This window comes from Alosa sapidissima, chromosome 18 (genome assembly GCF_018492685.1).
Source record: "Alosa sapidissima isolate fAloSap1 chromosome 18, fAloSap1.pri, whole genome shotgun sequence".
In the NCBI taxonomy this organism is placed as follows: Eukaryota; Metazoa; Chordata; class Actinopteri; order Clupeiformes; family Clupeidae; genus Alosa; species Alosa sapidissima.
Window position 1 is genome coordinate 14,225,026 of NC_055974.1, and position 285,455 is coordinate 14,510,480.

The window sequence follows — 285,455 nt, forward strand, 5'->3', positions numbered from 1 at the left end:
GAACTGATTAGAAGAGTGCCTTCATTATCAGTAAACAACATGCACATGAAGCTCGCAACGGACAGTCCTGGGCCAATGAATATGTCACATCTTAATTAAATATAAACACATCTGCCTGTGCTAAGGACCCACACTGACTTGTTTGGGTGCTAGGCTTCAGAGTGACCCAGAAGATCTCTTGAGATGCACCAAGATACATCAGTGATTTCCCCAAAGCTAGGATAATAATGAAACAAGGCACTATGTGTATTTGTGTGTGCTTGTGTTGCATTGAATGACTATACACATGATTGCCTCTTGCAAAACTAGTTGGCAGTAAAGGATGAAAAATGACTCTGTCAAAATTGTACCAATGCTACTTATCGCGTTACAAAAACATCCTCTTACTCCAACTGGCATAGGGGGTAGTTAAAGCCACAGAAATAATAAAAAATGATTTCTGTGATTGTCATAATATTCATGCCAAAAGTGACATATTTGAGGATATAAAAGCATACAACAGAAACATCCAAGGTTACAAAAGCTTATTTTACTTTACAAATTTGACTCTGGATCATATTTATTAAGTGGTTACACTGCAAAAAATGAAATCTAACCAAGTGTTATTAATCTTATATTAAGATTAAAAAATCTATTTGGTATTGTTTTTAGTATGAAAAGTCTTACCTAGCACCCTCTCAAAAGAACATTTTGACTTAATTTAAGAAGACTTTGACTTATTTTAAGAAGTCTTATCAAGACAAATTTGCTCAATGCACTGGCAGACAAATTTGCTTGTTTTTAGGACACATTTGCTTAACGCACTGGCAGACAAATTTGCTTGTTTTCAGGATGAGATGTCTTAAAATAAGTAAAACTTTTCACAAGAAAGTGCTAGGTAAGTCTCTTTATACTGAAAACAATACCAACTAGTTTTTTTTATCTTATAAGATTAATAACACTTGGTGAGATTTTGTTAGATAAGCAGTTTTTGCAGTGTATAACTGGTGCCCTCATGTAACATCTATAGCAAAACATAAGGACGTATGTTTCCTGTTTTATAACTGAGTGAGTTGTACAACTTGTCTCTGGAGGGAGGCTTTTTTTGGTGGGCCAGCTATTTCTCACTCAATCAAATGACCATATCAACTTACTTGATCTTTACAGGGTTTGACTGCTGCCTGATGACCACTTGACCACGTGACCACTTTCAAGCCTAATGTAGAAGGCAACTGGTTCTGTGCTGTGAGACTTCTGACACCAGCTCTTACTAGTTGTGTTTTTTCTTTCTGTTTTTCTAGAAGCGAAGAAGTCTGTTTTTTTCCAGAATGTCTGCTGTACTTGTGAACATGTGTTGCTACAGGATAATCAAACCTCCACAAGCATAACTACTATTGTGTTATAGTTGATATAAAGGCCACAGTAAATTAAAAAAGGTTCACATTTGACTTAAAAAAGGTTGTCTTTGTCTCTAACACAAAGAGCGTTGTCATTTAAAATGCCCTCAGTGCAGTGTAGCAGTGATGTGTAATGTAGCAGTGTCATGTGGCACCTCTTGTTAAAGGAGAATTCCGGTGTGATATTGACCTAAAGTGTGTGGAAACATGATACTGAGTGTGAACGTATAATTCCGTGGAAATGCATGGATTCCAGTTGCTGCTACTGGAAGAAACTGAAATCCATGCATCTCCACAGAATTATTTTTGGAATCTGATCCCTTATCATACCTGTTCATTCTTACTCGTCGCTCGACTTATCGTGACTAAATTCAAAATGGCTGCAAACGCTAAACTTCGTGAAGATACTGTCTGTATAAATCATCTTGTAAGTAAACTACCAATGCTTTTTCAAAGTTCTCAATGTCTCGTTTTAAATGTCAGGGCCCTCGGAAGTCTACCAATGAAGTGTGGAGATACATTGAGCCTCGTAAATGGTGTAAAACAGTGATTTATTTGCATGGCTAGCCCGATGCCGAAGCACCACCATTGAAAAAGCTGTTGGTAGCATCGGCTAACTAGCGCCAGATTTTGGAGTGCAGGGGACAAGCCGAGATGGGCTATGAGACATACGTTCACACTCGGTATCATGTTTCAACACACTTTAGGTCAATATCACACCGGAAATTCTCCTTTAAGGCTGGACCAAGTTCGGTGCTGGCCCCTACCAACTGAAAGCACACACACACGCACACATACAGTGTCTCACGTGTGGCCTTAACCAATTTGTTTGATACCTCCGTCCCTAAAGAAAGCACAAGCTACCCCTATCACTGGTGGTCCAGTCAGCTGATCTGCAATCAGTCTCTGTCCCACCAACCCGCAGTAGGTGCATGATCTCTGAGCCCTCCGGCTATTGGTCCTCGCTGGTCTCAGCACAGTGGTCAGGAGCCAGTATGGGTTTTTCAGAGAGCGGGATGAGTGTGAGGCTCTGCTTATCTGGACAGGACTCCTGGCTAAGCTCTTTTGATGGGAGAGCCCCCTCGGCGTCGTCGGGGGACTTGGGGGAAGTACAGGAGCAGAAGCCGGGGAGGGTGGCCGTCACAGCTGAGCCGAGCAGGAGGAAGCACCCGGCCACAGCGAAGGAGGCCGAGTAGGAGCCGGTGGTGTCCTTCAACCAGCCTACAAGGGAGAGGAAGACATGAAGAGTCAGCTACAAGAACAAAGGTCAAACAAGATTTGATGCACCACATTTTATTGTACACAAAGGTTACAGTCTTCTGTAGGTCAGTTGTCCTGTGTCCAATTTACCCATTTACATCAATCTATCCTGGCTTCATTCCATTGTATTTAACATAGAAAGTTGTCAGGTTTCCTGCTACAGTCCTCATTCAGTATCTAGATAGCTTGGGGATAAAAATTTCCGCACTCTCTCTGTGTTGGCCCTCAGGCAGCGAGCGTAGGGCAGAGAAGAGGCAGTTGTTGGGGTGACTGACCGGGATCTCTGCTGATTTTCTTTACTCTGGACTTTACTCTCCTGATTTACGTATATTTCCTCTAGATTGGGTAGTGCACTCCTGGCGGTACGTTCAGCTGATCTCCGTGTCCGTGTAAATGTTTTGTGACCGATGAGGCGTGGAGTGGCATCTATTTAGGCTACCTGCAAAAAACGCACCCAAGCACGAAAACCCTTGTTTTTTTGGTTAGGGAAACGGTTCATAAGATGTCTTGTCAAGGTAGAATTTGTGCAACCAACACAATGATTAACCATTTTGACTTTCCAAAAAAAACTAAGAACTCTGTCTCTCACCACTGCTCCGACTAGTATCTACACTCACAATGACAGCAGAGTTCAGGTGCAAATTTCAAAGGTTTACTTTGGCCTAGGTAATATGGCACATTTGTAGGCGGGAGAGGCATATTTAGGAGCCTGCTTAAAATTTACACTTTCTTCTGAATTACTATCCTATTGAATTAAGGCACAGTGCTTTTAACAGTTAGCCTTGATATCTAATGTGCTTTGATGTAAGCTTTAAGGCTGTTGTGCAGAAAGAGCTTAGGCTATTGTGCCACCATAAAATCAATTTGTGTCATTTTTAAAGCAACACCAACAACACTTTCCCTCTGTCGCACGCATGCTATTTGTTTATCCAGCACCGGCTTTGCAAATAACGATGTCCACAGACAAGGTAGAATATTTTGCATGACTTTGCATGATAAAAGTGCGATGTATTGCGACATCAGATGCAAGTCAAATTTGTATTTTCGGTAACACTTTATTTTAATGTGTCGCTGTTACAGTGTACCTACCTAATTAGGTACAGTGGTACAACCTGTGTAACAACTTTTACAAAACTTTAAAGCACAGCTGTTACATGTACACTGAAGACAATGAGGCCTTGACTGGAGCTAAGCATGCTTTGTATATCAAATCTATCATGACCCGATTTACCCCATCCAGCAGGTCTCAGGTCAGCTCTTTGCCTCTGATGAAAATTTAGGCAAATTGGCAAAGTTTTGTAAAAGCACTCAGTATTACAATGTAACAACTATATGTAGGTACTCACAAATACATTATGCAAGTACAATGATAGTACCTGATAGTACATGTTGTTACACAGGTTGTACCACTGTACCTAATTAGGTACTGTAACAGCGACACATTAAAATAAAGTGTTACCGTATTTTCTTATGTCTCATTCCATCGAACTACAGATCTGCTACCCGATCTAGCAAACTTACATAGTGCGGTTATAGCCGATAGAGGGCTGCGAAGCGAATGCAGAATTGCCGTTCACCCTGTTACGAGTCGATGAACCACTGAAACGATTTTGGAAACATTATTTTAAGGTATAAAAAATTCATTGGTGTTGCTTTAAAGCAACATTATTAACCGTTAATCTATAATGCTCTAACCGTTTACCATTCGTTTATAATGCTCTAACATTATTAACCGTTATTCTATAATGCTCTAACCGCTTACCATTCAACATTATTAACCATTATTCTATAATGCTCTAACGTTTACCATTCAGCAGAGAGCACTGTACCAAAAGCAACTGTTACAGTGGTGCATGAACCATAAACGAGTCTCTTGGTGCTATTGCTTAAATGGCTAGTGCACCATTTGTAGGTCCAGTACAGGATAAACACTACATTAACTGATATTTTAATCTACTAGTAAAGCAGTGTGGATATAAACTAGGGCTGTCAAACAATTAAAACAAATGCACTAATTAATTAATCTCATATTTTAATCACGATCAATCGTAGAAAGTAAAGAGCCATTTGTGCATGCGCCAAGATTAACAACAAAAAGATGGACAGAGATGGAGAGAAAATGAGGGGGGGGGGGGTGAGTGTGACACTTCTTCAATTAGAAAGTAATGTTCAGTGCAAATTTCAGCTCTGTCATTCGCAAATTGTCTTTTACATGAAAGTTCTATTGACATCGTAAAAAAAACTGATTGCATATTCACTTGTACATTTATTAAACCAGGATATTCAGTGAATATGGCTAGTTTTCCCAAAATATTTTTGAAAATATCCTTAAAAGTTTGGGTATATGACGAGAGAGAGATGCTGGCGGCTGCAGGTTCAGCGGCTTCCCTTGCGTGATGTCAGACCCCCACAAAGGAAGTAAATTTGTTAACTGCTTTAATATTTTTATATTTTATATGTTATATTTTTTAAGCGTTATGTATTTCATAATTAATCACATTCATTTTGACAGCTCTAATATAAACACCTTAAACAAAAAGAAGATGGATCATTTTGACACTTTCCTTCAGCACACACATACACCCTCACACACATAGGCCTACACACTGAGACATACAGAGAGAGAGAGAAAGATTTTGGGAGTTTGCAGATGTTCCTAATTTAAGGTAACCTTGTTTCATAAGATAACACTCAATATAAAGGCCTCACAAGCAAACATTGTTTTTCCTGTCTCTCCAGCACTCCTCTGCCTGAAAACACTCTTTTTTGGAGCTGGAGCTTGAACTGGAGCATGGACCTCACTACAAACCAACACACACACACACAGACACTCATGGATACATACATACACAGAGACCCCATTCACACCAAGTACACCATGACCAAGAGGTCCATGAAACACACAATCAGATAAAAGGTTAACCCCAGGCAAAGCTGATATCAAGAGAAAAAAATAACAGGATCAAGGGACACATAAAATAGAGAGAGATTGTGGAATAACATACACTCCTCTATGCCACCACCACAAGGCACCATTGGCTGCGAGGAGATCTGTTCATACAACCAACAACAAGTTGATTATTTGACAGTTAATCTCCTGGGTGGTATATAATGTCTATAGGACCCAACCGCCTAAAGCATTCAGTCTGCTTCAAGCATGTGTCTTTGAGGTGTAACATGAAAGACCTTTGGTGTCTATAAAATGGAAAGTTAAAGATCGCCAAAGAAAGAGAGTAAAAGGGAAGGGAGATGTAGCCAGAGAGATGTAGCCAGAGAGGAGGAAACCCTGCAGGCCTATAGGAGGGTAGGAACAAAAGGCCAAGAGATACAGAGGGAGAGAGAACAGGACAGACAGAAAAGACAGACAGCAAAGTGATTTCCTGGATTTCTAGTCGGTTTGAGCTAATGGCAGACCATTTTCAAAACTAAAAGATCATTTACTTCAACTACTGTTCGAAGCTGCCCTTGTATTGGCATGAACAAGCAAAAACATCTGTGATAGAACACCGTAACAACAACGCTGACGAGTTTTATTCTAACACAGCTGTGAGAACATCTGCCGATATACCTCTGGCTTTAGAAAAGACTCTGAGATGCCGAGTCGGCTGAAAAGGAGGAAATGAAGGGGTGAACAATGGCATACAGTAGATGGAAACCGTTATGGCACACGATGAGACAGCATCAGCTTAGCCAGCACGCAACAGAGGAGAACGAAATGAAAACTTGAGGCAGACCGCATGGCAAAAGATCTATCAAGCAACAGCCTCACATAAGGCCGACAGACTGACACCAAGGCTCTGCATAACACTGACCAGGCTTTCATTCAACAGGGTTTTGCCTTTCAAGTTAACATAAACGTAAATATCTGAGCCTAGACCCTATGGCGACTGAGGAGCCCTGGAAGGAATTTAGCTGAATCCTCTGTAGAGATAACCTCCCCCTCACATACACACACACACACACAAACACACACATACACACACACGACCTCTGACACTCACCTGACAATGGGGCGCCCAGCAGCCCGCCGACGCTCTCAATGAGCTGCAGCAGCCCAAGCGCGCCCAGCATGCGCTCCATGCCCACGATCTCGGGCACCACGGCGAACACCAGCGGCGTCATGGCGCCGGCGCACAGCCCCTGTGCCAGGCTGGCGGCCAGCAGGCCCAGGTATCCGCCCAGTGTGCCCAGTGGCAGCGCCAGCAGGAACAGGCCCAGCAGCAACGTCCACAGGCTCAGCATGTGGATCAGGCGCAGGCGGCCCAGGTCCGAGAGCCAGCCGGAGAGCACGCGGCCCACGATGTCCGTCACGCCGGTGGCCGAGATGACGAATGCCGCCTGGTACTCGGAGAAGCCTGCGTGGCGGCTGTGGGCCACCAGGTGCACGTAGGGCACAAAGTAGCCGGCGTTGAAAAAGGTGATGGCCAGGCTGTAGGTGAGGAAGGGACGCTGCAGGAGCAGCGGGAGCTCGAAGTAGACCGAGATGCGGGTGAGCAGCATCGAGCAGGACGAGCCCTTCAACGTCTAGAGTAAGGACGTGTGGAGAGAAGACATGGTGAGGGGCAGACGTATGGTCTTGAGAAGATCAATACTTTGTGTATTCTGGGTCTGTAGTTCATTATGATACTCCTACTATGACTACTACAACTTATAATAGTATATTTTATTCAGAGCAAGCACTGAAACAAAAAACATCCATTAAAAAAACGGAAAGTTTGTTTGAAGTAAACTGACCAAGAAAATGACAATATGATGATAAGATGAAACGTGATAAAACTGAGAACAGAATAAAAGTTGGGAAGCAGTTGTTAGCATAGTATAGTTTAGTACAGGGATTCCCAAACTGTGGTATGCGTACGCAAGATGAAAAGGACAATGTCGGAAAGGTGTTAATTTTTATCTTAAGCCTATCTTCTCTTTGTTCTTTGTGTTACATAATGTTGTACATTTTGATTTTGTTATTTGTTATGTAGGGCGACTAATTAAACATGATGCCTGGAATGCGTCAATAGAATGCGCTACATTTTCATGTGTTGGATGGTGGGGGTACGCGAGCCGAGTCAAGATATAGGTGGTGATACGTGGGAAAAAAGTTTGGGAACCGCTGGTTTAGTATATGTTAGTATAGAGATACTCTTATGATCCCATGAGGGAAATTTGGTCTCTGCCCATTTATCCCATCCGTGAATTAGTGAAATACACAGAGCACACAGTGAACACACAGTGAGTTGAAGCACACAAAAATCACTAAAAGGTGCAAAACGTATTTGTATTGCCTTTTACACGTATTGTTATCGTAAGACTTATTACACCAACCATAATAGGTTGTATTGGTGAAAGAGCTGAGTAAAGGCAACATCAAGCAATTTTTCTATGCCACCTGTGCTTCTTAATTCTGTATGTTCAGGTGTTTTTCTCCATAAAATTGTTTAGATTTTTTTAAAGAAAAATGGCTTTCCGATGAGCAGAATTGTACAACACTGTATTCTTTGTGATGCCTTCAGTTTTAAATCTCAAAGCAAATAACTTTTTGCCACCAGCTTAGTCAGCGAGAATATCAAATGGTCAGACCTGCCTTCACAATGTTTGAAGACCAAATCCTGTATGTTCGCTAGCAGGCTGTGGAGAAAATAAAAGCTTTGCTAACAGCTCCAGCTAAAGAAGAGCATAAAGAATAGCAATCACATCAAGCTAAGAGGCTTGTGTGTATAAGTCCATCAGTTCCTGTACAGTAGAATAACCACCACCTGAACAAGTTTCAATTCAAATAAGGTTATTTAAGATCGGTATTATTGCCTGAGGCATGTCCTGTAACCTACAGACCTACAGTTAATAAGCTTCACACATGAAGAAACACTGACTTTAGCCTGCATGCAAATATTTGATTCTGGAAACACTCCCATATCAATCAGCACAGAGGTGCATGTATGAACTAGCTGCCCTCCAGACACAGACACACTGAATCAGAATCATGAACACAAGCAAGATAGTAATTAGTATCGAGGACCGGAATTATATTATTCTCTTGTAAAATTCTCTTGTCTCACTTTAATGGACCTATATGTTTACAGTTTTTCTCAGTCGCTTTGGTACTTTTCTCGATTCATCCTCGACATTTGCAAAACAATTTGTACAAATAGCAAAAACACCATGGATTACCTGCAGAAGCCACTTTCTTGCTCAAAATTCTTAGTTCATCTCTCAAAATTCCATGTAAAGTCCCTGTGTCATTGTGTACGGACAGTTACTGTAAATTGCTTAGTCATGTTGTAACAGTGTACTCTGGAGGGATGTTCTGATGTAAACCTTTTTAGTTTTGATGACAATTATTGTAAATTGTAGGTTACACCTTAGTATATATGGGAGTTTAATTTGCTTTTACTGTTTGTACTGTCATTTGTTGTACCATGTCATTGCAATACAGAAACGAAAAGACAGCACTGCATAGCACAAAGAAAAAAAGAAAACAAAAGTAGAAATGTACAAAGCCCCTAAGGGGACATGTGCAAAAAAATCTAAAGTTTAGTTTCATATGCTCACATGAAACTTTCTCCTTGGGGAAAACTGTGCATGCAGTGCTGTAGGAATTACAGTGCAGCCTTCCTACACCTCTTGACGTTTCTGTCTGTTGGGCCACAAATTCTCATCAACATCTCAATGAATATCATCTTGCTTGACATATTAGGACAACTTGTTCAACCATTTTGCATGTAAAGACTTATGCAATGAACTAATGCCTAACTGTTGTGGGGTTGAGACTATTCAACAGAGACCTATTATAATACATTTTGATCAACATGACATAAGCAATTGATAATGTAGGAAACAGCAGAGAATTGTACATAATCATTTGCATGGATGTACCAAAGCATTTGCATATTGTTCAAATGAGAAACTGATTTTCTGATGTGAACAAGTGGCACGATTATGTGAAGATTGAACAGGTAGTTTTGAGAATTAAGAAATGTACCAAAGCGACTGAGAAAAACTGTGAAGCATTGCCAGTCTAAAATTGCTGTAATGATTCCCACTGAATTATATATGTGTATATATTAACAATAATGATAACTGTAACTCTAACAATATAAGCGCCCACACTGATCAACAATCATCATCAGCACTCCTCATGTTCAATCATCATCATCACTCCTCATGTTGATGAATGTGTAAAATTTGATGGATTCTGATTGGCTGTCAGTTTTTCCATTGTTCTCAAAATTAGGTAACACTTTACTTGACAGTATCGACATAAGAGTGACATGACACTGTCATGACACATGAACCCTAAACCTAACCCTAATCCTAACCCTAATTTGTTACCGAATGTCACTTAATAACAGAAGTCATTAACGTTTATGACTTGTTTATGACACGTTCATGACAGTGTCATGTTGATACTGTCAAGTAAAGTGTAACCCAAAAGGGTTCTGAAAGTGATCCCCGATGAAGTCACTCTTTGTGTTGTGACTGTTAGGCGGGGATCACATTAGCCAGTGGCAAGCGGCAGCGGCAAACGTAACGCAACGCTCAGACCATAATAAGTTTTGTCTCGTTCCTAAGCAACACGGTTTGTCAATTGAATACGCTCGCGTTGCGCTTTGAAAGTTGAACCAAGTTCAACGCTCAGCTTGTTCAACGCTAGCGTTACGCCAGCGTTGCCACTGTTCCGCTGCCGAACCATAGAGAACAATAGGAAACCTGCCACTTGCCGCTGGCTAATGTGATCCCCACGTTATAGTTTATGTGTGTATGATGTCATTCATATTAGCATTCGTGCACTTGCTCGGCTGTACCTTGTCCACTGCTTTGGTGGCAGTGATGGGCCGTATGAGGGCTCCGCAGGCCACCATGTTGAGGCTGAGTCCGCCGAGGATGAGCAGGGCCCCCCGCCAGGCGTACACCTCCACCAGGAGCTGGAAGAGTGGAGAGAAGGCGAAAGACGAGAGGCCCACGCCTGTAAAGCCCAGCGCCATCGCCAGCGAACGCCGGCGCGTGAAATACTGCATCACCGCTGCCACGGTGGGTGTGAAGACGAAGGCCCAGCCTGCACCTGGATAGAAGGGGGGGGGGGGGGGGTGATGGTAGCGTAGTGGTTAAGGAAAGGGGCTATCATGCAGTGGCCTGAAGCATTGTGGGTTCACTTCGTGGGTTGTGCCCCTGAGCACTTATCCCTGAGTTGCTCTGGGGAGAATGGCCCTTGTAATATAATTCATGTATGCGCGTCGCTTTGGATAAAAGCGTCTGCTAAATGAATAATGTAAAAGTAGGACAGAGAGAGAGAGAGAGAGAGAGAGAGGGGGGGGGGATAGTAGGAGAGACAATGATAGAAAGAAAAGTAAGAAAGAGAGAGGGAGATATAAACTTTTGAGTGTACAAGAGAAAATACAAATACAAATACAAAATATTTGACGAAATAGAAATGTCTATATGCCTTTTGCATTGCTTTTTGTGTGTGTATGTGTGTGTGTACTGTATGTGTGTGTGCGTGTGTGTGTGTGTGTGTGTGTGTGTGTGTGCCTGTGTGTTTGTGTGTTTACCTGAGATGAGGCCCATGGTAAGGTACAGGTGTGTGAGTGAGGTAGCTTGCGAGGCCAGTATGAAACCTAATCCTGACAAAAACCCTCCAATCATCACTACAGGACGCGTCCCATACATGTTACACAGTGCTGTGGCAAGAGGACCTACACACACGCACACACACACACACACACACACACACACACACACACACACATACACGCACACACACACACACACATACACACACACACACACAAAGAGAGAGTGAGACAGAGAGATTGATTGAGACAAAGAAAGAGAGAAAACACACACAGTGATTCACACCATCACTGCACTCTATAATCAACTGCACACTGGTCTCAATAATAACTGAACCTTGCACACTGCACTAAAAACTGCACTTTTTCACTAACTTCCACTCATGTGATTTGGGATTCAAACTCATTTAGTGTGTATATATGTGAATTAGTAAATAAGAACATACACACACATTATAAAGGTAACAATTACACAAACATCATACATGAGCACACAAACACTAGTAACGAACACACAAACACTGGGATGAGCTGACACTATACAGGGTAATAAGTACACACACACTCACACACACACACACACACAAACACATGCATGATCAGCACACACACCACTTACTAAATAGCTGCTGCATGGCCACTCCAATGGAGGTGATCCAGGAGACGGCCTGGGCACTCTCGTCAAAGTGCTGCACGAACTCCACGAAGAACACGCCCAGGCTGCGGATGATGCCAAACACCAGCGCCGACTCCACGAACAGCGCCCCCACCACCACCCAACCCCAGCCCCCCTCAGGGGCAGAGCCCACCACCTGCTTCTGGGATTGAGGCTTCACCATGGCTGTGGGAGAGAGGTTGAGAGGTTGGGGGGGGGGGGGCAGTGACCACACCCTTTCAGTGAAAACTTGAACGTTGACAGGAAAGGTTGGAGCAGAGGAGCACTTTCTTCTTTACTATGAAAAGTATTAAGAATTAAGAAAACCCTTTTTCCATAAATTTAAAACCGCCTAGCCTAGCCTAGAAATCTAGATGCGCCCCTAGCGGCAGCAACTTACATTTGCTGCCAGGGCTAGTCTAGCAACTCTCCGTTGGTTTGTGAGCTCCAGAAATCGAAACTCAATCAGGCCAATGAAATCGTGTATAGAGTCGTTAGGTGGGCTTAACATAATGATTGATGGCAGAGTTGTAACAGTTTGAATTCCCTGCTACTTGAAAACAAATAAGATGGATGTTGCTGTTGGCGAACAGTGTGACACGAGTTAAGCTTTTATTTAGTTGGCAAACGTTTGAACTAGCCAACTCCGCTGGTGGGAAACGCATGGGACTCATAGCGCTGCAGCTGTCCTATTGCGTGCAGAGGAAATTTGAAAGACAACTGATTATCCCGCCCCTCGGACTGAGCACTGCGAACGGTGACTGCCCAGACCCTACATTTTAATGTGGGTCTGGCTCGTCAGGCTACACCTAGCCACATTTGAAGAGCAAAACAAACATGCAAAAAAAGGCTACCCTCTCAGGAGAGGGTCTTCAGCTGCTTGCTTGCAACCTTGACAGGGACAACAAGGAGGCGGCCATCCCCTCCATGAAGTTGAATCTAATCTAATCTAATCTAATCTAATCTAATCTAATCTCATCTAAATGTCTGTGAACTGTTATGTATGATTGCTTTGGCAACGGAAATGCCCTTTTTCTCATGTCAATAAAGCACTTTTGAATTGAATTGAATTGTATTGAAAGAAACGGAGAGGTTGGGGAAGCCAAAGAAAGAGACAGGGGGAGGGAGACATATTGAGAGAGAGAGAGAGAAAGAGAAGGAGGGAGAGAGAGAGAGAGAGAGAGAGAGAGAGAGATGAAGATGTTGGGTAAGCCAGAGAGAGAGTTTCCACTTGAATTTCCCCTTGGGGATCAATAAAGTATCTATCTATCTATCTATCTATCTATCACAAATGGGGATAACAGTTTGATGGAATAGAGCAAGTGGGACAAATGGAGCAAGAGGAAGTGATAGAGCAAGTGGGACAAAGAATGTGGGACAAAGTGAGAGAGAGAAAGAAAGAGTGTGGGGGAGAGAGAGAGTGGGGGAGGAGTGGGAGAAAGAGAGAGTGGGGGAAAGAGTGGGAGAGAGGGAGAGAGAGTGGGGGGAATGAGTGGGAGAGAGAGAGAGTGTGGGGGGGGGTGAGTGTGCATGAGGCAGATAAAGGAAGACAAGATGAGTGTGCATGCAGATTAACAAAAACAACAAGAAAAAGAACAAGACAAGGAGGTAGGGGGGTTATCTTGTCTGTCCATTTTTTTCTCTTATGGCATTTGTTGTTCACAAGTGATATCCATCACAATTACATGAATTACGGAATGTGGATCCATTCAAGGTGGCACTAAACTATGATTGCAAATCACAGGAATACTATTGTGTCACTGTTGGCATGTAGCCCTTAATAAAAGCCTTAACTCCTTTCAACTACAATTTATCAATTTCAAATGTTATCCCAGACAGTCAATGTAATCTTTCAAGTTCACACAAGCCTGCATTCATGTTGTAACACAAACAAATCTTGTGCAAAGAAACAGTTATGAATGGGGGAGGGGGGTTATCGTTAGATAATAACAACTAATTGAGGACAAGAGGTGATGTGAAGACATTCATGAGATCGTCACTGGACAATCAAGGACACCAGGAGTTTTAGCAAATCTATTAACTAATATTGTATTAATATATGTTAATAGTTAACTACATATATTTTTTGGCACTAATTAACAGTTATTTCTTACATCATTTAAATGTTAAATGTTTGTTTACAAACTATATGCTAATATAAAAGTTAATGACATATTATTATTTATCTAGCTTTTCTGATTAGCTTTGTGGGGAATTTATGGAATTTATGGTTTATGGCTGTATGGTCTTGTGGGGTGTATAAGGCACCCTACTGCCAGTGGTTGGTTGTGTGAGAGTTTGCGCTCCTCTTCTTCCACTTCATCCTTATTGGATACCCTTGTGGTTTGCTGTCCTGTAACTGGTGACTCTCTGTCTAGTCTTTGAAAATAGTGTACTCTTTGCCTTTGGAAGTACTATTTGGTTGCTGCTTGAATTTGGTGAAATTAAGGGGAGGGGGGTGTAACAGAGTTAGAAATGTAGTTTAGTGTTTGTATGTGATTTTCGCCGTAATTAAGCAGCTTTATTGAGATTGGTGTTTTGGAGCCCCCTTTGGAGAAACGCTATACTGCAGCTCTGCTGCGTTTTGTCCTTGTATTGTTGCCATAGCCGATCAGAAGCGGTATGCTTTGCATTGCGTAGGTTGACTGTATAAAGCACTCCCACTTTGTTTTAATTTTGTAACTGTAAAATGCTGTTTAAGTTGAAAACTTTGATATACCACCTGTATTATGTTACTTTACATGTATTGTTAAGATTTGGGTGCAATGCTAGCAACTTAGAGAACGTTTATTAATGTTTTCATTATGACCACGAGTTCATACACACTGAGTCTAACGTGACTAGCTGTAAACTCCGCTAGCAACTTCCCATGCATTCAGTGTAGTTTAGCTTAGTGTGCATGGAAAGTGCAAATTTAGTCTAGCAGGAAATGAATGTACATTTAGTTTAGCATTATGTTTATGCATTACCTCCGTATGGTCTACATCTGTGAGTGTTTAGTGAGTCTCAGAATATTAATAAACTCGTTCTGTGCACCTGAACATTCCATGTCGCATGTCTCCCTTGCTAGTTGGGCTGACAGTGATGGTGTAGGAATGATGCATGTAATATAGCCCATTCAACTACTTGTTTCGTTACCTTTTCCTAAAGGAATAAATGTGATAAGCCAGTTTTGGTCTCAGTCCCTTCACCGTCTGACTAGTTATATATTACTAATATATTAATAAAGCTTAACCAACTTTATTATAAGGGTCCCCCATACTGATAGTTATATATTACTAATATATTAATTAAGCTCAACCAACTTTATTATAAGGGGCCCCACGCTTATAGCTGTATACTACTAATTAATTCATTTTAAGATTAACCAACTTTATTGCAAGCGGTTCCGGCGCCGACAAGAGTGGCAGTATGTCAAGGTAGCTTCGTGTTTTTTTCTTGAATTTCCCCTTGGGGATCAATAAAGTATCTATCGATCTATCTATCTATTGTAATGGTCCTATGGAGAGCGGTTCATATTGGGATGGGCAGAAGCACAGTTTAATAACAATTAGTTAAATAAGTCATTAACTTTTCTATTAACATATAATTTGCAAATAAACATTTAACATTTAAATGATGTAAGAAATAACTGTTAATTAGTGCCAAAAAGACATTTAGTTAACTATTAACACATATTAATACAATATTAGAACATTAACATACAGATTTTATGCAAACAACTAATATTTAATTAATGATGAAAAAACTATTAACTTGTGCCAAATAGATATGTTAGTAACAATGAACAAATATTAACAAAGGGTTAGGTAATTACTAGTTTGCTATTTATTATGGCACCTTATTATGGAGTGTTACCCAACAATATTGTTGAAACTAGATGAAATACCACAATAAGTCATAATGCAGGTACTATTTCCTTATGCATTAACAACAGTGACGTGAACCACACTCGAAACCACTGAAATAAACAAAATAATTGGCACACCTCTGCTATAATTAGCACAATAACTGAAAAATTAATACATTCTCTAAGGATGTCACAGTATAGGCCATAGTCTATACAAAAGAGTGTGTCATGTATTTGTAGCCAATAAATTTAGAAGAATATCAGACTTTGAGTCAGTTAGGCTAGGCCTTAAGAGTCACACCAAACAGCTTGAGTGCAGCTATTGCCAGTGAACACCACTGTTACGTTACCATTATACTCTTTGGCTAATTGTCGATAAAGGAGGAGCAGGAGGTGGGGGTGAGGAGGTGATTAAACAAAAACAGCATGTGATACCGAGGTCGAAACATCTTAAGGGAGAGCTAAGAATGTGGCCTGGCAACCCTTCACTGGATTCTGTTCGGTTTGACATCCTAACATCCTTAATGACCACTGATCGAAATTACAGGTAACGAGAGCCGATCTGCACAGTGAACTGAAGCCTTTGGGATTTAATTTGGAAATGCCAGCCAACTGGCGGGTATTTCCACCAGGACAGAGTAACAGGAGTTCACAACGTCATGTTACCCAGATTCAGAGATAGATTCATATCCTGATAAATGCAGCACAGGCTTTTATGTTTGTATCTAATATAGCTCACTCGACTGGAGACACTTTTCTCTGCCTTCTCTGTCATTTTTTCAGCGTATTATAGCCTACAGTAATCAGACACAACTGTCAACTCCAATAACAGCCTTCAATGAACAGACAAAAAAAACAGCAGAAAACAACTGAGAACAAAGAATTATCATTGGACCATGATAACGTCTAACCCCAAACTCCCTGGGAAATAAATCACTAGAATATTAATGAAATGGGATTATGGAATAACACTTTATCACTCCTTGCTGTCTTTCAGTTTGGGGGCAGCCGTGGCTACTGGTTAAGGCTTCAGGCTTGTAACCAAAGGGTTGCCGGTTCGATCCCCGACCAGTAGGAAAAATGTGGGTGGGTTGAGCACTGCTCTCCTATGCCCACATCCATGGTTGAAGTGCCCTTGAGCAAGGCACCTACCCCCTCACTGCTCCCCGAGTGCCACTGTAGCAGGCAGCTCACTGCTCCGGGTTAGTGTGTGCTTCACCTCACTGTGTGTTCACTGTGTGCTGTGTGTGTTTCACTAATTCATGGATTGGGATTAATGCAGAGACCAAATTTCCCTCAAGGGATCAAAAGAGTATATATACTTATACTTACTTCATGCAGGCTAACCCTAACGGTAGGTGATTTATCACTGTGATCTTTTGATCCCTCGCCTTCATGTAGGTCTTAATTTGTTGTCACTTTTCTCGCTTATTACAAGTGTCCATGTACATCACCGGTAGTGTTGTCAAAAGATGTCGAAAGGTTTTGAAAAAAGTTGTCAGAGAAAATGTATCTTTTAGCGGTTGCAATGACTATACATGCGCTGCCAGAAAATACTGTGGCTTAATAATGACAAAATCCTAGAGGAGTTGGAAAATGGCATTGGAGTGAAACTTTGGCTAAAATACAAAATTATCAATTCATCTTGACCAGTAGGCCTACAAACAAAAGCAGGCTATAGGGTAGGTTTGGCTTTTGTTTGGGTCCACTTTCAAGACTTCATAAATGTCAACCATGTTGTAATGAATGACATAATATATTGACATTGGTAATGTATGGTACTGTACTTTCAGTAGGATCTATACTTTCACCTTTCACCACATATCACGTCCAAATTAAACTGCTGCCTCAACTTTATCTGATTTGGCAGAGGCTAGCTTGCTGATGAAACTCTGCTCTTGACTTTCAGTTTCATCATATTTTGGTTTATATTTAACCTAATTTAACCTACCGGTAACCCTATCTGAAATGCATCATTCTGGGCTAAAATACATTAAAGGCAAAATGTTAACAACAATGCTGTTAAATGTTTAAGCAACATTGAATCTCGCAACTGCAGTTCACAGCTTGTATAAATTGCATCCCAAGCCAAGTGCTTGTTTGACCAGTTAGACCATAGGAGGGGAGGAACAAGTGTAGATTAACTCTCATTGATTGCTTTAAGATGTCAAATATACAGAACTTCAACATATTCAACATTTCAACATTTCACTTCAACATATTCAACATTTCATCAAGATCTATCCAGAGCATAAAAGTGCTCCCTGGGTTACTGCTGTTTTAGTCTACTGTATCAAAATATACTGAAATATATTTTATCCTGGAATTTATACAGTATATAAACACTGTGTGTTTTACTCTTTCGCTCAAAACCCAAATCCATTTACGGATGATCCAGACTCTCAATCCTGCTGCAGGGGTCCACTAGGGGTGGGAATTGGCAAAATTGTGACGATTTGATATTATTGCGATATTTGGGCCACAATATGATATTATTGCGATTTTTAACATTTTGCGATACGAGTATTGCAATTCGATACTGCCTCAGATAGCAAGAGGCTGGCGGACCACTGTCGGTCCATTGGGGGAATAGCAGGCGGTCCGCTGGCATTTTGCTCATCGGTTCTCTGGCGGTCCGCTGGCGGGTTGCAGACAAATTGCCCAATATTTTGCCACTATTGGTCTAAAATCTTTCATTTGTTCAGTTATACTCCATATGTCATTTTATGCCACCAGCGGCATACCACCACCCAGATAGCAAAATCAGATTTGCAGATAGCGAACAGCTGGTGATATGCCGCCGGTGGCATGACACTAGTGGTCTGCCGTTGGACCAGCATCTCTTTAAATTTAACTTGTTATGAATATTAAGAAAAGTTGATAAAATTATATATGGAGTAAAAAGATTTTAGACCAATAGTGGCAAAATATTGGGCAATTTGTCTGCAACCCGCCAGCGGACCGCCAGAGAACCGATGAGTAAAATCCTGATTTTTCATCGTCCTGACTAAGTCTCCAGAGAAATATGGTAGTAAAAAAATGCTATCAGCATGGAGATACATTGCAACTCCTTTGGATTCACTGTTGCTCTCCAGGCCGGCCCCTGTTAGTTATTCATGTTAGAGGCAGGCTAATGATTCAGGTATTGTTAAAAGTGTTAAATAGGTCAGAGAGAAGAAAGAGTAGGCCTATCTGTTAAACATCCAGGAGATGTACCCTATTGTAAAGTTTGCGATGTGCACCGCACATCGCAAACATGTATGGAGTTATGTGAACCACCTTCTCTTTGGGTTACCAATGAATGACTACATGTTGGAGATTGTGTGTGTGTGTGTGTCTGAAATTACAGATTATTATTGAGTCGCCATGCGAAATCCAGATTACAGCAGCCGATTGTTAGGTTATGAACACTGACTGTGTGTTTTCCTCCGCGTGCTCCGTTTTCTCACTCTACTGCCAACCACCTACATTCTTTGAGTGAATAAGGGAATCCCAATTGGCAATTTGGCAGCATACAGGGTCGGACTGGGAGCAAAATTCGGCCCTGGCAATTTTGTCCTGGACCGGCCCACCACTGGACCGACATCTGCATCGACTCGCGATTGATTGTGCATCTAATGTAACACTCGGTGGAGAGACCACTTTCCAAGTTTCACTTTCGTTGTGAGCTAAAAGGATAGGCCTACTATATGGGAAATACTTTGAAGTTCCTTTTGAGTAGTATCAGCTCCAAAAATGAATGGGTTTTCTTTAACCTGCGCTACACTTTTCCACCAAGTTGTGCGAAAATTGTAGGCTACCCGTAGTTTTTTTTTTATGTTGACAGAACAGTAGGTGCAGTAGCCTAAATGAGCACTTGGTAGCGCGTGCAACTACGTCTATAAAAACAATATATTTATGGAATAAAACTACACCTCTGATTGTTTACGGTTAAACTGTAATAACACCAGCCAGCGGAGGACACTTATACAGCCTAGGCTACCATGCACTCGAACTAGCGGCTGCTTGGACAAATCCACTTGAGGGGTGGGGCAGGGGTGCGCGATCGTAACACACACTGAACCTGTCATTAAGAGGCCAAAATTATTGACCTGTCACCCCCCAAGCCAAATGGATGCAACTGCATTACATAACGGGCGCAAATAGGCTAAATAACATCCCGGAGGTCACTGGCCCATATTGTATACCGGCCCACCGGGCATTTTGTACCCAGATAGCAATTTCCTTTGGGCCGGATCCGCATAAAAGCCTTTAGATCCGCCTGTAGCGGACATACAGTATCTGACTGTGGGCCAGGTCTACTCCTGATACAGGTTTCAGCTCTGCTAGCAATGCTGTTTTATCACCGGTTTACAGATTTGTCACAGGTCCAATTTCCGCAACTCAACTGGAAGTCAGGAGATGCGTTTAAAATACAAAACACTGATTTGGCCCAAACCTGTGATACGGATTTTTTCACAGCAGACCCAGGTGGTAATGATATTAATTAAGGTGCTGATTCTGCTAAATTGACTGTCCTTTCCCTACTTCATTGTCAACTGGCTGCTAAAGAAAAAAAAAGGTAGGCTATTTTGGAATGGCACAAATTTAGAAACCATGGGGGTGCACTATGTTCCCATGGCCACTTCATTTCTACAGTAAGGCTGGAAAAGAAGATATAGTTGGCTCAATATTGATCATATGTTCGTTTCATTATTTTTATTATTACCTAGCAGTGGTAAAAGTAGTCAATTGTTGTTTGTGTCAGATCTAACAGTGCTATGAAACAACCCCATATTCTTGCCACGCATGCAGAAGTCCAAGCAGTAATGTTAATCAAGGATCTTTTGACATGATTTGCCAGCCTGGGGTTGGACTAGGACAGCCCAACTTTTCAAGGTAGTAGGCTATCTGCTTTTTATCTCTGTTGGTTTATTCAGAGACAACAACAAACCGAACGATTGATAACTTTACTATTATTTTCCAGCAACAACAACTAGCTTAACTTAAGCAAAACAGCCATCACAATAACTATTTTGGAAAAAACAGTGATAACGCTAACAGGATCACTGATGATAAAAAACGAGTGTAATTGTGACTTAGCCTATTTGCAAAAAGGAATAAATGGCTAATGTTTATTTTGTGTTGTTTCAGATTGACCATGGAGATGACTGAGGAGGACAGCCTGAATATCGATGGGAACAGTGGAATTAACACGACTTAAACTTTGTCTGGGATTGCACTTCTACAGCCAGGTTGTTGAATAAAAAAAATAATAAGACACTTATGTGTAAAGTTTTTTTACCCCCCTTGTGTTTGTAGCCTAGCTTATGTTTATCAGTTGAGCTGTTGGGAAAAACGTTACGAACTTTAGCCTGGGTGAACCTATAACGAACCTGTTAGCAAATGTGTAGCAAACAGATTTTTCAGGATAATTAGCCCTAATTACCAATCACATTTCACATGTCAAATAAAGCCGGCTGATGTCTGATAAACGGGTCCGTACCACACACAATAAGCGGACCCCTATTGCATATGATAAACAGATCTGGAACACATCAGTAACACAGACTACCATACGGAACTGGGCCAGTCTTAGCCCTTATTGGTACCAGATCCGTCAAACGGATCCAGACCAATTTTGGACCGATGTGCGTTTGGACGCCGGATCAGGTCTATTATGCAGATCCGTGCCGGACGTTGTGGTAAGTGTGGCCCAGTTCCGTCCCAGTGTATGTTTGCTATCTGGGAGATTACCAGTCCGACCCTGGCAGCATGTCAGCAATTGACAGGTAGTTCTCCCAGTTGCAGTGATGGATATACAGTATATTCATACAGCAGCCCCTTTGGCCAGGGTAATTATGCGATAATTTTTTGCTTACAAGAACATGGACATTTAAATAGGCCACGTAGATTTGTATTCGATCGTTCATCAGGAATTGGCGAATCTGCGAACGGCCACATCTGTACAGATACAACTGCATATCAGCAGTTGCAGTCAGTGAACAGAGAAGACAGAAGATCCATAACACACCGGTATGCGTTTGTCGCTTACCGCTCTTCTATGGTTAATATTGCAAGAGGCCATGACAGGCTAGTAATTTCTTTACTTGAGAAATCATACAGCACCAAACAAATAATTTGGTATAACATATGATTGGGGTGAATTAGGGGTGGCTACGCTATAATTCTCAACGAATAACGTTACACAAAAATGCGCTGAGTGTGCTTCTTAATTAAAATGAAGAAAATTGTCATTAGACATTAACATGAACTTACCCACTTATTGTGCGCTCCGCCTAATCGCGTATGCCCCAGTCAGTGAAGACATTGCCCGGTGAGTGGGAAGTGGGTCACATCACCCGGCACATGTAGAAAATGTGCGCTCGTAAAAGGTCGCCTCCCATTGAAGTGTCCACCAACTAGAAGGCAAGCAGACTGAGAGGGGTCCCACTGCACTCTCGAATATTACAACACGCCCAGTTAGGGCAAACCCCTCGAGAAAGTCTCTTACACCAATGAAACGATAATCAGGCAAACTTGCTCAATACACGCAGGTTTTTGCTGAGCCTTCACTTGACTGACCCCTAGCGTGCAACAGTCAATAAAACAGTGCCATGTACGCGTGGTCACGTAGTCGATTAGTGTCGTGCATTCTGTACTTTGAACTGTGCATCTACTGCCTATTTAGTCTAGTCGTGATCGAGTAGTTCTTGTGGGTGTGTGTGTGCATGCTGTTATAAAGTTATTACCTCCGCCAAGGAGGTTATGTTTTCATCGGGGTTTGTTTGTCTGTTTGTTTGTTTGTTTGTCTGTGTGTCTGTTCATCTGTTTGTTCGCAAGATAACTCAAAAAGTTTGGGAGTGATCCGGATCACCGTCTGGATCCAGGAGGCGGTTATGTTTTCGCTTGGCGGAGGTCTGCACTCTCGGAGTGCTTTTCTAGTTTTGCATGGCGCACTTAATTTCTTAATCTGTTTGTCCATAGGTCAACACTGCCTCCTTACCAAGTTTCTTAAAGGTTTTCACCAACTCACCCCCCCAAGTATACGTGTTTACCTTGGAAAAACAATTTTGAGCCTGGCTTTATCACACTATCTGCTTTTGTGTGTATGCAAATTAGAGCATTTTTAATGAGATAGGGCCTCATTTGCACATGTAAACGTTAAAATATAAAAAACATGCAATACATTTTTTTCAGAAAGTTTCATGGTGATATCTATTATTTAATTTTTTTACCCTATTCACCTGTACTGCCTCGCCTTAATTGTCTATTTATGCTAATTATGCAAATTGCCCAAAGTGCAACTTTAGGCAACCAAGTTGAATTCCACCCACTAGACCTATAGATGACATTTCTGCAATAAAACTTTAGGGTACTCAACATTTCTGGGTTCATGAAATCATGACTAGACTAATTCCCATTAAAAAGGGAGAAAAGTGTGGTACTTGCTCCCCCTGATTTCTTAATACTTGATAATTAGTCCATGAGCCAGAGGCCCATTTTGGGTCGATCGGTGCAAACTGAGGGCACCAAATTTTAATGTTATTTTCTGATAGCAATATGTGTCTAGAACACAAAAATGCATGATCATGTTCATCTGGGACTCACAGCTGAAGCTTAGTTATTTTCTGATAGCAATATGTGTCTAGAACACAAAAATGCATGATCATGTTCATCTGGGACTCACAGCTGAAGCTTAGTAGAGTACTCAATGAGGTAGTTTATGACAAAAACGCCTAAAATGTATACCCCAATGAATTATGCATGGGCAGAAAAGTCATGAGTAGGGTGAGAAATGGTTATGCAGCAGTTGATGTTATCCAGAACAAAGTATATTCCATGGCTATTATGTCTATTCTGATCACTGTTAGTAAGGGATGTGAGCTATTTTGGTGAATTTGATATCAATTTGTGATGGGTCAATCTGCCCAAGTCTGACAAACCATTCACACTGTGCTATTCCTCTTCAGTCCTTTGAGATCTCGGGAAAAGACACATCAGCTTTAGCACTACCCCCAGAGGTGTAATTATAAGCTCACGGAGGTGCCGCTGAAACGAAATATCTCATGCCTCTCAGCTGCTGACCACAGATAAGGAAAGATACTTAACATTTTAAATATATTCAAATGTAAAACTTTAAAACCTGACTTATTTTCTTTTCTCAGTCAAAACATCAGTACTCGCACTAGGCAGGAATTGAATATAGCACATCCAAAATCCAACATCAGAAAACAGCATCAGAAGTCCTGTGTGGGTCGATCTGCCCAAGTCTGACAAACCATTCGCACTGTGCTATTCCTCTTCAATCCGCTCGATGGTGTTTTATGCCTCCAACGTCGTCTTCCAGGCAGCGCTGCCACCGCTGACTTAAAGGATAATTCTGGTATTTTGCACTTTGAGTCCCTTTTCTGGTTTGTTTTGGCTGAACTAGAGTGTTGGACACCAAAATTTTGACGATGGGTCCTGTCTCGACTTTTCTGACTCGTTTTGAATCGCATTGTCTCGACTTTTCTGACTCGTTTTGAATCGCCTTTGACTACTTCAGAGTGTCTTAAAACAACCCTTAACGTTCGTTTTCAAAACCGTGCAACTCACCGAGTGGTTAGTGGTGTTCATTGATCCAAAACAAGTAGCATAGCGAAATACAGTTTCTGTCGTGTTTTATTTGGCATTTTGTAAAATCCCATTGATTTCTGTTGAAAGACTCATTGCACGTCGACATATTACTGCGCCTACGTCTATGCTTTAGGCTGAAATATTGAGCGGAAGTTTATACGTGGATGTGAGCTGTCTGAAAAAATAGTTCCACAATAGCAAATAACAGGGCTGAAAATCATATATTGCGCCGATATACTCGGTGAGTTGCACAGTTTTGAAAACGAACGTTAAGGGTTGTTTTAAGGACATGTTTGTGCATGTCTGTAGGCAGCCAATCTGAAGCAGTAAAGGCGATTCAAAACGAGTCAGAAAAGTCGAGACAGGACCAATCGTCAAAATTTTGTGTCCACCACTCTAGTTCATCCAAAACAAACCAGAAAAGGGACTCAAAGTGCTAAATACCAGAATTATCCTTTAATTGCATCTAATCCTAAACCTAAACCTAACCCCAACCCTAACCCTAACCCATGCCTAACCCTAGTGCCTTCCAGGCAACGCTGCCTTAAAGACAACGTTGGGGGCATAAAACACCAAGAAACTCTAGTCCTTTGAGATCTCAGGAAAAGACACATCAGCTTTAGCACTGTGTAAGGCAACAATAGGAGCGAACTGTGAGGTTAGAGGGTCAAGGTGTGTGATTGGCATGCAGGCCTGATGACCTCAGCAGATGGGCCCCATCTTCAGTAGTACAGGAAATAGAAACAAACAACCTCCTGCTATGTCACAGGAAGCAGTGTTTTTCAGACACACACACACACACTCACACACACACACACACACACACACACACACACACACACACACACACATTTGTACTGTATATGCCTCATGACAGTGGTGTTTGCACATTGGCTCCACAAGGGTCCGGAAACAGGTGCCCAAGTGGCGAGAGTCCATTGTTCCTCCGTAACGCTGCAGTCTGCCTGAGGGGCCCCATCTGCCCAGAGAGCAGAGAACAGAGGCAGGATTTGCAGGAGTGGGGCACAGAGACGAGGAGCAGAGCGGAGGAGCACGAAGTCCATGTGCTGAGCGGTGGTGAGCTAACAAGAAGGAAGGAAGGGCCGAGTCGGCACAGGAAAGCATCTGCTCCTGACGCTGACACCCTTTAGACTCTCTCTCTCAACACACACACATTTTCTCATTTGGCAAAAGATATTATCTCATGTAATTATGCATTCATCATTGTATGGTATGTGCCTTTTGGCAATGGTATTCACAATGACTTTTACCTTGACCTTGACATCACTTGACCTCTACTTGAGAAAAAGTTTATGAGTTTATAAGATCTAAAGTGCCAAGAAATTAATTCTAATGTAACGTAATCTAACGTAAAAGTTTTATTGTGTGGTTGTGTGTGATCCTTCTGCCTTTGGTTGCTTAATTACTGTATACTCTAGACAATAAATGGCCTACCTCAAGTCCTGTTCAATAACTGATCAATATGGAGTATGCCTTTGCTCAGCATTGTCACATGTCAAAGGTCTTACACTGGACGTAACCTGAACTGGTTAGTGAAAAGCTCAAACATTAAGGGAGCCTTAGAGCTAGCATAACATATGTGGACTGTAGTCAACATTGGTACAATCATAACCCCAGAAGAGGACTCAGACATACATACAAACAGACAAAACATTCCAAACTGCATACCAATTCATTTCCCTTTAATTTTTATATAAAAAAATCAGGTCTTGTCTTTGTCCAGCAAAAGAGCTCCATATAATTTGAAATCACAAAACCAACCTTTACAATTACTTTGCTTTGGTTAACATACTGTCCTCGGCCAGCTCGGACGTCTCACTTTAAAAATGTCATTATACACCAGAGTCCTATAATAATAATAATAATAATAATGAGGATAATAACACAGTGGAGGCATATAGCATCCAAGCTAATCTGCCCCACAGGAGAACTTCTTGCATGTAAAATTATACAGTCTCCACGGCACCAGGCCAGTGGTGGTAACAGACTCATAAATTAGCAAGTTAGGTAATAACTACCCCACACGTGACACGTGACACACTCTGCTGCCCCCAAATGACATGTTCAAAGTGAGAACATGATTAACTTTGACCTCTTCTCATACGTTTGTATAAGAGAGCCAGAAAGAGCCAGATCACTCACTTTGGAATATAGTCGGATAGAATGGTAACATGGAAACATAAATAACATGAACAAATAAAATTATTTTTTCAAAAAAAAAACACATAAATAGCTTTCGCATCACTTTCTTGCCATTCTTGTCAACATACTCTCTCCCTTCCAGCAAAACATTCATTTGAAATTCATTTCCTTTTCATGATGTTATCCATAATACTAGATAAGTATACCTTTCCTCAGCCATTAAAATATTCACTTCCAAATTCCCTCATTCGCCTTCAACTCTCCCCACAGACCATCATCAAAATCTACACATGATTGATAACCATTCTAATGGACTTCTACTTCCTTAACTTATTCTTCATGTTATATTAATCTCCCGATTGAAAGCCTGACTTCTGCTCTCATATATAATAAATTAAAAACAGAGGTGAATAGAATTAATAAATAATGCCCTTAATAATGAAACACAAGACTACCTCCTCAAATCCCTGGCTTTGGACATTATGTTATAGGTGAAGGTTGGCATGGCGGTGTTTTACTCGTTGTCACGGTGACTCTGATTTCCTGCATGATTCCCTCCAGGTGGAGCTCAGCAGGCCTGGAGCAGGCCAGACTGGTAGGGGTCGTTGAGCACCTTGTAGCGGATCTTGGTGTTGGTGATGGCGCCATGCTTCTGCCGCAGGTGGAGGCGGAGCTGACTCTTGTGGCGGAAGTGCAGGTCGCACTTCTCACACTGAAAGAGAAAGAGAGAGAGAGAGAGAGAGAGAGAGATGGGGGTAGATGAATGAAACAGGTACAATCTCAAATACCCAAGTACACAGGGTTTTGGATAAGGAAATAAACAAATTGCAATTGAATTCATGTTCATATTATTCCCCCTTGCAGTTTATATTTACAGAAGTACATGTATAAATCATGCTTGTGTGAAAAATTACATTTCTAAAACAGTTCAGATTCTTATGATTGGCTGAATCACGTTCAATGCTGTTGTAAAACCCAGCACAACCCTTCACATTGACCGCATTTCATTCTATATTACTGCGCTACCACAAATTGATACAAAAGTTAGAGTTGCTGCATTCATTTATGAATGTATGTGGCCATGTATAGGGCTTATTGCTTACAAGCTACATACACGACCAAGCTAAACAAGCTCTAATGAGCAAATACTTTTGTTGGTGAGCACACAGGTATGGGTTTGTGTGTGTGTGTATCTGTGAGTGTATGTATGTATGTGTGTGTGTGTGTGTGTGTGAGTGTGTGTCTGTGTGTGTGTGAGAGAGAGAGAGAGAGAGAGAGAGTGCACTTACACTGTAAGGTTTCTCCCCTGTGTGTATGCGCAGGTGACTCTTGAGTGTCTGCAGGTGGCGGAAACGAGTGCCACAGGTGTGGCAGGGGTACGGCTTCTCTCCAGTGTGGATCAGGACGTGGGCACGCAGGTGAGCTACCTGTACCACACACACACACACACACACACACACACACACACACACACACACACAAACAAACTCAGTTGCCCATAAGTGACCAGTGTATCCCAAGCCTAATCTTACCCTTAACCTTTGTCTCTGACAATGACAATAATAATTTATCATTATTCTTAACAATAGATAGATCTGAAGTGCAAAGTGTTTTTTATGGTCAGGTTAAAGGTGTCCTACCTGGACGAATCGGGCACCACATGTGTCGCAGTGGTAGGGCTTTTCTCCAGAGTGGATGCGAGAGTGGGTCTTCAGGTTGGCAGGCCGGTTGAACTTGGCTCCGCACACATTGCAGCGATATGGCTTGTCACCTACAGGTTGAATAATAGACTTGTAATCTTCATGTTATGGTTATGGTTATGGTTATGTATAACCGTTTCGTGATCAAATGTATCATGAAAGTAGATCATGTAATCTTCATGTTACAGTATAACGAAAAAAGAGTGCTATCACAAACTAGGAAGTTGTCTTGCCTGTGGATGACGGTTTGGCAACACTCAGGTTTCCTGAGTAACAGATCAGAGAGTAGTGGCTCTCACGTTTGATTGAATGTATACAGGGTGACGGGCCATTCTGATTGGCTGTCTCAGGCTCAGGTGGACATGGTGGTAGATAAGGTGAACAGGTGGCTGGAAAGATACAAAATAGCAGACTACCTCAGAATTTACAGCAGAATACACATTCTATTCAGGCATGGATGAGATAATCTTCCAAATTAGGTATACACTACCAAAAAAGAAAGGAATTGTTTTTTTTTTGATAATATAAAAAAAACATGTTTTTTTTGTTTGTTTGTTTTTAACAATATTTCATATTATGGTAAACTTCAAAAGCAAGTAAAGAATAAAAAACAAAATACCAAGAGTCCAGTTTTCGTAACCCTACTGAAAGGAGTTACACATTTATTGGAAGAGGCCATGGTGGGGGAGCTATCACCTAACAAGCCTTGTGACACTCACACAGGGTCATGTGAGAGACTTAGCCACATGCACAACAACATAACTTCCATATGACTGATCAGTGGAAAGATCTGATGCAAGTCCTGAAACAAATTCGGATGGCTTTCACTTCCTGTTAGACAGGGAGGCCCATGTGTTACATCCTTAACCTAGACAGGCACCCTGTACAAGAAAACTATTATATATAGGCCCTTTCAATCTGTTCCTGGGGGGGTTCCTGGTTGGAATGTTCAAAACCAACAGATACTTTGAAATGAAAATGAAACTGCCTTTAGTGTAATGCTCTACAAAGTTTTGACTTTTAAACTTGTTTTTTGTTTTTGTTGTTGTTCCCAAGGTACCACTCACTCAATGTTGCTGTGCTTTAGGAACGCACTTGTTTGTTAATGTAGTGGAACGTGTCTATATCATAAAAGCCTTGTCAGTATTCAGCTGTTATGCACTCAAAGGGTGCAAAACATTTTCATTCCATTTCATTCTAGACAGTTTCCATGGAAACAGCTCCAGAGCGCCTGTCTTACCTGCATTGCCCTGGGGCAGGAGGGCCTGGTGCTCCAGGACGGGGTCCAGGGTACAGGGCAGAAACCCAGGGACGGGCAGGGTAGAGGGGGTCAGCTGAGGCACACAGCACAACGCCACCATCCCTTGTCTAGAGAGAGTGAGATATACAGTAAGGTGGATATAAGTAGTTATTTACATATGAAATGACCATGGAATATGGTCCAAGTCCATGTACTGTATATAAACACATTTATATAAACTCACATGTATATAAACGTTCCCTAAGACTATGTGTGGAGTGGCACTGGCACTGGTGGAGACAGACAGAGAGAGAGAGAGAGAGAGAGAGAGAGAGAGTGAGAGAGAGAGAGAGAGAGAGTGAGAGAGCTTTTGTGTTCCTCTATGGGCTAAGTATGTTTGACATAAAAAAAACCACTTATGTGGGTATCTAGTACTTGTCTGGCTCATCTAACATCGTTTTTTATAAATACATATTTGTGGGTGGCTTTTATGCCTTTAATTCGATAGGACAGTGAAGAGAGTGACCGAAAGCAAGTGGGAGAGATGTGGTGGGACCGGCAAAATGACCCAGGTCTGACGTGGACCCGAACATGGTATGAGTGTTGTTGCCAGTTGCGTCAAAGTGGCCCCATGACATTAATGTGGTGTTGATTTTTCAAGTCCAGTCCCATCTTAGCAGTACAAACTGTTTTTTCAGTCACTATTCCCATGCATTTTGCCCATCCGGAGTTTGTTTACTAAGCCAGAATCTACTGAGCTCAGCCCATTATACTAACTGGTTCAACTGGAAAACATATTGGTTGCTTGCTCACTCACTGACTACTCACCTGTCAATCACTTCCTGCTCTGACTTTGGCCACTTGTCATTGGTTGCTTTGGGCGTGGTGTCCATCCTATCCTCTGAATTAGGAGATGGGCTACCCCCACATGGCCCCACCCCAGTCTCCTCCTCCTTGATGTTGGTGGCACAGAGGGGGTTGAGGACGATGTACTTGTACTTCTTCCAGTTGCAGGCCTTAGGGTCGGGAATAGGCTTGGTCTCACTTGCTCTCTAAACGATAAACAGAAAAACAAGAACAGTTGAGCTTCTCATCTTTTCCCTTGGCCACATTTTACAGTCAGCTTACTGATTCAGTCGGGCTGAATATAGTTTCACTTAAATCATTCAGACATCATTTAGATCATCGAGACCTTTTTGGACATACACCAATTTAACAACAAAAAAAAAACAATTTAAGATTTTAGATAAAATGTAAAAAATTTGACCTAATCATCGCCCTCTGTTAAATTGTTAAGCAGCCCTTTGGCAGGAACACGCACCCTGGATTTGGGGCTAAGGTTGCAGCTGCTGGACTCGGCTGGTGAGTTGGGCTGTCCGTTGGAGCAGGAGGGACTGTCTGGAGAGGGGGCCACCGGCTCAGACTCCTCCAGCTTCAGGCTCTGAGACCTGGGCTCCTGACTCAGGCGAGTCCCTTGCTCCACCGAGGCCCGCTGCTCCCCTGGAACCCTGGAATGCATTTTTCATTGGTTATGGTTACTTCGAAAACACTTTTATTTAGAGCAAAGACACTTTCATCCAAAGCATTTGTTTGGGCAGTTGCCTGTTTATGTGTAATGTATCTGTTTTTCTACCTCTGTTGCTCTGGATGTGCATGAAAAAAAGAACATCTCACGCACATCTTTCTGTCTGTCTCTATCTGTCTGTAGTTATGGAATAGATGTGTGTAAGTACCGTTGATACATATTGCCTCTAGTAACCTTACTTTTAACAACTGGTATGACATTTTTTTTTAAATGATTTTCAGTGCCAGTTTTGGCATAAAGGTCTTTCTCACCTGGCCATGCTGTGGCTCTCCTCAGCCTCCTTGGCTGCAGGCTGGGAGGTGTGAGGGAACATCAGAAGGGAGCTGCTACTGTTGCTGCTGCTGCTACTGGGGCTGTACTTCGAGAACGCTCCTCCAGGGGGCGCCCTGTACACAGCAGGAGGCATGGAGGACAGCTCCAACAAGGGAGGAGCAGCAGGACGTCTCTCACTGCAAAGGAGAAGAAGTGCTAGTTATAGGTGCTATACATAACAATTTATGCTGAAAACGTTGGGAAATTAACTTGAAATGCAACAGAATAAACTTGAAATCTCAAAATCTCAAAAGATTTTCAGCAACTTTAGATTTTTATTCCTGTGGACTAAATTAAGTAGGTTAAAGGATCTTAACATGACTGAATGACTATACAAGGATGTAGGTTCACTCAGTAAACCCACCTACGGAAGCAACCAGACAGACACACACACACACACAAACACACACACACACACACCTATTCAGCATAAAGGTTCTGCACGTGTCAGCCACGTGCTCCATCTGCAGGTAAGTGGCGGCCGCCAGGACCCCAGGTACAGTGCGGGGGCTTAGGGGCAGCCGGGAGGTGTACATGAAATCCAGCAGCAGGGACACACTGGACGCATCCAAGCCATCAGGCAGAGAGAAGGACACCCCGTGCTCCCCAGGACCCGGGCTTTGGCCCCGCTGCACAACCAGTGTGTAGAAGTAGCCACTGTGGAGATCGAGAGATAGAGAGATTTCCACACCCAGTTATCGGACACATCAGGGAAAAAAATAAGTCATAGTCTGACACACCGTAGATGAAAGTAATGAACAAGGGAAGGAGTGTGAGTGGAGAATGAAAGAGACAGCATTAGTGTTCGCAACACATCCTGCCCCACCAGATGTGTCCCGTCCATACAGGCCGGGCTGAGGAAAATGAAAAGTCCGCTGCTGACCATACAGCCACCGAGACAAAGAGAATAGGAGGAAAACATTAATGCGTCGCAGGCAAGGAATGGAATGAATCACGGACAAGTGGAAGAAAGACGTGGGCATAAAAACAACAGGAAAAGAAAGCTTCGGAAGAGGGAAATGGAGATTTGAAAGGGCATGCTTCAGTAGACGTTTGAAGGTGGCACTCCTACTGTAGCTGGCATAAATGAATATATGAATGCATGAAGCAGGGGAAAGTTGGCACGCCCGGTAATCCAAGGCAAAAATAAACTTCCTGACTAGATGACCGGTGCTCCTACATAGCCAACTGGGGCTCGACAAAAGTGCATGAACATGTCAGATACAAAGGTGAAAGGTGCTGTTAGAGTTCGGCCTATGAGAGGTAAGTTGAAACATTGAAATTGTCACTATATGGCTATATGCCTACATGGTTATATGGAGACAGGAGACAGGATGTGCCAAGTAGATTTGCATGGGAGTGAGCAGAACTACATTAATTTACGGTGCTTAGAAATTATATTCCATAGGTAAATGGCCACTTAAAATAATACATTTATAGTAGGCCTACTAAATAATATAGAAAATATGATATATAAACATAATCAATACTGACTGATAGTGATTCATACCTGCAGGCAACCAGCACAGCACAGTGTGCCCGCAGCCTGGTACTGCCCACCATCAAGGTGGCATCAGTAAGGATATCCCGGTGACGGAGCTCGTTCAGGTTCAGCAGCACGTCGTTGGAGTGGCGCGTGTACTCCTTCACGTACCCCTCCGCCGCCTCTCCACCGTCGGCCGATTCGCGCCTCCTGCTCGCTCGGTGTCCCTCCACCGCCTGCATTCTGCTCATCCTCTGAGAGGAAGGGAGGAAGTGGACGGAGAGAAAGGATGATAAACAAAAGACGAGACCGGTTTAGAAAAGCTAACATATGACCTTTGTAGAAGGTCATTTATAGTCTTTAATGGGTTCAGAGCTATACTACTTCAGCAGTTAATGTAAATGTTATTTTACCAGTGGGGTCATTATGTCAAGTGCAAGATTTTACATACCTTACTATATGGTCGAAGACAGAATTTATTTGTCCAGTCTAGCAGTAGTCTGTGCTATAGGGGAGACCAGCTCCCTACTCGTACCTGGAATATGAATAAAAGTCAAATGTCTTAGAAGTGCAAATTAGCAACAATGAACATAGTGTAAAACATTCATTAAAAACTTATGCATGTTGCCATCCTTTATGCTTAGCAAGAATTCACATATACAAGGAGAATAAATACTAAATTAAGTGAATTAAAGTAAAAAAGGTTAGTTAAATAAAAACAGAATCTAGTTTAATCTCTCAAAACTCTTTAAACCACCAATCAGTAAAACACTATATACATACTGTAATGCTATACAAAATCAAGGTACTAAAAGTGTTTGCAGCTGCACCACACTACTCCAGCAACAAAGGTTCTCTCGAATTATCAAAAGGCAGCAAAACGCCATCCTTTAATTTTTAGCACCATATTAAACCGCAGAACCGCAACCACCTCAGATGACAAAACCAAAGACCAGAACATGCAACAAAGTCAACAAAAGACCAATCTTCTGACACCTTAACCACCACAGCCCCACTCACCCCGACCAGCAGGGACGAGATAACCCGTGCTCGTTCTGCCCTGGTCAGTCCTGCTTGAGCTCTCCGGTCAGTTCCAGTCAGACACAAGCAACCCTCTGTCCCCCTGTCCAATTCTGACTGCTGGCTGGTTAACAATGACCCGGGAGCAGACTGGGAGGGGATGCTTTATAACGTCGCGCAGGAAGTCCCTAGGCGACCAGGGCCGCTCGCTTCCCCCTTCCTCCTCCTGCGCGGCCCACGCGCCCTGGAAGCTTTGCAGGAAAGGTAGAGGCACAGAGCTCCAGGTATTTTTAGTGGGAGTTTGCTTGTTTTTTGTTTTGTTTTGTTTTTTGTGTTGTTTTTTTAAAGGTTGTTGTTTATTGTTCTTCACCTCACAGCGTGTCATCAACGCACAGTAATCACAGGAGCGGAAACCTTGTTCAGGAAAGAAGCGTGTGTATGTGTGTGTGGGAGTAGGAGTGGGAGAGGCCATGATCGTGTGGGTGGTGGTGGTGGTGTGTGTGTGTGTGTGTGTGTGTGTGTGTGTGTGTGTGTGTGTGTGTGTGTGTGTGTGTGGGGGTGGGTGGGTGGGGGCTCAGGGGTCAACTGGCACTGTCCAGGAGTCCGCCGTGCCCAACCAAACCCGCCAGCCAGCCACCCTCGCTGAACCCCCCCCCCCCCCCGCCAGGCAAGAGAAAACTGTGTAAGTGGAAGCGAACAGGAACTCCTCATCAACAGCCTGTTGCCACGGACACATTCAACCCCTCACCTGCCTTTCCACTATAGAGCTGACCTTTCACCTCTCCGCCATCCTCATCTCAAAACAAGTCTCTAGTCTGGACTTTTAGTGTAGAATTGATTACAATGCATTCACTGGGCCCCTAATGCACTAATAATCCTGTGTGTCCTGTATGACTGGCTAAAAAGCTGATCGAGAAATGGGGGGTTTCCCAGCTGCCATCCATGGAAGGCACCGGAAGGTTCTGCCCAGCTTCCTTTGAGAGGAGGGGTCAGCCGTTTTTTTGTTATGGGCACTCGGGGGAAGGAAATGGAGAGAGCGAGGTGAAAAAAAAATGAACGATTTGGGGAGATACCCTTTCTGCAGCTGAAAAACAACGACTCGCTCACCCCACCACCCCTTCCTACCCCCTCTAGCCCAACCAGAGGAATGGACTCGACAGATGTGCAGGAACACCACTGCCCCCCCCCCCCCCCCCCCGCCCCGCCCCACCTCCCCAACTCCCCTCCCTGCTTGCCCTGGCGAGCTCCTTAAGGCATCCTGTGAGACACACACATACACACACGCGCGCGCACACACACACACACACACACATTGAGATGAGGATAAAACGCCCGCGCAGGACATCCGTCATAATAAGGGAATCAGGGAGGAGCTAGAGAAACAGGGATTCAGGGGGGGAGGGGGGGGGGGGGCTTCGTTAATTGAAAACAAGCGGAAAGTTACCTCATACACACACACACACACACACATGGATGCGTGCACACACACACATGCAAATACACACACATTCCTGTGCTGAAGACACCACCCATTTTGCATTAAAAACCTGTATGACCTGAACAGGAACAAACAGACGAAATTCACACAGGATTCATCCTGAAATATATGACAAATCATCCTTTTTTTGCAGTGATGGCACCCTTAGACAAAATCCTTCAACTAAAACCATAGAACGTGTATGTGCAATAAAAATGTGCTTCTGTATAACTGAATTACTCAACATGAATGCCTCTGCTAGTACCTATCCACTCAGGTTGTTAGACAGATTGTCCAATACCAATCTTGTCAAGCACCCTGAAACAGAGCCAAAGCCAAAGAACCCTATACTGTTCTAAACATAGTTCATAGAAATGAGGACCAACCCTTAGAAGTTCCCAGAAGGTCTTCAGTAGAGACTCATCACTACACTCAAGGACAGAACCCAAACACGTTTATCTGCATACATCACAACTGGGTACTCTAATGAGAGTCGGAAGCCCTATGTGTTTTGCCTCTGAGTGTTGGGCACGTGTCTAAGCCCTTGCGTTCTTATTTGTTTGGATGAAGAATAGATTAATGGCACATCCTCTCCTCCACCCTATGCAACCCTCCCCAAAAAAAGAAAAACAAAGAAAACAACAGAGAGAGAGAGAGAGAGAGAGAGAAAGAAAAAAAAACTCATAGATGGAGATGTAGAGATGTAGGTCTAGGCGACTTCCAGGCATTGTGAGAGGCGCGGAAGCGAGGGGGCGTCGGAGGAAAAGTGAGAACATTACTAAACAGGTTCGGGCCAAATGAGCGGAAGACGGACAGTCTGGCCTGCAGTGGCCTGCCCCCGTCCCCCTGACCCGGGCCATGGCCCTGGGCTTCACGCTGGGCCACTAGCCCCCTACCCCCATCTGAGGTTTAACCCATCCGCCCATGAGTATATACTGTATTCCCTTCATCATAAAGCGCTTTCAGATATAATCTCCGGAGTATATGCGGAGGTTTGTCAAACGGAGGTCCTACCCTTCGGATGATTCAGATATAAGTTTACAGTCCTGATGCCATACATATACAATGTGCAATGCAATTAAATGCTCATCGATGGTTGTAGTAGTAAGTAGTAGTCAGGTCAGGTTGGATAAGTGTAAACCCTTTAGTTAAAATCTGCAAAAGCAAGGAATGACATTCTTATAGACATGCTCACCATTCTAAAATGGATTAATTCATTCTAAAATTACATGCATGGCAATTGCCAAATATGCAATACACCATAATTGCTTCTGCTCAAACCACTGAAACAAAACGGTACACTGTTAAGTATTTTGATCAGACATATAGGCCTATAGTAGGTTGCATTATGTTCAATGTAATCTCAGCAGTAAACTAGGATGGAGTGTGTATACTGAGGCATGCTGGCCTCAACTGGATATACATGAGATGATGGCATCCTGCCTCTTCTTTAAATGGGCCTTGACCTCGTGAAAAGATTATGCCACTGGTAAGTCTTTAATAGCATTGCAGTGACTGTAAAACTACTGCTTACAAGATTTACAAGCATGACCTAAAATTACTTTAAAATTACATGCAAGGACAGAAATTCAATTTAATATTTTGTAGGCTTTCTCCACAGTGTATCATAAGCTATTCTATTGCATTTCTATTGCAACTGTGAACATGGGAAATTGTTATTTGTCTGTTATTTGAAATCTTAAAAGCATTCTAAACTGGTGTGTGATTGGCTGGGTGGATATAATGAGCACATTCACCACAATTAAATCAAAACTGGCATGTGAGTTCTTAAACTGCATTCTTTTTACTTTTCAAAACAAGGTGTCACTTCATTTTTACAACACATGCTCTTGATATCACAAACAATCTCACAAGCAGCAGCTGCCTGGAACAATAACGCGGATCCAGATGAACTGTCCTTTCCTGCCTGCACTGGAGGTTTTGTACATATAAGGACACAGCAAACCCCATCCGGACTAAGGGGGTGGGGGGTAGGGGGCCTGTTTGTCCCCTTAGGAAGGTGGCAGGAGGCAGAAACGTGAAAAACATCAAATAAAAAAAAGGGTAAAGAAAAACAATAAAGACAAATACTGGGACTGGGGTTTCCTTTGAAGCAGATTTGAGACAGCCAGAGAGACGGGGATGGGTGGGAGGGATTACCGAGAGGGGAGGAGGGAGGGAGGGAGGGAAGATGGTGTGTGTGTGTGTGTGTGTGTGTGTGTGTGTGTGTGTTTGAGGTGGGAGGCACTGCCCCCCTGAGCTTTTCAGTCATCATGTCAGAAAGAGAGAGAGGAAAAGTCCTGGCAGGGGAGCTGTCGAGACGAAAAGGAAACCTCCCTTGAATCGCCCAAATATGGTCAAACTTTAAACTTTTTTAATATGTTTTTCCCAGCGCCATTAAAACTGAGGGGGAGGGCTTCAGTAGTAGGCTACTTTGGCACTCTAACAAACAGCAGAGAGCTCCACTCCACTCCACTCCACTCAGGGTCTTCAGATGGTTTAGCATCTCGGTAATCAGTCTAAGAGGGTTTGGAAAAGCGTCTGGAACTAAAAATGGGGACGGCATATTTAGAGATGTATAGGGTACGGAGAGGAGAGCAGAGGTCAGAAGATCCACTTTCATAATGGTAACAAGTTAAAAATAGAGATTGGCCTTAGAGAGAAAAGCCAACCCTATATGACTATTATTGACAGATAATGTTCAAACCTTTCAGACTGTCAGATCCTGGCTATACTACATTATTATGTCGGATATTTGCATCTACTAAATAAATAGATTTAGTAAGCCGTAATTCTGTTCTAGCACTGGTAATCCCTTTTGCACTTTGTTTACTTGTTGCCCTATGTCTATGGACACTCCATAACATCTCACTACATTACTTCCACTTGTGCATACTGCATCACAGTGCCTGGAATATGAAATCTAGAGGATAATCTATAACATCACAATTGTATTTTCATAATTAAAGTCCTTTGCCTATTGTGTAAGTGTCATATAAGCCAGAGGTTCTCAACCTTTTTGGGGCTGAGGCATACCACAGGTCAAACCAAAATGGCAAGGCACACTGACGATCACTGCATGAAGTTATCAAAGATATTATTATAGGCTGTGTAACAGATTTGTAGCCTATTAGGCAACTTTATACCAACGACTTTATGACTTACCTAAGAGCAGTTTGATTAAGAAGCTGTGTCATTGATGCATTTGAAAAATCATCGTTTCATGAGCCTGTATAAAAGTGCATTGGGTTCCTCAAAATTCCACAATATTCCAGAAACACCACACATTTTTCCTCACGACACCAGTTGAAAACCACTAATATAAGCTTATTGGATTCCTACAGTTCCCTCAGGATCTCTCTCTCTCTCTCTCTCTCTCTATATATATATATATATATATATATATACATATACATACACATACATATACATATATATATATTCATTTCAAAGATAGACTATGTACATAGGTCATAGGCCCATTTGTGAGAGATAAATTTACAACTTGGCCTACATGCATAAATCAATCCAATTACAGACTAATGGTTTAGATTTTCCAGTACTATTTGTAGTTTTAACACAAGTGCAATGTAGACGACAATTAACATATCATACAAAGTGAAAATATTAAACATATTAGTTCAATGCCTATATGGATATATGCACTGATCCCTCTGCATGCACAAACACTTTAACTTAAGTTTGTTTCTTGTTCTGCTATAACTCCATTAACAAGCATTCTTGACTAATGTCTAATATGTCATTAAAATCATTTTACCTTTTCACTAATGGATGGTAGCTGCTCTAGTTTTGTTGGAATTGACAAGTAGTAGTAGTAGTGACGTTTCTTCTACCAGGTACCTCTGTTCCTTGAATTCTTCGAAGGAACTGTTCTAAGAAGGATCTCAGATGATGCCAACCTACTCTGACTCTAGGGGGTACACCTAATACCGTTACATAGGTGAAATAATCTGTTGGAGAGAATTTAAGTGGTGTATATAGAGAGGAATATATAATAGTCATCCAGTTAAGCAAAATTTGTTGTAGAAATTAAAAACTAAACTAAAAGTGTGAAGCCACCAACTAGAAACTAGGACCTACCTGTAATCTCACAGCCATGGTAAGTTCCACTTAAGTAAGCAAAACCTATCATGTTGACTAGGGTCACTGCTCGTGAGATTTCAGTATGCAAGCTAATGTCAGAATGCCATGAGTCAAGAAATGCCAAGAACTAAAATGAAGTGCATTAATTTCTTCTAACCTCAAGTGTGCATGAGAAAAATATATGATTATGTTTACTTGCAAGATGACTACAAATAAAGCTTATTATTCTGAATGAAAGACAACCCAAATAAACCCCCCTATCTTTATGATATCTTTTGCCATTTGAGAGTGTTGTGGTTAAAATCCTAGAAAAGATGAATGAGAGTATACAGTAGACCGCTGGATTAGATCACCCCAGGCAATGGACTTTTTTTTCCAGGATGGAAAGGCACCATCTGTCAACCCAATGTGGGACAGACAGTGTCGGGACTGACTAAAATGTGCTTACCGCAACCACCTCGCAAGGCGACCACTCTACGTCACGCGTTTGGAATGCTGTGACGAGTTCATGGGGCCTGTGACAAAACGGATCCTCAGCAAAAGTAGGTTACAGAAATCAATCTTTTTTGAGACCAATCAGCACATTTCAAAGTTTACGTTTGCGTTATCTGAATTAAACAGTTGATAAAAATGACCGAGTGAGCGATTTAGCTGGTTGTTTGTGCGCAACAAGTGTAACCTACGCAGTAGCCTAAGGTGATCATTTGCATTCATTTAACGAATGGAGTTCCATTGCTAACATTAACTAATAAACAAGTGGCTTAACAAGCACACTATAGCCTACGAAGTTCTGTTACAAGCTAGTAGCTAGACGCGGCAGATATATAGGCCTAGGAGATTGTGCCTTATTCCGATAGCAGGTCTAATGCTGACTGTTGCTGAAAGAAATACAATGTAACAGTAGCCTAACTGAGTGGTTATTTGTAACGTCGCCTATGCTGTGGCTACTGTTGCAATCACAGCGTGTGGTCGTTTCTACTCAAGCTAGCTCACTCCACGTTCTGTTATTTGGCAAGGTTGGATAAGTGATGTTTCGTTAGAGAACTCCGTCACATTCTGGTTCAATTTGTTATCTTCGCACTGCATCATGTTTATTCCCTTTCATTCCCAGATGAGGGTGAAGACGAGGCGACCGTAGACTTGGAAAAGTCTCCCGGATTTTAAGAGGTAGGCTACGGAAACTCGTTATTGCTTCATTGTTCTTCTAAATGCTCCACAACGGTCTATTATAGCCTACTAGGCTACCGGTTTTCGTCTCGCGATGAAGTTTTCAGCGGGATTATTATTATGGCAATGTCACGAACTGGCTATATAAAATGTAACGGTTATTGATAACGTAGCTCGTCAGTCATCAACATTCTGTCGTAAAATAGACATCGTTGAGTAGAAAACACTCCCTGCAGGAGGAGGGCTTGTAGCGTATTACAACTTTGAGGCAATAAAACTTTTCATAAGCTTGGCAACTTCATCGTTGAATGATAGCCTAGGTTCGTAGGTTTATATGTTTTCCTGGCCCTCAGACCTCGGGTTTGAGTTTGCTGTCAACCGGAAATAGGCTGAAATTAAACCCGCCGGTATGGAGAGAGCAACTTCATTAATGGCTTGCACATTTAGCCCAATAGGCCTACCGTTAAGTGTAGGATGATTTATGCCTAGACCCACTTTATTTAAGTCTAGTTGGAATCTTGAATAACGTGCAGTCCTTTCTAAACCTAATTTAAATAAAAATGAATTTATTTTCTGAAGTGCATGATGAATAGCCTATAATACAGCCCCATCATCCTACTTGTAGCCTACTCGGTTTCCTGTGAGAGTGTTGGGAATTATAGTCCTAGTCAAACCTTAAATTGCCTTTATTTCTGAAAGCCAATGCATTGTGTGATAGTCCAGGTGCCCTAGAAAAAAGATCCATCATTACACAATATTTCCTATACTTTTTCTGTGCTTGTTTGTTGTGAAGTTGAAACTCCTGGAACAATGGCCATTGTACCAATTGTAGCCCACCGGTGACCGAGGAACCCAGCTAGTGTCCTGCACCTGTGGGAATTGTGTGTGTGTGTGTGTAACATAGAGAGAGTATAGTCAGATATCCCACTTAGTGGCTTTTTGTCCAAGTGCCACTGGAATTCCCCTCTTGTGTGGGACTGATTCCCGTTTTCCTGCTTTGAAACTGGGAGGTTATTGTTAAAGTGGTCTCAAACGTTACCATAGGAAACGCAGAGTAGGAGCATCTCCGGCGTTGCCTTGGTTACCTATTACATAAACACACACATACCTTACGACTGCTTCCTTGAGACTGAGACTGTAACTGACGTGCAGAATCTCATATCACTATATGTCTTATCTATCAAGAAGGTACAGGTTAGCAAAGGCGCAATGGGCGTGGACAACAGCAGATATACTTACCTCACCTCCGCTTCTCTGGAAACAGTTAAAAGGGGTCTCTCAGGTGGCTTTGGTTTGTTCCCACATCTTTCAGCCAAGGGCCCCATCTTCTTGACATACGAATGAGATCATTTGTTATTTTCATAGAGGCTTTACAAGTGATTCTTGGACCTAATGTTGATGTCATCTTTTCCTCAGTCTTTGTTCTGTGGGTTACCTGTCGTCTTCACATGAGAATGACACTCCCTCCCTTGTCTTATCGTCTGCAGAGCTCCGTTATGTCCGGCCCAACCTGGCTGCCTCCGAGAACCCTAGGTAGCCCAGAGAGAGCCACGCCCCCCATGTCACACGCTGGACAATCGTTTTACCGGGCCCAGATGAAGGTCTTGGCTGACCAGAGGCCCAAGTACGGTGCCTATGAGCAGAATGGTGTCACAGGGGGAGGTGGAGGGGGACCCACCAGGTACATCGCCACTGGCCCGACAGGTGAGATGCTAAGCGTGTTACCATACTGTTTCACGGATGTGATTCTTCCAGATTAATCCGGAATTCAGGATGTTCTGACCTGAAAATGAGACTGTTAACAGGTCTAACAGTATAATTTTTTAGGGTTAGTGTGACTGAGCATTTATTACCTGTTATTTTATATCCTGTGACTAATACCTCAATGTTAATTGTCAGTATTATACAGTTTCCACTGGCAGTAGTTGCTATACACTGATGGTTTGTGGTAGCCATTATATACACTCAGAGTGTGAAGACACTGGTGGAGGACTTCACTCCCAGTCCCAGTTTTCTAAAAAGCCATGTTTCCTTCACCCACTTCCTCTTATCCTGCCAGTAAGCTTAACCTGTTGAGGAGTGAATTATTTTCCTGCTTCCTGGTTATTTTCACATCATAATGCGGAACTCTCGGTTCGCGAACATTCTAATTACATATTTGTGACCGTACTCTTCAACAGGTTAAAGCGCCGGTTTCCCTTACTCAAATTAAGCCTAGTCCTACACTCAAAAGGAAACTTGAAGATCCTCATTGAAATGCTTTTGAAATGAGCTGAGTAGCACTACTCAGCTTATTCCATGTACGGATAATTGGCAGAAGGAGTCTGGTTACATTACAGTAACAGTAACACATCTGCATTCCAACAGTGTGACTGTAGCCGCTCCCCAAGGTCTTGTGTTATCTTTCCATTTCAGGTCGGCCTGGACACCGGGGAAAACAGCTGATGTCATGTCTGACTGTTTGCCAGAGTACTTGAAATGTCTTTCATTAGATAAACATTGTTTGTGTGTGTGTGTGTGTGTGTGTTTGTGTGTGTGTGTGTGTGTGTTTATCAGGTGGCATCATGCAGCACCCTGAAGACCCCGGCTCTGTAGCTTTCCGCCCGTTGTCTCCTAAATCTGGGGACCACTACTACCCCCCTTCCCACGGACCCAATGACGAGCGCAACACATGGAATCCTCATATGGCAGGCTATGACCATCAGGTGGGTCAAACCGATATCCTCTTACAGTTTTTCTCAGTCGCTTTGGTGCTTTTCTCACATCACTATTAACATTTGCACTGCAGTGCATTTCTCAAAACAATTAGTGCAAACTGCAAAACCTAGTGGATAACCTGTAAAAGCACGTCACTTGCTCAAAATGGATAGTCCATTCCTCAAAAGCAAGTATTTATGTCAATGAAACTGCCAGTGTCATCAAAATGAGAAGTCTTTACACCATCGTTTATGAACAAGATAGTCAAATGGCTTTGTCATGTTTTCTTTACGACAGTTTATGCTCTCAGTGTTTTCCCATGCAAAAAAAGGTCAGAACTTGGTGACACTACCTGAAAATACTCAAGACAGCACTATACAGCCATTTGAAAACTACAGTAAAGTTACAAATTGATGTAGTTAGGGGAGTAAGTGAGTACAAGACACTGAATATGTATGTTTCACAGTTTTACTGTATATGCTCTTTGCAATTCTACAGCATTGTGACAGAATTTGATAACTAGTTCACCAATTTTGTATGTAATGACTCAAGCAATGAAATGAAGACTATTAGTTTTATTGGGAATGACTATTCAGCATCCATAAGTATAGTTCATTTTGACTGACATGACAAAGCAACTAGGGATGCACGATATATCGGCGGCCGATATATTATTAGCCGATAAGTGAAAAAATGAAAATATTATTATTGGTCTGATAACAGAATTCTGGCCGATAATTTGCGCCGATATTTTTTAAAGTCCTAATTTAGGCCTACGTAAGGTCCGTCTGGCTACACTGAGCTACTTGAGCTTGGTTGGCTATACTTTTTCCTCAATATAATGTCAGCGGTGTGAATGTATTTCACCACTCTAACAAAATCTGTGGATAAGCGTTCATTTGGGAATCTGTGCATCTCAAAATCCTCTCGTGAATGATCCGCCATTTAACCTTAACAGAGCGGAGCTCAGCCCTATCTAAAGCTGTCTTGTGCTGGTGTGTTTGCACTTTGCACCGCGCTGGTCGGGGAAACAAATAAACAAACTCGTTAGTGGGACGAGTACATAAGTAGGCCTAGTTCTAAGTTGTGTTTTAGTATTATATTTGCATTACTTTAGCTTGGGTTTTGTATTATTACCTAGAAATATGCTAACCATTCGTGCTTCAGTTCCAGACAGGTCATCATAATAAGTTATTAAAACCTTCGGGGCTAACTCCTTTCATTTCTGCTGCAGCAGGTTGTGCGCAACAGAGTAGACGGACATAAGATACAGTCTGTGGAGTTGCAGCTTTATTCAGTTACCCGCAGTTGAAAGTTTCCCTCACAAACTCTGATTTGGTCGCTATACTGTAGCTTATTCCAGGCTGAGCCGTTTATGAGCGTTTAGTCCTAAATGAAAACGATTCAAACTCTCTAGCCACTCACTCACAATTCACTGACGTCAGGTTCACTTAAAGGAGCCACACATACTGTAGGGATAGGCTACTGTTATGTTGTTGACTGCCGTACTATTGAGGACTATTATGAGTTCTGTCCATCATTTGGTGGTAGGTAAAATTACTGCAATAAAATTATGCTTATTAAATGCTTTCCCCAAATCACTTTTCACAATTTTTTTTCAAGAGTAATATTATCGGTTATCGTATCGGTATCGGCCACAACAAACGAATAAATATCGGTTATCGTTATCGGCCCTAAAATTCCATATCGGTGCATCTCTAAAAGCAACTGATACATGTTCAAAAGCATTTGCAATTTGTTCAGAGGAAGGAGAAATTGCTACTATGATGTGCACAAATGACTAAATGTTTTGGAAGTTGAACTAATAGTTATGAGAATTTTCATTCTGACCTGAGAAAAGCACCAAAGCGACTGAGAAAAACTGTAAAAAAACATTCAAATGTTTTTTTTTTTTTTTTTTTGTTTTTTTTTAGATATTTGTTGCAGTCATGCAGGTAGCAAAATTGGAATTGATCGTGTGTCATTTCATCATTTAATTGAGGTTATGAAAGTAAAAAAAAAATACAGGGGATATTAGTCATTTCAAAGCCAGCTCTGTCTTTTTTGGATGTGGAGTGAAGATGAAGACATAGAAAGTGTCCATCACAGCTACAAATGAAGACATTTATTGTGTTCGGCAAACAACCTCTATTTTTTGGTTGTTGTTGTTGTGAGACCTTGGGTTGGGCAGCCTCTGTTAACCCACTTTTGTTTCCAGCTCAGCCCGGTCCTTACAATTATCCTTTAAGCATTAATATGGACTGGTCATTGGGTGCATTCTCTTCCAGGGGCGAGGGCCGGAGAAGCACCACTCCAACATAGACGCTGAGATCGACTCACTGACCTGCATGCTCGCAGACCTGGACAGCCACCCACACAGCACAAGCACTCAGGTCTTTATCATCACCACCACAGAGTGGGCATGACTAATAACACTGTTTCAGTAGTTGAAAAAATAGAGATCATCACTGCCCACTGATCTAATATAAGGAATTGTTTATTAGGAGTGAATGCTGTGTTTCGCCGTTGGCTTCTTCAGGTTCACTCTCTGTTTCAGTAGTGTTTAAATCATTTGGACTTGCATTTGGAATTTATGACTTTCAGAAGTGTTCGTTTTTGAAGTGTTAAGTAATATCGACTTGTGTTTGGAATTTATGGTTACAGGTTTAGATGTTTTGCTTAAAAGATTGTAGAGGTTCACTGACTCTTTTGGGGAAACGCCGCATAAAGACAGCTGGGAAAGAGGCAATATCTTATTTCACAACAGACCACAAAGAGCGGAGGAGTACAGTGATAAGATTGATAGTAAGGGTATTGTGTTGCTAATGGACTAGATGCTACTGAGGTGAATAGGACGAACTATGAGTTGAGTCTGTCAGTCAGCTGACTGATCTCTGTCCTCTCCCCCTACAGCTTTATGATAATGTGCCTTACAATAAGCACCTCTCAGGGGATCGCTACAAGCCCTCGGGCCCACCAGGGGGTCACCCCCAGGGCCGTCCGTCCATGGGCTACCCCCCTCACCCTCACCCTCACCCCCAGAGCCAGTACCACCCCGCTCCCCCATACGCCAGCGACCACCAGGCCTCTTCGTACAACTCCCAGCTGGACTACTCCTACCCTTCCCCTTCCTCCACGTCCTCCTCCTCGTCCTCCTCGGCCGCCGCTCACCACAAGCCCTACCCGCAGCCGGTGCCCGCGTCCTACACCACGGCGTCCACGCCGACCGGCCCGCGCTTCAGCGTCCAGGTCAAGACGGCCCAGCCGGTCACCACCTACTCACAGACGGGCCGGCAGGCCGAGCAGGCGTACACGCCGCCACCGCCGCCGCGCCAGCACGCCTCCCGCCCCCCGGCGCAGGACCACCGGCCGCCTTACCAGGACCACCTGCCCATCCAGGCCCAGTCTCAGCCGCACCAACACCACCAGCACCACCAGCAGCAGCAGCACCCACAGCACCCGCAGGGCTGGTACTCCATGCCCCCGCCGCAGGCCCAGGAGATGCACGGGTCAGGAGGAGTGCCGCCAGGAGTCCGAGCCAGCCAGGGACCCCAGCCGCCCAAGAAGGGTCCTGATGCCTCAGGGACGGTACCGAGTCCAGCCTATCAACCTAGTAAGGTGAGGGGGGGTCCACAGAGAGCTTTGCTGTCTCATGCCTCTGCATATACATTTACATTCATTTATTTGGCAGACGTTTTTATCCAAAGCAACTTACTGCAATAGAATAACATTTAAGCTACTGTGCAGAGGAGACCTTAGCTAGGAAGTACCACTGCATCTGTCAATACTACTATAAGAGGATAGGAGTGCCTACATTATATGTTTTGAGAAATGGCTAGCACTGCAGATCATGGCAGCAAAGGCTGGATTCATGTGCCTTGGAGGAATTGTGTTGTATTTTGTATGTTGTTCTGTTGCTTCCTGATTGGTTGATGGTTTTGGAATGCTCCTGATGTGAGTTTTGTTGTTGTGGCAGGGGGCTGTGCCAAGGCCTGAAGAAGAGTTGGATCGTCTCACAAAGAAACTGGTTTATGACATGAACCACCCCCCTACCGAGGAATACTTTGGTACGTTCTGATTGTAAAATGCCTCCCTCTGGGGTCAAGCCTTGGCTGGCGCATCCTAGAAGCCATCTAGGCAAGAGGCTGCTTTGTTCAGTCATTTGTATACTGTGAACATGGGCCTTAAACTAGGCTATTAGAGTCATTCTGTGTCAAATCAGACAGGATCCAGGAAAATGGGTGCTGTATCGTCTCAGAGTTTGTCAACATAATGTGTTGGTCCCAAAACGAAGACCTGTACAATAACTGTTAAATTCCATACTTTCTTTGCCCTTGGATATGCCCTGGACACTAATTAAGCATAATCAGCCTAAAGCAAAAGAACCGTAACTGGGAGTTTACGGCATTCTGCCTTAGTTTCTCTTAGGCTCTCTTAAGAACAAGCTCTTAGGTTCTCTTAAGAACAATCTCTTAGGCTCTTAGGTTCTCTTAAGAACGATCTTTGGACATCAGTAACTTATTATTCCTAGCCTGCTCAAACTTTGTAGGATGGAGCCAAACACGTTATCAGTATGAGTGCAAGATTGATAGTGAGGCTATTATAGTCATTTGTTATACCACATGACACCAATAAGTCATTTGTCTGCAGATACATTACAGTAAAATACAATAAAGTATAAACATTAATATTTTGTTCACTAAATACCCATTTTGAGTTGTGCCCACAAAATGCCATCTTCCCTTGTTTTATCCTTCATGATCATTATTATATGTGGAGAACTCAAATATTGGCACAACCTTAATAATATAATGTATTTTTATACTTAATACTAAATATTAAAGGTGCTCTAAGTGATGTTGGGTAATGTCATTTCTGTTGATGTTCAAACAAAACAGAGAGCTAGCTCGCTACTCCCTCCTCCCTCCGTGCAATTGAAACTCTTCTAAACGCGCATCTCGTCGGTGATTGGCTGGAACAGTTTGTAATGTTTTTATGGTCCAGGCTGGACCAAGTTGTTTTTGTTGCCATTTTTGGAGCCTGGGCTGTCCATAGAGACCACATTTTTTACAGTGTATTCAGGACACAGGCAACTAGCAGATGGTGAGGTGATTTATAGGCCTTGGTTTTGAGACCCATTCATGATATATGCAAGGTTTGAACAGAATCTGAGACGGTACAGCAACTACCTTATCTGATCTGACCTGGAATGACCCACAAGTTAACTTTAACCTCCATAGTATCACAAGCACTGTTGCAAAACTTATTGATTGGATTAGTGGATCTGGAATGTGCCACAGGTTAGTGTTGAGATCCTGACCTTATCCTAAGGCTTCTAATCCTTACACGGTTTTGGAGCCTGGGCTGTCCATAGAGACCACATTTTTTTTTTTACAGTGTATTCAGGGCACAGGGAGCTAGCGGATGGTGAGGTGATGTTTGCTGTATGTGACAAAAATGTTGTAGCTTAGAAACCGCGTAACATGGATTAGAGCACCTTTAATGGCCAAACATTGCTTCCCAGATAATGGGTTTTTCAGGCTGTCAAACTGAAGTAATATCAAGGACTGAAAAGAAAAATATGAAGACGTAGGATTTGAACATTTATAGCCCTTGGTTTTGGGACCCATTCATGATACAAGGTTTGAACAAAATCTGAGACGGTACAGCAACAACCTTATCTGATCTGACCTGGAATGACCCACAAGTTAAGTTTAACCTCCATGGTATCATAAGCACTGTTGGAAAACTATTGATTGAATTAGTGGATCTGGACTGTGCCAGAGGTAGGACAGGACCCAACCTTATCTTAAGGCTCCTTACACTGTTTCATTTGGCCACAGCGGTTCAGTTATCTGAACAGGGATCTAAATGCACACACTTCATCAGTGAAGTGTTTTAACAAGGCCTACTACCCTGTGCTGTAATGCACTGGGCATTATTTTAACTAGTACAGCCTGAGGTCAATGTTGAAGTACTCTTGAACTCTATGAAACAAGAACCAATATTGTAGCCGCTGAGCACATTGATTTATTTTTGGAAGATGAAGCCATGCACAATCTATAATTGTTTTTCACGCATGTCCAAAGTAAAAGTGAGTTCAAAAGTAAGTCCAAATCAATCTAAATTCAGTCACGTGAGTGTGTGTGCGTGCATGTTATTTAGTTATTTAGTGAACTAATGAAATGTTGTAGGGCTAGCACATGGGCTAGAAACTGAAGAGAGAAAGCTTACAGATGGTGCCACCTGATAAAGGCTTAGGATCTGACAGTTGTTTGCTCATTTGTCTGGCAGGCCGGTGTGCGCGGTGTGGTGACAACGTTCTTGGAGACGGAAGCGGGTGCATTGCTATGGAGCAGGTGTTCCATGTGGAGTGCTTCACCTGCATCACCTGTCACGCCCGCCTGCGGGGCCAGCCCTTCTACGCACTGGACAAGAAGAGCTACTGCGAGGGCTGCTACATAGTCAGTGGTCCTTTAGTGTGTGTGTGTGTGTGTGTGAGTGTGAGCGTGAGCGTGTGTCTGTGTGTGTGTCTGTGCGTGTGTGAGAGTGTCTGTGCGTGTGTGAGAGTGTGTGTCTATGTGTGTATAAACAACAACTTGCATTTATGGAAGGCTTTATATAGCTTTCCCCCTTTTCCCTGCCTACCTACTTCCAAAAGGAACAGACAATCCAACACCTGTGCTTCACTGTATTTCTCTTCTCTTCCCCCTGTTCTGTCCATCTTTCTTCTTTTTGTCAGTTTTTTTTGCTTTATTTCTCTTTCTGCCTCTCTTATCCATCCATCATTTTCTCACTCTTTCTTTCCCCCTCTCTAACTGTTTATGCTCCCCCCCCCCTTCTCTGCTCCAGAGCACCCTCGAGCGCTGCTCCAAGTGTTCCAACCCCATTCTGGACCGCATCCTACGGGCCATGGGGAAGGCCTACCACCCGCGCTGTTTCACCTGCGTGGTCTGCAACTGCTGCCTGGACGGGGTGCCCTTCACCGTGGACGCCACCTCCCAGATCCACTGCATCGACGACTTCCACAGGTTGGTAAGCCAACGACGTTAGCGGCAGCTGCTGCTGAAGTGCAGGGCCTCTGTGCTAATGCTAACATTGATGCTAACGACGGTGTGCGAAAGCCCCGCCACTATTTCAGGGGCTTCTCTCCAGCTCATCGGGGTTGGGGTGGGGGTGAGATAAACCTAAGCTGTTTGTATTCCTGTCTGTGAGGGTGGGGGCTTTAGAGGATTATGAGCTTTGCTTCTCAGCTTACAAATAAATTCACCGTTATTTGGTCAAAAGCAGTTTCCGTTATTATCATGGTAGAGATGATCTGGAAGGTGTCCTCTCATGGAACTGAACCTGTATGGGCTTATCTGTGGGACTCTCCGCCCGTCTGGCTAGCGCTTGGGCTCCCACTCTGGCTGGATGAGTGGATGTGTTTGCATTAGTGCGCATGCAGTTCCTCATACTGATGATTTAACTAAAGGTACTGTCTGGTACTTCCTGTGTCACAGGAAGTTCGCCCCACGCTGCTCAGTGTGCGGGCAGCCAATCATGCCTGAGCCAGGTCAGGAGGAGACGGTGAGGATAGTTGCCCTGGACCGAAGTTTTCATGTCAACTGTTACAAGTGTGAGGTGAGATTTGCTACTTCGACTTGACTAAAAAAAAGGTTAGGTTCTTGGAGGTGACGGAAAGTGTGAGTGCTTTTGGCAGGATCCTGTTTTTCTGTAATATAATTCTGCATGTCATCACACAAAAGTAGATATTCTTCATTAGTACCCGCTTCCTGGTCAATATCAATTTATTTACCGGTATATAGCACTTTTAAAAACAGGCAGTTGACCAAAGTGCTGTACATTGTCGGGTACCAGTTAAAAGACGAGCTGCAGCATTTTGGACCAACTGCATGCTAGAGAGAGATGCCTTGTTAAGTTCCTTCTTAATCTATGTCAGATGGCACATGACAAGATAACACCATGGAGAGAAAGAGAGAGAGGCCTGGCTTTCACCAATAACTTTTAGAACTTTGCTACTTTTCCTTGTAAAGTTTCTTGTCCACACCTCTATCTTTGTCAGATGGCACATGGCATGAATGTTGTTTTGATTTGTTTGCTCATCTCTGCCCTCCGTCTGTAGGAATGTGGTCTGCTCCTGTCCTCAGAGGGCGAGGGCCGAGGCTGCTACCCCCTGGACGGACACATTCTGTGTAAGGGCTGCAGTGCCCGCCGCATCCAGGACCTCTCCGCCAAAATCTCCACCGACTGCTGAGCCGCCAGGCCCACTGCCCACTGCCCTGCCTACTGCCCCTCCCCCCTGCCTCACTGTGCCCAACCTCTCTGTTGTTGCCCATCTGCCCTCTGCCAATACAGTCCGACTGAACAAACGTCCAAAGCTGAAGAATGTGTGTGTGTCTGTGTGTGCGCACGCGCGCGTGGTATGACATAATCAGATATGTGTGATGCTTGAAAGTGATTTGAAACGTACTGTTCAGAATTCCACCTCAAAATTGAACACTATAACATTGACTCCTTTTGGTGATGCTGTGTGTGTTGTTTTGTTTTTGTGTTAATGTAACTCCTGTTCTTGGGTTTAGTTAAATGCAGGTAAACATAGAGAACTTGGAACTGAAACTTGGGTTGGCACCCAGTACCCAGTGCGACCCAGTTCTGCCCTAGTACCCGACCACACTCAAGTGACTGCTATACTATGCTCCTGAGCTGCTGGCAGCAGGGGTACCCCCCCCCCCCCCCCCCCCCCCCCATATACAACCACTCACCTTTGCTGTAAATCAATAGCTCTGCTTTGGGACAGCCATACCATAGTAAACAAAACAAGGTTGTATGATGAAACTACATGCATTGGTGTTTTTTGCTCCACCTCAGTACAGTTGTCAGTTTATCTGTCCAGTATGTTATAATGGGAGGGTGGTAGTGTGACTAGGGTGGTGCAAGGAGACTGTCTGAAAGGCTGTGGCGGACATTTTGTATTCCTTAGCGCAGTGTACAGTAGAGAAGAGGTGTTGTTTTTATCTCCTCTTACCACAGGGATAATATTGGTTACCATGGCGATTGAGACAAAAACAGGTCTCAAGTAGATAAATGAAGTCAGAATTGCTGTTAAGTGAAGGACTTGATAGGTGAAATGTTTTGACAGAAACATGGTAGTGAAGATAGTGATGACATCAAAAATTAGAAGGTAACACTTTGTGTTACATACGTGTAACACGGCAATTATCAGTAACTGTATGTTGATACTCTACACTCTTTCATGTGCCCCAACCTATCCCCAGTCTTAACCTTGAGCCTATACAAGCTAGCAACGTGTTTTGACTTCGTATGTTACACATTGTTTTACAGGGTACATATAGGGTGGCTACAAGGTAACAGGTTACAGTAGCTAAATATTAAAGTGTAACTGAAAATGGCACTAAGAAGGTTGGTGTTATCGTTTTGGTCATGGGAAGCTACTTAAGTCATGGTTTGATTCTGAGTGAGAGAGCTGCTATTAACTGAGATGACTGTAATGCAATAATTTTGAATTGCCTTTCGCATGCATCTGTAAAGTTACATGTGGACGAAGGGCTCTTGTGATTGCCGTTTGGTTGGTGAGTTTTAGTTGTTGGCCGAGGATGAGGTGTTACGTGTGAAAAATGCCGGTGTTATGAAGTGGAGACCTCACGTGTCTAATTTATCAGTAACAAAATGGCACAAGCCCTTTTTGACCCACGATATCTTTTGACCGGCTGGGATTCTGCTTAGGCTTTTTGTTAGTTTGGCTCATCGCAACGTGTGTGAGACTGTGTGTCATCTTTATGTGCATTTCTTAACCACTATTTGCAACTTCTAAAATGAAACCATGGAACTGTTGATGCAAAACATAGGAACTTTTTTTTGTCTGTGCCATTTTGTGTTCTTTTTGTTTGTTTGTTTGTTTGTTTGTTTGTTTGTTTGTTTTGTTTTCATCAAATGCTCCCCAACCTCTTCAAAAGGAAAAAAAAACTGATATCTATTTTCACAACAAAAGTATCTTAAAGACCTTTAACATCAATTTGGATTAAAGTTGCACATTCATTTTGTTAATTTATTGCATTTCAGTTAAGTGTCAGTCTTGTTTTCAATCACTGTTAAGTCAGTGCATTAGTCATAGTTTAAGTCAATAGTTTTCCCTCAGAATATGTGTAGGACAATTTTGGTGTTGTTCATTTTGTATTTGTAATTTTTTTTGTCCTTGCGTGGTCTTTTTGGACTAACATCTCCTGTCAATTTGCATTGTTGCCAAGTAGTTAAACCATTTTGCAAAGGTCCACCTTTGTAGATGGCAGTCGATGAACTCCTGAATGGCCTGTAGCCGTGTGCTTTGGTGCATGAGTTGAGTGATTGAGTGGTTTATTTTGAATATTGTGTGCGCAACATCTGCTTTACTCTGTCATTGAATTGTAGTATATACTTCATACATAAACCCATCCATTTTCAAAGCAGACAAATGTTACCTTTGGTGTTATTCTTTGACATTAATGTTCCATTTAAGTTAATTTGCAAAAACATGTATCCTTTTTTAACAGATCAAGTTATTTATTGTGCATTATTGTGCATTTCAAGTAATATCAATCAAACTGAATCTGGGCTATTTTGATTAACTAAAAATAAATCTAATTAAAAGAGCCCAACTTCAGTTTGTTTGATATTACCTGAAATCCACCATGAAAATGGTTTATGAAAATTCATTAAACTGGCGCTTAGAGTATTTGTTTCTGCAAATTAACTCTTCTTTTATATATGTTCTACACATTTGGCAGAAGCAAAGTGTGTGTGCTAAGTTTCCCTTTCAGAGACATACAGTATTTTGAAGTGAGAAAAGAAAAAGAAAATGTGCGAACACAGACACACAACACTCACACACGCCACTGCTACCACCACCAAGGAAAGGGCCCGAGGCATATACAAACACTCTTGACTTTTAATGAAAATATTGGTGAGAAGTGTCTGTCAGTGGCCTCTCACAATCCAAGACTCAAACACACCTACACAAACTAACACACACACATTCAGCTGCACAAACCCAATACTTCATTGTGCTTAGGTCGAAAGCTAAGCAATACATTCAAACTCCGTCGTCTTTTCCATGATTTAAGCTCTTTTTGCCGCCACATCAACTACTGAGGGATCCAGTAGGGTCAAACATACCAGTAAATATCTGGCATCTTTCAAGGGACTAGAGATCTTCATGTACACTGACATTCATACCTCTCATTTGTGCATTTTATCACCATTGCAATTGTTCAAACTCACTTTTAGTGATACTAATGTTATCAGGTACATGTACAGCATAGTCATAAAAAGTGACCTTGTGAGTAAATAGTGACAGACAGTGACATTCAGTGTATGAGTATGAATGGAGCAGTGAGATTTAATCACCTTAAATCTACCAACAAATTATTCTGTCCCCTGCCCACCACCCCACCCCTCTTGAACTGGGAGCTGCGTAGCTCTCCATGCTGTCCCTTGGCTAGCAGGACGTGAAAGTCTTCCAGTAGAAGTTCCGGCAGCCCGCCTTGCGCTCCCGCTGGGAGTTGGGGAGCTGCCGCAGCACCTGGTCGCGGCCGCCCTGTGGACCTCGGTCCGGGAGGAGGTTTTCGTCTTCCCCCTCGGACATTAGGTCAGCCAGGATCCTCAGCCGTAGCATCTCGGCTGCATCCTGGGGCCAGACGGGAGGGCAGGTACATGTTAAACGGGGTGACCCAAAAGCAAGGTACAACTGCAACTTACCATTCTACTGCAATAGCAACAGTAATGGTGACATTATTAGAAATAGATTAGTGACAATTATAACAAATGCTAATAATAAAATAATAATAAATATAAATAATAATATACAATTTTAAATATAATTAATATAAGTAATATAAATATTAAATATTATGATTTAAAATGTTTCTTTTATTATAATATATATTTTATAATATATATTTTAAAAATATATGTTTTTGCTATTGTATAATTTCTGAATAAGATGTAATCAACAAATGGCGATGGTAGAGTATTATTATTATTAGGTTTGTTGCCAATTTTAATTACATTGAACTGATCATCATGTTGTTGCTCCATGGTGCTGCTGCTTGGCATACCAATTACAGTCGCACTTGAAAATAGTGTTTTTTCCAGCTATATCTGTTTCAACATCATGTTCATGTCAATGCTGATATATGCTCATATTCTCAAGGCTCAAGACAATGCTCATATTCTCAAGGCTCAAGACTGCTCGGAACCTATCACATCTCTGTCATCACAGCCCTTAATTCCAGCACAGATACCAATAGAATCTCTCTCCCACTTATTCTTTATGCACCCAGTGTGTACACTGTTTATGTGCATTCTTAATGCTTGTATGAGATGGTGATGATATGATGAAGAGCAATGTACTACAATGACCTACGCCAACATAATATGTGTTTAAGACACCACTACAACTTTTTTATAACCTTCCTTCTCTCCTTCCTCCTCCATCCTTATAACCGTCTTTCTCTCCTTCCTCCACCATCCCAGACACCCATCCTTTAACTTAACCATCCTCATCATCATCATCATCATCATACTCTTCATCCTCCTCACCTCACTGAGGTCGGGGTCCTTGCCATGGCCGTTGTTTCTGAGCAGCTGCTCCAGGACGTCCCTCTGTGGCGCGGCGCTGGTCCCACCCAGGAGTGCGGAGGTGCACAGGGACACGAGCAGGAGCTGGAGCTGGGAGCAGAGCATGGCTCGGGGCGGGCGGCTGGTCAAGCTTGGTCAAGTCCGGAGAGTGACAGCAGGTGTCGTCGCCTTTTGAGAGTGGTCTGTGTGGAGAACCAATAGGCATGGAATATATATACACCCCCTATGTGTGAGGTTCGGGGCTTTGATTGGTTCACTGGAGAATACGTAGGACATGATGATGGGGGCTGTGTGTTTGAGTTCAGTGAGTGTGTGTGTGTGTGTGTGTGTGTGTGTGTGTGTGTGCGTGCATGTGTGTGCGAGTGTGTGTGTGTTTGTGTGTTAGGTTGAGTGAGGTGCTTCTGAGGAGTTGTCACAGCTGGTGCAACAGGCTTCATAACTGCTTCTGTTGCAATTTAAGAGATGTTAAGATGTTAAGAATAACACATTTGGTTTCAACTGAGTTACTTCAGTTCAAGCTGTTACATGGAATAGGGGTGTTGTGCATTCATTAAAGCTCCTGAATCTACTGAAGACCCATTTCCCATATCTGTGTGAGTTAACTAGAAATAGGTCTATGCTTCAATCGGCTTAATCAAAACAAATGTTAGAAAAGAGGTCCCACCAGTTTTTGGTTGTCATCAGTTTCGCAACACAGCCTTATTTCCTGTTGACCAAGAGAAGGGGAAAGCACCTGATATCAGCTGAATCACTTTTTGTAGTTCTACCCAAATCATTTCACAAGAAAATTCTAAGACACATTTTTGAATCCCAATCTGACTGTCAATTTGTGGCATATACAGTACTATATCTCTTCACTTTCAATTGTCAATTGACTAGTCTTCTTTTCTTATTCTATCTGGCATCACAAAATCAGGTGCTTACTGTACACTGACTACATAGTTCTACTATGACTACATGAAATGAGTAACCTGGGGCTCGTCAATGAACTCTGTCTGTACATCTTCCCATGGTGGTGTGACAGTGCTGACGTCTGACTAAATTAACACTAAAGGCACCTCACTTGTGATTAAAGCACTGGCAGCCATTTAGCACATTCCTCTCTCTCACACACTCTCTCTCATACTCTCTCTCTCTCTCTCTCTCTCCACGTTCTGTGCACAGTGGCAAGCTGTGGATGACAAGAAGTGACTCAAATGTTAATTGGCTCATCTGCCCCGGAGTGTCCCTACCACCAGCACCTTTTCACATGCCCAAACACATCACAATCAAACTGAGACCTAGATGGTGACTCTCTATACAGCCACTAGTTACTACTCAGTACTCCGTTGGAGTTATTGAACACAGCGTCCCGTCCAGCACTACCGAGGAGTTTGAAACAAAAGGGGTGACTGTTATTACCCATGTCCCAAGACAACTGGAAACTATAACCGTGTGTAGGATGGGTTAGTCACCGGTGGAATGGTGGTGGGGAAATGGGGGGGTGGGCAGGTGACAAGGTGACCTTTCTCTCCTGCTAACCATCTCCGGCCACCTGCAGGGCGATGGCGAACATCTCGCTGCGCTTCCTCAGACCCGCACGCTGCCCCGTGCACTCATTAACATTTCCAGATAAGGGGCAGGCAGGTCGACCCTGCGGGCATCATGCTGGGCACCTAAATACTGGGTGCCGAAATACACTGGGTCTTTCAATCGCTCCCGTCAGCTCCATTCACCATATCCCAGGCCATAATGAAGAATGACTCATTAAAAAGGTCACTCCTTTCATAGAGCCTTATCATAGCTTCTGACAGGGCTTCTGATGAATCGAGCATGAAGGGAGTGTGTGATGGCTTGTTTGCGGAAGTCTAGGAGATGTCCGGGATGATGTGTGTGTGTTTGTTTTGCGTTGTGGTTCTGCTGGTCTTGGTGATTTCAGGAGTCAAAACAATGACTGCTTTGAAAACAGCAGTAATAATTGTTTTTGTAAAAGTCTTGTGTTATGTGAATTATGTGTGTGAGAGGGAGAAGACTATTTCAGTTCACTGGCTGCTTGACATGACATGACATGAGAGCCAGTGTTGGAACAAAGGTGCACTAATCCCTTTGGTCAAATGCATATCTCTCACAAGACCAGAATGCATAAGACTATAGACCAAAACTCATCTAACAATAACCCTTGAGCCTACATACACACACAGCAGTGTGCACACCAAATGTAGTCTTCTGAGTAGCAAACAAGATTACATTTGATGTGTTCTAATGTGTTATATGTTGTATTTGATGTGTTATATACCTGGATAATATAGCCAGACCGAGGGACCTGGTAATACCAAGTTGCATTATAACTTATAGTGTTTAATGCAGTGGTTCCCAACCTTTTTTGGCAAGTGACCCTATTTTGATGTCACAAAACGTTGGCGACCACAATCATTCACATATTGCGAGAGATAGCTCAACTCATCTCTGCTGCAACATCCAGACGAGAGCGGTACTTTGACTTTCCCCAAATGTCCTTGCGTGCCTGGTTGTTTTGCTACTTTGTTTCAAACATTGATCAAGCATAATTCCGTCAATCAAACATATCATGCGAGCTGTCTAAGTTTATTTTTTTTTAACTAGATTGTAATGAAGGATCTGTTACTTAACTTGGATATCATGGGGTTTTTAATCATTTTATTTTGAGTTTAATTTATGTATATTTTTATGCAAAGTACTGTTCAATTGTGAGAGACCCAGTATCTCAGCCGACCCCATTTAAATTTCAGGCGGCCCCACATGGGGTGCAGACAGAAGCACTCTGTCTTACTCTGGGCAGACAGAAACACTCAACAAAACCGACTGACCCCCATGCCAAGGCGGCATAGGGTTTTTATACCCTGGCACAAAACAGCGGGAAAGGGTGGCACTGAATGAACACACATCTTAAGGCACAAGTCACCCTCAGCTTACGGCTGATATTACTAACATGCTGTACTTGACATCCAAGTAAACAGTGAATTAACACCTTATAAACAAAAAGCATCATGTGCGTGCTCGCACAGCATTATGGTCCTTTTACGTCAGTAACCGAACAGTCAAACTCGCTTGGCACGTTACATTATCATCTCTTAGTGTGAGAGCGTAGTCATCAGTGTCAACGTCTTGTCTTGCACTCAGGGAAACATCCAAAGCATAAAAACGTGTGTTTGCAGAGTGTCAACAACTGTGAAACTGTGAAAAAGGTGGAGTGGAAGGAAAAACATCTAAATTTGAATACAGGCATAGGCTATATGCCTTCTATTTCCTTCCTCTTCAACTGCTAGGGGTTTATTAATCTCTACAGGGACGGAAATTCATTGTAATACCAAAATGATTCAGGAAAAAGAGGTACTGTGAAGTAATTACACGGTTCACGCATCTTACTCATAGCTTTGATCCATTTCCCCAAAATGTTCATTATATGACTGTTATTTTGTGACCCCAAATTCAAGCATCATAGACATTGCAAATATACAGTTCGCCACAAGGGGGCGCCAATTTGACAGAGCGCTCATTTTGACATGCGTAAACTGATCCGCGTTGTCAGCCATGTATTAAACTATAGGATAACGATTGTAGTAATTTGTAGATTGTAGATTGGGCTATAAAGAGTGTAATTGTGTAGATTTTACATTGTGCTTTATATATTGTAGGCCTAGTAATTTAGATTGTAGATTGTGCTATAATATCAAGATTGTAGTGATTTAATCTGTGTTAAATCCAGAAAACATGGCTGTTGATTAATCAAAGACAGGTTAAGTAATGCATTGTATAGTTTTTTCCCCAACGACATTTCATAAAACATGTTTTATACATTTCACATGGCCTTCACTTGAAAATATCGCGAACAGTGATTTGCCACTACTTGCAACCGGAAAACGGAAGTAGTCACGGACTGTCTTTGTAAACAAACCATGGAGGACACGTTCATACAGCCCCTAAACTAATTTTCTCAATTTTCTGTTTGGTCCACGAGAACACGGACGACAACGCAACAGAGTGTAGATTGAAAATGATTTTAGTACCGACATTGTTTTGAGAGGTGTTAGTAAGAAGCAGGAGCTGGCTTATTGATTATGATGCGCTGCTAATTAACTGTTACCCAGTCCAGTCCAGTCATAGTACTACTACTGCTAGGCTAATGAAATGAAAGTATTGTTACAGATACGACGATAACTATAACGTTATTGTTACCATTTTGTTTATTGTGTAAAAAGCAGGAATCAGTAGGAATTCTATACGTTTCCTCTTTCGAGAGCTTGTCATACGAGTTCATTGAGGATGAAACCGCGCTTTAAAACCACAATCGGGAGCAAAAGAGACCGTGAAACCATGGCTGCTGCCCAGAGTTCGTCTGGGTTGGTTTTGAGCAGCGATATTTCCATGTCTTTTCAGGACGAACTTGCTGCCACGATCCACGGCGCTTTTGAGGTGGCTGTGGAGATAGCTGTGCGAGAGGTCAGCAAACTAGTGGGACAAGCCTTTGGCGATGTGCGCGACCAAATGCACGAAACGCTGCGTGAGAATAAGTCTCTGAAATTGCGCCTGGAGTCAGCTGAGAAAGAATTGGATTCAGCACGTTTGTGCGCAGCAGGAGATGGTCAAGTCCCGTTATCAGTCAGTCATTCGAGCCAACCAGATAGCCCGCACAATAACGACAGACTTAAAGCTGAAAACCACGTCAGAAACAGCGAGGATCTAGCAAAGACCTCTGTGAGTGTCTCTGTAAAGAAAAAGTGTGATTATCTAATTGTCGAGGCCGAGGCGAGCTGTGAACGCCTCGACGGTACTTTCAGTGAGATCTGTGAGGACGGCAGAGTGTGCTCACAAACCCTGAACCCGACACCGAGTGAGGAATTAGTCCCTGTTGCAATCATGGAAAAAGGTAGGAATCAAATACATATAAATAGTCAGAAAGTGTGTAGCTATTGTTTGTGTTGTTAACCGTTTTTTCCTGTCCTTTCTAACTTTAGCAGATATGAAACAGCATTCACTGGCTCCATGCTTACCAAATGAGAAAATGGTAGATCACTATGACCAATCAGATCCACATGAGGAGGATGTGTCATATGAATCCTCAGCAGAAGTTCAAGTGAAAGAGGAGAAACCAGATTTGGGCCGTGCCTCTGGTTCTGTCTCGGGCTCTGACTCCCAGCTTGGTTTTGATGATGTGGGTGAGGGTCCCGATGACGGCTTCTCACTGGCCCAGTCTAAGATGCTGGAGGACTGGAGACCGGATCCCCTGGGCCTGCCCGGGTGTGAGGCCAACACACTCAGCCAAGACGGCAGCCATGCCCTGGGTAAGAGACAGAAATAGTCACAGTGAGGGTGCCAGATAGCATTTAATTTCCTTTTCTGGTCTCTATCCTTAATATAAGTAGTGGTGTACATTTTTGATTTGATTAGCTAGGAGTTGCCATACTAACTAATACCATTTGTGTCCTCAGCCCACCCAATGGCAGTCACCATGCAGGCTACTGAGATGAGCTCCTCGTCAGTGGGCACTCTGCCTGTGTTCCCCGGTATGTACCAGCCCAGCGACCCTGTTCCACTGCCCCTTGCGGTCCCTCAGAACTACAGCGTTCCCGTCAGGCCCAACCTCCCCGCGCTGCCTCCTTCCTACAAGCAGCACGTCTGCAAGATCTGCAGCCGGCCTTTTCAGCGGCCCAGCGACCTGCGGCGGCACCAAAGCCAGCACCACCGCTCCAAGCCGGCCAACAGCGCGGGGCCGCGTCCTGGCGGCCGGCCGCCCAAGCAGCAGAAGTTCCCGCCGGGGCGCAGCCCGTACCACTGCGGCGAGTGCGGCCGCGACTTCAACCGCATGGAGAACCTGAAGACGCACCTGCGCATCCACACGGGCGAGCGGCCTTACACGTGCTCGGCGTGCGGCGTGCGCTTCCGCCACTCGGGGGCGCTCACGCGCCATTTCCGCATCCACACGGGCGAGAAGCCCTACGTGTGTAGCCAGTGCGGCATGTCCTTCAGGAACAGCGGCGGGCTGCGCTTCCACCAGCGGCTACACAACCGACAGACTCAGGCAGTGATGGGACAATAAACAAGCGTGAGACAGTAACGTCCTGAACGTTGATCTTGGTCTTCAGTAGCTTGGTTACAGGTGGTCAGTGCATTGTGCTGGAGTAGATAGTGAGTGAACAGATGTGAGAGTTTGGGCTGAAAGTTTAGACAGATGCTGTCAGGGTCAAACTCATGCAAAGTGGAAACAGTAAGGTGGATGGTGCCATCTGCAGGTCAGTGTTCAAAGTGGTTGAACCGGCCTTTTTAACTGAGCCTCTTCCAGTTTGGGGCAATTTGGTAAAAACAAACACATGCTTGACAACTGAAGTGAATGAAAAAATCAGTCGGTTCCCTTTTTTATGAGCCAGCTGGTGGTGTGTAGGGGCACTCACTCAACTGTTGTCAACGTCAGACTTTAATGCTTTTGCTGTTCTAACTAGCTCATCAGAATAGTTCAATACATTTTCAGTGAACAAATACAACTTTTCACAGAGTGCGGTCCATAGACTGCGCTTTATGTTAAGTGGAAATGACAATACCACAATGTTGAGAATACAGACTTTCCCAAAACATTCATTTAAGTGTGTGTGTGTGTGTGTGTGTGTGTGTGTTTTCAGTCAAGCCTTTGGTGAGAAAACCTGTACCTTTGGAAGAGTTCACAAATAGAGAAAATTGCTTGTTCTCAGATGAACAATTTGCGGGTTCAGTGGTGGCCTTGAGAGGTTCCTCTCGGGCGCTTCCCATTAGAATGATGGATAACAAAGGCTAGTGTCACACTACCAGGCCAAATCTGATTGTCTCACGTGAAACAGTGTGAACAGCACAAATCACATGAAATCGACCTTTTTCAGTCGTGATTGGGGCCATTTCCATATGTGGCTTAAAATCCGACACAGGTCTAATATTTTGTAGTGCGACGTGTAGTCTGAACATCGGAATTCATCTGACTTTTACGTTTTTGATCGACATTCATTAGAATTCGAGCGACACTCCCATAATAGAGAGATGGCAGCGCTTTTCCATGGCAGTTTCCGGGTTATGGAAGTTTCGGAACTGAAAACAGGCCAATCACTTGGTCAGTTGTCTATGAATAACTAGATTACACCCTCCAGCATCCAGAAATGCATCCCACCCTCCTGCATTACAGCCATTCGGCACACGTTTTTTGGGACTTTTGATCGCGTGGCGGCGACATCAAAGAATGTCGCAACTCTTTCTTTCTATGGCTCTGGTGTGGGTTATACACTCAGTGGATACAAAGGTAGTCAATAGGCCTATGGTGTGCTGTATGTGTGTTCGTTCGTTGTTCTGTGCATGCAGTCCACACTCAGGTAGGAATCTGATATTGGCCACATTTAATGAAAACAATGTGAACAGCCACACAACAAAGTCGAATATGAGCAAAAACCTGAAAAGACCTGTGGTGTGACCCTAGCCAAAGTGCACTGAGGGAGAGAGGTGGTTGAAGACATCGTTTCAAGCTAGGCAGAGAAGGTCAGGTCATGTCTAGCATCACGCACACCAATAACCAAGAGTATATGAGCAATGCACTCCCATCCATGCAATATGGAAATGATGGATTGTAATGTCTTGTCTTCGTCACACAGGATAAACTCCACATTTCTAACAATATATTTAAAGAAGTGCAGGATTAGAAAGACTTCAACTAACAATGTCCTTTTTTTGCTCACACTGAAATAGAAACAAACAGACCTCAGCATTTTGAATGGTGCTTAAAATCCTTACATGGGCTTATCACAGATGTGCCTGTCAACCATCCTTAAGTTCGCCAAGTTGTTTAAGTAGAGGCCTGTGTGTAAGCAAGCAGTCCTCTCTGCAATAAACTGAGCAAGTGCAGTAAGACAATAACTTGTGTAATGCAGACCCTATATGACCATTTATTTAAACAATCCCCAGTGTATTTTACCCTTGAACTTATGACTTGATGGTTACTAATTAAATTTTGTTATTTAGAAATACTCAATATATGACTTTTTACCAACGGTAAATTCCTAAATGGCTTGAGGCTAGATATTAAGCAGATGGCAGTTAGTGGAATCACTGAAGGGGTGAAAGATTGGCTTTTTTTTGTGTCACAATACATCTCATGGGGGCACCAGCACCAGCAGGGCCCATTCTCTGAATATGCTGATTAGGACACCTGGGGAGTATATCACAAAGCCCTGGAAGCCATATGACTTCACACACCAACTTTCACTCCTAAAACACAGATTTGTGGTTTAGAGTTTTTATGTGCAAATACTGCATCTGTGAAATTAATTGAATAACACGGTATTCCCTGTGCACATAATGTCACTTAGGTCGTAACCGATTGAACACTATAGGTGGCTTTGACCTCCATAATACACTCAAGTTTGCATTGATATTGCCTTGCATCATGCGGCATAAACCCAGGGACTTGGGTCGGGAGTCGGGAGGGTTTTATTTGTTGTTTGTACATTTTCTAAACTTGGTTTAACTTCATGACAAACTAAATGTGCTACTATTGTTTTGTATTCCCTTGAAACACAATCATAACTGTCATTGTTTGGACATTGGTAATAGAATAAAGTCTTAACCTCTGTCAGACTATGTCTTTATTTACTTCCTTATTAACTGATCCATACCAAACCCTTGCAAGTCATATCCTTATCCAGATAGATGGCATTAATGTTCTAGTTGGATCTCCTGGTTCTGAGCGCCTCAGTAGCAGGACAGTCCTGTGGATTAGTGTAGCCGCCCCCTATGAACACTCAGATAGATGCTCAATACCAGCTCTAAACCCTCCCCCTCCCTCTCTTTCTCTCTCTCCTCTCTCTCTCTCTCCCTCTCTTTCTCTCTCTCTGCACACACACTCCTGAAACACTGAGATTAAGAAGGGCACTGTGATGTAAGTAACATGTTAAGCCAGCACAGTGTGTGTGTGAGTGAGTGTGTTTTGGGATGGATTTGCCACAAGATGAGGGAACCCTTTATAATTATATCCAGTAAAGTGTTGACTGACATCACACAAATCAACAAAACACCCTTGCATGTTAAGAGAACATCGACTTTGGTAGATCAGTTCTAAAGAGAAGTGCCCATTGTGTCCGTGAGCCCCCAGCGATCCTGGAAGGAAATCCTGATCCAGGGACAGTTTCCCCCTTTTCTAAAGATGTAGAGCTTTAAACTTTTAAACTCATCCTATGTCGGTCAACAAAATGTTTCCTCAATTCTAATACATGATAATTTTAACTTGAGCATTTCTGGTTTTACATGCATCATGTCATTCTTGAAATGTTTTACAGGCTTGGTTTGCTATACATTTCACACTCCATTCTTCGAAATGATTGGTTGAGGTCCCTTCTTCCCCCGCCCTATGGCCTGATGATTGATAGGTATCCATCTCAACCTCCCTCCTTCTCTCCCAGGGCTATATTAAAACTCCTATCCTCCCCACCCCTTTTCGACACATTAATGTGTATCTACCTTCTATTTACTCGCTTGCTTTAATGCTCAGGATGGATTGGAACTCGTATGGTAAGATGTCATATTACTTCACAACTAGTGGTTGTTACCTATTTCTTAGTCTCTCTGAGATATTCAACATGTGATTTAGCGTTTGTGTTTGATTTCAGCAATGCAGGACTGTCTATGTGTATACCTAAGCAAATGTGAGTGGACTTGACAAAAGATTGGATACAAACCAAATGTAACCACAGAAGGAGGATACATTATACAAGTTCAGGAATATATCCCTGAAACGCTTAGAAAGAGTAGGACACTGCATACCACCACAAATGAATAATGTTTTTCATAATTTGATAGTTAAATAACATGTAGTATCATCTATTATTTTGTATCTAATCAGCAAGGTTCTGACTTTATTTCTTTAATTCTGTATTTCTTTATTCCTGTCTGTCATTCTGTCGTTTATTTGTTCGTTCGTTCGTTGTCAGAGATGGATCCTCTGGAGGTGCCTCCTCTCACCCCCACCAGTAAAGAGGTTCTGACCCAGGCAGTGAGGGCCAGTTTCGCCGGCTTCACTCAGGAGAGGAGCCGTCTGCGGTTCCCCAGGGGTACGGTTCCGCAGCGTCTTTGTATCTCTGAGATAGAACCACCTGCCCAGGGGACTGATACGCCTTTATAATTATTTGGGGATGGAGTAGTGTATAGTTCTGCTTGCAGCACATTTATTTGGGGATGGAGTTGTTTATAGTTCTGCTTGCAGCACATTTATTTGGGGATGGAGTAGTGTATAGTTCTGCTTGCAGCACATTTATTTGGGTATGGAGTAGTGTATAGTTCTGCTTGCAGCATATTTGTCAATATGTCAGTGTTTTTGTAAGGTATTTAAGTGTAATAAGGAATGGTAATAAGGTGATAAGGCTAGGTAATAAGCGCTATATTTGTTAAAGATAGTTATGTCCATGGATGACCATTGACTTCTACACTTAGCCTCAACTTGTGCACAGGTGAAGTGTGGTAGAGCTTATCAGTTGTTGAACACTAAAGGAATAAGTAAATTAGCAGTAACAAAACAGCAACAAAAATCTACTATTCTTCATGCCATTAGAATACATTCCTTTCATTTTGCCACTATGACTACCAAAACTTTGTAAACTTTCTGGGGTGACAAAGGAGAGGTCCTCCACAATGAGTCATTTGGGAGTCAAGAAAAGTGCTAAATGAATGTCATTCACGATCCTTCATTTGAGAGGTCTAAGTCAATGATGTTGAAGAGAGACCTTTTCTAATTTTTGTGCAAACTGTTCCTTCGGAATATAAGTTAGTTTGTAACGTAATAAATTCAACAACTTTTCTTTTTTCTATGGAAGACCCCAGCTTGTGGTCAGAGTGGCATGTTGACCACTGGTTAGACTGGTGCCAGGCTGAGTTCGGCCTGCAAAGCCTGGGGATGGATTTGCGGGGCATTCGAGGATGTGAGCTTTGCAGCCTGGACAGAGAGGGCTTCTTGGCTCTGATCTCTGACTGCACCGCAGGAGAAATCTTGTGGGAGCACCTGGAAACCATGCACAAAGGTAAACACATGGAGATAAGTTTCGACACCTGCTTTGTCTTTGCCAGAGTCAAAATGGACAGAGAGAAATGTTAGACGTTTTTTTTTTGCACTTATTAAATCCTGCAAGCTCCAGTCTGCTTTCATTACTTTTATACTTTCAGTACTTTAATAGTCTATTATCCTACCGCTGTGAAGCACCTGATTGTGCAGGCCCAACTGGATGACTTTAACATGGAGATACTGTATGTGTTGTGAGCAAACAAAGAAATAATCAGATTCAGCTGTCATTTACTATAATTTAATGATTTACCTTCCACTGATCATCTGTGACTGTATGTAGTTATATGACTGCTTCTGTTAACTCTAGTTCTATGTGTGTAATACAGAATGTGAACCTGACCAAAGCCAATATATTTGCCTATCATCCCCCTTCAGCCAATCACAATGCAGCATAGGTGAGTAAAATTGTTTTTATATTGCACCACAAATTACAATCACAAGCTTAACTCAAGGATTTACACAGTGACCACAGATCTTAAACCTTATGCCATTTTTTTCATGTTTAGGTGGATATTTATATTTATATAGGTGGACGTTATTATTTCAACATCATACAAAAAACGTGGTACATTTGCAGCATCACTACAAAGATAAGGATAATATACCAAAAAGCCACTATACAGATATTTTACGAAGATGAATAGATAAACCATTGGGATAGATCAGATAATGTGTTCTACTTGATATTCTAGATATTAGTCAAACATATAATACTGCATTTTTTTCCCAGACAGTAGCTCAGCCCTGTCTACAGACAATCCACACTACCAACTGCTTTCCAATCATGCAGCATCGGAGACTGTGCATCTGCTCTCTCTGGACACCGTGAGCTCTAGACACCATGACTTCACTCATCCTAGGGAAGAGACACACTTAAGAAAAGCTCAAGAGGTGCCATCGTCTGTACTGGACTACCATAGCATCAATGAACCAGGTAATGCAAATTCTCTTCTGACTGTAGATTCACTTCTTGATACCCAGTCACCATCCCATGTTGAATGTTATTCAACAGTGGGCCAGTACTACATAATGTTTTAATCACTGTAAAAATGGATTGCAAGAATTTCATATCATTCAAGGTTTGCAGAATTTTTTCAATGGAGAATTTTCTGAAAGAAAGATTTTTTTCCTCAAATTTTTATCACACAACAATGTAACGTTTTTCCTATTTGAATATATTTCATATGCTCTGTCTCATGAGTGTTGTCTGTCTCAGGAACAGGTCCGTGTGCTGTGGAGGTAGAGGCGCCGCTGTGCTACACCGAGGCTGACACAGACACACCCATGCTATGGGCAGGGGTCCACGAGGAGCTGGACTATGGCAGGAAGGAGGGTCACCTGCCGGACACAGCCTTCACCTTGCCACACTCCCACATGAGCTTCAGGGAGTTTGTGGGGGACAAGGCAGACCTGGGCAAAGCTGTGGTCCCAGCCGCCGTCTTGGCAGGTTATACTGGTAACACATAGAGGCGTCTTGTTGTGTAACTGCTATAGGTTGTCATGTCACACCATGTGATGCAATGAGGTTATTACGCCGAGTATTCTGAAGGATTGTCTGAGAAAAATGACTAAGAAGACTCAAAACAGGACATATCTGTCCTGGGTTTTGCATGGAGCTTTTTATTATTGCAAGTAGAATTTGGTTTTGGAATATGCCCACAATTACTAACTTGCCACTGCATGAAAAAATAATTAAGGATTTTATCAGCTGTTTACAACAGAAAGGTGATGTGGTCACACGCTGTGCTTTTTGAAATATTGATAGGGACCTTTTTTTTTATATCAGTGACTGTTTTGTAAACTCCACCTCTTCTCTCACCCTTTTCTGTGGCCTCTAATAGGCAGTGGCCCTATTCAGCTGTGGCAGTTCCTATTGGAGCTTCTGACTGATCGGAGCTGTCAATCATTCATCAGCTGGACAGGAGATGGATGGGAATTCAAACTGACTGACCCTGATGAGGTAACCACTGCCTGTTCATCTTAGGATCATATGTAAGCCTTCCAGATAGCATTCAGTGGTAGCAAGGCATCGAGGCATGTCCGAATCAAACTTTGTATAAAATTCTGCTTTTATTTTGCCTAATTTTGAAGGCTGTGTATATGTATCCTTCATGCTGCCTTCAATGTCCAAAATCCTATTGAATTATCAAATCAGCTGTCAGTATCTTGACAGTGGTGTCTTCACCATGAATGAAAGGACAAGTCTGAAACAAAGTTCATAGCTGGTACCTTGATGCCTGGCTAGCAACTTGCCTCCCCATTTTGGTCAGACTCATTGTGTTTTTTACCCTTTCTTATTATTGGGGGCCAAGCAGAAAACTGTGAACACCAACATTTGGTACATGGACTGAAGGTTCCAACTGTATGGATGCACAAACAAATTTGTGTTATTTGACCTCTAGGAGGTTCAGCTTGGCCCCCACATTGCCAATGTCAATAATTTACACTATTTTACAATCCATTACAATTACAAATTGACTACAAAAATGCTATTCCAGGTGGCTCAGATGTGGGGACGCCGTAAGAACAACTCGAAGATGAATTACGAGAAGCTGAGCCGAGGCCTGCGATACTACTATGACAAAAACATCATCCACAAGACGGCCGGCAAGCGCTACGTCTACCGCTTTGTTTGCAACCTGCAAGGCCTGCTGGGATATTCACCAGAGGAGCTCCATGCCATGCTAGACATCCGACAAAGCGAAGTGTCTGAAGGGTTCTCAGATGGATCAAACGGGTCCCTGTGAAGCTGGAGAATGCTGAAATGACATTGTTCAAACGTCGGATCCCTGTTAAAATAGAATGGATTCAACAACAACCAGCTCTACAGAATAAAGGGGCACCTGGAAATTAATATTATATCTCAATTATTTATTATGTCCAAGTTTGCTCTTACAATGCACAATTACACTTGACAATGGGACAGTGTCAAGAAACCACCTCAAGTATTGTATTTTGTTTTTTTTTGTTCATGTAGCCATCTGATGCAGAGGCAAACTGGACACTGAGAATCTGTGCAAAAACAAGTTTTAATCCGTAAGCAAAGACTATATTTTCATTTGCAGTTCTTTTTAAATGTGCAATATATAGTTTTTCAAGATCATCAATAACAATGTCACTCTAAAGGAACAATTAACTGTGAATTGTCATGCTTGTATGTACATATTGACAATAAATCATCACATGCAGGGTGACTCTACTAAAGGTCATAATCTACTCCACAGGGTTTTGTGTAGGCCTTACAGTACATCTGTATAGTGACTTACTATTATTATATACTGTACTGAGAGATAATCCAATATTAATATTATATTATTTGCATTCAGTCACAATAATGAGAGTTCAGCCTACAAAATGTAGTCGTTTGTTCAGTCAGCTATTGACCAGTGATTGTCTGGTCATAGAAGCATAGAAACACTGTAACATTGAGATATGGAGATGAGGACATGGGTTAAATGCTTACACTTGCAGCAAGTGTGCTGTTAAAGGCACCATTTTAAGTGTATGCACCCACACTTTTGATAATGTCACTAAATCACAAAATACCTCTCAACATCTGCCAAACCTCATTCATATTAGGCTCTATGTTTGTGCGTCAATATATTTGTTCTGTGTATGTCTAAATGTATTTCTTTGTTGTATGAGGACTGAAAAGATGTGTTAACAAAAGCCCCGTTGGAAGCTGAATTAATGGAACGTAATTGACAGACACTCCATTGCTCAGCGCCGGATTCCTCACGCCTCGGTGCACCTGAGCCGCGCTGAAACAGCGGCTTACATCTGATGCACATCACGGAGGGCCTGCATGAAACACAGCAGGCATAGCACCAGAACAAACACTACACTTAACACTGCCAGTGTTGACACTTGACAGGCATACAGACTGCTGTGTTACATGACTGACACCGGTGTGGTTTAAACAAAGAGCACAACCTTTGCCATATACAAGCTAAAAGGTCAACAATTGATTTCATTGTAGAAGCAGGCTTTACATAAAACAATATATCTGGTTTATGTCATCTTTAACACTTTACACGTTTACATGGTATAAATATTGTGTTTACAAGACTATTAAACATTTGTTTTGTTTCAGCTTGAGCTTTTGCTTATCCTCGTCACACTTCCATCTTGACATTAGCATGACCTCATTAGCCAGACCTCAGTTATTTCAGTCCTTCCATTCTCTGTATGGCAATGCTATCACTACATCTGATCTAATACATGTAGAGACGTTCACACAGCCTTTCTTTATGTGATGTCTAACCTGTAATTCTCTCGACAGACACCTTTTAATTCTCCTCACAGACAACATGCTTGGAAAAAAAATCTTTTCAGTCTTGTCATCGGCACATAAATGCTCAAATCTTTCACTCTTCTCCATCCTTCATATTCTCTCTCTTTTTTTTCCCCTCCACATGAGCGGATGAGCATGAGGGGGAAAGTGGTGGAAGTAATACCCAGACTCGGAGGTGCTGTAGGTGGGTGTCCACGTTGCTGTCTCTCCCCCTCTCTCTCTTTGTCTTCACATGTTCTCTCTACCCCTTTATTCTCTCTCTCTCTCTCCCCCTCTCTCTCTCTTTGTCTTCACATGTTCTCTCTACCCCTTTATTCTCTCTCTCTCTCTCCCCCTCTCTCTCTCTTTGTCTTCACATGTTCTCTCTACCCCTTTATTCTCTCTCTCTCTCTCCCCCTCTCTCTCTCTTTGTCTCCACATGTTCTCTCTACCCCTTTATTCTCTCTCTCTCTCTCCCCCTCTCTCTCTTTGTCTTCACATGTTCTCTCTACCCCTTTATTCTCTCTCTCTCTCTCCCCCTCTCTCTCTCTTTGTCTTCACATGTTCTCTCTACCCCTTTATTCTCTCTCTCTCTCTCCCCCTCTCTCTCTCTTTGTCTTCACATGTTCTCTCTACCCCTTTATTCTCTCTCTCTCTCTCCCCCTCTCTCTCTCTTTGTCTTCACATGTTCTCTCTACCCCTTTATTCTCTCTCTCTCTCCCCCTCTCTCTCTTTGTCTTCACATGTTCTCTCTACCCCTTTATTCTCTCTCTCTCTCTCCCCCTCTCTCTCTCTTTGTCTTCACATGTTCTCTCTACCCCTTTATTCTCTCTCTCTCTCTCCCCCTCTCTCTCTCTTTGTCTTCACATGTTCTCTCTACCCCTTTATTCTCTCTCTCTCTCTCCCCCTCTCTCTCTCTTTGTCTCCACATGTTCTCTCTACCCCTTTATTCTCTCTCTCTCTCCCCCTCTCTCTCTTTGTCTTCACATGTTCTCTCTACCCCTTTATTCTCTCTCTCTCTCTCCCCCTCTCTCTCTCTTTGTCTTCACATGTTCTCTCTACCCCTCTATTCTCTCTCTCTCTCTTTCTTTTTCCATCTCAGTTAGTCATCAGTGAGGGAACATTGGAGCACCGTTCAGTGGTTTTATATTCGTTTTATAAACAGATCTTCTATGTTCACATACCATACCAGTGTGAGTGAACAAGTTAATTTGCTCAGCACCTGTGAACTACAATAACTTTATGTACACTATGTGCATTTTAAAATCAATAGAAAAAAATATACAAGGCAAATAGAAGTGTGTAGTGAACTTGAATTATTTTTCAAATTAAAATCTTATCTCTAACTCCATTAAGTGTCAGTCATTGTTCTATTATAATCGATTTACTGTATTTAAAAAGGATCTCAACACATTAGGGCAATTTTAATGTAAAAATAATCAAATGATACCTGAATCCCCTTAATGTCACACACACCATTAGAGGGCACAGTAGCACAAGCACAGTCAGAAACTGACCCACCAAACAGGATGTAGGTTTGATATATATATTGTCCGTCAAGTGGACAGCAGGTCACACTGCGTGCCGTGCTGTGTAACAAACCACTGTCTCTTGGCCTTCTGGCCCCTGCAGAACGGGAGGTAGTGCTCATTCTCCTGTTGCGGGCACGCGGCAGTGTCCAGGAGGCACACGTAGCAGAACACGTGCCCACACTCCGGGCATGCCGTGTGCTTGCAGCCGTCCCTTGTGTGCGAGAGGAGGGCGAGGCACTTGGGGCAGGCGCGGAAGCGCGGGCACCCCAGCACCGAGCTGCCAGGCTCCGTCACCACGTCGCACGAGAGCAGGGTGCCCACCAGGTAGCAAGAGCCGTTGCTGCACTGGCCCGCCCCCGCCTCGTCGGGGAAGAGCCACGGGGCCAGGCACGCCCAGCAGAAGTGGTGGGTGTGGGGGCAGCGGGCGCAGCTGGAGAAGGGGCACGGCTGACCCGTGCTGTCCAGCGGACGACTGAGGATGCAGGAGCAGACTGGACACTGGGGACGCAGAAGAGAAGTGGAAAGGTGAGGGCAGGCAGAAACAGGTATAGATATGTATGCTTGAGTGTGTGTGTGTTGCTATTATGCTCAAGTTTTTCAGTATGTCTCTGTGTGTGTGTGTGTGTGTGTGTATGTGTGTGTGTGTGTATGTACCGGTATGTGTGTGTATGTGTGTGTGTGTGTGTGTATGTGTGAGTGTGTGTGTGTGTGTGTGTGTGTGTGTATGTATTTGTTTGTGTAAGTTTTCACCAGCTAGGATACCAGCAAAAAATTTTTGCAGTTCAATTGGAGAGTTAAACCCCATATACGTACAGTAAATGATCATATTCACCACTTTAACATAAGACAAAAAGAAGTGCATAAAGCCTTCCTCTCCATAAGAGTTAACAAAAGTCATGGTCCAGACAACAATCTGTGGGCGCATACTCAAAACCTGTGCAAAGCAATTAAAGGAGAATTCCGGTGTGATATTGACCTAAAGTGTATTGAAACATGATACCGAGTGTGAACGTATGTCTCATAGCCCATCTCGGCTTGTCCCCTGCACTCCAAAATCTGGCGCTAGTTAGCCGATGCTACCAACAGCTTTTTCAATAGTGGTGCTTCGGCATCGGGCTAGCCATGCAAATAAATCACTGTTTTACACCCATTTATGAGGCTCAAAGTATCTCCACACTTCATTGGTAGACTTCCGAGGGCCCTGACATTTAAAACGAGACATTGAGAACTTTGAAAAAGCACTGGTAGTTTACTTACAAGACGATTTATACAGACAGTATCTTCACGAAGTTTAGCGTTTGCAGCCATTCCAAAAATAATTCAGTGGAAATGCATGGATTCCAGTTGCTGCTACTGGAAGAATTCCATGCATTTCCATTTAATTATTTTTGGAATCTGATCCCTTATCATACCAGTTCATTCTTACTCGTTGCTTGACTTATCGTGACTAAATTCAAGATGGCTGCAAACGCTAAACTTCGTGAAGATACTGTCTGTATAAATCGTCTTGTAAGTAAACTACCAGTGCTTTTTCAAAGTTCTCAATGTCTCGTTTTAAATGTCAGGGCCCTCGGAAGTCTACCAATGAAGTGTGGAGATACATTGAGCCTTGTAAATGGGTGTAAAACAGTGATTTATTTGCATGGCTAGCCCGATGCCGAAGCACCACTATTGAAAAAGCTGTTGGTAGCATCGGCTAACTAGCGCCAGATTTTGGAGTGCAGGGGACAAGCCGAGATGGGCTATGAGACATACGTTCACACTCGGTATCATGTTTCAATACACTTTAGGTCAATATCACACCGGAATTCTCCTTTAAGTCCTCCTTTCCATTACATTTTTAACAAATCTTTAGAGGCACAACTAGTACTGAGGTTTGGAAGGATGCTGTGGTTGTCCCTGTTCCCAAATCCAACAGCCCCAAAACCCTCAATGATTTTAGACCAGTGGCACTCACATCAACTGTAATGAAAGCATTTGAAAAATTGGTGAGGTCTGAAATATTAAGGAAAACAGAGCATTCACTTGACCCTCTGCAGTTTGCTTATAGACCCCGTAGGGGGGTGGAAGATGCCACAGTCACTTTACTTAATTTACTTTTTAAGCATTTGGATAACAGTGGCTCCCATGCCAGACTTTTATTTGTTGACTTTTCCTCTGCTTTTAATACAATCCAACCCCATATTTTAACCACAAGGCTGCTAGAAGAGTTTGAGCTGAGCAATAATCTGGTGGGCTGGATCCTTAACTTTTAAACAAACAGGACACAAAGAGTGAGAGTGAATGGCACTCTCTCTGACAAAGTCTGCTCATCAACCGGCTCCCCACAAGGATGCGTACTCTCACCGCTTCTACATCCTGTACACAAACATGTGCCAGAGCAGGTGGGACAACAGCACCATAATTAAATATGCAGATGACTCAGTAATTGTTAGCCTGCTTCAAGACAGTGAAACAGGTCATGGTCCAGTCATTAATGACTTTGTTGAATGGTGTGAGGAATCCCACCTTCAATTAAATGTAGCCAAAACAATGGACATGCTCATTGATTTTAGGAACTAAATTAAGACACAAGAAATCGCATCAATCAAAGGTCAGACTGTTCAATGTGTGCAATCTTGAATTTCCCCTTGGGGACCAATAAAGTATCTATCTATCTATCTATCTATCTATCTATCTTATAAATACCTGGGGACGATAATAGACTCAAAACTCACATTTGAAACTAACTGTGAAGCGGTGTGTAAAAAAGGCCATCAGCGCCTGTTCTGTTTAAGAAAATTGGAAAAAGTATTCATATTCTAGTTCACATCAATATCTAAGTATAGTCTGAACCTGTAAGAACTTTTAATTATTTTTTAATTTAATTTAATTATTTTTTTTATTTAACTTGCCATTTCTTAACTCCCACTGTCTTAAATTGAATGATGTGTGATATGTGCCTCTTTTGTTCCCCATATGTGTGTGTGTGTATGAGGACTCTATACTGCAAACAAAATCTACCTCTGGGTACAAATAAAGTAACTTGAACTTGAACTTGTAAATCCAAACCATTACACAAAGCATAAAACCAAAAGTCTAGAAAGCTGGTTTAAACTAGATGGGATTGTCTGATGTAAGATGAAAGGTGGGTGTGACGTACAACAGCAGGATGTGAAGGCAGTGGGTGGTGAAAGATTGTCGAGGAGGCACAAGGCATTGCCTCAAATAACCTTTTTCGACTGAGAAACCTGAATGGGGTTGCTGTCGTCAACACATCCGGAGTTTCAGGTGGGGTGGCGAATCAGCTGTGCTATACAGGAGATCCCTCCGGACACTGCTCCACCACATGAGATATGCCACTATGTTTCTCTTTCACAACACAGAGGAAGTCCTGCGTTTCCACAGGCAGTGGCCAGGGAATACACACTAGAACTGCCACTGCGGTCATTCTGACCGTTTAAAAAGTTGCATGTACAATGCAAAAATACTGTCCTGACGGTTGAATACAGAGTTTAAAATCTAACGATCAAAATGACCGCTTACAGCATTTCTAGTAGATATGAAATTATGGCGCTTCTAGTGTTAAGAATACCACTTTATGACACAACAACCTTAACATGTCTGTCAGCAGAGGCAACTGATGTACATGCTGAAAGTATGTGTTTCCATGAATGAATTTCCAAATCTGTCAGCTAGTTTCATATTCAGTGTTAGCTGGAAATTCTTAGGTCAAGGTTTCCAGTTCATTTTCCAGTTTTGTGATTCACATGTGTGATTTGTGACGACACAGGATGCATTGCGTAAAATATAACCGATTTGTGAAACCTTCATGATCAATTTAATTGAACCATCATATCCAGTTATTTTAGACTGGACCAAGAATCAAATGTAAGACAGATCATCACATGTCAACGAGTATATGGTGGTGTTTTACAAATTAAATGCCTCTCTTCCTACAGTATATAAGATTTAAGAGCTTTCTTATATAAGATATGTCTGAGATATAAGATAGGGATGAAAGATGTGTAGTGGACCATAAATAACTGATTAAATAAAAGGTATGACTCAGAAGGGTCCACTGGTATCATGTAACATCAGTGTTACATTGATGTTCTCAGATCAAATTTGTCATCAATTTCATTTGAATGTCTGCTCTGCAATTAAGCTTGAATGCTATTCCTCAATTGTTTTAAGGCGCTTAGGATAAAAGGGTCTGCTAAATGAATACATTTTAATGTATTTGAAGTCCAATGCCAGGAATAAGCAATAACAGTAGGCTCCAAACATGAAAAGGCCATATGTCATGTTGTTTCACGAGAGATATGGCTCTCCCCTCTTCCACAAGCCTCAACTAAAGGAAAATGGATGGGCTGAAGCTAATGATACGTATACCAACCTCAAGGTGACTTAATAAACTCTGACAAATACAAGTTCTAGTGGCATCTGCGTCAGGTGTTTTTATCTCCTGTGTCTCCATTAGTCTCCTGGTCTGTGTATTTCAGGCCACAGTAGCTCAGCAGGAGGTTAATGTATTGAGCAAAATCCGTCAATTTAAGAATCAATTTTATATGCATGTAGAATTTATTCATGCAGCTTATTACAGCAGTGCAGCAGTCGTGTAATACAGGCCCCCACTGTGATTGGTTGATTAAATATGCACTTCTTACAAAAGCCACCTACCTGGCTTTTCCCATGACACTGAGGGAAGCAAGGGTGTGTGTGTGTGTGTGTGTGTGTGTGTGTGTGTGTGTGTGTGTGTGTGTGTGTGTGTGTGTGTGTTGTCTAGGATTAGAGACCGCTCCAGTGGGCATCTCTGGAGACCGCTCCGGCCGTGAATAAACAAATTACCTCCACACTGTTGCCTTTGGACTCATCGTATTTGGTCCAAGGGGCAAAAGCATTCTGGGAGTGCATTTTTGTTTTAATGGGAGATGTTCTGCTCTTTGTTAAATTAACATTGACCTGTTTCAATATGTCTGAATGTTGCCCGCCAAGTCTGTGATACAGAGCACAGTGACCTCCAAGACCAAGATTTCCTTTGCCCTCGCTACTTACAGTAACGACACAGTTGACACAGGGTATGTCATTCCACTGTGCTTTCGGTAACTCATGAACTGTGTGCACACTCAGCCTGAGAAGGGCTGAGCACAAGTGCTTCAAGCACTTTCTTATTTTCTCTTCTTCCATTTCACATCACTCTGATCTCAACATTATGCACCTTACATCCCACAGTGGAAACTATACTGAAGAAAAAGCTGAAGCAATCACTTAGTCTCATTTCCTGAATAAAAGATCAGTTAATGTTTCAAAGTGACCAACTTTCACAGCTGCAAACATTATACCATCACTGAATCAATAAGAACAACTAAAAATGACTGACGTGAATTATTGGTGAGGACTGAGAACATTCTACGACACTAACCCCGAACAACTTTCTATAAGCCAAATACAAGCTGTTGACTTATGTAACCCTGGTGATCTCTGTGATGACAAAAGCTACCCACCTTCTTGTATCTGTCTGGGAGCTCCTGGACGATGCGGTTGACCTGGGCCTCTAGGATGGTGGTCTGAGCTTGAGAGAGCTGGATCTGGTCCTTCGCCATCGCCCAGTCCCATGTCTCCCCACACACGGGACAGCTGAAGTCAAGGCTCTTCTGCAACAGCAGGCAGACACACATGGGCATGAGTGAGGAGCCAAGCTAACAGGGATTGTTACTTTGTTATGAAAGATTAAAAGAAAGAATACTACCCACAACAAAATAAAGAAAGCACTATAAACTATTAAAGAGAGAGACACACACAAAAAGTAAGCTTTATTTAGACGTTGTGAAATAAGTTTATGTTTCATGTCCACCTCAGGCTCATTGACATTGCATAGCTCTCTCACCTGTTTCAGGCAGATGTTCACCATGCAGATAACTTCTGAGGATTTCACCCTGTGACCACAGGAACCCTGTGGCTGAATGGTACTTCCTGAATAGACACAAGTTTGGCATGGCTGAGAGCATTCACAGCATGAATACAACATGCATACACTATAAACACATCCTCACAAACAGAAAAAAAGCTTTATCCTGGACTCCTATGAACTCATCAGTTTTGGTTGATGCATTGTTATTTTGTATGCCTGCTGAAATCTTTGCTTGTTCATTTACAACCAGCCATTTTAAATGTGGAAAATATGTGGCTACACCACAGATCTGCTCATGTGATGTCCCCTCTAGTGGTCAGGATCGGGAACCACTTCTGGAATGCACCGTTGTCCTCCTTCACAGGTATGAACAGATACTTTCTAATGTGGAGACACAGCACTCAAAAAATACTCCATAGAAATGCATGGGGCTAGTTTGTCACGCCAATATGGCCGTTGTCTACACATATCCCACCCCTTCCTCGGCAAAACGTCGACATGTGAATACATTGAGTCAATCATATGGTGTGTTTTGAAGGCATCGTGCCAATCATGTGTTGTGATCTCGCCGCTGGAGCAAGATTGGTGTCGTGAAGCCTTGCGCACGCGCAGTTCGACCCAAAGACTGTGCCCGATGAGTGCCCATAAAACGTTGGTATATGGCCGCCGAGTGGAGGGACTTGCCTAAAAGGACTTTGGTATGAATCAGAGCGCATGATGGCTTCATGACACAATGGTAATTACCTTTGGGAAAAACATCCCACGTAGGACAAAATCTACCTCAGATGAGAGCAGTTCTTTATAATCTGGTCGACAACATGAACCAAAATCTGTGAAGAATTGGTTTATTTTGTCCACACCCACAAGTTACACTCAGCCTATAGGTTTTACTACAGTCAGATATGAGTGCTATTCAGGTGGTCTACTCACCCAGCTGTGTCTTAGAGTGTCCTCTGGCTCTGCCTCTCAATTCTCCCTCACTGAGGGCTTTTTGCTGTTGTCCCATTTTAATACTCCTGGCCTTCTCTCTCAGCAGTGCCTTTGTGAGCCCCAGTAAGCTTGATAGTTTCTCCATTTTCTGTCTACCTCTCTGTCTAAATGTCAAAGCAGCTCGAGTGAGCTGGCTTCAAGCAAGTTCACCCTCATAGCAAGCTACTGAAAACGAGACGTCACATATACACACACACACACAACCCAAACAGGAAATCATACAAGTTTTTTTTTTCCCCTTTACCACAGACACTTTTAATATGTTCCGGTGTACATGTCAAAGATAGCTGAAACTGGTAGACCTTGTTTAAACTAGTATATGAAGATAAGCAATGCTGTCATGTGAACTGGCAGTACAAGATAATAGCACTCTTTTGTGAAAGAGTTTGTTGCATGAGGGATATGCCCATGGTATGAAGATAGCAACTTTTCTTGTCTTTCCAGTCCTTGTTTTATTGTATGGTCATTGAATGAATGTGTGTGTGTGTGTCACTGTGTTTCTGTTTCTCCCACTGTTCCGGTGTTAGGGTCTTCTGTTCAAAGGCATGGATCTCCTTTAGTTCTTCAGCCAAGCAGGTGTTCACCATTCTGGAAATGTACAGTGTGATCAGAAAGTATGGTCAAAACTAAATGAAGGCTGTGTTGATTTTGTCCAACTATGTGTCGTTCAACCCATCGTGAGAATGTGAGAATCTTGTTACCTGTGCCTCTGTAACAGTGGCTTTCCTTCAAACTGGGGAGACACCACAAGAACTTTGAAACTAGCAGCACATCTATTTGGTGAGGTATCTTCAACATCCTGTTGGTTGAAAGTAATGAAAACGAAAGTGAAATGATCTCTCATTACTAGATGTTTTCTGATGTCTTGTGACTAAAACTACAGATCCTCATTGATGTGCATTACACAAAACACCTGTATTAAAGTATATGTTCATGCTTGAATATTCACAAAAGAAACAAAATATGATGCATTTTGATTAAAACAAGTTATATTATTAATTAACATTATTTCTAAATTATCATATTACACAGCATGTAGACTTTGTGTTTAACATACTAATCTATAGATATATCTGTCTCTGTCTATATCTCTATAGACAGGGAGAGACATACATACAGACAATGTGTTAGCTTTATGTCAACGCAATGCATTAATAGAAATAGTTGAAGGTGGCATAGTGGTATGGTGGCTATGTTATAGGTGATGATGAGTTGACTGATGAAGGTGACAGTAGTGAAGGTGACAATAGTATTTATTGTATAACACTCTCAGTTAGAGTAACACTTACAATGTTAAACAAAACCATGTTGCTATGAAGTTTACACCTGGCAAATTATTACACTTTTCTGAGAAATCCAAACGCAAAGATGTGTCAAATATGTTGACAATGGCGTAACATGGTTGTGACACAGCATATTAACATGGAGATTTAGAAGATTTTAACACTGTAAAACTGTATGATCGTGCATATGCTTGCAATTATATGTGTGCTCATTATTATGCTATCAACATAGCGTTTGCAATCGGTGGACATATTTTGTTACATGTATCAAGACTGACACTAAAGCATACAGGGTCTGGGATCACATAGCCTACCACATGGACTGCTCCAATCTCCGCTATCAGTTTCTCGCGGATGAGGTCAGTTGTTATTGCCATAATCAGAAAGCAAATCTCTAAACGACTCGACACGTTACGGTGATATATTTTAGTCACGCTATTTACAATTTTACATGGATTTTTCTACCGGTTGGGCATGGTCGGAAGTCGCACAAATATAATACATAACAGCTATCCAATTGAATCTGGGGTTTGCACTAAATGACAAATAGCTTTCGTTTTTGCTCATAGGAAGGCGGGATCTAAACGGGGTCCTAATTTTGTGACCCAATTTAAAGTTTGCCTTGTTAATATTGCTTTTATTAAATATATCTCAGACTTAAAAAGCTTTGCACTATATAATTATTTACATGTAGATTAGTATAATCTAAAAAGAAAATGGCACTGGAGGAATTTACTTAGGAAGTAAAGCTATTGTTTTCTATTTATAGTCAGGCATAGCATGCGAACAGCTAAGAAGGAAATTCAAAACATTTTGCATCACTGTCACAGATCTGTTTTGTTCACATTGGTTTTAACTATTTTTTCTTTATTCTCAGATTGCTGTGTTTAATAACCAGTTTCAAAACTACAATACAGAACAGTTCTAGAGCAAGGTCTGCAAATAGTTTATTAGCACTACCTGTCAAATGAACAAGGGCATGTTTCGTGGTTGCTTGCTTGCTTACTGGAAATGTTAGCTAATATAAGATATGTTAGCTAGCTGGCTGGCTGGCTGGGGGATTAGGCAACTATGATAACGTTGGAGAGGTATTAATGATAAAATAGAATGTGACCCGATTCAAATAATTATATTTTGTATATCTAACCAAATGGTTCTTGAGGTCGAAAGTTTTTTTGGGGTGTACATGCTGTACTGTACAAACCCCAAATTTAAGGGTCGTATCTATATCGGCTTCACGGTAAACCCAGAACGAAGAATAGGACAACACAACGCCGGTCGGCACAAAGGTGGAGCGAAAAGAACTAGTGGCAGGGGACCATGGTAAGCATGTTTAGTCTGTGAGTTATTAGACTTATCCGCCGATGAATTTTGTCACTCCATTTTCTCTTTTCCTTCCTCTTCTTTGTCTTCCTCTTCCATTTTCTTCTTCACAGGGAAATGGTTCTCATCATCCACGGATTTCCATCAGACATAGCAGCTTTGAGGGTAGGCCTAAGCATGTCTTCTGGGAAATTAAGTTGCACCCAGTTTTAAAACCAAAACACAACCACAGGGCTGCCAACTTTTCAAAAAACCTTGGAGTGAGATTTGGTGGGGCCAACCCAAATTTTGCTGCGGAAATTTTTGTTTGGCTCATTCAGCATTATACCGTACAGTAAAAAAAACATACATCAGTGGTTCTCAGGTGTAGGGACCAGGCATGGACGGATTATGAACTTTCGGGCCCCTGGGCCCACATGTATTAAGGGCTCCCCACTAATTGTCGCATATGTGGAAGGGGGGGTTGGGGGTCCTCCCCCAGAATTTTTTTCATTTGTTTGATGTGATTTCCTGTATTCTGGTGCATTTTGGGGATGGCCAATACTAAATTCAATCAAATTCATAGCCTACATCCTGATGTGTTGATATTGAGGCAATGATTCCATGCAAAGGCTTGGGCTTCAGGGCCCCCTGACACCTTGGGCCCCTGGGTCTGGGCCCGGAAGGCCCGTACAGTAATCCATCCCTGGGACCAGGGTCCCAGAGTTAAATTAACATTGGTATCTAAGGGATCTAGCCTACTAGTAGGACCATGGGCGTCGGATGCATTCTGAAAGTGGGTGGGACATTTTAGCAGGGAGTATGGGGGTCCTCCCCCAGAAATTTTTTTTTGGACTAGATGCAATTTCCTGAATTCTGGTACATTTAACAGGTTATTTAGATACTTCTATATAACAAAATGAAGCCAGCCTACGAAATTAATAAAGAGGAAATCATGCATAATTTAAAAATAACTCAATATATAGGCTACTTGGCTACGCAATAAGGTTTCCATTATAGCACCGCGGACCTTCAATGAACGCATGAAAGGTTTGTTTGAAATCCCAACACTCTTTCAACTACATACGTAATAGTGATCATCAAATACCTCCCCAGATTTCAGTGCCCATCAGTCCCAACATTTAACAATATAATCAAACAGTCCAAAAGTAAATTAAATATCAAACTAAACCGAAAATGTCATGCTTTTGAAGGCCTACCAGTATGCCGCTCCAAGAAACGCATGTCTCAAAATAAAACTCGCATAAGAAATAAAGGGCTGTCTCGAATACAATCCTGCCCCTAAAGGCCTGTACTTTGTCTTAAGACCCCGGCCATAATTTGAGGATTTACACTATCTAAGTAGACAAACTGGCTTCAGATATCCAACAGAGTGAATACAAGATTGTGCAGTCGCTGTGGTTAGTGACGTGATGCTGTTAATGGGGAGTTTTACATAGCCTAGCGTAAACCTATCGGTTATTATTTATTTGGCATACCTGTAAGGCTTTTTACCTTATCAAAAGTGAGGGGGATGACTGATCTCTTCAACACTGCGGGGGATTTGGCGCTTGTCACTGTGTGTGTGACAGAAGAGGAATGGGAGAATGCGTGTAACAAAAAAAAAAAAAGTTTATGAGCGATTTACGTGCAAATGGGAGAATCCAATGAAAATGACAATGAAGCACTAAACAGATGCTGAAAACAGCACTGGTATTTCACACGGCAAAAGTGGGGGTGTCCAAACTAACAATTTTAAAAAGTGGGTGGGTGTTTTGTAAGAATTTAAGAGTTTGTATATTTTAACTTTTAAATGCATCAATCAGGTGCACTTTCAAAATAAATTCAGAGGTCAGACTTGCTTATTTTTATGGAAATATTTGTGCTATAGCCTAAGCTATTTTGCACTTCAGACCATGCACACACAGGTGGAATAGTTATGGTGATATTGCAATAAGTTCACAACCACAAAAACATATGCTACATTTCACAGTTCAGAAATGTTCAAAAATGTCTGTACATTTCAGCACTCCATGAAATTATGCAGAAGTGGTCACCTGTGTTATTCAGCTAGTTTATTTAAGATAATATATTGGTCATTGTAATAGCCATAACCTGACAATATAAGAACCATGATAGTGGGATAATCTATGGCTGAGCAATTTACAAAAATTTATGTAGGCCTACTGACAAATAGTTTACATTAGAATACATTATAATTTCGCCCCAATGAGGCTATGTAGAAATGTGTTGCAATTTCAAAACCGGATTACTCAGGAACCACTTATTGCACAGAGGCATGCTTTATATCCTCGTATTCGGTACGTTTGATGTTTATTGTGATATTGGGTTTGCCACGTGTTGTGTGAAGGGTTAGTGAAATATTAAACCGAGAGTAATGGGTGTGCACTGTGTGCAAAATGCAAATATGATTAGCCTAAATTGCACGTCGGTTCAATGTTAATTTTCTCATGAACCATTTATCACAGCAACTTGGCGCTAATATCATTGGAAAGCTTAGATTCCGCATGTGTGACCTGATGTGTGATATCATATGTATAGGTTTAGTTTAGTTGAACCTCATCTGCTAGGTATTTGACCTACCAGGTGTATACTTCAGCGTGAAAAATACTCAATAATACTCAAAACATACCTAAAGCCGGGGAAATGCGGGGGGAATGCGCCTGGGACGGCTTCTGAAGTAGCATTGCAAATGAGAGAAAATTTAGAAAAGTCCACAGACAGGGGGTGCTCTTGAACCCTCTCACCGTCTCTGAAAGCATAATCGTGGCTCAACAGGTAGATCTATAGATAGGCTAAACTCATTTTTCAGGCATCTGCGTGAGAAATCGGGGGTGTGGCGTGTGAGTGTGTGAAACTAATCAAATGCGTGTGTCTCACGGCCAGTGCGTGAGAGTTGGCAGCTATGCAACCATAAGTTTAATGGTTGAATGTTTCCAAGTACTTAGAAAATGCATGTTGTTTCTCTAAACTATGATATGATGCTTAGTTGTGTTAAAACGGTCTACATTGACTCACTTTTGCAGTTGTATTATTTTGTATTTAAGTGCAAATATGTCAGTTTTTCATCAAATAAGCTGACGTGTCCATCTCTGCATCCTCCACCACCTCCTTTGTGCCAGTTTGAGTGGGCATGGCAGCACCCTCACTTCTCGCGCCGGCTGTCGCATGTGGCCAAGCGGGTGCGCCGTGAGTCCAGCCTGCAGTTTCACTGGCGTGTGGTCTCCCATATGCTGCGTGTGGCACCGTGGAGCCGGCTTCCACTCACTGTGCGCTGGCTTCGGCCGGAGTACCACCTCAACTTCGATGCAGCGCTCTGGCCGCCCCCGCACATGCCCATCACCTTCGGGGGCGTTCGAGCGAAGAAGAAGCGTCCGGCCTCAGAGGCATGCCAGGAGCAAGGAGAGGAGGAAGAGGGCAAAGTCAAGGAATGCTGCAAGCTCTGTCTGGAAACTGTGAAGGTGAGGGTGAACTGTTTGGCATTCAAAAGGGTGCCAGCTGGTCTGTGCAATTCCTCTTCTAACACAATTCTTCTTCATAGAGCATACAGCTGAAAGGAACTCAGGAGAACACAGCATGCAAAACCCATAATCTCACAGAATAGTTCATACTGGCTCTGAAATATGCAGACCCTGAAAATTGCAGTGCGCTGCTGGGTGTATTGTTCCCCTTTGATATCCACTCTGGCAGTAATGTCTCAGTGCTTTTGTGTTGTAGACGTGGTGCTCTTGTCTTGTGAAGACTTTCGGTGGATGGCTGTTTGAGACTCCATTGCCCTCTGCAGGCCGTAAAAGATGGCTACTGGTTAGATAGAAACCTGCCATGGAACTCAGTCTTTGTGAGCTTTTTCAGTGTTTGAAAACTCCTCCCCTCACTCACTGTCTCACATATATACACACACACATACACACACACACACACACACACACACACACACACACACATATATGTGCAGTTACCATATAGACTTTCTCAATGTGATGTACTTTTACATGTACTGCACTCTGGGATTTTAGCGCAAATTGTGTGTACGACAGTCCTTCAGCACTCTTCAGCAGTCTTCACTGTTGAACTATCAGTGAACTGTCATGTGTTCACTGTGCATTGTGGGGGGCTGTGATCACGTGTTATGGGGAGTTGGAAAAATCTGTTGTGAGTGACCGTATAACAGTGGCCTTCATAACCGTCTGTTTCCTGTCAGTCTTCAGATAAAGTGTCCTGCTTCCTGCCATCATGTGACATGGTTTGTCATCTGATCTGCCTGGCCCAGCACTTCCTCAAATCGGAGCCCGGCCACCTGCTGCCAGTAGAGGGCAGATGTCCCGTCTGCAACCGCTCGGTGCTCTGGGGGAACCTCATTTGTCACAAGAACGGTTGTTACGGTGACCTGGAAGAAATGGCCACAGTCCCATCCTCCCAGGTATTTACATGAATCTCTTAAAGTAATCAGACAGGGGGCAGCTTTTCAGTGAGTGACATGATAATTTCCATGTCATCTGATTGGATCATTTTTGCCTATTCATGATTTAAGCTAGAAAAAAATGGTTCTCTCCCAATATCGGTGGGAATGTGCCTGAATAACAATATGGAGGAACCTTTCCCAGAAGCTCTGCTTAAAAAGTTCGCTTTTGGCTTAAAGTAGAGGATTTAGTCTGTCTGGCTTACAGTTGTGAACATGTGAAGCTGTACAATAAGTACATTATGTCTTTACTTTTGTTTGTAAGTTCCATAATTTAAGGTCTCTTTTTTTCCAGGGCCCTTGCATTGATGAACTGCAAACATGACCAGTGTCTTCTGCTCTCAGTAACATTTATGGAAGTAGTCGCTAAATGATCACTCATCAACAGTTGGCCTACAGATATCCATTGATCAGATAAAAGGGTTGGGTTTGGAAACTGTTGCGGTTGTGCTTTTGGCATGAGGTTAGGTAATGAAGGCAGAAGTCAGAGGTCTTGTGATTTTTGGTCAAAGTTCCTGTCATCACAAATGTTACTACATTTGCGGGTATGTAGACCACAGTAGCAAATTCCGGCTAAGGTGTGAGAACCCAATAAGACCAGTGTGGGGAAAAAACAGGCAGGGTCACAAGACTTTTAAAAACTTAACCATGAACACATCAGTACAATTTGTATTATACTTAAGAATATTTATATATGTTTAATAAAGCTGTGTGTAATGAATTTGATGTTATGTGTGAAGAATTTAATCTTTTCAGGGTAGACTAGATAGTGTCATGTGACTCTTATGTCGATACTGTCTGTCATGACACATGAACTCTAACCCTAACCCTAACCTCTATCCCTAATCCTAACTCTAACCCTAACTCTAACCTGATGGTAATTTTGATACCATAGATTTAATAGAGACCCAGTCAGAACAATAGTATGAAAAATCAGGAACAGAGTTTATTTACAATGATGCGCATCAAGGAAGAGACAGCATGACTTAACCTAAAGATCCATCAGCTGCTCTAACTAGACAAGGAAATAGTTAGGGTTTAAGTATCCTTCCAGGCTGACAGGAGATGGCGTTGGTCATCCCATCTCACGTGGACTACACTGAATCAGACTCTGATTAGTGGCAACCTGGCAATCCGGAGCAGATAGCTACTGACGCAGCCATGCAGAACAGTAAAACACTGCAAAGTCATAATATTCCCGCTTATCTCTAAATACAGTCACACATAGATATACACAGGGACAGTACAGATATCATACAGTCATTATAGAATCATACTTTTAGTATCAAAGTGACCCACTAATGATAAATGCAGAACATTAAACCATATATTGGAATATTGGACATAAAGCAGAACATTAAACCATATATTGGAATATTGGATATAATGCTCTATTCCACTTTCTCTCAAACCCTAAACCTAACCCTAATCTTAACTTGTTATGTCAAAAACCGAATGACAGAAGCCTTATGTCATAAATGTTTAGTTGTTTATGACAGGTTCATGACAGTGTGACATGTCACTCATATGTCAATACTGTCAAGTAAAGTGTAACCGAAGACTCTACTGCTTTTGTTTGATGTTTCATATCTGTAATGTAATATTTTTTCCTGTTGTACCTAACTCATACTTAATGTCCAAACTGTGTTATGAACCAGACCATGACTTCTCTGTACCGTTACATCTCGAGAAGTGGTCTTTCAAGGCCATGGTGACCATCCAAGCCCATTGTTCAGCCATCTTTAGGATAGAGTTGGGTATGAGGGTAACAGCCTAACATATAGTATGTCTTCTTTAATGTTACAGTTCATTAACAAGACATTAGACATTAACATTAGACACAACAACCTTGAGTTAGGTTCTGTCATAGTTAAAATTCAAATGTTCACAAGGTTCCCACAGGTGCTTGAAATTCATTGTTAATGTGCAGTGTTTCTGAAACTTTTACAGACCAGGACCCACTTTACAAATAAAACGGACCACCTCTCCCTAGGTTCCATTTTGAAGGAAAGAAAAACCACAATAGACCTACTTTAACAGTATAGTTATAGTATGTATGGATGAATGCTTTATTCCAAAGTGATGAATATTACCAAAGTTAAAAGTCTCCTGTTAGGATAAGTTAGGGTCACATGGTAGGGATAGCACTGATTAACAGGCTGGGCTTCAGTGATGTCACTGCGACTAATTGGGTAAAAGTATACTACTACAATTAGGAGACAATGAGATACTTGGTTTGAGGACTGAGGAGCAGGGCCTAGTTTCTCCCTCCTTTGTAGCAACATTTGTGTGATCAAGGCGCCACGTCACTATTTGATCAAATTAGCGCTGCGCAGATCTGGCTAAACGGAGTATGTATATTGAAAGATTGAGCCAGATCTGCGCAGCTCTTCAAGGTGGAATATGCCTGCTTATTTGACAATACCAGACCAGGAAGCCATGGAATTTTCTTCCTTTAAGATACGTCTTGTTATAACCTCTCTGTACACTTTCAAAGTTTACAATACTTTGGTTAGTAAAAACCTTCACCATACTACCACAGAAGTGTAATTATATTTTGAGCATGGTATAAAATAGTGACGTGGCACCTTGCCCTGTTAGCATCACTGTAAGGCCATTCAGTGATAATGCAAATAAACGTTCTTGCTCAAAATGCCACCAAAAAGTAATTTTGCTCTCAATCAAAAGTTTGAAGTTGTTAACTATTGTAAATAGACCCTAGGTTGTTTTTACTCCGGAGTTACACTTTAAGGCATGTAGAAATACAATCTGAAACGGTATCATCAGGTGGGAAAAAGATACAGATGATTATCATCCGCATAGCAGTGACAAATCCATGAGAGTAAATGATCCCAAGGAAATTATGTAGGCTACAGAAAAGAAGGGACCCTAATTCTGATCCATGAGGCACACCTGTGGTGAGGTTATGAGATTTTGATACCTGTCCTTGCCAAGACGCTGAATGAATGTCCTTTAAGGTAGGATTCAAACTCAGTTGTTACATGGCTCTTCATAATGCTGTAGAATGCTCCATTCACTTGAATGCTTTTGTGTTGGGGTCCTGTTCGACCTGTCGGGACTTGTTTTCCTATAATGACCGGCGGACAATACATTATCCCTATGTAAAAGCTTTCCCAGCTCAGATAATGTAGTTGAGAATGTCATGGTTTACAGTATCAAAGGCTACAGCTGATGACTGAGCAGAGAGGCCTTAGCTACTTTTAATGCTTCAGTCACAGACAAAAGTGCAGTTTCAGTAGAATGAATGCTCTTGAAACCAGACTGCGTATAGAGTTTAATAGGTTGCTCTGAGAGGAAGTCAGAAACTTGCTTGAACATCAATTTTTTCAAAAACCTTTGACAAGACAGTAAGAAGGGAGACAGGTCTATAGCTCTTCGCACAATATTTTAGGGGTTTAACGGTACACAAAAATCACGGTGTGTACCTCGGTTTTGAAGTCACAGTTCAGTGTGTACCTCGGTTTTTGAAGTCACAGTTCAGTTAATTTTCGGTACAGTAGGTAGGCCTACTGGTAACCTAAAATTCACTGACAATATTGTTGATGTGCAACAGGAATAACATTTTGAAAAGGTGTCAAATGTTTTTTTGACATTAATTGACTGACATATGGTCCGACACTAAATATATTTGCGTGTAAATTTGAGTTTGAAACATGGTCCGCAAGCAAAAAATTACCCTGTTGATCACTGTTAATAGGCTGCATTTGGGACATTCGGTACACATCTGTATTGAACCTAACGTCCTGTACCTAAACAATCCAGTATTTCATCACACAATACTCATTTAACTATTTTCATCAAAAACATCACATTTATTAGTGTTTCTGAAACTGCCTATGCAGAAGTTGTGAGTATGTATGTGAGTTGTAAAACCAAACAGTATTATTTGAATTGTAATAGTCCTGACTATCCAGACTTCAACAAGCTGACAGTTTTGCAACACTGCCTAGCTACACCAGTTAATGCTTGATTTATGTTAAAAAAAAATCAGTGTGACTGATAGCCTGGCTAGCGCCACCACTTCTCAATGAGACGTGGTCTGGGAACCAAACGTTCATTTTCTCGTATTTGAAAAAAATGCCCAGATCCGTTTATTGGGTACCACGGATGTCTATCAAATGCGTCTGTGCATAGCTCATCATCGTCTTGCTTTCCCACCTGTTCTGTGATTGGTTCCCTATCTCAGGCGAAAATTTGCTCCATGGTCTCCAGGCTGCCTGAATCAAATCGCGCGCAAGGCAGCATGGGAACACCCAGGCTATGTGACTGATGAAATAAGGTGGAATACGATAAGTAACATAACTAGGCTCAAACGTTCAAGACAAAGTTAGTTAAAAAACAATCAAAGGAAACCTCTAATTACACAACAAGCAAGGTGCTAGCAAAGACTACACTACTTCTGCTAGCTTGCGGACCACCAGTACTACACTTTTAAGAAACCCTGTTAAACTGGGAACCCTGATAGTTGACATGAAAAAGCCATTAATGTGAATGTGACACAGAAGTGATACTAAAGGTTGCAGTCAGCGTGTTTTTCTTTTCTTTTTGAAAGTCAGAAAATGCAGTGTCATCACAGCATTAGGATCCAGGTTTCAGAATTCTCCTAAACACAGGGTCACTACAACATTTAGTAGGCCTAATCCACGTCAAAGCAGAGAAGTTAAAAGTTGTTTTTATTTATTTGTTCAAAAAGTACAAAACATATATTTTGATATGATTACACACAGTGTGGTTACATGTGCAGAAGAATCGGATTAAAGCACCAATCGGAGTATTTTGTTGTTATTTTTGTATTGGTATCCAGAGCATTACAGAAAAATATTCATCATTAAAGACACCTTGCATCCTGCCCAACAACTGTACACTCAAAGTCCAATCGGAGTATTATCAGAATTTTATAATAGGCCGGCCTACTCCAATTGAAAATGGATGAAAATGAAAAAACAATGAAAATCTTGTGTTTCACAACAATGTAAAGTTCCATAGAACATTATAAACTCCAACTGTAATCAGAGTATTTGGTTACATAATCAAATTGATATCAAATACTCTAGGTTATCTTCTCTGATTTCATAAAATTGGAGTTCAATCGGAGAACTCTGTTTACATGACATGATTTTTAATCTGAGTAAAATCTGATTGTTTGTTTGCATGTAACCGCACTGACAGATTGACCATAAAAGGCCAGAATCACTACTACGTAATATAGCCTACTGAATGTTAAGTTTAGTAGTAGTCCTACAACAATCTTACAAGTATGTTGTTTTTGTAGTTTATATTTCATCAGCTTAAGTGAAGTCAGTGAGAGAAAGTCACTGTCTCAAGAATATGGTTAATTATTTTTCCTTTTAGGGAAACAATGTAAGAATAAAGTATAAAAATAAGTATCAAAATATAAAATGAAGTGTAGGCTAGTGTATAGAAATCGATGTATCCTTGGCAACAGTCTTATCCATCGTTTGGGCTCTCTCCCTCTCTGTCTTCTCTTCTCACTTCGGGGGCTGGAGGTGCGTTCACAGTGATCACAGGCTGGAAGAGAGCAAACACAGAAGCCACTGAAGCTGATAAAAAAAATTAAGATATATCACTTGTGAAAACTGTTGTAAAATGGGGGGTGGGGGTGACTGTCAAATCCAAAAGTTCTTCAGCTATACTTGCAGGGCCCAGTTGATGGTGGTTATGTTTAGATAACTTCCCTTTGGGAACACCTGTTTACAGCAGTTGTTATCAAGTGAGTTATGTGAGGTAGCCATAGGTCAGCGTGTTTGTGTGAATCGCAGGTACAGTATAAGGACTCACCATAAAACCGGCTGGCGAACAGCACTGGATGACTTTGCAGCAGTAGGTCGCCAGTGTGATAGAGATGCCGAGAATTGTGGCCATGACCACTTTGATCTCAGCGGAATAATGGTCCTCAACCTGCTGTCAGGGTGGAACAAAAATAAAGAGAATGAATGAATGGTTTGACTAATTAAAGGTTTTACTTTCTGCAAATGTTATGCAGCATAATATCTTTTCCCCCATCACTATAGTTTTGCGTTTCCTTGGAATATCTTTGAGCATTTTACATTTTTTTTTTTAAAGGCAACATATAATTTACATATATATAACATATAACATATATATATTTCCAGATGTGAGTCCATTAATCTTTGTAGGAGAAGTTCTCTTCTCTAAACACAAGCATTTATTTTGCTCACCAACAACATTGTACATGCTTCGTGTACAGTTCTGTTAACCTCATCATGTGTCAAATAATGGCAATCTTCATAATAGTGCACGTGTACTGATGAGCCAAGCATACACAGGAAGGTGACTCCACAGGTTATGCTGGTGAAAACCTGGAGTCCCAAACAGGCCCTAAGCTGGATAGAAATAAGAGCGAAAATAACCATTATGTGCACTCTCTTTCTTATTGCAATGAGCTGCATGCACTATGAAACATGATGTACCCAAATTTACCTTAAATTACCCCTGAAAACATACCAAAACCATTTCATTTATATTAAGTGGCCTCTAATTTTACATTGAAATGGCTTAAGATATGAGTGTGAAACCCCTTAAGGAGGTAATTAAGGACAATTTTATTTTATTTTAAGGTGTTGGTTCAGGGATTCAACCTTCAACCTGCACATTTAAAAACTAGGCTTAATTATAGAAGGGTTTTAAGGTCAAAAGTAAGGCATTTATAAGGGGTGAGATTAATGGGTTTTGTTTTCTAGTGATGCTCTGCGAATAATTTGCCAAAACTTACTGTGTGTAGGGAAAGATTCTGTGCTGCAATGGCCACACTTCCAGCAATAATAACCTACAAGGAGAAATTGTGTTACTGTTCAGTCTAATTTTATAAATACTATTCTAATGCTACAGGCAGGCTTATGTCATCCCACATAAACTTACAAAGATTCCATTTATGATTTCCATAGTACTCCACCCGGGTGACCAATTGAGGAGACCGGCGTTCACCAGGAAGAATGCGAGTACAATCTGAGTGCACTGGACAGAGACACGCGCGCTTTTATTAAGCTTCAATGGGAATTATATGACAGTAATTTTACAACCTAAGGCATCTGTGCTTAGTAGCTATTCTACACACATTAACTGAAACTACACACCCCAAGTGCTTTGGGTTCTGACTCCAGATATTTCTTTTTTCGGTTCGGGTCCTTTTGAAATGTCACTTGAACTAGCGGTCCTGCGTTGCTTGAAGCTGAAGATGAATTTGGGTTCGACTCTGCAACGCGCGCCGTGCCGGTTCCATGTAGTAAGAAACAAATGGAATCATTGTCAAATAAAACATGGAAATCCTAGATCTGTGCTAATCTGATTGAAACTGATAACCTACATTTATTTTAGTGATTTCGTAACAGAGAAAATAACTTGCAACCAGGCTACCACAACACATAGCCTAGTCCACGCATGATATTACAACACTAAATCGCGTTTTTCCTATTTAGCCTAACTCATGCACATTAAAATGTAGGTCTAATCCTAATGTTACTAATGTTAGCTTTCTAAGAATAAACATGATTTTACCCTCCATCTCGCGTTTGTTGATGTAGTTGCCTTCCTATTCCCGAAAACAACGCCCTTTTTGGGGGACTGTTAATGTCCCCCAAGTAGAACAGAGCTCCTCCCAGCACCGATCTGCACACTAGGGGTAGTCAACTCAAGAATGAAAGTTTTCAGCATCCACGCAGTCTCCACGTGTTCATTCAGGACAAAGTTATAACAGTTATAAAACAGACACTTAAAACAAGTGTTTTTTTTAACGTTAACGTTAGGGTCCCTTGCAATTTATTTTAACAAAAATGCAAATGCCTTTTTAAAACAGACAATGAAAATATTTCCCAGTGTGTAGCCTAGCTGTGGACAATTAATATATTCCCTTCATTTGAGGACTGGCTTTAAATAACCTTACAAAGACTAAAACTTTCAATGTTTGCTAAAAGAAAAATATGCTATTTATTAACTCAAACTAATTGGCCTTGGCTCATTTCCTGTGAAGAACATAAAAAATAACCTATTTTCAATGACTGCACATGGTACACAAAGTGTAATAATTGTAGGTGCTATGTACCTTAACTGTGTCCTCCTTCTAACTGGGCCTGCTGTGTGTGTGTGTGTGTGTGTGTGTGTGTGTGTGTGTGTGTGCGTTTCTGCACCATACCCCAAAAAAGTTACAAAATTGTTACTTTTCAAGCACTTTCACCTGTTCTGATTAAGTTCTAAGAAATAAGCATCAATAATGATCAAAACATTAATATTCCCGCTTATCTCTAAATACAGTCACACATAGATATACACAGGGACAGTACAGATATCATACAGTCATTATAGAATCATACTTTTAGTATCAAAGTGACCCACTAATGATAAATGCAGAACATTAAACCATATATTGGAATATTGGACATAAAGCAGAACATTAAACCATATATTGGAATATTGGATATAATGCTCTATTCCACTTTCTCTCAAACCCTAAACCTAACCCTAATCTTAACTTGTTATGTCAAAAACCGAATGACAGAAGCCTTATGTCATAAATGTTTAGTTGTTTATGACAGGTTCATGACAGTGTGACATGTCACTCATATGTCAATACTGTCAAGTAAAGTGTAACCGAAGACTCTACTGCTTTTGTTTGATGTTTCATATCTGTAATGTAATATTTTTTCCTGTTGTACCTAACTCATACTTAATGTCCAAACTGTGTTATGAACCAGACCATGACTTCTCTGTACCGTTACATCTCGAGAAGTGGTCTTTCAAGGCCATGGTGACCATCCAAGCCCATTGTTCAGCCATCTTTAGGATAGAGTTGGGTATGAGGGTAACAGCCTAACATATAGTATGTCTTCTTTAATGTTACAGTTCATTAACAAGACATTAGACATTAACATTAGACACAACAACCTTGAGTTAGGTTCTGTCATAGTTAAAATTCAAATGTTCACAAGGTTCCCACAGGTGCTTGAAATTCATTGTTAATGTGCAGTGTTTCTGAAACTTTTACAGACCAGGACCCACTTTACAAATAAAACGGACCACCTCTCCCTAGGTTCCATTTTGAAGGAAAGAAAAACCACAATAGACCTACTTTAACAGTATAGTTATAGTATGTATGGATGAATGCTTTATTCCAAAGTGATGAATATTACCAAAGTTAAAAGTCTCCTGTTAGGATAAGTTAGGGTCACATGGTAGGGATAGCACTGATTAACAGGCTGGGCTTCAGTGATGTCACTGCGACTAATTGGGTAAAAGTATACTACTACAATTAGGAGACAATGAGATACTTGGTTTGAGGACTGAGGAGCAGGGCCTAGTTTCTCCCTCCTTTGTAGCAACATTTGTGTGATCAAGGCGCCACGTCACTATTTGATCAAATTAGCGCTGCGCAGATCTGGCTAAACGGAGTATGTATATTGAAAGATTGAGCCAGATCTGCGCAGCTCTTCAAGGTGGAATATGCCTGCTTATTTGACAATACCAGACCAGGAAGCCATGGAATTTTCTTCCTTTAAGATACGTCTTGTTATAACCTCTCTGTACACTTTCAAAGTTTACAATACTTTGGTTAGTAAAAACCTTCACCATACTACCACAGAAGTGTAATTATATTTTGAGCATGGTATAAAATAGTGACGTGGCACCTTGCCCTGTTAGCATCACTGTAAGGCCATTCAGTGATAATGCAAATAAACGTTCTTGCTCAAAATGCCACCAAAAAGTAATTTTGCTCTCAATCAAAAGTTTGAAGTTGTTAACTATTGTAAATAGACCCTAGGTTGTTTTTACTCCGGAGTTACACTTTAAGGCATGTAGAAATACAATCTGAAACGGTATCATCAGGTGGGAAAAAGATACAGATGATTATCATCCGCATAGCAGTGACAAATCCATGAGAGTAAATGATCCCAAGGAAATTATGTAGGCTACAGAAAAGAAGGGACCCTAATTCTGATCCATGAGGCACACCTGTGGTGAGGTTATGAGATTTTGATACCTGTCCTTGCCAAGACGCTGAATGAATGTCCTTTAAGGTAGGATTCAAACTCAGTTGTTACATGGCTCTTCATAATGCTGTAGAATGCTCCATTCACTTGAATGCTTTTGTGTTGGGGTCCTGTTCGACCTGTCGGGACTTGTTTTCCTATAATGACCGGCGGACAATACATTATCCCTATGTAAAAGCTTTCCCAGCTCAGATAATGTAGTTGAGAATGTCATGGTTTACAGTATCAAAGGCTACAGCTGATGACTGAGCAGAGAGGCCTTAGCTACTTTTAATGCTTCAGTCACAGACAAAAGTGCAGTTTCAGTAGAATGAATGCTCTTGAAACCAGACTGCGTATAGAGTTTAATAGGTTGCTCTGAGAGGAAGTCAGAAACTTGCTTGAACATCAATTTTTTCAAAAACCTTTGACAAGACAGTAAGAAGGGAGACAGGTCTATAGCTCTTCGCACAATATTTTAGGGGTTTAACGGTACACAAAAATCACGGTGTGTACCTCGGTTTTGAAGTCACAGTTCAGTGTGTACCTCGGTTTTTGAAGTCACAGTTCAGTTAATTTTCGGTACAGTAGGTAGGCCTACTGGTAACCTAAAATTCACTGACAATATTGTTGATGTGCAACAGGAATAACATTTTGAAAAGGTGTCAAATGTTTTTTTGACATTAATTGACTGACATATGGTCCGACACTAAATATATTTGCGTGTAAATTTGAGTTTGAAACATGGTCCGCAAGCAAAAAATTACCCTGTTGATCACTGTTAATAGGCTGCATTTGGGACATTCGGTACACATCTGTATTGAACCTAACGTCCTGTACCTAAACAATCCAGTATTTCATCACACAATACTCATTTAACTATTTTCATCAAAAACATCACATTTATTAGTGTTTCTGAAACTGCCTATGCAGAAGTTGTGAGTATGTATGTGAGTTGTAAAACCAAACAGTATTATTTGAATTGTAATAGTCCTGACTATCCAGACTTCAACAAGCTGACAGTTTTGCAACACTGCCTAGCTACACCAGTTAATGCTTGATTTATGTTAAAAAAAAATCAGTGTGACTGATAGCCTGGCTAGCGCCACCACTTCTCAATGAGACGTGGTCTGGGAACCAAACGTTCATTTTCTCGTATTTGAAAAAAATGCCCAGATCCGTTTATTGGGTACCACGGATGTCTATCAAATGCGTCTGTGCATAGCTCATCATCGTCTTGCTTTCCCACCTGTTCTGTGATTGGTTCCCTATCTCAGGCGAAAATTTGCTCCATGGTCTCCAGGCTGCCTGAATCAAATCGCGCGCAAGGCAGCATGGGAACACCCAGGCTATGTGACTGATGAAATAAGGTGGAATACGATAAGTAACATAACTAGGCTCAAACGTTCAAGACAAAGTTAGTTAAAAAACAATCAAAGGAAACCTCTAATTACACAACAAGCAAGGTGCTAGCAAAGACTACACTACTTCTGCTAGCTTGCGGACCACCAGTACTACACTTTTAAGAAACCCTGTTAAACTGGGAACCCTGATAGTTGACATGAAAAAGCCATTAATGTGAATGTGACACAGAAGTGATACTAAAGGTTGCAGTCAGCGTGTTTTTCTTTTCTTTTTGAAAGTCAGAAAATGCAGTGTCATCACAGCATTAGGATCCAGGTTTCAGAATTCTCCTAAACACAGGGTCACTACAACATTTAGTAGGCCTAATCCACGTCAAAGCAGAGAAGTTAAAAGTTGTTTTTATTTATTTGTTCAAAAAGTACAAAACATATATTTTGATATGATTACACACAGTGTGGTTACATGTGCAGAAGAATCGGATTAAAGCACCAATCGGAGTATTTTGTTGTTATTTTTGTATTGGTATCCAGAGCATTACAGAAAAATATTCATCATTAAAGACACCTTGCATCCTGCCCAACAACTGTACACTCAAAGTCCAATCGGAGTATTATCAGAATTTTATAATAGGCCGGCCTACTCCAATTGAAAATGGATGAAAATGAAAAAACAATGAAAATCTTGTGTTTCACAACAATGTAAAGTTCCATAGAACATTATAAACTCCAACTGTAATCAGAGTATTTGGTTACATAATCAAATTGATATCAAATACTCTAGGTTATCTTCTCTGATTTCATAAAATTGGAGTTCAATCGGAGAACTCTGTTTACATGACATGATTTTTAATCTGAGTAAAATCTGATTGTTTGTTTGCATGTAACCGCACTGACAGATTGACCATAAAAGGCCAGAATCACTACTACGTAATATAGCCTACTGAATGTTAAGTTTAGTAGTAGTCCTACAACAATCTTACAAGTATGTTGTTTTTGTAGTTTATATTTCATCAGCTTAAGTGAAGTCAGTGAGAGAAAGTCACTGTCTCAAGAATATGGTTAATTATTTTTCCTTTTAGGGAAACAATGTAAGAATAAAGTATAAAAATAAGTATCAAAATATAAAATGAAGTGTAGGCTAGTGTATAGAAATCGATGTATCCTTGGCAACAGTCTTATCCATCGTTTGGGCTCTCTCCCTCTCTGTCTTCTCTTCTCACTTCGGGGGCTGGAGGTGCGTTCACAGTGATCACAGGCTGGAAGAGAGCAAACACAGAAGCCACTGAAGCTGATAAAAAAAATTAAGATATATCACTTGTGAAAACTGTTGTAAAATGGGGGGTGGGGGTGACTGTCAAATCCAAAAGTTCTTCAGCTATACTTGCAGGGCCCAGTTGATGGTGGTTATGTTTAGATAACTTCCCTTTGGGAACACCTGTTTACAGCAGTTGTTATCAAGTGAGTTATGTGAGGTAGCCATAGGTCAGCGTGTTTGTGTGAATCGCAGGTACAGTATAAGGACTCACCATAAAACCGGCTGGCGAACAGCACTGGATGACTTTGCAGCAGTAGGTCGCCAGTGTGATAGAGATGCCGAGAATTGTGGCCATGACCACTTTGATCTCAGCGGAATAATGGTCCTCAACCTGCTGTCAGGGTGGAACAAAAATAAAGAGAATGAATGAATGGTTTGACTAATTAAAGGTTTTACTTTCTGCAAATGTTATGCAGCATAATATCTTTTCCCCCATCACTATAGTTTTGCGTTTCCTTGGAATATCTTTGAGCATTTTACATTTTTTTTTTTAAAGGCAACATATAATTTACATATATATAACATATAACATATATATATTTCCAGATGTGAGTCCATTAATCTTTGTAGGAGAAGTTCTCTTCTCTAAACACAAGCATTTATTTTGCTCACCAACAACATTGTACATGCTTCGTGTACAGTTCTGTTAACCTCATCATGTGTCAAATAATGGCAATCTTCATAATAGTGCACGTGTACTGATGAGCCAAGCATACACAGGAAGGTGACTCCACAGGTTATGCTGGTGAAAACCTGGAGTCCCAAACAGGCCCTAAGCTGGATAGAAATAAGAGCGAAAATAACCATTATGTGCACTCTCTTTCTTATTGCAATGAGCTGCATGCACTATGAAACATGATGTACCCAAATTTACCTTAAATTACCCCTGAAAACATACCAAAACCATTTCATTTATATTAAGTGGCCTCTAATTTTACATTGAAATGGCTTAAGATATGAGTGTGAAACCCCTTAAGGAGGTAATTAAGGACAATTTTATTTTATTTTAAGGTGTTGGTTCAGGGATTCAACCTTCAACCTGCACATTTAAAAACTAGGCTTAATTATAGAAGGGTTTTAAGGTCAAAAGTAAGGCATTTATAAGGGGTGAGATTAATGGGTTTTGTTTTCTAGTGATGCTCTGCGAATAATTTGCCAAAACTTACTGTGTGTAGGGAAAGATTCTGTGCTGCAATGGCCACACTTCCAGCAATAATAACCTACAAGGAGAAATTGTGTTACTGTTCAGTCTAATTTTATAAATACTATTCTAATGCTACAGGCAGGCTTATGTCATCCCACATAAACTTACAAAGATTCCATTTATGATTTCCATAGTACTCCACCCGGGTGACCAATTGAGGAGACCGGCGTTCACCAGGAAGAATGCGAGTACAATCTGAGTGCACTGGACAGAGACACGCGCGCTTTTATTAAGCTTCAATGGGAATTATATGACAGTAATTTTACAACCTAAGGCATCTGTGCTTAGTAGCTATTCTACACACATTAACTGAAACTACACACCCCAAGTGCTTTGGGTTCTGACTCCAGATATTTCTTTTTTCGGTTCGGGTCCTTTTGAAATGTCACTTGAACTAGCGGTCCTGCGTTGCTTGAAGCTGAAGATGAATTTGGGTTCGACTCTGCAACGCGCGCCGTGCCGGTTCCATGTAGTAAGAAACAAATGGAATCATTGTCAAATAAAACATGGAAATCCTAGATCTGTGCTAATCTGATTGAAACTGATAACCTACATTTATTTTAGTGATTTCGTAACAGAGAAAATAACTTGCAACCAGGCTACCACAACACATAGCCTAGTCCACGCATGATATTACAACACTAAATCGCGTTTTTCCTATTTAGCCTAACTCATGCACATTAAAATGTAGGTCTAATCCTAATGTTACTAATGTTAGCTTTCTAAGAATAAACATGATTTTACCCTCCATCTCGCGTTTGTTGATGTAGTTGCCTTCCTATTCCCGAAAACAACGCCCTTTTTGGGGGACTGTTAATGTCCCCCAAGTAGAACAGAGCTCCTCCCAGCACCGATCTGCACACTAGGGGTAGTCAACTCAAGAATGAAAGTTTTCAGCATCCACGCAGTCTCCACGTGTTCATTCAGGACAAAGTTATAACAGTTATAAAACAGACACTTAAAACAAGTGTTTTTTTTAACGTTAACGTTAGGGTCCCTTGCAATTTATTTTAACAAAAATGCAAATGCCTTTTTAAAACAGACAATGAAAATATTTCCCAGTGTGTAGCCTAGCTGTGGACAATTAATATATTCCCTTCATTTGAGGACTGGCTTTAAATAACCTTACAAAGACTAAAACTTTCAATGTTTGCTAAAAGAAAAATATGCTATTTATTAACTCAAACTAATTGGCCTTGGCTCATTTCCTGTGAAGAACATAAAAAATAACCTATTTTCAATGACTGCACATGGTACACAAAGTGTAATAATTGTAGGTGCTATGTACCTTAACTGTGTCCTCCTTCTAACTGGGCCTGCTGTGTGTGTGTGTGTGTGTGTGTGTGTGTGTGTGTGTGTGCGTTTCTGCACCATACCCCAAAAAAGTTACAAAATTGTTACTTTTCAAGCACTTTCACCTGTTCTGATTAAGTTCTAAGAAATAAGCATCAATAATGATCAAAAATCTTGCTTTTATTTTTTTACCTTTTTTATAATTATATTTCCTTGTTTTCTCACACAAAAAAAACTAAAATCATATACGTATGATCATAAATGTGATCTCACAGGGGTAAATGGCAAATATGAACCATAAATGATGTCTATATCATTGGTAATAATCGAGCTAAAATAAACATCTGTTAAGTATTTTGACATAAATTGTTATAGCTGTATTGATTTAAAATCCTAATAATGTCGTGGATCCACCAGACCCAGATGAGATGAGAGGATGACTGATGCTCCACGGACAGAGGTGGTTGGAATCCTGTGCCCGTATGCGTTCCTCACAGGGACTCGTAGCCATCGGACCTGCGCCTGCAGATGTACGCGAGGATCACGATAACGATGAGGATGAGAAGCACAATGCCCACAGCAATGGCAACAGCGTAGTGAGGCTGGTCGGCCTTGCACAGGTCAGCTATAACAGAAAGACAAGTTGAATACAATGAATGACATAGCCATAGTACAACAGAAGCTCTGTTCTCTTAACCTTCTAAAAAAACATGTATTTCCAGACAACACAGTAAATGCTGCAGTGTCCCTTGTGAATTTACAGAATTATTGTCTTATCTGTCAAAACCTGTTTTGATAATATGAGTTGAATGTGCTTGAAAAAAACATCTGTTCATTTCACCTTTTAGAGGTTACATACAACTGATTTGGTTAACATGGTAGACATATCAAATGCATTTCAGTTCAAATAATTGTGTTTGCTTCTCATTTTGTTAAAGGCCTGTAGGCATCTTGCATTTGTTGGATTGCCTTTGCTAAATGTAGAAGTTTTTTTTTGCTGTTGGATTAAGACCAAAGTCTCATAATACTCACGCAGGCCAAACTGGTTAGTTACAGTGAAGTTGAAGGCCTGGACTCGATCCTGGGTCACTTCCAAGTATATCTCATTACCAAGGGAGATGGACTCGTTCTTACAGGAATAGGAGTGGCCAATGGCTGCCTTAATGAGATCCAGTGATTCATTCTTGGCGATGTAAGGCTTCTTACTTGCAAAATCATGATGCCATAGCTCATCCATTTGTCTGTAGCAACAGTCAGTTACTTACTGCTCATAGTTAGAGAGGTTTTAGAGAAGTGGGGTGGAGTTTAGAATGATGAAAGCCAACCAGACAGATGAAATAGGGAAAGCCTAAAACATTTAATTCAAGTGATAATTACTTCTTATTAAAGAAAGTTATTAGTGGTTTAATATTTAGGTAAGGCTATTTGCACCCCTGGTACAATTAGCAGTGTATGCTATTCGTACCCTGGTAGCCTGGGTGCCATTCCGAACTTAGTCCCGCCCACAACGTTTGAGGTCGGGAAGTTCGGTCTGAAAGATAGGTCCCATGGAGGCAAACGGAAGGGGCGGGACTTCACCACTCTATAGATCAATAGTGGCGCGAGTATGCTCCATAGACATAATATACATAGACGCCGCATTGGCTGCTGGAAACAAGAAATGCGGCCGCCATCTTGGACCGGTCATACTCCTCGTTGCGTTGCAGCAGAAGACACAAGATGACAGCACTGTGCAGCATGTTCCTTCTCAAATCGGCGGACCATACTCGGGGGATTTACTTTTCACAAGTAAGATTTAACATAACCGTACTATTGGTTATATTTTGTGAATAGAATATTACCAGAGAGCTGAGAAGGAGCAATCTTTGATATTACTGTATGAAAATCGTAGCCATCTATCGATAGCTAGGCTATGTTTACTCTGTGTTCACCCGGCTATGAACTGAGACTTGCTAAGTCATATTCCATAACACTGACTTAGATTACAACTGACACAAGAAGGCTATTGTAGAAATAAATCATACTAGATTTGGCCGGCGAATTTTACACAAGTGGCACAGACTAGCCTATTGGGCAATCGCTAGCTGCTACTTGTAGCCTAAGTGTGTTGGTGGTAGCCTCACTATTTCCTGACTAAAGTAACTTTTCAATAGCTCAACTTCTTTATTTATCAAGTAGCTTAGCCAGACAAGCTACACTTTTCTTGTCATGTGAAATTAGCACAATTTAAAGTAGCTTCCTATGTAGTGAACTAGCCTACTGCTGTGTCTGTGTTAGGCTACTAATACATTTGACTGGGTGGTAGTTTTGTGTAGTGTTTTATTCATGGCAGAGTAACTGATAGTTTAGCTCACTAAAATTTCGAAGTAGCTTGCCCAACACTGTATTATTCACATGTCATTTACCCTAACAAGAATAAGATGCCTCTCAAATTCCTTTTCATTCATTGATTTATTATAACTGCCTTGTTCAAGAAGACTGTGAATGAACTGAACGGTCTCCTCACACCCCTGGAACTGAGGAAGGTGCAGCTCTTCATTGCAGTACTGCAGGGTATCTGCTACACTGTGACTGAATGTTTGATTTATGAGCTCCACCTTCATCACCTGCATTCGCCACTCTGTGTCCCATTTTCCCATCGTCTGGTTGACTCAGTCCTCTTTTATGGAGTTTACCCAGTTTACTATGCCATCTTATTTGCCCACCTGCTGTCTGAAGCACTTTTGTTCTCAGCCAAAGTGTACCCAAGCAATTTTAGCAAGGTGGGAACATACAAAATGGCATGCACCAGTTGTCGAAATCATAGAACCAACTGCATGACGGTAACTCTGTCTCACTGAGCCTGTGAAGACACTCCCTGATTCTTTACTGATTGCAATGAACGGGTTGATCTTAGCAGTTTCTAAAATGTTTCTTAATTCCTTTTCATTTAATCTCTTCATTGGGGCTGGAACCTTTCTGTGAACTGTAAATAACAGATGCTGTTGATGAACCCATTGACACTGTACAAGTGACAAGTCACCTTTTTGTCTTGAATTGATGAACTGTTACACTTACTATGCCAAACCAATGTCTGTTTTTTAAGGATCAGAAACAAACCTACAAACTTGCACTTTACAATATTTATGGAACTTGTCTAACAAATGCTGTTGATATTGAACCCAGTTACTCCATTTCCTTTATGCCACACCAATGTCTGTTCATCACTTTATTTTTGATGGCACTGAACTGAAAATGTTAATGGATTTTTTTTCTGTAAATTTAACTCATTAAAACTTGTATCAAACCAGTTTTTGTCTATGCTGTCAAACGTGGATTAGTTATGTTCCCAGTTTTTATATGATGTCATCACTTTATAATATATCATATATATCAGAATATTCTATTACTGTTAAGCCCACTATGAATATTATAACACACAACCATGTTTCCTGTATCATACAGCTTTTCTACTGGGAGGTTTACAACTTATTCTCATAAGTCAATTTACCCAAGTTTGTCACTAAACCACATAGGCCTACTTGGAATACCCCTCAGATGTCTGAATGGCACTGATCTCACTTAAATGTTTATGGAACCTTTCTGTGGACTGTGAATAATGCTGTTGATGGAACTTTTCTGTCAACTGTGAACTATATTTAACTCATTAAACTTGTATCAAACTAGTTTTGTCTATGCTGTCAAACATGGATTATGTTCCCAGTTTTGATATCGGACGTCAGGTCACTTTATATCATATATCAGAATATTCTATTACTGTTAAACCCACTATGAATATTAAAATACGCTAAATCATGTGTCCTATATCATAGCTACATGTATGACCTTTGCAGCAAAAAAAAACGCGTGAGAATCTGTTCAGTATTCAGTGAGATATGATTAATTAAGTGCGCTGACAGCTCATCTCACCGGCCAAACAGATTACACTGAGTGGAGTGGATGACCGGTCCAAGATGGCGGCTCCAAATCTCGTCAGCGCTAAGGAGTAGCGGTCGATGCGGCGTCTATGTATATTATGTCTATGGTATGCTCGCCCAAAAGCTGGCGGGCCAATCAAATTGTCAGGGCGGGCTTTATACGATGATGGACAGATGCTCAACAGTAACGTAATCAACCACGTCACCAAAGAGCACTTGGGTTGAATTCGTCAGCAATGTTCTCCGTCATGAATACAAACACAACTAAAATGTCTTCTTAAAACTTACTGTTTGTTTCTCATTTTAAAGTTACCCACAGCATTTAAACTGGTTACTCATAAATCATCTGTAAGATTCAAACACTGGTTATCAGAACTCGTATGTAACTCATCTGCTTTAGTAGGGGAGACCGGGTATGGTTGTAACATGGGGAGAGTTGTAACATCACCAATTCCACCAATCAGGGATAAGATATGAGCCATGTGACAGTTTCTGACTGCTCAGACTTCCTTAACGATCACACATGGACATTTTCAAGTTGTTAGTGCCATTTATCCCGGAGTAAGGAGAAAAATTCAACATCTGAGGTAAGAAAGTAACTTTTTATTTTTTTATTATTATTTTTTCTAGTGCTTTTACCATTGTAGATACAGTTGTATGAGTTACATCAGGTCAAACTATAGTTTCTCTAGTAAAGAATGGTGTAACTCTCTCTTGCTAATGTCAAAGCACCATGCTAATACAGCTAGCTAAACAATGGATGACAGTGGTGGGGTAGGTTGTAACACAATTTTTGAATATGTTACAACCTGTGGAATGGGGCTAGTAGACCCATTTAATGTCTGTTTAATTTCATCTTTGTGTGTGTGACTGTTCAGCCCTCTCTCTCTTTCCATGAGAGACACAAATACATACACACACAAAAGTGTAAACGCTGTGGTTTTTATATTTAGTTTAAAACGTTAATATGATCTTCATTCTCTATGTGAAGAACGGATTGTATGGTATACAATATGTTGGTGAATCTATTTTCACACCCTGTGTACCCTGTTTATGCAATAAATCAGTATATCAAATGGAATTCCATTGTTTTTCTGCATTTTTTTGTACCTGTTACAATCTACCCCAATAGGTGTTACAATCTACCCCAGTAGTGGGGTAGGTTGTAACAAAGGTACACACTGTATTTGTCATAATCTCACAAATTCTGTAATATAGTTGAAGAGATTTAAATGGTTGCCACTTGTAGTAGACAAATGTGGTTACTTTGCCAAAAAGTTCCAGAACTGTAGCTTTAAAAGAAATGGTAGTTTTAGGTGCTGAAGAAAAATGTGTTACAACCATACCCGGTCTCCCAGCAAACATTTACATTGACAAAGAACAGTCAATTCTTTCTTTTTTCCAATCAAAACATGTGACTTAAGTCATGACAAAGTCTTTTAGTCTCTCAGGTGGTTTTCTGTGGCGCTGAGGCCTAAGAGGTGCAGGAGGGCTGCTCTGTTCAGCTGCCACAACAGGATTACTGGAAGTGTCCATAGCTGGTTGTTGCTCTGGGTTTGACCCAGTCTCCCCGTTTCCCACTTCTTCTGTTGCTTGTAGGTCTGTAATGTATTTCTTCACACTGGTTGTGTTTCGGCTGTACTGAGTTCCGGCAGGTGATTCCACGGTTACTTTGTTCCCGTACTTGCTTACTACTGTATGTGGTGTTTTGTTGAATGTTGTAGTGAACTTATCCACTTTCTCTCGTCTCATCAGCACTTGATCTCCAACATCCACATCAGAGTATTCTGCTTTTCTCTGCTCGTCAGCGTACAGTTTATATTTCCCTTTTTGTTCTGCATCTTTATCGCTTACTTCCAGATCCATTTGAGCAGATGTGATTTCCGGCAGCTTGCCTCCCATCTTCCTATTGAACAAGAGTTCCGCTGGACTTTTCCCTGTTGTGTTGTGTGTGATTCCTCTGTAAACAGTGGCATATCGCCTAAGCTCTTTCTGCCAGTCAAGTCCATCTGACTGTGCAATTCGGATGCGTTTCATGATTGAAGCATTCTGGCGCTCCACTTCACCATTCGCTTGAGCCCACTTTGGCGTTGTTCTCACATGTGTAATTCCGTTCTCAGCACAATAATTTCTGAATTCATCAGACTTGAATTGTGGTCCATTATCGGATTTCAGTGTTACAGGTAGTCCATGTCAACTGAATATCGACTCAAGACTGTCAATCACTTTTTCAGTCGTTGTGGAAGTGAGTATATCATACTCATAGTATCTGCTATAGTAATCTACCACAACTAGGATTGAGTGTTTTGATGGTAGTGGTCCAAGTAAGTCCACGGCTAAATCTTTCCACGGCCCATCTGGCAGTGGCGTTGGCCTTAGAGGTTCGGGTGCATCAGGTCTTGATGTTATCTGACACCCATGGCATGCTCTACAATGTCTTTCTGCAGCTTTGTCTATACCTGGCCACCACACTTTGCTTCTCAGATGTTGTTTGGTTCCAACAATCCCCAAATGTCCCTCATGCGCGAGCATGAGTGCTCTCGCCCGTAAGGCTTTTGGTAACACAATACAGGTACCGCGTAGCACAATGTAGCCAATAACACAGAGTTCATTGACTGTTGGTGCGTATGCCATGCATTTTTCAAAACATCCAGTCTCTATTGCTTTTCTCACCTCTATCAGCTCCAGATCATTCCTTGAGGCTTCCTCCACCTCTCTTGTTGTCAGAGCTATAGGGGTGGCATTAACAGCAATGAACCGCACATATTCTTCAGATCCATGTGAATGTTGCTCTTTTATGGTGGTCTTCCCCAACATGCGTGACAATGGGTCAGCGATGTTCGCTTTTCCTGGCACATGGACAACTTTGAAGTCGTATGGCTGTAAACGTAAGACCCATCTTTCCACACGGGCACAGGGTTTCGATCGTGGGCTGTATATTGCCTCCAATGGTTTGTGATCAGTGACAAGCTCAAACTGTCTGCCATATACATAGGGATGAAGTCTTTCACAGGCCCACACCAAACCTAAGGCTTCCTTCTCTGTTTGAGAGTATCTTCTCTCGCAGTCACTCAAGCTTCTGCTCACATAGCAGATAGGAACCATCTCGCCCTGCTGGCGTTGCACAAGCACAGGGCCGAGTCCCACTGGGCTGGCGTCCGCTATCACTCGTGTTGGTGCATCCTTATTATAGTACGCCAAGGTTCCAGCTTTCGCCAGTCCATCTTTGAGTGCATTAAATGCTTTTCTTTGCTCTGGACCAAACACAAATTGAGTGTCTTTTCTGATTAGACGTCTCAATGGCTCCGCCAGAGTCGCAAATTCTGGAATGAACCGGCTGCTGTAACAGGCAAGACCTAGAAAGCTTCTCACCTCTGAGGCATTTTCTGGCTCTCTGGCTTCCACTATTGCCCTAACTCTCTCTTCAGTAGGTCCAATTCCTTTGTTTGTCAGCAGGATTCCCATGAAAACTACACTCTAAAAAATGCTGGGTTATTTTCTCAACCCAAACGCTGAGTTGAAACTGTTGGGTCATTGTGTGGGGTTGTTTTTACTCATGTTGGGTTATTTTCTGTAACCCAGCTTGTTGGGTTGATAGTTTAGGACAGCGCCCCTCCTCTCCCCCACCTGACGTGAGCACACTACTCAGCACCAGGGTAACTTTAACACAGCTGCATAGTTATTTGAGAGTTCGGGGGAAATCGTTATTCTTTCAACCGTCCATGCAGTCCAGCAGCTTTCAACATGCAGTGGAAATCAGGCGATTTTGGAAGGTATGTATCTGCTTTTAACTTTTTTATTATTATTATTCAGACGGATTTTAAAAGTAGCCTACACCCAGAGATACCTTCGTGATATAAATGGATATTCTGCCTGCCAATTTCGTTCAGCCTAAGCAGGTTAAGAATTGTGACATTCAAGCCAGCTAACGTTAGCTAACATTAATTTACAGTCTTACAATTACTGCTCATGTTAATGTTAAATCTACACAAAGACAGACTCTTAAAAACATAGTTCTGTGTTGACTGGGTATGAACTGCTGAACAGAAACAAAACAAACTTTTACAAAGAACTAAAATTAGCATACCAACAGCTGGCTAGGTTAACGTTAGCAGACGGTTGGTATGCTAGCTTCTAGCTCTAACAAATGCTTCATGTTAGTGCAGCATGTGTGTCAGCTAATGTATACAGTCGAAGTAGTCTCTTTACGTACGGTAATCATCATGCCAAACAACATATTAATTCATTCAGGGTAGCTTCATATTATAGCCATGTAACTTACTGGGTGGTTTTTGGTGGTAACATTAACGTTACAGACAACTTGAATTTAACTAACTGAATGTGTTAACATGAGCTAGCTAACGGTAGAACTATCACTGCCACTAACGTTAATATTACAAACGTATGTTTGTCAGTCTGCTGTTAAACAACTCCATGAGGTGGTCATGGTTTCCGAGTGTGTTGCGCTAATATTTTGTCTCCGAATTTTTAATGTTTGTCAACATCATTCACTGATCATGGTTCGTGAAAGTCTTGATCTAAAGTTCTGTCAATAGCAGTGATTAATTTACTCTTTTTCTTTCTTTGATTGACAGGGCTGACCCCCAAATGGACCGTGGAATCTAGCTGTCTTCATGGAAGTAACTTATCACATGCTGATGCTGCTTTTAGAGTAGGCTATCCGTTCAAAAATAAACTGTCAAATAAATAATTATGTCGAACTGTTTTATTTCATTGCATGGCTATTTGTTGCCCATTTTCTCTCAATGCAACCCAAATACTGGGTTTAGAAAACCCGACAACTGGTTATTTTAACTAGCAGTTCTGTTGATATAACCCATTGGTTTGGGTTGAATCTATACCCAATATACTGTGTGAATTTTACTCAACATTTATATAGTTATAACCCAGCACATTGGTTACCTTTACCCAGTCTATTGTGCCAATTTAACTAACGTTGTGTTGATATAACCCAGTGTTTTGGGTTAGAATCGTACCCAATCTGCTGGGTTTAATAATGTACCCAGACCATTGGGTTAGGATAACTCAATGTGGTGTTGGTCCAATAGTTAACCAGCGGCTGGGTTATATTTGGGTTATTTTTAACCCAACATTTTTTAGAGTGTAAGCGATCCATATTAAACTCACATTTTGCAGGATTTAATGTAAGTCCACACTCCCGCAGGCGCTTCAGGACAGCATATAGACGCTGGTCATGGGTTTTCTGGTCTGCTGCATGAACTACAATGTCGTCTGAGATGTTTTCGACTCCCTCTATTCCAGCTAATGCAGATGCAATTTCATGCTGGTACTGCTCACTGGCTGAAGACACTCCGAAGATCAGTCGTTTGTATCTGTAGACTCCATTGTGGACAGCAAATGTTGTGATCTGGCGTGATGCAGGTGTCAACTCCAGTTGGTGATAACCCCGCTTGAGATCCAGTTTGCTGAACACCATGGACCCATTCATGCCTTGCAGGATTTCATCCACCGTAGGTATAGGGTATCGTTCTCTGACGATGGCACGGTTTGCTTGACGCATATCCAGGCATAATCTGATTTCAGAGTTGGCTTTTGGCACAACTACTACTGGGCTGACCCATGGAGTAGGACCATTCACTTCTTCGATTATGTCCGTGTCTAACAGTTCTTTTATTTTTCTCTCTACAGGTCCTCTCAAGTTGAACGGTATTCGCCTTAAAGGCTGTGCCACTGGCTGGACATCAGGATTGATGTATAGACTGACTTGTTTGTCTTTTAGCTTTACCACACCCCGAAACACATCAGGATACTGTGCCAGTACAGACTGTTTTAGATCTGCTATTACTGCTATATCCGTTCCAATTCTCAGTACTCCAAGCTTTGCTGCTGTGTCCTTTCCTAATAATGGTTCGCCATGTCCTTTGATGACAATAAACTCAGCATATTCACTGGAATTTCCAATCTTAGTTTCACACTTGAAAGCTCCATTTACTGTCAATGGCTGGTTGGGCGAATAAGCATATAGCTTCCTGTCTGCTGAGAGATAGGAATGGCATTTTATGTGTTCATTTTTCAGTTTCCCCCATGTGTTCTCATCAACTATATTGCAGGTAGCACCAGAGTCTATGAGCATCTTCAAGTTTACTCCTCCCAGGCACACTTTCAGCCTATTTTGCATGGAGTTGTCTGTCACCAAAAATGCATAATCTGTCTGTTCTTCCACGTTATTTACAGTTTGTTTCCTATTCTTTTTGGTCCTGCATACTTTGGAAAAGTGGTCATTTCCATTACATTTGTGGCACTTCTGACTTCTAGCTGGGCATTTTGGATCTTTGCCGAAGTGATCTGTATTTCCACATCTATAGCATTGGTGCAGTTCTGACTTACTTTTCTGTGTATTTTGAAGTCTCTTAAATTTAGCTTGATTGTGCTTTGGTCCTACCCTGTTCACACATTCTGTATTTGCACTTGCAGCTCCTCCTCCCGTTGTTAGAGACAACTGCTCCTCAATCCTCTCGCAGAGTGATGGGACGTCCAACGCACGTGCCAGAGTGAGGTCGTGTCCCTCTTCCAAAAGTTTTCGGCGAACGTAGCTGGAGGAACATCGTGCCACGACTGCGTCACGAATCTGATTGTTCATATCGGCACCAAATGCACAATCCCTGGCCTCTTGCCTGAGCCTTGTTGTAAACTGTTGCACTGTCTCTCCTTGTTTTTGCGAAAGTGCCGCGCAAAAGCAGTATTCACACGAGGTACAAAGTAATCATTCAGGGCTTGCGTTGCAGCTCCGTAATCAGCCACACCACCCGTGTTAGGCAAGGTAGTAAAAATGTCCTGTACATCAGGCCCTGCATGGTGTAGAAGTAAGGCTCTCCTGCGTTGTAAAGTTGCAGCAGGTGTATCTCCATTGACTAAAAGTCCTTTGCCGTCGGCAAAAAGTTCAAATGAATTTAGCCATCGAGTCCACCGTCGACCGAATGTAGCCGGGTCTTTGAAGCACTCAAACATCGGGATACTCACTTTATCCATATTAAAATTCACGTTTTCTCCCGTACTTGTGCTCGCCCACTTCTCGTCGCCAATGTTATATTTTATGTTGTACTATTAAACTGTTAATAGTTGCACGTCCACAGAATTAAATCTCGGACACCGGTTTCAACTGCTTGTCGTTTTACTCCCAATTCCAAAAGCAAGTGTAACATTAAACAGGTTCCCCAATTACACTTTATAACATAAAGTTCCTCTTAAAGAGATAGCTCTCTATTCAGTACATGACAGTACGTTCGCTAACTCAGACAATCATAACGTTAGTGTGATTGTAGCGAACTAGCTGTTAAAACATTCTAATGTAGGTTACTGTTTTATTTCTATCAGTGGTCAGGCTGCAAAAGGGCAGAAGGGCATTTGGGTGTTGCTCTATGTACTCAAGCACCACACCCATATTGGTAGTCACTGTACCCCTTATAAGTGATGTATTCTTTTTAGATGTCATTAAAAAGTACTAAATGATACTACTCATAATTTCTTATTTTTACTGTTACTTATTGGTTGCTTTTTGTACTGCTATATATTCCAGGTACACCTGTGCTGACATTGACCGCTTCTGCTGATCGGGAATCCAGAGCCAGGGTTATGAAACAGCTTCAGATGGACAATCCAATCATTTTGGCCCTGAGCCCAAACAGAACAAACATCAGACTGAGTCTGATTAAAGTACCTGGCCATACACTGGAGTGCCTACACTGGATTGTGAGGGATGTTGGTACAAAGCTTGACCCAGCAGTTAAGACGGTACTTTATAATGGAGTCACTAGTTGTCTGCGGAAAGCTTTGTACTGCCATTTTGAGGAACACACCGCATCTGTTGATCTAGGACATCTGTGCTGCACTCACTGCCATTCTGTTTGTTCTTGTGAACCTGAAGGTTGTGGGGAGCTAATCCCCAAATATGAACACTTTCAAGGGGAGGTTTCATCACACCACAAACACAGAATAGTCATACCTGAGGGCACACTTTTGATCAGGGAACTGTTACAAACTTACAGGAGTAGTTTACTTCAGGCTCATACAAACATACCACTTTACACAGTCGATACAGCCTGCACTGGTTTTGGAGATGAACTCATTGATCGGTTTTAGAACAGTGCACACAGATATTTGACCTGGACTTCATTATCCCATAATCTCCCTACATACAAGCTGGAGCATGCAAAAGAGATACTATGAATTATGCATGAGGTTTTTGATGACATCGAACAGAGTCAAACTAATTTGTTTGATGACTGTGTTGTTCAGGTTGAGATGGATTACACTGGTTACTTTGATGACGAGGATGATAAGATACAATCATCACCAAGTAACTTAGAATCAGGCTTGTCAATGTTGAAGATCTCAGACTAGCTTCAAATTCAGGCTCAAATTTGTAGCTTCACGGTCCTGTTGTTGTGCAAATACCTTTTTTTTTACCTCTGTTACATTAATATTTTTGAATAAAATTAAAATGGTTTATACTTCTCTAATGGTTGGTGATGTTTCTGCATTTAAAAGACAAACAATAAGACATGTCAATAAAGATTTTTAATATCTACACATAATAGGTAATGTTTGAAGATATACGCTGAACTTTGAACATACAATCAATAAGAAAACACAAAAATGGTTTCAAGAATGTGGATACTACTAAACTATTATATGAAAACACAATTATTTACATTGTCATTTATGAAAACAATATTTACAAATTACCATCACCATTTACATTTCACATTTACTTAATTATTTAAATAGGCACATTTTGCCAGTCCATTATTTTGGACTTCATCCACATCTCCTGGTAATTCAGCTTTGAAATTGTTTTTCTCTAGAAATTCGGGAATGCATGATACTGCCTGCCTGGGTGATTTTTGTTGGGAAAGTTGTGTCTCCCTGAAAACGTTTACCAGTGTTAAAACGTCCTCCTGTTCTCGGGCCACATGATGAATGCCAGTCGGCCTTGTCAGCTCCAGCTCTGTGTCCGTTTTGTCCATTAGCTCTTTGACGATGCCAATGGACCTACTGGCTCCGCCTTAACAATCTTTGGTTGAGTTCTGTTGACATATGCGTCGCTTAACATACGTCACACACTCCGTTGCTCTGATTGGTTGTAGGTCTATCCAATTGAGTGCAGAGGCATTTTTTTTCCTGGTTCGTTTGAAACACGCCCCATAATCACAGCTCAATGGAGCAGTATCAGACTCAAATTCTTACTAGAATTGAGTATGACTACGTCAGGCTAGTACCCTGGTGCAATAAGAAGTGAATTCTATTCGTACCCTGGTGCACACAGCAATGTGTTCTATTAATACCCTGTCAGGTACAAATATCAGTGTATGCTATTAGCACCCCTGTGCATTTACTCTGGCATATTGATCACACAATGTAATAAAAAAAAAACGGGCAACATGTTTTTGTTGTTATGTCACAGGGTGTGAATAGCTCAGCTGTGTAATAGAATAAGGTACAGTATGCTGTTTGCATCAATGAATAGTTAGAAGTGGATGCTATTCTACCCTGGTGTACTGGTACCCTGGTGTATATAGTAATGTATGCTATTTACACCCTGGTGCATGAACTAGCTAATTGTTGCAATCAAAACTTCCGTTTGAGAATCAATTTCTTGTTCAAATTGTGCGCCTTCTCTCCAGAGACGTTGGTACACGTGCGCACTCACTCTGCCAAAACACATCATGCAGAAATTGAACCCCAGTCTCCCATGTACTAAACCATGTCTGTGACCACTGCACTATCTACTTCCACATCTAGAAGGGTATTTGCAGGTAAACTTATAGTTTATAGGCCTGAGCATCATTTTCATGAAATTTCTGTTAACTAGCAAACTGACAGTTGTATGTGTTCACTGAACAAGGATTATGAAAATAAAAGACAACTTTTCAATCTAAAACTTAATTTGAACAGATATTAGTGCCGAAGCCTTTCAGAATTCTTCACTTTCTGCTGATGAAAAAACGAATGTCCGCCATGTTTTTTGTGCACACTCCGTTCATATTTTCATCCATAAGATTTTATGACCTTATGGCAATAATAATGTATTTCAATTTATACCAGTATTACTAAATTACTACTACTAATAATAATTTGATTAATTAATTAATTTACATTATTGTTAAATGCCTGTTTTTTTGGTGTGTTCATAGCCTTCCATGATCTTGGGGTAAGCACTTAGTTTTCTACCAGGTGATCTGCAGGAGCACAGTTTGGATAGTCACGTGCTCATGCACCCTTTTATACATTACTGGTCTATTGAAAGTGATTGCGTATGGCTTGTAGGAAAAGCTTGCCGATTTCCAAAAGAAAGATTTTGAACTTTAACCTTTGACCTTTCATATTGTTTGTGTATTGTCAATTGTTTTGTGTAATACTATGATCCAAACGAGTAGGGTACTTTTTTTACAATCTATGCTACATTTTTCCATTATAATGTTTCTTGTCCATGTTTCAACTCACTAACCACACAATCAGCCATCTTCTTGCCTTGGTTTCAGTAATGCATATGAAAAATGTAACATATAAATGTAATTAAATGTAATTATATTGTTCTAATCCTTTGTTAGACAGTAACAACAATGTATATTTCAAAATGACAAAAAAAAGCATTGGTTGAATATTGTCTTATGTCACTGGACAAAATTGTGGTTAATTTCACCAAATGTGATGACTCAGAGAAAAGACAAAAGCGAAAATAAAAAACAAAAGCAAAACAACAACTTCCATACCTACACCAATAAAAAGACGCTGGTTCAGCTTACTCTATAAGTCGCCACACGACTCAACTCAGCACTACTTCACAGCATTTGGTGCCATGAGCTGATCTGTTACTGGTATGCTGTGTCATGTTCTGCCAGTGGTCTTACAGGGGAGTAACACTTACATTGTGACTATAATTATTTACTCAATCTTCAAAACATGTCTACCACTGTGTGATCTCAGCAATAATAAATAACTCAAAGCCAGTGACCAGATAAGTCCAAAGTCCAACAATGACCATTGGTAAACACTGAAAATGCAAATGAACTCAGTAAGCTTACCTCCGGCTGTGAAAGCGTAGGTCATGTTCAGATGCAAAGAGTTGACATAGACAGTCTTTGAGGTTGTGTTCTGTTCGAACACATGAAGAAAACTTTCAGGGCTTTTAACTTAAACTGTGCTGCCAAAGTGGATGATCACTGAGGATGGATGGTAGCCTACAATTTATTTTATATGACTACTGTAACTACCTACGTAGGACATACTGTCACTATGCCTAGACAAACACAAGCAATATACAAGCAATGAAATATACAAGCTGTGTTTACTCTCACTCAGCTGCAAGACACTGGGCAACATGTAAACCCTTACTGAGCATTTAGTTCATTAAAGCTCTTACAAGAAATACTGTGAAACCCAATTGACTGTAAAACTGAAATGATACAATTTCATACAAATTTCTTAGCCCTATTAACTTCAAACTTAATGTGACAGTATGCTATTCTTTGTCAACACTTCGCAGTAGGCCTACAGGGCCAGCTGTAACATTTGGGGAGGGTGGGAGAGGTGACATAATATTCTTCCTCACAGTTAAACTAAATGCCCGTAATGACCGGCCTAGATTCATTTGATAAGAAACGTAAGTACCGGTATTTAATGTTTTTAGAGGGTTTTTATTCTTTATTCTATTTATCTTTGTTTGATTGCAGCATAGGCAAACACTTAAGACGTTTCTTTTCTCCCGGGACATGTCAATAAAATGAATCAAAAGTCTGTCAAAGGCATGCTTAAGAAACCCAAACATTATATTACACGCAGTTTTACATGGTGCAACAGAGCAAGTTAAGGGTTATTGGTTCCGGCAATTTTGCAAAAAGAACAAACACATTGTCCTATAAATCATCACTGTAGGATAGACATAATACAACTCTCAGAACCAAGCAAAACCATATTACCTTGCTGTCATTCACTTTGACCTGAAGTCTCATCTGGGCCATGACGTAGTGTGTCTCCTTCTAAATAGGTGAAGTTGCCCATAGTGATGTTAAGGAGTTGGGCCTGGCACAGGGGTTGTAGTAGTGGGTTTGGTGGTTGTGGTGGTGGATTTTGTAGTTGTGGGTTTAGTGGTTGCAATGGGTTTGGTGGTGGTTGTGGTAGGTTTGGTGGTTGTGATGGGTTTGGTGGTGGTTGTGGATTTGATGGTTGTGGTGGTGGATTTGGTAGTTGTGGGGATGGTGGTGGGTTTGGTGGTGGTTGTGGGTTTGGTGGTTGTTGTGGTCTTGCTTGTTGTTGTTGTCTTGGAGGTTGTTGTTGTGGGAGGTGGGGGCTGAACAGTATACCCGACTGGGGGCTGAAGGTTTGCCAATGGCTTGTCTTTGTTGTTCTCTAGGGTTGATATGATTGCGGCATTAGGAAATTATAGACAAATGAATAGGAAGGAAAACAATAAAGGGCTGTTTGCATAATTCTTTGTTATAAACTGGCAGTGTTGGGTAGTAATGGATTACATGTAATCTGGATTACGAAATCAGATTGCAAAAAATCACGTAACTACTGTATAATCAGACCAGATTACAATAAAAAATGTGTAATCAGATTATACATTGTTGGGGAAAACTTGATTACATTTTATCATGCAAAAAATGCCTATGGTAGCCTAACTAATGTTTTAATTATAGCCTAACTAATGTTTTAATTTGACAAGCAGTCCATTCGTTTGTCTACTGTCACTATCATCCAAAAGCCTGTGTGGTTTCTTGACAAGAAAAAGATTCAAATCAAAGCCCAAGATGGACGAGTCGTCAACATCGACTGATAGACCCATTCCAGTCGGGAGAAATGCATTCAGTTCTTGGCAATATCGCCAACACTTTTAATTAAATACAGTGGAAAATAAGAATGCGGAACTTGTTTGCAAATTGTGTGAAAAGTAATCCTAAAAAGTCTTTGCAGCGGAATGGCCATCTTTCCATTTCAACACATTTGCATTTTCCATCTCAATCACCTCCATCTTTTTTTAATTAGAGCTTGCCACCACACTGACAAAGTCTTCAAAGTCAAAGATATTGCCTCCAGGACGTTTCCTCATTTCTTGCTCAACACCATGATGCACACTATCGGCACTCATAAAAGTGTGCCCCTTCTCAAAAAATGTCAAGGTGATGTCCTCCCTTGAGTTGGTAGACCCGTTCACAAGGCTGACCAGGACAGAAGGCACCAATTTTTATTTTGGGCAGAGCAGTTGTCCACCCAAAACACACTGTGTAGAAGGTCTCTCTCCTTCTCAACTGCCACAACATAGGCTGAAGCAATCTCTCCAGCACTGCGACCCGCCACGCCCTCATGCCAGACCACAGAGATGTTGTTTTTTTTTTATTCTTTTTTTTGCCCACAGAGGCAAGGGTCTCGTGAAACGCCACAATTCGTCTGGTGAAGACTGCCGTTTTGATACCAGGCATGCGGGGCAACATTATAACCTTTTGGAGGTCCACACTTCTCACAGATGTGTCCTCTGGCCAGGTCCTCTCAGCATCAGCCTGATATGCTGCTCTGCTTTGCACAGCAGACTCCCTGTGTTGTAGCCATTTCTGGCACTGCAAGCAGTCCATCTGCGCACTTTCTTCGTGAGTGTTTTTATGCTGATCATAAAGGAGGCACTCCTCACACTCCTCTTCACCAAGCTTGGTAAAGCTGATGTTATGCTGTTTTACCGCTTTTCTGTATGTTTCATAAAAGCATCTATTGCCCTTTTCAATGAAGTCAGCATACATGAACCTAATAGAAATGTCACTAGGTAGGTAGCGACGATGAGAAAAAATAATTCTTATTAGACATGTACATTAAAAATAGAAGAAATATGAACCTGAGATATGAATAATATTGTATATGTTTGAAGGCCTACCATTGTCCAGAATGATCCTTTTGGTTGTGCTTAGTTGTACAGGACCACAAGGAAGATCCACCTGTGGGACTGAAATTAACACAGAAAATCATTAACTAACTGTAACAAGCATTTAAGTCTCCCCAACATTCACGCAATAGATCTAACATTAATACTTCTTACTTCAAGCAGAGAGAACCACCAAACTGTTGCATTTGCATACCAATATTGTAGCAATTATTCTCAGTATATTTTTCTTTATTAGGCTACACCCCTGTAGTTTAGTGGAAGTGTTAAATCATATCAGGAAAGGCTAACCACTGCAATGAGAACCAGTTAGAGTCAACTCCCAATATTACTATGTTTATTATGTTCATTTGTAAGTGACCTTTGGAGCCTACAGTACATTACTACATCACCCTGTATGTGTTTGGCCATCAAAAATCTTGCCATTTTAGAAATCCCAGTCATTTTAGTGAAAGTGCATGTAACTCAAAAGTAATGCATAAGTAATGTAATGCATTACAATTCAAAGGCAGTAACATTGTAATGTAAATAATTAATTGCTAAAGACAGTAACTAGTAATGCATGCATTGCATTTTGGAAGTAACTTGCCCAATACTGAAGATAATAAAGGTATTTGATGAAGTGCACGGACGGACTAGATATCTTGTTGAAACAGCTCTGATGGAACATTATGTCCATCCAACTATCCAACTGGCTATTAGTGCTCAACTTGCTATTAGTGCTCAGTTTAAAAGTCTGCATCCATGCTGATATATGGATGATAGTGAAAATGAAAACAGGATGTAAGACGACACTGGGCAGCCTCATCCAGTATTGTGCAAGAATGGATGTTCTTTTTTGCATAAAATAATCTTGGCAGTTAACTATATAAATATTATCATAAAAGCCTCCATAAAACGTTCAATCTGTCCTGTTGTATCCGAGGTAGCACTGCCTCCCTCTGGTTAATCAAGGGTTAAAGTGCTCGAGATGCACTGATCGGATTATCTGCGGCATGACAAGAACTCGTCTAGTTGGACTATTTGTTTTTTTGCCAAAACACCAAGGGAATCGACCAAAAAAAAGTTGTATGTGTACGTGGATAATATTTTGCAACAAATACACTTTATGCTGTTTCACTAACGCTAAATGACAGAAGACGCTTAAGCTAGCCTAGATAACTTGTGGATAGCTTGGTCTGAATACAAGCAAGGGATACGGACTATGTTCAAAACCTTTGAGGATTGTGTAACATCGTAGATGACGTGTATTGCAATGGATTTTATGGAGTTACAAGAAAAGGTAGGATATGATTGTTTACTGCCGCTGTGCAGTATGTGTTTAGCAGGCTACTGCCGCTGTGCAGTAATGTGTAGCATGATAGCTAGGCTGGGGCTAACATGTCAGCATTGAATAGGCTACATTCCTGCAACGTCTGCACCTCTGGATTGTCGGCACAGAATGGATTGCTGAGTGATTTTTAATTATTTAAGTATTAGATGTCATGCTGTCTAGGTATCTGTTGACCATGTTTTGGTTGGTGTTGGTGTGCTGGCTATTAAGTAGACTAGTTAGCTTCTTCGTCAGTTGCTTGTCCTAGCAATTCTAAATTAACGTTAAGTATATGACACTTTCATACTTCATCTAATGCATTATTTTATAAGATAATTTCTTACCTTGGTCTTCATGTCTTCGTTTCAACGCCAACTCCACCATCATTCTCCCTTGAGAGCAATTTGCCATTCTTACAGTAGTTCAACACTTGATAAAACAACCACTCAACACATTTGACAGCTCGTTTTTTATTTGGATATTTGTGTGTTATAGAAGTAAGTGATTTAGTGAATATACATGGACAGTAACTGAAGCGCGGCATATTTTTATTGTAAACAGTAAAACAAAGGCAGATCATCATAACTGCAAGGTGGCACCGTAACATCTCTTTTATGAATGGCTTAACAAAGGCTGAGTACATAACTGGACTTTTGCGTCGAAGATCAAAGACAAAGAATGGTAACTGCAGTTACCGCTTTCTGCCATGGTTGCTTGTATGGTTTTGGGAGTTACTGTGAACACAACCCTCTAATTTTTCGAAAAAACAGTCAAATTGAGGATAGATAATTATCCACATGATAAAGGGGGTCTTTAATATCCCAAAAATGACAATAACTAATTTTCGACCAAAAAATGCAGTTACTGCCTTTTGCCTTTGTAGGGCAGTACTGTCAGTAGCTAACATTATTTTACCGTTGGATAATGATGGAAAGACAATACTGGAAATTTAAATGAAGGATCAGTATTTGCCTTTTTTATTTTACTCAATTTTAAAATAATTAGCGAACTACCAGATTTAAATGTTGTCCTTTCTAGAGGTCATTTGTAAACTTGATTATTTCTCAGACCATGCATGAGCTAAATCCTAAACAGAGGACATTCAGGACATTTAATGGATAACAAATGTATGGGGGTGGGGTTTGGGAACTTACTCTTTCTTTCTTAAAATGTCCTTGTGGTGATGGACGCCATTTTCCAGGAAGAGAAAGAGGAAGTTCCCAAAATGCCACCCCATCCATTTGATACCATTCAAAAGTCCTAAATGTCCTCTTTAGAGAACACACAGAGTTAGCTCAGTAGTATGTGTGGTGTAGGAGATATTCCAGTTTATAAATTGAACTGCTGGTAGTCTTATGATAGTCTGGGAGCCAAAGGCCAGAATCTTGGTGAAGTTTTTTTCTTTGCTGTTTCTTGTTGCCGGGTTACAATACGAATAGGGAGGGTGTCTGGTGATATTTCTTGGGCAATTCCCTATATTCAGCTCTAAAGTTGACCTAAGTAGCGATTTGTCCATAGAAATGCCAATTTCATTACCATTTTGGAAGGACAACATAAAATGTATTAACCTGACCCTAGCTAGATGAATTTCGCTCCGCCTAGCTCCACTCATCCATCTGGAACCGATCCATTGAAGTGTTGCTTCAGAAGGCTGGGCCTAATCAAAATATGCTTGCATATGATTGAATAAGCCACTTGTCCGTCATCTATTGACGTGCTACTTCAACCACTCACATCGAAGCCAACCCGTGACGCTAATAACAGTGTCACAGTCGCTTCTACGCTATGTCACATCTATGAAACTCCCGCCCTGCGTCCTGATTGGCTGAACCATAAAGTCGGTTGCAGAAATCACTCTCAATGGAAGAGGTCCCAGATGGATGTGAGTAAAGCTATGCGGAGCTATAGCGGAACGAAATTCATCTGGCTAGGGTCAGGTTAAAAATGTATACCCATTTTTCCCTTTTCTTGCAGTAGTATGCCACATAACCAACTTAAAAGTGTTAGATCCAACTTTTCTCTTTTACGATCTCCTCTGGATAAGTCTGAAGTTGGAAATAATTAAAAGAAAAGTCAACTGAGAGAGCCAAAATGGTTAACTTTATCAGGGCAATGCAAGAACAACATGGGGTGTAAACACATTTTTTTTGTTTGTGCCAATTTTATGTCACCCTGTAAACAACTTAAAAGCATTAGATCTGTCTTTTCTGTTTTATCATCCCCTTAGAACATGTCTGAAAGTTGAAAAAAAGGAAATAACTTCAGGAGCTTGAATTGTTAGGTGTGTGAAGTGCTACAAGACAAAAATTTGAAAACGATAGGCTTACAGATAAGATGCTGAGGGAGAACATTAGGACATGGACCCCATGGCTTGAGTACCCCATGACTTGCGTACCTAATAGCTGATGTTCATTCTCACTAGAGGACAGTATTAAAACCACTTAATGGATTTGACATGAGGATTTATGTAAGGGATAACATCCGCAGAGGTGTCCTGATATGCAGAAATAATGGAGGAGACAAAGGCAAAGACCTCTCTGATGCAAAACAGAGGGAAGTTTTCTCCACCCACCAAGTTAATTAATTACCTTACAGGATGTTATTCTGTTTTATTAAGTTGCGTGCCAGTATGTAGGCAATAGGCATGCATTTATAACACAAAAAGGGAAATGCAGTTTAGTGCATGATGGTGGGTAGTTTGCTTTGTTACAATTGATTCCACTGTTGCGAAGCCTGCTTATTGTCAGTTCAATCATCGTTTACATTGATATGGGATGGTGATTACATTTTTTTTTATCAGATCTACTTCATAGGAGCCCTAATATACATAAGGAAAAGCCCCCAATAGCCATAGAATAGCCAGCCAAACAGAAAATAGTAGGCTATTTCTTGTCTCTTATGGATACGTTTTCAATAAAATGCCTTTCTTCTAAAAGTTGGTTATTGTGTGGGTATTTTTTGTATTTTAAAATTACTAATTACTTAGTACTTTTTAATGAAATACATTTTTCACAGCAGTATTTTATATTTTATTCATTTCATCAGCCAGTATTTGTAGTTTGTAACAAAATAGTTTTTGATGTATTTGTGCCCATCTCTGCATGGCAGTGTTGTTCCATCCTCTTTTTCCTTGGTCATGGCTATGTGCTTATAGCTTAATTTATAGCTGGTTTTTATGTTATTTGGATCGAATGAGTGAGACCCAGTAAGTGTTTAAAATAAAACTTAAGCTATGGTATTCTCCTGATAGGGACTATTAAATCCATTCCACCCTTTTGCAGCATGGAACTAAGGATTAAAAAGTTACTCTGACCACAGTTCCTATAACTATTTAAGCTTCTTCTTTGGGGTAGGGTCTTGGGTCTTTCCCTGTGCGTATATAGGAACCATAGCTGATTTGCATGCCAAGGCAGCAGAGTGCCATTTTTAAAAATGCTGCTGCTGTTTAAATTTGCTTAACATAAATACTGCATGGGAAGGCTGCAGACTGCCTACTGTCATGCAGCAAATGCATCGCATTTTTCATTAAATTAACATCTACAATAACATGTAATCCTGTTACTAATGTTAGCTTTCTAAGAATATCTTTTTGATACCTGACGAAGACCTCTGGTCGAAACATTAATAAATCACTCTGGGAGCTTATAGAACAGTGTGCGGGTATCTTTTTATTTTTCAATTGTCGCCTAAGCCTTATACCCAGCACCTGTTTAAATTGTGTAGATGTGCCTGCACTCCACTCTTTGACAGCTTTCTAAGAAAAAACATGATTTTACCCTCCATTTCGTGTTCCTATTTCCAAAAACGACACCCCTTTTGGGGGACTTTTAATGTCCCCCAAGTTGAACTGAGCTCCTCCCAGCACCGATCTGCACACTGCAGCCAGGGATACTTGCTCAAGAATGAACTTTTTCAGCATCCACAGTGTCCATGTGTTCATTCAGACATAAAGTTATAACAGTTATAAAGCAGACAGTTAAAACAAGTTTTTTTTTTTTTAAAACGTTCCCGTTTGGTAAAGTCAGTCGCTCTTTATTTTAACAAAAATGCAAATGCTTCTTAAAAACAGACAATGAAAATATTTCCCAGTGTGTAGCTGTTTACAATATACAATGCATATATTCCCTTCATTTTCATAATAGTTGAGGACTGCCTTTAAATAACCTTACAAAGACTAAAACTTTAAATCTGTGCAACAACCTTTTTTTGTTACTCCCAATTATGCATTCCCTTTGATTAGGCTAACTGAATCAGTAAAACATATTGATTTGTTCTGAAATACTATTTTGTTTAAGTTTTACAATAAATTGTGGCATATACCTATTTTGATTCCCTTAGTATAATGTGAGCGACAGACATCTCTTTTCCATTAATACTTTACCTAGCTGAAGAAGCCAAATCAACAACAAAAAAATCAGTGCTTTATGAGGATAGTAACCTTCACTCAACACCACTTCACACAATAGCATCCTACAGACATAGGTTAATAACACAGTGCACAAAGAATTGAAGCTGTAAACTGTCGATTACAAAATATGGCTTCCACATCGAGACGCAGAGGGAACATTACAGGTGAGATGAAAGGATGACTGATCCTCCACGGACGGAGGTGGTTGGCATCCTGTGCCCTTATGCGTTCCTCACAGGGACTGGTAGCCATCGGACCTGCGCCGGCGGCTGCAGATGTACGCGAGGATCACGATAACGATGAGGATGAGAAGCACAATGCCCACAGCAATGGCAACAGTGTAGTCAGGCTGGTCGGCCTTGCAGAGGTCCACTGTCACAGAAGGACAAGTACCGTGAACACAATTACCTCTGTTCGCTTAACCTTGTCTGTATTTCCATAAGCAATGGGTCAACACAGTGAATGCTGCAGTGTCCATTGTGAATGTACATAATTATTGTCTTATCTGCCAACACCTGTTGTAATTATATGAGTTGAATGTGCTTGAAAAAAACATCTGGGGCCTCATTTATAAAGGCTGCTACGCACAAAAAAGTTGCATGAACTGGTCTGAACTGTGCGGAATGAATTTAATAAGAGGCCATACAATCTTTTTCTTAAGTCTTATAGATGAGTTATTCTATTAAAACGCACCGTTCAAGCATCGATAGACTCACCTTATTTTAATACAGAAATGTCAGTCGGTACTTATTTCACATAGGTACACTTGTAAAATGTCATACTTGTCGCTGTTAGACAACTTTGACTTCCTTCTCCAGATTGATGTGACGTCTCCATCATTTCAATGATAGCCAATAAAATGATCGGTATAAATGTTAGAATATTCATGAATCGTTTTGCATTGACCTTTTATGGGATATTGTGGGACGACAATGGGAGGAGTATGACGCTTGTGCAAGCACACACAATTCAACGCAGGTTGGTATTTATAAGCAGCCGCCTGCGCTGCACGATTTTATAAATCAGAATATTTTCGTGTGTACGCAGATTGCAAGGTTTGGGCATTCGCAATACAATGTTTTAGGATAGAATCTACGCTCAGTTTAAATGAGGCCCCTGGTCTCTTACTGTTCATTTCACCTTTTAGAGGCTACATACAACTGATTTGGTTAACACAGTAGACATATCACAGGCATTTCAGTTCAAACAATTGTGTTTGCTTCTCATTTTGTTAAAGGCCAAATAGGCATCTTGCATTTGTTGGATTGCCTTTGCTAAGTGTAGAAGTGACAACATGTTTTGCTGTTGCAGTCTCATAATACTCACTCTGGCCAAACTGGTTAGTCGCAGTGAAGTTGAAGGCCTGGACTCGATCTTGGGTCACTTCCAAGTATATCTCATTACCAAGGGAGATGGACTCGTTCTTACAGGAGTAGGAGTGGCCAATGGCTGCCTTGAAGAGATCCAGTGATTCATTCTTGGCAATGTAAGTCTTCTTACCTGCAAAAGCATGATGCAATAGCTCATTTGTGTGTAGCAACAGTCAGTCAGTTACTTACTGCTCATAGTTAGAGAGGTTTTAGAGAAGTGGGGTGGAGTTTAGAATGACGAAAGCCAACCAGACAGATTAAATAGGGAAAGCCTAAAACATTTAATTCAAGTAATAATTACTTCTTATTAAAGAAAGTCATTGGTGGCTTAAATCACAGACTTTTTAACATGTAAATATTTTCATCCATAAGATATGCAATTTTATGACCTCATTAAATATACGTTGTGGGAATATGATGGCAATGATAATGTAATTGAATTTATACCAGTATCACTACTAATAATTTGACCAAACAGCCTGCATTATTGTTATGTGTTGACCTGGGTATTGAGTCCATGACCTTGGGGTAACCACGTGATCTACAAGAGCACAGTTTGGATAGTCACAGTGTTTGGATAGACAATACACATGGTACCCCTAATAAAATTTAAGTGCATGCACAGCCAGCTGTGCAGGCACAGAGCTAATAGATAAGCTAACTAGCAGGATAACTTTATGGTTATGGTTATGGTTATGGGATTTTGCAGACGCCTTTGTCCAAAGCGACACACAAATACAGTGAATATCAATATATATACAGAGAATATCAATAATAAAATATAGCTGCAAGCAGCAATGTGGGGGCCAAGCAGTGCGCTATAGCAGGAATGGCGTTGCCATTGCATGAGCAAACACTAACAGCAAGTTTGATTGCAATTGGATAAAGAACGGCTGAGAAATAAGCTCATTTACTTTGTTATAGTGCCCCTAGAGGCGAAAATTACACCAATGTCCTTGTGCGTTCTCACAATCAGCTACCATGTCCCTGGACTTCATACACCAAAGAGTTGCTGAGATGTGAGCTCAATTTGTGTATTACAGCACCCCTAGAGGCCAAATGAGACCACTTTCCTTGCATGTCCTCACAATCAGCTACTTTGTCTCTGTATTAAATTTGGACTTTAGTGCCCCCTAAAGAGGCCAAATGATGCCAATTTCCTATTGAGTCATCACAATCAGATACCAAGTCCCTGTACCAAGTCTGGACTTCATACATCAAAGTGTTGCTGAGATATAGAGGCCAAATGATGCCAATTTCCTAGTGCGTCATCACAATATGGTAACAGGTCCTTATACCAAGTTTGGACTTTGTACATCAAAGCGTTGCTGAGATACAGGCTCACTTCCTGTATTGCAGTGCCCCCTATAGAGGCCAAATGATGCCAATTTCCTAGTGCGTCCTCACAATCAGATACCAAGTCCCTGTACCAAGTTTGGACTTCATACATTAAAGCGTAGCTGAGATGTTAGCTCACTTCCTGTTAGGTGGCATCATAGCCATGTGTGATTGGCTATCACGGGCAAATAAACTTGAAATTAAAAAAATTGACAAGTATCGTTTGTGTGGCTTGGTCAGAAGATCATCTCCACCAAGTTCCTAGAAAATCGGATGAAATTTGTAACTGCTGAAACTTTTCATAGAGTTTGTATTAAATCCAATATGGCGGAGATCCAATATGGCGGAAAGTGATAGGATTGGGGTCGATGAACTCGGGATGGTCCAAAGACTCAGAAGCTACCTCAATTGTGAAAATCAGACAAAAGAGTTAAGGATCACGCGCATGAACGCATGTCCAGCATTGAACTGGTGGTGGCGCCAGAGCGTTCAATATATATGCATAAAAATTGCTGTGAGTGATTGGGACAGTGTCCTAACTAATGGTATCGAGTTTTGTTATGTTAACTCAAAGCGTCACAGAGATGTTAGTCCACTTCCTGTTTGGCGGCTTCGTCACCGTATTTGATTGGCTGTCACGGGCAAACAAAATTGAAATTGAAAAATCTGGCAAGTATCGTTTGTGCGGCTCGGGCAGAAGATCATCTCCGCCAAGTTCCGTGAAAATCGGATGAAATTTGTAACCGCTGAAACTTTTCGTAGAGTTTGGACTAAATCCAATATGGCGGAGGTCCAATATGGCGGAAAGTGACTGGATAGGAGTTGATGAACTCGGGATGGTCCAAGGATTCAGATGCTACCTCAATTGTGAAAATCAGACAAAAGAGTCAAGGATCACGCGCATTAACGCATGTCCAGCATTGAACTGGTGGTGGCGCTAGACTGTTCAATGTATATGCATAAAAATTGCTGTGAGTAATTGGGACAGTGTCCTGACTAATGGTATCGAGTTTTGTTATGTTAACTCAAGGTACCACGGAGATGTTAGTCCACTTCCTGTTTGGCGGCTTCATCGCCATATTTGATTGGCTGTCACGGGCAAACAAAAATGAAATTGAAAAATCTGACAAGTATCTTTTGTGCGGCTCGGGCAGAAGATCATCTACGCCAAGTTCCGTGAAAATCGGATGAAATTTCTGACCGCTGAAACTTTTCGTAGAGTTTGGACTAAATCCAATATGGTGGAGGTCCAATATGGCGGAAAGTGACGTAATAGGGATCATTGAACTTAGGTCGGCCCAGGGATTCCAACGGTGCCTGATATGTGAAAATCGGACGCACCGTTCAATGGTCACATGCGTGAATGCAATCCAGGTTCGACCCAGTGGTGGCGCTAGAGTGTTGGGCATAGAGTTCTGGAAATTGGTGAGAGTGATGATGGGACAGTGTTGAATCAAAGTGCCAAATTTCATAACTTTAGACCCAGCGGTTCAATTTTCGGCCCGAAACTTTCTGCCAAAAAATCTGCACTTTTTAGCCAGGCGTTCTATGGGCTGCCATAGACTCCAATGGCAGAAGTGTAATAATAGGAAAAGCTAGTAACTCAATGGGTGCCTTCGCAGCTTCGCTGCTTGGCCCCCAATAATAATGTCAAATTAATCAACAGCCTAATGGAAATGAAACAATATTATACAAACCATAACGCATAAGAAGTGCTTAAAGAACTAAGTGCATATTGAACAGGAATGTCTTTAGACCCCTCTTAAACGACCCAAAACTACCACAGGAACAGAGAGCACTGGGCAACTCATTCCACCAACATGACCACTGAGGAAAAGAGTCTTGAATTAGACCTAGTGTTTACTTTAACCATTTAAACTTTAATCTTTGATATTGTTTGTTTGTGCATTATCAATTGTTTTGTGTATTACATTAATACACATGATTAGATGTTAAAATCCCTTGTGCCAAAATCCAAGGTAAAAACACATTCAGAAGCCCCTGCTGAAGTTTAACTTTAAAAAGTACACTACCCACAAATCCGCCAACAAATGGTCACAAACACAATACAAATGGCCCATCCAACAGCAGTATATAGTATGCGGCATGTCATTGAGGTTATCAAGTGGGCACCCTCATTCACCGATGTTTCGTTAAGTTAGGCCCACGACACCTCATGAAGGCTTAACAGTGAAACCAGCGTCCTGGAGACACTCCCCTCCATGCTGCCACCATATTACCACATTGAAATATCCAATACCCAAAATACTCTTAACCAGCCCAGGCATTGTCAAGGTTGGCTAGGTTGGTCCGTCCCGTTGATGTGGACTGAACGATAGCCATAAAAACCCTGGCCAACCAACCATCAACCTAGGCACAGCCCATCACAAACACAAAACAAATTAGCCAGTTAGCTTAGCCAGTTAGCTTAGGCCCCATCACAAACACAAAACAAATTAGCCAGTTAGCTTACGCCCCATGCTGCCACCATATTACCACAACAAACATCCAAATACCCTTAACCAACCTAGGCATGGTCTAAGTTGGCTAGGTTGGTCTGTCCCGTTGATGCGGACTGAACCATAAACCATAAAAAAAAACCTTAGCCAAGTACCATCAACCTAGGCATAGTCCATCACAAACACAAAACAAATGAGCCAGTTAGCTTACCTTAGCTTGCGCCCCAGGAAGGGTCACTTCTCCTTACCCACAACCATTCGCTTGCACGTTCTGCTGCTAAAAACATGTTACTAACCACCTGCCTTAGACTTCGACCACAAATGCCCAATTCAGACAGCAAGCCAATAGCAGATCTGGCCACAAACCCACGTGCACCGATTTCAATAGGCCTTAATCGTGCACTCTAACCTCGCTTAGCTGCCTCCTCTGCTATTTCAGTGTATTTAGCTCTCTTCAGCTCATTGGCCACATCCACTCTATCTTCCCAAGGAACAGTGAGTTCAATGAAGTAAACTATCTTCTCTGAATCCGACCATAGAATTATGTCGGGTCGTAGCTTAGTACTCACTATATGTGGAGGTACCGCCATCTGCTGGCCAAGATCAACCTTCATTTCCCAGCCCGCCCCATTTTTCAACTGGCCGGTTTTACACCTAGCCTTCGCGGAACAAGGTTTATCCCCCTGACGTACAAAGTTAATTTGCCTTACCCCTTTACTAGCTGCTAATGAATTGACTTCTCTCCTTTTATCCTCTATTGCCGCTGCCACACATTTCAATACCTGGTTATGACGCCACGTATACCGCCCCTGGGTGAGACTTACCTTGTACCCTGATAGGATATGGTGGAGACTGCCCACACACGAGCAAAGTATGCATTTATCATCCTCACCAAACCATTGACTTAAATTCTTGGGAGATGGGAGCACATCATATGTAGCACCTAACATAAATCTGATCTTACCAGCTTCCATGCCCCATAGATCTTTCCATTTAATCCGTCTTTTTTCCACCCCTTCCCAGTTCACCCACTGCCCTTGTTTTGCCTGCGACACTGCCTTAGTACATCTTACAGCCTCCTCCTGTCTATGCATTTCCTCCACTACCATTTTCCTCTTTTCTCCTGCAGAAGCCTTACTCCACAAGGGTTTACTTACACCCACCCCTAGACCCCCCCGCCCGTGCTGCACATGGCCCATTATATCCCTATGCTTCAATGCTGATTGAGCTTGCTTAACTGCCTGCTCTGGGTTCCACTTCCTCCCTGCATTAACTGTGGGTGCAACTTTCCTCACCACTGGGTCCTTGGACTGAGTAAGAGTCATTTCCAATCTTGCCTTAGCACACTTAAATTCCTCTGTCAGACTAGATATTTTCAACTCTACAATACCCTTCCCATACAAGGCTACACTGCTTAAGCAGCGTGGGACTCCGAGCCATTTTCTGACAAAGGAGTTGATAATTTTTTTCCAACCTCTCTACCTTTGACAGAGGAACTTCATAAACTGTCAATGGCCACATTAGCCGAGGCAACAAACCAAACTGCAAACACCACAGCTTGAGCTTACCTGGCAGCCCTGACTTGTCAATTTTTGCAATACCTTGCCTAGTGACCTGCCTCAAGTCTTCAACCTGTGATTTATCACTAAGGCTTGCATCATACCACCTTCCCAGACTCTTCACTGGTTTCTCCAGAACTGTGGGAATCACCTCCTTATTTATAGCAAACTTCTTATCTATTACCTTCCCCTTAACAATTGAGAGACTCCTAGACTTATTTGGCTTCACCTTCATTCTGGCCCATTGCAGATTACTATTTAACTTTTCCAGCAACCTGTTGGTGCATGGAACGGTTGACGTCAAGGTTGTCATGTCGTCCATGAAAGCCCTAATCGGGGGGAGGCGTGGCCCTCCCTGCAACTTCTCCCCACCCACTACCCATTTTGAGGCCCTAATGATGACCTCCATTGCCATTGTAAAAGCAAGTGGGGAGATGGTACATCCGGCCATGATTCCTATCTCAAGTTGTTGCCACCCTGTGGTGTAATCAGCTGTAGTAAAACATAATTGAATATCCAGAAAGTATGCTTTTACTAGGCTTTTAATGCTACCTGGGATTCTGAAATAATCAAAGGCCTCCCACAACAGACTATGCGGCACAGACCCAAAAGCATTAGCCAAATCCAAGAACACAACGTGCAGGTCTCTCTTCTCACGCTTTGCTAATTGAATTTGGTGCCAAATCATGCTGGTATGCTCTAAGCACCCGGAGAAGCCAGGAATTCCAGCTTTTTGCACCGTGGTATCAATTAATTTATTCCTTTCAAGGTAATTTGTCAGTCTCCGTGCCACCACACTGAAGAAAACCTTCCCTTCAACATTCAGTAGACTAATTGGCCTGAATTGATTAATCTCCACTGCGTCCTTTTCTTTGGGAATAAATATTCCCCCAGCCCTCCGCCAAGCCTTGGGAATACTCTGCTTTTTCCAAACTATCTTCATTAATTGCCATAGAAATCTTAAAACATCTGGTGCACTCTTATACAACCGGTAGGGCACTCCATTAGGTCCCGGGGCTGAAGAGGCCCTTGCACGTTTTATTACTTCTTGCACCTCTTTCCACCTTGGTGGACTATCGTTGCATTGGCTACTTAATTCACCAATAGGTGGGATATCCGCAGGAAGTACCATCTCTCTGAACCTCTCCCTATCTTTGTGCACTCCCTCTAAATACTCCTCAAGCTTCTGCTTAGGTTCCAAAAGACTACCACTCTTCTGCATTACGAATAAAGACTTAACAAACTTAAATGGGTCTTTATAGAATGCTAGTCGAGCTCGTGATTTCTTCTTCCTATTTTTCCTAATATTTTCAGCTCTTCTTAGCACTGCCAACCGCTCCCTCACATCTGCCTGTAGACAGTCAATACCTTCCTTCTCATCATCTGCAGCTTTTCTCCACTGCTTCTTAAGCTGCCTCCTCTCCTTGATAAGTTTATCTATCTCCTGCTGGTTGTTGCCGTTTTGTCCTTATCTCAATAGTCCCAAATCTTTCCTTACCATAGCCATTTTCTCTAATTTGCTTTCAGCCGTCCCCTTGAGCTGACCCAGGATACTGACCAAATCACTATTAACATCTTCCCACATTCTACATTCTGCTGCACCTGGCCATCTAACCCCAGACCTATGACCATTAATCTTCTCCCTCCTTGGCCGATTGGCCTCTCTTTCTGCCTCAGTGCTAGAACTTTCCTCAACAACAGGGGTACTGATGTCCTGCGAACTGTGGGTTTCTTCCTGTCGCTGAACTTCAACCGACTGACTTGATGCACTTCTTAAGAAATAGCTATCAATGCGGGGACCCTTTGTTCCCTCTACCAAGCACTTCTTTTTCCCTTGATGAATTTTCAGGCCCTTTAGACTTGTAACCTTCTGCCACCCACACACACACACATCTGCAGCTTTTTCTCAGTTTTCTCTGAACTAGTGGCTTCCACAAATATGTTTTCCTTACTCGTAATCAAATTCGTTCCAGGGTCAGTAATCATGTCTATCACAAGTGAGTCATCTTCCGCCCCTGCTCTCGCTGACTCTAGGGGTATTTTTTCATTATGTTGTACTGTAGCTTAGTAGGGTGCAGCCCATAGCTTAGTGAAGCCTGGGCTACTGCCACAATGAGCTGCTAACCCATTGTAGCCCCGGCGGGGTCTATTTCCTCCTGTCAGCCGTCTTTCCGTGCTGTCACAAGGTCTTTCACAAGTTGCCAAACGATGATGATCTAAACTAGAGTAGGATACTTTTTTACAATCTATGCTAAATTCTTCCATTATAATGTTTTTTCCATTCAAAATTCAAAGATTTGGATTGCCGTTTCAACATCACATTTTCACCTATGTTCAAATTCAAATTAATTTGTCATTGTATAACTGATATCAAAATGCATTTACTCCGTTGTTGCTATTATTCAAAGGAACTGTGAGTGCTGTCCTTTTTTCTATATATTCATTATGCTACAGAAAGGATCCAGCACCCAGTTGACTTTTTTCAGAGGGTGTTGGGCATGTTGAGCATGCTTTTCCATTGCTCTATTGCCAGCAGCGCTTAAGGTGCTTGCACACTGCCCCAACAAATGCCAACAAACTACAGTACAACAAACACCAACAGCTGGCTCAGTGTGTACTGCCGTGCTGTTTGTTTGTCTTCTTTGTTGAATGGAGTTGTTTGAGTTTGTCCAAAAGTAATTATTTTCAGTTACTGGACAAGTTGGTTTTCTGAACATTCTAAAGATTGCAGCCAACCAACTTTAGAATGTTGGGGTGTGTTCAGCCTCTACACACTTCCTTATCAACAGAGATATCAAAGATCCTTGATCCGCCCGCTTCAACCCTCTCTGATGATACTGAACGACAGAAAGGTTCCAGATCCAGGATAACATTCAGCTAGCCCTGTTGTACTGTTTTTTCCTCTCTCTCTCATTCTTTTGTTTGTCTTGGGCCTGGTTTTAGTTGATCAACATATTTTGTTTTTCCTATGAGCATTATTTAAAAAAAAAAAGTTCTTCTTCAAGAAGCAGGTTTGTTTGTGTATGCAGAGGAATTTTTCAAATGTATTGCAAGGTCCCAATGGAAACAGTATCTCAAGGAAGATACTCCACCAAAAAGTGTTTTTACGAATACTCATTAACTCACTAACCACACATCAGCCATCTTTTTGCCTTGGTTTCAGTAATGCATATGAAATGTATCATATACATATAATTATATATTATTCTACTCCTTTGTTAGACAGTAACAACCATGCATATTTGAAAATGACAACAAAAAAAAAAACATTGGTTGTATGTTGTCGTTTGTCACTGGCTAAGTTTGTGGTAATGTCAAATTCAATTGATTTCACCAAATGTGATGACTCAGAGAAAATAATAATAATAAAAAAACAACAACAAAAAAACTTCCAGACCTGGGGCCTATTGCACAAAACTAGGATAAGGGATTAAGCCGGGATATCTTGGTTATCCTGGCTTAATTTATCCGTGATCCAGTTGCACAAAAGCGGGATAGGGGGCAGCAGGATATGTTATGGTATAAGTTACCATGGCGATTTATTCTGTGGAGCTAGCCTGCTCCAGACCAGGCTAAGTTCCAGGATCTATTTAATCTCATCCCTTATCTCAGTCAGCAGTCACCACAAATGGAAACCAATAGTTATTCCACTGCCCACTACACATTGTTATCACATATACCTAGACCCACTGTCATTATTTAAACGTTTGTGATCATTAAATAACTTTTACATACTCGCCATTCCCGACCTGTCATGCGACAATGTGACGTCACGGGAGTGCCTAACCATTTTGCGCGTGGTGGTCGCGGCACTAGTTGCAATACAGAGGTGTTGCTGTTTGTTGCTGTGGTGAAACGGCTATCGCTACCTACTTCACACCGTAGAAGAAGCAATGAAGCCCCTCTAGTTGCCATGGTGAATCAGTGAATCTGTGATCGGTGGCGGGGTCTATTTGAGGGAGCCGTGAGCGTGCACTTATCCAGGATAGGTTTCACCTGGCTTGGTGAATCCGTGTCTGCTCATCCTGGCTTGCTCGTTGTGCAACCAATTAAGCCTGTACGCTCTTGTTTTGGATTCATTGAGCGCAGCTCAGTAACTTATCCCGGATGTCTTAATTCTGCTTTTGTGCAACGGACCCCTGGGGCCTATTATTACAGGATATTACAGGATATCCCAGCTTAATCCCTTATCCTAGTTTTGTGCAATAGGCCCCTACACCAATTAAAAGATGCTGGTTCAGCTTACTTTACAGGTCGCCACACGACTCAACTCAGCTCAGTACTTCACAGCATTTGGTGCCATGAGCTGATCTGTTACTGGTATGCTGTGTCATGTTCTGACAGTGGTCTTACAGGGGAGTAACACTATTGTGACTATCATTATTTACTCAATCTGCAAAACATGTCTACCACTGTGTGATATCTGCAATAATAAATACACCTAACTCCAAGCCAGTGACCAGATAAGTCCAAAGTCCAACAATGACCATTGGTAAACACTGAAAATGCAAATGGATTCAGTAAGCTTACCTCCTGCTGTGAAAGCGTAGGTCATGTTCAGATGCAAAGAGTTGACATAGACAGTCTTTGAGGTTGTGTTCTGTTCAAAAACATGAAGAAAACTTTCAGGGCTTTTAACTTAAACTGTGCTGCCAAAGTGGATGGTCACTGAGTGGTTATAGGTACAATTTATTTCAATGACTACTGTAACTACCTGCGTAGAACATACTGGCACTATGCCTAGACAAACACAAGCAATATACAAGCAATAAAAAAATATAACCTCAGGGCTGTGCTGAAGTAAACCACCCTTACTGAGCCTTTGGTTTATTAAAGTACTTACAAGAAATACTGTGAAACCCAATTGACTGTAAAACTGAAATGATACAATTTCATACAAATTTCTTAATTAACTTAAAAACTTAATGTGACAGTATGCTATTCTTTGTCAACACTTCGCAGTAGGCCTACCTCTAGGGCCAGCTGTAACATTTGGAGAGGGGGGGGGGCAGAGGTGACATAATATTCTTCCTTACAGTTAAACTACAGAAATTTCCTGTGTATTAGCTATATTGTGTATAATTTGTTTGATAGGCATACACTTGAGATGTTTCTTTTTTCCTTTTTCTGAGTCCTTACTCTTGAAAGTGTCTAGCACTCTGCACTAAAATATATAATTAAAACATCCTTGTGTTTTTATCAAGCAACTTCTTCATTTGTCTGTAATGTGAGAAAGCTTTCTTCCATTGTTTCTCCAATCAGTTTAAAGGGAACACACCTTGTTTCATTATGGACGTACAGTTAGGAATTGAATACTCTAAACAACCATTATTGTGGTATACATTTCTTAAGATAACAAATCTGTATTTATGTAATCTCCTGTAATCAATAAAATTCTGTAAATACATTTTAAATACAAAATACTGTAATTATGTTATTCAATTCACAGTGGAAATTAGCTGTAACATTTGTCTTAAAATGTTAAATCTTAAAATATTTACAAGTCTTTAAATTAACTAATAACTCACATGTACTTACAGTATACATTGATTTTGGAATATACAACTGCTTACCCTTTGGAAGTTAAACGTAATAGTGCCCTCCTTAAAGGTGAGGGTGAAGCTCACAGAGTCCTTTTTAATCACACCACTTGTTTTTGTCATATTTGGTTGGACAATGAACGTTCCTCGAGTCTGACAGGAACATGTCAATAAAATAAATCAAAAGTCTGTCAAAGGCATGCTTAAGAAACCCATACATTATATTACACATCAGTTTTACATGGTGCAACAGAGCAAGTTAAGGGTTATTACATCGGCTTAAAATTACTGTTTGACCTCAACCTCACATATGTGGGTTCCGCCAATTTTGCAAAAACACATTGTCCTATACAATCATCACTGTAGGATAGACATAATACAACTCTCAGAACCAAGCAAAACCATATTACCTTGCTGTCATTCACTTTGACCTGAAGTATCATCTGGGCCATGACGTAAAGTGTGTTTCCTTCTAAATAGGTGAAGTTGCCCATAGTGATGTTAGTGGAAGGAGTTGGGCCTGGCACAGCGGTGGGTTTGATGGTTGTGGTGTGTTTGGTGGTAGTTGTGGTAGTTGTGGGTTTGGTGGTAGTTGTGGTAGTTGTGGGTTTGGTGGTAGTTGTGGGTTTGGTGGTAGTTGTGGTAGTTGTGGGTTTGGTGGTAGTTGTGGGTTTGGTGGTAGTTGTGGGTTTGGTGGTAGTTGTGGGTTTGGTGGTTGTGGTGGGTTTAGTGGTGGTTGTGGGTTTGGTGGTGGTTGTGGGTTTGGTGGTCGCGGTAGGTTTGGTGGTTGTGGGAGCAGGGAGATCAGTAAACATGGCTGGGGGCTGAAGGCTTGCCGATGGCTTGTCTTTGTCGCTCTCTTGGGCTGATGTGATTGCTGCATTAAGAAATTATAGACAAATTAATAGGAAGGAAAACAATAAAGGGCTGTTTGCACTTGGAACGATAATGGTACATTCCAGTTGTAGGCCTACTAAGTCGATATGTTGCTACAACGTTTGCATAAAATACTAAGTAGGCCTAATGTTTTGTTACAAACTGGTATTACTATATATGTTAACAATCACTAACAACAGACAATTGCTAACAAACAGTAACATTTTGTTCTTATGACTTGTTAACAACCGGAAGGCATTCAACTCTGTTTTTACTCAGATGTGAGGTCATTCAGAGTAACCACTCTACGAGACAATTGGAAAACAGCATTAGTATAACGATAACGGTAAAAAGTTTTAAATATTATACTAACTAAAATGAAAGACAACGTTCACATCGCATACTGTAACGGTAACAACATGAAGATGAACAACATGCAATATTGTTGGGGATCACTTTCAGAGCGACATTAAGCAAAGTGAATGGCATTTATCATCTTGTTACAATGTCACCTAACAATTTGTCCTCTACAGCACTCGCACATAAAGGCGCCACTGTCACTTGCCATGCACATTTTGAATTTTTTGTCTGGTAAGCATTCAATAAACAATGGATTTTATTGAGAGGCACCGACAGAAGTAGAAATGTATCGGCACAGCGGCAGCGGCAAAGTTTGACGTTGGTGTGTGGGGTTGTACTTAAAACAGTGGAATCTATCTAATCCAGTGATGAAAGTGGAGTGTGCCGCAGTCATGTCGGCACTTTCGTGCGGAGGCCTTATACTGCCTATATGCCAGGCTCTTCCTGGAAAGCTTTTCAGCCAACACATATATCTCCAGTGGAACGTCAGCTGTATTTTGGTGTACCTGTTTACATTGATCCGGTTGGGTGTTGCACCGTGTGAATGAGCATATTAAGATGCTAAAGGATTTATGCATGTGTAAAAGTGAAAGGAAAACTGTGTCGTTACAACATAGCAGATGCTCCATCGGAAATATATGAGCTACCTAAAAATCCATCTGTGGCATATAGTCCATTGATGTCTTGGAAGCAGGAAAAATGAGCAAGGATAAGGATGTGAGCGACTTTGAAAAGGGCCAAATTGTGATGACTAGATGTCTGAGCATCTCCTACACTCCAAAACCTGTGGGACTCATGGTCTGTGGTCAGAATCTACCAAAAATGGTCTATGGAAGGAAAAAAGGTGAACTGCCGGCAGGGTCATGGGTGACCAAGGCGTGTGGGGAGTGAAGGCTTGACCGGAGAGCTACTGTAGCTCACACTGCTGAAAAAGTTAATGCAGGTTCTGGTAGAATGGTGTCAGAACACACAGTACTTCACCGTTTGTTGTGTATGGCCGCAGACCAACCAGCGTGCCCAATGCTGTCCACTGGTCTACAGTGGGCATGTGGACATCAGACCTGGACCACTTAGCAAATGAAGAAGATGGCTTCATCTGATGGATGACGTTTTATTTTACATCATGTGGATGGCTGGGTGCGTGTGTGTCACTTATTTGATGAGGACACGGCATCAGGATGCACTATGGAAGAAAGGAAAGCTGGCGGAGGCAGTGTGATGCTTTTATTTATTTATTTATTTATTTATTTTGTCTCGTACTAACATTACTCGGTGACCTTGAGAAAAAGATGAACATAAAAAAAGTTTTTTCCTTCAAGATGGATTATGGCTGATCGTATAGCCTATTTCTTCTTTTTATCATAAGGATCTAATCCCGTAAAGGTGAGATATTTCTAAATGTATAATGCAATGGAGACAAGCATCAAAGACTGACAACAACAATAATAACAATAGGTATAACACATTCTGGTCCAAGTGCCCACAGCAACCCAGGTTTGAGTGCGAACTGGGTAATTTCCTGAGGCCTGAGAACACTCCCTACCCCTTCTCTCTCCCACTCGCTTCCTTTCAGTCTCTTTATTGTCCTGTATTGTTTCATGTTGTTAAGGGTTTAGGCCTATATTATAATTAAATATAACAGTTGTAATAATAAGGTAATAACAATAGCACTACGGTACTAACAGACTGGATGCACAACCACACTGGACTCCCCAGGATGACGCCATAATGAGGAAGCAGGCATGTGATCTGCTTTTTCACCTGACTGTATAGGCTCACAGTTTTTTTTCTGCAGTGAGGAGATGACAAAGAGGGAGGTGGCTAAATGTGACAAATGCTGTAAGCAAAAGTGCTTGAAAAATGAAGATGCTAGGGTGCTTTGAGCTTGCTTTGTATTTGTATAAGTTTGCCCTGGTTTGTGTAAGGCTTTTGATGAGTCTCATATGTATACAGAAAAGGTTTTCTTTGTCCAATGCCTAATGTGAAGTTCTTCTTTCGATTTTCGTTGAGTAGGCCTATCACAAGTTATATTCGTATCATATGGATTGTTAACAGGTACATGGCATCCATCCAACAAGACAGGAAACAGTGGCATTTTATTATGCTTTCCCTCTTTGAATGAGACAAGGTTAATGTTTAAATTATCACTAAACTCGTGAAAAAGCCTACATCTTGATTATCAGATCATTATCAAGAAGCTGTGAATATAGGCTATAGGCCAACTGACTGAACGTCAACCTGGCACTTAATGACCTATAGCCTATGGCTAATACTTAACTTAACCTAAAACAACGGTCACATAGCTGATAAATCAACATGTTAGTAATGTTATTGTCAATCAGCTTTTGCTGAGAATGTTTCTTAGTCAATACGATCAAGCGATTCACGGAATAAATCAGGTTATTACAAATAGGCTACTGGTCATGCTGACCTGCAAGACCAGCTTTATGTTCAGGCCTCAGTTGTAGACAAGCCACATAATACACATAAAAAATAATCACTTAAATTGATTAAACATTACATGTACAGCATTACCTGTGGATAAAACACACGTGGCAATCAGGAAAAAGATTCCCATCTTCATTTTGCTGATTTCTTCTTACAGAGACAACCCGTTCGGACAGTAGGCTATGCCAACTTTTTTCCACTGAGATGAGTAGGCTACTGACTGCGAAAATAAGCAGCTGCGCTCAGTGATCAGAGAGAGAGAGAGAAACGAAACTAAACATGATCTAGGAAGTGGAACTGGTAGGACAACTGCAGGCTAAACTTCACAGAGGGGTAGCTGTTAAACAAAAAAAGTCCTCCACTTTAAATAAAGTTTCGATTTCTTTAGCCTCTTAAAGGTGGGCTCTTTTGAAAATGGCTGAGTTGTGCGAGAATTGCAAACCACTATAAAGGCAGACTTAGTTTTTTTTTTTTTTTTTACCTCGAAACACTCGAAAAACGTGATTAGTCAAACGTTCATGTGATTGTACAAGGAAGTTCAGATTCAGAGCGTGCTTATTCTTCTGGTTTGTGTACTCTGGTGCGTGCGTATTGGGGAAGGAGAGATTGTAACCTGACGAATGAAAGGTTTAAAATAAAACGTTGGCTACTTCCTCTTATCCTTTTCATTTGCTCGCATAAAGCTGATGAAGACTGTTACAGCCTAATGCATGTCAGCTGAAAGCGATGGGCTATTTAGTTAGGCTATTGGTTTTGGCTGAGTTGTTGGCCTATAGTTTTTCCATCCATCAAAAAGGTAGGCCTAGTAGCCTAGGCTAGAGGATTTATCTACAAATTAATTTGAGTAGGCCTAAGCCTACCCCTATCATTTATTAACCTACTATGATCATGCAATGAACCAGTCCTAGGCCTATTTAATTTCTGTCGTTGTAGGCCTCGTTATTTTCCAGATTCAGATTTGTCATCCAGTGACATCGTAGGCCTAAACAATCTCTTAAACTTCGGTTGCCATCAAAATCAATTTATTACGCGGGCCACTTCTGCCGTTACATTCCATTTGGAGAGGTGCGGGTCATCTCCGGTCATCCACTTCTGATGGTGTGCTCTGAGTGCGAGCGCGTCGGTCCTGATAGTAACCTACCTGGCGCCATCTAAAGGCGTGGGACATTCAGTGTTTTGGTGGATTTGGGTTGGCTGGTTCCAGCGTTTACTGAACATATCGTGATATGTTGTGTTTATGGATCCATAGGCTATAAAAAAAATCAAGACTGATATTTGTTTAGCAGGAAACCAAGGAGATTATTTGGAGCACTCTTGTTAGTTCTCGTTAGGCTTTGTCAGAGCCATAGAAAGAGTTGCGACACTCTTTGAAGTCGCCGTGGTTCACGTACGCTTCAACAGTTCCAAACAGCTCTTCGCGTGTAGTGTTATTTCAATGGGATAGACAGCAGCAAGTGCGTTATTGAACGGGAAACATTACAACAAAACAAAAACGAGTGTTATTACGTGTTAGTATGCTTACATTACAAGGATACAAGGAAGTGTATTGTCACATGCATATAGTTACTGCCTATTTGTGCATTTAGGGGGGGGGGTAAAAAGTACAGTAGAAGGGGGTTAGAAGATTAAGTGGCAAGGGCTGCATAAGAAAGACAATGTGCTGTGTATTGGGGGGGGGGGGGGGGTGGGGGGGTCAGTGTGCTGTAAGTATGTTGGGGATGTGTGAGTTGGAGAAGCTTCCTGATGAAATAATGTGCTGTGTATGTTGGGGAGAGGGAGTGTACTGCAAGTATGGTGAAGGGACTTACTATTGCAAGCAGAGTACTGTATGTATGATGTATGTGAGTGATGACAGTGAAGATGTGTGTGTGGGCGGGAGGGGAGTGGAGCAGTGACTGTGTGTGTGTGTGTGTGTGTGTAGTGTGTGTGTGGGTAGGTGAGGGCAGTGTAGAGGATGTGTGTTGGAGAAGATCCTGAAGACAATGTGCTGTGTATGTAGGGAGGGGGGGGGGGGGGGGGGGGCAGTGTGCAGCAAGTATGTAGAGGAGGCTTACTGTAGCAAGCAGTGTGCTGTATGTATGTGAGGTGATGACAGTGATGATGTAAGTGTGTGTGTGTTTTTTTTGTGTGTGTGTTGGGGATGGGGTGGGGTGGGTGTAGAAAGGCTAGGCAATCAAGGACATTGGTAGATAGATGGAGGAGAAATCAAAAATAATAAATAAAAAGTTCTATGGAGATGTGCAAAAGTTGGAGAAAGTCAGATATGTGTGTGTGTGTGTTTTGACGTGTGATGAAATAAGAAAATAAATAAAAGGTCTGTAGCATAGGGAGAGGGATGTAAAAGTGCTAAAAGTCATGTAGGTGTGTGTGTGTGTGGGGGGGGGGTCATGAGTGCTGAGGAGTGAATGAGTGCAAAGTCAGTATAGTGTGAGTTCAGAGTTGGGAAATGTTTAAGAGTGATGAGGAGTGAATGTGTGCAAAGTCAGTATAGTGTGAGTTCAGAGTTCGGATGGTCTGGGGATAAAAACTTCTCCGGAGTCTCTCAGTTCTGGCTTTGTGACTACATAGGCGTCTTCTTGATTTCAGCGGTAGGAATAATCCATTGTTAGGATGAGAAGAGTCCTTCAGAATCTTTTGGGCTCTGAGGAGTACTCTTCTGGAATAGATATCTTGTAGAGCAGGGAGTTGAGTTCTTATAGTTCGTTCAGCTGAGCGCACTACTCTCTGCAGAGTACTACAATCTCGAACTGTGGAGTTCCCATACCAGGTGATGATGCTACCAGTTAGAACACTCTCAACCGCTGAAGTGTAGAAGGCCTATAGTGTCAATTACATATTGCGAGTATAATTGGTCTGCAACATCGATCTAAAATATGTTGGTAGTTCTAACATTGAACGTTTGTTTCCTTGCTGGACATGTTATTGGATTCCTACATTTGCCTGTATCACGCTACATATACTTTACTTACATTGTCAAAACATAGGCTATGCATTTTGTATGCATAGCCCCCCCCATGCATTAAATCTGTTCTCCTTTAGAAAAATAGTATAAAGGTGGCTGGTAGTAACATTTTAAGACTAGCCATAAACATGTCAAAAACACATAGGCTAAATAAGAATCAATAACAACTTAAATGTGAAAGTTTGATCAATACTGCAAGACACCCACTGTTTCAATAACACACTTGTAACTCAATAAGCAATCAACTGTTTAAATAAAATACAGACTACAGCATGAAAAGGATGACTGATACATGTTAGGTTTTCAATAGAATTTTTATTAAGTTTTCAATGTGTGTTTAAAACAAGAACAGGAACAAATGCAAAAAAGACTGGGAGAAAGGTATGGTGACACTGCAACATAAAAAGGTGGTCTGGCACTCATTTAGGTTTTCAAAAAATAAAAAGATTTCAGTTTCCAAAGTTTGAACAACAATTGTGTGTGAACTACACAAAAGACACAATGTGGAAGGGATGGCTAGCCCTCTGTGTACTCTGTACACCTATAAGATGGACATGGTAAGGAGGATGCAACACATTTGGCTGGAGTCGGGAGTGTTATGGAAGGTGTGGAAGATGCTGGATCAACACAACTCCATTTGTGTAAGGGCCCCATCGTGTGGACCTCAAACATAAAAAATGATCGTATCTGACCATTCCAGTCATATATCGCACACCCTTCTGGTCCTCTGCATCCTTGGTCCTGGATAAGCAGAACAGGCACAGTGGAGAATAGAGGGAGAGAACAGAGCAGGTAACACTCAGGTAACACAGAAACCTAAGCAAGAGTCCATCTCCAGCAAGTTTTACATACCCATACACAGCCGAACATTTGCAAGGCTGGTTGGGGGTGCCACAAGTCCACACAAAAACTATAACAATAACAACATGAAGAATTTTGTTGGGGATTACTTTCAGAGTGATCTATGCCCTATTAACCTGACTACACTTTTCAGTTATCCAAAAAAAGACATTTGTCCTACTTACAAAGATCACTGACCTAATGAAAGCATATGCCCTCTTGTCACGTCAGTCTCTTCCATGCAAACTTCGCTATGTATTTGACAAATTACTTGGCAGACAAAGCAATCAAAATTATTACACCAAGAACACCAACACGAAATGTAAAATTACAGAAAACTAAATTAACTGAAACCGATCATCATTTGGAGCAAAAACTCCTACTGTAGGCTACTATGCAGACGCTACGGTCCCACGACCACGCTCGTGCCACACTCGCCTACTGCTTGTGCCACTGTCCTGTTTGGAACAGTGATAGTGGCACAGGACTGGGCTGGCAAGGGACACAAGAGCCACGCACCAGTAACAACAACAACACCTTATAATAGTCTAGGTTTTGCTCCTACTGCCTTCCCTGAAATACATAACTGAAATCCCCTCTTTCACAAGTCGTGGACACTAGCCTACTTCATGTCATGTTCAGCCCACGGTTCAGTTCATAACGCCATAAAACTCGCCATCTAGCAAGCTAATCTATATCAGGTTTAAAGACAATAATCACATTAATTTCCTCGATTTTTCACCTGAAGAGCATTAATCACAAACCCATTGATAACCAGCACATCTGAATATAGAGTTACCATGCTGTATGAAATGTATTTTATCAAGATAAAGTTCGTGTTCCCCCTCATAGCATGTCTAACGTTAACACTATGTATGTGAATGAGCTGACTAGCTAACGTAAGCTAGTAAGCTAACGCAATCAGGTTTGAAAAATATAGCATTATAAACATAATAAAAACCTGTTGACAACCACCCTATCATCTAAAGTTCCCCTACTACAATAGGCTAACCAAATGTGTTTTGTCTGAAATTCATTATTGACGTAGGAACATTATCTTTAATCTAGCCTCTCTCCACATCAAGGTTTGCAGGCTAACTTTTGGCTTTAAAATGTCGGTCAACATTTAAGCAATAAATATCAGTTAAACAAGCAGCACAAAAACCTCAAAGAACAATACCAGTATCTACTAGTGCAGTTGGTATAGGAAATGCATATGTCAATTGAAAAAACGTCGTACCTTCGTCTACTTACCACTGACAATATCAGGCAGAAAGCAAGTGGATGGGGCTAAAGCCGTGAATGTCAAAGTTAGGAACTTTTGAGCTCTGCATAACGCCGGAGTAGCCTGGAAAAAGCGCCGCCATTGTTTCCTATGGAAGTCTATGGGAGTGTAGCAAGGGGGCAGGCGAATTCCCGGAAGTAGAAGAATCGACGTAGGCTGGAGGGACCACCTCTCTGCTAACTCCCATAGAAGTCCATTCATTCTAGGATTTTTTTGAAATACCATAACTTCATATAACATATATCCTGTGCCGATATTGTAGCTTCTGTGTAATCCACATAAACACTACAAAGGCAAAACAGACTCCACTACCTCGTCCGTAACGTTGGTTACCTGTAAGAAGAATGGTTAGCTTGTTCGGTTGGAGGGAAGCTAGCTTTGACGTAATCTCTCTTTCGCGCCGTAGGGAGATAACCGTATTGTTTGGATAAGAAGCTCAGTCCACCTTACTGTCTATGACGGTAACTCATAAGCAAAACCTAGCATACACGACCGTATGTTAAGGTAAAGCATTACACAGAGGCAACCTAATAATAATAAAAAAGTAAACCTAATTTTTTTAAAAACGGCACTAATCATTACAGAGGTTTTCGATGGATTGACCGTAGGTCGGAAAAGTGGAAAGAAGATTAGCTTCAAGGCTATAACTTTTTTGTTTTGTTGACTGTTTTTGAAGATCATGTATGGTAGCTTCAACATTAACACGACTTGGTGAGGATGATATTAATAATAGTACATAAATAAATGTTTAACTTTGATGACTTTGAAGGCGAAGGAAGTGTGAGAAGAATTTCTGTGTATCTATCATATGAGTTACAAGATTCAGTTCGATGGCTCACGTCACGAAGTTAAGTGTGAGTCTGCGCAGTACTGGGGGGACCAACTGAAAAATCGTTCTATTTGACTCAGTGCCCTCCCATTGAAAACGACGGAGTCTGTTCGTCCATTTCTTTTACTGTCTATGGAGTGTAGCCACTCTGTTCTTCTTCGTTCGATTAATGGCGGGTCATATCTTTCGTTATATACCGCCACCTACTCAGGTACTACACAGGAGTGTGTAAAAGGAGCGTTGGCAATTGAGATCTCAAATCATAAAAAAAAAAAAATTACACTCTATTAATTATACCTGAATCAATTAGATACCTAATGAGATATCTAATTCTTTATCCTTGCATTCCTTGTTCCTGTAATATATTGTGAATGTCGTTTTCCTCATCAAGCTCTTTCCATACTTGTCTAAATTGCTCATATTTCTTACAGTAAAATAAGACACGAGTGACATCCTCCAAGACCTTACATTCAGAACATATACCATTACTTATGCCCATTAAATATATAGCATTAAGGCCATTATGACCCAGTCTCAATCTGGTTAAGACTACTGTCTGTTAAGACCTAGTGATGTAATTCTTTTACCTCCAATGCTACTCTGATTATTGTGATAGTATCTGCCTTTGCTCTCTGAATCCCATTCATCTTGCCATCTACGTGCAATTCCTGTTTTAATACTCAACTCAAGGGCTTTTTTGGCTCGTTTATCTGCAATTTCATTACCAATAATTCCATAATGCCCTGGTACCCAGCAAAACTGAATAACTAACCCTAGACTAACAATATTTAATAAGAGGTACTTTACTTCTAAAATCAGATCTTCACGCATAATTATCTGTAATAAAACTTTGAAGTACTGCCATAGAGTCAGTGTAGATAACTGATCTAAGAGGTTTAACCTCTTCAACCCACCTAAGAGCAGTTATTATTGCTGTCATTTTAACAGAAAATACTGATAAATAATTACTTGTTCTATATTTATATTTCTTATCAAATTCTGGAATATATATACCACATCTGCCACTAGGATCTTTAGAACCATCAGTGAATATTCTTAGATACCCATAATAGTTGTTCATATAATTTAGACAGGCATCAGTGAAGCTTTGTTTGGTAGGATGTTCATGCTTTTCTGCTATTAATATCAACATTAACTTTTGGATCAGGAAGTAGCCATGGGGGAAATGCAGATTAATGCTAATGCTGGGCCATACTTGAGGTCTCTTAAACTATAGTCATTGACTAAACTGTTAATGCTCCAACCAAATCCACAGGACTTCTTTGAGTATTCCCAGCAATCATCTAGTACAGACATAGAAGGGTTGTTGAAACTTCCCTTTAACCTGACCCAGTAAGTCAAACATAATTGATCAAATCTTAAATTAATAGGGGCTTCCTTAACTTCTATAAAGCACTAGTAGGGGTTGATTTAAATGCGCCTAAGGCAAGTCTTAAGGCCTTATATTGTATTCTCTCAATTTTCATGAGAGAACTCTTACATGCGGAACTGTATACTATGCTGCCATAATCAATAGATGATCTTATCAGTGCTTTATACATGTTAATCAAGGACTGTCTGTCAGCTCCCCAATTATGCCCAGTAACCATCCTCATAAGATTAATTACCTTTTTACATTTAGTTTCAATATACTCAATGTGATTTTTCCATGTAAGTTTGGAATCCAACCATACTCCCAAGTATTTAAATGTTTCACTTATCTCCAGTTGCTGATTATATAGTAGATATTTATGGTATTCATGAATTTTCTTCCTAGTAAAATACATCACCTGTGATTTTTGAACAGAAAATGTAAAGCCCCAGTCAACTCCCCATTGTTCAAGACTGTTAATATCCTTTTGTATCTTACTATTAACATATGAGATGTTGCGTCCCCTTCTCCAAATGACAGCATCATCTGCATATAGTAGACCATCATAGTTATCCCCCAGATTCTCATAAATATCATTAATCATTATGTTGAACAGAATGGGACTGATAGCACTTCCCTGAGGAATACCATTTTCGACAATGCATTCTGCAGATACTGCATCACCAACTTTGACTCTAATGGAGCGTTGAGAAAGAAAATCAAGTATGTAATTATACATTTTCCCATTAATACCTAGCTTTTTTAACTTAATCAATAGACCTTCTCTCCACATTGTGTCATAGGCTTTTTCAATATCCAAAAAGACTGCAATCATTACTTCTTTCATAATTAGTGCTTTTTCAATTTCATTACATAGCTTAACCAAAGCATCCATGGTAGACTTGCACCTCCTAAATCCTGTTTGATATCCCTTTAGAGGGTTGATATATTCTAAGAAATAATTTAATCTCACTACTATGAGTTTTTCCCATCAATTTACCCAAATGTGAAGTGAGTGCAATAGGCCTATAATTTCCTGGGCTAGTTGCATCTTTACCTGGTTTAGGGAATGGTAGAATTGTTGCCCCTTTCCAAATGGTTGGTAAATTACCTTCATTCCATACCTTATTAAATAGACTAAGGATGTTCTCTAATACATTGTCAGGAAGTTTCCTGAACATTACATAGCATAAATTATCACTCCCTGGAGCAGAGTATGCAGTATTATTCAGTGCCCTTTTAAGTTCTGACATACTAAAGTCTGCATCCATAATAGACATATTTTGTTCTTTTTGATTTAAAACATTCTTGTTTGCTTTCAATACTTCTTCTTTCCGTTTCTTAAAACGCTCCTCTAGATGGCTACCCTTGTGAATATCTGCAAATGCTTTATTAAGCATATTGGCTTTATCAATATCTGAAATAGCATTAATCCCATCTTTCATTAGGACAGGGATATGAGGAGGCTTATATTTACCCACCATCTTCCTAATCATCATCCATACTTGATTTAAAGAGGTTTCTTTTCCTATTGAAGAGCAAAATTGTCTCCATGACTCTCTCTTAGCCTCCTTAATAACTTTCCTGGCTATAGCCTTCTTTCTTTGATAACTGATAAGATTGTCCATAGTTAGTGTCCTACCCAGTAACTTAAAAGCTCTATTTCGGTCCTTAATGGCTTCTGAGCATTTATCATTCCACCATGGAACATTAATTTGTTTCTTAAAACTTTGGCTAATAGGAATACTTTGGGAAGCAGCAAGCAATATAGAAGAGCTCACTATTCCATTAATTTCATCAATTGATTGCTCATTGTCTATGGATAGGCTTCCAATCTCTTTACATAATTCCACATATTTCTCCCAATCAGCTTTTTTAAACACCCATCTATGAGGTATATAACCTTGTTCAATCTTAAAGCCAATATCTATTTGACATGTAATTGGGAAATGATCACTACCTATACTAGTACTTTCATCTACTGTCCACTCACATCTGCTAGCAATGTTCTTATCTACTAGAGTAAGATCAATACATGACATTTCATTTTTATAAATATTGAGTCTAGTGCCATAACCATTATTTAAACATACAAGCATTTGATCATTTATCATTTCTTCAACAGCTTCGCCGTTCAAGTCTGTCTGTTTACTCATAAACTATTGTGAGCATTGAAGTCACCACACCAGATCTCTCTGTGGCTTTCTGTAAGAACACTTTTTAATAATTCATTAGTAAGTGCTTTACATGGATTATAATAATTAATAATAGTAAAATGTACCACTATCTTTATTAAAATTTTCAGTTATTACACATTCATGGTCTTTAGATTCAATGCGTTTGTACGTCATACATCCACCACCTCTACCTTTTTCTCTGTCACATCTGATGCTATTGTATCCTTTTAGAATAAAGTCAAGGTGTGGCTTTAGCCATGATTCTTGGATACATATAATTTCAGGCTTCTCTTGTAAATTATGTATATATCTCTTAAACTCTTGACCATTAGCAATTAAACTTCTAGCATTCCATTGGAGAATAAGAAGTACCATTAAGATTTTACCCAATATTTTGACCAACATGTTTATTCATCATCTCTTGTATCATACTTGTTTGTGAGCTAAATCCTAAAAGGTCATTGGCAATATCCACAATTAATTTGATCTTATCTTTTCCCGTTGTGAGATCAGTTACTTTAGTAAACACTGTACAAATAAAAGCAAGAAAGTCATTTTTCTTTATCAACAAAATGTCTTCTGACATCTTTTTAAATTCACAACATTCTGTCTGGAGGCGTTCAGATGTATTTACATGTTGAATTTTTTCCTTATGACTCCTTTGATTCTCTCTACTGAATGATCTTATTTGATGATTATCAGTTGATCTCCAGGTCGTTTGCTCTATCAGACAAGGGGGAACAACAGCGTTAGCTGGCATAACATAGCCTCTTTTCTCTATTTCAATTTTCTTAACAGCCTCTGCATAAGAAACTTTGTGTGAAACTTTATATTTCTGAACTTCTCTAGCCTCCTTGTGCTTTTCACATCCACCATAGGCTGCACTATGGTTCCCTCCACAGTTACAACATTTAAACACAGCTTCTTGATCACATTTGCCATACTCATGTTCTCCCCCACATTTAGCATATCTTGGTCTTCCTCTGCACTGATTAGCAACATGACCAAACCGTTGGCAATTGAAGCACCTTAAAGGTGGAGGAATGTATTCACGCACTGCATAAGACATATATCCCATTTGGACTCTAGATGGTAGTTTAATCTCTTTCTTAAAGCATAAGAGAATAGACAAGCTTTCAGTTTTCTCTTTACCTTTTATCAGTCGTTTAGCTTCTGTAACACCATGTTCTTTTAAACTTTCAATGACTTCTTCTATTGTCACTGATATTGGGATTCCAGATATTACCCCTCTATTCTTAGATGCCGCCCCTGGGATGTGAGAAGTTATCTTGAGATTATTAAGTGAAGTTTATAATTACATACAAGAATGTTGCTTTGTTGTTCTTCAGAATTAGCAAAGATCAGTAATCTCCCGTTCCCCATAAATCGTGCATGGTTAATCTTTCCAATTTCCTTCTCTATTGCTTTGGTTATATGAATTGGATGTAGATCTGGTCCACCTTTTTGTTCAAACACTATAACCACTTTCCATACATCATCCTGATTTCTCAAAGGCTTGCTAGCTTTGCTTCTTTTCGTTATTACTGAACCTACTGAATCCCCTTCGCTGTCTGATCTTTGCCTGGCATTCTTTCTGGTGACTGTCTCCCAAAACATATCCCCATCATTAAGCATTGCTTCTAGACTTAAAGATGCAAAAGAACCGTCAGATGTCTCAGCCATTGCTCAATTTACATTCACTGTGTAGTTTACCGTAAGCGTTCAAACTTTCCGCCGTTAGTGCTTTCCACGCTCCGCTACAGGACCTGGTTCAAAGATGGCAGCCGATGCCACCCAGCCACTCTGTTTTTCTACCGCTCTGGGCTTTGTAGGCTACCACCTGCTTCCGTGCAGTCATTTAAGGACGACCCAGCCAGTCGAAGCTGTCAGTTATTTCGCTTAGCAACGTAGGGTTGGTTCCTTAGCTCTTGGCCCAAGTAACGTTAGCAACTAACCTCGAACCGTTTGTCTTTATTTTTCAACTTAACCCGATATTAATAATAATGCTACTGAGACAGATGAGACAGAAGTCCGCTTTATGCGGTACCGCTTTGAGACTGCCAAACTGTCTTCCTGGGTAAGTTTTCATGCTGTCATGTTGTGTTGCTATCCTAGCTAACTTGATTTTTGTTACGGGGGTGCTGTTGCAAGGCAGCGTTAAGTTACAGTAAGTTAACAGCATTGTTTCTGTTGTTTGGACCTCGACCTAATGGAGCAAGACACGTTTAATTTAAATATTAACTGGGTCAGTTGCGTTGTCGAAGTCAATGATACTGGTTAAGTAGAGGATGATAACTGCTATATGTTGTGCTGTTTGTCACTCTTTACATTGAAGGGCGAACCATCAGAAGGGAAACCTTGTCTCCGTTCATAATGCCCGTCTTTATGCCAGCCAAGCAGCAGAGGTAGGCTGTGACTCAAACGAAATGTCAGCAGCAACTGTACTTTGACCTTGATTTGCAGTATTTACTCTTCACGGTTCATGGTTTGGTTCTGTAAGTTAATGAAGAGCCCAAACTCTACAAAGCCTAGGCTTTCCTGCAGATTCGCAGCTGTAGTCTGGTCCTCGAAGTTCAGTTCATGTCCTCTGCCGACCACCGTGTCGGTAGGAAGTGGGGTAAAGTTCATTCGAGGTCACATGACTCGTGGGAATTCTGGATGAAAGGTAGACGTCAGGACCAGCACATAATACCCACACAAGACATGTCTGAGTATTCCTGCCATGATTGTTTTTTGTTTTTGTTTTGTTAATTTGTTAAATTTTCCCATTCCCAGCCCCCACTTCAAGTGATTGACTTAATTCTTAATCATATTTTTTAGGTGGCTGTCAATGCTGCCACCATGTTAGAATAGGATCTTGTGTCCTTGGCTGCACTCTATGTTCTAGTTGGCATCTGTTGTATCACAATGACATAGCTAAAAGGGCATCATGATCACACTCCTCACTATTGGACTGACATTTAGCTAAAGTGGGAGATTTAAGAGTTTAGACCTTCAGAGTATTGTTAATTCTCTTTTTCCTGGTTATCTTCATACTCAATTACCTCCATTGTCTTTCACACTCCCAGAACTGTAAATTATCCAACACAATCTTAGTACCGTATTCTAGTAATATACCAGTAATTGTATAATAGCACATAGCTACTATGAAGCACTTTTGTGCCTAGTGATTGACACAATTACTTGTAATATTATATATTTTCTGATATATTTTCATTATAAGTTGGGTACCTGTGATGTATGTTATGCCGTATATGGGTTTATTTAAAGATATATTTAAATTACTGTAGTAACTGGTAAACGGGTTATTGATTAATTCCAATGTCTCCGTTCTACTCTGTTACCCTCCTTCAGGCGGTGTTGGATAAGCAAGTGGTCGGAACAGACTCTAGCTCTAAGGCAGATAAGGTGGACAAGGACGCCATGGTGGTATGAACCACTACTCTACCCTCTTTCCTTCCAAAAATCCAGACACATCCATGAGAATCGTCTGTTGAATTTGTATTACTTTTTCTAATAGGGGCATCACATTGTGTTCTTGTACACTGTAAAAACATCTATGATAAATACGAGACTAAACTTTTTGTTTTGTTTATTTAACTAAGAAGTGACAGACTGTACTGATTTATTATCTGCCAGGAGTCCAAGTCTTTTGCAGTGAACATGTTCAAGGGCCAGATCAGCACGGCTCAGGTGTTTCCGTATCCTTCAGGTGAGCATTGTAATAGTGGTGTGTTAGTGTCAAGGTTATGTCATGTGGTGGAAATGTCTCCGATGTGGAGAATGGAACAGCTCTGAATGGGACTCTTGTCCGCCTGTGCTTTCAGTGCTGAATGAGGAGCAGACCCAGTTTCTCCAGGAGCTTGTGGGACCCTGTTCTAAGTTTTTTGAGGTAAGCCAGCGGTGCTGTTTGTCCTCTTCTTCAAGCAGTGGAATATGAGAGGTCTTTGAATCTCCTACATGCATTTACTTAGCCACAAGTAAAAGCTGAGATCTTTTCACACTGACTTTGGTCCCTAGATGCAAATTGACGAACCATGAAACCACCATGTTCCAATAAGCTGAATCAAGTCACATAATGTTCATTAATAGAAACCCTTCTTTAGTATGTCAATGGATGTGTGTGTGTGTGTGTGTGTTTGTGTGTGTGTAGGAGGTTAATGACCCAGCCAAGAATGATGCTCTGGAGAAGGTGGAGGACCACACAATGCAGGGCCTGAAAGAAATGGGGGCCTTTGGCCTACAGGTGCCCGCTGACCTGGGTGGCGTTGGCCTCACCAACACACAGGTGGGTACAGAGGCCGCTCTGTGAAGCAACTCGGGCTGGGTTTCTGATAACGTTCACTCTTAGCGAGCTACAAAGACTCCAAAGGTAAACCTTACCATAGTTGTTTACCTTTATAGTCGTGGTTCCCAACCTGTCCCTTAGGAGTCTTCTTACGAAAAGCTCCTTACGTTCGACATACAAGGCACTGTTCACCCTGAAGGTGCTGAATTGGTTGACATCGATTGCTCAGAAATCGATTTTTCATTTCACGCGGAGGCATGACCGCGTTATGAAAGACAGTGTGTTCTTTGCACAAAAAAAAGAAAGAAAAAAAAATTGCTCCAATATCGCCTCCAGTAGGCTAACATTCACGCTACTTCAACACGGATGAACTTATTTATAGCATACGATGATAAAAAGTAGAAATGAAATAATCTATGGAGCTAAATTTGTCTCAATAATATTTGTATATGCGCTAGGGGTGTAACGGTACACAGAAGTCACGGTTCGGTTCATACCTCGGTTCGGACATCACGGTTCGGTACGGGTTCGGTACAATGGAGGGAAAAGCAAAACAAAAATGCAGAAAGCATTTTTTTTTTGTACATCAGGGCTCTACACTAACATTTTTTTTCAGGAGCACTTGTGCGCCCAAGTTAAAAAATGTAGGAGCACATACAAAAATTTGGGCGCACAGTCAGTTCTGTACTTAACTTACACATAATTTAACATTATACTGCAGCTAACAGTTAAACATGCCAGTGCACCAATTGCGAATATTAAGAATGACTGACAACATTTAGGCTACAGGTAACAGGATTTTAAAGATCAGTGCCTACTTTATTTTCAGTCTGTTCTATTTTCCTACATTTTGTTAATGTAAAATAATATAATACATTTCCATATTTGCATTTAGCCTGTATATCAAGTATCCTGCCAAATGTAGGCTAATTTATTTATTTGTGAATCCATCTATAGCTAATCCAAATATGCCCATGGTGACCTGTCACTGCATACTGCCTAATACTACTACTAAAACAGTCCATTTCCTCTTCCACAAAACCCAACATAGGCTAATCAAGGATATATGTTTTATACTTATAGTTTTTATTTGAAATATCTGCATTGATGGGGGCAGTAGGCAAACGTTAGGCCTACTTTTGTTTTGCACTTCAGCTTGTATTCGGTGTAAACAAACAAGCATGCGTGGAAGCCTGGAGTTGTCAGTAGCGTTCTACCTTTGAATAAAACGGGAGTATTACGGGAGGCTACTTTTGTGCCGGTTCGCTACAGCTATATTTTGCATATTGCAGCCAATACGTCAACTGGGCTAAAAGGTTACCTTTCCTTCTCTCACTGCATTCTCAGAATCTCATCCTGTTCCTCCTATATCCAATGAATTCGGTGGATAGAAGAACTAATTTCTTCAATCTTTGCATCTTGGCTGGCTAGTCTAACTTTCCGCTTTTTCCTGCGCGTCCTTGGATTTGATAGAAGCGACTACTAGCGAGTCACAACGCGAAACTGCTATGGGAGGTGTAGTTTTTATGCTGCATTCGCGACGTGATTCTATGGTTAGCACCAGTAATATTTCTCGATGTTGCGGTGTATTTTGTAGACAAACATTGACATGATTAGAAGTCATTCGCACCAGTGCGCCTAAATATTTTTTTGCACTCGCATGGCATCATTTTTACTCGCATGTGCGAGTGAAATGGGCGCACTGTAGAGCCCTGTACATGTCTCAGGCTGTACCCCCTAGTGTCGTACAGTCTCTTCCCTGAGCTATCTGCAACAGCCTGAAGTGTGTAAGATGTAGGCTAAACAGTACAATAAGTACCCAGACTCCATCTGTAACTTGTAAACAAAATAAGACAATCAGCTATAAAACTGAAAATAGGCCTACAGCATCTCTTATTTCTGAAAGTGCAAATTACATAGAAAAATTATTTTTAAAAATCCACTTAAGCAAGACCTTCAACATCTGTGTTTAGTTGTATATGGAAGGGTCTACAATATTTTTTTTATTTTGTGTAAAGTAAAGTTATTTTGTGTAAAGTAATAATCTAGCCTACTAACTGTGAAAATATCACACTATTTTGCCTTTTTAAAAAAAACGAAATTGCTCCTTTCATTTCATAAACAGACTACAACTAGAAGTCACGTGACTTTGCCCTTTGACGTTAACTCACCGTAGCATGGTTTGTTTATTAGCCTGGTTAGCGTTGTCACTTTATTTTACTGTCTATGCACTTAACACTACCAGCTCCTCATGTGAGAAGTTACAAGTTACCCCAACATAAAGGTAATTACCACGCGATTTACATAGCTTTCTGTCAATACGAAATCATTTAATTTAAGCCATAGGTTTTGGCCCTATTTGTATGTGTATCCAAAGGCTGCTGAAGCGCAGGGGAAGTTTTTTCCCCTCGTTTCAGTGATTGGTAGCCTACATCATCTGGGTGATGGCTTCGAATATGTGTAGCATTTTTTCCACTCACATACCCAACAACTGCTGAACAACGCCGACACAGTTTCATCTCATCCACCACTCTTTCGCCTGTACTAACGTTACTGTAACTGAAGTTCTCAAACTTGCGATCTTAAAGAGACCAGCAGATCCTCTAACTCTTGTGTGTCTGACTGACGGACTCGACCGACGACCTGACAAAAAAGAACATAGGCGCCAATCAGAGCTTCAGAGCTAAGGCGAGGCTACAGATTAGCGTTAGGTGTCGCTAAAGAACTCCCGTAACTCTCGCTACTTAACAGTAATTGATTAATCCGCACAAGAGTTTTATGTATTTTTATACCGTGTATTCTCCGTGTAAATTCATGCACCGAACCGTGACGCCCGTACCGTTTCGGTTCAATACGAATACATGAACCGTTACACCCCTAATATGCGCAGAGGGGGATCCACAAATATTTCTTGATTTGCATGTGTGTTTTGATATCTACAAATAAAAAAAATCATATTTGTAACTCGTATATTGATTTTTACAAATATAGATGTGCATTTGTAAATAAAATGCCATTTGTAAAACCGAAAATTTCATTTGTGAAATGTGATTCTGCATTTGTGGATCACCAGCACACGCATTCTTCGCTTTCCAAAGTTATGTGTTTTTGAGACGTTCTTCACATGAAAGTCACACAAATCCACACGTAAATAGGCCTACTTTAATTCACCGACACACAGAAATCGCAATCCAGTAGATGGCGACATCCACAAATATTTCTTGACTTGCATTCGTGTTTTGACATCCATAAATAAAAAAATCATATTTGTAACTTGTAAATTGGTTTTCACAATTGTAGATGTGTATTTGTAAATGAAATGGCATTTGTATTATGGATCACCAGCACACACAGTTTTGTCTTATTATATCAGGGGATCTAAACTTGCATGTGGATAATCCTGAAAACAATTATGCCAAGGAATTCATTGCACTAATCAATACTTTCTCCCTAACACCGCATGTACAGGGGCCAACACACTCTCTCGGCCATACCCTCGATCTTGTTATCACAAAGGGTCTCGATGTCTCTACAGCTGTTAAAGACCTAGCCTTATCTGATCATTTCTGCGTGTTCTTTGATGTGTCTATGTCCCCACACACTCAAAACACAGCTATGATGGTAAAAAGGGGAATCATAAATGATCAGACAAGTGTTCTCTTTGAGCAAGCACTTTCACTAAAGTCAAGTCAACTGTCAGACTCTGAAGACTTATTTGATCACTTTAATGCAAAAATGGCAAACATTATGGATGACATTGCTCCATTACAATTCAAGAAAGTTAAGGACAAACAGAAAGCACCATGGAGGCAAAATCCAGCAGTTAAACTTCTAAAAAGAGAGTGTAGGAAGACTGAAAGAAAATGGCGTAAATACAAACTTCAGATCCACTATGAAATCCATAAAGAGATGCTCCGCACATATAACTCTGAAATATGCAAAGCAAGACAGTCTTTCTTTTCTAACATTATCAATAGAAGTTCAAATAACACTCGTATTTTATTTTCAACTGTTGATAAGTTAACAAATCCCCCCTCACAATTAGCGCCTGAACTTCTCTCAACTAATAAATGCAATGAGTTTTCATCTTTTTTTAAAGGTAAAATTGACAAAATCAGACTCAACATATCTGCTCAATTACAAATTCAACAACCTGAACTTCCAGCAACAAACAGAGGGAAACTAAACTTGATGTCAGAGTTCAGCTTGATAGACTACGAAACACTTGAAAAAACGGTACAGAATCTCAGCTCTTCCACATGTGTCTTAGACACTCTGCCTACCAATTTCTTCAAAACTGTTTTTCACCTCATAGCGGCGGATGTCCTTCAAATTGTAAATGTATCACTGCTGTCTGGCACTTTTCCTAAGTCACTGAAAACAGCTGTTGTAAAGCCACTTCTCAAGAAGAATAACCTGGATGCCTCCATGCTAAACAATTACAGGCCCATATCCAATCTACCTTTTATTGGCAAAATTTTTGAAAAAGTAGTCTTTAATCAATTAACCACCTTCCTAACATCAAATGGGTATTTTGATTACTTTCAGTCTGGTTTTCGGACAAATCACAGCACTGAAACAGCTCTTATTAAAGTTTCCAATGACATACGCCTCAACACAGATTCAGGTAAAACATCAGTCCTAGTGCTACTGGATCTTAGTGCAGCATTTGACACTATTGATCACAATATTTTACTACACAGACTAGAACACTGGGTTGGATTTACAGGCATAGTTATCAGCTGGCTAAAATCATATCTACAAGAAAGGAGCTTCTTTGTTGCCATCGGAAACTGTACCTCAACACCAACGTCCTTGACCTGTGGTGTTCCCCAGGGGTCGATCTTGGGGCCACTATTATTCAACCTCTATATGCTCCCACTTGGACAAATCATTCAAAATAATTTTATTTCATATCATAGCTATGTAGATGACACACAAATTTACTTCGCTCTATCACCAAACGACTATGGTCCTCTTGAATCTATGTGTCAGTGTATAGAACAAATCAACACCTGGATGTCTCAAAATTTTCTTCAGCTGAACAAAGAAAAAACTGAAGTAATTATATTTGGTAAAAATGAGGAAAGACTTAGGGTTGCCACTCTCCTTGACACAAAAGGGTTGAAGGCAAAGGATACTGTTAAAAATCTTGGTGTATTAATTGACAGTGATCTAAATTTCAACAGCCACATGAAAGCGATAACTAAATCAGCTTTTTACCACCTCAAAAATATTGCCAAACTCAGAGGGCTGATGTCAAAACATGACTCATTCATGCATTTATCTCCAGCAGGGTTGATTACTGCAATGGACTGTTCACAGGCCTTCCTAAAAAGACTATTAAACAGCTTCAGGTGATACAAAATGCAGCAGCTAGGACTCTAACAAAAACTAAAAGAACTGACCACATTACTCCAATTCTTAAGTCCTTGCACTGGCTTCCAGTAAGTCACAGAATTGACTTTAAAGCACTATTGCTTGTTTATAAATCAGTAAATGGAGCAGGACCTAAATACTTGTCAGACATGCTTCAGCAGTACACACCTTCTCGTCCTCTCAGGTCCCAGGTGAAAAACCTGCTAGTAAAACCTACAGTTAGAACTAAACATGGTGAAGCAGCTTTTAGCTGCTATGCGGCTCAGCTGTGGAACCAACTTTCGGATGACATTAAAAAGGCCCCAACTGTAGCCAGTTTTAAATCTAGACTTAAGACCAAACTGTTCTCAGATGCTTTCTGCTAACTGTGCCGAGTTACAAATTCTGAATCTGCCTTGATAATTATTCTACTTTGTCTTTTATTACTTTTTTTACTACTTTTGCCTTTGATCTTTACCTTTTAACTATTCTTTGACTATATTGCCCTTCTATGCTTTTATTTGTTATTATTGTTTGGTTTTGTTTATGTAAAGCACATTGAATGACCTCTGTGTATGAAATGTGCTATATAAATAAACTTGACTTGACTTGACTTGACTTGACTTTCGCATTTGTGGATCACGTATTTTTGAGACAAACTTTGCGCAGAGAAGCCACCCAGATCCACAAGTAGCCTGCTGACACGTTCTAATCCAGTAGATGGCAGTGTTGTTCTATGGGACTCATAGCCAAAGATTCTTTGCTCATAACACACAGAGCTAGCGAACCTAGTTCTTAAATCTAACAAGTTATGCCTTTTACAACAAGCTTTTTGATGGAAAAGTGGTGTTTAATTTCCATAATCTTTGTTTAGTAAACGCATAAAACCGTCAGTTTGCAAGCGAAATCAAGAATTGACCTGTCGCTAAGCCCCGCCCCCCATTGTTACCGTGTGAAAACTCGGACAAACAAACCAGACTTGATTAGAAATACATTGTGGACAATGGCAGCTGACAGTATATGAAAGCAGGCTTTGAGGATGTTTTGATCGATAAAAGGATTTGCTTTCCTCCAGAAGCTATTAAACCCTTTCGGATCCCAGGTCCATTGGAATGGACATGATATATTTTTGGGTCTAAACCAATGAAAATATGTGGTTTCTCCATTTTAATTATGCTTTGCTACTGATTGGATCCTGATGACCCAATCAGAATGCAGTTATGACCTGTAACTTGATCTGAGAGCACTTCAGACATCAAACAACACAAGCATGGCTCTGAAGCTAGATAGGAACAGGAGTAAGCATCTTTTTTCCCTCATCAATATGAATTGATGTTTATGATCGCCTAACCAATTTGCACTCTGTATAATTCTAACCATTGCAGGTGATAATATCTGAAGTTAGTTTGAATATATTTCATAACCGTGTAGTACAGGATTTTTTCAAAGTTTAATGTCCATCCCAATGGACACCAGGTGTTGGGAGATGTTAGCCAACACTCATTTAATTATTGTCACCAGGCAAGGTTCTGACATCCTCAAGACCCAAGCTATAATTCTAAATATATATTTTATTTATTTCAGCTATTTTGGATGAATGTGCACTCATTTCACTAAAATGTGTGGTCGTTTGTATTAAATTGCCCTCTCATTTTACTAGATTCTGTGCACGAATTTAGTAAATTGTGTGCCCGGTTTACTAAATAGTATCCTCATTTTACTAAATCATGGACATACAGCTACATTTTCTGAGCATTTAGCAAAATTGTGCTATTTTTTGTGCAAAAAAGTGTGGAAGATTTAGTAAAACAAGCACACTATGTAGTAAAACGAGTGCAAAATTTAGGGTGCGTTTGTAAATTCAATCTGACACTGAGAATAGCGCTCTAAAGTTCGAAAAAGACAAGCAGTCTAAATCTCTGTGAATTTTTTTGGGTTACAAATAGTTTGGTTTAGGCCTACAATATGGACACCACTACAGCACTTGTGAAACAGTGTTTAGGTCCACTTCAACCAGGCTGCTTCAACCTAGCCTGACAAGCCAGATCCACATTATTTGCTGCCGCTAGGGTGTGTCTTGATTTCTAGGCTAGCTTCAACCCTCTCTGGTATAACACTCTCAGCCTACTGTGTGATGTCATGCCTTTAGCTGGAGTGCCCAGAGTACGCACTGAAAGCTCCGAGATTGTGACACTGAATAAACGAATAATCCGACCCACACTCCGAATTTACGAACGGTTAAAAGTTTCAGAGTGTGCATTTGGAGTGGCAATTTAAGAATGCACTCTAAGTAAAATGAGTGCATAATTCAGTAAAAACAGTGTATATTATCTTGATATATAAAAACAATCTTGCAATGACATCTCCTGGGGTGTGTCATTGCAAGATTTTCTATGTATTGAGAAAACATACATTCGTTTTACTAAATCATTGCTAAAAATCATTTTACTAAAGCTTGCTTTACTAAATTGTGCACTTGTCATACTACATTGTGCACACAATGTGTGTATTATGCTCTTGTTCTCATTTTGCTAAATTGTGCTCTCATTTTACTAAAAAGTGCACTTATTTTAGTAAATAGTACGCTTATTTTACTAAATTGTGCACTCATTTTACAATGTGATCTAGTGAAATGAGAGTGGAATTTAGCAAATTAGCCCACAATGTAGTAAAATAAATGCACTGTTTAGTAAAACAAGCACAGGGTTTACTAAATTGAGCAAAAATTTAGTAAAATGAGATCACAATTTAGTAAAACGAGCGCACAATTTAGTAAAGTGAGCAAACAAATATGTTGCAAGCATACCTCCAGTGTTCCGTATTGGAACATGTAATTAAACAGTTCAGTTCACAAGACTGTGTGAAAACAACAAATTGCAAAAAACAATGCAAACAGTGTGTGTATCGAAAACTGCTAAACATGTAGCACTAGCACCACAGGTCTATTGTGTGGACACAATCCGGCATATTACTTTTTTGACCTGCAAAAAAAAATCTATGATATTATATTTTAAAACTCCTTACAAAAAAACATAATTTCAACTGTTCAAGTTCATGTTCCATGTGATGTCAACGTGAATTATAAGACAAAAAATAGGTATGATGTTGTCATATGATGTTGCTATTTTAACAACTGTTTGGACCCGATGTCCATTGAAATGGACAAAAAAAATAACAATTAAAAGGTTTTTATAAAAACAATTTTTTTATTGATTCTCATTTATGGTTGCATTAAGGATGGGAAAAAATCATTATTATATTTTTCACCACCTTGGAACATAATTGGGGTCTGAAGGGTTTTTTAAAAGGGACTTAATTATGCTATGGAGGGGGTGTATTCAAAACGTTAAAATACATAAAAGGTGACGAGCAGTTGTGGCGAGTAGCCGTGCAAACCACCGTGCAAAACCCACTGAAGTTAATGCTAGCTAGCTAGTGGAAGACTGAAGATATGTTGGGTTACGTTAATATTTGATGTAGTAAGAATATAGTAGTTGGTTAATGAACATTTTCATCTTGGGATTTAACAGGGAGCCTGTGCCCACGTTGTTGGCTTAGTAGCCTACATTACGTTGACCTGTTGCAAACGCGAGAGGTGTCCTGTAGGCTACTGTTGGTGAAAATATACCCCGTTTTCTAGCCTCTCGGGGTACCGGCTATCAGTATTACACGTCCCCCATGCAAAAAGTTTGACCATGGTTATACGTTGGGTTTTTTTGAGTTAAATTAATGGTTATTTATGGAATTTATTGTCATTTTATGCCTGCTCCCTGTTGTTTCCTATGGAGTTGTCCGAGCTGATGTCCGAGTCCCGTTGAGGCTGGACTGTCATTGGCTCATCAGTGTTCTAAGGGTGGCGCTTAGCGACAGGTCAATTACGATCTTTGAGTTTGTTTATAGTTACCTAGCAACCGAGGCTTTAAGTGTTACAACCAAAGATTCTAGAACAGAGTTATGAACATCAGACGCTTGAGTGAAATCTCGACCTTATTAGTGATAGGGAGGGAAAGTGAAAACCAGCGCCCCAAATTGGTTGCGTTCCTATCAAAGAGCAGCTCCATAGACCAGCTCCATAGAGCAGTCCCATAGACCTATTTTAAAAAAAATATTGTGAAGCCAAATCAGCGAATTATTTATTTTTTCAAATATTATTAAGAATTATAAATATTTTTCAGTGTCTATACAGTAATAATATTCTAACTGTGAAAATGTCAGACCCTATTTTGCCTTATTTAAGAAAATCGAAATTGCTTCTTTTGTTTCATAAACGAACTACAAAAGAAGTCACGTGACTTTACCCTTCAACGTTACTCACGGTAGCATGGTTTATTTATTAGCCTGGTTAGCATTGACACTTAACACTTACAGCTAGCTCTTCATGTGAGTAGAAGCACAACACCAGTTATCCTGACATAAAGGTTATCACCACGCGGTTTACATCACGTTCCGTTATTACAAAAATATGTTAAGCCAGTTAAGCAAATTGCGTATTGATCAGTTAGAGATTAAGTGGCCAAACATGTGACGTCACATGCAGCTGTAGTTCCTTATTACCGTGTTAAGACAAAAACTCAAAACAATTCAACTGATCCTAAAAATAAGGTATGACCACTTGAAGCAATAGAGGTGACCCCAGTGCCTAACATATGGAAGGCATTAAATTAAGATCCCAATGTGCACCGAGATATATTTTTTCTAAAAAAAAAAAAAATCCCATCCACTCCGCTAAACTCTAGGAACGCAACCACTAGATGGCGATGAGATTACTTTCCCTCCCTATTGACAGCCTATCTTATGCGCTGTGTTTAAGCAGGCCGTGAACAAAGGGTTAACTTATAGCCTACAGGTAGAAAAAATGGTGATAATATAACGTTAGCTAAGTTAGTTTGCCTGCTAGCTAGCTTATCAGTAGGCTATACAGTCTCTCAATGGGAATTTATGTGATCTATTTACCAGTGCAATAGCTACTTCCGTCTAAATAATAGGCCTATTTACCTCTCCTTATTCAGTGTAAACTTGGAAAAAGATAAATTGGGCCTTTCACACGGTCAGTTCTTGCAGTTCATTACCGAGTAAAAAACCCCCGTCAGTTTGTAATGTAGGCCTACAAGAAATGTGTAGTGAGTGAGCTCTGACCCCAAGGATTGTTGGTTCAAATCCAGGCTCAGCGCAACATTTCATATACAGTTCCAATTCTATGAGCCCACCTGAACAGCTGTTTTAACGTTGCCAGCTGTTGTTTTTTTTTTTACTCCGTAATGAACTGCAAGAACTGACAGTGTGAAAGGTTGCTAGGTAACTATAAACAAACTCAAAGATCGTAATTCTTGATTTCGCTTGCAAACTGACGGTTTTATGCGTTTACTAAACAAAGATTATGGAAATTAAACACCACTTTTCCATCAAAAAGCTTGTTGTAAAAGGCATAACTTGTTAGATTTAAGAACTAGGTTCGCTAGCTCTGTGTGTTATGAGCAAAGATCCTTGTTTATGAGTCCCATAGAACAACACTGCCATCTACTGGATTAGAACGTGTCAGCAGGCTACTTGTGGATCTGGGTGGCTTCTCTGCGCAAAGTTTGTCTCAAAAATACGTGATCCACAAATGCTGATCCACAAATGCGAAAACGAAAACTGTGTGTGCTGGTGATCCACAAATGCAAAATTAGATTTCACAAAGGCAATTTTCAGTTTTACAAATGCCATTTCATTTACAAATACACATCTACAATTGCGAAAACCAATTTACAAGTTACAAATATGATTTTTTTTTATTTGTGGATGTCAAAACACGAATGCAAGTCAAGAAATATTTGTGGATGTCGCCATCTACTGGATTGCGATTTCTGTGTGCCGGTGAATTAAAGTAGGCCTATTTACGTGTGGATTTGTGTGACTTTCATAGGAAGAACGTCTCAAAAACACGTAACTTTGGAAAGCGAAGAATGCGTGTGCTGGTGATCCACAAATGCAGAATCACATTTCACAAATTAAATTTTCGGTTTTACAAATGGCATTTTATTTACAAATGCACATCTATATTTGTAAAAATCAATATACGAGTTACAAATATGATTTTTTTTTTTTTATTTGTAGATATCAAAACACACATGCAAATCAAGAAATATTTGTGGATCCCCCTCTGCGCATATACAAATATTATTGAGACAAATTTAGCTCCATAATAATCTACCCTTAATTAACAAAGTTTTCACAACTTTGTGAAGGGGGAAGTGATCCGCAATCTGTCGGCATGACCAGCTGTAATCCCCTAACACTTTTAACCATTACGCCATCCTTCATCACTCAATATCAAGAACTTATTTGATTAATTGTTTATAGTATTAATTGTTTTTAATCACAGCTGATTGACCAGCAGCCTCATTTAATTCAGTATTTTGTGCTATTGGTTAACATTAAACATAAAAGCAACCCCTCACATTAAACATTGTAGATGGTGGGGGGGGGGGGGGGGGGGAGCAAGAAATAAGAGAATAAATCTTTTAATTATTTTCAAATGCGCTGCCCAGGTGAGGCACTTACCTTAACAAATCACCAGCACTAGCTATACACTAGGTGAGTATATATTATAATATAGCAATAGTAGCTATAAAAACATAATAACAGGCCATTTAAATATAGATAAATCAAAATGTCTATATTTAATCTAATAGGCTAATAGAATACCCTTAAATAATAAAACACCAAAACAGTGACCTAATGCCCAATCACTCTCTCATTCACACGTCCTTAGGCTACAACTTAAAACAGACTTAACATTTATAACGAAACACTTTAAACAGTACAGTAGAATCGTCCCATATAGGCTACACTCTCTTCCGGAGTGTGTAATAGTTCGTATCGTTATCCAACCTGTTTGGGTGTGTGAGTTCAGTTCGAGTCCGCTGTAGCGCTTGGAGCCAGTAGCGTTAACGTCAGTATAAGTGAACGTAAACAAGCTGTCCTGTCTTCCGTGAGTGTGGAGTGTGATAAAATTGAAACCCAGTACCGTGAACCGAAGAGAAGGGAGATGAGTCACTCGTGGACGTCAGGGATGGATGGCAGGGGGGAGAGAGACTACTCCTGTGGTTGCCAGGGATACGGTGGGACTCTTCTGTTTCCTTAGATGAGCTAATAGCTAGCCTGTGAACGATAAACTGTTGCTTACTTTCTAGGAAACTAAATCGATATGTAACTGTTAGTCCGTGTCCAGTAGCTCTTTTTACATAGGCCTAAAAAGACTGCAGCTTACAGTAGCCTAATACGAATCCCTCGTCGATGTTCACTTTAGACTAGAAGCTACGGGAGCCAGCTGACCAACGTAGCTACAACGGCAACTTTGTTACTGACACTGAACACACTAACGACGATCGGAAAGTAAACAAACGTAGTCTATAGCCTATTATTCCGCTATACCAACTGGAACTAGGCTTACTACTAATATATTGTTTAACAATGTTTCCCTTGTCGTTAGTTCTGCTTCGTCTTGTCCGTTTTCTACCGTTATCTTCTTCTCGCGAACCAAACTCAGTTACCCCTAGTTGTTACCCCTAAGATTCTGTCATGAGCGAGCGCTTATAAAAGAGCAGTTAAGTTGAGCTACAGTTTTACCAGAGACGGTTGATAAAGCTAGAATCTTTGGTTTTACAGTGCACACAAAAAGTATTTACAGCGCTTCACTTTTTCCACATTTTGTTATGTTTCAGACTCATCTTGAAATTGATTCAATTATTTTACTTTATTTTTTCTCATCAATCTACGCACAATACTCCAAACACCCCACAAAAAAAGTTAGTGTCTGGAGTGTTTTTTAAATGCAGACCCGGCGGCAGACACAAATTCACCGACGGGCATTACACCTTTCCAGGGGCGGCACGGGAACTTAAATTGATCACGGTAGTTTAAGCTTACACTTGACAACATTCTAATATGAAAATATAGATGCAATTGTTGTAAAATGGTGCAGCTCATTTAAGAGAGCCCCGTGCGCAGGGATGGAGAGAGAGAAAGCAAGAGGGGATATAGTCCGGTGGACAGCCCATTTAGCCCCATTGTGGACCCGGAAATGTTGAGTACACCAAAGTTGTATGATGGAAATATATAGTATGGGTTCCCAGCATGTAGAAACTGCCGGATGCTAATTTGCATATGTTGGGCAATTTGTGTAATTGAGTTAATTAGCATAAATTAGCATAATAGCCTATATTGATCATATTATAAGAGCTGCTTGGCCAAAATGGACAATGTTAGTATGTTTTTAGGGGTTACTGGAGATGCTGAGTCCATATCTGACATTTTCAAGATTCAAAATCACGTTTTAAACGGGCTAGACATTTCAATAGCCTATACCTTAGAACACCAGAGGATTACAATGTAATATATCTGTATTATTTTATATCCTGATATAAAAAGAGAGAATACTGAATGTCTGATATTTATGACAGCACACTTTATGCAGATTAGCCTATAGCTTAGGCCTACTATTTCTATTACAACTCTACCACATTCAGCTGTCTGGTTGAAGCCTGGAAATATTGTAAACAAAGTAGCATAGTTGGCTAGCTTATCCTAGTCTACTGATTGGGCTGTTCAGTTTCCTCATGTGTGTTTAAGGTAATACTGTTCTCCTTGGGACAAGCCTTTTGGGAAACATTGGTATTGAGATGATCATTCAGTTCTCCCAGAATCCCCAGCGCGAAACATCCTGGGAATCTCAAGCACAGTCCAGCACGCTGGCGTTGCACAGCTCCCCCAACAAGCCATTGCCATCCTCGGCGTGGGCGTTCCCACATTCAGTCCAGCAATTAGTCTCTGGCACTGCCACACAGCAGGTGGGGTGCACACCGCAAGAGCCCTACTCACCCTGGGGAACCACAACCACCAGCGGCTCAATGCGGCGCTGAATACCGTAACTGGCACCGCACCTCCGACGCTCCGCTCCATCGTCTCACCAGTCGGGGCAGCAGACTCCAGTTCCATCGCAGCCGGACCACTCTGCGCAATCAGGCTACAGCTACCGATGTTGGCGTCCCTCCTCTGCTGCCTTGTCGCAGAGCTGTCCTCCGCTGTTCCGGCCACTCCACTCCGCCACAGTCGCGCCAAAGGCCTAGACTTTCTCTCTGGCTCGTGCCATCGGATTTCACACAACAAACTTTTTTCCCCCCTTATTTTTCTAAAGAGCACCGGCGAACAGGCCGACTTGAACAGGCTCCGCCAACTGTCCGTCCTCAAGGCACCACCTCCTTGCCGCTCCACCTCTGCTCTGCTCCGTAGCCAGGGCCACCGCCAACTCCAGCCTAAAGCCGCCCGGCGGGGGCAGGGGCTCAAAGTCTTCTCTCAGTGAAGTCAGCGCCCAGGCCAGCGTCACTACCTTATTTTCCAAGGCCGCTTCCTCTGTGCAGCTGCAGACCTGGCCTGTACTAATTATTGTTTCTGCAAAGGCAGTGATGTTACATGTGGCAATATATTTACACAGCAAAAACAGCAGAAGGACCGGGATGAAGAGTCTGGAGAAGATGGCGACAGGACAACGGATGAGGACAGTGAGGAGTAGTAGAGGCTAGTTCTTCCCTTTGTTACTCAATTGTGAGTCACAGAAGAGGGCCAGTGAATAGCTATTTCCAAAATTATTGTGGAATTCAGAAATAACTTGAGGATCCAAATTATTCCTAAACACTGAACATTTTTATCCTCCCAAAAATTGTCTAAATCGCCCCCAAAAACTCAGCAAAATCAGCTTAATGAGAGTAAAAACGTGACCAAACCAAGTTTAAATAGTGATTTTAAATCTTGAAAATGTCAGATATGGACTCAGCATCTCTAGTAACCCCTAAACACATACTAACATTGTCCATTTTGGCCAAGCAGCTCTTAAAATATGATCAATATAGGTGATTATGCTAATTTATGCTAATTAGCTCAATTACACAAATTGCCCAACATATGCAAATTAGCATCCGGCAGTTTCTACATGCTGGGAACCCATACTATATATTTCCATCATAAAACTTTGGTGTACTCAACATTTCCGGGTTCACCTTTCTGTCCACTGGACTAATAGGCCTATGTGTGTTAGAACTGAGATGCGTGTGGAAAAAGTAGACGTGCTGTTGAGACTGGAGCCAGTCATATTCAAAATAATGCAAAAATAAATCCGCAGATAAAACCAAAATCCTTGTTCATTTGCTAACCACTTTCAGATAGAGTGTTAGAGAATTAGCCCCGAAGTTACGGATAACTTCGGCCCTGGAGTGGTAACAAGCTCCCTGTTCTCCGACTAGGTCAGAAGAAAAAACAGTAAAGGTTAACGCTATCAAACAAACCCAGAAACTACTAGGCCTACTTCTACTAACTACGATATGAGATATAGCCTACCTGCGAGCCGATAATTGCTTAAGCCATATTTGTCATCGGATGACCGGGGTTAGAGCAGAAGTGAAGTAGACTGCGCCACGTAACCTCATCTCCATTTAGGTGATGGGCTTACCTAATGTTCCTGATTGATTAGCTACAGAATAATACAGATTTTACAAGTTTTATTTGCTACTTGCTAGATAGACGTATAATATAGGCCTACATTTAATAAGTGTTAAAAATCAATCTATGGGATTGGGGTTGGTTGGTGCAGCCAAGCTCGTCCAGGGCGGGCACAGACGGCTTCCAGGACGGGCCTGGCCCCCCAAAGCCCCCCTATGACGCCGGGACTGTGTAAATGTATAAAAAAATATAAAAGACTGAAATATTCTACTTCTATCAATGGTCCTTGAGATGCTTCTACAACTTGATTGGAGTCCACCTGTGCCTAAATGAATTCACTGGACATTATTAGGAGAGGCACACATCTTTTTATATAAGGTCTCACAGTTGATGGTGTATGTCAGAGTGAAAACCAAGCCACGAGGTCGAGAGAATTGTCCGTAGACCTGCGAGACAGGGTTGTGTGAATTGGAAGTGCCCAAGAGCACGGTAGCCTCCATTATTCTCAAATGGAAAAGTTTGGAACAACCAACAGTCTTCCTAGAGGTGGCCGCTCAGCCAGACAGGGTAATCCGGGACGAATGGCCTTGGTCACCAAGAACCCAATGATCACTATGAGTGAGATCCAGAGTTCCTTTGAGAAGATGAGAGAAGCGTAAAGAAGGTGCAGCTCAGTGCCTGGTTTCTTCCATTGGGAATTGTGGCCAAATAGTTCAGTCTTTGTTTTGTCCTTCTTTATGTTTATGATTTCATTCATAGTGGCCATTGGGTCCTTGGTTATCTGTCTGACCAAGGCCCTTCGTCCCGGATTACTAGACATAGACATAGTTCTCCAGATCTGTGTCTTCACACAATCCTGTCTCGCAGGTCTAGTGGATTCTGGATGACCTTGTTGGCCTACTGATTTCATGTGGTGTGCCCATAGTACTGATCAAGGTGGCATGTGTTATGAAATGCCTACTGCGATTCCTTACTGTTTGTGGCAGAGTCTGCTAAATGTTTGTGGATAGCTCTTCAAAGTAAGCTCTCTTTGATTTAGGAATTATTGCTAATCCCCATGTTTATTTTTGTTGTTACCTATCCAGTATGCCAGGCTGGTGGAGATTGTGGGTATGCACGATCTGGGCGTTGGCATTACCCTTGGTGCCCACCAGTCCATCGGCTTTAAGGGCATCCTCCTGTTCGGCACCCCTGCTCAGAAGGAGAAATACCTTCCCAAGCTGGCCACAGGTACCTCAGTCCATGGTCTCTTTCTGTGTAACTTCACCATATTATATTATATTAGTATATTATATTATGGGATATTATATTACATTATATATATGATATGATATTACATTACATTGTATTATATGATTATTATATGATTATATGGGGCAGCTGTGGCCTACTGGTTAGGGCTTCGGGCTTGTAACCGGAGGGTTGCCGGTTCGAACCCCGACCAGTAGGAATGGCTGAAGTGCCCTTGAGCAAGGCACCTAACCCCTCACTGCTCCCCGAGCGCCGCTGTTGTAGCAGGCAGCTCACTGCGTCAGGATTAGTGTGTGCTTCACCTCACTGTGTGTTCACTGTGTGCTGAGTGGGTTTCACTAATTCACGGATTGGTATAAATGCAGAGACCAGATTTCCCTTACGGGATCAAAAGAGTATATATACTATATATTATATTATATTATATTATATTATATTATATTATATTGCTACAGGAGACTCTCAGAGGCAGTCGTCATTATATTTGTTCAGGACTGTAGTTAGATCAGTCCAATTGGCATGTAAACATCCAATTCACCTTCTCTGATGCTCTCACTGTGTCTCCTTTCACTCTACTTATTCTCCCATACTCTCTCTCACACTCTCTCTCTCTCTCTCTGTCATTCCCCCACAGGTGAGGATATAGCTGCGTTTTGCCTGACTGAGCCTGCCAGTGGCTCAGATGCGGCATCCATTAAGACCACAGCGGTCCGCTCCGCTTGTGGGAAGTACTTTACCCTGAACGGAGGGAAGATCTGGATCAGGTGTGTACATCTGTTACAGTGCGAGCACGTACGCACAAAACTGGCTTAACCCATACAGTGTTTCCCACAGAATTGTATAAGTATATATACTCTTTTGAGAGAGTGAGGGAAATGTAGTCTCTGCATTTATCCCAATCTGTGAATTAGTGAAACACACTCAGCACACAGTGAACACACAGTGAGGTGAAGCACACACTAATCCCGGCGCAGTGAGCTGCCTGCAACAACAGCGGCGCTCGGGGAGCAGTGAGGGGTTAGGTGCCTGGCTCAAGGGCACTTCAGCCGTGCCTACTGGTCGGGGTTCGAACCGGCAACCCTCCGGTTACAGGTCCGAAGTGCTAACCAGTAGGCCACGGCTGCCCCAGTTGAATTCCATTTGTGGTGGTTGTTTTGCAGAATTAACTTGAATGCAACAGTTAAACGAATTAGCACAGCTGGTTATGATGCTAACCAGATTTAAGCACAATTTAGTACAACCTGGAAAATCACTGTTTGGTGGTCAATGTTGATATTGTGGTGGGCCGCCATAAATAAGTCAATGTATGGGAAACACTGCCGAAACACTGCCATAACACTGAGGTATCCATTCAGGAGCTGACCCTACACATACATGCATGCACAGACATTGGCCAGAAGGTGGCAGTGTAATCACGTTCCTTACAGAGCCGTATATAGAGAGAGTTTGGCAAACTCCGCCATGTTGGATACCAATATCAGATGACTCTACAGTGTAACCCTATGGGGCGAATATGCTATGTTGAAATAAATTGCGTATTTTCACCATTATAACAGGCATATAAATGTTATCATCAACGTTTGTCAATATGTAAAAGGCCCTTATAGATATATTGGTGTTGGTCCAACATGGCACCCATTCGATTCCCTAGTTGGCCTCTTTCTATATACGGCTCTGGTTCATTATTGAGACACTTTTACACGAGCATTGTAACGATCTCTCTTCTTGTGAAACAAACCCTCCAATACACATATATTGTCTCACTCCATACACAATATGATTTATTCTATTGTTACTTTTCTTTTTGCTTCAGCAACGGAGGCCTGGCAGAAATATTCACGGTTTTCGCCAAGACTCCAGTCAAAGACGAGAAAACAGGAGAGATGAAGGACAAGATCACAGCCTTCGTTGTGGAGCGGAGCTTTGGAGGCATAACACAGTGGGTGTCCACCAGGCCTTTGCTCTTCTGCTCTGTGTGGCCTACTGGTTGTGGTCTGTGGTAGTCAACAAAAAAAAGCAAATGACTAATAATAATAACTTTGAACTATTGTGACTGGGTTGTTTTGGCCTAAGAAGACATGATACGAGAATGTGCCCTTAATTGTTTTTGTGTATAATTTCATGCGGTGTGGTCATCATTTGCACATAACGGACCCTTCTCTGTTCTTCACTGGTGTATGATAGAAGCATCCTTCAAATGGTGTTAAAATCATAGGCATGAAGATATTGATATTGTCTTATGTGTTATAGAACTATGGAACAACGTTTGAACAGACCAGATTAGTGTGGTTTAGATTTAGATAGCCCACCTCTGATTTACAGTAATATGAGATGATGAAAAGAGGTAGGCTTATACATTGCATGTTTAACAGACAGAGGTGGTGGACTGTAAAGGCCTTTGTAATGTATAGTATCTATAGTATAGTATAGTATCTATAGTATAGTATAGTAACTGTCACTCAACAAGACAGATGGTACAGATACACGAGGCAGCCACATAACCACCGGCTACATGTGTTCTGATTGGATGATCATGATAATGATGATTAAAGTTCTCCTGAAATACTTGACCCACAACAAAAGAATGACTAAGTATTCTTTAGAGATCAGTGGTGTGGACATGCCCGAGCAGTACATTGCAAAACATTGTCCAGCAGCATTGTTCAAAAAAAGCTTTGTGTATCATCAGCTTTAGGCTACAGACCCAGTGAGTAGAAACTCGCAATCATATAGGGCCGGTCCTGCTGTGGATTTAGATGTGAAGTGTTGTAGGCTTTGCTTCTCTATTCTGTGTCCAATTATTATTATTAACTATTGCAAACCCCTTCCACTCTGCCAACATTCCTCCATCACAGTGGCCCACCTGAGAAGAAGATGGGCATCAAAGCGTCCAACACGGCCGAGGTCTACTTCGAGAATGTACGCGTGCCAGCCGAGTGTGTCCTGGGCGAAGTGGGCGGCGGATTCAAGGTGGCCATGAACATCCTGAACAACGGGCGCTTCGGAATGGCGGCGGCCCTCTCGGGCACCATGAAGGGCGTCATGGCCAAAGCTGTGAGTTTCTCTATCTTGGACAATTGGTCTGTCTGTCTGTTGTGTTTGACTGGGCTGTTTGTGTGGTTTCCTGTACCATTGTGGCACGGGTCTCACAGATATCTGTGTAACAAGAGCAGGTGTGTGTGTGTCTGTCTGTCTGTCTGTCTGTCACACGTGTTTTCCTTTTCAAGTCGAACATCCTGTCTGTCTTCCAGTGCACATGCATGTTCAGCATGCAGACAATCTACATCACGTGATGTGTAGTTGTGGGTGTTTGTGTGTGTCAGTGCATGTATGCAGGTGTGGTTAGAGAGCTGAGTCTAAATCAGAAATACCCTGATGACTCAAATAGAATTATTCAGATAGCTTCATGAGTAAGTTTTGGAATGTGTCTCTTGTGAAGACAGTTGAATTTGTAAGTTACATGTTGCATTTGCATCAGATAAGAAAAAAACAACGATTGATCAACGACGAAGAACAATTGATCTTAATGAGTCAATAGTGCATAATCTCTGTTTAACCACTGGACTCAACTGTCTGAGAGTTTGACTGACTAAACCCTGCAGAAACCCTGCCTGTGGTTTGGATAGTTAAGTTATTCGGCGGGAGAGGGGAAATCCTTACTGGTATGTGCCCAGGGATACCTAATCTCTGTTTAACTACTGGACTCAACTGTCTGAGAATGGTTGGTGGAAGTCACGGAAGGCAGGATCTTCCTCCAGTCCTTTGATATGTGAAGGAGCAGGGATATGCAATGAAGAATCAAACACATCAGTGATTATAGGTAAAACAAGCAGAACCTTAGTCTTCAAGAAAAATAATGAAATGGTCTTTTAAGATATAAGTTTAGCTGTAATTTAAAGCCTGAATTACAGCTAAGCCCTGACCTGAGTGATTGTGGAATACACCCTGCCTTAAAAAAATATTGTTGTCTGTCTCTTTGATGGAGGGAAAAACTTGCACTCCAGCCCCTCCTCCCCCCGCTATTCTGTGGAACTGGCCTCTTTGCTGTCTCGTTTCCTCTTGTGTTTGGTAAGAAGTGTGGTGTTTTGCGCCTTGTGCCTTGCGTTCACAGACAGCCCTCTCAAAGGCCCCAACACTTCCTGTTGCATAGGCAGTGGTAACAAACAGGGAAATCACCGCTCTCACACACACACACACACACACACACTTTAACGCACCGTATTAGTGGCAGGTGGCATCTTCCTTTGCGCCCTGTGAACACACTGCCACTCCCCCCCCCCCCCCCCCCCCCCCCCAAAAAAAGCATGCACAAAAAAACTACAAATATAAACCGGTTTTTTTTTTCAGCTACTGCTGACTTTGCGCAGTGGTTTACAGTAATGGACTGATTTCCCTTCAAGCATGGGCCGTATCAGTAGCAAATGTTGCACAATGGATACCATATTTTGTCTCAGCCGGATGGTACAGTTCTGTAGCGTGCACGGTAAATTTCCACTTGTGAGATTAGTAAAAAAAAATAAGAGGTTGGCACTATCTGGTATTGTGTGTATGGAGGTGTTCATATGTTTATGTATTTGTCAGGTGGATGTGGGTGTGTGTTTGTGTATGTTTTAGTGTCTGTGTGCACATGTGTGTTATGTGTCCGGAGGCAAGTGCAATGCTCCACCTGCCCCACCACTCAGAATGTTTTTGTGTGTGTGTGTGTGTGTGTGTGTGTGTGATGTCCACACCAGTGTACAAGTTAAAGGCATCCTATGCAAGTTTTTTACCTTAATATACAAGGCACAGTCTTGAAGTAATTTTGATGGTAAACTAACTTGTAAAAAGGATAATGTTTTGCCTTCCCAGATGTACCCTGCCCGTCTACGGAGAACCAGCCTTGCAACGCTCTCTCCCAACCTGGAGAATCACAAATTGCTGAACGGCAATTGTGCAATAGCCTACTATTTGTATGAAATCGTGTAATATTACCTTGTCAGTTGACATGACTTTTTGTAGATTGTCCTTGCTGGTTTGTAAACAAGTCCACATGGGCCGTATCCATGTGGAAGGGTGCAAGCCATGAGTGGTATTCAGGGGCATAGCACAAGATCCTGGGCCCTATGCATAAGCAGTCCTGATGGGCCCCCATGTCCCCCCCCCCCCCCCTCATGCATATATTTCAGACTTTTTAAGGGCCCTCTCCCCCCTTGGGGTCCTGGTAATCAGTCCCACTTTTCCCCCCAGTTCGACGCCCCTGGTGGTATTCACAGTTGTGCAAAATACAATTACTCTGCAACTGTAGGGGGGAGCACAGTAGCAAGAAAACAAGCTGCCATCCTTCTTGGCATGCTACAAAAAAGGCCCCTTCCTCCGCTCCGTCTATTCTGACTGCATAGTGGTCCACTGTAAACAGGGATCCTTCTCAGAAGCATAGGGACATGGAATCATAAGAGGCTTTCAAATGCAAGTGATTTGCACTGCTGGTGCTGTGATGTGTGTGGTTGATTTTATGCCCATCATTTATGAATTTTAAATGAATGCAAAGTGCAAAGACATTCTTTTGTCTGAACACTGCGCTCTCCCGTTTGTTTTCAGTGGGTGTGTGAACCAACGAACAGTCAGACAAAGTGCAAAGTCAGCCAAAGACCAGAGTGTTTCATGCATGAAATATAGTGTGGCGTGTGAGTGTTTAGCTGACCTGCCAATTTTTGTGCTTAGGATCTTGCTTCGTGGTATTAAATTAAGAAATACATTTAGTTAGACTTTAGGCTTTGCACTTTCCCCAGCATTAAAATTAGGGTTGTGTGTGTGTGTGTGTGTGTGTGTGTGTGTGTGTGTGTTTGTGTGTGTGTTTTGGGTCTGGTGGCTGGTCTTGCCTGCATGCTGCAAGCTGGAGTGGTGTGTATGCCTTTAGGCCAGGTAATAATTGACCTGTCGCTAAGCCCCGCCCCCCATTGTTACCGTGTGAAAACTCGGACAAACAAACCAGACTTGATTAGAAATACATTGTGGACAATGGCAGCTGACAGTATATGAAAGCAGGCTTTGAGGACGTTTTGGTCGATAAAGGATTTACTTTCCTCCAGAAGCTATCAAAAGGGACTTAATTATGCTATGGAGGGGTCTATTCAAAACTTTAGAATACATACAAGGTGACAAGTAGTTGTGGCGAGTAGCCGTGCAAATCACCGTGCAAAAACCACTGAAGTTAATGCTAGCTAGCTAGTGGAAGATTGATACTAAGATATGTTGGGTTACGTTAATATTTGATGTATTAAAAATATAGTAGTTGGTTAATGAGCATTTTCATCTTGGGATTTAACAGGGAACCTGTGCCAACGTTGTTGGCTTAGTAGCCTACATTATGTCGAGCTGTTGCAAACGCGAGAGACGTCCTGTAGGCTACTGTTGATGAAAATATACCCTGTTTTCTAGCCTCTCGGGGTACCGGCTATCAGTATTACACGTCCCCCATGCAAAACGTTTGACCATGGTTATCCTTCGGGGTTTTTTGAGTTAATAAACTCCATAAATAACCGTTAATTTGTCATTTTATGCCCCCTCCCTGTTGTTTCCTACGGAGTTGTCCGAGCTGATATCCGAGTCCCGTTGAGGCTGGACTGTCATTGGCTCATCAGCGTTCTAATGGTGGCGCTTAGCGACAGGTCAATTGCATCTGTGTGTTTGTGTTTATGTTTCCATTGTTTTCTGAGCATGGGGCTCCATACCATTGTTTTGTATTTTGGTCGGTTGCAGGAAACTGTGGGTGGGTGCAGAGCGAGAGACCAAGAAGTGTGTGTGTGTGTGGGGGGGGGGGGGGGGGTCAGCCGAGAGGACTGAGTTTTTGGGGACAGATGAGACCACAGACCACTGAAGCAATGGCCTCCCACCTCTCTACTCCGCCCCCCCCTCTCTCTCTCACTCTCTTTTTCTCTCTCTCTTTCACTCACTCACAGGGCTATCAAGTTTTGAGCTCAGCTTTGAATGAGATTTGTTTTGTTTGGGTAGGGAGCAATACTAATACTAACATGCTATAAATTTGGCAAATATCGGTTGTTACATGCCATGTCTGCCATTTGCATGATAATATCCATACAGGAAAACTTGATACAAGTTTAAATAACTAGTTTAGTCATTCGATTGTTCATTGATAAATAAAACAATCCATGAATTCGAACTCGCGTTTGGATCAAGAGTATTGTTGTATGTTTCTATGCATATCGCGTATCGTGAAATACATGCTCAAAATGGTGGATAAAGTGGAGTGGTGAAGCTCAAATTTCCGTAGGCACCTCGAATTTGGCCCCTGGGGACCAAGACAAAGACCTAGAAACATTTTATTAGGTGGAAAAGGATAGAAAAAAGAATGTAACAACTAATAGTTACATATTTTACCATAAATCCACCAAATTATTTTTTTCAAGTCAAAAGAAACAGGTTATTTTGATATTGATGTTACATGAAACATTCCATTAATTCATAGAGAGAGAGCATTGATTTCATAACATCACCTTGGATTGAGGAAAAACGCAAAATAGGTGGCTGTTAAATACAGTAGGTTGTTCATGAGCTCAGACGTATTTTATGGTCACAAAACCTTGGTTTTTAGATTTAATAGTGATTGTTTCTTGCTAGGTATTACAAAATATAAGGTCACAAACGCTGAACTTATTTGTTAATACAGAACTACCGGCGTTTTATAGTTAGCTCTGCCATGTTGGATAATTTTTTTTTTTTCGATTTTTTTCACTTTCAAGCAACGTACGTCTCTCGAGTGGTGTCACGTTGCTTGGCAACGGCAAATGAAAAGGCTAAAGATTATAACTATTTGTGTGGGTAGAGGATGAACGTACAAAAATTTAAATAAACAATAGACATTTTGTATCTTAAAACTAAATTAGTTGGTAATGGAACAGTTGTATAAAAGCAATTTTAGCAATCGCACATACACTCCCTCTCTAAACCCTACTCAGGTTGAGAACTATCATCTTGTCTCGCTTCTAGCAATAACAAGAATAACCAACTAACCTTCTCTGATCACGTTGCATTGGTTGCCGGCCTGGTCATGTCACTTTGCACTTTACAACATGCACAAAAATGTCCTTAAAACAACCCTTAACGTTCGTTTTCAAAACTGTGCAACTCAGAGTCAGAGTAGTTAGTGGTGTTCATTGATTATTAAAAACAAATATATCGGCGCAATGTATGATTTCCAGCCGTGTTATTTGCTAACTGGAACTATATTATCGAACACCACTAACCACTCGATGAGTTGCACAGTTTTGAAAACGAACATTAAGGGTTGTTTTAAGGACATGTTTGTGCATGCCCATAGGCAGCCACTCTGAAGTAGTCAAAGACGATTCAAAACGAGTCAGAAAAGTCGAGACAGGATCAATCGTCAAAATTTCGGTGTCCACCACTCTAGTTCATCCAGAACAAACCAGAAAAGGGACTCAACGTGCTAAACACCGGAATTATCCTTTAATACACAGGATTAGATGTTCTAATCCCTTGTGCCAAAATCCAAGTAAAAGCACATTCAATAGCCCCTACTCAAATTAACTTAAAAAAAGCACGCTAACCACAAATCTGCCAACCAATGGTCACAAACACAAGACAAATGGCCCATCCAACAGCAGTATATAGTATGCGGCATGTCATTGGGGTTATCAAGTGGGCACCCTCATTCACCGATGTTTCGTTAAGTTAGGCCCACGACACCTCATGAAGGCTTAACAGTGAAACCAGCGTCCTGGAGACACTCCCCTCCATGCTGCCACCATATTACCACATTGAAATATCCAATACCCAAAATACTTTTAACCAGCCTAGGCATGGTCTAGGTTGGCTAGGTTGGTCCGTCCTGTTGATGTGGACTGAACCATAACCATAAAAACCCTATCCAACCACCATCAACCTAGGCACAGTCCATCACAAACACAAAACAAATGAGCCAGTTACCTTAGTTTACGCCCCATGTTGCCACCATATTACCACAATAAAATATCCAAAAACTCTTAACCAACCTAGGCATGGTCTAGGTTGGTTAGGTTGGTCCGTCCCGTTGATGTGGACTGAACCATAACCCTAAAAACCCTAACCAACCACCATCGACCTAAGCACAGTCCGTCACAAACACAAAACAAATGAGTCAGTAGGCTTACCTTTGCTTGCGCCCCAGGAAGGGTAACTTCTCCTTACCCACAACCATTCGCTTGCTCATTCTGCTGCCAAGGACATGTTATGGTTACACTTTACTTGACAGTGTCGACATAAGAGTGACATGACACTGTCATGAACGTGTCATAAACGTTTATTACATACCGCTTCTGTTATTAAGTGACATTCAGTTTTTGTCATAACAAGTTAGGATTAGGGTTAGGTTTAGGGTTAGGTTTAGAGTTAGGGTTGGGGTTATAGGATTAGGGTTAGAGGTTAGGTTCCATGTGTCATGACAGTGTCATGTGTTCATGACCGTGTCATGTCACTATTATGTTGATACTGTTAAGTAAAGTGCTAACCATGTTACTAACCACCTGCCTTAGACTTTGTCCACAAATGCCCAATTCAGACAGCAAGCCAAAAGCAGATCTGGCCACAAACCTTCGTGCACCGATTTCAATAGGCCTTAATCGTGCACTCCAACCTTGCTTGGCTGCCTCCTCCACTATTTCAGTGTATTTTGCTCTCTTCAGATCATTGGCCTCTTCCACTCGGTCTTCCCAAGGAACAGTAAGTTCAATGAAGTAAACTATCTTTTCTGAATCCGACCACAGAATTAAGTCGGGCCTTAGTTTAGTACTCACTATATGCGGAGGTACCGCCATCTGCTGGCCAAGATCAACCTTCATTTCCCAGCCCGTCCATTTTCCAACTGGCCGGTTTTACACGAGGTTTATCCCCCTGACGTATAAAGTTAAGTTAATCTAACCCCTTTACTAGCTGCTAATGAATTGACTTCTCTCCTTTTATCCTCAATTGCCACTGCCACACATTTCAATACCTGGTTATGACGCCACGTATACCGCCCCTGGGTGAGACTTACCTTGAACCCTAATAGGATATGGTGGAGGCTGCCCACACACGAACAAAGTGTGCATTTATCACCCCACCAAACCATTGACTTAAAGGTGCCATGTGTAAGAATTGAGGTAAAAATATCCCAAAAAATGAGCTACACGCATCAAAAGAATGAGAAGAAATAAGGGTGATGATGTCATTAAAAAAATGGTAAAAAAGGTATAGTGCTGCAGAGATATCAACCTGAATTAGCATGCTAAATTACTAGCCACAGCCCGACAGGTGTCATAATACCAGTTTCGGCCATGGGAGGCGGTATGCGGGCAACATAACCGCCAGCCAAACTGCAATAAACGTGTCTCGGTTGTTACTCTAGGGTAGACCAACTCACTTTCTGGAGATGTACTGCCCCCATCTTTTATGGAATGTGGAGTATGAATTGATTTGTTGGCGGACATTACACATGGCACCTTTAAAGGGACACCAGGCAACATTTTCGTGTTAATTACTCATCTTCGTAAGTCTGTATATGGTTAAATGACTCGTTACAGGGCGAATGGACTCTCTCGCCCGCCCCTACTGCCTGTAGGAAGAATATCCCGCTTGCAAGTTCAGTGTATCCTACCCGCCGACCGAAGCAGGCAGGCTAACGAAACGCTAGAGATTATTGCAAATGTGTGTATAATGGCAGAGCTGGCGAAGAAGCAGCAAAACCCTTGACAGAAGACGCAAAGAAAAGGAAAAGAGCTTCAGACCGAGCGAGGGGGAGTTTCGTAGAGAAAAAGCATCAGGCTTGCCTAGTGTCCCTTTAAGTTCTTGGGAGATGGGAGCACATCATATGTACCACCTAACATAAACCTGATCCTACCAGCTTCCATGCCCCATAAATCTTTCCATCTAATCCGTCTTTTTTCCACCCCTTCCCAATTCACCCACTGCCCTTGTTTTGCCTGCGACACTGCCTTAGTACATCTTACAGTCTCCTCCTGTCTATGCATTTCCTACACTACCATTTTCCTCTTTTCTCCCCCCCCCCCGACCATGCTGCACATGGCCCATTATATCCCTATGCCTCAATGCGGATTGAGCTGGCTTAACTGCCTGTTCTGGGTTCCACTTCCTCCCTGCATTAACTGTGGGTGCAACTCTCCTCACCACTGGGTCCTTGGACTGAGTAAGTTACATTTCCAATCTAGCCTACCTTTGACAGAGGAACTTCATAAACTGTCAATGGCCACATTAGCCGAGGCAATAAACCAAACTGCAGACACCACAGCTTGAGCTTACCTGGCAGCCCTGACTTGTCAATTTTTGCAATACCTTGCCTAGTGTCCTGTCTCAAGTCTTCAACCTGTGACTTATCACTGAGGCTTGCATCATACCACCTTCCCAGACTCTTCACTGGTTTCTCCAGAACTGTGGGAATCACCTCTTTATTTATAGCAAACTTCTGATCTATTACCTTCCCTTTAACAATTGAGAGACTCCTAGACTTACTTGGCTTCACCTTCATTCTGGCCCATTGCAGATTGCTATTTAACTTATCCAGCAACCTGTTGGTGCATGGAACGGTTGACGTCAAGGTTGTCATGTCGTCCATTAAAGGCCCTAATCGGGGGAGGCGTGGCCCTCCCTGCAACTTCTCCCCACCCACTACCCATTTTGAGGCCCTAATAATGACCTCCATTGCCATTGTAAAAGCAAGTGGGGAGATGGTACATCTCGAGTTGTTGCCACCCTGTGGTGTACTCAGCTGTAGTAAAACATAGTTGAATATCCAGAAAGTATGCTTTTACTAGGCTTTTAATGCTACCTGGGATTCTGGGATTGTAAGTCATTTTGAATAAAATCATCAGCTAAATGACTAAATGTAAATTCTTGAATGATTCTGAAGTCTGACTACACAAATTCAGATCACACTACATGAACTTGCATATGGTATCACAGGGGCCAATTTTATACATTTTTTTTATTTGTGATTTTTTAAATATTTAAGGACGCTGTTCATGAGTGAAGAATGGTAAAATATGTAACTGTATTAACTGTTAGTTTCTGCTTTCAATCTCTTTTCACCTAACAAAACCCATTTTTGTCGGCCGCCCACGATTCTAAATCTGATCAGACCCCCTTTGTGAGTTTTTCTACCAAATTTGATGATTTTATCACAGTGATCAATTTTCTGCTTAACTACCCCACTAACACTTGAGACTGGAGAGTCTGTTTTTTTATCAGCTTAGTGTCAGACTGACAGTCAGTGTGATTTTCACTTTCTGTTTCTCACCGATCTGTCTGTCTGTCTCACTCATACCCAACTACTGAGACATACAATGTGTATACATGACACCATGAACAAAAATAAATACGTTTTGGATCAAAATATACCAAATGTACACCAAAAATATCGCAAAGAAAAAACACACTCACACTCTCATTGACCATCTGACCAACACAGACATGTACCCATATTATACTGAGGGACATAATAGCTATATTACAGTATAAATAGAGGATTAATTACTATTTTCTTTGTTCTTGTTTTATGTAAATACACACAACCACTCTCTCCCCACACTCATTTTCCACTCAGTCAGTCTGTCAGTTTGTCAGTCTACTGGATCTCTTCCTTTGTGTGTTCTGTGGCTTGTCCTCTGTGCACACTGCGCTCTTCTTGAGAAGTCAAACTCTCAAGTTTTTTTTTAGTGGGGCTATTTCTCTACACCTTTGAACTCACATTTGGGTTTGGTGGAGCAAATCAGCAGATGGTAGCTATTGCTGTGTGTGTGTGTGTGTGTGTGTGTGTGTGTGTGTGTGTGTGTGTGAGATAAGAGGTTCTGTTGTTTGTGTGCACACCCTTAGTACAACATTGCATTCATTTCATTTCTGAATAAATCGATACCCTGGAGAGGCATTTATGAGAAATAAGATCAGTTGCATCTGTCTATTGAGTTAGTTAGTTTGTTTGCTTGTTTGTGTATTTAGGCTATTTTGAAGTTTTTGAAACTAGGTACACATCAGTAACTGTGTTTGGCGATGGTGTACCTATATAACATGGTTTATGAGCATGAGTGGTCTGCAAATAGTGGAAAACTACCAGTTCGCCCTTGAGGCTGAGATTTAGTTGCGTGCTGTAACAGTGTGTGGTTTGAGAGATATTCTGCAGTGCCATCCGCAAGGTTCCATTGACTTGCCAACAACAGTGGGCGAATGGAAAGTGCAGTTGGTGTCATTCCACCGGCTACAGTCATAAACGACTGCATTTACTGTCGCTGTCAGTGGTTCAGGGGACCCACAATGAGAGCAGTCAATATGGATGGGTATTGGCACTGATGTCCTGATTTGATTCAATTATGGTTAATGGTTTGATTCAGTGACCTCAGATTCTGATTGAATATCATTTATCAGTTTTCCAGACTTGGAGAGATGATTGATCCATACATTTTACAAATCGATATTGAATTGGACCAATATTTTACAACCCCAAATCAGAAAAAGTTGGGACGTTGTGTGAAATATGAATAAAAACAATGTAATAATCTGCAAACTTTTATTATCTGCAAAGTTTTATTAGTTGCAAAAAGGTCACAGACAACATATCAAATGTTAAAAGTTGGGACGGGGATAATAAACTGCTGGAAATGTTGTTGTGTAATGATAAAGAAAACAAACGGAGGAATGTTTCACAACTAATTAGGGTAACTGGCAACACGATTGGGTATGAAAAAGAGCATCCCACAGAGGCAGGGTCTCTTAGAAGTAAAGATGTAGGGGTATTCATCAGTGTTGCGCGGTCTGCCTGAAATTAAGCGGTTATGAGTCATAAACAAAATATTTTAATGATATTCGGGTCATTTGCGGGCGGGTCAGTTAAAATTAATTAAATATATATTTTCTACAAATAGGCCTACTTAAAATATCACGAGAAGGCTAGCATCAATACAGTAAAGCATCAATACAGTAAAGTCAACAGTAAAGAAGCAAGACGCGAGTTAAAATAATAAAGACACCCCTTCAGGAAAAGCGATATAGGCTATGGGAAATATTGGGAAAAGTTGTTAACGAAGATTACAAGTTATGGTCTAGGCCTACTTCTTGCGAAGCCATTTAAAAGTATGACAGCCAAAACGGGCAGCCTGCAGGAATAAATGTTATGGCACAGACTACACAGCCATATCTACCGGTGTATATATAGGTTCGCGCATGCATAAAAGTTACCTTAGTTCGTTGTGTTTGTGACTTTAAACAGTGGATGTGCTTTAGTAAAGCTTTGTGCTTCATTCAGCATTATAAACCAGTTCTTACACTAACGTTTTGACCAGCAATGTATCTGTCTTGCCTACCTTGCCTCACCATTTCTGTTTTCAAAAGAAAGATGTATGTCCATGGCCTTCAAATCTTATCCTAGTGTTCTAATCCTTGGTGGTTGCGTGCGTGCTTGCACTCTTATTCTCATTCTCTCTCCTGCGCAAACATTATGTCCTGCATGCCTACTGCGTGTAGTTCTACTGCATAAAGTTTCGCAAATAAATTAGTTTGTTTTACAGAAATGGCCTACTGTCACACTGCATGCAGGCTATAACCAAAAGCACACATTTTGTAAATAAGCGGGTCGGGTCGCGGGTCGGGTATAACTTTGTCCTAATTAATATTCGCGGTCCGAGTTGCGGTCGGGTTGATTAAAATATCGGGCGACCGCGGGCCGCTTGTGACCAAACCCGCGCAACACTGGTATTCATAACTATGTGTAAACCTGTGTTCACAAATTATGAAACAATGTAATTTTAATGCTTATTAACATGGAATTGTGAAGTATTTGGGGAGTTCATCATCTACAGGACATAATATTATTAAAAAAATTCAGAGAATCCAGAGAAAACTGTAAACAAGGGAAAGAGCTGAAAAACAAATTGGATGGCCATGGTCTTTTGGACCTCAGATGGCACTGCATCAAAACCAGACCTGTTTCCAGACCTGTCCATTGTATGGGCTCAGGAAAACCCCTGATAACCATTGTCTATGTGCACAGTTTGATACTCAATTCAAAAACAGTAGCCAAAATTGTAACAGCCAAAGTTGTATTGAAAAATATACCGTCTTATCTGGGCCTGAGCTTGTTTAAAATTGACTAAGGTAACATGGAAAAAGGTCCTGTAGTTAGACCAATCAGAAATTGCCATTCTTTTTGGAAGTCATGGACTCATCTGGGCTAAAGAGGAGAGGGCCTATCCAACCTATCCTTCTATGACAGTGTGGAGGAGCATTAGTGCCTACAGCATGGGCACCTTGCACATTTGCCAAAGCACAATCAATTCTGAATGATGTACACACCTCAAGCATGTCTTGACTCTTTATAAACAAACCTCAAAACAAAAGTGAAATTGAAGTGAAAGTCAATTTTTTGTTAGGCTATGTGATGACCGTATAAATAACGAAAAGAATGCACACCCCCTCCGAGGTGCTGGCAAGGGAAAATAAACTAAGAAAACTTGGTCGCCGCACACTCTATCTCTTATTCCTGTTATTTTAAATCCAACGTTTCGACCTGTCAGCCTTTGTCAAGGAATCTTTTCTTAGGCTATGTGATGACACTATTTTACTGTAGGCCTTCACTATTCAGTTCACCATGCTTACGTTTTCAAAATCAAAGACTGGTTTGTGTTCTTTCTGGAATTAAATGACATTCAGAAGGCCAATGAGAAAGTCCACGTTCCACTTTTTCATATCAACCTAAATTAACGAGGTGCTGGATCAGTCTGGTTCTATTTTAAATAAATCACGCCTCTTTCATAAGGCCGCCTTGATTTCAAACTTGCGCACTGTTGGTGTGACAGACAGAGGCAGGAATGGGAGAATACGCGTAACACAGAGGTGCGTATCTCAAGTGCGTAAAAAAAGCTTATGCACGATTTACGTGTGAATGGGAGAATTCCCCCCTCTATCATTAAATGGTTCAAAACTTAATTCAATGAAATTCATTTTTTGAACTGAAACTGCTCATTGTTTTTTATAGTAGGTCAAGTATAGTAGGTGTCAAGTCATAACTAGTCCTAGATGACTGATTTGTGTTGTTTAGTGCACTTTGGCATTCCCGCCGACTACTACTAATATGCATCTGGGTCACGACATGCTCTGAAATCAGGCACAGGCTTACAGGCCGGGAAATATAGGCCTGTACCCGGGAAATATAGGCGTGTGTGTGTGTGTGTGTGTGTGTGTGTGTGTGTGTGTGTGTGTGTGTGCGTGCCACTGTGCTTTCTGTTTCTCCCACTGTTCTGGCGTTAGGGTCTTCTGTTCAAAGTCATGGATCACCTTTAGTTCTTCAGCTAAACAGGTGTTCACCATTCTGGAAATATACAGTGTGGTCAGAAATATGGTCAAAACTAAATTGATTTTGTACAATCACTACAGTCCAACTATGTCTCGTTCAACCCTCATTATGAGAATGTTTAACCGTGTTACCTGTGCCTCTAACTGTGTGAGAGAGAGAGAGAGAGAGAGAGAGAGAGAGAGAGAGAGAGAGAGAGAGAGAGAGAGAGAGAGAGAGAGAGAGAGAGAGAGAGAGAGAGAGAGAGAGAGAGAGAGAGAGAGAGAGAGAGAGAGAGAGAGAGAGAGAGAGAGAGAGAGAGAGAGAGAGAGAGAGAGAGAGAGAGAGAGAGAGATTACTTTGGCCATTTTCGCACCTACCATATGTGTGTGTTTGTGCTTCTGGTTTTAATGTATCTGTCTCTGTCTTCTCCCCTCCTCTCTGTGCGAATCTCTTATCAGGTGGACCATGCTGCCAACCGCACGCAGTTCGGCAACAAGATTCACAATTACGGCACTATCCAGGAGAAGGTGGCACGCATGGCCATGCTGCAATACGTGACTGAGGTCAGATGGCGTGCCCAGGACAACATATACACACACAGAGCAGATCCTGGTCCATATATGTCATACTGATCCTGAGTCAGCAGTGGTCATATCTGGACCGGCTCTGGTCCCAACTTTCAATCTATGTTGATCACTGGCCATCTTTTAAACTTTTTTACATTGGTTGCACTGGTGCGCCTAAATTATTTATTTAGGTGCACCCTAATTTTAAAATGACAGTATTGATTTGATTTTGGAGGCCCCCACCGCCTTGACACCATCAGTAATATTGAATATTGTGTTATCATTCACATTGGTGGCAATCCTAGACTTTGCTCGACCCTCCACACACACATGGAAAATGATGTCTTGTCATATGTTTCTATTTCATATTTTGGAATTCATAAACTTTATATATTTTGTTAAGAATTTATAGTATATTATGATCTGCATAATTACTAATAGCTAAAAATATATAGTAATTAGAGGAAAATAGTTGCACTTAGTCCAAGGATATATGGATGCAATTCATTATGTTTTCTATGTCATTAGATAAAATAAATGTTCAAAAACTAACAAGTCAAAGAAAATCTTTCTGGGATCATAGAAGAGATAAGTATCTTGCAATGTTCATTTCTATGATTTTGGTGAGCACTACATGAATGATAGACATGATGCGTGAGCTAACGGGATAGTTGCTTTGAAGGAACTCTCAAGAAGTTTGCCAATAGGTTGTGTAGCTTATTTCGGAAATGTCGCAACAGTAGGCCTAAAATTCCATAGATAATTCCATAGATTCCATTAAAATAAATTCCATAGCTTAGGTAGGTTAGCAACACAAACTTGATAGGTGAGGAAGTCAGCAAATCAACTTAACATTAGCCTGCTATTATTTGTTGCTGTGTGGCCACAGCATCACTTCAACTAGCAGCCATGTCTCGCTACTTATCACATGACAGCTGCAGGTTAAAAGCTGTGTATGTGTGAGGAGAAAAGACACAGGCTATGGGAAGCACCGAATGTCATTCTTTAAAGTATCGATAGTAATAAAATTAGGTATTGTGATGTTTCTAATTTCAGAGTATTTTGATACTTTTGTAGTATTGGTGCACTGTGCAACACCAGTCAATAGAAGAAAAACGCTTAGTACATGGAGAGACAGCAGATGTGAGGTAAGTCTAGGCGTCACCCTTATGACATCAGGTGCACCAGTGCGACATAGGAAAAATGTTAGGCGCACCCTTACAAATTTTGGTCACACTCTAGACCCCTGGTTAGTCTTCTCAGCTTTGTATGTTTGTTACAGGAAGAGGATGTGGAAACTGGGCTAACAAAAAAAAAAAAAAAACATTTAATAGCTTCTCTAATATGAATGATATGTGTAGGTTTTGATATGTTGTCAGAGGTTGTGCTTTGTAATATAAAAAATTATAGAGAGAAATGGAAAAGAATTGTCAAAATGTACACTGAATGCTCTGTCACATCATGATGTTATGCCTTTGGTTCCATTTACTTATCACAGTTAAAAGTGAGGTAGTGGTTCAAAACAACTTATTTCTTCTTTCTTTCTTTTATTTAATTGCCTCTGTGTGTGTGTGTGTGTGTGTGTGTGTGTGTGTGTGTGTGTGTGGCTCTCTTACAGTCTATGGCCTACATGGTCAGTGGTAACATGGACAGTGGTGCAGCCGACTTTCAGATTGAGGCAGCCATCAGTAAGATCTTTGCCTCCGTAAGTGACTTTTTGCTTTTGTAGTTCTTGCAACTGGGCACTTTGAAATACAGTACCCTCCAGAATTATTGGCACCTTTGGTAAAGTTGACAAAAAACAGGTATGAAAAATAATCCGTTGGTGATTTATTGTAATCTCACAATGAAAACAATGAGGAAAAATCCCCCCTTGAAGGGAAAATGTATTCTGAGAAAAAGGAAAATCTCATAAAGAAATAAATATTTTTAACAAAAACACATTGCTCACAAATATTGGCACCCCTAGAAAAATATTATATACAAAACCTAACAGAAGTATTTTCCTATCTAAATTCAACTTATTTAAGTTAATCAGAGTGTCTTTGAACTTTCAGAAGTAGTTCATGGCTTTCTTTTTCACTTTTTCAGGTATGAAAATAAAGTGACACAGAGGCTAAATCCTCTAGTCATTTTTCAACATTGGAAAGACAAGAGAATACACTAAATCTAAATAAAAACAAAGCGTGTTGACATTTGTAAGTCAGGGGATTTCTATAAAAACTAGGTACTTTGTTGAAAATGTCTATATTTACAGTTAAAACAATGATTAACAGGTTGTAATCAACTGGAAATGTGGCAAACATGCTTGGATAAAGACCAATGGTTATCTTGCCCCCATTCACATTATGGAGGATGGTAAGAAGGCAAAAAATTCCATAAGAACCACTGTTTGAAAGTTACAGAAAAAGGTATCATCTTGGGGTCACCAAGTCCCCCAAAAAATCTTTAAAAGTGACCTCACTGCTAATAGATTATTTAGAGGGCATACCAGGTAAAGGCCAGTCCAGTCATTTAATTACCAATGTAAACGGTAAGTTACTGAATGGTACATTGACTTTGTCTGGAAGTGTGGTCTATTGTCAGATGAATATTTTACCGGCAGGATCATGACTGTTGTGCCCGACGCGAAACTAAAATGGGGTGGTCTGTAGTAGCTACATTACTCATGGGTGTGGTTTGGTCGTAACGTGCAATAAACCAATCAGAGCGTCATCTCACATTCCCTTTAACAACAGGCACGCTTGTTCCATAGCGGATTGCTATTATGATGGCGGATTTGCCAGGCGCAGGCAGGAACGGTTCACAGCGCTATAGTCAATTGGGAACCGTTTGCTATTGATTTTTCCTCTTGACAAAATGTAATACAGAAATGTCACTTTCCGATGTTTTGGGATCACTCTCACTGAATCACAAGGTTATGAATGCATGGTGATATTTTTGCAATGTAATCTAACATTACCTCACTATAGACAATGCAGATCTGTCAGATAAGCTCTCCTCTCCCGTGCTGCTGCTGGGGCATTTGGGTTAAATGGCATCGGCATGCAGTTCAACATCACGTCTCATTAAGTCCTCTAATATTTCCTTATTTATGTCATCAACACATGATTCGTGGAAATGTGTTCGCTAGATTTATACCTGTTTTTTCACATCGGACACCACACTGATTTCCCTCGTGTAGCAATATTTGTCCTTGTAATTATGTATGGTTTGGAGAAATGGGAACTGCGTCGAATAGATGAGAGGAGCAAAGTGCATTGCGCAACACAGGCGCCCAAGCAAGCGCTCCTGCAGGTGTAAGCTACGGCTGTACCTTACCAACAGGCAACTCAACAACGAGAAACAGTTTCCAAGTTGACCTAACTTTCCAACTCTGCACAGTATCCCATTAACTGCATGACAGTAGGCTATTTACAATATTTTATGTAAAGTAGAGTTTGTAAACACGTTATTATCAACTTAATGCATGTAGATGTACTATATAGGCTACTAAATTTTTAGTTGACCAATACACAAACAAAACCGGGAAATGGACAAATATTATCAAGGCTTTGAATGTTTCCATCTGTGCACAGGGTTTCTGTAGATCGGTGTGCATAGCATTCATTCTTGCAGGCCTGTGGCCATGCATGTGCCCTTAAAATAGCACCTGAATTTGTGCCACTGACTTTAGACCAGGAGGTTCCTGGTCTTTGGCAGAATTGTTTTCTGAAAATGCAAAATATCAACAGGGACCGCTTGCGCCGGAACACGCCCCCTCTTTTCGCCCCCGTGGGCGCACATGTACCTGTGGAGGGAAAATTCCAATATGCGCTGACTGCAAAATAGGAAAGACAAAAGCGCGAGTATACAAAGTCAATTGCGCTGGCGTGCAAGATAGAGCCCTAGGTGTGTTTGGCGTACATAGAAGAACGACTATACTGAAAAATACCCCATACCTAATGAGAGTTATTGAGGAGGAGCTGTGCTATTGTGGGGCTGTTTGTATTCCCAAAGGCCTGGTAGGTACGGTGCATGGTATCATGAACACCAAGAAAAACATTTTCAAAGGAAATCTGTCAATCTCTGCCAAGACATTAAAAGTTGGTCATGATTGGATCATTCATCTGGTCAATGAACCAAAGCAAACGTCCAGATCAAAACAAATATGGTTTACTGAACACAAAATCAAGCTTCGGCCATTACCATTACCAAGAGAAGGAAAGAGGAGAGATAGGTTTCTCCGCATAGTTTGTCTGCCTCTCCACCCTCTCCATGTTTGTGTACTGTCTGTCCACTAGCCACTTTTTACCACTGTCTTACTGCTTCACTGTTTGCATGCTATATTAGCCCATATGCATAACCCCTCCCTCCATCCCACAGCTGGATTGTGGTCACACTTATACCTTTACTTAATATAGTTATATATATATATATATATACCATAAAACTCCAAATAATAGCCCGGGCTTTTATTTTCCCAAATCGCCAAACTGCACCGGCTAGTATTAGAGACAGGCCTTTAATTCCCTTTACACAAAACTTTTCCTCTGCAAAGATGGAAAATATTATCGAATTAATTATTTCAAACACACTGAATGTCTACCTATATGACTAGGCTATCTGATGACAATTACGGATCATCATTCATTTAGTGTTGAGATGTTGTTCATTGAGTGAGATACAGTAAGATCCAAATAGAGGGGATAGCCAGAACAGATGAAACACATTTTAATTAAACGTAATCTACAAAGAGATCGTATCACACTGAAAGTTCATATTTTGTCACTAGCAAATAGCCTATATCGGTCCTTTGTCAAATACAGTTGCATTATCAGCCCTGACCAAAACCGTTCAGGAATTATTTATGCAAAAGTGGAACGTGCTTAATGTTTAATTCTCCCTCCTTTTCGGCACCAATGAAACAGCATGAGAGAGCATGAACCATATGTTTCTCCCGTTTTGTATTTGCCAAATTTGACAACAGTCTACATTCAAATCATAGCCTACTTCCAGGCGCACGGGAACATATTTTTGACCAGGGGTGCTGAATAATAATTGGTAATAAATAATCATTGGTGTCCGACGATTTCTCCCCCAGCATATGATTTGAATTTAGACAGCTAAATACGCCATTTCACCGCCGTGTATGAGTAGGTCTAAGAGTGAGACGTTTTATAATGGCCTGGGCAGCCACATTCCACTGCAACTATGCGCAGCACTTGCCACTCCGACTCATCAATAAAAACTGTGCACGCACACACCAGTCCCATAGAAGCGCACTCAACTTTACATCATTAACCTATTTCAGTTTATATAGCCAGAGAATGTCCGTGGACGGGCTCTGATATAGCCTAGTCTAGGGTATATTCCTTTTCTGACTTCTTTCTCTTTATCGCCATGGCATTTAGAATAAAGAATAACGTTTGCGAACCGTTCTGGTTTTGTTGCCAGCATAAAAACAAGCTTACCATCGGCCTATCCGCAAATTTTAAACACAAGGGATGAATTGAACGATGACGAAGTCGGACATATAGGCATAGTTCATATTGGAAAAAAAGTTATACAATTTGGAACTCTAGCTTTTCCCCACTGCAGTCTTTTAATGCCATCTAATCATATGTCGTGCGCAGTCTGCGCCATACTTAAGCCCAAATCACACCCAAGATTCGCAACGAGATGAGCAGCAACTTGATGCAACATTTTAAAACCTTACAACTGTGACCAGACATGTGAATGCTTTGCGACGGCTTGTAACGACGTGCAACATCTAATTCACACTGCTGTAACCTCCTTTCTGTAACGGCTTTGTGTCATTGCGAATCTTTAAAAAGACGATCTGACGGGTTTTAGAAGATTAAATACAACCCGAAACTAAAAAACAGACCAGGTCTCTACTGGAGACCGGCCTTTAACCCAAACCTGTAGCCACGCCAGGCGTTTAAAAGAGACAGGCATCTCTTAGGGACTCGACGATTATTTTAAGTTTTACGGTATATAGTTTTTCTATAGTTTTTAAAAAAAAAATATATATTACCTTGCCTTCTCTCTTACTGTATGTCCATATTTATTTTATGCTGGTCTCTAGATTTTATTCTTGCACTGTTGCACTGTTGGACTTATTCATTTGCACCAATCAAGTCCCCTGATCTAAACTCCATAAAAAAAACAGTGGGGTTAGTCAAAGAAGAGAATGCAGAAGTGTGGACCTAGGAATCTGGACGATCTGGGGAGATTTGGTAAAGACGAACAGCCTTAAATCCCTTGCTTTGTATTCTCCAACTTTATGGGGTGTCATAAGAGAATGTTACAAGCTGTTTTATTGGCAAAGGGAGGCTTAAGAAGGTGTTACAAGCAGGGGTGCCAATTGTGAGCGACGTGATAAATTTGCTTCCCTTCAAGGTTGGATTTTTCCTATTTTTTTTCATTGTGAGATTACAATAAATCACCAACAGATTATGTATGATACTAGCCTGGGTTTTCCCATGCCACCTTGCGCGTGCGATTTAATTCACGCTGCTAGGCAGCCTGGATACCATGGAGCAAATTTTCGCCTCAGTTAGGGGACCAATCACAAAACGGAGGGAGGGCAGTAAGACGATGACGACACACCGTAGCCGTTATGAGCCACGTACAGACGCATTTGATAGACAATCGTAGCGCCCAATAAACGGCTCTGGGCATTCGTAAACCACGTTTCAAATACGAGAAAATGAATGCCTAGTTCCCAGACCCCGTCTCATTTGAGATGAGGGTATGACGTTAGCCAGGCTAGTATGATACAGGTTTTTAGTCCACTTTAGCAGAGGTGCCAATAATTCTGGAGAGTACTGTAGTTGTGTGTTTGGTTTGGTTGCAGTTGCAAATGTTTGAACTGATAGATTTCCATATGTTCCTTATCATACAAATACATGCAGTTTAATAATTTTTATATATGCATGTTATACTGGTCAAAAATGTAATAATAAAATGGTACCGTGGCGTAAACACATCTAGCATTTAAAAATTACTGCCAAAGGCAACAAAATTGCCTCGTTAAATTTTGAAGGAAAAAAAAATTACTTAAGCCATAAAATAGATGTGTTGTATGTTATCCCTTTTCCCTCTGTGAGCTTAGGGACAGAAGAGTAAAATAGAGTTTTGGTGGTACTGTAATAAGGCACTAATTGGTAAGAGCTGTTTTAAGGAATTGTCTGATGTGATTGCAGTTCCTCGTATTGTGTGTGTGTGTGTGTGTGTGTGTGTGTGTGTGTGTGTGTGTGTGTGTGTGTGTGTGTGTTTGTTTGTGTGTGTTGCAGGAGGCTGCTTGGACTGTGACTGATGAGTGTATTCAGATCATGGGAGGAATGGGCTTCATGAAGGTGGGTGATCAACTCTTCATGGTATTGCACAACTGGTGCCCAAAAACACTGGTTTTATTTTGCAATATACTGATGACATCAGCAATTGTTCAGCCCTGTGCCGCTGGGCGCTGTGGCACAAGCAGCTGCGGCGTCCGTACCATATTTGGCTCCAAGCACCCACGGGACCACGGGTTCAAATCCATCCCACGGTCGTTTCCCGATTCCACCCCATCTCTCTCTCCCACTCACTTCCTGTCACTCTTCATTGTCCTATGAATGAAGGCAAAAAGCCCCAAAATATACTTAAAAAACATCTATCTTGTTTTAGGACTTAAGTTAGACAAGCACATGAACTACAGAACAGACAAGCATAATGAATCACAAAAGACCCCTTTGTAATTTATGGGTGGGTTCATTCTTCTTGGTCTGCAGCCACTTACTTACCTCTTACTAAATGAAATGCTATGTTGAGAAAGTGACTGATCACTCGCACACAGTCATATTTCCAAAAGTCCCTTGCATGATGGAGGAAGTGAAGAAACCCTATTTCAAAGCCTGCCATAGGGCTCGCTAAATCGCTAGAGGTTCATCATGATGGTTTGTCTTTTAGAGGGTGTAGGTGTTAATAGAAGAGGTTCTAATCGGGTTGTGACCGTGCACTTGAAAACCACGGGGGCGGTGGTAGTGTAGTGGTTAACTCATTGAGTGCCAAAAACTTAATATTAAGTTTTTCCTTCTCATGCGTTGAGTGCCAAAAACGTAATATTAAGTTTTTAGCTTTTTTTTTTTAATTACGAAACTAGACACTCTAACACACCTTATATGTGATTTTGGGAACTCTGTGATGAATGGAAATGAAATATATGACGATCGAAAATGCACAATCTGGACATTTTATCATAACTCGGTTGCCGCTTTGGGTCGAATCAGTGACGCATGCACGTCATCTCAAAACCAGGCCATTTTCGTGGGTCTATCACTAGGTGGCAGTCTCGCCAGGTCTCGCTGATCACTTCCCGGAAAGTTTACAGGCAATACTTAATATTTCATGAAAGACGTTATATCTTCATTTCTAGAAAAAAACAGCGATTTTTATGAAAAGTAGCCACTGTTTAGCTTGGGATTTCTCAGGAACAGAGGCGTGTAGAAATACACGGTTTGCACCCACTGAGAGCTTAAAGTCTCACCTTTTAAACGAGCCATTGTATGTGTTCATAGCTATAACACAGAATATGCTGTGGTTGTACAAAAATCATCAACAATGGTCTAGATTGCTGGCACTCTAGGACAAAGCTTCCGAAAACAGCTTGGCATTCAATGAGTTAAGGAGCTGGGTTAGCATGATATACTGGTTAAAGTTCAAAGTCAAAAAGGTAATAATTAAATGTCAACGTGGCGTAAACACATCTGGCATTTGAAAATAATGCCGAAGGCAACAAAAGAGCCTCATCTTAAATTTTGAAACTAAAAAAGTAGAATAGATTTGCTATATTTTATCCCTTTTCTCCTTCTGTGAGCTTAGGGACAGAAGAGTAAGAGTTTACTAGATTAGTGAAATAGACTTTAGTAAGATACATAATGATATTTATGATGATTAATGAAGAATAAAACTGAAGGGAGGACATACACATCACCAAGACAGTATGTGTTGGGTGCGGAGTCGGGAAAAAATATCAAATCTAAAAACATAAAAGCAGTCTGAAGAAGAGCAACACTATGCACATTATTACATTAATACACAGGATTAGATGTTAAAATCCCTTGTGCCAAAATCCAAGGTAAAAACACACTCAGAAGCCCCTGCTCAAGTTTAACTTTAAAAAGCACACTACCCATAAATCCGCCAACAAATGGTCACAAGCACAATACAAATGGCCCATCCAACAGCAGTATATAGTATGCGGCATGTCATTGGGGTTATCAAGTGGGCACCCTCATTCACCGATGTTTCGTTAAGTTAGGCCCACGACACCTCATGAAGGCTTAACAGTGAAACCAGCGTCCTGGAGACACTCCCCTCCATGCTGCCACCATATTACCACATTGAAATATCCAGTACCACAAAATACTCTTAACCAGCCCAGGCATGGTCAAGGTTGGCTAGGTTGGTCCGTCCCGTTGATGTGGACTGAACCATCGCCATAAAAAACCCTGGCCAACCAACCATCAACCTAGGCACAGCCCATCCCAAACACAAAACAAATTAGCCAGTTAGCTTAGCCAGTTAGCTTAGGCCCCATCACAAACACAAAACAAATTAGCCAGTTAGCTTACGCCCCATGCTGCCACCATATTACCACAACAAACATCCAAATACCCTTAACCAACCTAGGCATGGTCTAAGTTGGCTAGGTTGGTCCGTCCCGTTGATGCGGACTGAACCATAAACCATAAAAAACCTTAGCCAAGTACCATCAACTAGGGATGTGACGCTCGAAGCTGACGTTTCGAAACAGTGTCGAGCTTCCGAAACGCAAGTGTTTCGAACAGTGTTTCGAAGTGTGGTTCAAAACGCCCATGTCACGTGACCATGGCTTAGTGAGGCTTCGTGGTGTTTCAATTTGGTTTGGACAGGTGGCACACTTGCCGCGCGAGCCAATTACCCGAGTAAACACCTGTTTGATCTAAATGACAAAGTCCCAGAATGCTTAAAAGTCATTCAAACACATCCTATCTTTGTGGTTTTTTTGTGAGGAGAGAGATTTTAAGAGATATAGCGACATAGAGACATATAGAGATATAGCGATTTATAGTGCATTCTTGTGATTGATAGGTTAGTGATATAGATTAATTGACAGGCTAGAGACAGACAGTAAGCGATAGTTTAGATAGATATAGTCTAGTGACGTTAATATTTAGATAGTAGCAGAAGTAAACAAAATATATGACTGATGCCTTTATTTCAAGAACAGCTGACCCTTTGAAATACTGGCAGGAGAGGAGAGTGGTTTATCCAAACCTAACTGTGATGGCAAAAAAATATTTGTGCATGCCATCAACAAGTGTGCCTTGTGAAAGAATTTTTTCCAAGGCTGGGGAGGTTTATTCAAAAACAAGAAACAGATTAAATGCCAAGACGGCAGAACAACTGTTATTCCTAAATAAAAATGTATGTTGACATACAAAAAATGTGTTGTTTATTTTTCCCATGTTGTACCTGATTAGTCTAACCTGCTTCACATGTATCCTTTATTTCCCTACAACATGTTCCCAAAAAAAACCCTGGGCCATAAGCATAGCCTACATTTTTAAAACCATTGTAGCATTTTCCTCTCCAGCATATTCCAAAGGATAATGTACTATGAAACTGAAATAACAAAACATCTAACTGGCAGATATAAAAATGTTCTAGTTACTGAACGCATATACTAGTCTGAAATTTCTAAGCACCAGCAGGGAGTCGAACACCGGCCGCTCCGGCCGAATGCAAGTGTGTTAACCACTGAACCACGTGGCTGTGGACGAAATCTTGCGTTCCATGTTGGCTATTTATATTCTTCGTCTGAAGCAGTTGTGCTTCACGGTCAAAATGTGATGTTAGCAAAACTGGCCACTAGATGTCACCATGGAGTTACGTGTGTCGGATTGTTTCGAAACCTCGACACATTCGTTGTTTCACAAAGCCTCGTTCTGCCCATCCCTACCATCAACCTAGGCACAGTCCATCACAAACACAAAACAAATGAGCCAGTTAGCTTACCTTAGCTTGCGCCCCAGGAAGGGTAATTTCTCCTTACCCACAACCATTCGCTTGCCCGTTCTGCTGCTAAAGACATGTTACTAACCACCTGCCTTAGACTTCGACCACCAATGCCCAATTCAGACAGCAAGCCAATAGCAGATCTGGCCACAAACCCACGTGCACCGATTTCAATAGGCCTTAATCGTGCACTCCAACCTCGCTTAGTTGCCTCCTCTGCTATCTCAGTGTATTTAGCTCTCTTCAGCTCATTGGCCACTTCCACTCTGTCTTCCCAAGGAACAGTGAGTTCAATGAAGTAAACTATCTTCTCTGAATCCGACCATAGAATTACGTCGGGTCGTAGCTTAGTACTCACTATATGTGGAGGTACCGCCATCTGCTGGCCAAGATCAACCTTCATTTCCCAGCCCGCCCCATTTTTCAACTGGCCGGTTTTACACCTGGCCTTCGCGGAACAAGGTTTATCCCCCTGACGTACAAAGTTAATTTGCCTTACCCCTTTACTAGCTGCTAATGAATTGACTTCTCTCCTTTTATCCTCTATTGCCGCTGCCACACATTTCAATACCTGGTTATGACGCCACGTATACCGCCCCTGGGTGAGACTTACCTTGCATCCTGATAGGATATGGTGGAGACTGCCCACACACGAGCAAAGTATGCATTTATCATCCTCACCAAACCATGGACTTAAATTCTTGGGAGATGGGAGCACATCATATGTAGCACCTAACATAAATCTGATCTTACCAGCTTCCATGCCCCATAGATCTTTCCATTTAATCCGTCTTTTTTCCACCCCTTCCCAGTTCACCCACTGCCCTTGTTTTGCCTGCGACACTGCCTTAGTACATCTTACAGCCTCCTCCTGTCTATGCATTTCCTCCACTACCATTTTCCTCTTTTCTCCTGCAGAAGCCTTACTCCACAAGGGTTTACTTGCACCCACCCCTAGACCCCCCCGCCCGTGCTGCACATGGCCCATATGCTTCCCTATATCCCTACTGTATGCTTCAATGCTGATTGAGCTTGCTTAACTGCCTGCTCTGGGTTCCACTTCCTCCCTGCATTAACTGTGGGTGCAACTTTCCTCACCACTGGGTCCTTGGACTGAGTAAGAATCAATTCCAATCTAGCCTTAGCACACTTAAATTCCTCTGTCAGACTAGATATTGGCAACTCTACAATACCCTTCCCATACAAGGCTACACTGCTTAAGCAGCGTGGGACTCCGAGCCATTTTCTGACAAAGGAGTTGATCATTTTTTCCAACCTCTCTACCTTTGACAGAGGAACTTCATAAACTGTCAATGGCCACATTAGCCGAGGCAACAAACCAAACTGCAAACACCACAGCTTGAGCTTACCTGGCAGCCCCGACTTGTCAATACCTTGCCTAGTGACCTGTCTCAAGTCTTCAACCTGTGATTTATCACTAAGACTTTCATCATACCACCTTCCCAGACTCTTCACTGGTTTCTCCAGAACTGTGGGAATCACCTCCTTATTTATAGCAAACTTCTTATCTGTTACCTTCCCTTTAACAATTGAGAGACTCCTAGATTTACTTGGTTTCACCTTCATTCTGGCCCATTGCAGATTACTATTTAACTTACCCAGCAACCTGTTGGTGCATGGAACGGTTGACGTCAAGGTTGTCATGTCGTCCATGAAAGCCCGAATCGGGGGGAGGCGTGGCCCTCCCTGCAACTTCTCCCCACCCACTACCCATTTTGAGGCCCTAATGATGACCTCCATTGCCATTGAAAAAGCAAGTGGAGAGATGGTACATCCGGCCATGATTCCTATCTCAAGTTGTTGCCACCCTGTGGTGTAATCAGCTGTAGTAAAACATAATTGAATATCCAGAAAGTATGCTTTTACTAGGCTTTTAATGCTACCTGGGATTCTGAAATAATCAAAGGCCTCCCACAACAGACTATGCGGCACAGACCCAAAAGCATTAGCCAAATCCAAGAACACAACGTGCAGGTCTCTCTTCTCACGCTTTGCTAATTGAATTTGGTGCCAAATCATGCTGGTATGCTCTAAGCACCCGGAGAAGCCAGGAATTCCAGCTTTTTGTACCGTGGTATCAATTAGTTTATTCCTTTCAAGGTAATTTGTCAGTCTCCGTGCCACCACACTGAAGAAAACCTTCCCTTCAACATTCAGTAGACTAATTGGCCTAAATTGATTAATCTCCACTGCGTCCTTTTCTTTGGGAATAAATATTCCCCCAGCCCTCCGCCAAGCCTTGGGAATACTCTGCTTTTTCCAAACTATCTTCATTAATTGCCATAAAAATCTTAAAACATCTGGTGCACTCTTATACAACCGGTAGGGCACTCCATTAGGTCCCGGGGCTGAAGAGGCCCTTGCACTTTTTATTACTTCTTGCACCTCTTTCCACCTTGGTGGACTATCGTCGCATTGGCTACTTAATTCACCAATAGGTGGGATATCAGCAGGAAGTACCATCTCTCTGAACCTCTCCCTATCTTTGTGCACTCCCTCTAAATACTCCTCAAGCTTCTGCTTAGGTTCCAAAAGACTACTACTCTTCTGCATTACGAATAAAGACTTAACAAACTTAAATGGGTCTTTATAGAATGCTAGTCGAGCTCGTGATTTCTTCTTCCTATTTTTCCTAATATTTTCAGCTCTTCTTAGCACTGCCAACCGCTCCCTGACATCTGCCTGTAGACAGTCAATACCTTCCTTCTCATCATCTGTAGCTTTTCTCCACTGCTTCTTAAGCTGCCTCCTCTCCTTGATAAGTTTATCTATCTCCTGCTGGCGCCTAGATTTAACTACCTCATGTTGCCGTTTTGTCCTTATCTCAATAGTCCCAAATCTTTCCTTACCATAGCTATAAATAATGTCTCCCATTTTCTCTAATTTGCTTTCAGCCGTCCCCTCGAGCTGACCCAGGATACTGACCAAATCACTATTAACATCTTCCCACATTCTACATTCTGCTGCGCCTGGCCATCTAACCCCAGGCCTATGACCATTAATCTTCTCCCTCCTTGGCCGACTGGCCTCTCTTTCTGCCTCAGTGCTAGAACTTTCCTCAACAACAGGGGTACTGATGTCCTGCGAACTGTGGGTTTCTTCCTGTCGCTGAACTTCAACCGACTGACTTGATGCATTTCTTAAGAAATAGCTATCAATGCGGGGACCCTGTGTTCCCTCTACCAAGCACTTCTTTTTCCCTTGATGAATTTTCAGGCCCTTTAGACTTGTAACCTTCTGCCAACCACACACACACATCTGCAGCTTTTTCTCAGTTTTCTCTGAACTAGTGGCTTCCACAAACATGTTTTCCTTACTCGTAATCAAATTCGTTCCAGGGTCAGTAACCATGTCTATTACAAGTGAGTTATCTTCCGCCCCTGCTCTCGCTGACTCTAGGGGTATTTTTTCATTATGTTGTACTGTAGCTTAGTAGGGTGCAGCCCATAGCTTAGTAAAGCCTGGGCTACTGCCACAATGAGCTGCTAACCCATTGTAGCCCCGGCGGGGTCTATTTCCTCCTGTCAGCCGTCTTTCCGTGCTGTCACAAGGTCTTTCCCTCAGCTGCCCTATTCACAGCAGTCACTAGCCTACGCTAGCTTCAGCATTACATTAATACACAGGATTAGATGTTAAAATCCCTTGTGCCAAAATCCAAGGTAAAAACACACTCAGAAGCCCCTGCTCAAGTTTAACTTTAAAAAGCACACTACCCACAAATCCGCCAACAAATGGTCACAAGCACAATACAAATGGCCCATCCAACAGCAGTATATAGTATGCGGCATGTCATTGGGGTTATCAAGTGGGCACCCTCATTCACCGATGTTTCGTTAAGTTAGGCCCACGACACCTCATAAAGGCTTAACAGTGAAACCAGCGTCCTGGAGACACTCCCCTCCATGCTTATTAACAGGAGCTGTTTTTGGTGTCTGCGATTTTCTCTCGCATTAGTGAAGAATACCTGCCTGTAAGGCTAAAAGATTGTGTGAGCCCTGCACTGCAAGATGGTGTGAGAGATTAAAACCCGGTGTTGGTTGGTTTGGTTTCGCTGTGCTAGTCTTGCAAGTTCACATGCTAAAAGGACCGAAAATGAATTTTTGTAATGGGTGTCTTCTGGGGCAAGCACACACCGCGTGCATCCCCCGCCAGGCTCCTTACGAGGGCCCTGCAGGCAGCACAGAAAGGCCCACACAACTAAACCTCACTCTCAGCCGAGTTCCCATCAATGGCCTCAGCAATGAAGAAGTGAGCACCAGAGGCTAAATGAGTCAGCACATTTATTTTCAGTTGTGAGAAAGATGCTCTTGTCTCGTAGTGCAGCGACTTCCTCTTCTGTGTGTGTCTCTCTCTCTTTCTCAGTGTGTGTGTGTTTGCATGAGACCCCTGCATTTATTTGTTTGTTTGTTGTTATTTTCCCTCTGCTTTTTGTGTCATGCATGTATAAGATCTAAGAACAAATTCAATCAAATTCAGGGACCAAAACGGCAATAGACTGGAATATGCATTTACAGCTAAATGTCTTTGGTGGCAGCTTCGCTATGTCAAAATGAATCACTCTTTCAGGCCATTAACTAGGCTCAAAAAATCATTACATATCTATGCTACTATGGACAGGGTAGTCCACAGATGTTGAGATCAGCAGTTATTCCAGCCATGGCGATGCAAGTGTATTGCGTTCAGAAGTATAAGAAATTATAAGAAGTCATAAGTCAGCCGACCAAGGGGTGAAGACGTGTTTACACACAGTCCATCGGTGATTAGTGAAATGTTGACATGTTGGTGTCATTCTGCCTGCACAGGATGCGGGTGTGGAACGAGTCATGAGGGACCTGAGAATTTTCCGGATCTTCGAGGGTACTAATGACATCCTGCGGCTCTTTGTGGCTCTCAACGGTTTCCAGGTGCTGCCAGTTATTCAGACCTCCAAGATTGCCTAACAAGTGTGTCAGAATTATTGATAATATGCAGTAATGTGTGATTTCCTGTCGGACAGAATGCCGGTAACCAGCTGAAGAGTTTGCAGAAAGCGCTGAAGAACCCCTTTGGAAATCTTGGCGTGCTGACGGGCGAAGTCTCCAAGAGGGCAAAGCGGTGAGGATGTCCGCGGTACTCCATTTCTGAACGGAATTCTACACTTTGACACATGTTCACATCAAAGCATACGGCTATTACTAATTGTTCCTCTGCTTCCTCCCACTCTTTGCTTCAAGGAGCAAAGCACTGAGCAAAATCTGCTAGTAAAAGTCAAGCTAAAGCTTGTGTGACCTGTGGAAACATTGCGCTCACCCACTCAGTTCACGTGCAGCGGACTGCTCGATGCTCGATACTCGATGCAACCCTTTGCCAGTTGCGCCTCAATTAAATTAGGGCCCTTTGTCTTTCTCTTTCTCTCTGTTAGTCATTTTGTTGCTGTGTTTCATTTTGTTTAGATTTTAGCATTCAGACACTTTCACTCCGCTCAGAGCTCAGCACTTAGGCTTTTAGGATTTCTGTGGCTACATTACAAAGAGTGCTTACAGAATGTCTGTGGCTACATTACAAAGAGTGCTTACAGAATGTCTGTGGCTACATTACAAAGAGTGCTTACAGAATGTCTGTGGCTACATTACAAAGAGTGCTTACAGAATGTCTGTGGCTACATTACAAAGAGTGCTTACAGAATGTCTGTGGCTACATTACAAAGAGTGCTTACAGAATGTCTGTGGCTACATTACAAAGAGTGCTTACAGAATGTCTGTGGCTACATTACAAAGAGTGCTTACAGAATGTCTGTGGCTACATTACAAAGAGTGCTTACAGAATGTCTGTGGCTACATTACAAAGAGTGCTTACAGAATGTCTGTGGCTACATTACAAAGAGTGCTTACAGAATGTCTGTGGCTACATTACAAAGAGTGCTTACAGAATGTCTGTGGCTACATTACAAAGAGTGCTTACAGAATGTCTGTGGCTACATTACAAAGAGTGCTTACAGAATGTCTGTGGCTACATTACAAAGAGTGCTTACAGAATGTCTGTGGCTACATTACAAAGAGTGCTTACAGAATGTCTGTGGCTACATTACAAAGAGTGCTTACAGAATGTCTGTGGCTACATTACAAAGAGTGCTTACAGAATGTCTGTGGCTACATTACAAAGAGTGCTTACAGAATGTCTGTGGCTACATTACAAAGAGTGCTTACAGAATGTCTGTGGCTACATTACAAAGAGTGCTTACAGAATGTCTGTGGCTACATTACAAAGAGTGCTTACAGAATGTCTGTGGCTACATTACAAAGAGTGCTTACAGAATGTCTGTGGCTACATTACAAAGAGAGCACTTATGTCTGATCTCATCCCACTATTCCCTCTACAGGAAGGCAGGGCTGGGAACAGGGCTGACTCTCCAGGGAACCGTCCACCCCGACTTGGCTCACAGCGGAGACTTGGTGAGCCATCGTTCCTGACTGCCATTGTGAGATTAACAAGCTTTAAAGAGCAGTTCCACAACTGATTTTGTTTTTTCATTGTCCATTTTGGGGAACTGCAACACTCAATCCACTCAGGTTAGGAAGTTGGAGAACCTAATTGTTCCCCTGCCAGGGTAGCAGTTTCAGCTTTATGGCACATTTCAATATTGTTTCATCCAATTCTGAGTAAGGATATTCAAGCCAGGTGTGGTTTCGCTGCCAATCACCAGTGATTTTTCTTGTTTGAAAGTAGTGGTTTCATCCAATACGGAGTAAGGATATTCAAGCCAGGCCTGTCCAGGCGCGGTTTCGCTGCATTCATATGCTAATTAGAGCCATTAGCACTCCGTGAGCTCTCCACATACATCATAGTAAGGTTCCGACAATATATGGCACAGACAAACGCGACCTTCGCAGGTTGCAAATTGTCATTAACTGCCGAAAATTAGTGAGATCTCCGGGCGTTTATGGGGACGAAAATCATACTTTTTTTCTTTTTTTTTTTTTTTCAAAGTATATTTTTTGGGCTTTTATGCCTTTAATTGACAGGATAGTGGAGAATGACAGGAAGTGAGTGGGAGAGAGAGTTGGGGTGGGATCCTGAAAGGACCACGGGGCGGGAATCAAACCCGGGTCACCGGCGTACGGTGCAGGTGCCCCAGCCAGTTGCACCACGGCTGGGGCCGAAAATCACAATTTTCACCCAGTGAATTTATGCCAGACTCTGCTGTGAGAGGCTGTGGCTTGTTCGATCAAATTTTACAAACATACAGTCACATTACAAAATTTGCACACCCATGCTAGGAAGGAATAAAAAATCATCTTTTGGAAATTGATCTTAATGCCAATTTAAGAAAAAAAATAGGGAAAATCCAACCTTTAAGGACTCCATGGATGCCAGACGGCGCACTTTAATCCGGCCCGCTGAGCATTTAATTTAGTTATCATAGGCTGCTCGCTATTTTACAATCTCTAGGTATGTGATGATGTGGGGCTATTTTAATTCCAAAGGCCAAGGGAACTTTATCAGGATGTATAGTACCCTGGATCCATAAAATAACTGGCATTTAAAAATAAAACTCTGCCTGCCTCTATGGGAATTTAACATAGGGGTGTATATAGCCTACTTATGCCCCCTGTATTTTAAGGAAGAACATTTATTTATTTACAATACATTATTAATTCACAAAGAAAATTGGTGTCCTTAATGGTTGGATTTTCCTCATCTACATGGTAGTGCAAACTTTGTAACGTGACTGTAGCTATCCTTGATATTACTCTTTTTAAGATACCGTATGAAAGGAATATATTGTAATAAATTGTAAAATGACCATAGTAAATCATCAGAGATGAAGGAAACATGGTAAATTTTAATATTGGCACTTGCAAATTCTGTTTATATTTGAGTTGTGTGACCTGTTTGATCCCAGCCGGGATAACGGGTTTGGTTACCTACCCTCAGCTAACATTGACAGATATGTAAAAAAAAATCCGTGTGAGCTTGATTGCTTGTGACAGCTCTTTCATCTTCGATTCGTCTTTAGGTTCATGTGGGATTGAATTTACCTGGCAACCTGAGAGAGCCTCGAGTCTGGGGGAGAGACAAGCTTTCGCTCTCCAATATTATGAATTTGGACTATATTACCTGTTTTAAACTTTAGTGGGCATTATTACATATAGCTCCTTTACAGTTCACCTTAAAGTATGTCTGTATTTTTGTGTAATGGCTCTCTCGCATGCGCTGCCCCAACTGAGCTGTTTCAGTTCACTTATTTGATTTCACAACACCCTGAAGGCAGGTTAATATTTCTTGTTAACAGTGACCACAGGTGATAGACTAGTGTAAGGTTTATCTCCTGAAAATGGTTTGAAAGAGTGTCCTTTCAAAGATGACTTCTTGGATAGTGGGTTGTCTTCACATGATGAAAATGATCTCTCCAATTTTTGTTACATAGACCGTAAAAGCCATTGAGCAGTTTGGCACTGTTGTTGAGGAGCTGCTTCTCAAACATGGCAAGAGGATCATTGGTAAGAGCCTAAACATGTCCTACTAGAGAATACACACACACAGACACACACACACATGCATGCGCGTGTGTGTGTACATGTGTATTTGGGACGCCTGTGTTCTGGCAAATGTCCAAGACATATTTCTCCTAAGAAAGTTCATAAAAGCTACCCTAAATCTAAACACATACAGTACACACTAGATATCAAGTACAAAGACTCTCGGCCGCATTACTAGTCCTAATACCGATTGGCCTCATTATGCCAAGCAGTGTTTTGCATATGCAGTCTTGTGGTAACGCTCAGACCTATGCCTAAGATGAGTCATGTGGTGTCATGGCTAACCACATGATTGCCTCTCACTTTCCCCTCTTTTGCATCCAAGATGAGCAGTTTGTGTTGAAGAGAGTGGCGGACTGTGCCATTGACCTGTATGCCATGGTGGTCGTCTTGTCAAGGTAATCTACATGCAGACGCATGTAAACACACACACACACACACACACACACACACACACACACACACACACTAACACACCTACTTGCACACAAGGTCTGTCTTATAAACTGTAAATTAAAACATGTTTTTTTTCTTTAATGTAAATTGAATGTACACAATAGTATGATATTGACTACTGTTTTTACATCATATACTGTCCAGTGGTATGGATGTCGCCTTTTATTCGATTGAATAGTTTATTCTGAGCATAATATTGAGTGATCGATGCTGCTGAAGACTATTGAAACTCATGTATCTCTCTGACTTCCACAGGGCTTCCCGCTCCCTGGAGCAGGGGCACCCGTCTGCCCAGCACGAGAAGATGCTCTGCGAGACCTGGTGCACGGAGGTGAGGCTTTCACACCTCATTTCACTCCTCAGATATTTCACTCTCATTCTGTCTGTGTCATGGTGACTTACCTCTGTAGCTCATTCCACTGGCGTGCCTTGTGTGTTTTCCTTGTTTTTCACCTGTCTCTGTGCTCCTCCTCTCCTCCGCTAGGCTCACGATCGCATCATACACGACATCCGCTTCCTGCAGTCGGGCACCTCCAAGCAGATCTTTAAGAACTTGCGGGCCATCTCCAAGGCCGTGGTGGAAACTGGAGGGGTGGTCAGCCCTCACCCCCTGGGTTTCTAAGGCACCATCCACCCCCTCTCTCTCCACCCCCTCCACCTCCTCCTCTCCCTCCACCTTCCTCCCTTCATCCACTTCATCATCCACTCACGCAGTGTCTACCATGTTCTTGTTCCATCTTCGTGTTCTTTCCCACATTCATCTCATTCATGCCATAGCGTAATATACATGCCTACTGTGCATTACCATATAAGTGCATTACTGTTTTATGTCCTCATGGAGGAAAAAGAAGAGATTGGTGCTGGTACACAATGTGCTGAACATATACTGGCTGAGCTCATTTGGGGCAGTTACATTGCCCAATGTTTTGAAGAGGAACTAGGTTGTCATAGTGCTATTTCAAGTGAAAAGTGCAGCGAATTTGAGTCTCTTGTTAAAAATAACATTCGATAACACCCTAGAGTGCCTTGTTCCTCAGTTGAGCACCAAAATGTGTTATCTGACTGACAAGCTAAATAATGGTCACTGTGTTTTGGAGGGTTTTGTAAAGCAAGCGTTAAGTACTTCCTATTGAAATGCCCCAAAAGTGACACGACAAAGCACTTGAAATGATTGAATAAGAAAATAACAGTAAGACTGTTGTAATAGGTTCAAATTCACTTAATCAGAAACTAAAAGGGGAGACCGTTGGATTTTATCATAATAGCTTGATAGGCAGAGATGATGCACGTTAAAAGGCCAGCGATGGGTTTTTTTGCACAGTGTAAGAGGCAAGTGTTTCTAATGACTGCTCAGCAGGGATCGCATACCTTTACCAAATCCAGCTCCTTCCCATGCCCATGTCTGAGTTTGAGTTTCTTATAATCAATCATGCCGTTCGCTACAGTTCCTCATCAGGGGACACTATTATGTTCTTTAATGTTGTTTGGTACGTTTGGTTGCGTTTAAATGTTGTTTGAAATAGGTTTTTGCTATGTGTAATGGTCAACTTATATCAGGTTTGCATGCACAGTCAAGGTTCTAATGTGCTTGCAGAAACTTTTCACTTCAGGAATACAACTCTGCCATGCTGGTAGAATAGTCTGAGGACTCTGGTGAAAAAAGGCCTAATTTTTACAAGCTGAAAAACTGTGCTAAAACAGATTTATTTATTTATTTTGATTTAGCATTGATTCATAAATAGTGATTCAATAAAGTGTAAAATTCTGAGGATTGTATAGGTATACAGCCATGTAAAAGGTAGGCAAAGAGCCCACAGGCTAATTCATTTAGCACTCACTGTATCCTATTATTTTGTGTGTCGTATTTAATGTGCTACTGTATGCGTCTAAAATTTTAATTTATTATACATTATATAACTTCTACAACTTTGCATCACTTCTCAATGAAAGTGTGACTATCTCTGTTTAAATAGCATAAAAAGTCCCTTAAGTGTTTACTTATTCAACGGCTGTGTAAACATACTCCCAGATGTTAAACACTAAGTGTGCAATTGGTTATGACCTGCAACAGTTAAAGGTGGGAATTCTTACTGAGTGCTGTACCATTATCTCTACGCCATAAATATTTTGGCCTTGTTTGGTTGTAAAGAAATAGAAATGACTGAAATATATGAAAGAAGATTATGTGTGGATATACATTTTCTTTTGTGTGGGTTTTGGAAAGTGTAAGGGTGTCACTGAAACTCAGCAGCAGATTTACAGATGAATCTATCCCAACACCTCAAGCAGGTACATGTATATCAGGCTAGTAATGAATTGATGACATGACATAACATGACACAGTTAATACACAGATATAGTTCAGACTAAACAATGCAAAAAAACAAACAAAAGGGTTATTACATAGCATGACGTTTTCCACAAGTCTTTATTATGCTGAAAAGCATGCAGTAACATTTCAGCTTCACAGAACGGCAGAAAACACTATTTAACATGATTCACACATATGTATGTATGTGTGTAAAGGCTCAGGATCCATCTTAGCTTTGTAGTTTTTTAGAATAATATATACATACTATAAACAATATACAATGATATGCTGTACTCACAAGCATTGTGAAAACCTTTCAATGTTTCAGTTTATAACAGATTAAATATTGAACTCTTTACTTTTGCCATTCATTTTATCTTAAATATATTGTTGCTGGAATATACTCAGTTCATTGTTTGCATGATAATAAGTAATAATAATAAACTGAATATACAAAATGATTTAGATTTATTGGGTCAGTCCTTGAATACTTTAATCGCACCCAATGTTTCCAATTCCAATATTTATTAATTGAACTGACATACATTTCTGCAGTTTCTTGGCATGTTATTAAATGACTGCAGGCAGGGACATCACTAGGATTGAAGGATAGGAGGGGCTTAGCCCCCAGGGTTGTAAGTAAAAAAAAAAAAAAACAATTCACCACACCCAAAAAGGGCTTCAATTAATTGGTATTAACAGGGACACCATGCCATTAGTTGTGCACAGAGTCTATAGGGTCTATTTTCAGAGTGTGTACTTTCACTGTAAGGCAATTTGGTGTTAATGCAAACGACGTTCTTGCTCAAAATTCCACCAATTAACGTATTATGCTCTCAAATAAAATTTTGAACCTGTTAGCTTCTGAAAATAGGGGGGCCACCCCCCCCCCTCCATGTCATGAACTGTTGTGAAGTTACATTAAGTATTTACATTAGTACCCACTGTAAAATATCACATATTAGTACTTTGAGGCCTAGGTTATTTACTATCTTGGTCATAGGGCCATCTATATATTAAAATGTGGTTCCAAAACGCTGTATATCCTCCATTGCATTTTCATTAATCTTTTTTTCCCCAAGTAAATTCAGTGGAACTGTAATTGAGTTATTGTTATTTGATTTATCTTTACTCAAATATCTCCACTTTTATTACCTGAAATACACATAATGAATAACAGAATTAATGTATTCACAATTAATGTAAAAACGTATTAATGTTTTCAAAAATGGATTTATAGCGTTTTGGAAAAGAGCTCTTTTTCAAGACAGTATACCCATATCTGGGAAAGTATGATGTGATCATGCTTGCATATTTCTTATGTCAGCCTTTACATCATGATGAATTTATATTATGATTGTTTTACATTCATGTCACCTGAACCATACCGGCAGAAATATCTATTCAAAAGCACAGTTGATCTGTGCATGCTATGATCAACTTTTGATTATTTAACATGGAAGCCAAGTTCATTATTTTGGGCTGCTATACATTAGAATTTCAGCCCAAAGTTACCATGTAGATATAGGCCCCCCACAAAACAGGCCTAACAACGTCCCTGACTGCAAGTCTACTGACTCATAGTTATGATTTCCCTGATAACAGTGATGGAAAAGTACCCTGAGAACTATACAGAATAATCCCTTGCTTTTAATAACCACAAAAATGTTTGTTTACATAACCACAATTTGGGTACAGACAAACAACAGAAATCGTCAGACAGGTTCTCAATGATTCACATTGAAATAATGATAATAAATTAAAAGGCTATGGTTTATACATCATACCGCACAGTGATGCATTTTCCATACTCACATATATTCACAGTTTAACCCCACCCCCTTCTTTGACCACTGAAATGTTCATCTCTTTGATCGGATGTCATAACTGGTCTATAAAAATTCCTGCAGGATGGTTGTTTGTAGTCGTTTACACAGGGGCGCGAAGAGGTTCTAGTGAGAGCAGAGTCTGAGACGTGAGTCGTCTCTCCCTGTAGAAATTAAAAATGAGAGAAATGTCGTTTGAATTAAACATTGGACATCCCCTGAGAGCATCGCTTTAGCCTATTTTACTTAGAAATTCCCCCTCGAAGACTAACCACAAACACAGAGGAAATACTAAATTAGACTATAGGCTGGTCTGTGCTTGCGCAAAAAGCAAAAACGAATCCTTCAAATGTCGTCAAAAATAGCCTACATCCTGCTGTGTCAAAAACATGTTGAACTAAAATGTTAATTTTAATAAAATATATGCGCAAGAAATGGTAGTAGCCTATGTTAACGGATAATGAAGAATACACACATGCTGGAATATGAATAATGTTAGGTTAAATGTGCCCAAACTAGTCAATGATTAGCCTCTGCAAAGGCACTGTGGAAAAATCACATACCGTGAGTAGGAATGGTGACGGGGTTCTGTCAGGCGAACAGTCCACTCCACGAAAGTCTTAAGTGGACAGGAGAAGCACAAACCGTTTTGGTTTAACTGTTCCAAAATCTCCTCTTTGCGCAGTCCGTAAACAATTGGCGCAATGCATTGTGCTATACTGAAGAATGCGAAGTTCACCACTGCAAACAAGTCCTTTGCGTCCTGGTGAATGTGCTCATACTTTAGCAAAATGTACAGGAGAAAGCTTATGAAGTTTGGAAGGATATAGACAGCGAGCTGAAGCCCGTGCCAAGCAATAGTCCTGCAGCCGATCTTATTGCGCCGGTTTAACACACCTAACCGGCGTCCCTCGAGACAAATCCTGGCGTAACTGTAGAGAATAATAACGAAACATATGGTGATCAATACGATTTTGTGTAGTTCTCCTTTTTTCAGCGCTGCTCTCCCACAGAGTCTATTCGAGTCCCCTCTCTCTGTCCATGGGAAAAGAGTAAGGGGTATAATGGATGCAAGGACCCAGGTAAGAAGTCCTAGAAGCCAGGGCCATTTCCGTGCGCACAAGTTGCTATAGCGCATGGGGAAACAAATAGCCCAGTAGCGGTCCACTGCCATCACCGTCAAGGTGAGAAGGATGTTGGACGCACTTGTGGTCAGTACAGTAATCACCGTGGCACATGTAGATGCCTTTAACCGCGCTTTCAGGTAAATCTGCAGATTAAATCCCCAACACACGGCAAAATAGATGAGCGCAGAAAGTAACAGGTGGAACACCAGTACGAAGCGCGCATGATTCCGCAGTCTCTCCTGGCGCAGGATGATACAATTGATGACAATGTTGAAGAAAGCCAAAATAATGAAGGCAACTGCTGATACACAGACACGAACGTATATATAGTCGTTGACTTTCGTCTCGTTAGAGAGCTTCATCGTGCCATTAAACTGATTATAGCTCACATTGTTGAAATTTGGCGTGTTAGCCTCCATCTTCGCTAATGAAATCGCACCATATACGTCCACACATTTCCCCAAATATGCGTATTTTCATAGCCAAGCGCCCAAACAAATCAGACGCGTAGTTTCCCCTCTTAAAACAAATCTTCCTATTTCAAACTTCGAGAATTAAACCGAGGTGCCTCAATACCACAGAGCCACGGGGTCCAGACGCATACTCAATTCTTCAACGGTTGTTGAAGAAAATGACTTCACACAGCCCTACCCCTCTCGTTCTCTTTCCCCTACACACTCTCTCACACACGTGATAAACAGAGGATGAGATGGTGATGCCGATGACACGATAAGTAAAGCTTGTCTTCCTCAACTATATATATCTTAAAAAGAAAAGTAAAATATTATTATGGATCGCACATGAACTCATTCAAATAGCTGCATTAAGAACACGTCAAATGCTGAGTAGGCTACACTTTTGCTCTATTTACAATAGTGTGTGCATGTAGCCTATGTATGTGTGTGTGTATGTTATACGCGGGGATGTAGGTAATCTATGCATTTGTATCATCACACATACCCTATGTAGCCTATGTATATAAGTATGCACGCGCATGCATGTGTGCATTTTTCATTATCATCATCTGTATGTCAACCTATGCATACTTCATTTACTGAAGGGTAATTATTTTGAGGCGTGATAGTGCACCCTGGTGTATTTAGAGCAAAGTTCCTCAAAGAGAATTTTAAATCGGGGAGTGAAGACATTTTCATAATTTTTCAGCATTTCAGTGTGTCTTATCCATATGTTAAAGTATTCATACAAACTTGTTTAAATAACATTTGCCATTACTGGTGTAAATGGCTGTATTTGTTCAGCACACAGATTTGTCTGTTTATGTGGAATGCATGATAGATACATGACTTACTACTGACTGTATAATAGCCTGACATTGTGGTGTTTGACATAGTTTTTTTTCCACAGCACAGAATATTTCTTTACTACTCTACTTTTATTTTGCTAAACTAGCAAGCACAAATGAAACAGCAGACACCATATTTCTGCTGAACACTGTGTAATGACTTGAGGTTTTATCTTCATTTAGAAGGATATTCTGAATTTGGCATAGTCATATAGCCAGCATTGGCAGTACAGGCTCCTTAATCAGTCCAGTCAGCAAGCTTGGTAGGTGACTAAAGAATTGTCAATCCCACATCACAAGGCCATGAACTGGCAAGTTATTTGGTTATGCATCTGTAATTCTAGGCTGCCGCTAGGGTGCGTCTAGATTTCTAGGCTACTGTAATTCACCATTTATTTGAAAGTCAGTTACACTGTTGTGGTAGCAGCAGTGAAATACATTAAAAAAATATGCCATGACTGCATTTGGTATTCCAAATCATATGAATAAGGTTGTGGAAAGCTGAGCAGTGAATTCCATAGGTCTTTCTAAGAGAGGATGATGATGTCCATCTTCCCTTCATAGCAAGTGTCACTCACCTGGCCCCACAGCGTTGTTATGCCCATTTGAATCTAGTGAGCTCAAGTCACTAATGCCCCTTACAGAAGCAATTGAGGGCATTGAAAGCGCAATAAACCATGTGGAAATGTGTAGAATGGCATTTTCAGACTAATAAATGTACGTACAGAGAGTAGATTCAATCAAAATCGATAACTCATAAATGAGGATAGTGGAGAAACCTGAGTACATATAGCTTCGAATGAATCTTCAGAGCATCTGTCGGCAGGTAGTTTTGCCCACTCTTCGTAAACTGCTCCAGCTGTGACAGAAGAGTGCCTTCCACAGATTGTTACAGCTCTTCTCAGAGATGTTTAATGGGGTTCAGTTCTGGGCTCATTGAAGGCCACTTCAGAATAGTCCACTGTTTGTTCTTTAGCCATTTTTGGGTGGCTGTGTGTTGTGAGTGCTCATATGCTGTTGGAGGACCCATGGCCTGTAAATGAAACGGAAACTGTGCTATTTGTGCCCTGCTCAGATTTAAAGCTCACTGGGCCAGATCCAGCAACGCAGTATGAAAACATAACCACGCCTCCTCCATTTTTCAAAATAGGTATGGTGGTCTCTTCTTGGACACCTCAATTTATCATCTGTAAACACAGAGCTGATGTGACTTCCCAAAATGCTACAGTTTGGTCTTAGTCCAAAGGACATTCCTTATAGAAGGATTGTGACTAGACAAGACCTATACATTTTAGCCAATACATCTGGCTTTCTTTCAATCATTTGTAAGGGTATGTGAAAACCAGCATGCAAAATCCTTTAAAGCATCTTTTTGTGTTGGCAAGGTAGTGGTCTACTGTAAAGAATTTTGAAGGGGTGTTTTAGGCAAAAAAACTAAACAGTGCATAGCATGGCCAGCTGGCATGGCAACAGTGTTTATCAGTTCTTCACATGACCATATACCATCAAAATCAGTTTGATCCTGCAAAAGATCCTTCAAAACAAAAACTGGTTGCTCATATAGGCTAAAAATGTAATTGCCCCCTTAGTTACAAATTAACCAATTGACCAAATTTAATTGACAATTTGGTTCAACTACACTTGACACACCCAGGTGTGACTACTGCCCTGTTGAATCTAAGCATCACTTAAATAGAACCTGTATGGCAATGTAAAGTTGACTAAAAGGTCACAAAAATCATCAGCACATGCATGCTGCTGCGATCTAAAGAAATTCAAGAACAGATGAGAATCAAAGCCATTGACATCAATCAGTCTGGAAAGGGTTACAAAGCCTCTGGGACTCCAACGAACCATAGTGAGAGCCATTATCTACAAATAGAGAAAAATTGGAACAATGGTGAGCCTTCCCAGAAGTGGCTGGCCTACCACAATTCCTCCAAAAGGCATCAACGACTCATTAAGGAGGTCTCAAAAGAACCCAGACTTGTCCCAGTTAAGGTCAGTGTTCATGATTCTACAATAAGAGAGAGACTGGGCAAAATTGGCATCCATGGAAGAGTTGCAAGGCAAAAACCACTGCTTACCAAAAAGAACACAAAGGCTTATCTCACATTTGCAAAACAACATCTTGATGACCCCAAAGACTTTTGGGATTATGAATCTGATAGGTGCGCGTTCCCACCGTCCCCACTGAAATCATAACCCAGCTTAAGGTGTCTCGTTTTTGCTTTTTTGTATTGTGTTTTTATGTGTAAAATATATTTTCACTAGGGCTGTCAAAATAACTGATTAATTTCGATTAATTAATTTGAGAAAAAATAACTGATTAAAAAAAAAATAGTGCAGATTAATCAATTCCGTATGACCTTTGACCCCGAGCCGTACTAGTCAGTAACCATTAGACTGTAAAATGAAGGAGAGAGAAGAAAATGTGCTGCCTAAATCATTGATTGGAACATTTACTTTTAAAAAACGGCCTGATGGTGTTGATAAAAATAAAGTGTTGATTAAAATAAAGTCCTCTGCAATATCTGCAGCAAGGACTTTGCATATCACCGGAGTTTGTCAACTCTAAAGTCGATGCAAAGAAATAGTGTTGACACTGAGGGTAGTGTTAATTTATTTTCATTGTGTCCCCTAGGTTATATCTGTGGCCTGAAATGCCTTGTATGTGAAAAAAAACTTCTTCCCGAAGCACTTTTGAATTTATTTCCTCAGCATATTAGGTCATATCATAGATTATTATGGCCATTATTTGAACAGTGAAAATAATAATAAAAGAGTTTTTTAACTTTAATGTCACTAATGGTGATTATTCAATGATTCATTTGAATTAAAATATTTGAAATACTTTCACAGCAAAAATTATACATGCGATTAATTTAGATTAATTAATCACAGAGTATGTAATTAATTTGATTAATTTTTTTAATCGAATGACAGCCCTAATTTTGACTGATAATGCTGACTTGGCATCTGGGAACAACTGGCCTGGCCAAGTCAATTGATGGTTCTCATAATGTCTTGCCAAAGGACTACAGTTGAAAATTACTGGCTAACACACCGGCACATTTTTTCAGAAAAGTTAATGAATCTGTGTTGTCCTTATAAATAAATAAATGAGTCAAACAATGGTGGTAGTGTGATGGTCAGGACCTGCGACTTGCCATAATTGATGGAATCATGAATTCTGCTCTCTACCAGAAAAATCCTGAAGGAAAATGCCCCGCCATCAGTTTGTGACTTCAAGCTCAAGCGCAGTTGGGTTATGCAGCAGGCTCTGAAGCACACAAGCAAATCTATCTCTGAATGGCTCAAAAGAAACAAATTTAAGGTTTTGGAGTGGCTTAGTCAAAGTCCTGACTTGAATCCAATTGAGATGCTGTAGCATGACCTTGAAAATCCTCTAATGTGGCAAAATTAAAACAATTCTGTAAAGAAAAGTGGGCCGAAATTCCTCTGCAGAGATGTAAAAGACTCATTGCCAGTTATCACAAGCGTTTGATTGGGCAAGGGTGGCACAATCAGTTATTAGGTTTAGGGGGGCAATACTTTTTCACTTGAGTGATATAGGTTTTGAAACAATTTTCACCTTCAATAAATTAAATGATCATTTAAAAGCTGCATTCTTTTGTTTATTCAGTTGTCTTGTGTGTGTCTTAAAATTAGTTGGATGAACTGAAACATTTAAATGTGACAAACATGTAAAAATATAAAAAAATTGGGAAGGGACAAAAGCTTTTTCACAGCACTGTACAAGTACGACCACCAGGGGGCAATATTATACTTGATGAACTTACCTCTGCAAGCGTCAGAAGAGTTTCAGGGGGAACTAGACTAATTTGCTTAGAAGTGGATAGATACAAAAACAGAGTGACCATTTTTGCAATTGTTTCTCAGTCTCTGTCTGACATGTAGGCACCGGTGTGGTGAACCAGCAACAGGGTCATGGGTGCCCAAAGCGTGTTGCGGGGGAAGGCTAGCCCTGGTGGCATGATCCCACAGATGACCAACTGCAGCACAAATCGCCTCCTTGCTGATTTTGATAGGACGGCGTAAGAACACAGGACGGCGTCACAGGCTATGGGGCTGTTCAGCTGGCAGCCTGTCTACAATAGACCCGAGCAATGGAAGAAGGTAGGCTGGTCTCAAATCAAAGTCAAAGTCAAGTTCAAAACTAGTATCCCTATTCAATTAAACTAGGTGTACCGCAAAGCGGTACATAATATGACCGCCGCTCAGTCCTGCACATTCTCTCCGCAAAATAAATCACGATTGTCAATTTGTCTCCATCACCTACTCTTACAACTTTTTTGTATATAAATGAGTGTGTGCGTGCGTTTGCGTTTATGTGCGTGTGCTTCTCTGTATGTGTGTTTTTGCTTGTGAGTGTGTGTGAGGGTAATGGTGTGTGTGTGTGTGTCTGCTTGCCTGCATGTTGCATGTGTGTGTGTGCTTTATGTCTGTGTGTGTGTGTTTGCTTCTGAGCGCATGAGTCTGAGCGTGCGTTTATGTGCATGCGTATGCCTACATGTCTACTCTGTGTGTGTGTGTGTGTGTGTGTGTGTGCGTGCGTGCGTGCGTGCGTGCGTGCGTGTTTATGTATGTGTGTGTTTATGTGTGTGTGTGTGTGTTTATGCGTGTGCATGCGTGCATGTGTGTGTGTGAATACCTGTGTGTGTGTGAATACCTGTGTGTGTGTGTGTGCTTGTGTGTATGTTTATGTGTGTGTGTGTGCCTGCATGTGTGTGCATGTATCTTTGTGTGTTATTGCGTGTGTTCATGAGTGTGTGTGTGTGTGTGCATGCGTACTGTAGTGTAGTCCTAAATGTACACATATATTTAATGTATTGCATTGGTCCCCCATGAACAGAATTCCATGAAACTGGGCAGGCATTCAGAGGGTCAGAATGATCCTACACCTTCATGGGTCCTCCTTGCAAGAGCACTGCTAGATAATTTGGGCCCTATGACAGACAATAATTCTTGGCCCCCGGATAATATATAGTGTTATTGGGGGGGGGGAACTGTGTGGGAACTGTGTCCGCCCTACCCTTCGGGGGTTCGGGGGGGTGGGGGTTGGGTGCACACCTCTGTACCGCTTTCTTCCAGAGGGCATGAGGTTAGGGTTAGGGTTGTGTTGGAGATGGGTTAGTTACTTTATTGATGCTGTGGGCTCTGCGGCGGTAGATGTCCTGTAGGCGTGGAAGGGAGACGCCCTCTGGTGGCATGTATATGGTCCCTGGCAGTGATGTTCCCATACCACACAGTGATGCCATTGTTCAACATAGTCTGCAGCGCCAGTCACCGAGTTCATCGTCACCCTGCGTGATGTTAGGGCTCTGATTCTGACAGAATGCAGTTTGCCAATGAGGAAGTTTAGCCGAGTGCAGGATTCAGATCACAGCTGTCTAGGTTAATAGATATTATGATTATGATGATATCCAGACACCCAATGGGCCTGCCTGGCATAGCGCCACCACCTGGTCAAGCAGGAAATGTGCCAGAAATGGACGATGCCTTAACTGATTAATCTGAAACTTTACAACATATTGGATATCATTATTGTAATGATATTCACATGTGTAATTCACATGCCTAGCATAGCGCCACCATCTGGCCAAGCAGGAAATGTGCAAGAAATGCTCTATGCTTTGAATAAATGGTCTAAAACTTCTCAGGTTAATAGATATTATGATTATGATGATATCCAGACACCCAATGGGCCTGCCTGGCATAGCGCCACCACCTGGCCAAGCAGGAAAATGTGCCAGAAAATAAAATGCAAAAACAAATAGCACACACATCAAATATGTATATTTCACAAATGCACCATTTTGGTTTGGATTACGAAATGTCACGGGTTAAGGCCCGCAGGTGCTCGGGCCCGCCATTGCCGCTTGCGGCTATATTTCATGTTTTGTTTTTACTATTAAATTAAATTAGAAACTATTATTTGTGGCCTAATGCTATCAGACTTACTGAATTTGCTATGAATAGGCCTACATTAGCCTACAATTTACAGCTGCGTGACCGTTCATTATTCCCTGGCTGGACTTTAATTTGCTATGGCATATGAATGTTCTGAACATTGTAGCCTAGTCTTGGCACCTCACATGCCAACTGTTCAGATCAAATTATTGTCAGAGACATATAACTGTCATTTTCTACAGGCTATAGTAGGCTAAATAATCTAATCATGTTAGATGAAACACCGACATGGCACGTGGCGTTGGGTTTTAGGGAGTGTCACAGGTGTTCATTCTGAATTACATCATAAATGTTCATGTTAGGACATGGATTAGACGTTGTAGTAGCCTATAGGCCTACTTCAATTTAAGTTTTGGCTCTTAACTTTTGAACAGAAATATTTTAAACTTGACGGTGGCTATTAAAACTCGTACAAGGTGATTTAGATGCAACACACTTGACTCTCCATGGTGCTCGCATTAGTGCATCTCCTAAACTCTAAACGATTTCTTCATAGCCTAGGCTACTGAAAATACTTTTTCTAGCTGTTGATTAACCAGCGCCGCCCTTCCGAAGAAACGAAACTTCCGCTGGCATAAGGTGGAATCGATGCAGAAATATACAGACGGACCTTGATTTTAGACTGTCACCATACCTTAGAAGTCGTCTTATTATCTGCTGCTAACCCGAGACCGAGGAGACTGAGAACAACCAACGACAAAAAAAGGTAGGCTAAAACCACTTGATGGCTACAGTACACTTCAAGGATATCATAACGGACTGTTTTCTATTCTAGCCTGATGCGAATTTGGGTAGGCTACTCAGATTAAGCCTATAGCCCATTATAGTCCCACTAAAACGGCCATGCTCTTATAGGCTATATGGCCCACCACTCTGTAACATAGGCTTATTGAATAGTAAAAACAAAAGTAGGTCCTAGAAATATGTGCCAACATGCATCGAAAGAGCTAAATGTCTGAGAAAAATAACCTAGGCTACTTCGGAATGCCTAAAGAAGATCATTTTTGCCACACTGAACTGTGTGTAACGTAGGCTATTAGATGTATTTTTAGGTTGCATTATTTCCTGTATCAAATAGATTAATGATTAGCCTGTAACATTTAACCCAAAAAAGGTTGATGAAATTATACCTGTAGTAGCCTGGAAATTCCAGACCCTGCAATCTAGGTCTGGCCACGAACAATGTAATGGCCCAACTCAAGGGGCGGCATTTAAAAATCTCACTTCACGCAATAGTCTAATGATAATATTAATAACATTCATCTAATGTAGGCTACTGCGGTTGAGTAGCTACTGTGAACTCAGATTTATGCGTTTTATGTCTCCCTTTTGTTTATTAAACATTGCATTACAAAACCCACATTGGCTATCAGGAACCTATGTGTGCATGAAGCATGGCCAGGTTTCATTTTGTTCAGTGAACCATGGGATAGGGCTTTCACGAGAATGAGATAAAATGGGTGAGTCATTTTGCAATAGTAGCCAATAGTAACAGTGTAAATCCAAAAATGTGTTTTAGAAAGTCAGAAAAAAGATGTTCCAACCTACCCAAACCCACCAAGGCCAAATGTCATATCCCTCAACATGTAGGCCTATTCAGTGTGTAATCTTTCTTTCAGAACAATGGCTGTACAGGTAACCACAACGAGGATGGTCCATACTTCAAGCGCCTGGACCACTGGGATTTGTGACTGTTGTGCAGACTGTGGCACTTGTAAGTCAACCTTAAGTCAACCTTACTCTCCCCAAGTTTACATCCAAAGATTTAAGATCACTGACCATCTCAACCCGCTCTGAAAAATCTAAGCACCGGTTATGTTTAATGTACGCCTACTGATTGTAGAATTATTCAAGATTCAGCAACAAGAAAATTCTGTCTGCTGTTCGTAAACATGCATGCATTTTACCAAGCCTATTTGCATTCCTTTTGATGCTTACAGATAACTAGAAACTGCAGCCGATTGTTAACCACTGTAGCTCATTTAAGACATTGTGACAAACTGCAAACTGTTTCCTAATGTGCCTACATTTGTGTTCACACTTTTAATAGCAGATATTTGCTTCTACTTGTATTCTCATTTGTAGTACATTCTTAATGTAACCTCTTTTATCGGGTGTGCACGTTACTAGGGACTTAAAGCTACAATGAGAATATCACAATCGTGCAACAGGATCCGGAGGTCTCAGCGGTGGTGCAAAAAAAAAAAAATGCCAGAACAAAGCTCTGCAGACAAGTTGCACTTGTCCTGACCTCAACATTAGAAGAGGCATATAAAAACCATCAGGAACCTAATGGATCATTTCGATTGAGACAGACCGGGAATTAGTTGAAGTGATGGAAGGGGGGGGGGGGGGGGGGGGGGGGGGGGGGGGGTTAGCAGTGGGGCAGAGAATTGTGTTTAAGAGGAAGGCGTGGTTAAAGGAAACCGGAAAGCTAGTAAAAGCTACAGAAAATGGTCCTGTCCTATTTGCTGTGGGAAGGGTGAGGGATACAGTGGGTATGTAAATAGTTTGCATTAATAAGCTTGAGAAAAAACTAGACTATAAAGCCAGGCAGACTGTGTGCAGGTGTTGAAAGTTACGGTGGCCCTGACGGCTCAGCGAGTCGTGTGTTCAAGAGTTGTGAACACTTATTTGCATGTGTTGAACACTTATTTGCCGTCAGGGCCACCATAGAAAGTTCATTTTAATCACTTACCATTAGACGAAGTAGGAAGTGGAGAATTAATGCTCCAGTGAGTAAGGGACAAAGTCATTTTAGGCAACTCTATACCAAAGTTTATGCTAAAAACTATACCAACTTTATCTTCATATAAGATTAATAACACAGTGCAGTATATTTTTAGGGCAGTGGACAAGAAGAATGAATGTAGTGTTCATTCCAAGGTCAGAGAAGAAAAGACACAAATTGTTTTGTTTCAGCACTTATCAGTGGGGCTGTGCGATGTATTAGGTGACATATCTTAGGAGAATGTTTGCCAGAAACGAGCAGTTTAGTTAAATAAAACGCTTTTCAAGGGGCCTTTGACAAGTAGGCCCCTTTAAGACTGTCCTTAATGTGCATTGACATATTAACACAAACTAGTCCTGTCCAAACCGCGATTTGTCCTTCTTAATCTTTTTCTCTCATTGTTAAGTTTTATGTTCAAAAGACTTTTATCATATATATGAAATATTAAGCATTATGTCTAAGCTTTGTCACCTGATGTATTGAGGCTATTGGAGAGTTCACCTGCAATAAAGGGAAGTGTTTGAAATGAAAAACAAAAAAAAAAATCTCAGTAATCAGGATGTAGTTTTTTTCATTCTGCCATCACATTTAGCTTGGTATTCAAAGGTAGAGCAATACATACAAGGCATACAAAAGAAGAATATAAGAGACAAATAATAAAGCATATTACAAAAAAGGTTTTTAATATCAATAATTTTAATATGGGTATCCTCCAGCTTATTTCAATAACTCCACAATGGTTTTTCTACCTGGTCCTCTGTCTTAACAGTAAGTAGAGACAACAAAATGGAGTCTGCAAAAAAGCAGAAGTGCATAAAAGCATGATGTGTGGTGGTGCAGTATAACATTATAAGACATATAGTGCAGTCTACCGAAGTATACAGTTAATAAAATGGTATTACAGCAGTGGTCACCAACCCGTCGATCGCGATTTACCTATAGATCTTTAGGACTTACCCAGTAGATCCCGAGAATAACAGGAAAAATAAAAACAGTCACCAAATTACTGCATGTTCGCCAACGTTTACAGGGCCTAAATTTCAAAGCAGAATTGCGGGTATAGCGCATGATTTATTCAAGACCCGCAACTCTAGCCATCATAATGCGAGAAATTCCAGCACACATTTTACATCGCTGTCTGATAACGTTAACCTAATAATGGAGTGGCGTGAATGTGGGACCAGACGGACCAACTTGACTTGAACCAAACGTAACCCCATGCAGACACACACACTCGCACAACACCAGTTTGCAGGTGTGCTCTCTCTCTCTCTCTCCCGCAATAGGACTTGTCAATGCAGTCAAATTATGCTGGTTCTACATCAACTGCTACCTGACAGGAATTGAAAACGAAAGTATCGATTGCGGAAGTGCACTGACAGCTACAGACATGGAGCGCATCGTAGGCCTAGGCCTAGGTTACTTTCACTTAGAGTGTGCATTCATTAAGTGAAAGATGCTTCATACCAAAACAGCAATCAAACATTATCAAATTTATCATGACATGTGTTGTCACAAACACTTGCTCCAATTAGAAAATCAAAATCATGTAAGTAAAGACTATGTTAAGTGTTGTTACTTCATTGACACCTGTATAAGGGGGTGGAGGATGTGATATTTTTGACCTGATACATTTGTCTAAATAAAGGCCTTAATTTGGAAGTATTTTGGCTTTGATTCCCTTTTGACGCTTTAAGGTAGATCTTGCCTTTGTTCAGGGCCGAGGGATCTTGGGCTCAAAAAGGTTGGTGACCGCTGGTTTACTGTAATAATTAAATACAAATATGTGCAATGTATTAGCAGTAGCCTGTTAAGAGCAGAATAGATCAATGGATATGCAGTATAAACAATGTATGAACAACAATGTAAATGTAAATTGAAAATTTGGTCTCTGCATTTATCCCATCCGTGAATCAGTGAACACACAGAGCACACAGTGAACACACAGTGAGGTGAAGCACACACTAACCCGGAGCAGTGAGCTGCCTGCATCAACAGCGGCGCTCGGGAAGCAGTGAGGGGTTAGGTGCCTTGCTCAAGGGCACTTCAGCCGTGTCTACTGGTCGGGGTTCGAACCGGCAACCCTCCGGGTCCGGGTCCGAATGAGTCACATGACGCTATTCCTGAAATTACAAAAATTAAGTACTTCTCTAGAGGATCAACTAATACATTCCATAAAATATGGGATCCATTGTTGTCATACTTTGAGAGGCTTAACACACTTTCCCCCCAGATGATATAAGGTCCTGATAATGTAAGATGTTGCCCAGTACAATTGTGTGTTGTCTGATGTGCCCTCTACACAGAGTGGGAATTGCTCCCTCCCTCAACCTCTTCCTTCTTTTTTTTATGGAAGTATATGGGTGGTGCGGGTGGGATGGGTTTGATTCAAAATAAGAAAACAGAAATCAAGAAGACAACACTGTACCTGAATGTATGGATCCGTTTTATCTTATCTTTCTTGAATAAAAACAGAATAAAACAATAAAAAAAATAAAGCTTGACAGGATCGGTGATTAGATGATTTATTGTAGATGGTAAAACAATGAATAACAGAACACAGGCTGAGTCTTGAACAGTAAAACTGCGCAGAGTCTAACAGTTGTGGTTGTTATTAGAAGCCGGCTACTTGAGCTTTCCGACAGAAGATGCTCCTCGAGTCGCTTCCTCCATCCGTCTCAGAGTCAGAGCCTAAGACAAAGCTTGTTATAATAAAACAAACGTCAATCATGCCAACGTGGCAGGTGCCAACCAGTTTACAAAACCAGCTCTGACCCGATGGAAATACTAGCCCGAACAGAACAACACGCTATCTCCCTCGGGCCTAAGCCTCCCTTAGTGTCCACATCTGGTCAGGCTTTTGGTATTAGACAAAGTTATGTACAATGCTATGGACCTCCTCATTGTATACTACACACAGAAGTAACATATGAACACATCAGAATACAGTGAGAATACCCCAGAATTCTACAGTATTAACAGTATGTGTACATTATAGTAACAGTAACATTATAAAATAAAATTAAAAAATAAAATTATAAAAATAAGTATGTGCAACACAAGTCAACACAACTTCCTGCTTTTCTTACCTAATTCCACTTCCTGTGAATCCTCTAATAGTGAATTAATACTATACTACTTTTTCCTCAATATAATGTTAGCGGTGTGAATGTATTTCACCACTCTAACAAAATCTGTGGATATGCGTTCATTTGGGAATCTGTGCATCTCAAAATCCTCTCGTGAATGATCTGCCATTTAACCTTAACAGAGCGGAGCTCAGCCCTATCTAGAGCTGTCTTGGGCTGGTGTGTTTGCACTTTACTGCGCTGGTCGGGGAAACAAATAATCAAACTCGTTAGTGGGACGAGTACATAAGTAGGCCTAGTTCTAAGTTGTGTTTTAGTATTATATTTGCATTACTTTAGCTTGGGTTTTGTATTATTACCTAGAAATATGCTAACCATTCGTGCTTCAGTTCCAGACAGGTCATCATAATAAGTTATTAAAACCTTCGGGGCTAACGCCTTTCATTTCTGCTGCAGCAGGTTGTGCGCAACAGAGTAGACATAAGATACAGTCTGAGGAGTTGCAGCTTTATTCAGTTACCCTCACAAACTCTGATTTGGTCGCTATACTGTAGCTTATTCCAAGCTGAGCCGTTTGAGCGTTTAGTCCTACATGAAAACGATTCAAACTCTCTAGCCACTCACTCGCAATTCACTGACGTCAGGTTCACTTAAAGGACCCACAGATACTGTAGGGATAGGCTACTGTTATTTTGTTGACTGCCGTACTATAGAGGACTATTATGAGTTCTGTCCATCATTTGGTGGTAGGTAAAATTACTGCAATAAAAATATGCTTATTAAATGCTTTCCCCAAATCACTTTTCACATGTTTTTTTTCAAGAGTAATATTATCGGTTATCGTATCGGTCACAACAAACCAATAAATATCGGTTATCGGCCCTAAAATTCCATATTGGTGCATCTCTAGTTGACAGTTATATTCAAATTTGCAGTGGTCTCTTACGGTAATTTTGAATATGACCGTCAACTCATTTGAATGTCACTTAGCAACCGTAGGATGACATCAAAAAAATTCCAGAGCTGTACTGTATATTTCAATGTTTGTGTTTTTTACCGTCCCGCTCATCGTTCCCAGGCTGCTGTGCAATGTGGTGCTTCCCCTGCCTGCAGTGTCAGACGGCCTCCCAGCATGGCTGGTGTTTCTGCATGCCTCTGCTGGACCCTTTAGCCTGCCTGGCCGTCTCCTGCTGCCTGCGCCAGTCCATCCGTGAGACACATGGCATCAATGTAAGTCTGGGTGGGAGAGAAGAGGGGACTGCACTGTCTTGCTGACATCAGGGACCATGTTGGAAACAAATGTTCTCACTTCTACATGTTCTCCATGTACTTTCTGTCTTCCATATCTAAAAATAAAATCAGGGAAGCACAGGATAAGGGAAAAATTGAGAAATGTTGGTGGTAACGGCTCCCACACACAGATGCGTTCCGTCAACGCATGCCAGTGGGTGTTCGACGGTAGCTATGCAAATTACTTGAAGTATAGCCGTAATTTGATTGGCTGGTGCCTTCTGTTATTGTCCGTCGGTGCAGCAAAAGTTAAACTTTGACGCGAGCGACGGGAGCAACGCGATGCAACGACGTAATGACGTAAGCCCATGTAAAGTGGACGGGATGCGTTTCCAGCACTGCACCGCACACAACTGTAAATCTAGAAAGATTAAGGATCTGACCACAAATAATGAAACCGGCCCAACTCGAGGGGCGGGCACCAAGCATGCATTTGAAAACCTCACTGGATAACACTACGACCAATGTTTACTGACTGACTCGTTGCAACGCTGTCGTCATCTGTTTAGCTCGCCTCTGGCCCGCCTGTATCAGATACACCGATGTGATTGGTTCCTCATGATGCAAGCGGTAAAAGTAACGTGTATCATTACTCATTGCCAGAGTCTCTTGCAGAGACAATTCAAATTGTGCTCTTGCGAGACTCTGGACTTCCAGGGTATTGTTGTGTTGGAAATTGCTGACATGGACAAGCTGTGTGAAGGTGATTTGCATCTGATAAAAGGTAATTATTAACCAGTACTGCCGCCAGTAATGGATACAGTGCTGCTTGAAAGTTTGTGAACCCCCAGAAATGGTCAGTTGTTTTTTTACAAACAAATTGAATTAGCTTTATTTAATGCATATCCAAACCCCAATTTGTAATGCTGACCTTCCAAATAATAGACAGAAACAAAAGAAAGTTATGTAAGGGATAATGGATGACACGGTGGTCTGTTAACAGAAATAAATGCACAGTCGAGGTTGTAAAATGGCCCCGACACTAAGAGGAGGGCCGTTTAAACCTCGTAAGTGCATTAATTTCTGTTATTCCACTGCTTGGTGGAATTTCCCATTGTCCTGCATTCTTTAGAACATGTATTATATATTATTTGCACACCTATGAAGTAGATCCATTTTTGTGGCCGTATCACACTTGTATATTAATTTGCAGAACTCATTGTGAAGTTCATTGCATCCGAGCTGTAAAATACAGACGTTCAGAACAAAGCAACATTGTAGCATATGACGGAGATGGCTTTTAGGTAGTTGGATGGCAGTAGGCTAAGTAAAATAGCTATGTTTTAAAGATAAGGTTAATCAGAATCTTGGGATATGCCCGCTTGACAACGAGAAAGATGGAACTAACGACTGGCCTTTGGCCATAGCAACCACCATATCCCAGGATTCTGATAAACCTTATTCCTTACTATTAGTAACGGCAGTTTGTCCTGCAATTTGAGGAATTTGTTGATATGTGTCGTTCTACAAACAAGACAGGCTACTTTGAGCATGCACTATGTTCCAAATTATGTTTTATGTTAAGGTAAAGTTCAAGTTAGATTTGCTGCATGAGAGTGAAAGGACGTCTGTGTCCTACTTGTATGTTTGATAATTAGGTCCGTCTCATCTCAAGGTTTTAATGCACGATCGGAATACAAAATTATAAATAGATTCTGCCTCATTTACTCTTTTTAAAAAAAGAAAAAAGGTGTTGAGAGAGACCCGGGGCTAATAACAAACACATCTGAATGCCCATACCTAACAACACCACTGGTGGTGGTAATATCTGGGGTAAATACTCTGTGTGGTTTACTGTAAGTGTGTGTGTGTGTGTGTGTGTGTGTGTGTGTGTGGGGGGGGGGGGTGGGCAGGGTTGACATGCAATATATGTGACCCTGCAAGGCGAAACCAGTTGCTTTGATAAAATTTACAAAATTAAGTTAGTGCTCACATAAACGGCCATTAACTAAGCTTTCCAACGATATGTATATCGAGGGTATTGCAAAAAGTATCGCTAAGATAACCGCATCCAAAGTTGGCATGATTCTCCCGTCACGATACGCCAGAAGAGGAGAAAATCACCTTTTAAGTAAATTGTCACGTGTGATCGTGTGAGGACACAGCCATTACTAGCCTTACGGTATCGTGACTTTGAAGCGGATGATCATGTCCAGTTTCATCAACCGAGTGAGTGTCTTTTTTCTGCCCCCTAGTTAATACCTGGGACGGTTATAAGGCGTCACTATAGAATATAATTAATGTATTTCGGGGAAGTAAGGGGAGAGAAAGTTCTGTGTACACAGGTTGTGTATAGGCCTACTTTTAAATTGCGCTACGTCAATAGAAAACTTCTCCTGGTCCGTAAAATGACGCCAGGATATTTCTAAAAGTTTGTGCTTTTGACTGTTCGTGCCCTGAAAGGCAAGTCTTTCATTCATATTCGGTTACATCTGCCAAGAACGATAGAGAGCTGACACATTGAGTAACGAGTAATGAGTAATGAGTAAATTTTAGCTCTACCGTAAAACCTTATAGCAGCGTGGACAAAGGGAATGACTGCTAATGTGTTGACTCTTCACCTAAATAAAGTCAGGGTTTAACAGTCAAAACTTATGTTTATCCGTGAAATTTGTTCACAATATGAAAGTGTAGACTGTATACTGTTGAATTATGCGAAAACCTGAAATTCAACATTTTAACCCGTACGTTTGTTTATCGTGGTTTTCTCAAAATAGCACTGTGCGCAAAACGACTGGTTTTGCCTTGCAGGGTCACATATTGTTAGGATATGATGCACAGTTTAGGCCAGTGGTCCCCAAACTTTTTCTTCCGAGGGCCAGCTCACTATGCCTGGCTCTAAGAGAGGGCCAGAGACTCGGAGTATATCAGTAACCATAAATAGCTTAGCGCTGTGAACAAAGGCAGTCTACCTTAGTTGAATATTCCATTACATTTAATCTATAGGCTATTGCAATTTAATACCATTGTTTATATGTGTTTATATTGCCATCTTGCCATATCAGTGTAAAATGTAGCTCAAATTAAATAATACTAATAATAGCACTCTCAAAACTATAAGCAGGGAGTCCCAAAAGTATATTTTGAACTCTGAACTTTGCATACACAGCTGAAGTTGTGAACAAGCAATATCCTACAAATTTAAAGTTCTCAAACTATGAGTTTTATGAAGTGGTGGCAGAAACATCTGAAATGACCACCATTCTAACTTTCACTCACCTGATGAGAACTTTGTGAACTCTGTATGAATATTTGAACGAGTGGATAAAAAATAAAAATAATTATACTAGAAAGTTCCAGAATTATGACTTGAATAGAAGTTAGTTAGTTATTAACAATTAATTGATAAACTTTTAGAATACTTTGAGCACTGATGCAGTCAGCAGAGGCCTCTTACATTGTTTGCAGGTAGGCCTACTATACATTTCATTCCGTTTTCGATGGCAAACGCGAAACAGCGCCAAAACAACCACCAGTGGACAAAAAGAGTATTACATGTGTACTGTTAAGACCCGCCATAGAGAATGAATGGGGGAAATTACGGAGGTTATAGTTTGACGATGTCGTACTCCCGTGCCGGCCGGATCCTATATACCACGGACATGTTTTGGGGGGCCACCTAAAATGAGGTGGCGGGCCGTAGTTTGGGGACCACTGGTTTAGGCTATCAATCAATAATGATGATTAGTAATGCTAATATGGCAAGCCCAGATCGTTGAACTGAAAACATGTATTTTATATTTCCTTAAATGGGCAACATGTTTCCGTCCCCAGGATGCATTCACAATAAGAACATCCATGGGGACAGAAAGTTGTTTTAAGAACGTCTTTTCAATGGTTGTCCATTGGGAACTAGTAATTAGTGCTAGTCTATTATGAAGGTCTCACTAGGTACGAATCTATCTGCGCTTTAATCACTTTGTGTTCTGTGTGACTCCCGGACTTAGTACTAGGGGGCTGATAGTGTCAGACCTGGGTGATTGAGGTAAAATAATTTGGACAATGTTCACACATATAGCCCGCCCATTTGATTCCCGAATCATGTCAGTGAGAGTCCAGTGCATGTCTCAAAAGGACTAGAGAGAGAGAGACTGAAACAGAGGGGTGAGAGATTTAGTGAAGCATGGTCGAATGCCTCTTCCTGTTGAACTGACTTTTGTATTGTTCATCTGGGTAGCTGGCAGAGTACAAAACTCTTCTAAAAACCAGTCAGACCAACAGCTTCACAGGTGCAAGACTAACAGAAATAGTCAGAGGATGGAGGATGGGTGTGAATCTGTAGTGTGATAATGGACCTTTCTGACTCAGAGCAGCTCTGCCAGTCGTGCGTTCACATGAAACTGAATGCAACATGTAATGTTATGCAAAAAATTAAAAAGATTGTGGACATTTTCTACAATGTGCAAGTTGAAAATGACAGGGAATATCCCAATCTGCCTCTATAGACTGCAGTGTTATTTCGACATAGGAATGAGGCTGGAATCCGATCTGAAAATATTGGAATCCATGTGATTTTTTCCTGTTTACACGTCCATGTTGCAGATCAGAATTGTGCCACATTTCTCTCTCTCTCTCCCTCCCCAGGGTTCATGTTGTGATGACTGTCTCACAGTGTGTTGTTGCTACCCTTGTGTGTGGTGCCAGATGTCCAGGGAACTGAAGAACCGTGGCCACGCTACCACTGTGGTCACCCAGCAGGTGATACGTGCCTAGGACAGAGAAAGGTGAAGCCACAAACGGGCACATCCACAACTTCACAAGTTTCACATGTTTATACTCAATGCACTTTTACCAAAAAATAATGGCTTCAAATTAATTTTGTTATAACAGGCAGTATTGTGACACTTTTTTTGTCAGTTCTAGATGCATTGGGTGCCCTTTGCGCTAAGTTTTAGCGTACTTTAGTTTTTAAAAAAGTTGTAAAAGTTTTTTTTGTTCTTGCATATCTAGATGTGCTTTCAACTCAAATGCTATGCTGACAGCTATGCATCAATAAAAAGCTAAATAAATGTTCTCTTGGACGAATTCTGATGTCTTTTTACTTTATAATCTTATTCTGTGACGTAATTCTCACGTTTTCTTCTCTTTGTGTACCCTCTCCTACACCTATTGTTCAATGAGTCTTGGCAAGTTCAAACATTCATATCTCACCGCTGCCACAGCGGTGCCCAGGGACGTCACTAGGATTGAAAGACAGGGAGGCATAGCCCCCAGGCTTGTAGGTACAGTAATGCGTGTGCATAGAGAGTGCCAAAAAAAAAAAAAAAAAAAAACACCACACCTTAAAAGGGCTTCAATGAATTGGTAGGTAGGCTACCCTTTGAGGCCTAGGCTATTTTCAGTGTCATTTTACTATTAAGCTCATTGTAAGGGCCATCTGTTAAACTGACTTTTTGTCATGGGCTACAGCTGACACACCATCATCACTGTGTGATTTAAAAATACACATGCTTTATGGTAGGCTACCAGCCAATTCAGTAGGCTAACTCAAGACTTCAAGATCATACAACGTTTTTAAGCAACAAACAAAATACTAACATTAATAACAGTGAAATTGTTCGTTTTTTCATGGTTTATTTTTTCCAAAAGCATCCTCTCCCCATGTGTCGCATTTACGTAGCCTAAGGAGCTTGGAACAAAGTTGGGTTTTCTTCGTTTTCATTTTCTCTAGGCATATATGCTCAGCAAATATCAGCGAGCTCAGCAGGTCATGAAGGCTATCAATGAACAGAAAACCGTGTTGGCTAACAATTTATTAAATAGGCCTACTCCTGTTATTGTCGTCAACGACGTCGCTGTAGGCTACTGCCTTTTCAGCGCCTTCTGCTTATGATGATTCAGTCTTCTGAATTCGTTTGTCCTTGCCATGCAGTTGTAGGCTAACGTGTCTCTAACGTTCCCTTCAGGTGTTCTATCAAAATGTTGTATGCCCTCATGGACAGTAGCTCCGTGATGTCTGCATCTTTCCAGGTCGGAGATTTTCTGGACAGCACTATGCCACTCAATCATAACACGGGCATTTAAGTCAGATCTAACCACATGGACGCACGAAAGAAACGTCACCAACACGCCCTCTCACTAGGTGTGAATTTTAACCGCATGTTCTACTCCTCGTTCAGACACAGCACATTTACATAATGTCCGGAGGAAATACTAGGGGGGGGGGGGGGGAGTAGTATAAACACCGGGTAAATTCGGACTTCCATATGACCGGTTATGTCGTTCAGATATACGGCCCCACCGTTTAACATCGGCAGAACCTCCGGTCTTACACGTATGTCTGAAAGCGCTTACTGACAAGATTTGCACAATAATCCTCTCTTGAGCCATCGTTGACTAGATGTGAATGTTGCAGAATACCGTGCAATTCTAAAGGCAGATGTAGGCCTACAGATTACACACTGCCTTCTCTCTCTGCCCTTCCTCTTCAGTAGCATTTGATCAGTGCTCTTTAAGTTGAACTAGGGCAGTGCTTAACCAGCAACTACAAACTACTGTTAACTTATTTGATCATTGAATAATCCAACAATCATCTAGCCTGGCTAGCGCCACCACTTCTCAATGAGACGTGGTCTGGGAACCAAACGTTAATTTTCTCGTATTTGAAAAAAAAAGCCCAGATCCGTTTATTGGGTGCCACGGATGTCTATCAAATGCGTCTGTGCATAGTTCATCATCGTCTTGCTTTCCCCCCTGTTTTGTGATTGGTTCCCTATCTCAGGCGAAAATTTGCTCCATGGTCTCCAGGCTGCCTTAGCAGCGTGAATCAAATCGCGCGCAAGGCAGCATGGGAACACCAAGGCTAACAATCATCAAACAATATTCAAACCTAAACAATTGTACCCTAGACTAAGTTATGACCCTTTTTTACCAGATACGCCATATATTAGTCCTTTGATGTCTAGGCTATTTTCAGTGTATTTTTACTATTAAGCTCTTTGGTCATTGTAAGGACCATCTATAGTTAGGGCTATGCTATATCGTTTTTAAGTCAGTGGCTACCCATATCTGGGAAAGTATGATGTGATCATATTTGATATGTTATGTCAAGGAAAAATATGTTGTGTCTCATGATTGTTACATTCATGCAGTGGTGGACGAAGTACACAAATCCTGTACTTAGTAGTAGCGATACACATGGTCAAATGTTACTCCAGTAAAAGTAGAAGTCCTCCTTTTACATTTCCACTTGAGTGGAAGTACAAAAGTGTAATGTCAAATGTAATTAAGTATCGAAAGTACAAGTCCTGAAATTATGACTAATACAGTTGCATTTACTATTGTTGAAATGATTCAGCACAGGCATAGGCATTCATTGAGCCTTTCTCTATTCAATGACAAAATCAGCTAATAATTGTTGTATGTAGAAAGAACTAAAAACAAACTAATGTGATATCTTATCTTCGATACTTCAAAGTAACCACATTTTTCTTTGTTGAATGCTTTACACTTTCGGACCAAATCAAGATGTTTAGTTCCCTTTTGTGTTTGATAGTGTCAGATTGTCTATCATTGCCTATCATTTGCATGATGGCGTCAAGAGGCTAGTTATGGTAACATCAATATTGTGAAAAGGGGTCAACAAGGTACAGTAAATAGTGGATATGACAATAACATAGGTTAGGCAACACCATTATTTAAAGCCTAGCTTGCTTAATAGAAAATATATATGTAAGTAGACAGTCTTTTTTCCAAAAGCAACTTCAGCTGTACTTCAGCTGTCACAAAATGTAATCGAGTAAAAACAGGGCCGGTTCTCCCTATACGCACACTACGCAAGTTGCGTTGGGCCCCGCAAGTTAATAAAGGCCCCCCTCCCTCGTCTCCTCTTAAGTCAAGCTAGTGACAGACAAGTTAGTATGCCCTATACAGTTATAGCGACAGTGCCTCATACATAATGGGCTGTATTTTGGGCACCAGCGCATGGCGTAAAACTCGTTTTTCACCCGCGGAAAGTTTAATTTGATATTTTGCACGTTTATTTTTTAAACATTGCGCCCAGGGGTGTGGCAATTAACAACCTAGGGAGGGGCCTGCCACGTTGTCTAAAAATCGCTATCGTACACCACCTAAACCTGGTCAGAAGTCAATGGCGAGTTGTTCATATGCTATTTTAAGAGCCATGTCAACAGTCATATTGGCAGGTGCATGCACCATCCTTCTATCATTCATGAATGCACACCAGCGCACATCCATAAAGCATTACAAATTGCACGATTACAATGGGAAACATAATTAGAATAAAGATATTACGAAATACTGTACATCTCATGATGAGTAGTTATTCACCATTATTTGCAAATTGGTAATGACGGTTAAATGTGATTAGGGGAGAGGCGAGAGACATATATGGAGCACAGCTGAAGACGCACTGTCACGAGATATAAGCAACTCCTCTGCAGAATAAATGTTGGTTTATTCAGTCATTTGAGCAATATTAGGGTACGTGTTGCTTTTTCCAGCCTATGTTTTCGATGGTAACCCATTGTCAGTCAATAGTGAAAGTAACTGCATATAACGGTCTTGTCGTTGACTGACTCCTTGGTGAAGTTAGTTTCACTTTGCCAATGAGTTCAAATAATAGACGGTTGCAAATGCGAAGGCTATGCTAGGTTTTAGTGATGTTGCCCGTGAACCCGTTAGCTCAATTATCAGCACGCTCGACTCCCGTTCTAAGGTGCGTCTGTTTCGCGGGTTCGAGTCCAGGCGTGTGCAGTACTGAATCGCACAGTTACAACACAACCCAGATTACAATTGGTCTATAGGCTACGTACTCAATATAATCACAGAAATGTGTGTGCAATGTGCATGCCCATTCTTTATTCATCTCCCTTCTAAATTGATGTATTTGTTTACGAATACAAGAAATGTTCACAGCCAAAATAGCCTACTACCTTTATTGTTTTTGTAGAGAAGGCAATTACATTTTGTATTTATGCAGGGTACAAAATAGGCTTAGTTAGGCCTATTTATGACATTATTTATTTATCCATTAATTCATGCTCAACATTTATTCATCCTCGACTCAGACATTCATGGCTAATGTCTGAAACACTTCGTGACACAATGCCATCCTTAAAGGACAAGTTCGGTATTTTACACTTAAAGCCCTGTTTTCAGATAGTTTATGATTAAATAGAACGTTTAAGATTGAAATTTGGACACATGCTGCTGTCCTGAGATTTTTTGGTTTCTGTGGTAGCGCCCCCCCTTCTCCACAACGCTGCATAGGTGCACTGGAACAATCCTTCTTAAAACGCATTAAACTTTTGTTTACAAAGACGTGAAACTCACCGAGTGGTCAGGGGTGTTCGCTGATATGCTCACACAAAAATCCCCTGATCTGTCTGCGGCTTGCTTGCCAGCCTTACCCAGACACAGTACCTCGCAAAGTTGTGAAATATAATCATATTCCGTTTGTTTGAATGCGGGCGACTCTTTAAATGCTTTCATAACGTGCAGCTCGGGATGAAACTAGCAGTTTTTCAGCAGAAACATGCGAGGACCCGTCGAAACTAATAATTTATTTCACTCTTCCCATACATTTTTAAAAGAACTAATTGTTTTACAATGTTTCAGTCAAGCTTTATAGCCTACAACAGGGCCGGCGATTGCTATAGGCGAGCTAGGCAAATGTGTTGGGGGCGCTCTCTAGCATCGCCCTTAGGCCAACTTCCCATTAATCATAGAATTAGAAAAACAAGCGAATTAAAACATGTTTATTAAACATGATCATCCTAGGCGCCCTATTGTTTCTGGAGTTCATTTCCTGCGCCCTCGCGGCACTTTAGCAGCCTACATGTAGAACGGTAGCAGCCCCTTACTCGCAGTTTCCCCAAATATTAACAAAGTAACACTCACAAAAACTGTTCGGAAGTCGCAACTATATCTAGTCTATATTTGCAACAAGAGAGGGAATTACGCTTTTTGGCACCCCCAAACTCTGGGTGTTTATGTATACAACTCTTGCGTGCATTCGGCTACTGACTTTCCTGGGTCTCCAACATGTCGCTCTCAAGCTCAGTCGCTTGCCGCCTTGCCAGAGCTGACACACGCTAGGCTACTACATTTGAACACAATTGTTGCCGCGACTCGAGGCATTCCAGCCTACTGGCTATGCAATAAGGTTTCCATTACAGCACTGCGGACGTTCAATGAACGCATGAAAGCAGATGGTTTGTTTGAAATCCCGACACTCTTTCAACTACATGGAACGTAATAGTGATCATCAAATACCTCCCTAGATTTCAGTGTCCTTCAGTCCCAACATTTAACTATATAATCAAACAGTCCAAAACTAAATTAAATATCAAACTAAACCGAAAATGTCATGCTTTTGAAGGCCTAGGCTACTGTATCTGTATGCCGCTCCAAGAAACGCATGTCTCAAAATAAAACTCGCATAAGAAAAAAAGGGTTGTCTCGAATACAATCCTGCCCGTACTTTGTCTTAAGACTCCAGCCATAATTTGAGGATTTACAGTATCTAAGTAGACAAACTGGCTTCAGATATCCAACAGAGTGAATACGATATTGTGCAGTCTTAGCTGTGGTTAGTGACGTGATTCTGTTAATGGGGAGTTTTACATAGCCTAGCGTAAACCTATAGGTTATTTATTTGGCGTACTTACAGTATAAGGCTTTTTTCCTTATCAAAAGTGAGGGGGATGACTGATCTCTTCAACACTGCGGGGGATTTGGCGCTTGTCGCTGTGTGTGTGACAGAAGCGGATGGGAGAATGCGTGTAACAACAAAAAAAAGCTTAGCCTAGGCCTACTAGCGATTTACGTGCAAATGGGAGAATCCAATAATGAAAATGAAGCACTAAACAGATGCTGAAAACAGCACTGGTATTTCGCACGGCAAAAGTAGGGGCAATCTCGCCTAGGGCAACCAAAGGGCTAGAAACGGCCCTGCTTATAATGCCCTTTCACCTGCTCTTTTAAATAAGGCTAATCCATAAAACTTTAACAATAGGCTAGGCTACTATGTATTAAGTTGTTACCCACTCCGACATTTTCACCCTGTCGGCGTTGTATAGCCTACTGTGTATCTCTTTTTCTTCACCGCTGGCCCTGACTTTGATTGTAGGCTTATATTCTCCTCAGTCTCGCCCCCCATTTTATCAAACCAAATCGAACCGTAATTTCTTACTAGGCTACCCTCTCCAATCTGCTGCCTACCCGCACACACTCACTCTCTTTGACATGCTGTGCGGGGCCGGTAGTTGCTAGGTGATGCTGATGGCTAAGGTAAACTTTCGTTTCGCAGGTCTGCATTACAACCAATCAAATAAGCGCATCCCTGCCTCCGACAGCTGGATACAATCAAGATAACTTGATTAAAGATAACTTGATTAAAAACGTAGGTTTTATTGAAAGTGAAACTAGGGAATAGCCTACTTAAAAAAAAAAATAGAAGTGCATTTGCACCAAAAAACGGGACATTTGGTGTCCCGGGAAAGATTATCAATTTTCCGGGACAGACATTAAAAAAAAAAGAGAACAATCCCGGGAAAACCAGAACGTGTGGCAACCCTTGCTGCCATTGAATTTCTAGACAACTCCGGTCTGAGTTTGACGGGCGTAGTAACAATAACTTGGGGGCGTGGCTTTTGCGAACGGTCAATTAAGTAAATGTACTCAAGTAATGTCCACCAATGACCAATGTTCATGCACTGAATACAACAGGAAAGCCCTGCAGCGCATAGTGAACACAGCTGGAAGGATTATTGGTGCTTCACTCCCCTCCCTGAAGGACATTTACACCTCCCACCTCACCCGCAAGGCGACCACAATTGCGAGTGATGCAAGTCACCCCGCTCACAATTTGTTTGATCTACTGCCCTCTGGGAAGAGGTACTGAAGCCTGCGCTCCCGCACCACCAGACTCACCAACAGCTTCATACACCAGGCTGTTAGGATCCTGAACTCTCTCCCCCCCTCCACCCTCAGCTACATAACATCCTGGACTTTTAGACCCACAATGGCTGCCTTGCACTACTCCACTTGTACACTTGCAACTTGTTGTTGTTGTTGTTGTCCTGTTGTCCTGAACACTTCTGAACACACTGCTGCTGCTCTTACATAACTTGCACCACTATGCCACTTGCATACTTAGGTCAAACAAAACTACCTCAGCCATTTATTGGCCTGACTTTTGCACTATTATATTGACTGTCTACTGTATGCACAATTTCTACCAAATTTTGCTGCTCTTATTTCTTCATTGCATGTGCCTTCTTATTTTTACTTTTTATATTGTTTACTTGAATGTTATGTTTGTCTGTGGACCTAATTGGTAAAATATGTCTCGTCTCCACCGTGGGATAGTAGGAAACGCAATTTCGATCTCTTTGTATGTCTTGACATGTGAAGAAATTGACAATAAAGCAGACTTTGACGTCACCTGAAGCATGATGGTAGGAATATCCATCCAAAAGCACAGTTGATCTGTGCATGCTATGATCAACTTTTGATTCTTTGATATGGAAACCAAGTAAATTATTTTAGCCTATTGTACAGAAGAATGAGTCATATTGTTGTGTCCGGTAAGGTCTGCTGGTTAATCTGATTGTTTGCCCTGTGTTGTGAAGTGTTTGTGAGATATGCCATCGAGTACTAATGGGTGGAGATGTAGGCTACTGTATGTCCAACGTTAATTTTCTCATGAACCGTTTATCACAGCACCCAGCCGCTAATATGTAAGGAGAAGTTCAATCTCACGTTAGCCAATCATAATCCCCAAAAACTAAACCTCTTTAAAGCTGAACTGCTGGCCTTACCAGCCAGACAAACTATGCATCACATCAACAACCTCTGAACGGACTTCTTGCTCCCACCAAGGTTGCGAAAAATGTGGGTGTCTTCTCTGACCCACCTTACATACCTAACATGCACTTACAATAGACCTCTCAAGTTTGCCTACCAACTACCAAAAAAGCTACCATCTTTGCCCATATAAGGAGGTCCGGTATCTTGAGATTTTTCCTATGGGAAAATAACATGGGGATTTGGAATTATTACACCTGTTAAACGCTCACAGAAATGCAGACATTTTCCCAAACACACTTTTGTCCTCTGCCTTCGAGTGGATACTGTCATCTCCGCTACGTGAAGGGAGCACACTTTGATTTTTGCTACCCCCAGAGCCCGGAAGAAGTTGGTGCTTTTACAATAGCAAATGTCAAGACAAGTAGACAATGCAACTCATTCTTCGTCATTCAATAATGAGGCAACCACCTGCTTGTTCTGTGCAAGGACAAAAAAACTGAAGCACTATTACCACCATGGAGGTATTATATATAACTGGAGAGTGACTAAGTCCCGCCCCCATTCATTTCAATGGACCATGCTAGGCTAGCTACTTCAGCCAAAAAAGTTTGAAATTGACCGCAGCCATCTTTACAAAAATGGCGTTTCATGGGTGTTCGTTTCCGGCACCAGCTAGAATTAGCCTATTAGATTCCACGTTACAGACGGAGACAACGTAAGGTACAACGGTATGTCGTTGATGAAGATTGGACATTCCCTCAGAGGAAAAGAAGTTGTTCAGGAACGCGCTTCACCTCGTTATAAGCGCAAATTTATTAAATTGGTTGGGATAACATTTTGGGAATGGTGGTAGAAGTTTGCCCTGTCTCTGAAGTCCTAGGTTATTTAATGTGATGTTCATATGTGATAATAAACAATGCGAATCAATATTGAGTCACTTTAGGCTACACCAATAATGAACCCTAAATGCTATATTTGGACAGGTTGTATTACGCAATAGGCTAGCCAACGAAAACTACTAAAATTAAGTAGACATATGGGATGTAAGAAACTTGTGGATAGCTGAAATATTTGCTGCACCCAGTGTGCATTTGCAGCTTGTTAAACCCAGGCTACATTTGCAGGCAGACAAAATGAAGCCAACGCAAGTTGGACTTCCCTCGGGTATTGTGGTTCGAGCAGGCAAAGAGTCTGCAACTGTTGTTGGATATTTGGCTTTTGCCTCGACTGGCAGCCTGGTCATTTAAATCAAATGCATAGCCTAATCATGTCAATGTTGCAAGAAAGCAAACTAAATAAGTCATTGACATTTGTTTCGTTTTAAAACACTTGGGGAGACATAGGTTACATCCAGATGTTGCTTTGTCATGGACTACAGGTAGGAACTACAGCCTGTGCATTTTAAAATAGTTTTCATGCACAACGCAATGAGTAGGCTAATAATTGGATATAGGTCATTGCATCTGCTAAAATGTATGGTCATAGTCAGTTACCTTGTCAACCCACACATAAGGCAAATAATAGCCTAATATGACAACATTTACATTTTTCTTTTATTAACGACAAAGTCCGGTATAATACAGACTAAACCATGTAGGCATTAAGTCAAATATCAGTAGCTAAATCCAAGTAGTTAGTGGTTTTATTTGTCGTCTTCCAGAAATCCAAACCAACATGGACGTGCGAGGACGCTCGTGCCCAACACTAAACTCGTGCATGAGCTGTCATCTACCAATCAGCATGTGCAAACTGGTGCCGGAAGTTGCAACCATGTAACGCCATGTTTTCAAAAATGTCAGCGGCCAAATGCCATGCTAACTGGCTGACACTAACCCTTCAAATCCTGACCCCCTGATTACCACCAAACATGCAAAAATGTGTAGTCTGTGAGAGGCAGGGACATTGGAACCAATTTTTGTTGACTGCGTTGAAATGGATCTAACTTAACAGCTTCGGAATAATTGGAATGGTATATGATTTTTTTTCTGGGGTGAATGGTGGCCGTCTCGCTCCACCCTAGCGTCTTTGAGCTGAAAAACCAGCCTTGCATCTTTGGGCCGGCGGCCTCAGAGACAGAAAGTCTCACAGTCTTGCGTTGTAACGAATGTACTGCACTACACACATACACGCCAGGCACCGGCTAGAACAAGGTAGCCATGAAGTTTCTCATGACATTTGTCATGGTAGAGCCAGCGTAAAGAAGCAGAAAGCAAGTAAACTGTTGTTGGAGGAACAGGGAAAGAGGTAACAGGGTACTGTCTTACATGTCAATTTCTTGTGTGTGGAGTGCTTTGGGTTGCATTCTGTGCATACAAAAATTTGCTATACTGTATAAATAAAAGTTACCTTACCTGACCTCTTGGGCATGGAGTTCACCAGAGCTTCACAGCTTGCCACTGAAATCCTCTTTCACTCCTCCATGACAATATCACAGAGCTGGTGGATGTTAGAGACCATGTGCTCTTACACCTTCCATTTGAGGATGCCCCACAGATGCTAAATAGGGTTTAGATCTGGAGACATGCTTGGCCAGTCCATCACCTTTACCCTCAGTTTCTATAGCAAGGCAGTGGTCATCTTGGAGGTGTGTTTGGGGTCGTTATCATGTTGGAATACTGCCCTGCGGCCTAGTTTCCAAAGGGCGGGGATCATGCTCTCCTTCAGTATGTCACAGTACATGTTGACATCTCTCAATGAGCTTTAGCTCCCCAGTGCCAGCACCACTCATGCAGCCCCAGACCATGAAACTCAAACACCATGCTTGACTGTAGGCAAGACACGCGTCTTTATACTCCTCACCTGGTTGCTGCCGACACACGCTTGACACCATCTGAACCAAATAAGTTTATCTTGGTCTCATCCGACCACAGGACATGGTTCCAGTAATTCCTGTCCTTAGTCTGCTCGTCTTCAGCCAACTGTTTGAGGGCTTTCTTGTACATCATCTTTAGAAGGGGCTTCCTTCTGGGACGACCAGGCAGACCAATTTGATGCAGTTTGTGGCATATGGTCTGAGTATTGACAGGCTGACACCCCACCCCTTCAACCTCTGCAGCAATGCTGGCAGCACTCACATCTATTTACCAAAGACAACCTCTGGATATGATGCTGAGCATGTGCATTCAACTTCTTTGGTCGACCATGGCCAGGCTTGTTCTGAGTGGAACCTGTCCTGTTAAACCGCTGTATGGTCTTGGACACCGTGCTGCAGCTTAGTTACAGGATATTGCCTAGCCCAGGCCATCTTACCATCTATATGTAGAGCAACAATTCTTTTTTTCAGATCCTCAGAGAGTTCTTTGCCATTAGATGCCATGTTGAACTTCCAGGGACCAGTATGAGGGAGTGTGAGAGCGATAACACTGAATTTAACACACCTGCTCCCTATTCACACCTGACACCTTGTAACACTAACGAGTCACTTCTTCTTCTTCTTCTTCTTTCCTTTAATGGCAGATTACATCGTTTAATTGATGTATACCGCCACCTACTGTACAGGAGTGTGTAGAGTGATGCTATTGGAGGTTTTGGCTATTCAATCAGAAATGTGTAGAAATAAATCTAGAGATAATAAATAATAACAAAACAGAAACCAACAAATAAACAACCAATCAAAACAAAACCAAAAATTAAATTATTTTCATTAACTCAGTGCTTTTCAGGAAAACAAATAAGGCTCTAATTCTATCTACTTGCATTCCTTGTTCCCCAAGAATATCCTCTATGTTCTCATCCAATTCTTGCCATGTTTGTTTCTGTTCTCTGTATCTTCCACATCTAAACAAAACATGCCCCACATCTTCCAGTGTTTGGCACTCTATGCATAATCCATCACCTTTTCCAATCAGTTTTAGTGTTGCATTTAGTCCTGTGTGTCCCATTCTTAATCTTGTGTACACTATTTCTTCTTTTCTATTTTGCATATTCATTCTTTTTCCTCCAATGTTTTTTCTGATTGTTGTAATAGTGTCTAGCCTTAGGTTCAGCATCCCATTTCTGTTGCCATCTCTTCATTATTTCAGATTTAATTTTAGTTTTTGCTTCTCCTTTCCCTACTGGCACATTAATTTCTATTTCTTTATTTTGTAGTGCCTTTTTGGCTAATCCATCTGCCTTTTCATTTCCTCTAATTCCAATATGTGCTGGAACCCAACAAAACTGAACCATTAATCCTAGGCTTCTAATATTTAACAATATATTTCTAACTTCCATCCATAGGTCTTCTCTGACTGAATCACCACTTTCAAAGCTCTGCAGTACAGCCATTGAATCAGAGCATATTAGAGATGTTAATGGTTTTATCTCCTCTATCCACCTTAGAGCTGTTATTATGCCAGTCATTTCTATTATGTATACTGAGAGGTAATTATTCAATCTGTACTTCAGTCCTTTTTTAAATTCAGGAATGTAAATTCCTATTCCACAATGACCATTTTGGTCTTTTGATCCATCAGTGAAAATTTTAATAAAACCATAAAATGAAGAGGATAGATATATTTCACTATAATTTGCAAAACTCTGATCATCAGGGTATTCCCTCTTTTCTTTCAGTATTTCTGTATTAACTTCTGGAATTGGTAGCATCCAGGGAGGGATTGCACTCAGAGCTATTGCAGGACTATATTCTAAATCTTTAATGTCATACTGCTCTGCTAATTTATTTATGTTCCATCCAAACCCTTTAGCCTTCGTTTGATACTCCCAACAATCATTCAGTACTGATGCTGCTGGATTATTACTATCCCCCATCAGTCGTACCCTATATGTCAAAGCCAGCTTAGTGTATCTTAAAGTAAGTGGAGCTTCCTCTGTCTCTACCAGAATAGCACTTGTTGGAGTTGTTTTAATAGCACCATTTCTAGGCCATTAAGAATAGGCCATTCTTAATGCTCTAAACTGAATTCTGTCCAACTTAGTTAACTTAGTTTTACATGCTGTGCTATATACTAGACTTCCATAATCTATAATTGACCTTATTAATGCTATATAAATATTCATTAAAGATTGCTTATCTGCTCCCCAGTTATGTCCAGTAATCATCCTCATCAAGTTCAGGACTTTTTTACATTTAGTTTCGACATAATGCACATGATATTTCCATGTAAGTTTTTCATCCATCCAAACTCCTAAGTATTTAAATTTCACAACTCTTTTCAAAATTTGATTATACATAAATAAATGGTGGTCCTCAGCCATTTTCCTTCTTGTAAAGTACATAACATTTGATTTTTCAATAGAAAATTTGAATCCCCAATCCACTCCCCATTGCTCTAATATTTGAATTTTCTTTTGCATAATTGTTGTTATATATGGAATATTTCTGCCTCTTTTCCATATTACCGCATCATCTGCATACAGTAATCCATCACTTCCTTTTCCTAGTTTGATAAATATATCATTAATCATTAAATTAAATAAGATGGGACTGATTACACTTCCTTGAGGAATTCCGTTCTCCACTGTAAATTCATCTGAATTTTCTGAGCCTACTTTGACTCTAAAAGTGCGTTGGGAAAGGAAGTCCAGTATGAAATTATACATCTTCCCTCCAATTCCCATTCTATCCAGTTTGACCAATAGCCCTTCTCTCCACATAGTATCATATGCCTTTTCTATGTCTAAAAACACGGCCACCATTACCTCCTTCATAATCAGTGTTTTTTCCACTTCATTACACAGCTTCACCAAAGCATCTGCCGTAGATCTACCCTTTCTAAATCCAGTTTGATAATCTTTATGAATACTTTTCTTTTCTAGAAAATAATTTAATCTTGCCACTATCAGTTTCTCCATTAACTTTCCTAAATGTGACGTCAGTGCAGGCCTGTAGTTCCCTGGATTGCTTGGCTCTTTTCCTGGTTTAGGGAAAGGAAGAATAATTGCTTTTTTCCATATCTTTGGTAATTTGCCCTTATTCCATATGTTATTGAACAATTCTAATACCTTAACCAATAATCCATCAGGTAGTTTCCTAAACATAGCGTAACATAAATTATCAGGTCCTGGTGAGGAGTATCCAGTAGTATTTAAGGCCATTTTAAGTTCTGACATAGTAAATTCTGCATCTAGTATATGATTTGACTCTTGTTTAGCATTTACTATATTTTTATTTTCCTTCAAAATTTCCTCTTTTCTCTTTTTGAACATTTCATCTAGGTGATTTCCTTTATGAATGTCAGCAAACTTTTCCCCCAACATATTTGCTTTATCAGCATCTGAAATAGCTTTATTTCTTCCATCATTTAACACTGGCATTTGCGATGGTTTATACTTACCTGTCATTTTCTTCACCATCATCCACATCTTATCCAAAGTTGTTTCTCTTCCAATTGTTGAACAAGGTTAGAAGTTCGCCTACAAAAAAGAACCAAAACGGCCATCTTTGCCCATATAAGGAGATCCGGTTGTTAATTAAAGCTAACTACCTATGGCAAGTTGCATTGCAAGTTAGCTCTGGGGTAGCAAAAATCTAAGTGTGCCGCCTTCACGTACCGGAGATCACAGTATCCACTCGAAGGGCAGAGGACAAAAGTGTGTTCAGAAAAACATCTTCATTTTAGACTTTTCCATCCCAGCAAAAGTTTAACAGGTGCAATAATTCAAAATCCCCATGTTATTTTCCCATAGGAAAAATCGCCAGATACCGGATGTCAAAGATGGCTGCTTTTTTGTAGGCGAACTTCAGAGGTCTATGGCTAATTGGGCCCAATTTGGACATTTTCACTCAGGGACGTACTCAGTTTTGTCGCCAGTGGTTTAGACATTAATGGCTGTGTGTTGAGTTATTCTGAGGGGACAGTAAATTTACACTGTTATACAAGTTGTACACTGACTACTTTACATTGTAGCAAAGTGTAATTTCTTCAGTGTTGTCCCATGAAAATATATAATAAAATATTTACAAAAATGTAAGGGGTGTACTCACTTTTGTGAGATACTGTATTTGGAGAGCTAGACACTGACTAGGCTACTTGGCTGATAAAGTAGCCTATATTGAGCCAGGCAGACGGCCGTTCAGGACTTTTCCAGAACGTCCAGTTTGCCAGTCTGCACTCACACATTATTTCACACATGACAAAAGATCCTACGTAGTTGCTCATATAAACACACCTTTGTGGGTTACATTAATGTTACTTTTAATGTTTTAATGTTAATGTGTTCTAAATTTCCTTTGGGATGAATGAAGTATCTATCTATCTATCTATCTATCTATCAGCTATTTTTACCACTACCATTTCAGACAGCAGTTACAAGTCAATACATTCAGCAGAGGGCAGTATTATACCTGATGAACTTACCTAGAGCCAGATAAGTAGCAAGAGGCTCGACAAACCTGTGCAGAAGTGGATAGACAGAAAAACAGAGACAGTCCCTTAAGTGGAAATGACCAGCTTTGCTATTGTTTCTCAGACTCAGATTTTCTGTAGGCACCGGCATGGGTGCCCAAAGCGTGTTGCGAGGGAAGGCTAGCCCTGGTGGCATGATCCCGCAGAAGACCAACTGCAGCACAAATCGCCTGATAGGACGGCGTAAGAACACAGGACGGCGTCACAGGTGTATATGGGGCTGTTCAGCTGGCCCCTGTCTACAATAGACCTGAGAATGGAAGAAGGTAGGCTGGTCTCAAATCAGTTGTAAGCACAGGTGAGACCACCTGCAAGGTATTTCTGCCTGACTAGGATCTGTCTCTCCCCCAAGCCTTGTCCTTTCTACAGAGCCTTAGCCAAAAGCTCCCTTGCTCTGCCTCCTCTGAACCTCTCTCTTACTGAGCTACTGAGTGCCTCTCCCCCTTGTCTAACAAACTGGATGGGTGGCATGGTTTATTTTGAGCCTGCGTGCTTCAATGGCTTCTGCTAGCTTTCGCAGGGCTCTGTTGTGACGCCACCCATAGCGCCCCTGGGTCTGCACAGTCTTGCAGCCTTGGGAGAGTGTCCTACGTGGCTCTGATCAAGAAACTTAGGCCCCGTTTACACAAAGGGAAGACGCAGATATTTTCCTGCGGTTTGGCCTCTCATTTACATGAAACCCCCGTTTTTATCACAGAAAAAGATTATTTCTAAAAACTCCGGCCAAAGTGGAGATTTCTGATAACGCCGGTTATGTGTTGTCGTGTCAACTGGGAGAAACGGGGTTTTAGGTCCTCAGACGTCACATTACACTGCAGAAAATGCTTAACGTCATCTGAGCGCTTATGTTTACAGTTTGTTTGGCTACTGATCATGGATGCTGTTAAGGTGGTACTCAATTTTACATTTGTGCAAACACTTTTGGCCTGTTTGCATTTGCAAATACAAGTTCAAAAGAGAAATAGGAAGTGATTTGTTGCTGTTGTTTAGCCTGACGTAGTCATACTCAATTCTAGTCAGAATATGAGTCTGATACTGCTCCATTGGGACGTAATTATGGGGCATGTTTCAACCGATACAGGGGGGGGGATGCCTCTGCACTCAATTGGATAGAACTAACCAATCAGAGCAACGAAATAGCTTACCGTGAGGTGTAGGAAGAAAACACACGAACCATCCTTCTTCTTCACAAATGCCTTAACATTGTTTTCTGGTCTTTTGTAAAAGTTAGTGCCGTCAATAACTCTTACAACACTCATTAGCGAAATCTAAGAGATATGTAGTAGGGTAGGCTATTAAAAAACTGATTATATATAGCTTATATCCCCTCCGTTTTTAAAAATAATTCTGTTGAACACTGATATGCTACAAACATGTTAAACAGCTGGGAAAGGCTGTCGCAAATCGAACAGGTGGTCAGAGTCGAACAGGTGGTCAATCAGAGATTTCAAACGAACGAGGGAACAACATATCACAATAACAGCGCTGTTTTCCCTTGATGAAAGTGAAACCACGAGTTTTCCCACATCTCAACTTTAGATAAAGTTTTCAGAAATAATTGTTTTCAGTGATAAAACCTCATTAAATAATATACATTTTCCATATGGGGTCTTAAAAGCCATGCCTCCTTCTAGCCACAGCGTTTTTGTTTCAAACATAAGCCTAATCTAAGCGTGCTCAGATGACGTGATAAACCAGGCGCTGTTGCTCACCTGTCCATCATCGTAAAGCCCGATTTGATTGGTCCGCCTAAACTAGGGTGAGCATACTTGCTCCACAATGGAACAATGCCAGACCGAACTTCCAGACCTCAAATGTTGTGGGCGGGACTAATGGCACCCAGGCTAGCTGTTGTTGCTATTTGTGTGCACAATGTTTTTTTTTTTTTAAAAGAGAGGGTGAAATGTCCGTTTATGAAAATAGCCGGCCACGTATAAACGTAGCCTTAGCCTTGCTTGGGGCAACTTCCATAGATCAGACCACGTGATGGATCTGTCGGTGACAGCCTCCCAGGTCGTCCATCTGCCTTGCTGGGGAGAGTAATGGAGCTGTTACCTTGGACATGTGGACTGATGACTACAGAAAAATTGGCTACCTTTGTGTTACTCCACGCTACATTAAAGGGGAACTTGGCAACTACTTCAACTTAATAAACCCGTTTAGAAATCATTTGGATGGTTAAATGACCTGTTCCGGTGAAAATGGTGACTTTCCCCGCTGCGCCTAGCGTCCCCAGGCGGAAAACCAACCTTGCAACATTGAGACTACCGTCCCGGAAAGAGAAGTGAGAAACAAGAAACTCGTTTTAAATCGTGTTTCTTACCTTGTAACATCCACATAGTTCTGCCAAACTTATGCTAACAGTTCGCTAGCTTGTAAACAAATCCATGTGCTTTATCATTACCTTTTCACACAGTTTGAAATAGCATAATGTGCAATTTCTCCAGCAGAGGGGGAAATCCTGCCAAGTTTCCCTTTAACAAAAAGTGGGAGCTGATCGAACGAGTGCTCTGTACCTCTGAGTGGGACAGTTCACTGCATAAAATGGCCGACAACATTAAACCAGCCATCATCAGCACATTACGTAAATTTGCCATTGATTAATTCTACTCCAAACTAGTCCGGTGCTGGGCCGTGTGCTGGACCTAACCTAACCTCTTGAATTTCAATCAATCAATAATGTATCTATCTATCTATCTATCTATCTATCTATCTTTTCTCCTTTAAGGCTTTGGACCATGGCTTGGATGGTGTTCGCCATCTAAAACCTGCCATGCCACGTTGCACCAACCCTATGACCTCCTGGTGTTTCAGGCGGGTTATGGCCTGGTCTATTGCCTGGGATGCATCCCATCTTCTTCCTGTTCGGATTTGGACTTTGGCTCTCTGTACCACTGGGTCAGGTGAATCTTTCAGTTCGAACAGCAGTCTCACCTTCTCCGATTTATAGCCCAAGCTGATGGTTTTCAGCAGAATTCTCAAGGTGTTCCTTCCAAATAGAGCTGAACTTGACAGGCATCGGGGAAGGCCTAGCCACTTCTGGATGTAATTGTTTGCCTTAGCATCCATCTTCAGGACTGCTGAGAAGAGGGGATGTCACACAGCTTTAAGGGCAACATGAGGCAATGGAACAGGGAGAACTGTTAGCACCAGACCCTAAACTTACCAGATAGTGGGCTTTGGTCGATCTTCTTTAGACTAGCAGTCATATTTATCTGACAGGTCAGCTGTGTATAGCCATCCCAGGCTTTTCACCGGCTGTTCTGCCAGGCGTGGAATATCCTCGCCATCCACTGAGGAGATCATCTCTCCTGGCTCCTTAGCAGATTGAAACACTGCGAGACTTGGATGGCTTTATCTTCATCCTAGCCCATGTCAACAGTTCCTCAAATCTCTTTAGGAGTCTGTGAGTGCATGCTGCTGTCTGGAGGAGTGTGGGGACATCATCCATATAGCTTCGGATGGCCAGAAGTCACAGCCCTGTTGGGGATCTGACTCCTTTAACCATCTGTCTTCCTCCAACTAAGATGACCTCAAAGGCTGCTGTGAAGAGAATTGGGGAGATTGAACCTGTAGCTATTCCCTTTTGCTGTTGATACCACCCAGTTGTAGCTGTTGATGTACAGTACAGTGATGTACATTGAAGTAGGTGGTTATGAGGCTCTGGATGCATGGTGAGATGTGGAAGAAACTGAGGGTACCAGATGAGCTGGTTGGGGACAGACCCATAGGCATTAGCCAGATGCAGCCAAACTACATTCTTGCATTTGGCTGTCTGAATCTGTTCCCAGATCATCATGGAGTGCTCCACGCAGCCTGGGAACCATGGTACATCTGCCTTCTGACAGCTTTTGTCTATGTACTTGTTGGCCAAGAGATAGAAGCGCCTCACCATCGCCGAGAAGAAGATTTTCCCTTCCACATTCAGAAGTGCAATGCCTTTCGGGATAAAAGTGGCGACTGCGTTGCACCATGCAGGTGGGATAGAGCAGGCAACCAGGCAACACTCATCATCTTCCACAAAAGCCTCAAGGTCATGGGGTAGCTCTTGTATACCCCGTTTTGTCCGGCTGCAGAGGCAGCTCTTGCTTGATGTCACCAATGATGTTCAGCTTAGTGATTGTGTTACCTTTCAGGGCGTTCTGGAGGATTGTATGCAGGTTCTTGTCGAAGCTTGTCCACTCATCCTTTTCACTGGCTTTTGGCCATTTGACCCTGGCTTTTCGGCAAGGTTTCGTGGCTGTAGCTCTTCTGGGGCCATCGCTTGTGGTGTCACAATGTTTGGGCTGCTGGATTTGTGGCGAATGATGTGTATCCTCTTGCAGGGGCAGGTCTGGCGTCGTTCTCCCAGGTGCTATGGTGGGCTCTGTAGGGCTGTGATGCTCAACTAGGCTACAGTTCCTCCTTGTCTAATCTGCTGCTGCAGTGCAAGCCTGCGCCTGGGTGTTCCTGCCGCACTTTGCCTTCCCTTGATGGATCTGCAGGCCAAGGTATGTGGTCACTTTGGTCCAACCACAGCTGCATTCTCTTACGATCCTTTCTTTGTTTGTTGTGTCCGTTCCAGTCGTAACCAGGTTGTCCATCCTGTTTGGTCCATCTTCCATCCCGCCTCTCGGTGGACCATCTGGCTGTTTTCTCTTTATTCTGCTTGTAGTTAATTAGGGAGTCTGTGAGGCAGTTGCTTCACAAACATGTGGACAGGGTAACTAGCCCCTCTGCCCCTCATGCAGTCTTTCCTGCTGCCAGTCAATCTTCCCTGGCAGCCCTCCAGTCTTTTCTGGAAGCCAACTGCTCTGTTCACAGTAGTCACTGGTGGGCCAGGATGACTAGTTGTAAGCACAGGTGAAATCACCTGCAAGGCATTTCTGCCTGATCCCCTTCCGCCAGTGCCTTTTGGAGCCACCCTTCACAGATGTTTCGCTCCATTTAATCCCGAACACCTCCAGGTGGTTGAGCAGCAGCAGGGACGTCTCCCTTAAAGTAAAGTAAAACCAATATAATAACTAAAGAAAATATGCAATATATGCACAGTATGGCAATATGTAATAAATGTAGACATGCAGAAAATTATGATTATGTGTCTCTCTCAGCAATGAAGGGATGCCTGCATAGGCATATTTGTGCCTACCTTTGTGTGTATATGGTGTGTATATGTTGTGTTTCTGGTTGGCGTCTGGTCAGACGAGGGTGCAAGGGGAAGGGTCAGATTGTGACCAGTCTGATGGGCTGAGGTAGTCTGCCGACAAGCAGGACATTCAGTCTGAAGTCACTTCATTGAGAAGTCTCTGCTCAAATAAGATGTGTTCGGGCCAATCAAATCGTTTAGGTGGGCTTTATATAATGATGGACAGATGAGTTACAGGATAGCAGTCATCTACATCACCTGACCGCACTTGTTGATTCGCTGCTGCTGGAGAAGCAAGATAATTAGATTATGCTATTGTGTCTGCTATGCAAGATATTAACAGCGCAATGACTTTAATATATTAACATAAAACAGTGATTTTGGCATTGATTTAACTTACTTCTAATTTTGTAGGTGGGATTGTGGCAGATTTCTTTTGAAGATGTCATGTGTTGCCAGGCAGCAGCCGAGAGATATATGTAGTAAAGTTCATGAAGAGTTCATGTGCAGCCAGTTGGCCAGGCAGAAGCTGGGGGAGGATGTCCTGCACGTGCACGAACGTGACACAGGCCTACTGGGGATTATTTAATAATTTTTGTGGCAGCTCAGTGAGCTCATCTACCTATATGATTGATTGATTGATTGGATGAAAAAGGGTCTGCCGATTTCATAGGGGGCAGACACTGGGCCAGGGTTGGCCATAAGTAAAAAGGAGGTGTTTTTGACCACATACAAAAACTTTCCCCCAAGAGGAAAATCCGTGCGCACCTTCTCCCCAAGGCCTGGGTTGTGGAGTCTCCGCTGCAGAGGACATCCATCATTCGCAACTCCTGCCTGGCGACACTTAGTCTCTGTGCATTTTTCAGAGCTGTACCCAGGAGGACTTGTGAATAAAAGGCCACAAGTGGCCACTTCTCATCTCAGAATATTCTCCGCTGTTTTTTTTTGTTCAGAGTGCTAAATTAAAGTTAATAGACAGTGATTTTTTCCACGACAGGATCTTGGCTCTGTTCGAAACTGTTAAGCTGTACAAAGCATATACATGGCATATACAAAGTACATCATGAGTAAACTCTCACCCTACATCTCTTCACTGCTACTCTGGCAGTCACATGTCCACCATCACCATGTCAACCATCTCCAGCTCAAATTCCCAATGTTCACTCTGAACTTGGTAAGACAGCCTTTAGCTCAGAGGTCTATTTGCCCAGACTGTTGTGATTATAATATTGAGATTCAGGAAGATGATTCAGTGCAAGATGAGTAACTTGTAGGTTGCTCACACACACAATACATTACCTCTCATATCAACCTCAAGTTTCTTGAAACTTTAACTCATTGAAATCCAGGCTGTTTTCGCGAGCTTTCTCCTAGAGTGCCAGCAATCTAGACCATTGTTGATGATTTTTGTACAGCCACAGCATATTAGCTATGAACACATACAATAGCTCGATTAAAAGGTGAGGCTTTAAGCTCTCGGTGGGTGCAAACCGTGTATTTCTACACGACTCTGTTCCTGAGAAATCCCAAGCTAAACAGTGGCTAGTTTTAATCAAAATCGCTGTTTTTTTTCTAGAAATGGAGATATAACGTCTTTCATGAAATATGAAGTGTTGCCTGTTACTTACTTGTGTAAACTTTCCGGGAAGTGATCAGCGAGACCTGGCGAGACTGCCACCTTGTGATAGACCCACGAAAATGGCCTGGTTTTGACCTGACGTGCATGCGTCACTGATTCGACCCAAAGCGGCAACCCAGTTATGATAAAATGTCCAGATTGTGCGTTTTCATGAGTTTCACGATCGTCATATATTTCATTTCCATTCATCACAGAGTTCCAAAATCACATAAGGTGTGTTAGAGTGTCTAGTTTCGTAATTTAAATAAAAAAGCTAAAAACGTAATATTACGTTTTTGGCACTCAATGAGTTAATGATTATCTAATTGGAGCACATGGAACCTAACCTGGAGGACCAGACCCAATCTGAAAGATTAAGGGTCTGGCCACGAATAACGTAATGGCCCAACTCGAGGGGCGGTACCAAGCACACATTTGACAATCTCACTATACGCAATTGGATAACACTATATGATCAGTGCTAAAGCGATACTCCACCATTTGGGGAAATACACTCATTTTCCACCTCCCCTCGAGTTAAACAATTGAGTCTTACCTTTCCCCAGTTCATCCCAGTTCTCTGAGTCTGACAGTAGCACTTTTAGCTCCAACTCATTGAATCAGATTAGACCGTTAGCATCTCTGCTATAAGCTAATGGTCTAATCTGATTCAATGAGCTGGAGCTAAAAGTGTTACTGTCAGACTCAGAGAACGGCTGGATGAACTGGGGAAAGGTAAAACTGAACAGTCTAACTCAAGGGGAGGTGGAAAATGAGTATATCTCCCCAAATGGTGGAATATCCCTTTAACTGACTGATTCTGGACTTCACTACGTCTGTCATCTGTTTAGCTCGCCTCTGGCCCACCAATATCAGATAAAATACACAGATATGATTGGTTCCCTGCGATGCAAGGGGCAAAAGTTACGTGCATCATTACTCGTTGGCAGAGTCTCTCGCTGAGCAAATGCTTCCGCAAGAACTCTGGATTCCCAGGGTACATGGAACCAGTTATGTGTTCCCTGCAACATTGCTCAATCTGAGCATGCATTGATGATGTCAAAGACTTTTTTCCACTTTGTAGCACTTGACAAGTTCAGTTGTGACTTTTTGAGTGCATCTCTGATACTGTATTTAGGCTATGTGATATAACAGGCAGTTCAGCATACATGTAGTTGATCGGTTGACTGTTTGCAGGTTATGGCAGAGAAAAGCTGTTGCTCTCAAACACTGTCTACTTAATCAACAGAGTCAGTGTACTGATTAAGGAATAGATTAAATATCATATAGAAAGGTTTGCAAAGTGATATGCAAAAGAGTAAAGAGTTAAAGAGTATGTTAGTACTTTTGATACATGTTGTGGCTAATGTATTTTGTAGTTTATTTTGGATACACTTAAAATTAGGGTATTTGATATTACATTTTGGTCAAATAAAAAAATACACATTTAAAATCATGCCCCCAGAGTGTAGCACTGTAGCTGCCTGGCTACTCTAGCTGTTGGCTGCAGCAACTTGAGCTAGGTAGCACCGATTGTTTTCGACAGTACTCAGTGACTCTGAGAAACAGAGATCTATTAGGGGGTTTACCTAATACATAGGCTCCACACTGCACAGATGCACAACTAAAAATAAATCTTTGTTTGGGTGGGCAAGACACAATGCCTGGGTGTGCTTAGCTCCTGCCTACAACTGGCCCTGTTATACCGTTTGGTCTGATCTAGTCATGTTTTGTTTGTTGAGGATGGCCGTGTGTATGTGTTAGACATAAAAGCACTTACCTAGGCATTGTTGCAGACCACTTGCACCCCTTCATGACAATGATATTTTCTGATGGTAGCTCCTTCAGCAGGATAATGCACCCTTCCAGACTCCAAAACTACTGATTTGAGGAACATGACAAAGAGTTCAAGGATGACTTGGCTTCCAAATTCCCCAGATCTCAATCCGATCCAGCGTCTCTTGGTAATGCTGGAAAAACAGGTCAAGTTTAATGATTCTCCTCTTCTCAAAACTTGCAGGATTTAAAGCACCTGCTGCTAACGTCTTAGTGTCAGGCAACAGACTCAACCACTTTCACAGGTCAGAGCTGTACTGGCAGTACAAGGAGGACACCACTACTGTAGGTAGGTAGCTGTGTCTGGTATATAAATATATTATGCATGCTCTCGGACTCTCAGAGGTCTTAGGTTTTGCATTGAGAAAATCTTGAGGTTAATGTTAAAAAAAGCAAAACTGTATTGTTTGTGGCCTACTGATATTAGTGAATTTGTTATGAATATATTAGCATTACAAATGACGACTGCATGACCATTCATTAATCCCTGGCCTTTAACTTGCAATGGCATATGGAGGAATGTACCTCACATTGCAGGCTTGGCACTTCACATGTCAGCTCTGAGTAGACCTATAGGTGCCTGTCTCTTTCTTTCAGAACAATGGTTGTGGTAACCACAACGGTGACAACTCTGGCCCCTACTTCAATGGCTTGGAGCACTGGGCTTTGTGCCTGTTGCTCAGACTGCCACACTTGTAAGTCAACTTTACTCTCCTTGAGTTTACATCCAAAGATTTAAGATGACTGACCATCTTGACCCTCTCAGAAACATCTAAGCACTGGTTATGTTTAATGTAGGTCTACTGAATTGTTATAAGATTCAGTAACAAGAACATTCTGTCTGCTGGTCATAGACACGCATGTTTATTACTAAGCCTATTTGTATTCCTTTTGATGTTGACAGACAACAAGGAACTGCAGCAGATGGTTAATAATGATTATACAACAGTTGGGTTCTATGGAACTATTTATTTGTTTCTGATTGGCCAAGATCGACGTTCCATGAGTTGGAATATCCCTGGACATTTCAACTCAGACTTTGCACAGCTAATAATAAATCACTCCGCGATACAATGCGAAGATTCAACACCATGTTCTCATCCCAGCTCTCCACTATTTTAAGCAATGGGTTACTCCTTAGCAAACCATAACGAAACAGTGCTTCACCACATCTGTGGATTAAGCCACACAGTCAACTCTAAGTAAGATAAACGAGGATGCTAATTGTTCTCAGCATTGTGTATAATATGATTGTCACTTGGAGGAGACTTATAGATAACAAACGTTATTACACGGTGTCGTGGAAAATGTCCACTTCCGAATCCAATTTGCCAATTAACAATTACCACTTGACTATTTAGTAATTTAGCACTCTGGAACAAGGCGTCCGAAGGAGACAATGTAGACAGAAGACTTTCTGAAGACTGTTGATCTTTATTCTCTATATTGCAATGATAGTACAGCCTAACCAAAGTCCAGACCAACCATCAAAGCAATAGGGAGGAGATGTCATCAGCTGGGGCCCCCCGACGAAATCTGCCTACGGAGAAATGCCACCCTCTCACGTCATCCCCAAAAACACCTTTCACCAATCAGCATTAAGCAGGGTCGCTTACAATGGTGGAAACCATTTTCCCATCATGCATAAAACTATATGCAAACCTGTAATGCATAGGAAACATGTAAAATAGAGGTTTTCTGGTTCTTTCCAGTTTGGGGAAATAGGGCCTTCTTATCTGATTCTCTTCCTAGCTGGACAGGCCCTAAATCATAAGACACAGCGGCCTCCTACTCCCTGTCCTGTCCGGTGCTCACCAGCTGGATAACACCCCCTTCTCTTGACCATGTAAGGAGGAGATGCTCTCATCCTGGTACCCCCAGTACTTTTCCACTCACCCCACTACTCTGATAGTTGGTCTGGCCTACACAAGATACAATGACCTCACCCTGCTCACAGCACATGCAGTGACATAAAAACGTATGATACTCATGACTACATTCTTCTAAAACATGAAAACCCATGCAATATTATAAACCCTTATAAAACCCATGATTACATCCATTTAAATCATGAAAATCCACCATAACGGCTCTTCATAATGCTGAAGAATGCTCCATTCCCTTGAATGGGCCTTCCCAACGTTCGGTGGTCTGCTAATTCTCAATAACAGACCGTTGCTAAGTATAACAGACCGCTGTCAAGGAAAATGGGTTTTGTGCTTCTATTTCACGTCTTTCATATCACTACGCAAAGACTGGAACTTCATTCAAAAGTGAAAGCGGACGGTTGATCAGCTGTGTTCTAAAGAATGTTTGATTCAAGTTCAGCGTGTGCTATTTGTTTCTCTGCAAAAGCCACGATGAAACATTAAATAGGCTATAGCCTAGGCTATGTATAGCCTAAAGAGTCATATCGTGGGGAGTTTATTGTTTCGGTTTGGCAAGTAACCGTGTAATAAGCGGGATAATGTATAGAACGCAGGTCATTATTGGGAAAATAAGTCCCTTCAGGGCGGAACAAGACCGGTTCGCCCTGTCGGGACTTATTTTCCCAATAATGACCTGCGTTCTATACATTATCCCTTACTTAGCATAGTTAGCTAACCGCTGCTAACGTGCTAGCATCGTCACGTCTGTGCACAGTAATGTAACATTTATTCACCATAAATTAATAAAGTTGAGTGGTTCTGCAATGTAGGCTATGTTTCTGTTTTTTTGCAGTACCATGTTTCTTACATGACATGGCCCAGCGTCCTTGTAGGCATGCAGGAAAGCTAAACATGAATGTGATTTCAGCCAGACTTTCAACATTTCTTTCAATGAAGACACGAAAAACCACAAAGAGGGATCTGGAATGTTGGTTACCTAGCAGCCAAGACGTTGTCTATTGAAAAGGGAACTATTTTTTGATGAGTAAGAACGATGTCGAAATTAAAATTTTTAAACAATAATGGGGTGTTTTCAGATTATTTAGTTTGTGGTAGAATTGTTGTAAGCAATATAGCACTCGTGATCGTGGGATTGGTAATGGATATTTCCCACGGCTGTTGAACAACACCCGTGGGAATATCCATGACCAATCCTACTCTCACTTGTGCTATATTGCTTAACTATCCATTATCCAAGCAAATAAAGTAATGAATGCCAGGCCAAAACTCTGTAGACTCAGGTGCATCAGTTCTGACCACTACATTAGAATTAAGCAATAAGCCCCAAGAGGCCGTAGGTTACACTGATTCTACAACAGCTAAGGGCCGTTGTTAGGTATGACGCTCTAGCGGAGTGCCTAAAACCCCCCTTAGCTGTTGTAGAATCAGTGTAACCTACGGACTTGAGTGGCTTATTGCTTTTCTAAAACTGTTACTATAAATACCTGGCAAAGTTTCATAAAATAAAGGCACAGCAACTAGAAATGGAACCGATTTATTCATAGATAATCATTCACTCTTCCGCCAAGAAATATATTTCCTCTATTTGAATGGTTGCCAAGCAATGTCGAGACGCAGCTACTTTAACTTTTGTATCAAGTTATGGTTGCGCAGTAATGTAGTCAAGGTGTATGTTTATGCTGTATTTTACAACGGCATTGAACGCGATTCAGCCAATCACAATCAAGGACCGGAACTATCAGTTTTAGAAGAGGCACATATAGTGGGGCAAGTAAGCACAAAAATTCATCACTTTGCACTAACCGACTTAGGGATACTATGCACCCTCTCCATATTCCTCCCATATATTTTCAGTTTTAAACTTTCATCAATCTTCTTTCTAGTAAAAAAACACGACCTTAGCCTTCTCAACAGAGAATCTAAAACCCCATTTCCTTCCCCAATCTTCCACCATGTGTAGAGCTTCCTGTACCTTCTTCACAATATAATTGACATTTTTCCCACTTTTCCATAAACTACACAGCAAATGCCAGAGTGTTATTTTCCCAGAGTATGAGGTTAAACAGTATAATTTTTACACTGTGGAGTATATTGAGGATTTTGTACACTTGTTAGTGTGTTTTCTATAGTTTTAACGGTGTCCATTCTTTTGCCAGTGTTGGTCCAGAGTTTATTTTTACTGCACAAACTCCCAGGGTGTCTATAATCTGATTGAGTCCTTAGCATTCGCATATTACGTCATCAAGTCATCGGACGTCTCTGTCTGGATATAATAAGTGAAGTCGCCTGAAAACAATGGCTGCCTGACTTCGGCGAAAGAAAGGTAAGGTGAAATGCAAAACGTAGTCTGTCTGAAGAGTTTTCTTTGCCCAGCATTTGTAACTTTCTTTTTAACGTTCCTGTCGTGCATGTTTAAACTTAACGTTTGTGCTAAGGATTTACTGGGTTCACGAGGTGGAATTCCTGTGTTAACGTTACTAACAGAGACGGTTGATAAAGCTAGTTAACTATAGAATCTTTGTTACTGCTACTAACGTTAGAACTAGCTTAGCAGCTAATGGTAAGTTAACTTTAATGTTAGCGCACTGGCAAATTTTAGCACGCCATATCAAATCTGACCAAACTTTTTTTGATAAATGTTAGGATTTGCTCGCCATGATTTGAATTAATTTGACGTTCGTGCCGTCAAATACTGGTGAATATAAGTGTTGGTTATGTTTTACTTTTTTGTAAGGGACTGGGTTAACGAAGCTAGAACTAGCCTACCAGAGACGGTTGATAAACGTTAAACATAGGCCTACCCGAACCGTTCGGAACGGAACGTTTGAAAAATAATTTCGTTTTCAAGCCCTGGCCTTTAGTATATTGCTTTTTATGAATGTCAGCTGTATTGTTTCAAACTAGATTGTGGATTTTATCCCAACATTGTAATGCTATTTTGACACTGTCTTGACAGGTTTGAAATTAAATATGTTGAACCGTGAGTTGTTGTCTAAATCTATTGGTGTAAAATAATTTCTAAATGAGTTAATATTGTTTTGTAGTCATAGGTGTTAAATGTTATTTTGGTGAGCGTACAAACCTAACAGTGTTGCATAATTTCTGCATAAGAGTAAGTGGCACTCTCAATCTGTATTTCTTTATATTTTGGGGATAAATATTATCTTTAAAGTGGTACATTTTATTATTTCAGTGTTGCAGAAGTTACTATTACAGGTGTTGAAGTTACTCAAAGTAGTGTCAAATGATGCCTCTGAAAGAGTGCATTTGAACACTTGTGGTGTTAGAAATTTAACTCTGTGATGGTGTTAATATTTTAACTCTGGTGTCCAGTGTTGGGAGAACACTGTGAATGTGTGAATGTACAGAAGCACATATACCGTTCATCTGATCAACAGGTATGTTCCTGGACTCAATTTTATACACTGACCATTTTCTCACCCATTCATTTCTAATGGCTGGCCATTTTTGACTGGGAACACAATGGGTGTTCTGAAGTTAAATAAAACACCAAAATTGTTATGAAAATGATCAAATTTTACGTTATGTGTTCAGATGCCCTGTGTTAACAAAGTCATGGAGCCTCATGATAGTCTGAATAAATTAACAACCTCTTTGACCGCGAACACAACAGGAGGGTTAAAAAGCTAATGGATCGTTTTGATTGAGACAGACGGGAATTAGCTGAAGTGATGGAAGGGGGGGCAGCAGTGGGGCAGAGCATTGTGTTTTAGAGCATGGCGTGGGTAAAGGAAACCGGAAATCTACAAAGAGCTCTTACAGAAAATGGTTGTGTCCGGGGGGCGCTGTGGCGCAGCAGAGCCCATGGGGACCCAGGTTCGAATCCGACCTGCGGTCATTTCCCGATCCCACCCACATCTCTCTCTCCCACTTGCTTCCTGTCACTGTCCAAATAAAGGCAAAAAAGCCCAAAATATATATATATATAAAAAAAAAATGGTTGTGTCCTATTTGCTTTGGGAAGGGTGAGGGATAAGTGGGTAAACTGGATGTACCGCAAAATACAAAATATGACCGCCGCTCCTGCACATTCTCTTCGCAAAAATAAATCATGCTTGCCAATTTTTTTCCATCTACTACTGCTAATCATCACCTACTCCAGCAACTTCTGTGTATGTAAATGAGTGTGTGCATGCGTGCGTTTGCTTTTGTGAATGTGTGCCTCTTTGTGTGTGTGTTTTCGCTTGTGAGTGTGTGTATGGGGGTAATGGTGTGTGTGTGTGCGTGTGTGCATGTATCTGCTTGCCTGCATATGTGCGTGTGTGTGTGCGCGCGTGTGGGTGTGTTTGTGCATGTGTGCGTGTATAATGAACGGAGACATTTATTGCCAGTCAACTCTTACCTCATAATTCAGGAAAAACAGCACAGATTGCATGACTTCCATTCATTGGTAACAACTATTCGCTGCGCAGGGGTCATAATTACTTTGGTAACACTTAACTTGACAGTATCGACATTGAACACATGACACTGTCATGACACATGAAACCTAACCCTAAACCTAACCTCTAACCCTAATTCTGTCACTTAAAGGGATGTTCCACCATTTGGGGAATTACACTCATTTTCCACCTCCCCTTGAGTTAAACAATTGATTTTTACCTTCCTCCAGTTCATCCAGCCGTTATACATATACATTATACATAGCGAGACCGCAAGACTTTCTGACTCTGAGGCCCGCGGCCCGTCGGACCAAAGTTGCAAGGCTGTTTTTTTCCGCTCACACGCTAGTGGGAAGCGAGACGGCCACCATTCAACCCAGAAAAAGTAATATAAACATTCCAATGACTGAAGCTGTTAAGTTAAGGTAAATTAAGCTAAAAAAAACCTGCATTCTCTTTAAATTAGCCAGTCAGCACAATTTCCCAAGGAACAGACTGCAGTGTCATTTTGTTTTTCCAAACCATGATACTCAATAAAACTTTTCTGCTTGTAAAAAAAAAACAAAAAAACTGTTTTTTAATAATATCTGAACATGTTCCTTTGAACTGGCTGTTATCTGGCTTATAAGGGTGGGTAATGGATGGGTGTGATAACTGAGACGAGTGTTTGAGAAAATTACCTTTGTATCTTATTCTATGGTTGACATGTTATAACTTATAATTGAAGAGTAAGAATAACTGAAACAACACCGGAGGGATGTGAAGCCATGGTGATTTGCCGCTGTGGTTGTAGTTAGCAATAGTAAGGCATTGTCTCCTTCACCAGTTTGCCTGATTCATGCGGTGGCCTTCTTGGAAGACTTAAATGTGGTGTTTGTCGTATGTTGCATGGGCAAAGCTGTAAAACTATATTTTCTCCTTTTCTCCTCTCTCTCTCTCTCTCTCTCTCTCTCTCTCTCTCTCTCTCTCTCTCTCTCTCTCTCTCTCTCTCTCTCTCTCAGGGTTCATGTTGTGATGACTGCATGGCAGTGTGGTTTTGCTACCCTTGTGTGTGGTGCCAGATGGCCAGGGAACTGAAGAACTGTAACCATGTTCCCGCCACCACCAATGTGGTCACCCAGCAGGTGATTCGTACCTAGGACAAACATGTGTGAGATATACAGTACTTGCGACACAATGCCGTTCTCTTACCTCAAAATAATGGCTTCAAACTCATTGATCTACTGACTTATACTAGGCAGTACTGTGACTCAATACCAATGCATGGTAAGATGCTATCCAATGTGTGTGTTAATTGCACTGAGCTACTCTGTAGATTGTTCAGAGGATGCTGTTTCTGAAACCAGTCACAATTCATGGATGAAGGCAGACTTAGCTGTAGTGGGCAGCATTAGGCTTGCATATCATCAACACATTCATATGTTCCCACAATTTCCTGCAAGTCCTGTTTGTCCTGAATTATTGAAGACCAAAGAGCTCATTGTGGACTTCAGGAAGTCTAAAGCTAGCACACACACCCATTCTCATCAATGGGACTGAAGTGGAGTGTATCACCAGCTTCAGATTACTGGGTGTCCACATCTCTTGGACCCTCAACACCTCTACCCTGATCAAGAAGGCTTACCAGCATCTCTTCTATCTGAGGAGGCTAAAGATAATGATAATACCTAACATATATCCATTTAAAATGTTTAAAAAGGCGATTATTTGCAATTTTTGGTGATATATCCGCCATCTTGGATTTTGGACCTGTGCAGTCCGGGAAAAAATTGGAAACAGGTAGTTTTGCAAACTATAGGGTCTGAAGAAGTGAAAAAAACATAATTTGCAAAAATCTATATGAAATGTTCCAAACACCTTTTTTTGCTACATATCGCCCTGACAACTATTGTTTTTCTGACCTTTTTGACAGTTTTTGACACGTTGGATACCCCCCTGTGGCTGTACATTGAAACTAACCCAATGCATTAAAAATGGTCAAAAAGGAGATTCCTACATTGTCTAAGTTCATTGTCTTAGTTCCTTGTCTTAGTTCACTTAAGTTGAAGATATTTTTTTGTTCTTACATATATGGATGAGGTTTCAACTGAAATGTAATTTTCATTTATATTGTTATGAAAGCTCTAGGTACTAATAAACTAAAAAAATTAAAATTCTTTGACAAATTCAGATGTCTTTTCATTTTATAATCTTATTTTATGACATAATTCTACCCCCCTCTCTTGTGTACATTTGTGTACATTCTCCTAGCCTGGCCAAGCCTATGTAGATCTCCTTTCAGGGAGATACCAGTTTGGAACACCATAGTTCACTAACGTTTACATCGGTCGGCAGATTACCTGCCCAATCAGCAATGAGAAAATGGCTTTGGTAAACAGTAGCAACGCCTGCAAACATCAAAAATTGCAATCAGAAGAACGTGTACATTTATTTACAGAAAAGGTAGGCTCACATAGATTGTTTCCTGACTGCCAATGCTGTCTAGTATCAGTTTGTAGTTTAAGAGCAGAAAAGTGCAATGTCATATGCACAGTATAGACAGGTGGTGCAATATAAACAGTATAAGACATATATTGTAGTGCAGTGTAGACAGTAGTATACAGTTAAGAAAGTGGTATGGTTTACAGTAATATAAATTAAATACAAATATGTGCAATGTATTAGCAGTAGCCTATAAGAATAGATATGGATATGCAGTAGGCCTATGAACAAAACAACATGTACAGATATGTGCAGTGTAGTAGCAGTAAAAGTAATATAGATATATGCAGTGTATTTTATTTAAAAAAAAACAGTGACATTATAAAAAACTGAATACATATGGAGATTCAGGGCTAGATTTATCAAGCCGTTTGTGCCTGTTTCCAGGCGTTAATTGTTCACAAAGACCGACGTAACCAATGCAACAAGCTATTTACAAACAGGCCGCACTTGGTAAAACCGCAAATTGCCTGTTGCAGGAGCTGAAAATGGCAAATTGCGTTTTCTTGTGTCATACATATGCATTCAGAGGAGGGTCAGGGGAAAGTGGGCATTTCGTGTTAAAAGGTAGGAGGAGAAGCATAAAATGCGCCTTATTAGGTATTCCCCTGTATTTACAAAAACTGCCTGTGAAAGCGCATGTCTGTTTTGCAGTGAAATATTTCCGCCTGGTAGAAGCAGGTGTTACTCCAAATTACAGTTAAATGCTTCAACAAGAGGAACTTTTAAAGACAACTGAATCGCTATTCAGAGCACCAGTTTTGCATTGTAGACAAGTGCTATTTTTGAGATATGTGCAGCCTAGAGGCATTTTTTAGTAAAAGTTGGGAACAGAACTTTTTAACATAATTAAGGTGTGCTGAATCCAACTAGCCCTGTTCCCAAGCTGAATTTTGAGTTTTTGACCATCTAATTAGCATAAACAAAATGGTTGCCAAAATGGCGATTTGGCCCACTTTCTTTGGGCGGACGTCATTATACCATGTTGTCATTAATTCATGTTGTTCACATGTGTGCATCTCAGAAATCTTCCTTGGCCAATAGATCAAGGGTACAGAAAGGGAAAAAAATACTGTTATGCCTATGCTAATTACCTGAAATCTTTAAAAAAATCAAATTGCTGAAACTTTATAACTGAGCAGACATATTTGACGAACGAGACTTATGTTTTTGAGGGTCAAGAAAGATGTGTAGTGATGAAATGTAAAGTTTAAAATTGTTTATTTATAATCCTAAATTGTACACACCAATCTACATGGTCTAAATTTTGTCTTATTAGAAGTTCCATCATTCCACTATATGACCTAATGTAGGAACAAGTCTGTGGTGTTTTCTTTCATGGTGCTTGCTTCAGTACTGAGACTGGCACAGATGAGCCCTCTTTGGATTTCTCGTGTAGAAAATCAACCGAGAGCCACCAACCAACCAGCGAACGTGGGTGTGGCTCAGAGAGAGATTATGTTAATTTATGAGATTATGTTAAATGTCAACACAGACATGATCTTTGAATTTGCTACGTTCCCGCCTCTATTTCGGGGGAAGCAGTTTCCGTGTCCGTTTATTGCACATCATTTTTTACGTCATTTTGAAGAGCCACTGCATACCTGTGTGTTGGCGTGGCATGGAAAATCCGTGGAGTCATTTTATGCAAGCAAACCGCATACAGGGGGTCTTTATTGTTGAGGTCAGACATGATAACACATCTTGCACTCGCTTAACCTTTTACCCGTGTAACCTACACTGATCCAGTTCTGCCAAAGCCCTGCTTCTATCCTCACTGCTAGCTTACAGTACAGTGCTGTGTGGGAAGGGGAGTGGCTAGCGGCGAAAGCCAATGTGTGCTTCTTTTACCGATATATTTAACGATATCTTTTGCATTTCTTATTCAAACAACGTCAAATTTGGCACTGCACTTACTCATGCCTGTAGCAAGACACCTGCCAAGTTTGAAATCAGTCTGACAAACGGTTAGCGAGATATGCGTGCCACAGACATGCATAGGACACACATTAGGACACACACACATTAGGACACACACACAGACGCTTCTTGCTTTATAGATAGATGACATGTGGTGTGACTAATCTTTGAAACTTCTTGATAACCTTTAACTCTAGGGAGAGACGGTGAATAACCTAATTTCATAAAACGGTGGTATGTTCCTTTAAGTAGACGCACGTCACACTCCTCAACCACAAACACTTAAAAGCCCCCTTTGTTTCTTGGTAAGAATGACCTGTTTGTACCTGTTAGTTATCAAGAAATGCAACAAACACACACACACACACACACAGACACACACACATACATCACCTCAACCGTGTGAAGTGTGATTCTTTGTGGGTTTGATGGATGTGTGACTCTGGTCACAGGTTACTCTATACAACCACAGGTGGCACTATGGTAACTCTATATAAACTCTATATATGTATAAAACATATTGATCTCGATGGTGCATTTTGCCCATGTTCAGGGTGGAAAATAAAAAAGAAAGATTTGCATAAGACAAGTCAAATTGGTGTTTTTAAAAAGAAGGGATCATGGAAAATAAAGAAAAATATATGTTTGGGTGCTCTGAAAAAGAGAACCAAAATGATTTTTCAGACTTGTGAGGTCTGCTGTTCAGACCCTGAAGGAATTTATTTTCTGTTAATTGCTTTTTGTGAGAGTGTTTCTACTTATTTCAATAAGGAACATAAATCAAGAGCCTATGTTGAGTACAAATATGTCTTCTGAAGGCCTAAACAAAGCCCAGCCAAAAACTCCAATAAAATTTTGATCAACTTTGAGGTACAGCTATGACCATGCAAGATTCTCCAGACCAAACGTGACGATTTTGCTACATACTATTTCTATTTATGTACCAGCATGCAAAATCCTACATGGTTTAGTTCTTGCGCTATGCGCTTGTGAATTTTGACAAAAAGAGGAGACCGAACAAAATCGACACCCCCTCTCCCCATAAAACTGGCTGTATCTTGGAAAGTATTGATCTTACATAAAAGTAATTTTACAGTGTGTTTCCTGGGTAACATAGGTACACCTGGTAATTTTTTGAGAATATTTTGAGACCTAAGTGTGTGGGCCCTGGTTGAATTGACTTGGAATAACCCTCGTGTGACTAATCTTTGATGCTTCTGTCGCAAGACGATTTGTCACTGATACCATAATGTGGCGCAATATGGATAAACTGTGTTGCGCAGGCCGGATTCAACAATATGAAACTAACAATATGAAACTATACACCATTGTAAAATGACATAAGCTTAATTTAGAATTGTTTAAGAACTGTATGCTATTTAAAGGTGGATAAAAGCTATTTAGTGGATAAACACAATTTAGAGGTGTGTAAACGGCGTTTACGTGCGTTTAGCCTCTACTACATCCCTGAAGAGGACCAAAGAGCTCATTGTGGACTTCAGGAAGTCAAAAGCTAGCACACACACCCCCATCCTCATCAACGGGACTGAGGAGTATGTCACCAGCTTCAAGTTTCTGGGTGTCCACATCTCTGTGGACCTCTCTTGGACCCTCAACACTTCTACCCTGATCAAGAAGGCTCACAAGCGTCTCTTCTTCCTGAGGAGACTAAAGAAGGCCCACCTGTCTCTGAACTTCTACCACTGCACCATTGAGAGCATCCTCACCAATTCTGTCACAGTATGGTATAGCAAATGTTCTGCCTCTGACCAGAAAACACTGCAGAGGGTGCTGACCTTTCTGCTTTTTTGCACTTCTGGTTAGACGCAAACTGCATTTTGTTGTCTCTGTACTTGTACTCAGCACAATGACAATGAAGTTGAATCTAATCTAATCAAATGAAACGTGTGACTGCTGGCCATCTTTCCCATTAGGAATCAAGGATATGATGCTAGCTTGTTAGTTAATGGTTGTTCGTTTAAAATCATTGGAGTTCTTTAAACCAAACAAGTGTCCACCCACCAGGAAGAAGACGTTAGCCAATGAAGCCAGGCCAGACTCTTTGCCAAAGAGGAGCGTAAACATACTATCAAGAGTATGGTTCAAGAGGCTAGTGACAGTAAGGCTAATTAGCATAATAATAGGGCTTTTTGTTTGCATTTTTATTTTTTTCATAGCCTTTACTTTTTATTTACTGCCCACGGGAGATTTCTGAGATGCAGACATGTGACCAATATGAATTTATTTACATGATATAATGATGTAGCCTAGGCTACAGCCGAAGAAGGAGTCCAAAATCGCCATTTTGGCAGCCATATTGTTTATGCTAATTAGATGGTCAAAAACTCAACATTCTGCTTGGGAACAGGGCTAGTTGGATTCAGCACATGTTAATTATGATAAAAAAGTTCTGTGTCCAACTTTTACTAAGAAATGAAGAAGAAGACCGTACAAGTTTTGTTGTCCACTGAGTAACAATTGATGGAAAGCACAGGCAAAATGTTTTTGCTGCATGTTTTGAATGTTTTGAGAGTGTTAAGAGTATTTTGTGAGTGCTTCTGTTTAGACCTGTGTGTATGGAGCCCTATGGTATTATTTACTGTTTATTATTTAATTTGTTGGGTCTAATAGAATTCATTTACAACGTTGAAGTGTCGTTGGCCACATTATTTCCCCCTATGTCTATCAGTAGCTTATTACAACCCCTATGTGAAACACCCAGTTGCTAAGAATTTTGAGTCAGTTAAAATTCTGGTGCTGAGAGACGTCTTGTCAGACATTTGTAAGTTAGGCGATTATGGCGTCAGTGCTGCCCTACCAATTTGAGCCAGTATCCGACCCTGAAAGCGATAAAGGATGGAGCTAATGATGAGCGCGATGTTAGTCTTAGATTGGACAAGGACGTTTCACTGTGGTTTTGTTTATTCTACACGTCTGCTGCAGAGAAATCACAAAGGTAAAACTGATGTAACTTTAGGCTAAGACTATACTTAAACACACGGCAGCAGCCTTTTTTCAGGATATGTTGGTCTCGCTGTTCTTTGTCTCTTACACTAGAGCTTCTGCTTTTGAGCCCCGCTCTCATATCTTCTTTCTGACATTTTCTCATGGTGTCCAATGGAACTGCCTAGGCCTATGAATGACCCTAATTTGACAGTGAACTCTGCATATTTACCCAATCAGCCCCTTGCTATTTTAAATATTCATTTTGGGCCAATGAAGTTTAAATGTTATTCTCTTTATATCTATATCGCAGATCTAGACTGCAGTCTAACTGTTACAAGTAGGGTCTACTAACGTCACTTACTGAAGGTCTGTTAACGTTAAATCCTCTGGGTTGGTCTGAAGACACAGCTGTAGCTATGCCATATCATTGCCAATGGACTGAGTTGGACTAAGTTAACACGGACTTTTCTTTATTTTAATTTCTTATTTATTTATTTTATTACTTGTTAATTTTTTGTTTGTTGTCTGTCTTGCTGCTACATCAGGCATCTTTTGTCTTGTGCGTCAATTGTTATTTTGTAAATTTGTTTGTTTGTCTTGATGTCACGGGAACGCTGGCAACTACGCCGCTCCGTCTGGCATCTTTTGTCTGCGTAAATGTCTAGTGTGTAAAGCAGCCTTGGGTGCTTTGAAAGGCGCTATGTAACAAATAAAATGTATTATTATTATTATTATTATTATTATTATTATTATATATGGCCAATAGGGGCCCCCCTGGCAGGCTGGCACACATGGGGCCCCTAGGCTGCAGCCATATCTAGCCTATGCATTGATCCGCGCCTTTAAGCTACTGCACCATTTGTTGAGAATGAGCTCATGTCCGATCATCCTAGCATCCCCTTTAGATAAGTAGCTTACTACAAAAAACACTTCTAGTGAACTATGCATGTTTATAACATCTCTACCATAAAGCAACAGCAATAGCAGTTCACTTGTATAAGCGAGTAATCTCACCACTTCACTGTTGTCTCTGCCAGCTGCATACTGTATTATTGTTATGTAAAAAACTAATCAGTGATAACATTTTTTTGTAAATAAAAGTCTGACTGGAAAACACACTGTATGTTGCTTCCTGAATCAATATTGTCTATGCAGTCATGTAGCACTCTGAACAATAATGTCAAGGCCACTTGTTACACAATAGTTCTTATGTCTTATTTTCTTTATTAGGTAAGATGAAAAAGTACCCATAATGTGCATAACAGAACATCTAGGCCTAGAGCCTGTGTGTCTTATTTTTTAACCGATTTGATACGGATGCCCCCGTGACCCCACCCACCAGAGCCCAGACCAATCTGTGACACCAGCATGCACCACCAGCCTGCACCACTCGGAGGTTACCCACCACTACCCCCCTCCCCCCTGTCCATCTACAACTTCTGTACTCTCCAGCCCTTACCACCCTTTCTCCACTCACTCAGGGAATGTCTCCCCTGCCTGTGGGAGTATCAGTACATCACCCCCTTTCCCTAGCCTCCTCATAACTGAAGAACAGGTGAGGGATGTGTTCAGGAGGACAAAGGTGAGGAAGGCCAAAGGTCCTGATGGGATCAGCCCCAGACTGCTCAGGGACTGTGCGGATGAACTCAGTGGGGTCTTTCTGCACATCTTTAACACCAGCCTCAGTCTGGGGAGAGTCCCAGTCCTGTGGAAAACTTCCTGGTGTGGTCCCTGTTCCAAAGATAGCACACCCCAGAGAGCCCGATCACTTCAGGCCAGTGGCTCTGACATCACACCTTATGAAGAGCATGGAGAGGATTGTCCTGAATTACCTCCGTTGCCTGGTGGGCAGTGAGCTGGACCCCCTCCAGTTCGCATATCGACCAGGGGTCGGTATGCAGGATGCAATAGTTTTCCTCCTCCACCGTTCACTCTCTCACCTGGAGGGTACTGTTAGAGTCATTGTTCTTTGACTTTTCCAGTGCATTCAACACAATACAACCTGCACTGCTGAGGGGGAGGCTAGAAGGAGCTGGAGTCGACTGTCATCTTGCTGCTTGGATCATCAACTACCTCACCAACAGACCACAGTACGTGAGGCTACGTGACTGTGAGTCAGATGTGTCTGTAGCACGGGGGCCCCACAAGGCACAGTGCTCTCCCCCTTTCTCTTTTCCCTGTATACCTCAGACTTCCAATACGACACAGATAGCTGCCATCTCCAGACATTTTCTGATGACAAAGCTATTGTTGGCTGTGTTAAGAAGGGGAATGATCTGGAGTATAACCAGTTTTGTTGAATGGTGTGGAAAGAACCATCTGCAGATAAACACCAGTAAGACAAAGGAGATGGTGATTGACTTCAGCCGTAAGGCATTATCAGTTGCACCAGTGAACATCCAGGGAATAGAAATGGTGGGTGAGGTGGTATCAGTCTACAAATACCTGGGTGTTCACCTTAACAATAAACTAGACTGGTCCCAAAACACAGATGCCCTGTACAAGAAGGGCCAAAGTCGTCTCCACTTGCTGAGAAGACTGAGGTCTTTTGGTGTGTGCAGGTCATTATTAAGGACTTTTTATGACACAGTTGTGGCATCAGCTATTTTTTATGCTGTAGTCTGTTGGGGTAGTGGGTTTTCTGAGAGGGACAGGAAGAGAATAAATAAGCTGGTGAAAAGGGCTGGCTCTGTCCTGGGCTGCCAACTAGAGCCTGTTGAGGTGGTTGGGGAGAGGAGGATGATGGACAAATTGGCATCCATCATGGCCAATTCCTCTCATCCGCTCCATGGGACAGTGGCTGCGCAAAGCAGTTCTTTAAGTAACAGACTACTTCACCCATCATGTAAGAAGGAGCGCTTTCGCAGGTCTTTTATTCCATCTGCCATCAGAATGTATAACACCACTATTATGACATTTTGTAATGTTAATGTAGTGTCTGAACTTCATTATTAATATGTGCATTTTCCACTGTACATGTGATGTGAAGCTTTTTTTATTCACCATATATATTGGTTCACTCTGCCTCAAAGTATTGGTGAAACCCTAAGGCGTGTTGCAATCACTGTGTGATTTTTTGTTTTTTAGGTGTGCTTGTATGCTGGGCATACTGTATACAACTTTCTTACTCTCTATTTAAATACTACTGGGCTGTTGTGACAAGTACATTTCCCAGCTGTGGGATCAATAAAGTCTTATCTTATCTTATCTTATCTTATCTTAAACCCATACAGTCTAGAAAATATCTACAACATTTACAAATATGATTACTGACCAGTTAGGCACAGAACAGAGGGAGAGTAAGTTACTTTGGCTGTAATAAACTTGTACTAAACAAAAAAAAACATTATTCTTATGTCATTTGTAGGCAAGTAAACATTGTTGACAATAGTGCATATAGCTTCCATAGAGTATGAGACGTTGAGGTAGTATTTGAAGAGTTTGGTTTCAAAACACTGTATCTCCATTTTTTGAAAAACATTAAAGTCATGTTATTTAATTCTGTATTTCAGGTATATCAATCAACTTGCTGTTTTGTTCGAGTAAAGATAAATAAAATGGCAATGCCCAATTACAGTTCTACTGAAATTACTTGCGAAACAAAATGTAAATAAAAATATTTATTAATTCATTAAAATGTTGGATATTAGCGTGTTGGAACCAAACTCCATTTAAAAACAGTTGAACAGAGAGTTCTTTCAGGCGTTTCAGGCATCTTGTCTTTCGCAGCTTTGTAAGATGGTGCTGGGGTTACTTAGGTCCTTGTCGTCGGGTCGTGTGCTGCAGCGGATACGGCAGCAGTTCCCATCTGGTGATTACATAGGTTTCAGACCATCTATTGATTAAAGCGGGAGACGTGACTGGCAACCAGCTCAGCCTTTGGAGTTTTTACGAATTCTAGAGGTCTAGAGGGATGGGGATAATCTTCATTTCCTCTGCAAAAGATGTGGGGTCCAAGTCCTCAAAAACTTCTTGCATGAACAGCCTCATGAGTTCACATTGACGTTATGGAGTGGCCAGCCCGATCCCCAGACCTCAATTCTATAGAAAACGTGTGGAGTGACATCAAAAATGCTGTTTCTGAGGCAAAACCCAGAGGAATTGTGGAATGTTCATTTCGTCCTGGGCTGGAATACCTGTTCACAGGTGCCAGTAGTTGTTCGACTCCATGCAACACAGATGTGAAGCAATTCTCAGAAATAATGGTAATGCAACTAGATATTACGTAGTGCAGTGATTCAAAGTAAAGCAAAATCTTGAGACATTTTTCAGTTGATACAGTAAATGTTTAAGTTTGTAAAGAAAAATGCAAACACTGCTATTTTTTGAACAGCCTAACATTCCTTTTTCTTCACTTTCTGTAAAGGTATACAGTTTTTCTCGATTGCTTGTAGGAAACTGGGATCCACTTAGTCTTCATGAACACTTTCTTTGCACCGCAGAAGTCATCTCTTGCGAATGTGTTCACACATTTTTATTGGGTTCACACATTTCTCACACCCTTTTGCAAAACAAACAAGTAAACAAAAGGAAAACATCTTTTCACAGGTGGTATAGATTCCTTGCATAAGTCTGAATCTCTGATACACGTGTGAAACTCCTTTGCACAATTCTTCAATCAGCAATCATTCATTATCCATAAGGGATGCCATGTCTGTTCTGTGTTGCTATTTGCAAGTATGGATCTAATGCACATTTAGACAAAGTACTGTATTGCCTATTTGGTGGAGAAAATAGGCCCTAGTAATCAGTCCCACTTTTCCCCCCAGTCCAACACCCCTGCACACACACAGCCCCAGACACAGACCCCCCCTGCATGCTGTATTTGCTGGATGCTGCCTGATGTGAGTAGGCCAGTTGTTAAAGTAAGGACGTCTTATGCGTAAGTTTGTGGTTCAATTGCTGCTCTGAAAAGATGCTGTCTGGAGTGGGTAGGCCTGTTTGGTGTTCACCTGTTGCTGTACCAACATTGCAGTGATGATGTATGAGCAGGCCTATGGTGGTTCAATTGTATGTTGCCTTACGTATGTGGGAGGGAGGCCCCACAGAAAATGTAGCCTAGGGGCCCATGACCCCCTTACAGTAATCTGCCCCTGTCCCATGGCGTCAATATAGCCTAACCCCATTTAGCGCTTACACAGTACAGTTAAAAAACGGTCATGATCCTACCTGAACAATAGCTTTACACAGTGCAATATCATTCTGGGCATGCATTGACAGAGACTTCATTGATGTCAGAGACTTCATTCTCTGTATTACAGTATATGTCAGTGTAGCCTACCATGAGTTTGAAACCGTTATTTTAAGGTAGCCTATAGAACTGCATTGGGTTGTTTTAAGCCCACATTCTGTGGCTCCACTCCAGTTTGTACCACTTGACAAGTTCAGTTGTGACTTCTTGAGCTTATTTACTTTCAGCCAGCGTGCTACCACTGCTTATTGCAGTAACCCCCAGTCCTGAATGTGCTTGTCTGAATACTTGTGCAACCATCAGACGTGTAGCAAACCACTTGTCCCTGCATCTGTATCACCAGTGTGTATGGTTATCAATCACAACTTTGCCACAAACCTTATTTGCTCAGATATCCAATAATGTCAAAGTAATTCATAACAAATATGATCACTGTCATATTATTTTGGGGGCGGTGACTTCATGAATGTGTTGATGTTAGTTTAAATAGGTTATATTCCATTCACAACTAGACTGTTTTATGTAATTGTAATGTAATATGGTTTGATAAATTGGACAGCCCTGACTTTTCATTTTTTACAGTGTATGATGTCATCACGCTAGGCCTATGACTCAGGAAGTATTTTGCAGCATTTAAAAAATACAAAACACTGAAAGATTTTGATACAAAGTATGAAGGCATTTCCTTCATCTCAATCAAAACAATATTTTGTATTTGCATTTTAGGCCTACATGTTAGCCTAGAAATCTAGACGCACCCTAGCTGCAGCAAATTACATTTGCTTTTAGGGCTACCTACATGTATCAGAAATACTGGCCATCCCTGCAGTTGTCTAGCCTACCACAGATCGCGCCGCCCACTAAGTCGGAGGACCCCACTTGTGCATCCCATTCTTGTGCATTTCATCAAAGTTGTTTTACAGGAACTGAGTCTCTTACGCTATAAGCCATTTAAGACTAACATTCCACGACGCCCTCTTAAAGATTTAAAACAAGGACACGTGGTAATATTCGCATCATACCTGTCGCATCAACTGCTGTTGACACCCCGTAGCCTACAGTTGAAAGATATCAGCACTTCAAAAGGGACGCCACAAAAGATAAAACGGGTAAGAAGGTAAACGTAAAACGAAGGTATTTTTATGTAATTATATTTTTTGCATTGCACTAATGTTGAGGTGGTTACGCCAATCTGATGGTTCAATCCTCCCCTTTTATTATGCACGCTCTTTTACCCCATACTCAATTATTTTCCATTAGGCCTGTTTAGGTCTCAAAAGCTATACTGCACCGTTAGATTATTAATAAAAATAGTGTTGGTAAAAGTAAAAGTAGACGTCTTTGCATGTCAAGTATACAGTAGCCTATGTGAAGAAATTGACAATAAAGCTGACTTTGACTTTGTTTTTATGCGTCTATTCCACTGTTTCTCATCATAATATGCACTTTTGTAGATTGTGGGCTTTAGGAAAATGTAGCCTGTGTGAATGTTTTGTGTCTCAAATTTTTTTTCTTTTTTTTTCCATTATCGGTTGCAATAAATACTTTTACTTATTTGAACTACGAGTAGCCTATATGCTGCGGGGTTGGCTACACCCTCATCTGCTTTACTTTGTTAAAGTAACGGGATTAACTAAGGTTGATGATAGCAGTTGTAATTCTGTTCTTCCAAACAACTCCGCTCGGCCACTCGGCAATGTTCAATGGGAGGCTGGAGACTAAAAGAACCGGATATCAAACAAATAAGGAACATATGTGTCTTGAACATGGCTTGACATTCATTTTTTGGGAAGGAAATGAATGCATTAGATAAGGGAGGAGAGAAACAAAAGAACACTCAAGGATAAACTGCGTAATTTTGGAAAAATCTCCCCACTGAGTGCAATCCGTTTTTTTCTTTACTTGTTTTTGTCATAGAGGGTCGAAGTAAAACATACTAGAGCTCTTCTGTTCAGAACCAAATCGCGTGCAAACTCATTCGTCCAACCCATCCTAACGAGACACATCTGTGTTTAATTCCAAAACTGCGCCCTCAGACAAACATCTCTGACGCAGGCCAATTTAATTTGGGAAAGCTGCATTTAGTGGATGTTTAACAAATGCTATTTTGAACACCCCTTTCTCTTTCTGTTCTAGAGCCATGGCTGTGCAACATCAGGTAACCTCGGTGACAACCACTTACAGTACGGGATCTTGGAGCACTGGACTTGGTGACTGCTGTTCAGACATGGGGACCTGTAAGTGTTTCAGAACAGTCCATTGCTCTGAGCTAAGTCATGTGCCTTTATCTGTGTAGACCTGTTTCTATGATTCTTTCACAGCCATAAAAATCATCCTGACAAAAGGAGGGATGTGGGCGCATACTTGACTTTTCCTAAAGCGATTTCAAAAAGCCATTATCTTAGCCATGCATTAATGTACAGATGACATTAGAACTCACATTTATGCAATCAATCAATGAATCAATCAATAAACTAAACCAATCAATCAATGAATTTATTTAGAGTGCAAAATCACCATGAAACATGGTTTCATCAAAATATACCAAAATAAAGTCTCTAATTGACTAAAGTCTCTAAATATTTTCTTTTGTAGATAAAAGGCATAGATAAAAAAAATAGATAAAAGATTATTTTTAAAAAAAAATGAAAACTAGACAAAATAATTCTACATATCGAAGGGATTAAATAACTGTCACCTTTACCTTTTTAAAGCAAGATGAGGTTGTGGGAAAAAAGTGAAAAACTGCTGAAATCAAAACATCAGTACATTTATCAATCATGATTCAGTATCATGTCTAGTAAATGTTTGAGTTGCCAACATTGAATTTAGGGTATTTCCCAACCAGAAAACAGACTATTCCCTTAACAAGCTCTGGGGAAGCAGGAATGTATGAAGAGGATGGACAGTACTGTTCTATATATCTCCTGTAGTACCTATCCCACATCAACTGATTCAGCCAAGTATATCCTATCCATGGCCTTATCTACACTAATAGCCATTCAGATATTCCAAGCATCTGTGCTATTGATCCATTAGATGGGGCAGTCGTGGCCTACTGGTTAGGGCTTCGGGCTTGGAACCGAAGGGTTGCCGCCTTGCCGGTTCGATCCCGAGCAAGGCACCTAACCCTTCACTGCTTCCTTTCAAGTGGGATCACTGCTATTTGTTCACAGTTTTGTGGAAACATAACTGAATTTGCTTTAGATAAGAGGGGCAGAAACCAGATAACAGTCCCACTACAGGTATGTGAAGGGTATCAATAATGGAGCATTTGGTCATCAATCAGTCAAACAAATGCAGTAGAACGCTCACCACTCACTGCTTCACACTGGTTTTCCCCTTTCACTGATCACTGGAGAGAAAGCAGTGTATAAGGTAAAGTCAAGAACCGACCCCCCCGAAAAACTGTGGCTGGAAGGGGCGGGCGTTCACTGAACAGCGGCCCTGGGAAATTTAGACTTTGGAGACTCAAGGCTATCAGGGGCCTCTAAAGGGGGGACGAGCAGTTTGGCAGAGAATTGCATGTGAAAGTAAGCGCTGCTTTAAGTAAACAGGAAAGCTAGCGTGAACGCTGGTTTCCCCTAGTGGGTTTGGTGGGCTAGGCAGACGTGCAATAACAATATACTGGTTTGGAAAACATAGCGTGAGTATGCGTACACCCTTTCCTGTATCACATCTCATCGTGTGTTATGTCCCCCTTCCCAGGCTGCTGTGCAATGTGGTGCTTCCCCTGCATGCAGTGCCAGACGACCTCTCAGCACGGCTGGTGTTGCTGCATGCCTGTGCTGGACCCGCTAGCCTGCATGGCCGTCACCATCTGCTTGCGCAAGTCCATCCGTGAGAAACATGGCATCGAGGTAAGGCTACAGTGGATGCAGCCCCTGCCTGAGATCTCAGAGACAGACAGAGAGAGAGAGAGAGAGAGAGAGAGAGAGAGAGAGAGAGAGAAGGGAGGCAGAGAGAAAATCTGAGTGTGTGGGAGGGACTGCATTGTGGAAACAATCAGTGGGTGTGGAACGCAGATGTGGAGAAAACTAGAAACATGGGAGGAGAGAAAGCAAGAAACAGTCACTGATAAGAGCGCTCTGCTGGGAAACCAAGTGTTACACTCCGATGGTGTGTGTGTGTGTGTGAGCTAAACAACTGGCTAAATGCTGTTCAATTTCAGCCATTATTGGAAGTCGCCACATTTGGAGTCTGTCCTCTGTCACCACATTTGTGTATATCCTTAACATCTGCTGTACTGCATGCTTTGTCAATGGAATCACATGACTGAACCTTGTTGGAGCAATTATTGTAGCAAAAAATAATATTTATTCTGAATTGTGGATACAAATAAAGAAGTGTACGAGAGAGAGATAGAGAGAGAGAGAGAGAGAGAGAGAGAGAGAGAGAGAGAGAGAGAGAGAGAGAGAGAGAGATGGTGGAGAAGAGGAGTAATGTCATGCACCTTTTAACAAGGCTTTGAACATTACACATAATATGTCATTTCAAATTACAGTATTTGGTCCAAAGCCCCTATTTGTTCACAGTTCTGTGGAAATAAAACTGAATTTGCTTTAGATAAGAGGGTTCAGAAACCAGTTAACAGTCCATCAACAGGTATGTTCCTGTGAAGGGTATCAATAATGGAGCACTTGGTCATCAGTCAGTCTGACCGTCGCTTGACCAGTTGAAAATATGCCAGGTCATACAGTAAAAATTGCAGATATTTTTCTTGTTTGATTACAGAGAAATCTTATAGTGATGACTCATCTCACCATTAAGAGTTTACAAAATGTATGTGGAAGCTGTGGTGTAAATGACTGCAGTGTCCGCACCACATTTGTCCAACTCGCTTCCTGTCACTCTTCACTACACTTCTATCTGAATAAAGACAAAAAGAAAAGTTTGTCAGTTGGTGGTGATGTTTATAACATCTAACTTATCCATTATCATTTTTCAGCTACCACAGGATATGTTTAATGAAATAGAGTGAAAATAAATCAGCCCATGACGTGAGGAATGAGAGGGAAAAGAGCCTTGCGGTGTGTGTGTGGCTCCAGGGGAGAGGCCAGAATAATGAGATTAAGAAGCCACATGAGCAGGGCCTGATGAGGCACCAAAGCTCTCAGTGCTTTCAGTACTCACCAGGGAATCACACAGAGGAGAGAGAGAGAAAGAGAGGGGGAGAGAGAGAGAGAGAGAGCTCATTTCATACATGACCTTCCGGACAATGCCTGTGTAATTAGGTCCCGATCTCAAACAGAGTTGAGTGTTCAGATATAAACCTTACACAAGGATGCACAGAGAGAGTGCATCAGAGAGGGATGAGGGAGACCGAGCAAGATCATGTGACATCCCATCTGTGACATCATCACCTAAGCAGTCCTGTAGTGCTTTCATCTTCTTGAGCATGTTATGTTTCAGAGGGACAACTGTGTGTCATCAGCATAGCAATGAAATCAGATGATTAGATGACGATTGATTGTGTGGCCTCTATATTTAAAGGTGATATAAGCGATGCAGGGTAACGTCACTTCTGTTGACGTTCAAACAAAACAGAAAGCTAGCTCGCTACTCCCTCCCCCTCCCTCTTGTGCAATTGAAACTCTCCCAAACACCCATCTCGTTGATGATTTGCTGGAACAGTTTGTTATGTTTTTATGGGCAAGGTTTGCCCAAGTTGTTTTGTGGCCGTTTTTGGAGCCTAGGCTGTCCACAGAGACTGCATTTTTTTTTACAATGTATTCGGGGCACAGGCAGCTAGTGGATGGTAAGGTGATGTTAGCTGAATGTGACAAAAAATGTTTTAGCTTAGAAACCGCGTCACATCGCTTACAGCACCTTTAAAGGTCCCAGACTTGAGCCTTGGAGTACACTATACATCTTATAGAAAAGGTGGAAAAAGGTGGAAAAAAATAAAAAATAATTAAAACAGAACATTTCCGGCTTGATGGATACAAACCAGTTCAGGGTCATTTCCAGTTATGCCAACCTACTGTCTGTCTGCTGATTACAACAACATGCTCAAATAGTATCACAGGCAGACCCAAGATCAAAGAGCACCACAACAGTCTGCTCTCCAGAATCAGCTGACTTCAATAGATCATTTGGGACCCTGTCAAGGGCAGTTTCATTGTTATGCATGTTGGCGGGGAATAACGGACACCAAAACCAACAAAGATATATTTAGGGTTCTTTATAGGATATATGGAAAAAGGATCTTTAGAAAGGATATACAAGTACAAAACAAAATTAAGCTCAGTAGCTCTCAATGTGGTCCAATACAAAAGCCCAACCAAAAGAAAATGTTTTCACTTCTGTCTTCTACAAGTGTATAAAAAATAGAACCAATGTTCAATCTCCAGCAACTAGTGTTTCATTAACATTAACTAGCCTTACAAAATCCATTTAAGATGGCGGAGCTAAAAGTAGCAGCCTACAAATCTAGCAGGATAAAACTAACTCAACATGGTACAGTGTAAATCTCAGTGGCATAAAACGGTAGCGGTGATACTACAAAGAGAGAAATACACATAATCATGAATACACCCTACATCAAACTCATACAGTACATAAAAATATGAAGAACATGAAGCAACGAGACATTCAATACACTTACAACTTCATACACGTCACTGCATTGGTGGGTGTTCTCACCAGGATACAGATCTCAGGATAGTCTCAAAAACACGCTATTGGCGACGATTATTCTCCTGCATTCGTGCCAGCAGCCTTGTCTCCTTTACAATGTTCCCGCTCCTCTGAATCTACCCAGAAATCACTACAAAAACCCCTTTGGGAACTACATCTTGACGTCACTGTAGTTTTCTGGCATTTAAAGGAGACATACACTATTAAACTTGCAAATGAAATGAAAAAAGTATAAACTCCAAACATGACCCGGTTACATGCATATGACGGAAACCTGACTGAAATGGATGCCATGGACGCTAGGGTGCCATTGGCCTTTAACACTCCTGAAAATTGCATGAGGACCAGAAAATAAAAGATAGATAGAAAAAGAAGATAGAAAGAAGATAAAAATTGAGAGGTAGGATGAGAGATTTTTAGAATGCAGGGATCAAGATTTTATGAGGGCCTGCTCAACACTGGAAAGACAGTCAAGAACAGGATGAGTCAAGAGAGCGGATGAGTGATGGTATTATATTACTGTTGTCTCTTGAGGTATGCGGAAAAAACATTCATTTCCCGTCTGTATCTATTATGTCTCTTTCGCAGGGTTCGTTGGGTAATGATATCCTCCTATCCTGCTGCTGTTACCCTTGCACGTGGTGCCAGATGTCCAGGGAGCTGAAGAACCGTTCCTAAACCATCACAGTCATCCACTATAGAAAGACAAAGAGATAAATGTAGAAGAGAGAATATACACAAGCCATCTCTCTCTCTCTCTCTTTCTCTCTCTCTCTCACACACACACACACACACACACACACACATTATAATCTGAAATTTGACGGCAGGAAAGTCAGTCTGGAGTAGGGATGTAACAATTACCGGTATAATGGTAAACCATAATAAAAATGTTGATGATAATAATTACCATTTTCATTTCAAACATCATGATTATCACTGTTGATTACCGCGGTGTGGAAACTGTGTGTTTAATCCTTCCCAGCTTCATCCGAGCCTGCTTTTGACATACAGTAGGCCTGGTACAATGGAACAAAACTGGTACTCTACTGATTCTGTTGTCTAATTGATGGTTTTAACTACGATTCGGATTAGGCTACACCTGATTTTAAAAGGCGGAACTTTTTCACTGCAAAATGTGCACTGTATCATGTAGCCACTCTGCGTCTTTTTATGTTCGCGTCCACATTAAATCCATTCCACTCACGTTATCAGGAGAATACAGTAGCCTAAAGTTTTATTTTGAACGCTTACTTTGCTCTCACTCATTGCATCCAAATAATAGAAATAGCAAACTCCAAGTTATGGTAGAGTAAGTTAAGCTATAAGCACATAGCCAATTAAACATGAAGAAAAAAGTGAACGGGACACTCTTTGAAACTATTTCAGCTTGTGTAGGCCTATCAGTGCTTTCTGAACATATTGAACACACTTTTACAAATACCGTGATAATACCGAAAACCATTTGTGATCATTTTGGTCACTATAACCGTGAGGTTAAATTTTCATACCGTTACATCCCTAATCTGGAGATATGCCAGGTTAAGATGTGTTCGGGCCAATCAAATCGTTTGGGCAAGCTTTATATGATGAGGAACAGATGAGCAACAGTGAAGTTGTCATCCACATCAGCTGGGCTGAGTTGAGTCTGGCCAGGCTATCCTTATTAGGTAACTTACATTATCATATAGTCATAATCAACTTCTCAGTAATGCTTAGAATTTCAGAAATAAAACAGGTAGGCTACACCTCTTATGGCCTTAACATTCCCGTACACAAGATCTTACACACAGACCACACAGTGCTGGCAGGGCAAATGCTTACTGCGTTTCATGTTTTACTTCCATACTCTTTCATACTATGTTTTCAAAGTACAATGTAACCAAAACACTATATCCTCTATTTTCATGAATTTTCATGAATATCTTTTTGTTTCCCAGGTAATTTCAGTGAACTGTAATTGGGATGTTGCTATTTGATTTATCTTCACTCAATCAAAACAACACAACTGCAAAATTATTGATATTACCTGAGATACACAATTAAATAACATGACTTACAAGGATACAAGGATACAAGGAAGTTTATTGTCACATGCATATAGTTACTGGAAGTAAGAAATGCAGTGAAATTATGTCTGGTTGGTGTCAGCCTATTTGTGCATTAATGGGGGGGGGGGGGGGGGGGAGAAGAGGGGTTTAGTAGATTAAGTGGCAAGGGCTGCATAAAAAAGGTGGGGGAGGATTGGGATTGGGTGGGGGGCACCAACAAGGAGCACCCAAGAGCAACAGGGGAAAAACTCCCTTACCAAGGAAGAAACCTTGGGCAGATCCACGGCTCAAGGGGCTAACCCAACTGCCAGGGGTCTTGGTGTGTGTGTTGGGGGGATGACAGGGCAGGGGAGATGGGATAGTGTGCTGTGTATGTGGGGAGAGGGCAGTGTGCAATATGTGTGTTGGAGAAGCTTCCTCATG

At 41.3% G+C, this 285,455-nt stretch overlaps 20 protein-coding genes and 1 long non-coding RNA gene across 39 annotated transcripts in view; 8 read left to right on the forward strand and 13 right to left on the reverse strand.

Annotated features, from left to right (window-relative positions):
- Window positions 1-2,017: 2,017 nt before the first annotated feature.
- Window positions 2,018-22,860, reverse strand: slc16a13 (solute carrier family 16 member 13). Of its 2 annotated transcripts, XM_042070441.1 has the most exons (6): window positions 21,958-22,856; window positions 11,814-12,035; window positions 11,174-11,317; window positions 10,430-10,686; window positions 6,638-7,160; window positions 2,018-2,597 (listed from the first exon to the last, which is right to left on the reverse strand). In XM_042070441.1, the coding sequence occupies exons 2-6, from the start codon at window positions 12,031-12,033 to the stop codon at window positions 2,329-2,331; spliced, it is 1,413 nt and encodes a 470-aa protein (XP_041926375.1). In that variant the 5' UTR covers window positions 12,034-12,035; window positions 21,958-22,856; the 3' UTR covers window positions 2,018-2,328. The 2 variants fall into 2 exon arrangements, with proteins under 2 accessions (XP_041926375.1, XP_041926376.1); XM_042070442.1 differs by lacking the exon at window positions 11,174-11,317 and having other exon boundaries at window positions 21,958-22,860.
- A 3,119-nt stretch (window positions 22,861-25,979) lies between these two features.
- bcl6b (BCL6B transcription repressor) lies at window positions 25,980-34,287 on the reverse strand. The gene is made up of 12 exons (XM_042070939.1): window positions 33,801-34,287; window positions 33,232-33,315; window positions 32,808-33,034; window positions 31,718-31,954; window positions 31,237-31,434; window positions 30,722-30,908; window positions 30,229-30,452; window positions 29,401-29,528; window positions 28,394-28,549; window positions 28,101-28,231; window positions 27,750-27,887; window positions 25,980-27,172 (listed from the first exon to the last, which is right to left on the reverse strand). The coding sequence occupies exons 3-12, from the start codon at window positions 33,029-33,031 to the stop codon at window positions 27,029-27,031; spliced, it is 1,767 nt and encodes a 588-aa protein (XP_041926873.1). The 5' UTR covers window positions 33,032-33,034; window positions 33,232-33,315; window positions 33,801-34,287; the 3' UTR covers window positions 25,980-27,028.
- Window positions 34,288-39,790: 5,503 nt separating this feature from the next.
- On the forward strand, window positions 39,791-53,765 carry trip6 (thyroid hormone receptor interactor 6). Of its 3 annotated transcripts, none has more exons than XM_042069604.1 (11): window positions 39,791-39,923; window positions 40,493-40,548; window positions 42,036-42,252; window positions 43,105-43,253; window positions 45,534-45,638; window positions 46,159-46,863; window positions 47,222-47,312; window positions 49,540-49,709; window positions 50,098-50,276; window positions 50,748-50,868; window positions 51,371-53,765. In XM_042069604.1, the coding sequence occupies exons 3-11, from the start codon at window positions 42,045-42,047 to the stop codon at window positions 51,500-51,502; spliced, it is 1,860 nt and encodes a 619-aa protein (XP_041925538.1). In that variant the 5' UTR covers window positions 39,791-39,923; window positions 40,493-40,548; window positions 42,036-42,044; the 3' UTR covers window positions 51,503-53,765. The 3 variants fall into 3 exon arrangements, with proteins under 3 accessions (XP_041925538.1, XP_041925539.1, XP_041925540.1); XM_042069605.1 differs by lacking the exon at window positions 39,791-39,923 and adding an exon at window positions 39,938-40,077; XM_042069606.1 differs by lacking the exon at window positions 39,791-39,923 and adding an exon at window positions 40,148-40,397.
- A 96-nt stretch (window positions 53,766-53,861) lies between these two features.
- sst5 (somatostatin 5) lies at window positions 53,862-56,476 on the reverse strand. Its single transcript, XM_042069610.1, has 2 exons — window positions 55,843-56,476; window positions 53,862-54,928 (listed from the first exon to the last, which is right to left on the reverse strand). The coding sequence occupies exons 1-2, from the start codon at window positions 55,984-55,986 to the stop codon at window positions 54,740-54,742; spliced, it is 333 nt and encodes a 110-aa protein (XP_041925544.1). The 5' UTR covers window positions 55,987-56,476; the 3' UTR covers window positions 53,862-54,739.
- Window positions 56,477-59,760: 3,284 nt separating this feature from the next.
- Window positions 59,761-64,483, forward strand: LOC121689632 (zinc finger protein 316-like). Of its 3 annotated transcripts, XM_042069609.1 has the most exons (4): window positions 59,761-59,929; window positions 60,277-60,766; window positions 60,855-61,181; window positions 61,329-64,483. In XM_042069609.1, exons 2-4 carry the CDS (start codon window positions 60,385-60,387, stop codon window positions 61,934-61,936), a joined length of 1,317 nt encoding a protein of 438 aa, XP_041925543.1. In that variant the 5' UTR covers window positions 59,761-59,929; window positions 60,277-60,384; the 3' UTR covers window positions 61,937-64,483. The 3 variants fall into 3 exon arrangements, with proteins under 3 accessions (XP_041925543.1, XP_041925541.1, XP_041925542.1); XM_042069607.1 differs by having other exon boundaries at window positions 59,761-60,766; XM_042069608.1 differs by having other exon boundaries at window positions 59,761-60,766; window positions 60,858-61,181.
- Window positions 64,484-65,469: 986 nt separating this feature from the next.
- LOC121690221 (protein C-ets-1-like) lies at window positions 65,470-66,991 on the forward strand. Its single transcript, XM_042070652.1, has 3 exons — window positions 65,470-65,549; window positions 65,835-65,954; window positions 66,714-66,991. The coding sequence occupies exons 2-3, from the start codon at window positions 65,837-65,839 to the stop codon at window positions 66,989-66,991; spliced, it is 396 nt and encodes a 131-aa protein (XP_041926586.1). The 5' UTR covers window positions 65,470-65,549; window positions 65,835-65,836.
- Window positions 66,992-67,747: 756 nt separating this feature from the next.
- Window positions 67,748-70,171, forward strand: LOC121689777 (protein C-ets-2-like). 3 transcript variants are annotated; one of them, XM_042069885.1, is made up of 4 exons: window positions 67,748-67,892; window positions 68,175-68,414; window positions 68,800-68,918; window positions 69,457-70,171. In XM_042069885.1, exons 2-4 carry the CDS (start codon window positions 68,243-68,245, stop codon window positions 69,703-69,705), a joined length of 540 nt encoding a protein of 179 aa, XP_041925819.1. In that variant the 5' UTR covers window positions 67,748-67,892; window positions 68,175-68,242; the 3' UTR covers window positions 69,706-70,171. The 3 variants fall into 3 exon arrangements, with proteins under 3 accessions (XP_041925819.1, XP_041925820.1, XP_041925822.1); XM_042069886.1 differs by having other exon boundaries at window positions 68,175-68,405; XM_042069888.1 differs by having other exon boundaries at window positions 68,175-68,405; window positions 68,804-68,918.
- A 2,189-nt stretch (window positions 70,172-72,360) lies between these two features.
- LOC121690154 (zinc finger protein 672-like) lies at window positions 72,361-79,851 on the reverse strand. The gene is made up of 4 exons (XM_042070575.1): window positions 79,587-79,851; window positions 78,633-78,718; window positions 78,250-78,399; window positions 72,361-73,261 (listed from the first exon to the last, which is right to left on the reverse strand). The coding sequence occupies exons 1-4, from the start codon at window positions 79,729-79,731 to the stop codon at window positions 72,788-72,790; spliced, it is 855 nt and encodes a 284-aa protein (XP_041926509.1). The 5' UTR covers window positions 79,732-79,851; the 3' UTR covers window positions 72,361-72,787.
- A 30-nt stretch (window positions 79,852-79,881) lies between these two features.
- Window positions 79,882-81,451, reverse strand: zgc:112271 (uncharacterized protein LOC553698 homolog). The gene is made up of 3 exons (XM_042070600.1): window positions 81,244-81,451; window positions 80,348-80,445; window positions 79,882-80,234 (listed from the first exon to the last, which is right to left on the reverse strand). Exons 1-3 carry the CDS (start codon window positions 81,304-81,306, stop codon window positions 80,099-80,101), a joined length of 297 nt encoding a protein of 98 aa, XP_041926534.1. The 5' UTR covers window positions 81,307-81,451; the 3' UTR covers window positions 79,882-80,098.
- Window positions 81,452-81,610: 159 nt separating this feature from the next.
- slx1b (SLX1 homolog B, structure-specific endonuclease subunit) lies at window positions 81,611-87,438 on the forward strand. 2 transcript variants are annotated; one of them, XM_042070580.1, is made up of 5 exons: window positions 81,611-82,252; window positions 82,366-82,417; window positions 85,375-85,713; window positions 85,970-86,090; window positions 86,454-86,583. In XM_042070580.1, exons 1-4 carry the CDS (start codon window positions 82,080-82,082, stop codon window positions 86,063-86,065), a joined length of 660 nt encoding a protein of 219 aa, XP_041926514.1. In that variant the 5' UTR covers window positions 81,611-82,079; the 3' UTR covers window positions 86,066-86,090; window positions 86,454-86,583. The 2 variants fall into 2 exon arrangements, with proteins under 2 accessions (XP_041926514.1, XP_041926513.1); XM_042070579.1 differs by lacking the exon at window positions 85,970-86,090 and adding an exon at window positions 87,007-87,438 and having other exon boundaries at window positions 81,718-82,252; window positions 86,454-86,672.
- Window positions 87,439-91,388: 3,950 nt separating this feature from the next.
- LOC121690162 lies at window positions 91,389-94,731 on the reverse strand. Of its 2 annotated transcripts, XM_042070589.1 has the most exons (7): window positions 94,269-94,720; window positions 93,848-93,966; window positions 93,633-93,728; window positions 93,487-93,540; window positions 92,933-93,097; window positions 92,532-92,654; window positions 91,389-92,261 (listed from the first exon to the last, which is right to left on the reverse strand). In XM_042070589.1, the coding sequence occupies exons 1-7, from the start codon at window positions 94,273-94,275 to the stop codon at window positions 92,181-92,183; spliced, it is 645 nt and encodes a 214-aa protein (XP_041926523.1). In that variant the 5' UTR covers window positions 94,276-94,720; the 3' UTR covers window positions 91,389-92,180. The 2 variants fall into 2 exon arrangements, with proteins under 2 accessions (XP_041926523.1, XP_041926524.1); XM_042070590.1 differs by lacking the exon at window positions 92,933-93,097 and having other exon boundaries at window positions 94,269-94,731.
- A 3,749-nt stretch (window positions 94,732-98,480) lies between these two features.
- LOC121690163 lies at window positions 98,481-101,825 on the reverse strand. Of its 2 annotated transcripts, XM_042070591.1 has the most exons (7): window positions 101,361-101,812; window positions 100,940-101,058; window positions 100,725-100,820; window positions 100,579-100,632; window positions 100,025-100,189; window positions 99,624-99,746; window positions 98,481-99,353 (listed from the first exon to the last, which is right to left on the reverse strand). In XM_042070591.1, the coding sequence occupies exons 1-7, from the start codon at window positions 101,365-101,367 to the stop codon at window positions 99,273-99,275; spliced, it is 645 nt and encodes a 214-aa protein (XP_041926525.1). In that variant the 5' UTR covers window positions 101,368-101,812; the 3' UTR covers window positions 98,481-99,272. The 2 variants fall into 2 exon arrangements, with proteins under 2 accessions (XP_041926525.1, XP_041926526.1); XM_042070592.1 differs by lacking the exon at window positions 100,025-100,189 and having other exon boundaries at window positions 101,361-101,825.
- Window positions 101,826-101,967: 142 nt separating this feature from the next.
- LOC121690135 (lysosome-associated membrane glycoprotein 1-like) lies at window positions 101,968-116,965 on the reverse strand. 2 transcript variants are annotated; one of them, XM_042070539.1, is made up of 3 exons: window positions 116,893-116,965; window positions 102,942-103,115; window positions 101,968-102,534 (listed from the first exon to the last, which is right to left on the reverse strand). In XM_042070539.1, exons 1-3 carry the CDS (start codon window positions 116,915-116,917, stop codon window positions 102,401-102,403), a joined length of 333 nt encoding a protein of 110 aa, XP_041926473.1. In that variant the 5' UTR covers window positions 116,918-116,965; the 3' UTR covers window positions 101,968-102,400. The 2 variants fall into 2 exon arrangements, with proteins under 2 accessions (XP_041926473.1, XP_041926472.1); XM_042070538.1 differs by lacking the exons at window positions 102,942-103,115; window positions 116,893-116,965 and adding an exon at window positions 110,975-113,033.
- An 8,090-nt stretch (window positions 116,966-125,055) lies between these two features.
- Window positions 125,056-141,730, reverse strand: LOC121690153 (macrosialin-like). Of its 2 annotated transcripts, none has more exons than XM_042070573.1 (7): window positions 141,496-141,730; window positions 138,376-138,601; window positions 138,135-138,276; window positions 137,758-137,877; window positions 136,715-136,784; window positions 126,785-126,958; window positions 125,056-125,830 (listed from the first exon to the last, which is right to left on the reverse strand). In XM_042070573.1, the coding sequence occupies exons 1-7, from the start codon at window positions 141,542-141,544 to the stop codon at window positions 125,691-125,693; spliced, it is 921 nt and encodes a 306-aa protein (XP_041926507.1). In that variant the 5' UTR covers window positions 141,545-141,730; the 3' UTR covers window positions 125,056-125,690. The 2 variants fall into 2 exon arrangements, with proteins under 2 accessions (XP_041926507.1, XP_041926508.1); XM_042070574.1 differs by having other exon boundaries at window positions 138,430-138,601; window positions 141,496-141,723.
- Window positions 141,731-144,665: 2,935 nt separating this feature from the next.
- On the reverse strand, window positions 144,666-146,605 carry LOC121690171. Its single transcript, XR_006025004.1, has 2 exons — window positions 146,465-146,605; window positions 144,666-145,111 (listed from the first exon to the last, which is right to left on the reverse strand). It is a non-coding gene; the product is annotated as an uncharacterized LOC121690171 (long non-coding RNA).
- An 853-nt stretch (window positions 146,606-147,458) lies between these two features.
- Window positions 147,459-168,076, reverse strand: LOC121690144. Of its 4 annotated transcripts, none has more exons than XM_042070558.1 (3): window positions 167,529-168,076; window positions 152,026-152,142; window positions 147,459-151,596 (listed from the first exon to the last, which is right to left on the reverse strand). In XM_042070558.1, the coding sequence occupies exon 3, from the start codon at window positions 150,850-150,852 to the stop codon at window positions 149,608-149,610; it is 1,245 nt and encodes a 414-aa protein (XP_041926492.1). In that variant the 5' UTR covers window positions 150,853-151,596; window positions 152,026-152,142; window positions 167,529-168,076; the 3' UTR covers window positions 147,459-149,607. The 4 variants fall into 4 exon arrangements, with proteins under 4 accessions (XP_041926492.1, XP_041926491.1, XP_041926494.1 ...); XM_042070557.1 differs by lacking the exon at window positions 167,529-168,076 and adding an exon at window positions 152,587-152,673; XM_042070560.1 differs by lacking the exon at window positions 152,026-152,142.
- On the forward strand, window positions 152,814-211,326 carry acadvl (acyl-CoA dehydrogenase very long chain). Of its 2 annotated transcripts, XM_042070526.1 has the most exons (20): window positions 152,814-152,950; window positions 153,209-153,278; window positions 154,228-154,302; window positions 154,513-154,585; window positions 154,701-154,765; window positions 155,027-155,161; window positions 172,081-172,225; window positions 172,881-173,010; window positions 174,060-174,185; window positions 175,102-175,300; window positions 189,014-189,118; window positions 190,740-190,826; window positions 196,402-196,464; window positions 204,970-205,071; window positions 205,164-205,261; window positions 206,526-206,598; window positions 208,575-208,647; window positions 209,012-209,084; window positions 209,398-209,473; window positions 209,627-211,326. In XM_042070526.1, the coding sequence occupies exons 1-20, from the start codon at window positions 152,877-152,879 to the stop codon at window positions 209,762-209,764; spliced, it is 1,980 nt and encodes a 659-aa protein (XP_041926460.1). In that variant the 5' UTR covers window positions 152,814-152,876; the 3' UTR covers window positions 209,765-211,326. The 2 variants fall into 2 exon arrangements, with proteins under 2 accessions (XP_041926460.1, XP_041926461.1); XM_042070527.1 differs by lacking the exons at window positions 152,814-152,950; window positions 153,209-153,278 and adding an exon at window positions 153,405-153,538.
- Window positions 211,327-212,529: 1,203 nt separating this feature from the next.
- Window positions 212,530-216,201, reverse strand: zgc:194312 (uncharacterized protein LOC794943 homolog). The gene is made up of 2 exons (XM_042070566.1): window positions 213,843-216,201; window positions 212,530-213,443 (listed from the first exon to the last, which is right to left on the reverse strand). Exons 1-2 carry the CDS (start codon window positions 214,823-214,825, stop codon window positions 213,383-213,385), a joined length of 1,044 nt encoding a protein of 347 aa, XP_041926500.1. The 5' UTR covers window positions 214,826-216,201; the 3' UTR covers window positions 212,530-213,382.
- Window positions 216,202-222,038: 5,837 nt separating this feature from the next.
- LOC121690165 (cornifelin homolog) lies at window positions 222,039-233,826 on the forward strand. 2 transcript variants are annotated; one of them, XM_042070595.1, is made up of 4 exons: window positions 222,039-222,406; window positions 223,321-223,417; window positions 228,602-228,753; window positions 233,398-233,826. In XM_042070595.1, the coding sequence occupies exons 2-4, from the start codon at window positions 223,327-223,329 to the stop codon at window positions 233,524-233,526; spliced, it is 372 nt and encodes a 123-aa protein (XP_041926529.1). In that variant the 5' UTR covers window positions 222,039-222,406; window positions 223,321-223,326; the 3' UTR covers window positions 233,527-233,826. The 2 variants fall into 2 exon arrangements, with proteins under 2 accessions (XP_041926529.1, XP_041926528.1); XM_042070594.1 differs by having other exon boundaries at window positions 222,041-222,409; window positions 223,323-223,417.
- A 43,413-nt stretch (window positions 233,827-277,239) lies between these two features.
- Window positions 277,240-283,887, forward strand: LOC121690166 (cornifelin homolog B-like). Of its 2 annotated transcripts, none has more exons than XM_042070598.1 (4): window positions 277,240-277,459; window positions 278,479-278,579; window positions 280,051-280,202; window positions 283,570-283,887. In XM_042070598.1, the coding sequence occupies exons 2-4, from the start codon at window positions 278,483-278,485 to the stop codon at window positions 283,657-283,659; spliced, it is 339 nt and encodes a 112-aa protein (XP_041926532.1). In that variant the 5' UTR covers window positions 277,240-277,459; window positions 278,479-278,482; the 3' UTR covers window positions 283,660-283,887. The 2 variants fall into 2 exon arrangements, with proteins under 2 accessions (XP_041926532.1, XP_041926531.1); XM_042070597.1 differs by having other exon boundaries at window positions 277,241-277,451.
- LOC121690141 overlaps window positions 277,309-285,455 on the reverse strand; it is a 30,611-nt gene continuing 22,464 nt past the window's right edge. Inside the window, exons 9-11 of the mRNA XM_042070551.1 lie at window positions 278,385-278,388; window positions 278,020-278,023; window positions 277,309-277,319 (exon numbers count right to left, since the gene is read on the reverse strand). The gene's annotated coding sequence lies outside the window, so the exon portion shown is untranslated. The remainder of the gene's footprint in view (window positions 277,320-278,019; window positions 278,024-278,384; window positions 278,389-285,455) is intronic.

What these genes read in the sequence shown, in the direction of transcription:
- slc16a13 (XM_042070441.1), bottom strand. Translation starts at nt 12,033, where the DNA reads ATGGTGAAGCCTCAATCCCAGAAGCAGGTGGTGGGCTCTGCCCCTGAG. An exon ending in CCACCAAAGCAGTGGACAAG is followed by an intron (nt 7,161 to 10,429) that starts GTACAGCCGAGC and finishes TCCTTACTCTAG; the next exon opens with ACGTTGAAGGGCTCGTCCTG. An exon ending in GCTGGGCGCCCCATTGTCAG is followed by an intron (nt 2,598 to 6,637) that starts GTGAGTGTCAGA and finishes TCTCCCTTGTAG; the next exon opens with GCTGGTTGAAGGACACCACC.
- bcl6b (XM_042070939.1), bottom strand. Translation starts at nt 33,031, where the DNA reads ATGAGCAGAATGCAGGCGGTGGAGGGACACCGAGCGAGCAGGAGGCGC. An exon ending in GCTGTGCTGGTTGCCTGCAG is followed by an intron (nt 31,955 to 32,807) that starts GTATGAATCACT and finishes CGATCTCCACAG; the next exon opens with TGGCTACTTCTACACACTGG. An exon ending in ACCTTAGCCCCAAATCCAGG is followed by an intron (nt 30,453 to 30,721) that starts GTGCGTGTTCCT and finishes TTTATCGTTTAG; the next exon opens with AGAGCAAGTGAGACCAAGCC.
- trip6 (XM_042069604.1), top strand. Translation starts at nt 42,045, where the DNA reads ATGTCCGGCCCAACCTGGCTGCCTCCGAGAACCCTAGGTAGCCCAGAG. An exon ending in CATCGCCACTGGCCCGACAG is followed by an intron (nt 42,253 to 43,104) that starts GTGAGATGCTAA and finishes TGTGTTTATCAG; the next exon opens with GTGGCATCATGCAGCACCCT. An exon ending in TCAACTGTTACAAGTGTGAG is followed by an intron (nt 50,869 to 51,370) that starts GTGAGATTTGCT and finishes CTCCGTCTGTAG; the next exon opens with GAATGTGGTCTGCTCCTGTC.
- sst5 (XM_042069610.1), bottom strand. Translation starts at nt 55,986, where the DNA reads ATGCTCTGCTCCCAGCTCCAGCTCCTGCTCGTGTCCCTGTGCACCTCC. An exon ending in AGGACCCCGACCTCAGTGAG is followed by an intron (nt 54,929 to 55,842) that starts GTGAGGAGGATG and finishes GTCTGGCCCCAG; the next exon opens with GATGCAGCCGAGATGCTACG.
- LOC121689632 (XM_042069607.1), top strand. Translation starts at nt 60,163, where the DNA reads ATGAAACCGCGCTTTAAAACCACAATCGGGAGCAAAAGAGACCGTGAA. An exon ending in TGTTGCAATCATGGAAAAAG is followed by an intron (nt 60,767 to 60,854) that starts GTAGGAATCAAA and finishes TTCTAACTTTAG; the next exon opens with CAGATATGAAACAGCATTCA. An exon ending in AGACGGCAGCCATGCCCTGG is followed by an intron (nt 61,182 to 61,328) that starts GTAAGAGACAGA and finishes TTGTGTCCTCAG; the next exon opens with CCCACCCAATGGCAGTCACC.
- LOC121690221 (XM_042070652.1), top strand. Translation starts at nt 65,837, where the DNA reads ATGGATCCTCTGGAGGTGCCTCCTCTCACCCCCACCAGTAAAGAGGTT. An exon ending in CCGTCTGCGGTTCCCCAGGG is followed by an intron (nt 65,955 to 66,713) that starts GTACGGTTCCGC and finishes TTTCTATGGAAG; the next exon opens with ACCCCAGCTTGTGGTCAGAG.
- LOC121689777 (XM_042069885.1), top strand. Translation starts at nt 68,243, where the DNA reads ATGCTATGGGCAGGGGTCCACGAGGAGCTGGACTATGGCAGGAAGGAG. An exon ending in CGTCTTGGCAGGTTATACTG is followed by an intron (nt 68,415 to 68,799) that starts GTAACACATAGA and finishes GGCCTCTAATAG; the next exon opens with GCAGTGGCCCTATTCAGCTG. An exon ending in AACTGACTGACCCTGATGAG is followed by an intron (nt 68,919 to 69,456) that starts GTAACCACTGCC and finishes ATGCTATTCCAG; the next exon opens with GTGGCTCAGATGTGGGGACG.
- LOC121690154 (XM_042070575.1), bottom strand. Translation starts at nt 79,731, where the DNA reads ATGGAGAAACTATCAAGCTTACTGGGGCTCACAAAGGCACTGCTGAGA. An exon ending in TGAACATCTGCCTGAAACAG is followed by an intron (nt 78,400 to 78,632) that starts GTGAGAGAGCTA and finishes CTGCTGTTGCAG; the next exon opens with AAGAGCCTTGACTTCAGCTG. An exon ending in TCCCAGACAGATACAAGAAG is followed by an intron (nt 73,262 to 78,249) that starts GTGGGTAGCTTT and finishes CTGCGTCCCCAG; the next exon opens with TGTCCAGTCTGCTCCTGCAT.
- zgc:112271 (XM_042070600.1), bottom strand. Translation starts at nt 81,306, where the DNA reads ATGGCAATAACAACTGACCTCATCCGCGAGAAACTGATAGCGGAGATT. An exon ending in AGATTGGAGCAGTCCATGTG is followed by an intron (nt 80,446 to 81,243) that starts GTAGGCTATGTG and finishes TTCAACCAACAG; the next exon opens with GATGTTGAAGATACCTCACC. An exon ending in CCACTGTTACAGAGGCACAG is followed by an intron (nt 80,235 to 80,347) that starts GTAACAAGATTC and finishes GTACATTTCCAG; the next exon opens with AATGGTGAACACCTGCTTGG.
- slx1b (XM_042070579.1), top strand. Translation starts at nt 82,080, where the DNA reads ATGGTTCTTGAGGTCGAAAGTTTTTTTGGGGTGTACATGCTGTACTGT. An exon ending in CAGACATAGCAGCTTTGAGG is followed by an intron (nt 82,418 to 85,374) that starts GTAGGCCTAAGC and finishes CCTTTGTGCCAG; the next exon opens with TTTGAGTGGGCATGGCAGCA. An exon ending in CCACAGTCCCATCCTCCCAG is followed by an intron (nt 86,673 to 87,006) that starts GTATTTACATGA and finishes CTTTTTTTCCAG; the next exon opens with GGCCCTTGCATTGATGAACT.
- LOC121690162 (XM_042070589.1), bottom strand. An exon ending in CAGAACCCAAAGCACTTGGG is followed by an intron (nt 93,729 to 93,847) that starts GTGTGTAGTTTC and finishes GTCTCTGTCCAG; the next exon opens with TGCACTCAGATTGTACTCGC. An exon ending in GTTCGCCAGCCGGTTTTATG is followed by an intron (nt 92,262 to 92,531) that starts GTGAGTCCTTAT and finishes GCTCTCTTCCAG; the next exon opens with CCTGTGATCACTGTGAACGC.
- LOC121690163 (XM_042070591.1), bottom strand. An exon ending in AGAATCTTTCCCTACACACA is followed by an intron (nt 100,190 to 100,578) that starts GTAAGTTTTGGC and finishes ATTTCTATCCAG; the next exon opens with CTTAGGGCCTGTTTGGGACT. An exon ending in GTTCGCCAGCCGGTTTTATG is followed by an intron (nt 99,354 to 99,623) that starts GTGAGTCCTTAT and finishes GCTCTCTTCCAG; the next exon opens with CCTGTGATCACTGTGAACGC.
- LOC121690135 (XM_042070538.1), bottom strand. Translation starts at nt 112,448, where the DNA reads ATGAACAATCAGATTCGTGACGCAGTCGTGGCACGATGTTCCTCCAGC. An exon ending in TACATTAAATCCTGCAAAAT is followed by an intron (nt 102,535 to 110,974) that starts GTGAGTTTAATA and finishes TTTCTGTTATAG; the next exon opens with CTGACCTGTGCAAGGCCGAC.
- LOC121690153 (XM_042070573.1), bottom strand. Translation starts at nt 141,544, where the DNA reads ATGAAGATGGGAATCTTTTTCCTGATTGCCACGTGTGTTTTATCCACA. An exon ending in CCCACAACTACCACCAAACC is followed by an intron (nt 138,277 to 138,375) that starts CACAACTACCAC and finishes TACCACCAAACA; the next exon opens with CACCACAACCATCAAACCCA. An exon ending in TTACGTTTAACTTCCAAAGG is followed by an intron (nt 136,785 to 137,757) that starts GTAAGCAGTTGT and finishes GTTTTTGAACAG; the next exon opens with AACACAACCTCAAAGACTGT.
- LOC121690144 (XM_042070560.1), bottom strand. Translation starts at nt 150,852, where the DNA reads ATGAGTAAACAGACAGACTTGAACGGCGAAGCTGTTGAAGAAATGATA.
- acadvl (XM_042070526.1), top strand. Translation starts at nt 152,877, where the DNA reads ATGCTACTGAGACAGATGAGACAGAAGTCCGCTTTATGCGGTACCGCT. An exon ending in CCTTCCCAAGCTGGCCACAG is followed by an intron (nt 172,226 to 172,880) that starts GTACCTCAGTCC and finishes ATTCCCCCACAG; the next exon opens with GTGAGGATATAGCTGCGTTT. An exon ending in TGCTGCAATACGTGACTGAG is followed by an intron (nt 189,119 to 190,739) that starts GTCAGATGGCGT and finishes GCTCTCTTACAG; the next exon opens with TCTATGGCCTACATGGTCAG.
- zgc:194312 (XM_042070566.1), bottom strand. Translation starts at nt 214,825, where the DNA reads ATGGAGGCTAACACGCCAAATTTCAACAATGTGAGCTATAATCAGTTT. An exon ending in CGTCACCATTCCTACTCACG is followed by an intron (nt 213,444 to 213,842) that starts GTATGTGATTTT and finishes TAATTTCTACAG; the next exon opens with GGAGAGACGACTCACGTCTC.
- LOC121690165 (XM_042070595.1), top strand. Translation starts at nt 223,327, where the DNA reads ATGGCTGTACAGGTAACCACAACGAGGATGGTCCATACTTCAAGCGCC. An exon ending in TTGTGCAGACTGTGGCACTT is followed by an intron (nt 223,418 to 228,601) that starts GTAAGTCAACCT and finishes CATCGTTCCCAG; the next exon opens with GCTGCTGTGCAATGTGGTGC. An exon ending in GTGAGACACATGGCATCAAT is followed by an intron (nt 228,754 to 233,397) that starts GTAAGTCTGGGT and finishes CTCCCTCCCCAG; the next exon opens with GGTTCATGTTGTGATGACTG.
- LOC121690166 (XM_042070598.1), top strand. Translation starts at nt 278,483, where the DNA reads ATGGCTGTGCAACATCAGGTAACCTCGGTGACAACCACTTACAGTACG. An exon ending in CTGTTCAGACATGGGGACCT is followed by an intron (nt 278,580 to 280,050) that starts GTAAGTGTTTCA and finishes CCCCCTTCCCAG; the next exon opens with GCTGCTGTGCAATGTGGTGC. An exon ending in GTGAGAAACATGGCATCGAG is followed by an intron (nt 280,203 to 283,569) that starts GTAAGGCTACAG and finishes TCTCTTTCGCAG; the next exon opens with GGTTCGTTGGGTAATGATAT.